The 215000-nt window shown below is 39.1% G+C and overlaps 1 protein-coding gene across 3 annotated transcripts; it reads right to left on the bottom strand.

Annotated features, from left to right (window-relative positions):
• Positions 1 to 6954: 6954 nt before the first annotated feature.
• On the bottom strand, positions 6955 to 210833 carry fat3a (FAT atypical cadherin 3a). 3 transcript variants are annotated; one of them, XM_055148014.1, is made up of 34 exons: positions 207536 to 210821; positions 160829 to 161152; positions 139867 to 139928; positions 125666 to 125980; positions 122294 to 122504; positions 112690 to 112758; positions 106565 to 106704; positions 98191 to 98466; positions 95948 to 96158; positions 91308 to 94036; positions 89471 to 90836; positions 81955 to 82151; positions 79202 to 79355; positions 76067 to 76300; positions 71777 to 72166; positions 68017 to 68231; positions 61929 to 62066; positions 48899 to 49042; positions 48029 to 48226; positions 47194 to 47643; positions 46417 to 46768; positions 45823 to 45957; positions 45567 to 45721; positions 42668 to 42901; positions 41061 to 41307; positions 40477 to 40630; positions 35051 to 35391; positions 32322 to 32480; positions 30960 to 31172; positions 29068 to 29181; positions 23889 to 23948; positions 15948 to 15983; positions 7635 to 7728; positions 6955 to 7559 (listed from the first exon to the last, which is right to left on the bottom strand). In XM_055148014.1, exons 1-34 carry the CDS (start codon positions 210819 to 210821, stop codon positions 7145 to 7147), a joined length of 13818 nt encoding a protein of 4605 aa, XP_055003989.1. In that variant the 3' UTR covers positions 6955 to 7144. The 3 variants fall into 3 exon arrangements, with proteins under 3 accessions (XP_055003989.1, XP_055003987.1, XP_055003988.1); XM_055148012.1 differs by having other exon boundaries at positions 6955 to 7728; positions 71777 to 72169; positions 207536 to 210833; XM_055148013.1 differs by having other exon boundaries at positions 6955 to 7728.
• Positions 210834 to 215000: the final 4167 nt, after the last annotated feature.

The following is a 215000-nucleotide window of genomic DNA, read 5'->3' as shown; positions in this document are numbered from 1 at the left end:
GGTTAAATAAAAAAAAAGTACTTACTGTCGAATTAACAAATTCTGACACTGCGAGGTCACATGGTTTCCTAGGCTAGAAGTGTCTTGCCTAAGAACACAACAACATTTATTGCCACTTGTGTCCCACTGTGGCCCTGGTATTCCCTGTGGTCTCCAGTCCACGTCCTGCCCAGGCCCGGTCCTGCTGAGCCTCAGAGCTCAGATGAGACGTGGATCTGTTTTCCCTCATCAGCCCAAAACATGAACCATCAGTCAAATCCTGAGCAGAGCCTGTCCCGCAAACACATGACGATGACGAGCTCCTGACAGGTCCACACGACGACGAGACGGAGTTGAGCTGTTGTCAAGTGCACCATAGAAATAATGTCACACAGCCCCTGTCTCCCGTGTGTGTGGTGTGTGTACGTGTGTGTGCGTGTGTGAGCAGTCTGTGTGCGACGGCTCTCATTCAATTACTGCACATCGACCACTGTTTGAGCCTCTGTCCACACTTCGATTGCTCCCTCTTTTTGATCTCTCTCTCTATCTCCTTAAAGTCTTATCTCCTTCTTCTCTCTCTCCTACCTTTCTATCTGCTTCCCTTTTTCTCGCCCTCTCTTTTTCGTTTTTCACGTGTCGCTCCTTTTCTGTCTGAGTTCTCTTTCTTTCCCTCTCAGTCTCTGTTTATCCCACATTACTTTCTCTTTCTGTCTCCTTCCTTACTTAATCTGTCTCTCCATCCTTTCTTTATGTCACTCTCTGTTTCTCCATCTCTCTCTCCCTCTGTCTCCCTATCTCTTCTCTTCTCTTCTCTCTCTTCTCTTCTCTTCTCTTCACACACTTGTTCCGAGGCATTAGTTGATTTTGTCCTGGTGGAATCAGTGTTAGAAGTGAAGCTTTTCTCAAGTTTGTCCTTAAACAACCTGAGACGGAAACAACACAAATACACAACACAAACACACAACACACACATAATACAAATACACAAATACACAACTCAAATACACAACACAAATACACAAAACACAACACAAATACACAACACAAAGCCCCTGAGATGCACACTGTCAATCATCAAGTACAAATATATAAATAAATACATTAAAAAAATACTCATTTAGGGTAGTTATAACACACAACAACTACTAATAATACTCTTACTGCTAATAGTACTATTCCTCCTCCTACTACTACTGCTGCTGTGGCAACTATTACTACTACTACTATTAATAGTACCACTATTACTATTACTACTACTACTAATACTACTACTACTAATAATAATATGGTTACTGTTACTGCTACTACTAGCCTACTAGTTGCTATTATACTACAACTACTAAAATTTTTGCTACGACTATTACTTCTACTACAACTACTACTACTTTTGCTGCTACTATTACTACAACAACTACTACTACAACTACTTTTGCTTTACTACAACTATTACTACTAAAACTACAAAAAAAACTACTAAAACTACTCTTACTTTTGCTACTATTACTACTACTACTGTAACTGCTACTATTACTACTACTGCTCCTACTACAACTACTACAATTACTACTGCTACTACTTTTACTACTACTATTGCTACTAGTACTACTGTTACTACTACAACTTTTGCTGCTACTACTACTACTACTACTGCTACTAACTACTACTACTACTACTACTACTACTACTACTACTACTACTACTACTAATAATAATAATAATAATAGTAATTGAAGCAAGCACCATTGTGAGCAAGATTTGTTTATTTTCATCACTGAATTAAAAAATAAAATGAAAAGTAAAAAATACACCATTTTACACTCATTTGCTGAAAAGAAACGATGCCTAAAATAATACAAAATAAAACATTAGAAATTTATCAAAACATTCCAGTTGTAAACATAGGTTTTGTCAACATGAAACTCTAGCTGGACTCAACACTGTGCAGAAACGACCGTGTCTATTGGGTTTGGATGGCGTTATTTTTGGTGATACTAATAGAAAGAGGAATGCAAAGTCCACATTCACGTCCAACAAAACCTCGAAGGCAGTTCAGGATCAGTATCTACAAAATCTGCATTTGAACAACCTATAGTATATTTACACTGTACATGCTCGAGGCATACGCACAACTTTACAGTACACGCAGTAGAGAAGAGAGCCCACACATGTGCTGTTTAAGCCTGGCCACGTCCACACCGCTCTAGGATCTCAAATAAAACGTCTGTGCGAGTGAGTTTCGCCGAAGTTTTGACGACTTTTTAAGGACTTTTCCCTTTATTAAGACGTACAACATATAAATCTGTGTATCATTGGTTAATTCGTTTTTCAAAATAAAACCAAAAAATAAGAAAAAACAAACAAAAAAACAAAAAAAACTTCTATTTTCTTCATTATTTGTCTCCAAAACCAAAAGTTTTCGATTTTGTATTTAAATGAATAATGTAAAAAAAACGGATAACAGCTGTTTCCCGTTTCCGTGACTTAAACTGTGATGCCAAACTGAACCAGGACTGAGCCAGGATTACACCAGAACTCAACCAGGTCTAAACCAGGACTAAAACAAGACTAAACCAGGTCTTAACCAGGACTAAACCAGGATTACACCAGAACTAAACCAGGTCTTAACCAGGACTAAACCAGGACTAAACCAGGACTACACCTGATCTAAACCAAGTCTAATCTTGGTCTAATCTTGGACTTGAGAGTGAGAGAGAGAACCCCGAGTCCGTGGAGCAGGGTGTTCACAAAGCGCGATCGGGCGATGCGGTCACCCGATGGTCTACACGGGCGGACCTCTGAGCTCGTCCTGACACTAGTTCAGTCCTGGCTTAGTCCTGGTTTAGTCCTGGTTCAGTCCTGGTTTAGTCCTTCTTGTTCAGTCCTAGTTCAGTCCTGGTATAGTCCTCCTGATTCAGTTCAGGGATCAGTCCTGTTTTAATCCTAGTTCCAGGTTTAGTCCGAGTTCAGTCCTGGTTTAGTCCGTATGCGGCACAAAAGTCCGGCATCGCAGTTTAAGTTACGGAAACTGAAAAAACAATTATCCGTTTTTTCATTTTGGTTTTGGAGACAAATAATGAAGAAATTGTTGTTTTTTCATTTTCTTATTTTTGGTTTTATTTTGAAAAACGAATGAATGAATGATACACGGATTCATATATTTGGTTAGTCTGGTGTATTTCAATCGATTCAGTGCTCAATCAGTATAACTTTTATAATATTATAATTATATAGAGAGCAAATTTGTCCAACTTGTAGAAATATGAGAAACCAGAAACCAAGGAACTTTGAATTTCTAGTCAAGATTGATGATGACCAAACCAAGCTGATATAAAAGCAGTTTCATTTTCAACATTTTATTTGAAACTTCGTCAGTGTGGATGTGGCCATAGATTTGTTTGGATCTCACGCAAAAATAAACGAAAAATGCATCGAAACGAAATTTTATTATTCGTATTTGCTCTATATAATGAGGACTCTCAGAAATGTATGTTTATGGACCACGAAACGTTAAAAAACTTTCTCAACCCAAATCCCGACAAACGCTCACACCTTATTGCAATTTCGATACCTTCGCGACTGTCCGTAAGAACGTTTTATTTGCTTCGAAAACGATGTGAAACTCTGAAAGCGCGATGTGTAACTTTTCTGCTGGAAGGTCCGTCGCCAGCATGTTGCCTGGAATGTTCCGCAGTTTGGCATTACGCTTATTTATCTCTACGGCGACGGCAGAAGAACCGACGGGAGAAGTTTTGAAGTCGATAAAAACGCACGTTATTGAGTAAATGCAAGATGGATACGTTTAATGCCATACTGGGATATTCGGGCAAAAACAAAACAGCAACATCTCCTTGGCGACGAGCAGAAAAGTTACACAGCGTGGCTTTAAGATAACAACACAATGCAATTTTGAGGAATCGATTCCACTGAAACATGGGCTCACAATTCATGGCTTGACATTTGGCCTGATAATGTTTTTTTTTCTTCATAATTATTTTTGGCAAGCACATTCCACATAGAAAAAAACAAAACAAAAAAGAGATGCCATAGCTTGAGCTGTTCTCGACAATAACTATTTTACATTCTGTACAAGCTCTGAGTGCTATAAAGTGTACAAATCCAGGGGAAAAGGGAGGTGGGCTTGTGTCTTTTTAAACGACCGGATTTATAGAAGGAGCTACCGGGGAACCTTCTGGAACTTAAAAGTGCACATGACAGGTTAGAGTACTCATTTCATTAAAGCATAGTCAACATAATTGTATTTCAGATGTTATTTTCTACTTTTTAAATGAAGGTGAGTTTATAATTTGACTTCCCTGGCTGGTCGTAACTGTTACCTAGCAACCGTAACATTAAAAAGACCCCAAACATGTTTAAATTACACAATAGTTATGATTTGTTAAGCGTGCATTGCGCAACTTTTCTAGGGAAAGGTCGCTACCTTTTGCCTAGAATGTTCCAGGGTATGACTTTAAACATATACATCTAGCATTTAATCATTACGGGTGTTTTTATCGCCTAAAAATACTTAAAAATATTCAAAAATACTTAATTCTTTCTGTGAATAGGAGCGACTCTCCACAGATCTGAATTGTAATGTGTGGTAACCTGCTTTTATCTATTGTGATTGACAGATTTAGGTTTAATCTATATTCTGGAACATTCTAGACAAAGTGATAACATTTACATGGCCACAAGCAGGTAGTGGACTCTATATTAAAAATGTTACACAGTGTGGTTTTAAATTTTAGAGTTTATGATTTGATTTGACTATGAGAAATAAATTAAAACACCTTTATTTAGTTAAATTATGGTTAAATTTTTTAACTTGTGCGTTGTCCAGGCCCCAGCATTTTAGGGGGCCTTTTCCTATGAATTTATATTAGAGGGGGGCCCGTGGGAGGCTTCTTGCCACAAGCCCTCAAATTTCTGTCGACGGCCCTGGGTACTTCTTATATTTTTGTATTTTTCTTCTCAACTTGTTTACACAAACTTAACTGATGTAAAACTACGAAACATATTTCACTCAGGTACAGTCCCACCACACCAAGTCCAAAAAAAAAAAAAGAAAAACCTGTCATATGCACTTTCATCTGATTGTCCTTCACTCAAAACTCCTCATTTTAGTCTAAATTTATCTTTCTTAAACACATTCTCAGTACTTTCTCCATGACCTTACAATTACTATAAGCAAATACACATTTAAACTGGCTTTAACAAAATATTCTGAATGATCTTTTTGTGACATTCAAATCCAGTTGGAGTTAAAAAGAGTTAAAAACCAAGCCACGTATTCGCTTCGATTTTCATTCAAACTTTCCAAATTTCACAATCCTTCTTGTTGGTTACACCATCTGCGTCCATCTTCTGAGTAAGTCTCCCAATCTAATTCAGAAATCCAAACTCCATTATTCAATTATGTCTTACAGCTACATTACTTCGCCCACTTTGTTTTTGACGTGTTTTTTCTCAATGAGATTTAGTGCACATCTATCAGGCATAACAATGAGACCACTGACATTATTACAGAGTGACTATTTCAGACCTCGGAAAGAACTTTACTTTGCAGACCGATATATTTGAAGAGGAACTATGTAACTTTTCTGGTTGAGGCTCTGCCAATCTGTTAGTAGGGATGCACCGATCCAATACTGGTATTGAATATCGGTTTCCAAATATCTGTTCATGTCCTGGTTGGACGTACCGTATTTTCCGGACTAAAAGGCACACCGGATTATAAGGCGCAATATCAGTAATGTTGAATTCTCTCGTCTATTTTCATACATAAGGTGCACTGGATTATAAGACACATTAAGCGTAACAAATGGACGAAACTTGAGGCTGATCCCTTAGCCCAGGCATCCACGATCCATCGGCAGATTGTGGCATAATTCACCCAGCGTTGCCTCCCTGTCTTGGTGAATGTGGATTATGAATGTGAATGTGGGTGGATCATTTAAGTTTGTAAGTTTTATTTCCTACGAGGACGACTCAAATATACATTGAGTAATAATGTGTTTAATGCAGCTTTACGCACATTTGTTTACATTTTAACAGAAAATCACATGGCTCATTTGGAGAAACTATAAGCGCTGAAAAACAGCTCGCTCCTTGTGCGCTGATGCGGTTCAGCTTCTATTGAACTAACGGACATGACTCGGTGGAATATGAGTGTTCTTTCTGTGACAGAGGATGTGACTAAACAAGGACTAAACCAGGTCTAAACCAGGTCTAAAACCAGGTCTAAACTAGATCTAAACCAGGTCTAAACTAGGTCTAAACCAGGTCCAAACTAGGTCTAAACCAGGTCTAAACTAGATCTAAACCAGGTATAAACTAGGTCTAAACCAGGTCTAAACTAGATCTAAACCAGGTCTAAACTAAGTCTAAACCAGGTCTCCAAGTGTTCTTTCTGTGACAGAGGATGTGCTGCTGATGGTGTTACTCTGCGAGGCTCCTACCTAAAGTAGCCGTAATGCAATCCATCAAGCGGTGTGGCTTCGTAGTTTACCAAAGTCATACTAAAACATTTTGACAGATTTTTGAGCGCCGTGTACCACATAAAATTGGTTCGAGGTCACTAAAGGCGCACTGTCACTTTTTGAGAAAATTTAAGGATTTTAAGTGTGCCTTATAGTCCGAAAAATACGGTAATAAGACTATGTACTGGTCATAGTTGGTTCATATAGTCTCTTAGTTTCGAACTGGTATCAGAATCAAAAAAGCTGGATCAGTGCGTCCCAACCTCTCCATAGAGATTTGTCTGGAATGTTCCACAGAATGGCATTACATTGCTTAAACAGCTCATGGTAAGAATTCAGATTTTCAAGGAGCTATTGGCAATAAATACACCTGTAATTTCCAAAATGTGAAATATTTATTATAAGGTTGAGGCCATTCCAGTCATCTCCATGGAGAAAAGCAGAAAAGTTGCATACTGAACCTTTATTTTATTATTATTTTTAAAGCTTAAGATGGTATTTGACTAAAAAATCTATGCCGTTTGTGGTCATAATGTTTTGGCTGATTTGTGTACGACCTTTTTACAATCCCAAAACATTTTTAGTGCTTTATCTTCAAATTTTTTCCCCATGTCAGCTCCTTCTATCCATGTCGACTTGGGTCCCATTTCTTCTCACCATCAAACCATTCACTTTAGTCCTGTCTCTCACACTTCTGTTTGTTGTTGCGATTCCGTTGTTATGGTAACGCCTCGCCTCAGCTCCTCCATACTGTCCCTCTCTGAGTTTGTCTCCGAATCCATGGCGCACGGATTGGAGACGTCGGAAGTCGAAGAAGCTCCGATGGAAAGTTCCTCGTTTTGGCTCGGCGTCCCGTCCCCTAGCGGTAACTGGTGAGGGGGCAGGTACTGGCTGGGGTGAAAGCCTAAAGTGTTCTCTTTCGCCCCCTCCTGTTGGCTGTTGGAAATGTGCGTATAGCTGTCGGCGTAGTCCTCCGCGACCTGACTGGGCAGCGGGACGGGAAGTTGGTCCCCGCTAAACAAGTCCTCGTCCTGGGGAGGGGGGTAGTCACTGTCTATGTCGTACCCGCCCAGATAGTAGTCCGACTCCAGCTCGCGCGCGCTTCCCGTAAGCTGGGAGGAGGAGGAGTTTGTGAGGCCGGGGGCGGGGCTTGGGTTTCCGCGGGAGGAGTTTGACGCGTCGTTGGTCGGGACGGCTTCGTATCCGGGCGCCTCTTCGATGTCGGAAAGGCGAGTGTTCGGCATCCAGTCTGAAGTGTCCCAATGGTAGGCTGCATAAGAGATGAGAATTAGATTGCAGATATTGTTTGATATTGTTTTTTTTTTTTGTTTTTTTTAGTTTAAAGGTCCTGTATTACAAAAATTTGACTCTTGTGAGCTTTTAGTCATCTTATAATGTTGTTACATCGTCAAAAACAACCCTAGATTTGTGTTTTGTTTCATTCACATGTTTGAGTGAGCCTTTATTATTAGTCTGTCTACATCTCCAAAGCTCAAAATGCTCTGTTCCACCTTGTGATGTCATGAAGCAGTACTTTTCAAGTATTCCAGTTTTATTTACATTTACTTTCTGGCTCAGATACCTTTTACCTTCAGTTCCATACAGCAGGGGTCCTCAACCTGCGGGCCCAGGGACGGGTACCAGGCTGTAAGTCGCTTGGTACCGGGCCGCAGCTAACTGGACCGGTCTAAACCAGGTCTAAACCAGGTCTAAACCAAGTCTAAACCAGGTCTAAACCAGGACTAAACCAGGTCTAAACCAAGTCTAAACCAGGTCTAAACCAGGTCTAAACCAGGACTATACCAGGTCTAAACCAGGTCTAAACCAGGACTAAACCAGGTCTAAACCAAGTCTAAACCAGGTCTAAACCAGGTCTAAACCAGGACTATACCAGGTCTAAACCAGGACTAAACCATTTCTAAACCAAGTCTAAACCAGGTCTAAACCAGGTCTAAACCAAGTCTAAACCAGGACTAAACTTTGTCTCAACCAGTTCTAAACCAGGTCTAAACCAAGTCTAAACCAGGAATAAACCAGGACTAAACCAGTTCTAAACCAGGTCTAAACCAAGTCTAACCCAGGTCTAACCCAGGTCTAAACCAGGTCTAAACCAAGTCTAAACCAAGTCTAAACCAGGACTAATCCAGGTCTAATCCAGGTCTAAACCAAGTCTAAACCAGGACTAATCCAGGTCTAACCCAGGTCTAATCCAGGTCTAAACCAAGTCTAAACCAAGTCTAAACCAAGTCTAAACCAGGTCTAAACCAGGTCTAAACCAGGAATAAACCAGATCTAAACCAGGTCTAAACCAAGTCTAAACCAGGACTAAACCAAGTCTCAACCAGTTCTAAAACAGGACTAAACCAGGTCTAAAACAAGTCTAAAACCAGGTCTAAAACCAGGTCTAAAACAGGTTTAAAACCAGGACTAAACCAGGACCCAGGACTAAAACAGGATTTACCCAGAACTTAACCATGCTGTGCAGAGCGCCCCACCCCCATCCCCCGGTCTGCAAAATATTATTGTATATAAAACCGGAAATCCAATCCATGGTGCAAAAAAGGTTGGGAACCACTGCTGTGCAGGTTAGCAATACCTGGGCTGAAACCAAATGAGTCTATGTATATACATAGAAACTGTATTGTAATTCAAATCTAAAAACGAAATCCAAAACCTGGTTAATGTGTATAAAGTTTCAAACAAACAAACAAAATGGAGTACTTCGTGTAACACCACATGACACTGTAAGGTGGAACAGAATGTATTTCATTTGAGTGAAGAGCACAGCCTAAATATGAACCAAAACACAACTCCAGGTCGGTTTGTGATGAAGAACCAACATTACAACATAGAAAATCAAAAAATGTGTAGTATAGGCCCTTTAATGTAACTGAGAATACAACATCAACATCAGTATATTTGGTTGGGCATGCACGTGACATTAGACATTTGAACGGGTTAAAATACAAAGAATTAAACAGCGATTTTCAAGCTGGGTTTCATATTTGAAGCCGATCACAAGAGCATAACCTGTAGTGAGAGGGTTAGAGTGGACACATGCAGCAGGAGCCTGTGGAGGAGGGAGCATGCTCACGTTTTCACATCAAGTTTAGTATCCGTACACAATATTTAACTGTTAAACAAAGTCATTCATTATCGACACAATACAGAAGACATTTTTCACATTTAAGCCTGAACTTGACAGTCCTTCATGTGACGTGAGACGGTTTTCCCAAAGACACTCACTTCAGTTTCTGGGTGAGTGGGAGTGATGCATCTGACCTTTAAAATTTATTGGTTTTTTTTGTTATTTGTAACATTTTCAAGAGCTTTTTTGGCAGCCAACTTCTTCTAAGTGCTGTCGCTGTTATTTCAATTTCATAACATCATAGAAGTTTGGTATTTATTCTAATTGATTTATGAAATGTTTTTGGGTTCACCTTTACACCATGAGCGTTTCTGCTAAAAGGTGAACTCACTGAAATTGAGACCCACTGTGTAACTTTTCTAATGTGGCTGTGCGATTAGTCAAATTCATCAGGTTTTTTAACAATCGAGATTTTCAAAACTGGCAGAATTGTCAATGCTGATCAGAAATAATGATTGTATGACATGTTCAATCATTGAGAAAGCTCCAGTTCGCATCACGTCTATTGATTAAGTGAATTCGATCAATTTATTTTAATCACAGGCTGGACTAATGTAGCAAACATGAAGGACTGTTCGCTTCACTGGACTTGAAAAAACTCAGCAGGGTTTCCCGTAGATTCTGGGGAGATCATTTCATTGTATTTTATTTATAATTTGTGGTGTATAAATGGAGTTTGTTTCCTATTTTAATCTTGAGAAATCCTTTTAGACCAGAATAGCCACTTTTAAATGTCTATGATAAGACAATACATGCATCCCAAATTTCAGACTTCCCGTCATCGCACAATGCATACTGGGAAGGATCCCCTGAAAAAGTGAGCATCAAATCGTCATGTTTGTTTTCCCAGTGGGATGTGTCTATTGACAAAGCTGATCTTTTTAAGTCTTTGTTTCTGGTTCTGATATTGTCATATTTTCGTTTTGGGATTTGGACTTCGTTATTGTGTGGTTGTTGGATCCTAACAGCGGAAAACAGATCGAGAGATGAGCTTTGGAAGTTTGCGAACTCCATAACTGCAAAATGGTATCAGATTTGTATGCCTGCCAACCTCCGTTCAAACTGTTTCCCTTCCCAACGGAACTGAAAAATAGTGAAAGGTGAAGGCGATGGGCAGGATTGATACGAACAAGGAAACCATTGACTGCCTAAGAAATCATCACGAGTTTACGGCAAACATTTAGTATGTAGAGCGCCATCAAAGCGGGATCCCGTTTGTTAAGCGAGAGGTGCAGAAGACAAACAGGCTGAGCTCGCACTTTCTTGTTCTTGTAGTTTTACAGGAACATCACGTCTTGGTCGCTTTGCAGTGGAAGGTGTTTCTTGAAGAACAGTTGATGCCTTTCACTTTGGCGTTGGCTTTTTAAATTCGTAACCAAGGTTGAGGCGCTCCACATACAAAATGTTCTCAGGATGATTTAAGCAGTCAAAGGTTTCCTTTTTGGTTCTTCCTGTGGATCAATCCTGCCCATCACCTTCATCTTTCACTATTTTTCAATTCCGTTGGGAAGAGAAACAGTTTGAAGAGATGTTTCACATAGATTCACACAGATCTGATTCCCTTTTGTATTTATGGAGTTCACCAACTTCCGAAGCCCATTTCTCGAGTCGTTTTCCGCTCTCAGGACATCAACAACCACACAATTATGATGTCCAAATCCCATAACTAAAATATGACAATCTCAGAACCAGAAACAAAAGCGATATGGTTCAAAAGACTTGAAAAGGTCGGCTTTGACAATAAATGCATCCCACTGGGAAAACAAACATGGCAGTTTGATGCTCACTTTTTCGGAGGGCCCTTCCCCGTGTGAACTGCACAATGACCAGAAGTCCGAAATTGGGGATGCATGTATAGAAAAGAAAGTGTCATTTTGTGAAGCCAGTTCTTTAGTCCAGGTTGTTTTTAGATCATGAGGGGCTATCATATTCTCCTGTATTCATGGGAAACACTGCTCAGACCTTTACACATCACTTTAACATCACAAAAAGAAGCAACATGTGAGCAAAATAAAGGAAAAAACAAGCAAAACAAGCCAAACTCAAACATGTCCATGCACTGAAGCAAAATGGTGCCATCCAAAATGCAGAGGGTGGGACTGGACATGGGACTGGACGTAGGACAGGCAGGACGGGCTGTGGGGCTGTGGGACGTCTCTGGACACACAAACAGAACAGAGGAGAAGGACAGAGAGACACAGGGGGACAGAGAGAGACAGACAAGGAGAAAAGAGAGAGAGAGAGAGAGAGAGGAGAGGAGAGGTGGACAAAAGTGAACTGTCCATTCAAGCTGAGATTCAGACCTGGGAGAGGAGGCTGTGGAGGGTTTATTTTTGTCTCATTTTTTGTTCTTGTTTTGTATAATGTGAAAATCAAGAATTAAACTACTACTTAAGTTACTACTACTACTACTACTACTACTACTACTATTACTACTATTAAACTGTTTCCCTTCCCAACGGAATTGGGTACTACTACTACTACTACTACTACAACTACTTCTACTGCTGCTGCTGCTGCTGCTGCTGCTGCTGCTGCTGCTGCTGCTACTACTACTACTACTACTAGTCTTCTACTATACAACTCTTTATCACCACTACTACTACTACTACAACTGCTACTGCTTTTACTATTGCTACTGCTACTACTGCTACTGCTGTTGCTGCTACTTCTACTTGTGCTGCTGCTACTACTACTACTACTGCTACTTCTACTATTACACAACTCTTTATCACTACTACTGCTACTACTGCTACTACTACTACTACTGCAACTACAACTGCTACTACTACTACTACTACTATTACTACAACTACTGCCTAATACTGCTACTACTACTACTGTTACTTTGCTGATGTAAATTGTATCTTTTCTTTTTGGAGTATTTCTTCATTATTAGATGCTGTTATTATTATGTTTTATCGTTATAGTAACAGAAAGACCTAAAATATATGATTCAAAAATTTTTTAATATCCTGATGTAAAAAGGCTCAAATAGACAACTGACAAAATGTAAGGATCCTAAAATATATTGAATGTATATATATATAGTTGAGAAGTATTTTTAAAGAATATATCATTATGTAATAAAGAACAATTAGATCTTATGTATTTGAATAATATTTCCCATGTATGACCTGATTCTTTTAAAGGTGCAGTGTGTAACTTTTCTGGTGGAGGATCCATCAAATACTTTATTGCTTTGTCTGGAATTTTTCATAGTATGGCATTAAACTTTTCTATCTTCATGGAGATAGAATGGACCCCATCAAAAAGTTACACAGTGCAACTTTCAGATTCATAAGTAAAATCCAAAATATATATGAACAGATATTTATACCTAACAATCTACTGTAATAATAATAATGTTTTATCTGATTGACTTTGCATGTAAGCCCGGCCTAAACCATAGCCCCTGGTGCTTTTAATATAGATGGTGATTTGTTTAATATGCTGCAGGCAGGGCTCCTCTGTGTTTCTAATGAAAACATTTATCACGGCATGAGCCTTAATATCTGTGTTCAGACATGGAAATCATTGCCCCGAGACATGTCCCCTCTAATGAGTGAACCAAATGAATTCGACACAGTGACTATTGGATTTCACGACTACAATAAATCAGCCCAAAGTGATCAAGATGCATTAGACAGTAAAAGCTGTACAGGCCATTTTTAAAACGAAGAATTCTGATGAAAGCGGTCGCAGGTGTAACGGGAATAACTCAAGTTTGTCTCTATCTACATCAGGAGGAGCTAGGATCAAACCAGGACCAAACCCGGACTCTAGTGTCCTGTTACTGAAAACTACCAGTTAAAAGTTTGGACACTATCTCAATGGTTTTTTTTTTCTCCTTATTTTTACTGCTACTACTACCACTAACACTACCAGTACTACCACTACTACCACTAATACTACCAGTACTACCACTACTACCACTACTACCACTAATACTACTAGTACTACCACTACTACCACTAATACTACCAGTACTACCACTACTACCACTAACACTACCAGTACTACCACTACTACCACTACTACCACTAATACTACTAGTACTACCACTACTACCACTACTACTACCACTACTACTACCACTACCAGTACTACCACTACTACCACTAACACTACCAGTACTACCACTACTACCACTACTACCACTACTACTACCACTACCAGTACTACCACTACTACCACTAACACTACCGGTACCACTACTACCACTACTACTACTACTACCGCTACTACTACTACTACTACTACTACTACCACTACTACTACCACTACCAGTACTACTACCACTACCACTAGTACTACCACTACCACTACTACCACTACTACTACCACTACCACTACCACTGCTACTACCACTACTTCCACTACCACTACTACTACTACCACTTCTACTACCACTACCACTGCTACTACCACTACTACTACCACTACTACTAGTATTACCACTACTACTGCTACTCCTATTACTACTACAATTATTACTATTACTATTACTACTAATATTACTACTATTACTACTACAACAACTATTATTACTACTTTTACTACTACTTTTACTATTACTTACAGCTATTATTACTATTACTATGACAACTACTACTCTTACTAAGATTACTACTACCATCACTATTACTACTACTAGTACTACTACCATTACCATTACTATACTACTACTACTACTACTATTACTACTATTACAACTTCTACTGTTACTAATATTACTACTACAACTATTACTACTATTGCTACTACTACATTACTATTATTATCACTACTACTACTTTTACTACTACTACTACCACTATTACTACTATTACTATTATTACTACTTCTACTATGACTACTATTACTACTACTGCTACTACAACTACTGCAGTGCAAATTGTATCTTTTCATTTTGGACCTAAAATAAATATTCAAAATTTGTTTAATATCCTGATGTAAAATAATGGCCCAAATGGACAAAATGTAATTGAAATATTGAAAGTATATTTAGTTTTTATATAGTATTTTTAAAGAATATGCAATTATGTAATAAAAAACAATTTGATCATAGGTATTTGAAAAATATTTCCCATTTTTGACCTGATCGTATTAAAGATGCACTGTGTAACTTTTCTAGTGGAGGGTCCATCCTGTCTGAGATTATGCCGCTTTTCCTTGAATGTTCCACAGTATGGCATTAAATACATCTATGCAATTTGCATTTACTCAATTACAGACGTTATTATTACTCAAAAGTACCACAGAAAACATGCCGCCTTTCCACAGATCTAACCTACATGCAACTTGGCCTGGCAGTGTTACTTGCTTGTTTCCATGGAAATAGAAATACTTAATGGCATACTGTGGAACATGACAGAAAAAGCAAAAGTTAAATAGTGTACCTTAGAAGTTTTTCAATTTTTGTCTTTGCCATAATAATAATTCCATATATCTTACTTCATAGATTTGATATTTGATAAAGAAAAAACATTGAATGAGTGTGTGCGTCCAAACTTAACGTATTTCACATTTACAACCAGTTTAATCAGATTTGTCGAAGAAAATACTTTTGATCCTTTGGTGAACAGCATCTAATATAGGAAGCTCACTCCTCACTATTGAATTTCATTAATTTCGAGACACGTCGTGGTCCTACAAAAAGCTGTATTTGAATATTTCTGTTTGTATAATGGATGCAAATCAAAACAAAACTTGAACTATGAAAAGCTGTAATTATTTTCAGAGAACAGAACACTCAGTCTCCACGTGATTCTCGGGTTTAGGCGTTTATATTTTATCTTAGTCTTCACTCAAATGTTAATGGATCAGATGTTTAAAATGCAAAACGAAAACACTGATTTTAAAGGTACGCTGTGTAACATTTCCGTCACGTGCTCGTCTCCATGGAGATGTTATCGCTTTGTCGAGAATGTTCCACGAGAGATTAAACCACAGACTTCATTACAGGTCAGATTTGCGCGAGAATGATTGTATTTTTGAGCAATAAAAAATTAATAAATGCTTAGATCGATGAGTTTAATGTCAGACCGTGGAACTAAGCAATAACATCTCCATGGAAAGAAATAATGACGGACCTTCCACCATAAAAAATAACGCAATGCACCTGTAAACATAAAGTTTTGTAAGGAAAATGTGTATTAATTTTGATTCAAATAAGTAACCCAGGTCTGATCAGAGACTTTGAAGGCGTCCATTTTGTTATCACCAGAAAAACAGATGAAGGAAGAGACAGGGATGGACAGAATAGAAGAAGAAGTGAATGGGGTTGGTTGTGGGTTGGGTTGGGGTTTGGGGTTTGGGGTTGGGGTTGTTGCAGTCACCTCTGTTGTAGGTTTGACCCTGATCCATGACGGACACTGCTCCAATGAAGAAACAATAGAAAAACACGTTACTAACGGCTTAAGAGCACCTACGCTATCTGCTATCTTCAGGCTAAAGAAAGTAAAGAAACAGAAAGAAAAAAAGGCTGAAAAGAAAAAATGTACCGTGAAAGGTAAAGATAAGGAAGAAACAGATGTAAACGTGGTTTTGGGAAGAAGAAGGTGAAGGTTCATGCTGAAAGTGGGCTGCTTCCTACTGGGTCCATGGAGAAGATGTAAGTGATCATCTCAAACGAACTGACCCTAACCCTGTCATGGACTTTTTAACTGATTCACTAAAAACTGCAGTACATTTTTACACTATACTTCTACTATATAAGACTCAAATTAGGTATAACCATAAACTAGAACAAAAAATGTTTCAGAATACAGTTTTAGGATTGTCTTGACCAGAGTAATATTAAAGATTGTGGATGGACGGGGTGGGATTGATACGATCATAAACGGTAAACTTTCATGCCTTCTTTATCATTATTATTAGTTTGTGCGACCATAGTAATTGTAATTTATTTTGCTGTATGTAAATATTTGTAAAGTTCTGTGATCAGTAAACAAAAGAAACGGCATCATTTTTTAAACTATGTCATGTTCAGGAGTGGGTTAATATAAGTTTTTCTTCTTCCCACTCCTTTTTGAGAACTGTGCTTTTCTGTTGATTACAGTGTATGTACCATATTTTTCGGAATATAAGGCACGATATCAGTAATGTTGAATTCTCTTGTCTATTTTCATACTTAAGGTGCACCAGATAAGACGCATTAAGAGAAACAAACGGACGAAAGTTGCAACTGATCCCTTACCCCAGACGTCCACGATCCATTGGCGTCTTGGTGAATGTGGATTATGGATGTGAATGTGGGTGGATCATTTAAGTTTTTTTTTTTTTTTTTTTATTTCCTATGAGGAACGACTCAAATATACATTGAGTAATAATGTGTTTAATGCAGCTTTGCACACATTTGTTTACGTTTTACAGAAACAAAACTTAAAATCACATGGCTAATTTGCATAAACTACAAACGCTGAAAAAACTGCTCATTCCTTGTGCGCTAATGCGGTTCAGCTTGTCGGGCTAACTATGGTACAGATTTCTGAGCGACGTGTACCAAATAAAATTGGTTCGAGGTTAGTAAGCACAATCAGAATTAATACATAAGGTGCACTGTCGATTTTTGAGAAAATGAAAGAATTTTAAGTGCGCCTTATAGTCTGAAAAACATGGGAGTATGTGTATGATTATTCTTTCTCTTTTGGCACAAACTCAAAAATCATTAAATATGAATGAATCAGTCAATCAAGGTCCTACATTACACAAAATTGACTCTTGTAAGCTTTAAGTCATGATATAATGTTGTTACCTCCTCAAAAACAAACCTGGAGTTGTGTTTTGTTACATTCACATGTTTAAGTAACCCTTTATTATTAGTCTGTCTACATTTCCAAAGCTCAAAATGCTCTGTTCCACCTTGTGATGTCACTTACTAACTGTAGTATTGAAGATAGCAGCTACCTTTTATTTTTGTTTTATCCAAATCCAGATTATTCAAATGATATTAGTGAAGATTCATGAAGTTTAAACACACACTAGAGCCTTTCCTTTATTACCACGTGACATCACAAGGTGGAACAGAGTGTTTCCAGTTTGAGAGAAGCATAAATATGCAGGGTTTGTGTGTTAAAATTGTGTGAATGAAACAAAACACAACTCCAGGTCTGTTTGTGAAGAGGAAATAACATTTGAACATAGATCAGAAAATAGTGTAATATGGGACCTTTAAAGAAAAACTATTAATATTTTGGGTTAAAATTTGCAAATAAACTTCTGAAATAAGTTGTAAAATGGGGCTGGTAATATGCTTAATTCCATTCTGTCTTTAAACTCTTCCTGTAAAACTCCAGTATTTCCCTGACTCATGTGCAAAGCTTCAGAGTTTTTTTTATTTTTTATGGGAGTCTTTTACTGCAGCGGGGCCTGGCTTCCTGTCCATCTGAGGATCGCTGCACGTGCCACAGGAGCATGATGGGTAAAAATAGCTCAGCGGAGGTATTTTTAGCCCGAGTGAGAGAGGGAGAGACTGCCGCAGAATAACAAGCTTTGTCTGAACTCCAGCAAACGTGACATACAGACGAAATTTCCGAAAAGTCTGAAGTCATCTGAGGATTGGAGAAACGAAGAGAGATGGAGAAAGTGCAGCAGGGTTCCCACAGTTTCAGTGACGGGATAATGACTTTTACAATCAGACTAATTTAAGCCTGGATTAGTACCAGAGGAGCTGAATGACAAAGTATAATGAACTTTAAGGACAGGACATAGTACAATTGTTATACTTTAAAGGGCCTTTTACACTGTTATATTGTTGTTTCCTCATTGAAAATTTACCTGGAGTTGTGTTTGATTTCATTCACACATATTTAACGCACAAACTCTGCAGATTTAGGCTGAGTTCTTCTCTCAAACAGAAAATATTCACTGTTCTACCTTGTGATGTCACGTGGTAATCCAGAAAGTAACTCGATACACCTTTTCTATAGAATCATTTGGATCATTTCAGACCTGAATTTGACCATCTTTACTGAACAAAACTACCGCTTTATGACAGCACAAGGTGGAGCAGAGCATTGTGAGCTTTGGAAATGTAGACAGACTAATAATAAAGGATGACTCAAACATGTGAATGAAACAAAACACAACTCCAGGTCTGTTTTTGAGGGCCTCATTTCCTAGTGAGCCAGAGTGTTGGAGACGTATGGAGACACTTTTCGTAAATATTCCATCCAGTCCTTGTATTTGCAGAGGTCGCTGGTGCTAGGCTAGTGCATGTCAATGGCCATAGTTAGCCCGCCACTAAAAACAGTCTTACCCACTCCACAAAACACCCGAAGAAAATCTATTATTACACCAGACTGTCCATGTACATGTCTGTGTCAACAGAATAATGTCTGAAATAAAATGAACCTTGCATCGCATGAATCGTGACGGACTATTTTCTCAGCAGCAGTGGAATTTTACTTTGCTGTTAAGATATCAGTTCTAGGTGATATCAGTCTGCCACTGCCAAGCTTTCTGTCAGGAAGTACAACTCAAACATAAATCCTTCAAATGCAAGGTTGGTTTTACTTCTAAAATTATTCTATCGACACAGAAGTTTACATCGACAGCCTGGCGTAATAATTAGGGGTGTAACGATATCCAAGTCTCACGATACAATATCATCAGAGTCTGAACCTCACAGTACGATATTTATTGCGATATCGTGGGAAAGCTCATGATATGTTGGGGAGGCTCACGATTAGAGATGTAACAATATCCAAATCTCTCAGATGATATTTTCACGATATACAGTCCCTGACAAAAGTCTTGTCGCTTATCCATTTTGTAGAAACAAAAGCTTATAACTTGACTTTAAATTAATCAATTGGTTTTTAGAAATGTCTCATTTGAAAGCTAAAACCCTCCCAAATTATGCTCAATATACTAAAATAAATTTGCTTCACTGAAGAAAGATTGATCATTTAATGAACACAGAAAGGTCAGATTTTGGCAAGACAAAATTTTGTCACCTACAGAAAATTGAACAAATAATTTACTTCAAAATACAAAAATATGTTGCATAACATCAGTGAATGAAGTAGTGGTGCTGTGAGATCCATATTTAATATCTTGTCTGACTTCCATGAGCTTGAATGACTGCATCCATGCGGTTCCACAATGATTCATACAATTTGTTGATGAAGTCATCAGGAATAGCAAAGAAAGCGTCTTACATGCCTCCCAGAGTTCATCAAGATTCTTTGGTTTTGCCTTCCATGCTTCCTCTTTCATTCTACCCCAGACATGCTCAATGATGTTCATGTCTGGTGACTGGGCTGGTCAGTCCTGGAGCACCTTGATCTTCTTTGCCTTGAGAAACTTTGATGTAGAGATAGAAGTATGTGATGGAGCACCATCCTGCTGCAAAATTTGACCCCTTTTATGGTTGGGAATGTAAGAGGAGCTAATACTTCTTGATATTTTAGGTTATTGATATTTGCCTTCCACCCTGCAAATGTCTCGCACACCCCCATACTGGATGTAACCCCAGACCATGATTTTTCTACTACCACCAAACTTAACTTTTTCTGGGTGAATCTTGGATCCATGTGGCTCCAGTAGGTCTCCTGCAATATTTGCGGTGGCTGTGATGTAATTCAACCGAGGATTCATCTGAGAAATCCACCTTCTGCCACTTTTCCAGTGTCCATCCTTTTAGCAGGCTGTGGGCCTTGGCAAATGCCACACGTTTTTTTAATTGCCTTTTGTTTAGTGCTGGTTTCTGTGCACTGATTCGACCATGGAGGCCATTTCGAGACAGAATTCTACAAACTGTTGTGGTTGACACAGGGACTTGAGGTGACCAGGCCTGGTGGAGTCTGCTGCAGTGGAAAAGGGGCTGGCCTTGGATTTTCAAAATCAACAAACGGTCCTCCCGAGCAGTTGTCTTGCGGGGTCTGCTGGACCTGGGCTTGTCAAAAACATCTCCAGTCATTTCAGATCTTTTTCTTATTCTTTGTACTTGACACTGAGACACATTGAAGGTGTCACCACCTCAGCAGTGGATCTGGTCTTCAGCCTCTTGATAATTAACGCTTTGGTCTCAGGGTGGATCTTAGGCATGTTGTCAGAGGTCAAGTTGCAGTTGATGTGAAGGTCTGGTGTGCTGAGGTTCTTTTTATACACACCCACTAATTGATTGATCAGTAACTGATCACAGGTGAGGCTGTAATCTAGGATTGGGTGCATCATATGACAAGGCCACAAGACTTTTGTCTTGCCAAAATCTGACCTTTCTGTGTTCATTAAATGATCAATCTTTCTTCAGTGAAGCAAATTTATTTTAGTATATTGAGCATAATTTGGGAGGATTTTAGCTTTCATATGAGACATTTCTAAAACCAATCGATTAATTTAAAGTCAGGTTATAAGCTTTTGTTTCTACAAAATGGATAAGCGACAAGACTTTTGTCAGGGACTGTACATCTCACGGTACGATATTTTTGTAGAGGTTAACAAAACTGTGAATATGATACTTTTCCTTTTAAAATGCCTTGACAAGACTTAATCCAAGGAACTAAGACTTAAAAGTGCTTAGAACTGTTATTTCTTCTTGTAGTCTACACTGAAAGCAAAGGATCATGGTCTATGTAGTTTTTTTTTTTAGCTATTGCTGCACCTTAACTCTTAACTTAAGCAAAAAGACTTGTAATTCGATATATTGTGATGGTCCACGATGTTATTGTGAGAACTTTGACGATACGATATCACAATATTTCGGTTATCGTTACATTCCTAGTACTAACAGTTTTGCTTCGGGTGTTTTGTGGAGTGGGTAAGACTGTTTTTAGTGGCAGGATAACTATGACCATTGACATGCACTAGTCTAGCACCAGTGACCTCTGCAAACACAAGGACTGGATGGAATATTTTAAAAAGTGTCTCCACACGTCTCCAACACTCTGGATCACTAGGAAATGAGGTCCTATGTCCAAATTTCTGGACTGTCCCCCTAAAGCTGCACTACGTAACATTTTTAGTGGAGCGTCCCTCACCTGCTTGTCACCATGGAAATATTATTGCTTTGTCTAGAATGTTCCACAGTTTAGATTACGTTACATACCAGTTCAGATCTGTGTAGAGTCACTCTTATTCACAGAAGGAATTATTGTATTTTTGAGCAATAGAAACACTGTAATGAATAAATGTAAGATGGATATGTTTAATGTCATACCGTGGAACATTCTAGGCAAAGCAATAACATCTCCATGGAGACGAGCAGGTAGAGGACCCTCCTGAACCACAGGCACTAAACTCGGGGCCAAACTAAGTGTTATTAAAATATGAAAGTTGATCAAAATCTGGAAAATGAAATTAAAACAAAACAAAACTTGGTAATGTATGAGAATGTACCAAAACACTTGAAACTGTATGAGATGTGTTTTTAAAATGGGTGATATTGTAAACATTTCAGTATCAAGTATCCTGTGCATTCCAAATTCTAAGTACTAAAACAATACAATTCTGAATTCCTCTTTCTAAATTTTGCCCTTCAGACCTCATATTTTTAAGCTTTTTACATTTCAGTTTCAGCTTCTACATAAGACTTTCTATGTTGTCCTGACATTCTATGGTTTAGATAGATATTTTTTTTTGTGTAAGTCTTTGTGATCTAGGCAGTTTCTTTTTGTATTTTTCTGACTATCTTGAAAAATGACTCAAAAATGACTCAAGCTTTTACGCAAGAGACACATTATTAAAGAGCCCGTATTACTCTGTTTTCTTTTACACTGTGTTACAATGTTGTTTACCCATCAAAACAGACCTGGAGTTGTGTTTTGTTTCATTCACACATGTTTCACACAAATCCTGCAAATTTAGACCCCGTTTACACTGAAACGAATCTGCGTATCGTATCTGCGTCCGGACATGTTGTTTCTGTGTCCGCAATCAAAGCGTTCCCTGTCCACACGGAAACGCAAAACTGCCTAAAACGCTAGTCACGTGATAGGCTGGTGTCACGTCGTAACAATGTCCTGATGTCACGTGAGCGGTACAAACAAGGAAGTCTGAAGTTGCAGCAGCTGATTTTGAGCCGAGGGAGATGGCAAGTGAAAAAACAACGAGGTTCAGTTGTTACACTGGATTTTAAGATGAGCATGGCGGCTCTGACTCGTTTCTGTATCCGCAAGTCTTCCCTATCCACACAGTTTTGAGCATATTTGTTTACGTTTTACAGAAACAAAACTTAAAACCACATGACTCATTTGCATAAACTATAAGCGCTCAAAAAACAGTTTGCTATTGTGCGCTGATGTGGTTCAGCTTCTGTCGGACTAAAGGACACGACTCAGTGGATTATGAGTGTTCTTTCTGTGACAGAGGGGTGTTCTGCTGATGGTGAGTCTGTTCTGTTTTTCTGATGCGTTGGAGATGGTTCATGTTAAACTTTTCAGAGATTATACGGTCTATGCGTACAATCATATGCATAGACCGCTTATATGAATGGACATATATTCTAGCTTCTTAGCGTTTTGGCGGTGAATTACTTTGCGGCGCATAGAACTACATCAGCGTATCAGCGTTTTCAGGCGTCCACACGGTGCCGGATCAGATCCGTACTCAAATGAATTCGTGGGAGCTGGAGACACCAGATCGTTCCGTCTCTAGAGCTGTTTTCTATCGGATTAGTGTGAACGAACACTGCATCAGCAATGAAAACGATTCAAATACGTACTAGTGTGGACGGGGTCTTAGGCTCTTTGCTCAAACAAAAAACACTCTGTTCCACTATATGATGTCATGTGGTAATAAAGGAAGTGCTCCATTGTGTTTTTAAACTTAATACACATTCACTAGTTCAATTATTTGGATTATTTCAGCCCTCTCTACTGAACTAAAACTAAAATAGTAAATGTTAACTTAAAATCTACCACTTCATGACATCACAAGGAGGAACAGAGCATTCTGAGCTTTGGAGATGTAGACCGAACATGCGTGAATTAAACAAAACACAACTCGAGGTGTGTTTTTGAGGAGGTTACAACATTCTAACATGGCTTAAATCCATTTTGTGTAATACAGGACCTTTAAACTACCTGCAGTAAATAAATAGTTCAAGAAACTGCCCTTTCAAATAGTGAATACATTCAAAAATTCCACATTCTAAACTTTGCACTTAAACTTTTCCTTTCTATCTGTTTCATATTTCATCGCATTATCTCCTCTTTCTAAACTCCACTACACTGCATTTCCTGATTTGCGGTTGCCGTGCCGACCTGGTGGGAACCCTGTGCAGCGCTGGAGGAGGGAGGAGCAGGAGAGATGGGAGCAGGACACAGACATGGTACCTTCACTCTCGATTGAGTCCACTGCGTCATTGACCAATCGAATGACGGTCACTATGGAGGCTTGTGGGGGAGAGATACAGCAGCGTCAGAGAATCACAAACGAAAAAAATAGAAATAGAGAAAGAAAAATCCATAAAGGGACCCGACTTCTCGATCCTGTGTGGTGCGTGGGTGTGGTTTGAATAACACACAAAAAAAAAGTTTTAAAGCAAATTATAATAACGACAAGCAAAATGGAGGTTTCAAGGCTGTAGGCATTAGACAGACTCACAGTATTTGTGTTTTTTTGGGTCGATACATGTCATAGTTTATCTTTTTTTTTTTTTTTCCAATTCAAGATAAAAATTTGAAGAATCATTTTTTATTTTTCACTTATTTTTTTTACTGTTTTTCACCAAATATAAACAGTACAAGCACTTTTAACATTTCTGTAATTAATTATTTTAGTAGTTTTTGTCTTAAAGATGCACTATGTCACTTTTCTGTTTCTTGTCACCATGGAGATGCCTCAAATGTTACACAGTGTGACATTAATCTTCCATCTTTGAAAGCGTTGATTCAATTACATGTGTTTTTATGTGTTTGTCTGTTTTTAAGCGGACTCTTCTCTCCACAGATCTGGCTTGTCTCAGTGGAGATACATCAGTTTAGTAGCTTTAACCTTCCCCAGAAATGTTACACAGTGCATCTTTAAAGGGACCATATTTTCTGATCTGTGTTATAATATTGTTTCTTCATCACAGACAGACCTGGAGTTGTGTTTTGTTTCATTTACACATGTTTAACGCACGAAACCTGTACATTTAGGCTGAATACTGTTCCACCTTGTGATGTCATGAGGTAATACAGGAAGTGCTCCACTCTGTTTTTAAACTCCACACACTTTCACTAGAATCATTTGGATTATTTCAGATCTGGAATTGCCGATCTCTACTGAATTGAAGTTAAAATGTTGCTGTTAACTTGAAAACTACGCTTCATGACATCACAAGGTGGACCTGAGCATTTTGAGCTTGTGATATATACTAATTATAAACAATACTAATTATAAAGGGTTACTCAAACATGTGTGAATGAAACAAAATACACAAACACAATTCCAGGTCTGTTTTTGAGGAGGTAACAAGAGTCTATTGCGTCATATAAGATCTTTAATATTTGGTTTCATTTTATTTATTTATTTTTGTATAATCTTGTAGTTAAATCCACGATCTTTACCTGCATATAAAACTTCATTTGTCCATCTTAACTCATAACAAGGTGTTTTGGATGGTCTCATCAGTCTCCGTCTAGACACGCCGTCACAAACCAGTGAGCCGTGAGCCAGATTCAGGTCTGGATCATAATTATAACTCAACAAATTCGGGATGGAAATTTATGCCAAATCAAATTGCAAATTGGCAGCTTGTTCAAAGATAGATGATTTGATTCCTGACGCCTGATGGGAAGCAAGAAGCAAGCATTAATTGTTTTTTTTTGTTGTTTTTTTCTGCATGTGTTTTTGGTTAACTAAAACGGGTAACACTTTATAATAAGACATACCGAGAATCATTTGTGAATGTTTATTATCCATGAACTCATCATGATCTAAAAATGACAAGTATGAGCAGTTAAAGGTGCACTGTGTAACCTTTGGGGAACTTGGAGGGTCCGTCAAGTGCTTTTCTTCATGGAGATGTTATTGCTTTGTCTGGAATGTTTCACAGTATGGCATTAAACCTTTTTATCGTCATGGAGATCAAACCAGATAAAGTTACAGGTCAGATCTGTGGAGAGGCTCACTCACAGTCAGAATGTCTTTTCTAGGTATTTTTGAGCTGGTAGAGATGTTTAGCAATGACATATCCATAGAAACATCCCTCCACCAGAAAAGTTACACAATGCACCTTTAAATACATAACATTAAAACATAAAAAAAAGAACATTTTATAGATTAGTAATGACACTTTTTATCTGTTTGTAAATGATTATTAAACACTTTCATTTTTAGTTAATGGTATGACCAGATGTCCTGAAAAAATCAGCACATTCCCAAAATCTAAACTGTTGTTCCGAATCCTGAATCTGGCCCTAAATGTCCCAGAAATGACACTCAAGCAGAATACTGAGTAGTTATTTTCCGATAAACACTAAAACCTGTTGGTAGAGAGGCTAAGTGGACTGCATGCAGCCCTGACTGCTGTGACAGACTGCACACAGCCCCTCACGGCTTCTATTGCCGGCTACAATCTTTCTGTTTTGTTTATTTTATGATGTTCTACAATTAGGCACGAGTCTGCACCGAGGAGCAATGCACAGAACGGGTCTTTTCAATTCCGAAAGGTGCCTGGATCGATATGAGAAACAGATGCTCATTTAACCCGGTCCGCAGCGAAATCAAAGTTAAAATGAATTTGGCAATGACGTGCGCACAGTTCCATAAATAGATCCTGCGAATGAAAGGGGTGCTGGCAGCGGTGAAAAGCTCCACGACATATGGTGACGTGCCTCTTGGGTAGTCTATAGTATTACTTGAATTAAAAGTTGTTTCTATTAATTTATCTAATATATGCACTACAAACAATACGACATTTTTATTCCCTTTTTGTTTTATAGAGCAGGTAAGAGCGCACGAGTTGCAGCAGTCGTGAGGGCGAGGCAGAGGACAGTGAATGTGCAGCCAGCAGTGATTAATTGGTCGTGGGTCGGCATGTGTGCATTGTTATTTTTCCACGATGACATTTTGAGTTCATGATTTTTATGTTGTTTTCTTGTGGCAGAAATATTAATGAAAGACTTGATCTTTGAATAAATGTATGCAGTGTTGGGAAGGCGACTTTTAAAATGTATTCCCCTACAGATTACAGATTACATACCCCAAAATGTAGTTTGTAACGGAATCCATTAGATTACTTAAAGTGAGTAACGTAATCTGAATACTTTGGATTACCTGATATTGTCATGTTTTTTTAAAACTACATGAATGTACCAACCACATCCTGAAAATTCATGTTTGTTCTCTTCAAATTGGCCCTGGTTTAGTCCTGGTTTAGTCCTGGTTTAGTCCTGGTTTAGTCCTGGTTTAGTCCTGGTTTAGTCCTGGTTTAGTCCTGGTTTTAGTCCTGGTTTTAGTCCTGGTTTAGTCCTGGTTTAGTCTTGGTTTTAGTCTTGGTTTTAGTCTTGGTTTAGACCTCGTTTTAGTCCTGGTTTTAGTCCTGGTTTAGTCCTGGTTTAGACCTCGTTTTAGTCCTGGTTTAGTCCTGGTTTAGGCCTCGTTTAGGCCTCGTTTAGGCCTCGTTTTAGTCCTGGTTTAGACCTAGTTTTAGTCCTGCTTTAGACCTCGTTTTAGTCCCGGTTTAGTCCTGGTTTAGACCTCATTTTAGTCCTGGTTTAGTCCTGGTTTAGACCTCATTTTAGTCCTGGTTTAGTCCTGGTTTAGCCCAAAATGTGAAAACAAGAAAATACCGCCATATAATCCATTTATTTCAACAAAGTAACTGTAATCCAATTACCACTCACTGAAACAGTAACTGTAACTGAATGCAGTTACTCATAATTTGTACTCTGATTACGTAACTCCGGTTCATGTAATCTGTTACTCCCCAACACTGAATGTATGTTTGTGACAGGTATGTTCATAGACTGTCTTATTATAAAGTGTTACCCTAAAATAAATTTCTTGTAATGAAAATAATCTCGTACCTTTTATGTTCTGATTTCATTTTTGCACGTTTTTGGTTAGTTAAAAAGCATTTCTTATAATAAACCAGCTCTCATACTTCTTATGTTTCTTAAGCAGTTGTATCTGATGCGTACAGCCTTGTCACATCGAAAAACAACAGCCATTCATAAAACACAGCTGAAATAAAACATGACCGGTACGATCGCCAAAGCAGTGAATGTGAACACAGCGTCTCTCGTCCGAATCACTGTTTCATACACTTTCTCGTCTGATAACTGATGACTGGACATAATACAGTTACAATGAGTCTGCAGAGGCAAAGGGATGAGTCGGCAAATCAAATCAACATGAGACGATGACACAGACGGAGAAGGCACAAACCCACAACGGTAAAAACAGTCTCCTCGCACACAGAAGACAGTACCAGGGCTGAATGAACCAGGGGAGGTTGGTGAAGTTTAAAAATTGTAATAGAATTTATCAGGAACATTTTGACCAGGCCCGTCGACAGAAATTTTCGGGGCCCGGGGCAAGGAGGCTCACATGGGCCCCCCACTAATTGATTGGATGGATGTTAAATAGGTTTTCTTATCGTTGGTTGAATGAATTTTTTCTTTAAGTTTTAGGGTTTTTTTTTAGATATGAAGCGTTCAACAGCAAAAATCGATATCTCTGTTTTCAAAAATGTCCTTAAAGATTTTTTCTTTTATATTTTAATAACAGTAAAATTGATTTGGCTTTTGAAAATATGACTATAGAGTAAACTTATCTGTTTTTGCAAAGGAACTTTTCATATGTAGAAGGTGACTCTCACTTTTATAATGTCTATAATTAAAAAAAGAGCAGATTGGAAATTAAAATTAAATAGACTTGCAGTATAATCTTTAGAGAGATAAGGGTATAAAGTGATTTTCTGCACTTCTGATTTTAACTTTATAGTCCAGTCATTTTATGCCATACTTGAACCTGGACCAAGACATTTAAAGGTATATTTTTAATATGATTTTTTATAGTTTTTAACATAATACTAATCATTTGAAATTCTTTTGGGATAAATAAAGTATCTATCTATCCATTTATCTATATACTGTCTGGATACGGATTCGATTCAGGATATAAAAAAATAAAGTAGAATCTAATTTTGTTAATAATTGTTCAGTCCTACATGGAACAAGTCCTGTTTAAATAAAGTAATAATAATAATAATAATAATAATAAGTAAACATTTTAATTGCCATTATTTGTGGTTCCAATTAATAAACATGTTTGTCAATTTACACATCAGTCCAAACATGGAGTCACCTGAATGTTTTTTTTGTTTTTGTTTTTTGTTCCTTTGCCCAAAAGACCATCACATTTTAAAATCTATTTCACCAACCATTTCACACCAAAATACACCAAAAAGAAGCCACAGACTCATGACCAAAATGTGATGTCCAGCGATGGTTGTCGAAAGCACACATTAAAATATGACTTATTCGCATTACTGTATTGTTTTAAAATGTAACTGTGCCTTACCGTTGTCATCACAAGAGTCGGACTGGAACGAGCTGAGAGACTGCACCTCAGAGTTACTGCCTTTGTTACTGCCGGAGAAACACGTGACCTCTTCTGCCAAGTCCACCATTTTACCTGAAGGGGGCGACAGATAGAAAATCAGATATGTGGTTAAAAAAACACAAAACAAAAAAAAACACATAAATGTCACAGTTTATGGTTAATACTGCAGTTATTTCACATGTTTATACTTTTTGGTTGAGGGTCCATCGCCTGCTTGTTTCTATGGATAAGTCATTGCTCTGTCTAGAATGTTCCACAGTGTGACATTAAACAGCTCTACCTTACATTTATTCAATTACAGCTGGTTTTATAGCTCAAAAATACCTAGAAAAACAGGCATTCTGGTCTCCGTGAAGATAAAAAGGTTTAATGCCATACTGTGAAACATTCCAGACCGAACAATACAAGTGTTTGACAAACCCTCCACCAGAAAAGATGCACAATGCACCTTTACTTTAAATATTATTGTACTGGTTCAAACTGCAGAATATAATGTAATGGTGTCAGATTCCCAGATGGAGGCAAGAGCCAGTTTTCCTTATTGATTATACAGTATTCTCATAATATAAAGTACGATAAAAAACGTTGGACCTGAAATAACTAGACCTTAAAAGAACTTAAACTAAAAGGAACCTTAAAAAGATTTATTGTAGCTACCTCCAATTAAAACCGAATCGTAAATTTAATCATACAGGCAGATTCATTTGTCTCTAACACATATTCAGCCTGATTCATCAGCCGGTTTCACTTCGTGGAAAGCGTCTGACCTCGCAGCATCAGGATTTGTTCATTCGATGGTAGGCGGGTACTTTTAAAATTTAACCAGTTGCTGCTATTTGGTCGTGACGTATGTAATGCGCCGGTAACGGGGCTAACTGGTATATTAAACTTTTCTCTAATCCCCTACGAAGAAGGACAATAACGTCTTTCCCCTTGATAAAAATCACCAAACATTCTCTTTGTTCCGGCTTTAAATCCTCGATCTCGGGAATCGTTGCCAACACAGAATGTCTGTCTTCGTCTACATCCATCTCGACGCTTTGTTTACTGTTGTGCTGTTCCACAAAAGGGACCCAGACAGGTGCTTGATTTTAATGTAATGGCTTCACAGCTCTTCACTGATTGGCCGGTGTGCGGTCTACAACTTCTGGCGTTCTTGCAAACTGTCTAGTGTATTCTGATTCCTGATCTAGTCACTGGAGCGAAAAGGAGGCACTAGGTGGCGCCAGCCTGGCTAACACATACTTAAGCATGGTCGGAAAAGAGTTTTGCCCAAAGACAATGGCAGCATACAAAGGTATTTAGCAAGGAACCACCACCTTTATTGGTAGTGAGTTTACAACTCTTCCAACTTGGCTGCTTCCATCTGATATGACACAGAACTGGCCAGGGATATGATCATTTTAAAAGTGTCTTAAAGGGTTCATATTACGCTCTGATCTGTTCTAATGTTGTTTCCTCATCACAAACAGACCTGGAGTTGTGTTTTGTTTCATTCAAACATGTTTAATGCACAAACCCTGCAGATGTAGGATGAGTTCTTCTCTCAAAATGGTAAAAGAGGAAGTGCTCCAGTGCTGTGTTTTTAACTCCAGACACTTTCACGAGAATCATTGGGAGTATTTCAGCCCTGGAATTACCGATTTCTACTGAAGTAAAAGTAGAATATAGCTGTTAACTTGAAAACTATCACTACATGACATCACAAGGTGGACCAGAGCATTTTGAGCTTTGAAGATGTAGACAGACTAATAATAAAGAGTTATGCAAACATGTAAATGAAATAAAGCACATATCATGCTCACAAGAATCGTATAAGTTTCGTATAATATAGAGCCTTTAAGTCTTACCTTCGTCACTGTCCCAGGGGCTCTTGCGTAGGGAGTCACAGTCGGAGCGGCAGGGGGAGACTGGCGGCAGGTTTGGGGCCACGCTGCAGACCACCACGCCCCTCCTGGTGGTCCCCGTGAGGAACCGCGGGGACTCGGGGTGAAACGTGCTCATCTCCGTCTGCTCCACGGTCCGACCATCCACCATCTTCTCCAGAGTCGAGCGAGGATCATCTGAAGAACAAGGACTGAGTTAGGACTGAGTATTACGCTTTAAAACTCCTATATTACGCAAAACAGACTCTTGTGAGCTTTAAGCCATGTTAGAATGCTCTGTTCCACCTTGTGATGTCATGAAGTGGTAGTTTTGAAGTGAACAGCTTGTTTTACTCTTTGTTCAGCAGATAGTGGCAATTCTAGAGCTGAAAATGGTCCAAATGATTCTAGTGAAGCTGTATGGAGTTTAAAAACATGGAACACAGTGTTTTTTTATGTGTTAAAAATCTGTGAATGAAACAAAACACAACTCGAGGTATTTTTTTGATGAAAAAAACAAGATTATAACATAGATCAGAAAATAGTGTGATATTATGGGCCCTTTAAAGTGGCTGTACCCAACTTGTTTTGCCGTGGGACAGATATTACACACAGCTCTTATGAAAGAAATCAGGTTTGCTTCTAGTTTATAATGAGTTTTCATCCTCTGAGAATCAGGAAGTGAGCTGTAGCCTGCTAATCTGTCTAATCTAAGTTTTACCGTCGCTGCAAAATTTCAAGTTATATTAATTATAGTCCGTGCTGAGTTTTTAAGCACTTTTCTCAACTTATAGAGAACAGAGTGGAATATTGATGTAAAGCTAATACCAACTAGCATTCTAACACACATCTCCTGATTATCGGGCAATAAAACGTCAATAATAATGACAGTTAATTTGACCTCAAGAGCTGCTTAGACAATATATCTGTACTCAAATACATGGACAAAAATCCAGTACTGGGGCTTTAAGTATATTTAAAGTGTTATTTAAAGGTGTATTCTGTAACTTTTCTGGTGGAGGGCCCATCAAAGGCTTTCACAGTATGGTATTAAACCTTTCTATCTTCATGGAGACCAAATCAGACCAAGTTAGAGGTCAGATCTGTGGAAAGGCGACCCCGCTCACAGTCAGAATGTCTGTTTTTCTAACTATTTTTGAGCTATAAAACCACCTGTAATTAAATAAATGTTAGGTATAACTGTTTAATGTCACACTGTGGAACATTCCAGCCAAACATCCCAACCGAAAAGTTACATAGTGTACCTTTAATCTGCTTATATTTAACTTGAAAACAATGACAGATTTAATTTCATTTAATTTTAACTAAGTTTATATTAAATCTCACCTTGGACTTTGAACCTGGAGCAGGGTGTGTAGGCCATGGGGCGGACCGGGACTTGAGGGGGTCCGATCAGTCCCCCGACCCCGACCACGGTGGGCTCAGCGTACAGGTTCAAGGGGTCTCCCACGCCACAGTGCAGGGTCTTAAACTGGACACCATTGGCTGAAGATAAAAAGGGAAAGAAAGGTAAATAAATGAAGATACAAGGTTAAAAGAGTCAAGTTAGTTTTGTATATGAAACCATTTGTGTTTATTTGAGGTCCTGTATGACGCAATGGACTTTTGTGAGCTTTAAGCCATTAGAATGTTGTTCCCTCATCAAAAACATACCTGGAGTTGTGTTTTGTTTGTGATGAGGAAACAACATTATAACCTTTAAGTGTATTATTACTGGAATTAACATTTTTTTCCAATTTCAAAGAAGCATTTGTTCAACAATTTCCAGTCTGTTTTTAAATTTGAAACGCTGCCTTCTATCTTGTGATGTCAATTGTCTGGCTGTAGATGTGAAAGAAGGAATAGGAAATCATCAGGAGTCATTTATCAGATATTTCTAGCTCCATGCCGGGAATCCGAAATGAGCCAAAATCAAATCAAGATTGCACTTTGATTTTGTCATAATTTTAGAAAAGACTGTAATCTCTAAGAAAAATGGACACTTTGAAGACTGCAGTTTAGACGTCAGTAACACGTCAGTCGCTCTGAAATACACGGGGTTGTCTGTATAGATAAAAGTCTTATTAAAAATACATCGTCTAACTTTTCTGGTGGAGGGTTCGTCAAATGCTTTTCTCTGTGGAGATGTTATTGCTTTGTCTTGAATGTTTCACAGTATAGATTAAACCTATCTATCATCAGGGAGGCAAGCAGTTACAGCACTACACTACAAATATTACTACAACTAATACTGCATATACCTCTGCTTCTATTATTGCTACTACTACCTACTACTACTACTACTTCTTCTTCAGCTTCAGTTACTACTACTGTTACTCTTAATGGGCCTCATTCATGAAACATTCATTTGAACAGATTTGTATTTAAGGCCTTCTTAAGAACATTTTTGGCATTCACAAAACTTATAGTTATATAAGTTATATATTTTCCTAAATTATTTCCTATAAACATATGACTATGTGATCCAATAACATTTACTAGTTGTTTTATAGAATCTGTGTCTATTGGGTCTAACAACTTTTCTCCAGGCTGCAGTGAGCCTCAGTCTGTCCCAGCCCCAGTGCCTCCATATGGGACACTGTTACAGCCCTGCACCTGGTCACCGCGCTGGACTCGACACAGACATTACTCCCCTGACCCCCCATCACCCCCATCACCCTCCATGACCAGAGCACACTCTTATGAACCCCCAGCCCCCGTCCCTCGCTATTTACTGTGGGTCTGCAATTACAAAAAGTGCCATACATACGACAACAGCGGCCGCTTATTTCAATAAGTTTCTGACTTAAATCTTCCCTGTGAGTTTGGACATTTGAAATCACCTCTGAAGCTGTAAAACAGTCGTAGTCTGTAGACGCTCCACCTCACCTCCTCGTTCACTCTCTCCCTCGCTCTTTCATGCACCATAAAACTAAACCCATATTGGCCATATATGGATGTTCAGATGGCATTTCTAACCAAATATATATATGTGCTGGAAATAAAATGTAAATGAGCGTGGAGGTGTTTGTTGTTGGATGTTGGTGAATTCTTCACAACTGTCACTTAAGAAGCAATTCAGCTGCATAAGAACACTGTGAATCTGGGCCAGAGTTTAAGAAATGATTCATGAATGAGGCCCAATGTTGCTACTAAACCACTGCATACTGCTACTACTACTACTACTACTACTACTGCTACTGCTACTGCTACTGCTACTGCTACTACTGCTACTGCTACTACTACTACTACTACTACTACTACTACTACTACTACTACTACTACTACTACTACTACTACTGCTACTGCTACTACTGCTACTACTACTACTACTTCTACTACTGCTACTACTGCTACTACTGCTTACTACTGCTACTACTGCTACTACTGCTACTACTACTACTACTACTACTACTACTACTACTACTACTGCTACTACTACTACTACTACTACTACTACTGCTACTACTGCTACTACTGCTACTACTGCTACTACTACTACTACTACTACTGCTACTACTGCTACTACTGCTACTACTACTACTACTACTGCTACTACTGCTACTACTGCTACTACTGCTACTACTACTGCTACTACTGCTACTACTGCTACTACTGCTACTACTGCTACTACTGCTCTACTACTACTACTACTGCTACTACTACTACTGCTACTACTACTACTACTACTACTACTACTACTACTTCTGCTACTACTTACTACTACTGCTACTACTACTACTACTTCTACTACTACTCTGCTACTACTGCTACTACTACTGCTACTACTGCTACTACTGCTGCTACTACTTATTACTACTACTACTGCTGCTGCTGATACTACTACTACTACTACTACTACTACTACTACTACTACTACTACTACTACTACTACTAACTTCTACTACTACTTCTAGTACACTGTGCCACCTCTTCCACTAAAATATTCTAGACAAAGCAATAACATTTCCATGGAGACGAACAGGTGGCATCTGCTCCACTAGAAATGTTACGCAATGCAGCTTTAAATCACACCAGAAGTCGTGTAAACAGACGCACAGCCCACCCACACTCACCTTTATTAAGCAGAGCGGCCGTGGCGGGATCCTGCACTAGAGACAGATTATTCCTGGAGTAATTCTTCTGGAAAACCTTTTTACGGAAAGCGATGAAGAGGATGATGAGGGTGACGATGACGAAGAGGACCACAGCGATGCCGATCAGCTCCTCCTTCCCGACCATGGCGTGCCCGGCCTGCATGTCCGGCACCACCACGGGCCGAAGGGAGCACCTCTGCCCCACAAACCCGGCCGTGCAGTTGCAGTAGAAGGACCCGTGGGTGTTGACGCAGACGCCCCCGTTCTCGCACTCGCCCTCCGGGTTACTGCGGTCGCACTCGTTTACATCCTCCTGGCACCTACAGAAAGAGAAGAGCGACAAAATATTTATTCCTCTTATTCTAGTTTTTAGTTTAAAGGGTCCATGTTACGCTGTTTTCTGATCTGTTATAATGTTGTTTCCTCATCACAAACAGACCTGGAGTTGTGTTTGTTTCACTCACACACGTTTAACACACAAATCCTTCTTCTCTAAAACAGAAAACACTCTGCTCCACCTTGTGATGTCATTGGTAATACAGGAAGTACTCCACTGTGTTTTTAAACTCCATACACCTTCAATAGAATCATTTTTATCATAAGATAAGATAATCCTTTATTGTCTCCCATGGGAGAAATTTGTCTTGGGACAGGGGGTAACATGCTTTATCAAAAAACAGGACAACACAACACAAAGCAGCACATAAACAAACACCATAGAACAAAGTAAATATGAGACCAAGTCTGACCACGAGTGATGCACCAACACGACCTTTAAACTATTCTTAACAGGCAAGCGCTTGCATTTCTTGTATTCTATTAATTATTGCACATTCCCTAAGCCTATGTGCAGTTTTAATTATTGCACATTCCCTAAGCCTTTTATAATTATTTTTTAACTGCACTATCTGAGTTTAGCAGATTAACAGCTAGTGGCACAAAAGAATGTTTGAATCTGTTCAGTTTACAGTTTGGGATTCTATATCATCAGGAGCTTAACCACACGGGAGGAGCTCGGAGTAGAGCCGCTGCTCCGCCACGTCTAGAGGAGCAGCTGAGGTGGCTAGGGCCCTGAGGAAGACCCAGGACACGCTGAAGGGACTATATCTCTGGGTTGGGCTGGGAATGCCTCAGGGTCCCCCCCACGGAGGAGCTGGAGGAAGTGTCTGGGGTGAAGGAAGTCTGGGAGTCCCTGCTTAGACTGCTGCCCTCGTGACAAAGCCCCGGATAAGAGGAAGAAAATAGATGGATGGTATTTGTTTCATTTCATCTTTGGAATTGCCAAACTCTCCCGAACTAAAGGCAAAAGGAGCTGTTAACTTGAAAACTACCGCTTCATGACATCACGAGGTGGAACAGAGCATTTTAAGCTTTGGAGATGTAGACAGACTAATAATAAGTGTCCACCACCTGCTTGTTTCCATGGAGATTTTATCGCTTTGCTTGGAATGTTCCACAGCACAGACCCACATTTAGAGTTTCAGCCAAAGCCAGCCAACAATTTTGTACGCCAAACTGAGCCGCCATCTCATAAAGTTTGGTTGAGCTAGAATGATGTGCTTATAATAATTCTAATAAAAGGAAAAGAAGAACACTCCTCATAAATGTCACTGATGGGTGTAAAGTCCCATCCAGTGATCTTCTCTGCCGCTCTGAGCACACGCTGTAGAGCTTTCCTGTCCTGGGCTGAGCAGTGGCCGTACCACACTGTGATGGACTGGGTCAACACACTTTCCACTCCACATCGATAAAAAGACATGAGAGCAGTGAGGCCTAGTCCAGCAGCCTCGAGTCTCCTCAAAAAATACAGACGCTGGTGGGCCTTCTTAACAATGCTCGCTGCATTAGTGGACCAAGTTAGGCTGTGTGTATTGTATTTTGTCAAGTGTTATATTCTATTGTCTTTAATTTAAAAAAAAAAGAAAAAAAAAAAGTTTATTGGATCTAGAAATGATGGAGCCAGAAGTGCCCCCATGCTCACTTGCTTTTTGGAAAGTACCAGGTAGCAGGTCAATTATATCCATTATATACTGTGTCTAAAGTGTTGGGAAGGTGACTTTTAAAATGTATTCCCCTACAGATTACAGATTACACACCCCAAAATGTAGTCTGTAACATAATCCATTAAATTCCTTAAAGTGAGTAATGTAATCTGAATACTGATAAAAGACATTAAAAAGCCCAGACTTTACTTAACCGTATTAAAAATATTATTGATAGAAGAGGAGGAGACACGGTCCACGCAGCATGATTTAGTCCTGGTTTTAGTCCTGGTTTAGACCTGGTTTAGACATGGTTTTAGTCCTGGTTTTAGTCCTGGTTTAGACCTGGTTTAGACCTGGTTTTAGTCCTGGTTTTAGTCCTGGTTTAGTCCTGGTTTGGTCCTGGTTTAGACATGGTTTAGACCTGGTTTTAGACCTGTTTTAGTCCTGGGTTAGACCTGGTTTAGATCTAGTTTAGATCTGGTTTTAGACCTGGTTTAGATCTAGTTTAAATCTAGTTTAGATCTAGTTTAGACCTGGTTTAGACCTGGTTTTAGTCCTGGTTTAGTCCTGGTTTAGTCCTGGTTTAGACCTGGTTTAGACCTGGTTTTAGTCCTGGTTTAGTCCTGGTTTAGACCTGGTTTAGACCTGGTTTTAGTCCTGGTTTTAGTCCTGGTTTAGTCCTGGTTTGGTCCTGGTTTAGATCTAGTTTAGATCTGGTTTTAGACCTGGTTTAGATCTAGTTTAAATCTAGTTTAGATCTAGTTTAGACCTGGTTTAGACCTGGTTTTAGTCCTGGTTTAGTCCTGGTTTAGTCCTGGTTTAGACCTGGTTTAGACCTGGTTTAGACCTGGTTTTAGTCCTGGTTTAGTCCTGGTTTAGTCCTGGTTTAGACCTGGTTTAGACCTGGTTTAGTCTTGGTTTAAAACCTGGTTTAGATCTAGTTTAGATCTAGTTTAGACCTGATTTAGACCTGGTTTAATCTTGGTTTAAAACCTGGTTTAGATCTAGTTTAGACCTGGGGATACAGCCCGAAATGTGAAAACAGGAACATACCGCCATGTAATCCATTTATTTCAACAAAGTAACTGTAATCCAATTACCACTCACTGAAACAGTAACTGTAACTGAATACAGTTACTCATAATTTGTACTCTGATTACATAACTCCAGTAGATGTAATCAGTTACTCCTCAACACTGCGTATCTAAAACAGGATTATAACACTTTCTAAACAGACTAAAGACTTAAACTAAAAGCTGGAAGACTCCTGAGTTCCAGTTCCAACACAGACTGTCTGACATCTCTCTACAGCCGTCAAATGGGACCACACAATCTGACCCGCTCAGAGCAGACAGGTCATTCTTTGTGGTGGATGTCAATATTCAGGCCGTGTATTGAGAGTCCGCTGCTGTCGCCGTGTTCAGTGCATCAGAAGGAGCAGTCTTTTCTTTAGTGGAGCATTACGAGGCCGTGATAAGAGATCACTGTGATAAACCCGGAGCGCATTCAGCATCAGGCCTGGACCGGCGCCACCGAGACTTTAGACTTTATTTATTTATATTGGACTGCATATAGAAGAACTGTGTCTGAATACTGATGAGGGGAGAGAAAGAGAAAGAGAGGGAGCGAGAGGGAGAAGGAGGCTGAGAAGTGGTGAAGTGAAGCTCAACACTGCCCCTGTGTGGTCAGAAACTAGAACTGCAGGTGCAAAAAGTAATTCTTGAAACTGATATTTGCACTACTGCTTGACTTATAGAGGATGACAGTCATAAATAAGTACATCTACAGGCTATTTATTCTTAAAGCAACACTATGTAACTTTCTGGATGTGGCACATTACCTGCATTATTCCACGCATGAAACGGAAAATTAAAACCATACTTCGGAACATTCACCATGGACTGTTTCATGCTACACTGCGGAATATTAGTGTATAGCCAAAGAAACATTTCCATAGAAACAAGAGGGAGGAGGCCCTTCTTCAGGCCAAGTACGAGTAAAGTTTGGGGAGATGCAAGCCTGCTCACTATAAGAACACATGTTTTGTTGTGTTTTCAGTGTAATAGAAACAAACATGAGAACAGCATTCTTTTTATATGTCTATTTGGCTAAAAAGTGACATGGTGGGGCTTTAATTGCAACTTTTTTTAGAACTATTTCTTTTCAGAAGCTCTTTCAAACATCTTGATTTACTGAAACTTAAATATTATACCTGCAACCTACTATAAATTTCCAGTAAATTCTTCATGTGGTATGCTGTTTGGTTGAATATATTCACCAAAATATCTTTAAAGTTTCATTGTGTAACTTTTCTGGTGGAGGGTCTGTCAAATGCTTTTTTTCCATGGAGATGTTCTTGCATTGTCTGGAATAGGGATGGGTATTCGATGAAATTTTCTTAATCGATCGTCGGAAGAATTAACTATCGATTAATCATTAACGTTTTTATATTAAAATGATCATCATTATTATTACTATCTGCACTACTAATCTAAATAAATAAATAAATAAATTCAACTTTACGACATATAAACCGTAACCACTCTAGAGCCACATCAGCCCGTTTGACATTATTATGTGTTTAATTCAGTTTTGCGCAACTCTCACAGAAACCAAAACTTAAAACTGCATCGCTAATTTGCGTAAACTAAGTGAAGATAAAACTACCAGCTCTTGTGTCGCCGATGCAGTTCAATTTCTGTAGGATTAAAAGACATGACTCAGTGGAATACAGGTTAGTGTGACCATATTTGCGTTTGTCAAAACCAGGACACCGTACGGGGGGAGGGGGGCGGGGACTCGTCATCGACATTGCGCGACTCTCACCTGGCAAATATTTTTCCCACTGGACACCGAAACATATGTGCTGCTTTATACACTGTGCACATGGACTCACACTTGTCCTGAACACAACGGAAAGCGTGGAATTTCTTGTACAAGTCATCGTTAAATAAACATTTGTGCTTCGATACGTTGCAGACTGACCCACTGTTTGTGTCTCGTTCCTTCTGATGCAGAGACACATGTACACACCCTGTTTGGTCACGACTACACACAGCAACCTACATTTGGTTTGTCGATTAAAATGAACGTAATCGATGAAATTCTTAATGATCAATTATCGATTAATCGACTAATCATGCCCATCCCTAGTCTGGAATGTTTCACAGTATGATATTAAACCTTTCTATCTTCATAGAGACCAGACCAGACCAGGTTACAGGTCAGATCAGGTCAGAATGCCAGTTTTTCTAAGTATTTTTGAGCTGTAAAACCACCTGTAATTGAATAAATGTAAAGTAGAACTGTTTAATGTCATACTGCGGAACATTCCAGGCAGATCCAGAAAAATAATGGCCAAAACGTTACATAGCGCATCTTTAAAGAATATATGTTGTAATGTTTTGAACCCAAACTCACGTGAGGCCCTTGAAGCCCCTCCTGCAGCTGCAGAGGAACGCGCTGCCGATGGTTTTACACACTCCTCCGTTCTGACACGGGTTTGGCACACAGGCAGTGATCTCCAGCTCACAGCGCCCCCCGGTGTACTGAGGGCTGCAGGTGCACGAGAAACCTGGCACAAACAAAACGAAACAAGTTTACTGATCACACAAGTCACAAAACTTACAGGAATTATATAAAAAATAATACTTTGTGTTCTAAATGTGAGAAAAATATCCACAGACAAATAAACCATGAGCTTCATCAAACACTGCTGAGGACAAATTTGAATATATTAACATTTCAAATACTTTTTCAGGGATATTTTTACCTATATATAAGACTAATGGGTGAGTAAAAAGTAGAAGGGTAGAATTCACATTTACATAAAAAGTCTTGTCTTATTGTTTTATCTGAAAAAGCTTTTATAGTTAAATTTACTCTACTAATTACTTTAATAGCTTACAAATACACTTTACTTGGAAATATAAACCAGTTTCAAAATCAAAATGTTTCCGCTCAAATCTTATAAAGCGCAGATGTTGTGCAGTTCTGTGTCTGACCTCCAGAGGGCAGTGTGGTGCAGCTGCCTCCGTTGCGGCAGGGCTGGTTCCCGCAGGGGTCGGGGTACAGGATGCAGCCGAGCTTGAGTTCGGTCAGGCCCACCACCTCTGCGTACCGGGAGCGCTTGTTCTGCAGAGGGAGCTCGTTGTTGTTGAGCATCACCGAGTCCAGGCAGCCCTGAAAGCCCTCCAGCACCCGAGGGTCCTTCTGTGACACCACCAGGCCGCGGGACGACGGGTGCTGCACCTGTGGGTCAGAGGGTGATGTTAGAGCTTGTTGATTTCCTAGTACTATTGCTTCTTCTGTACTTACTATTACTTTTGATACTACATATACCAAAAACACAGATACAGTACTGTTTCCTTAATATACAACTACTAATCAACTAATACTCAAACTACATGGTTAACAGTTCTATTAATGCCAACTACTACTTCTAGTGTTATTAAGAATGTTACTACTTCTATTGTTACTACGACAACTACTACTTCTATTGGTGCTACAAGAACTATTACTTACTATCATTATGACAACTACTACTTCAATTATTATTACGACAACTACTACTTCTACCATTACTATTTCTATTGCTACTACAACAACTACTACTTCTATTGTTACTACGATGAGTACTACTTTTATTGTTACTTCGACAACTACTACTTCCATAGTTACTATGACTACTACTTCCATAGTTACTACGACAACTACTACTTCCATAGTTACTACGACAACTATTTCTATTGTTAATACAACAACTACTACTACTTTTGTTACCACGACGAGTACTACTTCTGTTTTTACTACAACAACTACTACTTCTATTGTTACTTCAACCACAACTACTTCCATAGTTATTACAACATCTACTATTTCTATTGTTAGTACAACAACTACTACTTCTATTGTTACTACTACAACTACTACTTCAATTGTTACTACAAAAACTACTACTTCTGTTGTTACTACGACAACTATTACTTCCATTGTTACTTCGAAAAACGACTTACTATCATTACTATGACAGCTACTACTTATTATCATTACTAGTACTAATTCTACTACTAGTTACTACTGTTACTCTTATTGTCACTACTAAACACAACATAATATTGCTACTTTATATACAAAAATACTAAAATTGAGTAGTAATTAGTACATTGTTCCATGTTTTCCAGTAAAATGAATACTACTGAAATCTACAACGTAAAGAAAAGGAAAAAGAGGAGCCTCACTCAAACATTCTTTCTCTTCTTTTTAAAAAATTTCCATCCTTACCCTCTTATTCTTCTTTTCTGTTGTATTACTTACCCACTCACACACACACACACACACACACACACACACACACACACACACGTACACACACATAAGAAGAACAAAAGCCATTCTTATTTTCTCACCATCCCTTTCAAACCTTGATTGACGCTCGCTACCCCGTCAAGTCAAAATGTCTAACGTCTTTTACAGTTTGTATTGTTTCTAATATCACAAAAAAAAGCCGAAAGAACCAAAGAACTAAAAATATAAAACTATTTAGCGCAAAACAAGAGCCTAAAGCAGGATTTAGCTAAAACTAGGATGAACAGATCTTGTGAATCTTTACCAGAGCTCCAAAGTAGATGGTCTTGTCTGGTCCGAGGGGGGCGTAGAGGGGCCCGCGCCGCTGCTCCACGTAACTGTCGTCTATGGACAAACTGCTGACGTTTCGGCTGAGCTCTAGCGCCACCGTGTGCCAGCTGCCGTCGTTGATGGGACGTCCCGAGATCCCCAACAGGTCCGGAGTGTCCCCCGATCCGGACGCGCAGGCCAACTGGAACCACAGCTTTCCCTCCTCCAGCTACAAACACACAGTCAGTGATACAGCAGTTACCATGGTGACACAATGAGACAAACATGTTTCAAAGATGTATTATGTAACTTTTTGTTTGGGGTCCGTCACCTGCTTGTTTTTATAGGTCTTTTGTCATTACTCTGCCTGGAATGTTCAATTACAGGTGGTTTTATAGCTCAAAAATACCTAGAAAAACAAGCACTCTGACTGTGAGCGGGGTCGCCTCTCCACAGATCTAACCTGTAGCTTGGTCTGGTTTAGTTCCAACATTCCATTTGACAGACCCTCCACCAGAAAAGTTACACAATGCACCTTTAATTTTGCCTGAAACTCAAGAAAATACACCAAATGGATTTAAAGAGCGCATTTTCAGGAGCCTGTTGTCCTTGAGTAACAGAGCTTCTGACTAGGGTTGTAACGATATCCAAGTCTCTCGATACGATATCGTCACGGTATGAACCTCACGGTACGATATTTATTGCGATATCATGGGAAAGCTCACGATATAATTGGGAGGCTCACGATATTAGGATATTATCCATAATAACAAGACTAACATTCTAACATGTGATGACCAGTCACTTGGTCCAACATTTATTGTCATGTTCTAGGGATGGAACGATATCCAAATCTCTTGGTACGATATTATCTCACACCAAACTTATCCATAGGTTCTACCCAACTAAAACTTTAATCAAAAATAGATTTAAGAAAAATATTGATTCTGAATGTAGCTTTTGTAAAGAATGTCCTGAAACTGTTGTGCATCTGTTCTGGAACTGTCAAACTGTAGTCATTTTTTGGCAGAAATTGTGTGACTATATTCATAATTACATTGATAAACACTTTATTTTGCATTGGAAGAATGTATTATTTGGCTTGTTTGATTCTCATTTACAAAAAAGTTCGATCTACCCAATTAATCTCTTATTATTGATGTCAAAGTATCATATCCACTCGTGTACATTTTCTGGTAAAAGGCCAACCTTTGTTGCTTTCTATAATAGTTTCAGACAATACACTCTTTCAATTTAATTTTCCGAGGAACAGAAGGCAATCGATACTGTAGAAATCTGTACAGCTTTGAATGTTTTCACTTGAACTCTGACCCCCCAGTGTGAAAGTATAGCGTTTCCCCCTTTTCTGTCCTCTTTTATTTCCCCCTCCTTTCTTTTTTATTACTTTACTATTTATTTTATTATTTGTAAATTTTGTACGATGCAGTTCTTGAATGTAAAACACAGTTCTTTGTACATTGCATTATGTACACACTGTTTATTTTTCAATAAAAAAAAAAAAAAAAAAAAAAGATATTATCTCACGGTATGATGGTTTTTGCAATATTTGGAAGAGGCTAATAATTAAAGATGCAACACTTTTTTGCTTTTAAAACACCTTGACAAGATTTTGATGTGAATTATTACCGTCATAGTCCCAAGAATTCAAGTAAAAAACATTTCTTTATGTTGTCTGTGCAAAAATGAATCATGGGATATGAAGTTCTCTGTTTATAAGCTGTAGCTACATTAAAACCATGGATTTAAGCAAAGAAACTTGTAATTCGATATATTGTGACAGCCCACGATATTATTGTGAGACTTGACGATACGATATCACAATATTTCGGTTATTGTTAAATCCCTACTTCTGACAGAGCAGTGCCTACAGTTAGCTTCACACTCCCAGAGAATGTGAATGATATCTGCTGTATTCAAGATTTCACCAGTGAATATAAATTGCAGCCTGTATTTTCCTGTTACGGATATCATTTTGAGGACGTTTTAGCATTTATAAATGAACATCAGTGTTGACTGTTTATTGCTTTGACAGGAGTCCTATTTTTACATCACTTGAAACCCACGGATACATTGAGGAAAAAATAACATTACTGGGTTCGGTTTACGCCAAATTGCCTTGGACGTAATAGGTTTATGTTTAATAATTATAATCCATCAATCCAATTTCCTCCTCTTTATCCAGGGCTGATTTGCAGAGGCAGCAGATGGCGTTCCCAGACCAGCCGAGAGGAACAGTCCCTCTACTGTGCTCTGGGTATTTATATATTGTATGAAGTTTTGGTATGGGGAAAAAGTATGGTGGAGTAACATGACTTAAGATGCTCACTAAAGTCATCTAAATATAAGGTCAACAATGAAGTACTCTATACAATCACTATAGGTCCTCTGTTACCATGTTAGAATGTCCTCAAAAACAGACCTGGAGTTGTCTTTTGTTTCATTCACACGTTTGATTAACTCTGCATTATTAGTCTGTCTACATCCCCAAAGCTCAAAATGCTCTGTTCCACCTTATGATCTCATGAAGAGGTAGTTTTCAAGTCTACCTTTTACTTTTTGTTCAGTAAAGATGTGATTTCCAGGGCTAAAATGATCCAATTGATTCTAGTGAGGGTCTATAGAGTTTAAAAACACAGTGAAGCACTTCCTGTATTACCACATGACATCACAAGGTGGAACAGAGTGCTTTTTGGTTAAGAGAAGAGCTTCTAAGTTTGAATCTGCAGGGTTTGTGTGTGAATGAAACAAAACACAACTCCAGGGCTGTTTGTGATGTGGAAACAACATTATACTATAAATCTTAAATAGTGTAATATGGGCCCTTTATGTAACAGGGGCAGCAGTACAGTACTACGTAGTAATAGTAGAAGTACCTTGAGCACGGTGCAGGGTTCAGTGTGAGTGTACATGATGATTCCTTTGTTCTGCAGAGTCCTGATCCTCAGACTCAGCTTCAGCTCCGTCTGCAGTCGATCGGTCACTTTGTATTTGATGTAACTGTTCCCAGAGAAACTCAGAGAGGACTGGCCTGTTGAATAAAATATAACAGAAATAAATACATACAAAAATACACTTTGCAATTCTAGTTTTCTATTTTTCACATTCAAAGCACTGTGTCTTGTGGCGCACCTGAACACTCTCCCAGTTTCCCCGGTGGACACTGACAGGCGTAGCGCCCTCTGGAGGCCTCTATGGAGATACACTGCATATCAGCGGGGCAGTTCTGCTCCTCACACTGTTCTGATAGAACGGCACAGCTGGCGTCTGAAACCACAGGGACACAGAGTTTGTCATTTACACAAAAAGAGCCTCTCTCTAGGCTGTGTTTTCCTTCCATCTCATGTGGAAGAGAAATACAGAACAGCATAAAACAAATTCTTCCAGCACCTCAGATTACTGTTCTGCACTTCACATTTTTATAATAAGTAAATTAACTATTAGAGGGGAAAAAATAAATGATCACGTTAACTATAAGAGAGTCCATTTGCATATTTTCCATACATTTGAATATCATCAGGTGAGATTGAATTAGGATGTGGTAGGACATTGTGGTAAATAACCAGGGAACAGGACAATTGTGTTATAGATGTGCAAATGAATATGTACGACAGAGCGGACTGTCAATACTATTAGCCAGCGGGGGTCAAAGGTTCATTTGTATATTCAATTTGACGACCTCGTTAATGAACTGAACGTGAACATTTCAAAATGACTGATTCTTACCGGTGCAAGTGCAGCGGGAGGTGCGGTGAAACCTGGGTGATACAAAGCTCACCCGCGGGGTGCTGTAGGTTGCCAGATTGTGGGAGTCCAGGGTGATACTCTGCTCACACTGTGCCCCTCGACAGTCCAGACCCGAGCAGTTCTTATCCAAGATGGCCGACACCCTGAGCACCTCCTCCAGCCTCCTCCGGGATGCGCTCAGCTTCTGGGTGAGGAAGGCGGCTTTATAGAAGCCCCCCGCACCGGTCTCCACGGCCAACAGCATGTCCAGCTGAGAGGTGCCCCCCACAGGCTGCAGACTGAGCACGTGCACGATGTCCCGAGGCTGAGAGGCCGCTGCTTTCTGCAACACCTGGAACACAGCAGAGGTTAATAGAGAATAAAATTGTGTTTTTAGTAGAGAATATAAGGCTTTTTCTATTTCAATTGAGAATTTAGATCATTATTATTTATTGTGAGTTATACAGACTACAGAGATACTTTACTTTGCATTGCATTGCATGACTAAAAACTATTTTACTTACACATTTCTTGAGTGAAGTTACTGAAAACATCTAATTCTAAATCATCTTCTTATTAGTTACTGGTACTGGTTTTTTGTTTTTTTTTACATTGTGCACATTATCGACAAGAAAAACTAAATCTTAAATCTACAGCCAGGACTCTGCTGGTGTAGGTTAGAAGCTGTGCTGTGATGTTTGTAATGTTCTCTGGGGTTTCTGGTACTCTGGATAGAGATCATTTAATAATATCTTTAATACTTGTTTGCCTCCTCACCTTTAAGACACTCTTGAGATACGATGCCACAAACTCTCTGGGCTGCACGCTCTCAAACCTCACGGTGACGGCCTCTCGCAGCATGTCGGGGGTGGCCTGCTCCACGTGCACGCTCACGGCCACGGGCACGGCAAAGCGCCCGTCGCTGACACTGGCGTTCAGCGCGTACCGTCCGGCGTCCAACCCTCCCAAAGCGATGATCTTTCCGTCTCTGGGGCTGATCTTGAACAGGCTGCGCTGGGCTGGGGGGGCGTGGCCAAAAGTCAAAGCGTCGTACGGGTCGGCGTCGGTGGCGTGCAGTTGACCTATGACCCCTCCTGGAAACTCGTCCTCCATAGTGATGATGTGCACCTCCAGAGGCAGAGCTACGGGGCGGTGCAGGCTCTCCTCGATCACCCGCACGGTGAGGGGGGAGGTGGAGGAGAGGCGGGGCTTTCCAGAGTCAGATACCTGAAAGTAAACAGTGAGGAAGTTAAGAAAAGAAAACACTTATGTCTACCTAAATTGACTATTAATAGAATATATATTTATGTTGGCCCTAATATACTATGCTTAAAGTGGTTCTTTTGTATAGATCAAAAGCACATAGAGGTTTATATGATCAACTGTGTTTTCCAATTAGTGGAACAGAATGGAGGCTGTCCTTGAATCAAGTTATTGAAAATCTGATGAAAGATGAATTTACTTGTTTTATTTGTACATATGGGCCTAATGGTGAGTTATTTGTACAAATCAATCAAAAACAAATCAAATGAGGATTTAAAGCGTATAGTCACTTCTGTGCTGTGTAAAATGTTTATTTGACATAGAACAGTCTCTCTCTCTCTGTGTTTACCTTGATCTGCAGCACATACTCGGTGGCCAGGTCTCTCCTGAACACCTGATTGGCTGTGAGGGTACCGTCTCTCTCCAGCACGAACTCGCCACCCTCGTTCCCCGACAGGATGTGGAAGTCAAAGGGCGGTCCGTTATGGGAGGAGTCCAGGTCCACCACAGACAGCTGAATGATGCTGGTGCCAATGGGCTTGTTCTCCTGACAAACACAGGGCCATGACAGTGAGCAACAGCCATGTGTTTAATCAGCGGGGATAAGGGCTAATGCCTTGAGTGAGTAGTACAACTACTGCAATACTGAATTAAATTAACATTTAGTTTGAAATCACTCAGAGTATTTGTAATGTTTGAACAACAGTTTTACACAGTGCTGAGTACATTAGACATATTTATTTCTCTACAGAGAACATTTCATCATTGAAATAATTGGAGCCATAGAGATTTATATATTTTTTTCAATTTGATTTAATTTATCTGCCCCAGAGGGAAATGCTATAATAATGTGAAATGCTATTGTAGATTTAATATAGCTTTTTAAAATAACACTTTTTACCACACACTTCTCTCCAAGGAAATATGGAATGTTCCACAATATGGCATTAAACTTGTCTCTCTTCATGGAAATGCAGGTGGTGAAATAGAGAAAATGATACTAATTTAACAGATTATAGACTATAGATTATAGATTAAACTGTACATGACTGAACTCTCAGACTTTTAAGAGCAAAGCTGAAGCACAGGGAAGGTCAAGTGCAGTAACAGGAATAAACACAAAAGCAAGTTTATACATTAATTTCATGAAAGGTCTGATATGTTCATATGTGTGTGTATGTGTGAATGTGTGTGTGTGTGTTGTCTTTGGTGCTGGTACCTGTATGACCGCAGTGACATTGGCCGGAGAGAAGGCCGGAGCGTTGTCGTTGATGTCTGAGATGTCGATGGTTACTGTTACCGTGGACGACAGGGGCGGGGCTCCGCTGTCCAGAGCACGTACCGCCAGAGTGTAACTGGGCACCTACAGAAGAACACAGAAACATGTACTTCCTGTTCATTATGCTTTATGTTACACAAGTAGAACATTAAATGAGTGTCCAGAAGAGGGCAGTAAAGGTCTTCTCACAGCACCTCCTACAGTTACAGCCTGTACAAAAATAATTACAAAAGGGAATTAACATTGATAAAACATTGCATTATAAAATGTAACCAATTTAAAATGAGCAGATAGTGATAAATACTTGAAATAGCTGCACTGCTAATGTCTGTATTTACACTTAAGAACTCCTCTTGAATCTTAAGCTGCAGAAGAAGCACAGCACTTATACGTGTGCAGGATCTTTGCATTTTAATGGAGATGTTTACATCTTTCACTGACACTAGCCTCTTGAATTCCTTATTATCCAACTTCCTCTTCTCCTCATCTATACTTTAGTGATTTTACTGCTGTATTTCCTCTGCACTGGTACTATCTTACCCTGTAATTTAGCAGTACTGTCCTACTTCTTGTTTCCAGACACAGAGTTAAACTTCTGATCTATGTTCTCATGTCGTTTCCTCATCACAAACAGACTTGGAGTTGTGTTTTGTTTCATTCACACTTGTTTAACACACAAACCCTGCAGATTTAGGCTGAGTTCTTCTCTCAGACACTTTGCCACTGGCGCCCCACTGTGGCACCTGATTTTCCCAGCGGTTTCCCATCCAAGTACTAACCAGACTCCAAATACATTCTTTACAAGCTTTACTGATGCAACAAACACTCATCTGCATCATATCCTGCTGGATCTACCTCTCTCTTTCATGTCACATTATTGTGTCACTGCTGTAAGTACTTCACAATAGAGTATTATGTTTATACACTATTGATTTCTGTATTTGAAGTATTTACTGTACGCTTTATGAACTCCAATAATACTGTAACTACGCTTATTGTAAATGTAATTCTGTTGTTACTTGTGGCGATGACAATAAATCCTTGAATCTATAAAGCCGTTTTCGAGCCTCTCAGAGTAAAGAGTGCAGTTTGTTGGTACAATTTACACACATTTACACAAATAAAAATACTTTACACTATGGTTAAAGTATAAGTTAAAGATGCATTACGTAAACTTTCTGGTGGATTGTTCGACAAACACTTTTCTCCATTGCTTTGTCTGGAATGTTTCACAGTATGGCATTAAACCTTTTTTATCTTCATAGAGACCAAAGCAGAGCAAGTTACAGGTTAGGTCTGCGGAGAGGCGAGCCTGCTCAGTCAGAATGTCTGTTTTTCTAGGTATTTTTGAGTCATAAAACCACTTGTAATTGAATAGTAAAGTAGTAGAGCAGTTTAATGTCATACTGCGGAATATTCCAGGCAGAGCAGTGACATATCCATAGAAAAGGGTGACCAGATTTTCTAAATTCAAAACTGGGACACACCTGGGTTGGCATGGTTAGTATAAATAAAACTGTACAAAGAACGTGTAACATTGTGCATTCTCGTGTCAGTTATAATCTGAGGGATTTCTGACGCTGCATCTTTTTTTCTTTATGGTCATTTTTAAACACGGATTTGTGTATTTTGTCAGAACAAATGACAATTTATGCTCCTCTTTACTGTTGGCATGGATCAGATTGGTAAAAATTGTGATAGTCCTGTTTAGATCTGATGTAGTCCTGGTTTAGACCTGATTGCTCTTGATTTTAATTATTGTATTGTAATTTTTCTGTTGCATGTTAAGCACTTTGTGCTACATTTTAGTATGGTGCTTATACTAAGTTTGATTGTTCTGGTTTAATCTTAGTTTAGTCCTGGTTTAGACCTGATTTAGTTCTGGTTTAATCTTAGTTTAGTCCTGGTTTAGACCTGATGTAGTCCTAGTTTAGTCTTAGTTTAGTCCTGTTTGAGACTTGATATAGTTCCAGTTTAGACCTGATTTAGTCCTGGTTTAGTCTTAGTTTAGTCCTGGTTTAGACCTGATGCAGTCCTGGTTTAACATTAGTTTAGTCCTGGTTTAGATGCATGTCTCCTGCAGAAAGAGCCTCTGTCCTGTCTGTATCATGTCAGTGTCTTGGAGGATTTCAGCAGATTTCTTCCTAGTTCTGTCAATCAGGTATGACTGGATGTCCGGCTACTGAAATTTGAGATGTTTCTTCTTGTAATTTACACATGCGGGTAAGACGTATCCCCCTCACTAGTGTTCATTTAACATCATAACTTATTTGATCACACGGAGATAAACTATTTGAGTGCACTGACAATATCTCTAGATAGTGTAACAACTTCATGTTAACTCTAGATCCATGTGTAATCGCACAGACAGCGGCATTTTCTGCACTCAGCCTGCATTTATCCGCTGTGTTGCCAAACCATAGACCGTAAATATGAACGGACAATGTGCCAAACAAAGAATTTATCCATATATTTGCCGCATCGTTTTATTAGCAGCAGTAGTGGCTTATAGTCCGGAATTTACGGTATCCCCAGCATGATGCACTGCAAATGATCAATTCTTGTTAGGTGTATTATGTACTAGCATTCACCCAACAGCCAGAAACATAGCAGGATCATCCCACATTCAAAGTATTTTTATGCCTTACTATGCTAATATATACAATACTGCTCTCAATTACCATATAATAACACGGTAAAGCACATTATAATCACTCTTACTATAGATAGATCCTTTCCCCTCTTTTATGTATTTATGTATTTCCAGGTCAGCCTTGTTTACAGTGAGGTATATCTCGTCTCACACTCCACACTCCCCGCTCCTGTTTTATTTTGTTGTTGTGGTTTTTTTTTTTTCCTGGCGAGCTTCATTAACTCAGTTTCATAAAGCAATATGCTCAGACTCAAAATATCCCGCAGCGAACGGACGTGCACGAGCGTGACGGGCGTGCACGTGTATCCGTAGAGTGCACGTGGGTGTGAACTAAAACGCGGCGTGTGAGTGAGCGTACAGTTTGTTAAGCCCGAAGACGAGAGGATCATTATTTATTAGCTGTATATTGGAGATATGAGGGGGCTTATGGTAAAACCGGCGTTGGCTCATTTACTGATGCTGATCTTCTGCCAGAATATATGTGTGTCAACCAGTATAAAGGCACTTTGAATAAGATTTTCACTGTATAATAAATTAAAGCTACAGTATGTAACTCAAGAAAATACTGTAAACTGCAGTAGCTATTTACTGCATTTGAAAATACACCTTGTAAAGTTTCAGTTTCCAAAGCGGTATTGAGGTGTTGGAGCTCCCTCTGCTGTCAGCAACAGGTAGTGCTCTAGTCAAGACAGCAGGAATCGGGACCAAGACCTGTCCGAGACCACAGGGTCCCAAGACCAGGACAAGACCAAGACTTCTGAGGGTCGAGACTGAGACAAGACCAAGACTTTTAAAGATAGAGACCGACACAAGACCAACACTTTTAAACATCGAGATTGAGACAAGACCAAGACTTTTAAACATTGAGATTGAGACAAGACCAAGACTTTTAAAGATAGAGACCGACACAAGACCAAGACTTTTAAAGGTGGAGACCGAGGCAAGACCAAAACTTTTAAAGATCGAGAATGAGACAAGACCAAGACTTTTAAACATAGAAAATGAGACAAGACCAAGACTTTTAAAGATAGAGACCGACACAAGACCAACACTTTTAAACATCGAGATTGAGACAAGACCAAGACTTTTAAAGATCAAGACCGAGACAAGACCAAGACTTTTAAAGATCGAGACCGAGACAAGACCAAGACTTTTAAAGATCGAGACCGAGACAAGACCAAGACTTTTAAAGATCGAGACGAGACAAGACAAGACTTTTAAAGACGAGAGACAAGACGAGACAAGACCAAGACTTTTAAAGATAGAGACGATTTTAAGAGACAACAAGACCAACACTTTTAAACATCGAGATTGAGACAAGACCAAGACTTTTAAAGATCAAGACCGAGACAAGACCAAGACTTTTAAAGATCGAGACCGAGACAAGACCAAGACTTTTAAAGATCGAGACCGAGACAAGACCAAGACTTTTAAAGATCGAGACCGAGACAAGACCAAGACTTTTAAACATAGAAAATGAGACAAGACCAAGACTTTTAAAGATAGAGACCGACACAAGACCAACACTTTAAACATCGAGATTGAGACAAGACTTTTGATCAAGACCGACACAAGACCAAGACTTTTAAACATTGAGATTGAGACAAGACCAAGACTTTTGAAGATAGAGACCGACACAAGACTTTTAAAGGTGGAGACCGAGGCAAGACCAAAACTTTTAAAGATCGAGAATGAGACAAGACCAAGACTTTTAAACATAGAAAATGAGACAAGACCAAGACTTTTAAACATAGAAAATGAGACAAGACCAAGACTTTTAAACATAGAAAATGAGACAAGACCAACACTTTTAAACATAGAAAATGAGACAAGACCAAGACTTTTAAAGATAGAGACCGACACAAGACCAACACTTTTAAACATCGAGATGAGAGACAAGACCAAGACTTTTAAAGATCAAGACCGAGACAAGACGAGAACAAGACCAAGACTTTTAAAGATCGAGACCGAGACAAGACCAAGACTTTTAAAGATCGAGACCGAGACAAGACCAAGACTTTTAAACATAGAAACCGAGACAAGACAAAGACTTTTAAGGATAGAGACTGAGACAAGACCAAGACTTTGAAAGTTCGAGACCGAGACAAGACCAAGACTTTTGAAGGTAGAGACCGAGACAAGACCAAGACTTTTAAAAATAGAAACCGAGACAAGACAAAGACTTTTAAAGATAGAGACTGAGACAAGACCAAGACTTTGAAAGTTCGAGACCGAGACAAGACCAAGATTTTTAAAGGTCAAGACCGAGACAAGACCAAGACTTTTCAAGATCGACACTGAGACAAGATGGAGACCATGGCCCATCGAGACCAAATCAAGATCATCTTTGTCATTTCCTACATTTATTTGTATTTTACAGTTATTTTGGCACATATATATCAATGTTTTTATAAATCTATTTCCATTTAGGCTTAAAATAAGCTAAGCAAACTGCACTGAAACACCTGGCTTCCCTTTTTTTGGACCCTCACTCACAGTTTAAGAACCACTTTTTTAAATCCCACTTCAAATTTACAGAAAACAAGTGAATCAAGTGGTTTTTTTTCAAGTTCATAACATCTAAAGTTACATGATCTTACTGGTTTTGCAGTGATATTGAGCAGCCTCTGCACATTTACTGGTCATAATGAAATATGATCACACTCATCGAGTGTCAGACCTCAAGCCCAAGACAAGACCAAGACTAAACGCCATCAAGACCGAGGCAAGACCGAGTCCAAATGCGCTTGAGTCCGAGACAAAACCAAGACCGTAAAAAAGCGGTCTTGAAGCTACGACACCAGCAACAGGAATGAACAATGGGAAAGTAAGCACATGAAGTCTCTCCACCTTATTCTGCCTCGTCCACTTTTGTCTCTAAACACTCCTATACTCTCCTTTTTGTGGTGGCTCTTCCAGTTAAAGAGGAATCCCATTTAAGTCAATGGAGAATTTGGGAAATGTTTTGCATTTTAAATCTGACATAAAGCAGGTTCATTGGTGTAAAATGTTCAGTCTTCATGAGCACCAAAAGGTCACACTGCACAGACTCTCTGGAGGCTTTAAAATGGACTTATAATCTGTATTGATCTTATTTGCTGTCAAGATCAGCAGCTCCATACACAATAATACAACCCGAATGATGATGGCGACTAGGGCCGGGTATCATTAAAAAGTTGCTGATAGGATACATACCTCGATACATAGGCCACGATACGATACGTTTTTCGATACAGTGCATTTTCAGTTCAATACGGTTTGATACGATATATTTCGAATCAATTTGATTCAGTGAAAACAAAGGCTAAATCATGACTGTGATACTAAAAGTCTATTAAGTTTGTGCAAATGTAATATGAAAAACACAATGCTCTTGGTGATATATCGATAAAGCAGCCCATGATATCGATACTGTATCATCAAGTTACCACGGCAACTTCCAGAATGAGGTGAATAGGCAACGTGAATCCTCGGTTAGAGCCATGCGTTTGTTGTGAACACGTTTTACCACAGGTGATGGTTTATAGGCTGAAGAGAGCAAATGTGCCTGGAATGTCCCACGATATGCATTTAATTTTATGTATCTATGTGGCATCATCACCATTAAACTACAGGCCCGTCTGTGGAGAAGCGACCCTGCTCACAGTATAAATGCATATGGAAGGGTTTAATGGCATACTTCAGAATATACCCCATGGAAACAAACAGGTGCTGTACCCTCGACCTCAACAATAATACTACTTTAGTGACATGAAACTACTTCATGTCACTGACACCATAACAATAAAGCAAGATAATTCCAGTACACCATTATTTAAATAAACAGTATCATTAAAAGACTTGAGCTGCAACAAATAAATAACAGAATGAACCAATAATTAGTCATAGAAGTTTGTTTTTCCAACCTGCTACTTCCATTGTTATCATAAAATAACTGAAATTTCAACTGTAATGCAAAGAAACAGTAGACAGGCTGGTGCTACCTCGTACCTCCACTCAATTTCATTTTTCTCCAGCGACTAGGTCAGGAATCAGAATACACTAGACCAGGAGTGTCAAACTCAAATTCACAGAGGCCAAAATTAAAAACTGGGACTAAGTCGTTGGCCAAACTAAATATTTATTGAAAATTTTCAACAAAATCTTTTTCTCTTCTTTCGAGATATGTAATGTTAAACCTTTTCTTATTAAAATAAATGTTTAATAATAGTTTTGCTTAAACAATGAATCCAGAACAAGCATCATAAAATAAAAACAAATTTTTAAATAAATAATGTCTTTATAGCCGATCTGTAGCCAGTGGGCAGCTCTAATACATATTTGATATGATCTCGCGGGCCAAATACAATTATATTGTGCTCCAAATTTGGCCCCCAGGCCTGAGTTTGACATGTCTGCACTAGACGGTTTGCAACAACCCCGGAAGTGCGAGTCCAGGCACCAGCCAATCAGCGAAGAGCCATAAATTCTGTGTTGGCAACGATTCCCAAGATCGAGGATTTAAAACCCGGAACAAAGAGAATGTTCTGTGAATTTTATCAAGGGGAAAGACGTTATTGCCCTTCTTCCAACGGGATTTGGGAAAAGCTTAATATATCATTAACTTGGTAACTTATATACGTCCAAATAGCAGTGATTGGTTAAATAAAAAAATGACCCGCCTACTGTCGAGCAAGGTCAGACGGTTTCCACGAAGTGAAACCGGTTGATGAATCAGGTTAAAGAAATGGTACGCATGATGAATATTAAGATAAAAAAATACTAGTACAATGTTTCACCTATTGTATGTACAGGTACATCTAAAAAAAAAAATCTATATTTTTTGTCACTGATTTCACAAAGTCAAACCCATACAGCACATTATATACTAGTGGACTCCTGACACATCCTGATTTTCAGAATTTTTGAGAGATGTACCTGGATTGAGATGTACCTGTACTGAATGATAAGTTAGTAATTACAGTGACAGGCTGATAATATAGTGACATTTCTACTGTAGAGTACATTAAACGCTGTTGTGGGTAAGTGAGGGAGCAGGCCAAACCCCACACCACTGCTCCTCGCTCACACTTTGATCCCCGCTCTCTCTCATGAATACTTTATCGTTTCCCATCAAACCTTTCTGAAGATATGAAGCCGGGCTGAACTGAAAGATGAAGGCTCTCCAATCTCGCTTCATGTGTGCACTGGAGCTAATACAGGATCTATATACAGTGTTTAGTAAGTGAGAGCTACACTGAAACTTCAATATTTAGATGGGTGATTTAACAGAGCAGAGTTTAATCAGTGTTCTCTATAAACACAAGACTTCGGACTCGTTTCTGTTCTTTGAAAATGTATGAACCAAATTGGACTGAGTCAGAGAGCAGTACTTCAAAAAGAATGGGGTAATACAGAAAGTAGAGCATTCAAAAATAGAACATGACTGAACATACTGTATTATATTGATTCATCTCATGCTGCAGAATATTACTACATACTGTGGGTGGGCCATGTCTCGGTATTTGAAATATATCAATATATTTTTTAAGCACGAAATGGATTCTGACATATCCTATATGTCGGCTGATTTTGCCACTTTGCTTACCTTCTTTGCCATCACCCCTGCGCGGCCCCGCCTCCTTGATTTTGTGACCCCTCCCCTCACAAGTTGTCTCATTCACTACTCACAACTGCTGTGAATGATGAAAGCTTCTAGCACCACGAGCCTTTTCACCATTTACAGACTCACCATCAGCAGCACATCCTCTGTCACAGAGAGAACACTCATATTCCACTGAGTCCTTTAGTCCGAAAGAAGTTGAAGCACATCAGTGGCACAAGGAGCGAGCTGTTTTTTTCAGCACTTATAGTTTAGGGTTAGCACTGATAGTTTATGCAAATAAGCCATGCGGTTTTAAATTTTGTTTCTGTAAAACAGCTGCATTAAACACATTATTATATTAAACGGGTTGATGTGGCTCTGTAAATAATGTAAAGTTTATTTATGCAGAAGATTTTAATGAATAATCTGCTGTAGTGTAACTTGTACAACAGTGTTTGGAAATGTTGGGTTTGATCTGCAGTGGATTGTGGGAAACCTCACAGCTCCTTACTGCTGGTTTGGGACATGGATCTGTTAAAATAAGGAACTTCCCGAGTTTCCTCTGCTAAAGGAGCTCATGGTTATGGTACACTTAACAGTTGAGTTAATGCAAAGATGATGAGCTTGAGCTGAGTTGTTTTATTTTTGAAAGAAAAGAAGGATATATATATATTATTTCTTCCTTTATTTTACTGTGAAATTCTTATTTTAGTATACAGGTATATCTATCTAACGATCTATCTATCAATCATATATATATATATATATATATATATATATATATATATATATATATATATATATATATATATATATATTATATATAAAAATTATAATTTGGGTCATTCAGTGCATGCTCGTTGGGTCGCCCTTCTGACGCAATCCAGCCGATCCGGCTATTATTTTAGTATACAGGGATTTTTATATCTATCTATCTATATATATTAGTAAAATAATAGCCGGATCGTCTGGATTGCTTCAGTAGGGTGACCCAACGAGCATGCACTGAACGACCCAAATTATCTTTATGAAGACTAAACGTTTACACGATCAAGGAATACATTAATTTGGCTTCAAAATCGGAATAAAGCACCAATTTACTCCAGAATTAAGTTTTAAGTTTAATTCTGAATAATCATTTTCATCAGGAATTGAGTGTTTACATGGTCTTTTTTAAAGCAGAATTATTTTTTTATTCAGAATTAAATTATTTTTATTCAGAATTAAAGCTCTGCTGTAAACATATGACATTAAACAGCGCTACCTTACACTTATTCAATTACAGGTAGTTTTATAGTTTAAAATTCCCAAGAAATTCTGGTTTTCTTCTCCACAGATGTGACTTGTAACATAATCTGGTTTGATCTCCATGAAGATGGAAAATTTTAACGCCATACTGTGAAACATTCCAGACAAAGCAACAACATCTCCATAAAGAAAAGCATTTGACGGACCCTCCAACCAGAAAAAAATACACAATACATCTTTAAGTACTCTACAAATAACAGAATTAGGATTAGTTGGTCTGGGTTTTCCACGGTAAAACGCATCTCCATTTTGCGTAATGCACTTACAAAGCCCCTGCTCCCTCTCCTCTCTGTGTGTCTGAAATGTAAATGTACACAGAGCCTCCAGGTGAAGTCGGATAATTCGCGCCAGGTCACAGCCGAGTCTTTGCCAAACGACAAATGTAACTGCAGATTATAGCAGCTGAAGCTAATTAGCATTAGCGCTAAGGGAGCTGTGTCCAAAGGCGAGACGAGGCTTGGCTGTCTGAGAAACGGGCCCCGCGTAGAAAAATGGCCTTAAAAAACTCTATCTCTTCGGCACTAATGAGTCCTAAATTTGCCTTTAGCCAATCAAATTAAGTGACCTGAAAACAAGCGGAAATGTGTAATCACCATTTGAGAAACAACATGCAGACTGCGCTTTCTAATTGTTGTCTTAAAGTATTATTAGTTTAGCCATGCACTTAGGCTTTTCAAGATGTATGGGGTAAGCTCGTACATTTAGCAGCGCACAGAGGAGAACGTTTTAATTGAATTTCTTTGTAGCAAAAGGAAAACAACAATCGGACGCTGGTAACTTACTGAAATTGTCCAACGTCTAATCTCTCTATCTATGGCTTTCACAATGATGTTGCCATAGCGATTGACAATTTAAAAAGTAAATACTGTATCTTCTGAATGGGAAAAAGTCCTCAAATTGCAGCATGGAGAGCGTAACTTTTTAATTAAATTTCTTTGTAGGAAAAAGGAAAAACAACATTGGACACTGGTAACTTAGTGAAAATACCTAAAATGATCAGGATCAACATAGTGCTGTCGCGATAACCGCAAAAATGAATCACCGCGGTACTAAGAGGCCCAACATCCACTGCGATCACCACACATGACCAATGTGACCCGACCCAGAGTCCTGCACAGGTCCAGTTTTAGAGACAACGGTTAGGGTTAGGGTTAGGGATACATAGGTCACACGCCCGGACCCGTTAACATACCACCCGTTACCGTGCCCGTGATAACCAAGGACTAACCCAGGACTAAACCAGGACTAAACCAGCACTAAACCAGGTCTAAATCAGGACTAACCCAAGACTAAGGTGCGCCCACGTAGACTGTCGGGTGACAGCAGGTGAGTTAAGTGCGCGCCGCCCGATTGAGCTTTGCGGACACCTGCTCAATGTGCTCGTGCTAGGGGTTCTCTCTCTTAAGTCCGCGGGTACCCGACCCGGGGCAGGACTCTGACCCGACCTGGTGCAGGACTCTGACCTGAGCTGCCACAGTGAGAACTGGAGAGATGCAACGACACTTGTTCCAAAGCCAAATGTTACTTCTCCCATGCTACACATGCTATATCCACACAACAACCAAGGTCCATGTGCATCTGCACAACAAGTGCATCATCAGAGAGTTTTCAGAGCTGGTGGAAATATTGTAACTCTGGGGGATGGGGGATGGGGGTGGGGGAGGGGGTGGGATATCAGAAATTCCAGGAGAAATTCCCTAACCATGACAGCCCTAGATCAACGTCTAATCTCTTTATCTGTGGCTTTTCTGAATGATGACAAATAAGGACTGTTGCCATAGCAATTAACAATTTAAAATAAATCTTTTGAATAGGAAAAAGTCTTCAAATTGCAGCATGAAAAGCACAACTTTTTAATTGAGTTTCTGGACACTGGTAATTTAGTGAAATTACCAAAAATGATCATTATAAAATGTCTAATCTCTTGAGTTTCAGAATGATGAGAAATAAGGACTGTTACCATAGCGATTAACAATTTAAAATTAAATACTGTATTATACCTTTGAATGAGAAAAAATTCTCAAATTCTTGCATGGAGAGTGCAATGTTTTAATTAAATTTCTTTGCGGCAAAAGCAAAACAACATTGGACACTGGTAACTTAGTGAAATTACCTAAAATTATAATGTTACAACATCTAATCTCTTTATCTGTGGGTTTCAGAATGATGAGAAATGAGGAGTGTTGCTGTAGCAATCAACAATTTAAAAAATAAAAGCTGTATTTTACGTTATGAGTTGGAGAAAGTCCTCAGATTGCAGCATGGAAAGTGCAACTTTTTAATTGAATTTCTTTGTAGGAAAAAGAAAAAAAAAAGGACACTGGTAATTTAGTAAAATTATCTAAAATTATAATGTTACAAAAATTTAATCTCTCTATCTGTGGGTTTCAGATTCATGAGAAATAAGGACTGTTACTATAGCGATTAACAATTTAAAATGTTTTGAATAGGAAAAAGTCTTCAAATTACAGCATGGAAGGCACACATTTTTAACTGAGTTTCTTTGTAAGAAAAAAAAACAAAAACAACACTGGACACTGGTAACTTAGTAAAATGACCCAAAATGATAATTATAAAAGGTCTAATTTCTCTATCTTTGTTTCAGAATGATGAGAAATAAGGATTGTTGCCATAGCGATTAAGAATTTAAAAGTCCTCAAATTGCAGCATCTTGGGCACAACTTTTTAGTTAAATTTCTTTGTAGTAAAAGGAAAAGAACATTGGACAACACTGTAATTTACCCAAAATGATAATGATACAACATCATCTCATATCTATGGGTTTCAGACTGATAAGGGATAAGGACTGTTGCCATAGCGATTAACAATTTAAAACTAAATACCCTCAAAATGTTGTATATACAGTAACAGGGAGCTGAAACCCAAGAATAAATTTATTATAAGCCATAGGAATCGTTGTATTTGTAATGTTATGCCTTCAACTCAAAATTTTAAAAGTTGGTGCAATGAAATAATAGAGTAATAAAAGTAAATGTGTATGTATTTCTGTTTAAAATTTAGATAAAAATGAACACAAATTAGTATCATTTGAGGGGGTAAATGTGTTGAAAGTATTAAATTTGTTCAAAAATTTCATAACTTTTTATGCTCTTTAACAATTGATCAAAACACTATATTCGTCTATAATAAAATGAAAACAATGACATTCAAATTGATTTAATAAATGGGTTTTTATGGTGAGGTCACATCACAAAGAGAAAATCAAATTTGGGACTGATCTAGGACTAAATTTGGGACTAAACCCGGGCTAGACCTGCACTAAACCAGGACTGGATCTGACCCGAAAGAACTAACTTCATTGAAATTACAACAGGTGGCGCTGCAAAGTATCAGTAAACTCAGTGCATCATGTGTGATCTATGTAAAACCAGACAGTATATAGTTGATAATAAAAGTATACTCACGGTCTCTCTGTCCAGCTGCTTGTTCACTTTGATGACTCCACTGAGCAGATCAATGAAGAACTGGTTTTCTCTGTCTCCGCTCACGATGGAGTACAGCACTGCCCCGTTCATCTGACTGTCCACGTCCTCCGCCATCAGCTGCGCACACACACAAATACAACGTGTGCGTTTAATATCACTTCTATTAAAAAAGAACTAAGTGAAGCCAAAATCTCCAAGAGCATCAAGAACACCGGGCCTTAAGGAAATCACTTTATATTGCGCACCGTGGCAGACTCTGTCCTGCTCAAATCCAGGCTCAAAACGTGTCACTTTGCAAACTGTGTTTTTTATTTTACAGTTATTTTTAATGTTTTGCATGTTTTGATTCTGTTTATTTGATTGGAAAAGCACCTTTGAGCACCTTTAGTGTTGTAAAGGGCTCTAGAAATAAAGATTGATTGATAAAGGCTACGTTTACACTGAAACGAATCACCGTATCACCGTATCTGCGTCCAGACACGTCATTTCTGTGCCCACAAGCCTTCCTTATCCACACAGCTTGGAGCATATTTGTTTATGTTTTACAGAAATGAAACTTAAAAAAAGCATGGCTAATTTGCATTAAAAAAAACAAAACAAAACAGCTCGTTCCTTGTGCACTGATGCGGTTCAACTTCTTTCAGACTAAAGGACACAACTCAGTGGAATATGAGTGTTCTTTCTGTGACAGAGGGATGTTCTGCTGATGGTGAGTCTGTTCTGTGCTTCTATCATGTTGGAGATGGTTCATATTAAACTTTTCAGAGATTATACGTCTGCATGTCGTACACACAGACTGTATATATGAATGGACAGATATTCTAGCCTCTTAGCGTTTTGGTGGTGAATTACTTTGCGGTGCATAGAACTACATCAGAGTATCAGCGTTTTCAGGCATCCACACAGTGTTGGATCAGATCCGTAATCAAATGAATTCGTGGGAGCTGGCAGCACCAGATCAGTTCCGTCTCTGGAGTCATTTTCAATTGGATTAGTGTGAACGAACACTGCATCCACAACGAAAACGTACTAGTGTGGATGGGGCCAAAGATGGATTGTTCCAAGTTGTACAGAGACAGCAGGATGACATGTTGGCGGTGGTAAATTTAAAACAAGTATTTTTAAGCCTATGTTCTATTCAAACAAAGGAATCCCTTGTTGCTGGGTGGTTAAAGCAGTAGAGATAAGTCTTAGAGTATTGTTAGTATTGTTTTTAGTAGAAGTAGTAGTAGTAGCAGAGGTAATAGTAGAAGTAGTTGCTGTTGTAGTGTAATACATTGTTTTGCGACTCTGAGGTGGGTTGCAAGAGATTTTTTTTGGGTCGCCTTGTCATGATCTGCATGTAGGTGTGTGATATACATATACAAATATCTCCGCGTAACCCCCCCTCTGCTCCTTCTTCCCCGTGTACAGAATCTCCTCTCCACATATCCCCCCCGCTCCTCCTCACTTCTTCTCTGTGCACAGAATTTCCAATTTCCGCGCATCCCCGACTACTCACTTTTTCAGCACCGCCTTGCCTAACCAATTTTCTGTGGGAAACTCTTACTGTTTTTCATTGTTTAAGAAATACTACTACTTTTGAGTAATACTAACTGTTCAGTGAGACACGATCACCCAGGCAACAATAAAATATCCTCATTAATGTTCAATAATGGTCACAAAATTTGATTTATGAATTTACTGATTTATGAATAATGTCTATTGACTTGTGTCGTGAAGATTTGTGACTTTTAAAATATGGATCCCCAGAAAAAAAGTTAGAGAGACACTGATGTAATAGTTCTATTTGCAGTTATAGTGGTAGTAACAGTACTACAAGTTGTAATATTACAAGTATTTAATGCCTTATTAGATAGTGTAGTAGTAGCAGTAGCAGCTGTAGTAGCAGCTGTAGTAGTAGTAGTAGTAGTAGTAGTAGCAATAGTAGCAATAGTAGTAGTAGTAGTAGTAGTAGTAGTAGTAGTAGTAGTAGTAGTAGTAGCAATAGTAGTAGTAGTAGTAGTAGTAGTAGTAGTAGTAGTAGTAGTAGTAGTAGTAGTAGCATAGTAGTAGTAGTAGTAGTAGTAGTAGTAGTAGTAGTAGTAGTAGTAGTAGTAGTAGTAGTAGTAGTAGCAATAGTAGTAGTAGTAGTAGTAGCAATAGTAGTAGTAGTAGTAGTAGTAGTAGTAGTAGTAGTAGTAGTAGTAGTAGCAATAGTAGTAGTAGTAGTAGTAGTAGCAATAGTAGTAGTAGTAGTAGTAGTAGTAGTAGTAGTAGTCAGTAGTAGTAGTAGCAGTAGTAGTAGTAGTAGTAGTAGTAGTAGTAGTAGTAGTAGTAGTAGTAGTAGTAGTAGTAGTAGTAGTAGTAGTAGTAGTAGCAGTAGTAGTAGTAGTAGTAGTAGTAGTAGTAGTAGTAGTAGTAGTAGTAGTAGTAGTAGCAGTAGTAGTAGTAGCAGTAGCCTTATACTTATACTGCAGTTGGTAAGTAACATTATTCTGAAGTAGCAGTAATTAGTCCCTTTTATGTGGGTAGTTGTATTAGTAGAGATAAAGGCAATAATAGCGTTTGTAGTTTATACTAGTAGTAGCTCTTGTTGTAGTGTTGTAGTATTTTAGTAGTAGTAGTAGCGCTACCACAAGCTGTAATAATGAGCTGTAGTCATAGTTGATGGTCCAATACCTTATACTGCTGCTAATAAGTAATATTATTTTGAAGTAGCAGTAATTAGTCCCTTTTATGTGGGTAGTTGTATTAGTAGAGATAAGGCAATAATAACGTTTGTAGTTTATACTAGTAGTAGTAGTATTTTAGTAATAGTAGCAGTTTTACAAGCTGTAATAATGAGCTGTAGTCAAAGTTGTAAGTCCAATGCCTTACCGTACTGCTGTTATTATTTATTTATTATTATTTTTAAGTAGTAGTAATTAGTCTCTTTTAGTAGTCCCCATGGGTTGTATATGGTAGCTCTAGTTGAAGTATCATAGCAGTCGCAGTACTACAAACTGCAGTAATGATAGCTGTAGTCATAAGTCCAATGCCTTCTACTCCATCTGGTAAGTAATACCACTTTGAAGTAGCGGTGATTAGCCTCTTTTAGTAGTCCCCGTTGGTAGTATATGGTAGCTCTAGTTGTAATATAATAGCAGTAGCAGTAGTACAGACTGCAGTAATGATGTACGTAAGTCCAATGCCTTTTACTGCTGCTGGTAAGTTATGATTTTGAAGTAGTAGTGACTTAAATTGAGTTCAAATCTGAAACGATTTTTCCATTTTTCACAAAGGTGTTGTGTTTCCCATTGTCTCACATTGGCCATTTGCAGCTCTGGTTTAAGCCCCTCCGTCTCAGAAACACATTAAAAATCAGACCCGCTCCCCCATTTTCCATTCCCCTCAGGCACCTCTCTCCTGAACCCTAATACCACATCCACCTGCTCAAAAGCTCCTCTTCTTCTTTTGTTTCTTAATATGCTGTAAAACAGATCACGCTCTGTTCCAGCTCTGTCGCTGCCCACCTGTGTTTCCACGGTAACAGACACCTGGGCGTTTTACGAGTGAGACTTTGGCGCCGAGAGCGGAGATATTTTAGTCGCATCCAAAGTTTAGTGACTGAGCTGACTTCGTACAAAAGCACTTGCCAATTTGGTTCAGTTGCGTGGTGACACTGGCTGCGGTTACACGAACAGTCCAAATCTGATTATTAAAGGTCCTATATAACACAAAAGACACTGGTGAGCTTTAACATATATGATAATGCTCCTGGAGTTTCATTCACGTGTTTGAGTAACCCTTTATTTTTAGTTGGTTAACATCTCCAAAGCTCAAAATGTTCATTGTTCAAACTTGTCATGAAGTGGCAGTTTTCAAGTTAACTGCGGCTTCTTACATTTAGTTCAGTAGATACTGGCACTTCCAGGGCTGAAATTATCTGAATGATTGGGTAACACTTTATAATAACTACACCTTATTTAGCCTTAATAAAGCATGAACAAAGGCTTAATTAATAATGAACAAAGACTTAATTAATAATGATTCACCGCTTAGTAACTACTTAACTACTACCTTAATTAGCACTTGCACTTAATTTGCCTGTGCTGTAAATAGTTACTCATAATTATTTCATACTTAATTACTCATGAACTAACCATTTGAGCATTTATTAATGATTAGTAAACTATGAGAGAATGATTTACTAATAATACAATGCAATGATCATTCAGGCAGCTGTTATCTGTTAGTTAAATCTTTTGGAGAGCTTTTCTAAAGTGAAGACTAATGATCCTTTATTAAACATTTACTAAGCATGAATCATTATAAGTCTTTGTTCATTATTAATTAAGTCTTTACTCGTGCTTTATTAAGGCTAAATAAGGTGTAGTTATTATAAAGTGTTACCATGATAAAGTTGTGTGGAGATGAAAAACACAGTGGAGATTAAAAACACAGTACTTCCTGTATTACCACATGACATCACAAGGTAGAACGGAGAGAAAATAACCTAAATATGCAAACTAAGAATAGTGTTTGAGCATCAAACATGTGAATGAAACAAAACACAACTCCAGGTATGGTTTTGATAAGGAAACAACATTTTAACATAGATCAGTAAATACTATAGGCTCTTGAACAGATTTTTGGAGTTACACATGTATTAAAATTAGATGTAAACATGTAAATTAGAGGTCTCCAACCTTTTTCCTCTGGTGTGCTACTTTTACAAAATGAAAATACCAGAGAGCTACTAATGTTAGTGGCAAGAAATTTAGTAATAAATATAAGAGCCAGGGTGAGCCTTACATAGGGTACAGCTAGATGTCTATAAAACATAAACCATTATCCATTTGTTAGTGTACAAAATTAGGCATCAAGGTTATACATTTATAATTAAGGCTGTGTATCATTAAGAAGTTGCCGATACAATACATATCTCGATACGCAGGTCATGGTATGATACATATATAGTGCACTTTTGATTTGATACAATATATTTCAAAATTAGGCTAAATGATGACTGTGATACTAAAAGTCTGTGTAAAACCATTTCTTATGCAAAGTTCATATGAAACACAAACATTTTAATCATCAAAACACTGAAAATGTCAAATGTCGAAAATGTGTCGCATAAAAGAGTTTCCTTCCTCTAAACCAAAAAAACTGTAGCTCTGTAACAAAACAATTCAGTAAAATATACCAAAAAATACTCATATGATATATTGATACAGCAGCCTATGATATCGATACTGTATCATCACATTAAACAATACGATATATGAATATTTCAATATTTTTGCACACCCCTAGTTACAATGAAAACAGGCATTTAATCAATCAAAATTCACTTATTTAGCACAATAGGTGTAATTCAGAAATCGTTTGGTGAGTTACTTGGATTGGGGTGGAGAGATACTGAGGAGATCCCGAGCAACAGGTTGGAGACCCCTGATGTAAATCATCAAAACACGGAGGAAGTGAGAGCTTCAGGGTATCCTAGTAGAAGTCCACAACAGGTGCTCAGAAGTTAACATATAGTGTGGATCAGTGTTTCCCAAACTTTTTTCTGGGGACCCATATTTAAGAGAGATATGAAAGATCGTGAAAAAAAATCTAGATCGCGACCCCGTCTTTGGGAAACAATGGTGCAGATGACCGAGCTTATCATGTAAAAACTTACTGTGATAAAGTAAAAATCTGTCAAAACGTCTGAGTCTCTCTGCTGGAATTAGAATAAAAAGTAGTTTAATGGTTTGTCCCATGTCACCATATAACCATTAAAGGATTTTTGTGAGTGCCTCAGACTTGACTTTTTGACAGTTTTTTACTTTATCACAGTAAAGTACAAGCTTGGTCTTCACTTTCAGAAAACAGATAATAATGACATTTTGGTGTGTATATGAACATAGTCACAGAGTTCTTGGGGAAGAACAAGGCAAACCCAATTTAGCTGCCTTTACTCGTGTTTTTTTTTTTTTTTTTTTTTTTTTTTTTTACAGTTAGAGTGGTATGCAGGTTTCTGATATTCTAACACAGTATGACTTGGCTTTAGGGTTAAGCTCATTCTAAAGTGTCACGGGTGTGATCTGACCCTCACCTGCACCACCGCCTCCCCGATGGCGGCGTCCTCGGACACCACGGCGGAGTACACGTCGCGGCTGAAGATGGGCGCGTTGTCGTTGACGTCGGTGAGGTTGATGTTCACCGTGGTGATGGCGCTCAGGGGCGGGGTTCCTCCATCCCGCGCCTCCACGGTCAGAAAGTAGTCCCGGCACGTCTCATAGTCCAGAGGCTGAGCTACGAGGATCGCACCTGAGGGGAGAGAAGGGGTCCGTCACCTGCTTGTTTCTATGGATACGTCATTGCTCTGCTTGAAATGTTCCGCCGTGTGACATTAAACAGATCTACTTTACATTTATTCAATTACAGATGGTTTTACAGCTCAAAAATACCCAGAAAAACAGGGATTCTGACTGTGAGCGGGGTCGCCTCTCCATAGATCGGACTTGTAACTTGGTCTGCTTTGGTCTCCATGAAGATAGAAAGGTTTAATACCACACTGTGAACCATTCCAGACAAAGCACCACCAGAAAAGCTACACAATGCACAATACAAAATGGATCACACCTGAGAGGAGAGAAGGGGGGTTCGTTTGGTTTCGTTGATTAGTTTATTTAAACTGGGAATACATATAAACACATTTATCTCGTAAAAGAAGAGCCGCATTACACCAGATTCAGCTAAAGTTAGTTTCCATCTGTAGTCCACGGGCAGGTTCACAAACAATTCAAATACATCCAAGTTTCCATCCATTTACAAACAAACCATGCACTCTCCCATTCTTTCATTTAAAATATCACAGTTCACAAAGTTGGTAGAGGTTGGATAATTGTACACTTATTAATCTATAATGTTTTATGCTTTTCAGAATAAGAATCATTGTCATTTCAGTATAAAAATTCCACAGAATAAAACACTGTACTCCAGGTTATCAGCAACATTTAAAAAAAGGTATACCGTATTTTTCGGACTATAAGTCACACTTTGTTTTCATGATTTGGGTGTTTCCCGCGACTTATACTCCAGTGCGACTGACAGCCATGAGAGGCTCTGGGGCTTGTGTGTCAGTATGTAGTACTACTATTACTCCTGTACCACTGTCACTTCGCACTCTACTGCGCATGTCTCCTGTAGAAAAAGCCGCTGTCTTGCTGCAAGTAGTTAAATCTGCAGTCAAAAACGGTAATACAGCAGCAGAAAAAAAGTTTGGAGTGAGCGAAAAACTTGTGAGGGACTGGTGGATAGCGAGGAAGGAGAACACAGCTTCACGATAACCGGGAGGATGCACCATGTAACTTTTGTGGAAGTCACTGGATGAATAGACAAATCCTGAACTTCAATGACAATTGAAACCATCTTGTCGGGATTCAGAAAGGAATAATTCTAACTGGAACTGGTGCTGAATCTGACGACAGCTACACAGAAGAGGAAGCAGCTCTCTGTTTACCTCATGGATCTACGATTTATCTCCAGAGGTCACGCAGAAGTGACACTCAGGGTGAAGAATTCAATGAATTTAATGATTTGGAGTGAGATTGTGAGTTTGGTAAACTTATGTTATGTTGTTTATGCTAAAATTATCTGAAGAACTGAAATATGTTATATGAAAACTTAAATATGAAATATTAACGCTTATTCAGCCTGTTGTTCTCTATTCAGTTGTTGTTATTATAACTTGTCTTTCAAGGTGAAATGTCGGTTCCTGGTCTCTGATTTTATAAAATACATTTCCCCAAAAAGTGTGACTTATGGTCCGGTGTGACTTATATATGTTTTTTTCTTCTTCATTGCGCATTTTTTGGCTGCTGCTACTTATACTCCAGAGCGACTTTTACTCCAGAAAATACAGTAGTTGTTTTTTTGTTTGGTTAGTTGGTGTTTTTGGAACCTTCGTGCTATCATTGGTTCCTAAATACACACTTTTACACTAGGGCGAATCACTTTTTTTCTGATTCTAATTCAACTTTCTTTTTCAACTCTGATATGATGAAAATAAACCGACAAACTTTTACTAATTGTTTCTGAGAGTCCAAAATGCATTATGTATTATTATTAATAGCAGAAGTAAGTAGATATACGGTACTAACCTTATGAACTTTATGTAATTATCGCTTGAGAACAAATATCTTCAAATTAATTAATTAGTCCCTGGTTTGTGGGTGGTTAAAGCAGTGGAGATATACACAAAAATAGTCTATTTTCTTCTCCAGAGTCTGAACTCTGCTCCAAACCACATGCTTTCACTGACAGAGGACTGGCTATAGACTGCTTAAAAAAACAAACAAAAAAAAAGCTGGTAATTGACAATTAGACATAAATGACTCTGGATCGCGATTAAAATTGGATTAAATGCCCAGCACTATTCACGTTCTTCTCTGATTTCACATTTCAGAGATTTCATTGACTGATTCATTTTTATTTCCAGTTTGTGCCAAGAGAGAAACAATAATCATACACATACTACATCTACATCGTAAACAACAGAAAAGCACATTTCTCGAAAAGGAGTGGGAAGAAGAAAAAACTTATATTAACTCACCTCTGTTCATGACACAGTTTCAAAAATGATGTGGTTTCTTATGTATAAATGTACTCCACGTCTGGTAACACACATGCTTTTGAGAGTGGTGCAAGAGAAGAGTTTTTTGACCTCTCAGGTTGTATTTGAATTCATTTGTGCAGAACAGTTTTTGAATGTTTTCTGGGAGCAGGTTGAGTTTCACTTTTAATGAGATTTGGCATGTTTTAAATTTTACCAGGTCCGCAAATTTGAGTAAAAAGTGCATTTATATGTTCTCTGTATCCGACTAAGTGAGTATTCATATTACATTTTTTTGTAATTTAAACAATAAGTCTGTATTACTTTTATATGAATTTCCCCCGACTTTTACACATTCCTAAAAGTGCACTGTGGAACTTTTTTGGTAGAGCATCCACCACTTTGACTCCATGTTTTTTGCTTTTTTTTTTTTAATGAAATGATCTGCAGGTAATTTAACTCTTTCCCCCCTGGACGCCTACTAGGAACAACCCATACATATGTTACTAGGGCTGCCCATAGAGCATAACTGCATAAAAGAAAACAGACTTCCACGAGTGATTTCAGGGCAATTTTGGTTCATAATCGAGTATAAAGCCCGGATAGTTTGTTTGGATATCGCAGGACTCCACACAGATGCATCAGCGGCATTCTCATCTTCGTAAGATTCACTCTCTGTAAGTCCGTCGCTATCGCTGTTTTCCACTTTATAATCACCCTCATCATCACTTTGAAATCTATAAAAGTCACTTTCTCTAAACTTATCCATAAAATACGTCCACTCCTCATTATTTCTAAAACTGTGCGCCGCAGCGCCGTGATCTTTCCATTGCACGTGTTTTGAAGCTATGTGAAAAGCCGAGCCGTTTCTAAAGTTCGTCAAATCACGTCTTTAGTGATACAGCGGAGGAGTCAAAAGTCGTCATTAAGGGTACAGGGGGGGTCGTCAAATGTCGTCTTCATGGGGGAAAGAGTTAAATATTTCCATGTTGACAAGCAGGTGACAACACCAGGCCGAGTTACAGGTCAGATCTGTGGAGAGGTGGACCTGCTCACAATAATAATGCAGGCATTTTGCTGTAGTTTTGAGACATAAAAACACCAGTAACTGAATAAACACAAGATGTATTTGCTTACTTACAAACTTTGGAACATTCCAGGCAAAGCAGATGGCAGACCTTCCACCAGAAAAGTTGCACAGTGCACCTTTAAACTCACATTATGTTCAGCTAACTGATTTTGGTCTCTTCAAACTCACCTGTGAGCGGGTGGACATGGAACTTCCCGTGCTCGTTGCCAGATCTGATGCTGTAGGTGATCTCCGCGTTGGTGCCGATGTCTTTGCTGGCCGCGTAGACCCTCAGTACCTCCGTGCCCACCCCGACATCCTCCGGGACGGTGGCCAGCTGGTCCCTCCTCTCGAACACCGGCGGGTTGTCGTTGATGTCCAGCACGGTGATGGTGACGTTGACCAGAGAGGACAGAGGCCGGGGCGTGCCCTGGTCCGAAGCGCGGACGGTGATCTGATACGAAGACTGCACCTCGCGATCCAGAACTCGCTCCAAAACGACGATGCCAGAAGATTTTTCGATGGAGAAGGAGCCGTCTGCGGAGTCGGCCAAAGAGTAGACGACAGTGCGGCCCGGACCTGCTGTGGGTAAAGTACACATGGAGTTAAGTATGAGCTCTGTGTACAATAGTGACCTCACTGCGTCACTACTTCCTGTCAGATTTTATCTCGATGATGTTTTGTCGTGCTAAAATGAATAAACATTTAAAGATGAGACAGTCAACAGCGAGCAGTGGGTGGATGTCACTGACAACACATTAAAAAGTACATAAATAAAATGTATACTTCAGCGGAGGAGACTTCTGTGTTTAAAAAGAGACATGTTTGGGTCTTAGTGCTACAGTATGTGCCATTTCTTGTGGAACATTCCAAAAAGTTATAGAAGGTTTTAGACGCTCCACCTAAAAACTTAGTGGTAGTTTACAGATTCTAAAATGTGATGGTGTCATCTGTCTATTAATGCAAGAAACGTTCGTCTGTGTCTCCTCCTGTTTGTTTGTTTGTTTGTTTGTTTGTTTGTTTGTTTGACTGTTCCACACATAACTCTCGATCCATTCATCCGACTGATCTCAAATGTGGAGGGTGTCATCCTAATGGTCCGGGTGTTTGCAGTGCGAAGTTTCATGTTGTTATGGCAAAAAATGCCAAAGATCTTTTAAAATGAGTGATATACCATAAAGCTGTGATTTTATATTTTATTATTTATCTTTCTATTTTATTTTTTACTGTACATTTACATTTATATAATTATGTCTTTTTTGACATTGTTATTTTGACATTGCCTTGTGGATCAATAAAGTTTGTTTAAGTCTAAGTCTAAATACTAGTACTTCCAGTTGGGGACAAGAGCCAGTTTTTCCTATTGATTACTGTGCTTTGTCATGAAATATTAGAAAGGTGAATTCCTAAATATAAAACCTGATCATTTTAATTACTGAAATTACTGACAAGATTCAAGACCATTCTATCTTCCAACAAACAATCTGCAGTTGAACAATATTCATTTTAGCTGCCGACATCTGTATTACACAATATTGGCTTATAGAATGTAATAATGTCATCTGAAAACCTCCATATCGTGCCCTTTAATAGAACCTAGAACAGTATGTCGAGGATATTTTAGGAATTACTTCAACTTTTGACCTCATTTCACATCGTCATCTATTTCTCTAGGTTGAAATTGCTCATCTATGTCATTTAATAAACATATTTTTAGTTGAAGAAGAACTAATCAGTAGTAGCAGTAGCAGTTCTAGTAGTAGTAGTAGTAGTAGTAGTAGTAGTAGCAGTAGAGGTAGTAGAGGTAGTAGTAGTAGTAGTAGTAGTAGTAGTAGTAGTAGTAGTAGTAGTAGTAGTAGTAGTAGAGGGAGTAGTAGTAGTAGTAGTAGTAGTAGTAGTAGTAGTAGTAGTAGTAGTAGTAGTAGTAGTAGTAGTAGTAGTAGTAGTAGTAGTAGTAGTAGTAGTAGTAGTAGTAGTAGTAGTAGTAGTAGTAGTAGTAGTAGTAGTAGTAGTAGTAGTAGTAGTAGTAGTAGTAGTAGTAGTAGTAGTAGTAGTAGTAGTAGTAGTAGTAGTAGTAGTAGTAGTAGTAGTAGTAGTAGTAGTAGTAGTAGTAGTAGTAGTAGTAGTAGTAGTAGTAGTAGTAGTAGTAGTAGTAGTAGTAGTAGTAGTAGTAGTAGTAGTAGTAGTAGTAGTAGTAGTAGTAGTAGTAGTAGTAGTAGTAGTAGTAGTAGTAGTAGTAGTAGTAGTAGTAGTAGTAGTAGTAGTAGTAGTAGTAGTAGTAGTAGTAGTAGTAGTAGTAGTAGTAGTAGTAGTAGTAGTAGTAGTAGTAGTAGTAGTAGTAGTAGTAGTAGTAGTAGTAGTAGTAGTAGTAGTAGTAGTAGTAGTAGTAGTAGTAGTAGTAGTAGTAGTAGTAGTAGTAGTAGTAGTAGTAGTAGTAGTAGTAGTAGTAGTAGAGTAGTAGTAGTAGTAGTAGTAGTAGTAGTAGTAGTAGTAGTAGTAGTAGTAGTAGTAGTAGTAGTAGTAGTAGTAGTAGTAGTAGTAGTAGTAGTAGTAGTAGTAGTAGTAGTAGTAGTAGTAGTAGTAGTAGTAGTAGTAGTAGTAGTAGTAGTAGTAGTAGTAGTAGTAGTAGTAGTAGTAGTAGTAGTAGTAGTAGTAGTAGTAGTAGTAGTAGTAGTAGTAGTAGTAGTAGTAGTAGTAGTAGTAGTAGTAGTAGTAGTAGTAGTAGTAGTAGTAGTAGTAGAGTAGTAGTAGTAGTAGTAGTAGTAGTAGTAGTATAGTAGAGATAGTAGTAGGTAGTAGTAGTAGTAGTAGTATAGTAGAGATAGTAGTAGTAGTAGTAGTACTATAGATTTTTTCTTGGTATGGTTCAGGAATAAAAAGTTCAGACTCTTTTTCTTCCACTTGTGCGGCTCATGTAAAGTAGAAAATGTTTCCTGTGACGTACACAGAGCTGCTCACATTTGCATTTTTCTAGATCAAAGTGCCCTGACATTGAGCAAGGCAATTATTAAAGGGTTAGACTATTTGAGGAGGTGCTTGTTGCTGTGTGAACCATAGTTAACACTTTTGATTAGTGACAGACTACTTTGACCTGCAGTTATTTTCCTGATTATGAATATGTACTCATGCCTATAATGTTTGGTTTCATGGTTTAGGCTCAATCTGCAAGTAAAAATGTGATCTGATCTCTGTTATAATGTCGTTTCCTCATCACAAACAGACCTGCAGTTGTGTTTTGTTTCATTTATACATGTTTAACACACAAACCCTGGATATTTAGGCTGAGTTTTGAGGCCAAAGAAAACACTCCCTTCCACCTTGTGATGTCATCTAGTAATACAGAAAAGTGCTGCAATATAGAGGTCTGCGCGGGACAGAATTTTCAGTCCTGTGATATTTTGTCCCGCTCCTGCCCGCAAATCCCTCAAGATGGGGTTCACTTTCTTAAGCTCTATCAAACACGGAGAAGCGGAAAGGAATTGTCTAAAATTTGCGTGAGATTAGACCGTGTCTGCAAATTTAGGCTGCTTAAAATGTTTTTAATTAATGCTAAATAAAATATCCAGTACAAATTATGTATGATAGGCATGCATTAATCATTTGTATATTTTACTTTACACTCATATTTAGTTTGTGGGACTGCGGTTTATCGTCCCACCCGCCTGCTCCAGCATCATGCAGTCCCGTCTCACCCACGCCCACAGTGAGCTTTCAAAATGTGTCCCACACCACACTGTTTTGCGTTAGGTTCCCGCGGGAGTGCAAGGCTCTACTGTAGCCTCCTCGGACCTGGTGTTCACATATGTGGCCATATATGTCACATGTCAACACATTTTAGTAAATTAATAAATAGATTTTGCAAATCAGTATTCAATTTTGACTTTACTGTATTCCACCAAAATGAGTAAAACAAAAACTGAATGTTTTATATATCATATGTTGACATAATTTTTCTCAGAAACTACAAATGTACTAAAGTCATGCAAGAGTTTGGATCCTAGGAGGTCAATTTCATACAGCTTCACTAGAATCATTTGGATAATTTCAGCTCTGGAAGGAGTGTATATTTTAAATTTGTATTTATTTATGAGACACAAACACTGCACAATATACACGAACCTTAACAGGACAGATGCATTGTGCCACGTTGTAGAACTAGAGCTCATTTCCATCTGTAGTCCCTGGTGCATGTTTTTTAAGGTTTGGAATTGCCCAAAGGTAAAAGGTAGCTGATAACTTAAAAGTTAACACTTGATGACATCACAAGGTGGAACAGAGTATTTTGAGCTTTGGAGATGTAGGCAGACTAATAATGTAGGGTTACTCTAACATGTATGAATAAACAAAACACAACACCCGGTATGTTTCTGAGGACGTAACAACAGTATAACATGGCTTAAAGCTCACAAGAGTCAATTTTAAACCTTTAAAAATAAACCTGACATTGACATTGGTAAGTGGTTGAGATGTTGGTCTTACCCTGGTCTGGATCGATGGCCTGTATGCGGGTGAGCAGGGCTCTGGGGGCGGTGTCTTCATAAACACTGGCGGTGTAGTGAGGCAGGGTGAAGAGGGGAGGGTTGTCATTCACGTCGCTCACCGTCAGCAGCACGTCAGAACTACAAAAATGGCCACCACCGTCTGTCGCTTTGGCAACCAGTCTGTAAGCTGGCGTCACCTCTCGATCCAGGTTCACCATTAGTTTGATATCACCTGTTGAGTGTATAAAGTGAAAGTATGAAGGCACAAAGTAGAGCCCGACCGATATGGATTTTGTTGTGGCCGATATGAAACGGATATAATGGGAGTTGGAGCTGCCGATAGCCGATATATTCGCCGATATATTTAGTGATGAAAAAATTCACTGTAAATCTTGAATTGTTTAAAAAACTTAGGTTTGGCTCTAGCGGATTCTAAATTGGGTTTATTTAGGCAACATTTATTGTTGTTCTGGCTCTTTACATCATATTTACATACAGTAGATTGGCCTAATGGCATTTTTGCATCACATTCTAGCTACTAGTGATGGGTATTCCAGTTTTTTTTTTTGTGGCTCTTTTGGCTCGGCTCACTAAAGCAGCTGGCTCTTTCGGCTCCCAAGCGACTCTTGAGATTGTTTTGTTGCAAGCAGGACTAAACCAGAACTGAACCAGGACTGAAAAAGGACTAAACCAGGACTAAAACAGATTTAAACCATGTGTAAAACAGGACTAAACCAGAACTGAACCAGGACTGAGTGTCGGGACTCGGTTTCTATCTCTCTCCTTCACTTAAGCCCAAGTTTAGTCCTGCTTTATTCATTTTATGCTGAACTGCAGCCAAATATGCACTTTTTTTTTTTATCCTATGCACACGCAGATTTCTGAAAGTTTCGTTTTCAGCCGCTGCTGCTGTCAAACTACGGGTCGACATGCGGCATGAAGAGAAAAAGTGAGAAAAAGAGAAAACACGGCTCCCAATGAGAAACATGCTCCTGTTGTTCGCTCTAAGAGCCGCTTCGATCGCGACCGACCCATTGCTACTAGCTTAGTAAAGAAACTACCGCTATTAGCCTTTAGCCGTGCGCATAGCGGTAATTAATTATATGCATAAATGTGGATCATTCACACGTCTATTCACAGCTTATTTACATATCAACGCAGGTTCAGTAACAAATATATGGCCAATATAGTCACTTTACAATAGACCAATAGAAAACAGCCTGTTTATGTGCGGGAGCTACAGCAGCTAATCGCTAACAAAACCTAAACTAGCTTCAAAGTCGATGTATTTCCAACACTCACCGCTCACACAAGCTCCTCCTCACATCACAAGTCTGCACTAATAAATGTCCTTTTAATCCAGACTCAAACCGATTGTCCGTAAAAAGAATATAATCTCAGTGTTGTGCACCGCTGCGGGTGTAAACAAACACACGTGAGTGAAGTGACGTGACTCTGGTGGTGTGTTCAGGGACAGTACGGTCACAGACACAGACAAATTACACCGCAGATAAATACTGGTGCGGAGCCATATATGAGGACATTTATCTGTCTGTAAATTGGATTAAATGAACATAATGTAGAGAGTCTAAGCTTTATAACGAGGTATAACATGCCCAAGTGAAATATCGGCCCATATCAGCGAGCATATCGGCCGATAGCCGATATGTCTCCAGGTGCCCATATTGGCCGATTATATCGGCCAGCCGATATATCGGCCGGGCTCTAGCACAAAGTCCAACATGTTCTCTGTCGGTGTAAATGGAAAGAAGTGAAATAGCTTCAGAAGTGGTGCCATTATTCCACCTTTAATACGCAATTTCTATCAGCTGAAAGGACTTTAAAAGACCCAACCAAATAATGTAAGAGCCAACATTTGTAGATCATAAGTCAGAGTATTACTTTCATCTCACAGTTGCCATGGAAATTGACAATTCATTATTAAGTGGGGCGACAGTAGCTCAGCTGGTAGAGTGTATATCCACTGATCTGAAGGATCCGCTCTCGACATCAACATCATTGGATGAGAGGTCGGATCCACTGTTGACCACAGTTTGGTGTCGCAATTTTAGCTAGGTCAGGAATCGAAGTACACTAGACGGTTTGTAAGAACCCCGAAGTGCGAGTTTGGGCACCAGCCAATCAGCAAAGAGCCATACATTCTGTGTTGGCAACGATTCCCGAGATCGAGGATTTAAAGCCAGAACAAAGAGAATGTTTGGTGAATTTCATCAAGGGGAAAGACGTTATTGTCCTTCTTCCTACAGGATTTGGGAAAAGCTTAATATACCAGTTAGCCCCGTTAACAGCGCTTTACATACGTCACGACCAAATAGCAGCGATTGGTTAAATTTAAAAAAGTATCTGCCTACCATCGAGCCAACGAATCCTAATGCTGTGAGGTCAGACAGTTTCTATGAAGTGAAACCGGCTGATGAATCAGGATATTATTATAGAAGATAATTTGGAAGATAAATACCGTTAAATACCGTCTGAATTAATTTTATTCTGAATTTTAGTTGCTGAAATTTTAAGTGTACATTTTCAAGTGTTTAAAATTCAGTATACAAAAGTCACCTTTTAAATATTCAGCACAAATATTTTCAATCCCTCAAATTCTACAGTCAAAATTCTGAGTATATAATTCACAGTGAAAAAAATGTTGAATTTCAGGGATTGAAAATATCTGTGCTGAATATTTAAAATGGACATTTTTAAAGTAAATTAAACTTAAAATTTCAGCAACTAAAATTCAGAATAAAATGTGTTTTTTCAGAGTTAAAAAATTCAAAGTGAGAAATTCAGCGGCATTTAAAATTCTAAATCTGATGGAACAAATAATCTTCCAGAATGTATGCTCTCGCTGTGTCCTTGGGTAAGACACTTAACCCACCTCGCTCTCGTACACTGGTGTATGAATGTGTGTGTGAATAGGTGATGTAAAGCACTTTCAGTGTCTTGAAGATAAGAAAAGCGCTGTGTAAAAATGAACATTCACCATTTACTAAATATTATAAGCTGAATGAAGAAACGTGCTCAAAATGCTGCCTACGAGTGAGAAGCTGAAACCCTTGAATTGTACATAAGTCAGGTGTTCACTCTGGGAGTCCTTGTTTTGGAGCACAGTCCTCACCAGTGTCCGGGTCGATGCTGAAGTCCTGAGAGCCGTGTCCGTGGAGACTGTACTGGATCCAGGCACTGAGCCCCACATCAGCGTCTGCGGCGACCACCCTCAGCACCACACTGTTCACAGGGACGTCCTCCGAGACAGACGCAGTGTACACCGCCTGGAAGACAGCACGGCCGCCATTTCACTCAGTTCGATTCCATTTCTTTCACAGTTTTTCTCTCACCCTGAAAACTGTGCTCAATAAAGTGGTTTCAGAGACCACATCTGGAGTAATCGACAATATGAGGCCTTCTGGGATATATATAAAAAAAAATAAATAAATAAATAATGGATCTATGATATATGAGTCATCTATTCGAGCTCAGGCCCTAAACATATTTTTATTTGGATATTAGGGAGGACAACATAGAAGCTTCATAAAAGGATACGCTTTTCAAAAAATGAAGAATAACTTCACCGTTCACCTGTATTGATACTTGGCGGCTGAGGTCATTAACATTTTCTGGTGTTGTGATGCTAACTGTAGGCTCTGTTCTGTCTGAACCTTTATAAAATTTTAATCTCTACTTTATTTGAACACAATCTGACTATAAAGAACTGACTTAGATGGAACCACAACATGTGAGCTGACTTGTACTGTTCGGTCTGTCACACATAAAATTAGTCACAAGATGAGGTTTTGGACCTTAAATCCAAGTCAAGTCCCAAGTCAAAGACAAGCAAGTCCAAGTCGAGTCTTGAGTCACTGGCCCATAAGTTCAAGTCAAGTCCAAGTCGTCTGCTTTGAGCTTCAAATCATTTCAAGTCTTTAAACCAACGATAGCTTAGATTTTTGCAATTTATATGCGTTTTAAACTAAATTGTACTTCAAAAGTCATGGTATATTTATACATGAGTATTTATATAAGAGGTGAGGAGAAAATTCAGTTTGTCGACTGGACAAAAGTTAGTTTGGTTGAAGACGTTTCACAGGTCATCCAGGCTGCTTCTTCAGTTCTGGTCAGACGCTGGTGGACACTTCCTTATATCTACAGGGAGGAGCTAACTACACTGAAACTACACTGAAACTAACACACACACTTGTTTACAGTTTCTGTTTGTTAGTTTGGCCTATTGACCTGTACAGGGTGTGGGGTCTCATTAACATAATAATTCCTGGCCATAATGGAGCTTCCACACCTCTGGACCTGACCTGGATACACCTGTTGTTCTTGTTTGTTTTGATTTGAGGATGGAGTTGTAAAGAGGAGATAGATGGTGTCTGAGTCCTCCATTTCTGTTTAAAGAAGGATTCTCTTTCTTAACAAAAATGACTTCTTTCACTCCCCTTTCAAACCAATTCTTTTCTCTGGCTAAAATCTGTACCTCACTGTCCTCAAATGAGTGGCCCGTGGCTTTTAAGTGGAGCTGTACAGCAGACTGAGGTCCACTGCTGCTCTCTCGTCTGTGTTGGTACATCCTCTTGTGAAGTAGCTGTTAATTTGCTCCACTGTAGCGTTCACTGCAGTCTTCACTGCACTGAATGGAGTAGACCACATTGTTTTGTTTGTGGCTCGGTGTTTTGTCCTTTGGGTGGACCAGTCTCTGTCTTAGAGCGTTCGTAGGTTTGAAAATCTTCTATATTTATATAAGAGTTGGAGAAATGCAAATTTTTCCTTTTTAAATGTCTTGACAAGATCTTAGTGTGAATCATTATGGTCGAAATAGAATATTTTGTCATGTAGCACTGAAATGGAAGGATCATGTTTCTATGTAGTTTGCTCTGTTTTACTATATTGTACTGTATATTACTGTAGTACATTTGAGGACACCATATCACAGTACTTCAGTTACAACCAAAGTAACAAATGGAGAAGTGGGAGCGACATGTTCCAGTTTGTTCCTGTAAAATTAAGCGGTGCATTATTTAAGCATCAATTCTCAAGTCACAAGTCCAAGTTCCAAGTCTTAGTCCATTTTATCAAGTCAAGTCTAAATACTAAAAATAGTCACTCAAGTCTGACTTAAATCCAAGTCACGTCTTGCAAGTCCCCAACTCTGCAACCTTGAACAATACATCTCTCCTGTTAAGGTTAATATATATTGGGCACTGTCCATGTCTCATTAAATAAATAAAATAAAATAAACAAACTAACCAATAGTTTTTTTTTTTACATGGTCACACTCACCATTTTATACTGACCACAGGCTCCTGAAAATGTGTTCTTTAAATCCATTATGCCTTTACAAACAATCATAAAACTTTGACAGCGTTTCCTAATGTGTGCATTGTGTCACCATGGTAACCCCTAAACATTCCACCATCAGAGATACATGTAGAGCACCCCCAAAGTATCAATACACTGATGTCACTTCAAAGCACTTACTGTACATAATAATGCTATAACCCTTTATTTTATTTTATTTTATTTTATTTTACTTGCACAGCGTTTTGTTAAATAAAATTAATAGATTTTCAACTATTATATTTATCTTGATTTTGTGTGTGCCTCTATTCTTGAACTGTATGCTGCAACGCTGGAATTTCCCCATTGTGGGACAAATCTTATCTTATTTTTTTGTAATCATTCCTGTCTCAAATACACAAAATATTCTAAAAACATTGAAGGCTATGTGACAATGCATAATACTTATTCCAGGAGCTTTTTTATATTTACAACTTTTTTAAAAAAAATCCCGGCAGGCAAGTCTTTCTTCTTTTACAGAAATCTTTCTTTAGAGAACGCTTTGTACTTGTGCGTTTGAGTGTTCCTGACCTGGTCGCAGATGGGGCTGTTGTCGTTGGTATCCGTCACCGACACCTCGACCGTTGCCTGGGAAACGAAGAAGCCGTCGCTCGCGGTAACGTTGATGACGTAGAGGTTCCTGTCCTCTCGATCCAGAGGTCCCTTCACGTACATCTTCCACTCTCCCTGAACCAGCCCCAGGGCAAACACGCCGCGGTAGTTCCCACCTACAAACAGATTCACAAATAAAATCGTTAGAAAATGAGTTACATCTGATCGAGAATTAAACCACAAGTCTGTAATTAATTAACAAGTTTGAGTTGCTACCTGCTTGTCTCCATATTGAAGTTATAGGTTTGCTTAGAATGTTCCACAGCGTAGCATTAAAAAGCCCATATGATGCTATTTTCTGATCTATGTTATAATGTTGTTTCCTCATCACAAACAGACCTGGAGTTGTGTTTCGTTTCATTCACACATGTTTAACACACAAACCCACGATAGACAGGCCACGATGAGTGTTGGGGAGTAACAGATTACATGTACTGGCGTTACTTAATCAGAGTACAAATTATGAGTAACTGTATTCGGTTACAGTTACTGTTTCAGTGAGTGGTAATTGGATTACAGTTACTTTGTTGAAATAAATGGATTACACAGAGGTATTTTCCTGTTTTCACATTTTGGGCTATATCCCTTTTTTTTTTTTTTTTGTTCTACTCATTGCCGGACACTAAAATCTAAGTCTAAATCCAGGTCTAAACTAGGTCTAAACCAGGACAAAACCAGGACTAAAACCAGGTCTAAACCAGGACTAAAACCAGGTCGAAATCAGGACTAAATCCAGGTCTAAACCAAGACTAAACCAAGACTAAAAAAGACTAAAACAGAATTTAACAGGACTAAACCATGCTGTGTGGACCGTGTCTCCTTCTCTTCTATCAACAATATTTTTAATTTGGTTAAGTAAAGTTTGGGCTTTTTATTGTCTTTTAGCAAAAAAAAACATCTTATGTGAAGATATCCGAGTCTTCGCTACTCTATGGCAAATCAAGTAATCCAAAGTATTCAGATTACGTTACTCCCCGTAAGTAACTTTATGGTTACAAACTACATTTTGGGATATGTAATCTGTAATCTGTAGGGGAATACATTTTAAAAGTAACCTTCCCAACACTGGCCATGACACATACCTCGATACAGTGAAATTTCGGTTTGATATGGTTCAATAAAAAATAAAGGCTAAATCACAGCTGTGGCAGTAAAAGTCTTTGTTAAACCACGTCTTGTGCAAAGTGAACATGAAACACAAACATTTTAATCATCAAAACAGTTAAAATGTCAAATGTGGCGCATATCATTGATATAACAGTATTTTTGCACACCCCAAATTACTGTATAATGTTGTTTTCTCCTCAAAAACAAACCTGGAGTTGTGTTTCGTTTCATTCACACATGTTGTCACACACACAAACCTGCAAATTTAATAAAGCTGGGTATCATTAAGAAGTTGCCAATACGATACATACTTCGATACAAAGACCACAATACGATCTCGATACAGTGAGCTTTCAGTTCGATACGATATATTTCAAATCGATTCAATACAGTTCAATCAAAAATAACGGCTAAATCATGGCTGTGATACTAAAAGTCTTTGTTAAAGCACTTCTTGTGCAAAGTTTATATGAAACATGCATATTTATAATCATCAAAACAGTGAAAATGTCAAAATTGCATAAATAAGTTTCCTTTCTCTAAACAAACAACAAAACTGCAGCGCTGTAACAAAATAATTTAGAAAAATACACCAAAAAATAATCTTGGTGATATATCAATACAGCAGCCCACGATATCAATAGTGTATCATCACATTAAATGAAACGATATATCGATATTACGATATTTTTGCACACCCCTAGTTATAATGTTGTTTCCTCATCACAAACAGACCTGGAGTTGTGTTTTGTTTCATTCACAAACCTGTACATTTATTAGGGCTGGGTATCATTAAGAAGTTGCCGATACGATACACACCTGGATACAGTGAGTTTTCAGTTCGATACGATATATTTCAAATTGATTTGATGTGGTTCAATAAAAAATAAAGGCTTCCTTCCTCTAAACAAGCAACAAAACAAACAAAAAAATTAGTAAAATACACCAAAAAACATTGTTGGTGATATATCTTGTGATCTCATGTGGTAATACAGGAAGTGCTCCACTGCGTTTTTAAACTCCATACACCTTCACTAGAATCATTTGGATAAATATAGTTCTGGAATTGCTAATCTCAACTAAACTAAAGGTAAATGTAGCTGTTAACTTGAACACTACCACCACATGACATCACAAGGTGGAACTGAGCATTTTGCGCTTTGGAGATGTAGACAGAGTAATAATAAAAGAGTTACTCAGACACAGTGTTGGGAAGGTGACTTTTAAAATGTAATCCCCTACAGATTACAGATTACATACCCCAAAATGTAGTTTGTAACGTAATCCATTAAATTACTTAAAGTGAGTAATGTAATCTGAATACTTTGGATTACTTGATTTGCTGTAGAGAAGCAAAGACGAGGAAATTGTAACATAAGATGTTTTGTCTGATAAAAGAAAATAAAAAGCCCAGACTTTACTGAACCAAATTAAAAATGTTATTGATAGAAGACGAGGAGACACGGTTCACACAGCAGGATTTAGTCCTGTTAAATCCTGGTTTGGTTTTAGTCCTGGTTTAGTCCTGGTTTAGTCCTATTTTAGTCCTATTTTGGTCTTGGTTTAGTCCTGGTTTAGTCCTGGTTTTAGACCTGGTTTTAGACCTGGTTTAGACCTGTCCTGGTTTAGACCTGGTTTAGACCTGGTTTTAGTCCTGGTTTAGACCTGGTTTAGTCCTGGTTTACCTGGTTTAGACCTGGTTTAGTCCTGGTTTAGTCCTGGTTTAGTCCTGGTTTAGTCCTGGTTTAGACCTGGTTTAGACCTGGTTTAGACCTGGTTTAGACCTGGTTTAGACCTAGTTTAGTGTCTGGCAATGATTGGAATTACCAAAAAAAAAAAAAAAAAAAGGGATATAGCCCAAAATGTGAAAACAGGAAAATACCGCTGTGTAATTCATTTATTTCAACAATGTAACTAATAACTCACTGTAACTGTAACTGAATACACTTACTCATCAATTTGTACTCTGATTACGTAACTCCTGTACATGTAATCTGTTACTCCCCGACACTGCTCAGACATGTGTGAATTAAACAAAACACAACTCTAGGTCTGTTTTTGGGTTGTTTTAGGTAACACTATTATAACATGTCTCCAAGTTCACAAGTCACTTCTGCTAAATATAGGACCTAATGTAATCAAATCAATTTCCTTCTCCCGTGGTTCAGTACATTACAAAGCATGTGAAGAAAATGCTTTGTAAAATAACTGTGCTTGTTCTTCTCAAAGCTGCGGGGTAATTACTTTTAACAGATGAAACCATTACAAATCGTTTTAATGACCCCCAAATGAGCCGCTATCATGAGGTCATGTGTCTGGGAGACGTCTTATCACAGCCACTTTCCCAGCACTACTTTTTTTTATCAACGCTATGCAGATAAAACTCACACATATGGTCTGTTTTGATTATTTGTTTGTTATGGGGAGAAAAGACTTATCTCTGGTGTGATAAAGGGTTATTTTAAAGACTCGACTCCAGAGCGTTTCCTTTAAGATAAGACGCGGAATTTGTTTATGTAAAATGTAAAGGAAAATGCAAAACCGCTGATGCTAAACCACTATGCGCTGTGTCACTTTTTGGTCACCTGTTTGTTTCTATGGTGATGTCATTGCTCTGCCTGGAATGTCCCACAGTATGACTTTAAACAGCTCTACTTACATGTATTTAATTATAGGTGGTTTTATAGCTCAAAAATACCTAGAAAAACAGACATTCTTACTGTGAACAGGGTCGCCTCTCCACAGATCTGACCTGTAACTTGGTCTGGTTTGGTCTCCATAGAGATAGAAAGGTTTAATGGCATACTGTGAGACATTTCAGACAAAGCAAAAGTTTGTAACAAAAGAAAAGCTACACAATGCACTAGGGATGTAACAATAACCGAAATATCGTGATATCGCATCGTCAAAGTTCTTACAATAATATCGTGGACCATCACAATATATCGAATTACAAGTCTCTTTGCTTCAATTAAGAGTTATGCTGCAGCAATAACTAAAAAAACACAGAGGGAACTACATTGACCATGATCCTTTGCTCCATTTCCAGTGCGGACTACAAGAAGACATACCAGTTCTAAGCTCTTTTAAGTCTTAGTTCTTTGGATTAAATCTTGTTCAGAGGAAAAAGTAGCATATTAACAGTTTTGTTCGCCTCTACAAAATATCGCAATAAATATCGTACCGTGAGATGTATATCGTGAAATATCGTACAGACAGATTTGGATATTGTTACATCTCTAATCGTAAGCTTTCCCACGATATCGCAGTAAATATTGTACCGTGAGATTCATACACTGACGATCTCGTATTGTGAAACTTGTATATCGTTACACCCCTAATATGCACTTTTTAAAGACTATTTACATTTAGATTCTGCTTTGTCAAATGCACTAATATGTCAGCAAGAATATACTGAGTATTTGAGCAGGGCCAAACAAAAAAACTAGAAGCTAATCTATTCTCTGACACTCAAAGGTACATAGTGTAATGTATTGTTATTCCATTGCAGGAAATGTTCCACAGTGTGACATTAAACAGTTCAGTTTATTCAAATATAGATGTTTTGTACTACTAACAAATACTTTGAAAAACTTCTTATTACAAAAGCCTCTCCTCTTCAAAGATCTGACCTGTAACATGGTCTTATGACATTCCCTTCTAGTGTGGAAAATACCCGGCAAAGCAAGAGCATTCGCAGGGAGACAAGCAGCACCCAAAAATTACACGGTGCACCTTTAAATCACAGCAAAACACAGCAAATAGACTACTGTTTTTGGATTATATTTAGTGTAAATTTTGCTGTGGCCACAAATATATACCTCTTTGGGTGAGTTGGCCTAAATTTGGTAATGGTTTAAACACCAGATGCCCTTCCTGAAGCAAAGACTGATATATTTAGACTTTGGACTGCTACAGAGGTTGCAGTGAAAAGCCAATTTCTTATGTATTCCTCAGCCCTGGGATTGCCAATCTCTACTGAACAAAAGGTAAAAGAAGCCATTAACTTGCAAACATGACATCACAAGGCAGAACAGAGCATTTTGAGCTTTGAAGAGGTAGACAGACTAAACCAGGTTTACTCAAACATGTGTTAATGAAAGAAAACACAACTCCAACTCTGTTTTGGTGATGACTCTGATGAGGTAACAGCATTATAACATGGCTTAAAGCTCACAAGAGTCCATTTTGCGCAATATAGATCCTTTAAGCATTGACTTTCTATAGCAACTGTCTTTCCTGATCCGCACTTATAGTCATGTATCCAGGCTTGGGACTGGCACAAAGCGTACAGCAGCTTTTACCCCTGTGGTTGTGTATTGATTTCATTTTAAGAGACAGAAATCTCTTTAAGCGTTATAAGAGAAGGACGACCCAAGTCTATCTCCCTGTGTCATTATGTGATCTATATAAATCCACATGGGGCTTATTCAGTCTCCTTCATCTTTATTAAACATGCCCTGGCTGTGTGGAGCGGCTCAGAAAAGGTCAGATCTGTCATTATATTTTCCATACGTTTGATTGCTGTCTCCCTACAGGGTTTCATGAGTCATTCTTCATTCAACAATAAGGTCACGTCAGTCAAACTCAGCCATCGGGAAGGTCCAGCAGTCTGATTCTAAATCTGGGATTTTAATGATTTCTGGAGATAACTATGATATTTTATGACCTAATACGCAGAAAAAATGTTTATGGCAAAGTACATTATTAAGAGCAATTATATGTACGCAATCAATACAAATACCCCTAAGTGTAGGCCAAGATATATATAGTCCAATGAGGTTCATTTGGTCGTCTGATAATTTATGTTATTAGGTTCTTTTTTCAGACCAAGAGTTTGTTTTCGCTATCATCCTGCCTCCACCGGTAGGAAACAGAAAACAGTGCCAAAACCTGTATAAATCAGCTGACCGGACACATCATATCTCTGAGGAAGAGCACTAGTGAGCAGTCGAAACTGTCAGGTATGGAAACAAACTCTTGGTCTGACAAAAGAACCTAATAACAAGATATATATAGTAGCGTAGTAAGCTGATTCTTAGGGCGCGTTCACACTAGGACTTTAGAACCGTGCTGTGCTCAAACATGATTGCAGTGGGTTCTATGTTCCTCGCTCACACCAGCACAACCTGAGCCACAGCCCAAGGACATCATCACAGTACGCTGTTTGTCTACATGTCAAGCAACAGAGCTATCGCTTTAACGCAGAAAATGAATCCAGTGGCATGAAATATCTCTTAAACAGTGAGGCAGATGTGAGTCCTGCTGTGATACGCTGCTCTGTGAGTTAGCTGGAGGTGTGAGGACAGCTGGAGCTGAGAGGCTGCAAAATGTCTGTCTTTGTCACAGTCCTTATTGAAGAAAGTGTGGACTTGCTGTGTGTTTTGAAGCAGAGTTTATTCACTTTTCTCCTTCTATGAGTAACATCAGCGCACACACAGGGCTTGTATAGTAAAGTCGTGTGTGTGTGTGTGTGTGTGTGTGTGTGTGTGTGTGGCAGGTTAACAGTTAACATCTATCTTAAAAAAAATGTCTGTGGAAATGTCTTGCGTATTCTCCATCAGCTTCATAAATCTGCCCCATCACCATCCAGCAACGTAAGAAAGACAAAAACTTAAAGGCGAACAACAGCTAGCATTAGTGAACTACTGAGCAAAACTAACGTTATGGTTATGAATAATGTAAGTAATAAGTAATTCATTAATGAGTAACTTGTTAACTCACACTAATTCTAAAATAAATTAAAATGATTCCATGATGTAGATAGTAGTATAGACAGATGGTTTTGTGTCTACATCATGAAATTATTTTTTCTTTTAATTCTAGAATGAGTCTGAGTTAACAAGTTACTTATGTTTTCTTCATGACCATAACATTAGTTTTGCTCAGGAATAGTTCACTAATGCGCCGTCGTTGTTCACCTTTAAGCTTTCTTCTTTCTTACCTTAATAGTTGTGGATAAATTCTTCACGGAGAAAGGTTTATCCTTTGAGGACCTTGTTGGATGAAGATTTGGTGATGGGGCAGATTTTTGAAGCAGGTGGAAAATATGTAGGACATTTCCACAGACATTTTGCCATGGAAAACCATTAACCGGAAGTTCCACAAACTCTACAGAGGGGCACTTCCAGCCATTGTGAAAAAGGTCTACATTACTGCAGAAAATAGCATAATATGAGCCCTTTCATGGCTGAACTAACATATGCATGCAAAATATTTTACCAGTTGCCAGAAAATTCATGTTTCTTTTGTTATGGACCATATACCTGGACGAAAACACTGTATGGAATTACACAGACAGTTGAAATATCATTACAATTGTACTCACCGATGATGTGGTAGCTGACTTGGCGGTTCACAGCAGAACTATCATCGTCTCTGGTGTTGAGGACCGCCACCACTTGCCCAGGAGGATCGCTCTCTTGAACTGATCCAAAATAATGCTGCTCCAGAAATCTTGGTGGATTATCGTTGATGTCTGATACGGCGACAGTGATGGTCGCAGTACTGGACAAAGATACAACCTCCCCTAAATCTGCTGCCACTACTGTGAAAGTATAAGACGGACTGGTTTCATGGTCCAGATCTTTACGGGTGGAAATCCAGCCAGTGTTGGTGTCAATGCTAAAAGTTTCAAGCAAAGAGTCCATTTCTGATTGGAGCAAGTTTCCAAGACTGTACGTAACTTGTCCGTTAGCACCTGAATCAGGATCTACAGCATGAACCTGGATGATTTTTGTCCCAATTGGCATTCCTTCCATCACTGTAGCTTCGTAGTTGTTCGCATCAAAAGCAGGTTTGTTATCGTTCAGATCTAAAACTTTGATCTCGACATCAACTGAAGTTACCGAGTCTAGTTTTGCTTGTTGTACAGTCGCAGCAACTTTAAAATGAAATCCTTTGATAACTTCATGATCCAGCGGTTTATCAAGTTTAATCGCCCCTGTATCTTTCTCTACTACAAACACGCTATCTTGGTTGTTTTCTCCCATCTCTCCATTGACTACGGCAAATGTAACAGGTAGTGAACCATGTCCAGAAGGCAAATTAACATGGACTTTACCAATGACTGAACCTATTGGGGTGTCTTCAGGTGTGTTGAATTGGAACTGTTGCTGAGTAAAAGATGGTATAAACGAATCAGGGGACAGGACATGTATGTATACTGATACTAGTGAATGACGGATTGGGTTTCCACCGTCCACAGCCTTGACGAAAAAAGACAAAACTGAATTTCGCAAATGGCTGAAACTGCCTTTGGTCACCATCCAACCATTATCTGGGTCGATTTCTAAAATGTCCACCACTGGGACATGGGCTTCGCTGTAAAGAGAGTATGTAACTTTGGCGTTTAAACCGGCATCTCTGTCAAAAGCTTGGATTTGTGTCACTAAATGTCCTTTAGCAACATCTGATTTTACTGACGCTCTGTATTCGGTTGCCTGGAAACGTGGTACGCAGTCATTTTCATCCAAAAGAGAGACCTGGACGGTGCAGTAAGAAGCCCGTCCACCGGAGTCTTGGGCGGCAATGGTTAAAATAATGTTCTTGTTGGAAGGGTCTTCACGGTCAAGCTTTTCCAAAGTTAGAATTTGTCCATTTGGGTCAATACTGAACTGGTCTTTTCCAATGTCATTCACAAAGGAGTAAGAGACTTGGCCGTATACTCCTGGGTCTGCATCTGTTGCCTTTACCTAGAAAAAATAAACACATATTAATATTTTATACTATGTATGATAATCAACACAAAACACAGAAAAGCAGAGGTGGGTAAAGTAGCCAGAAATTACACATTTAAAATGACACGATATGATACAACTTTCTTTTGTTTTTGTTTTTTTTAGTTTTTGTTTAGTTTGCCCTTAAAAAACATCAGGATCATACCAAATATACAGAAGTACAACGGAGAATGCAGCCAAAGCCACATTATGTAAGTTACAGTTCAAAATAAGATTTGTAAATCTTTGACAAAGTTGGGCTGACTTTAAAATAGCTTTGAAAACTTTAAAATGATTTACTGCGTAAGTGACAAAGAACTAGATGTACTGCGTTGCCAAATAATCTCATAGGTGACATTTACTCTTTGATGCATGAAATAATTGCCCAAGCACTCTTCAAATGACACAGTCACCAAACACTTTAAATATAAATGCATTGTCTCTTACCTGTATAACTCTAGTTCCCACGGGTGAGTTCTCTCTGATTTCAGCTACATAAAGATTTTGTTCAAATACTGGACTGAACAAATTGGCTCCTAAAACCTTCACGTGAACTTGGGCTGTACTTGTAAAAACTCCATCGGACACGGACACGTTCAGACTATAGACTGGGTCCATCCTTTGCTTACGATGACTTGATAAAGTTATAATCCCCGTTCGTTTGTCCATCACGAAGTTCATTTTCTCATTCCCAGACAAAATGCTGTACTCCAGTTTGTCAAAATCCGAGCTGTCAGCATCTGAAGCTTGGACGCAGGTTACAAAATGTCCTCTTGGAGCCAATTCGTTCACATACGCCTCGTAAAGAAGTTGGTGGAAAACGGGTGGGTTGTCATTCAAATCATTTACGACAACAATGACTGAGACTTCGCTGCTCAAAGGTGGAAAACCATTATCAGTAGCCCTTACGATAAAGTTATACTGCTGGACAAGTTCATGATCGAGCATACGTGCAGTTAAAATCAGTCCGCTACTGCTGTCAATGTGGAAGTAATCAGTGCTATTGTGCTCGTTAGAAAAAATCTGATAGCGTACGATGTTATTTTTCTCTGAATCGCTGTCTGTTGCAATAACCTGAAGCGCAGGGGTCCCAATCATGGCCGATTCAGATAAAATCACTTTGTAAAACATCTTTTGGAAACTAGGAGCGTTATCGTTTACATCGAGCACGATAATATCAACGTCGACTTCAGCTCTGGCGCTAGTCAGATAGTCAGTTGCTCTTACAGTTAAACGGTAAGACGAGGCTTCTTCGTAATCCAAAGCATGAATGACGCTGATCACACCAGTATCAAAACCTATGTCAAATTGAAGAGAAGGGTCACCGTCCACAATAGTATAGATAATATTTTGACCTTCTGGACTGGTTGCGTTGATGCCAAGTATAGGCGTGTGGATTGAAATGTCCTCGTTGACGGATACGGTATAAAAAGGTTTGTCAAAAACTGGCATCGCTTTGTTGACAACAGTTATCGCAAACTCAACGCTTGTGGATAACGGCGGATACCCTCCATCTCGTGCAAAAATCACCATTTGGTATTCCACATTGGATAGATCCGATTCGAATGCACGTTTTAAGCTCAAAGTCCCAGTATGTCGGTTGATTTCGAAATGTCCGTGATCGTCTTTTAAGTAATATGACACTTCGCCGTTGATGCCTTTGTCACCATCAACAGCCATGACTTTAAAAATATGCGATCCAGGTTCAGCTTCCACTTGAACCGCCGCGTAGTACGGCAAACCGACGAAAACTGGCGCATTGTCATTGATGTCTTCCACTTGAACTCTCACCAGAACCCTCGCTACATGCAGCCGGTCATGCTCACGTTTTGCCTCAACTACCAATTCGTAAAACTCTTGCTCTTCACGATCAAAAGGTATTCCCGTAGTCTGGATTACGCCAGAAGTCGGACGAATTCTGAATCTCGTGCCTGCATTCAGTAGTGTGTACTTCAACGGCTCATTCAAACGGTTTCCAATGGCGTTCACAACAGCGACTTTAGTGATATTAGAAACGTTTTCTTGAATTGACGATGTATAGATGCTTTGGGAGAAGCTAAGACCTGAATCCAGCGCTTCACGAACTAGGATAGTCACCAAAGCAGTGCTGGAGAATTTCCCATCTGAAACTTTGACGCTGAATCGGAAACGCTCTTTTGAGAAGTTATTATTTTTTACCACAATGACACCACTCGAAGGTTTTATGGCAAAATGCTCCAATACTCCATCAGTTAACGTGTATGTTAGCTCTGTAGGTACATCTTTGTCTGGATCAATTGCTGAAACTTGTAGCGCTTCAACTCCTACGTACGTTGGTAACAGCAAAACAGCTTCATACGCACTTTGAGTAAACCGCGGCGGCGAATCGTTGGTGTCTATAACTTCAATGGTCACTTCTGTTGGACTGTCCGCTGTCAGTTGTGGTTTTCCGTTGTCCCTTACGTGAACGTGAAAATGAAAGCTTGAAATAGTTTCGTGATCCAAGTTAGCTATAGTTCTTATCGACCCTGTTCCAGAGTCGACGGTGAAAAACATCTTTGCGGTATCTTCAACTATTTGGTAGCTCAAAACAGCGTTCTGGTTGCGATCGGCGTCTGTAGCTTTGATAACCAAGGGAGAATTATCTGAGTTAAGGACGACGCTATTGATTGAAGCAGCCTCGCTAATGCTCCCTCTATAGTGAAGCTGCTGGAATACAGGTTGGTTGTCATTTTCATCCACAACATGAAGTATTACAGTGACATTTGTAGCCATTCCAGCCATGTTGGCAGCTTGGACGATGAGCGTATACGATGGTTTGGTCTCGTAGTCTAGCTGCTTTTGGGTAGTTATTACTCCACTGTACTGGTTGATTTGAAAAACATGATTTGCGTTGCCAAGTTTGATGTTATAAGTTAACGTCGACTGGCTTACGGCATTGATGGTAATTACAGACGTTCCGATAGCGGCGTTTTCCGTGATTTCAGATTGGTATTCCGGTTGTGGGAATTTGGGGCCGGCGTTGTCAGAAAGAGTGACGGCGATCCGGACGACAGTGGTGGTGGAGAGAGGAGGTGAGCCGCTGTCGGTGACCCTGACCGTGAGGACGTAATGACCGATGCTCGATAAATCCAAATCTCGGGCCACGGTGATGATTCCCAAAACAGGCTCGATGTGGAAGGCGTTCCCAGTGTTACCTGTAAAACAAATAAGATAATTATTCAGAGATATCCATGCAGTCATTTCAAATCAACCTATTTGCACACATACTGTATTTTCTGCACTATTAGGCGCTCTGGATTATAAGGCGCACTGTCATTGAATGGTCTATTTTCAAACTTTATAACAAATAAACCGCACCGGACTTTAAACGAAACACAACAGTTGGATGGGTCAGTGGGACTTTGTTTGGTGCGTTCACGGTGACTCTGGGCTTTGTTCAGTTGTGGCGTGTAGGGAGGGTGCTGTCTGGGGCCGCTGGATTGTCGGCGTGTTCGCAGTGACTCAGTTGTTCAGTTGTGTCTAGAAGCGGCACGTTGCACTCGCTTTTTCGGTTCGTTCATCCATTCCGTTCCTCGTCGGCGTGGAGTGATGAGTGTGGCTGTGGGTGTTTTTGGCTGTGTGGTCGCTGTCTGCTCCGTGTGTGTTTGCGTGCGCTGCGGGTAGTGCGGCTTTGTAGTTTACTCAAGTTGTGCTGGGACACCTGAATGGATTTGTGTATAGGGCGCTCTGGATTGCGAGGCGCGCAGTCGTTTTTTGATGGGGATGGAAGTTTATGAGTGCGCCCTATCATGCCGGAAAATACGGTAAGTACAACCAGTATCAATATGCGGGAATCATTTTGCCAACCGACTTCATTTTCAGGAAATGTGTATGAATATGTGTCAATATGTTATTATAAAACGGTGCTATATAAATGTGACCATTTATTGCTAAACATTTTTGGTTCACTTCTCTTGTGAACATAACTTGAAATTACAGAACAATTAGCGACTTAAACTTGTGGGAGACTACTAAACTTAAAGGTAGTGTGTAGGGCTGGGTATCATTAAGAAATTGTCAATGCAATACATACCTCGATACACAGGTCACGATACTATACATATCTCAATACAGTGCACTTTTGGTTTGATACAATATATTTATAATCGATTTGATACGGTTCAATAAAAAATAAATGCTAAATCATGGCTGTGATACTAAAAGTCTTTGTTAAACCACTTCTTGTGCAAAGTTCATATGAAACACAAACATTTTAAACAGTGAAAATGTCAGATGTGTTGCATAAAAGAGTTTCCTATATTGCCAAGAATATACCAAAAAATATTCTTGGCGATATATTGATACAGAAGTCACAGATATCGATACTGTATCATTCACATTAAAGAATACGATATGTCGATATTTTAATATTTTTGCACACCCCTAGTAGGGTATGTAACTTTCTTGAGCACGTCACCTGCATGAGTCCATGGAAATAGAAAGTTAAAACTACTTCGGGACATTCTCCATGGAAATAGATTAGTTTTATCCCATACTGTGGAATATGACAGCCAAAGGGTTAGGGTTAGATATAGTATGAAAACAAAACAAATTACAAGTTTCTTTGCTTAAATTCATTGTTATGGTGCTGCAATAACTAAAAAACAGAGGGAACTACATCGACCATGATCCTTTGCTGCAATCTATATGAAAAAATTGCAGTTCTAAGCACTTTTAAATCTTAGTTCTTTGGATTAAGGCTTGTCAAGGCATTTTAAGAGGACAAAGTAGCATATTCACAATTTTGTTAGTCTCCACAAAATATTGCAATAAATATCGTACAGTGAGATGTGTATCGTGAAAATATCGTACCATGAGATTTGGATATCTTTACATCCCTACAAAACAACACATGAAGAACAAAACAAAGCTTTTATTTTAGTCAGTTTTTGGCAAAAGTTGCAGACTGTGGCTTTGAAAGTTGGAGGACATTTTGAAACTAAAAGTAAATAGTTGTGGGTTACTGTTTGTGCTCTGCTGGTTCTTATGGAGGAAAATAGATTTTGGCCACAACTATTTTAAAAAAGACAGGTAGCTGGTGTCTTTCAGAGAAGTTTTATAATTACCTGCTTCAATGGTGTAGTGCAGCTCAGCGTTCTGGCCTTTGTCCTTGTCTAGAGCAGTGACCTGAACCACAGCGGAGCCCACAGCAGCAGACTCATAGACAGAGCCCTCGTACAGAGCGCTGGTGAAGATGGGCACGTGGTCGTTTATGTCCTCCACCTCCACCAGCACGCGAGCCAGATTCTTCCTGTACGGGAACTCCTGGTCCTTTACCTGGAATGAAACAAAGAAATGTTTAAATACTGAAGAATTTCCAGAATACTGCATAATGTATTTAATTAACAAAGAGGCCAGGAAAGAAAATTCTGATTCATTTTTCAGGGATTGGATCTAATTATGCATTAAAATGTAAAAGCCCTGATTTTAAACTAGTGGGTCAAGAGTATCAGTCTAAATCTTAAATACATTTTAATATAATCAAATACATTTCCAGTTAAAACTTTCAATCTCATCTCTTTTTAATTTCGCTTTACAATTTGGTGCATTATTCATTCATTCACTCAATACCCGGTGATGGTAAACCACTAATGTAGTCACAGCTGCCCTGGAACAGACTCAGAGAAGCGAAGCTGCCAGTCTACACCACTGGACCACTCACCACTTTCATACTAGGAAATGTGGGTGAAGTGTTTTGCCTATAGACACAACAACAGTTTTTACCACTGGCGCCCCACTGTGGCACCTGGAATTCCCTGCGGATTCCCATCCAAGTACTGCCCAGTAGAGCATGGAAACCCGACCAAAGTCCAACGGGATGGGTTTGGACAAATATTTAGAACTGATATTCAGGCTCAGGTTGGACACATCAGCACGTCTACTGTTTCCTGTCGAGAGTAAAACGACTCGCTTTGAGGCTCTGGAGTGTTCAAAAGATCAGAGCAGTGGACTTCTAGTTTAAATTCAAGTCAAATCCGAGTTATTATTATTTGTGAAATGTGGTGCAATACTTCAAATACGTGATTTGTAAAGTATAAAAGATCGGCAATAAAGTCCACAGGTAGTAGTCATTATCACTAATCTGCAGCTTGAACTACTTTAACCTTTTTACTTTTAAAGAACGCCTCAAACTGGATCAACAGCTTGGTTTTGTGGACTGAATGTCATTATTTGCGGAGGACAATTTGGATGAAATGTTGCACTTTAAATTTACATCTTTACAAGAGGTGAGTAATAAAGTCTTCTTGTTGTTTTCGCTAAGTCCCAAGTTTGTATTTTGCCTCTCTGTGTCCGTTAGAGGAACACAAACAATATCCTACTTCTGTCATTAGTAGGATTATGAAAATAGTGTGATTTTAATTGTGTCTGGTTCGGACACAAATACCTTAATGCATATCGGGCTCGGGTCGGACTCAATCACTGCTCTGGACATGGGCTGCATAGCTTCAGTGATATCGCGAGATCAGGTTTTAACGAGGACAAAAGAAACAGAAAAGTAGCAGTACTGTGCGAAGGCCTAAGGGTTTTGAAACGAAAATAAAATAAAAACCTACAGGTGCCATTTTAAGTACATTTCACAATTCAAAATTCATATTTCTATTCATAAGTTAGAATGTTTTATGATTATAAACTTTGAAACCGTGGACTGATCCTGGACGTGGGATGAGAGATTACGAAGAATAGTTTATTGCTATGGTAACATCATTCAAAAACCCATGGATGTCAAAATTAAGCTCAACTCAAGGAAAATGTGCTTTTTCATATTCTGAGTGAAAAGAACCGCTAACGGTGAATTAAACGGCTTTCAAACATCCGCAGAGCAAACGTAGAAGATCCTAACAAACCGTGGACTTTAACAAGTTCAACAACACATCGAGACTCTTGGAGGTTTTCATCTTTTCTGCTGTGAATGGCCCAGGAGTTTCCACCAAGTCATTGTGGATATCGCCAAAGTGAATATTTGTCCAGGTAGTTGGCGATTCCGACCAGAAATTTGGTTTGGTCCACCTTTTGTCGGGGTTGAAAAGGGTGATTTGGCTCCATCGATGCTTATGACCAATTTCTGGTCAAATGGTCTTGGGTCCTCTGCCGTTAGAGTGGATAAATATCCGGGATCAATACCCTTTACGTGCTTTCTCGCTCCGTCCGTCATGTTGAATTAGTGTTTCTTGCCGCCGACCAAAATAATTCCCAGCATGCAACGCGCGCTTTTGTCAACAGTGAAACTCGCCTATAGGAAAATCTGCTTCTTGTCCTCCACATCATCACATTCTAGACTCTGAAAAATAAAAATACCGCACACTCTTACCATGACGGTGAGGATATGCTGAGCGCAGGCCTCGTGGTCCAGTCTCTGTGTGGTGTAGATGGTTCCCTGGGTGGGGTTGATCCTGAAGAGGCGGAGGCTGCTGGGGTCGATGGCGCTCTGGAGGGAGTAGGTCAGCTTGTGGTGCTCGTCGCGGTCGGACGCCAGAACCTGCACCACCTCCGAGTCAGGGGGCGTGTCCTCCGAGATGGTGATGTCGTAGGTCGGCTGGGAGAAGACCGGAGCGTTGTCGTTGTTGTCCATGACAGTGATGTGCACCTGAGAAGAATGAATGAGTCACAGGATGGAATTAAACCTTTCTATCTTCATGGAGACCAACGTGAGCCAAGTTACAGGTCAGATCTGTGGAGAGGTGATCCCACTTGTCAGAATATTTGTTTTTCTAGTTATTTTTGACCAATAATACTACCTGTAATTGAATAAATGTAAGGTAGAGCTGTTTAATGTTATACTGCAGAACCTTCAAAGCAGAGCAATGACCTATCCATAGAAATATAAGGTGCACCTTTAACGTTATGACATTTACTTCTGCTTCTATGATTGATGAAACTGCAACTTTTCTGATCTACTCTGTGAAGATTTTCCACACTATGACATTTAACTTATCTAATTCATTTTTTGGAATCACATCTATTTTTATTGCTCAAAACGTTGGCCTTATGGTATCACCTGCTCGTTCCCATGGAGATACTGTGGAACATTCCAGGCAAGGTGACAACTTGTTACGGAAACTGGTAAATGGTCTTTGCAGTGCACCCCAAACATGTGACGATTTGTATTTTTGAGGTGAAATACCAAAGAAGCAGAACCTAACTTCAGCTTTATATTATGATACAATGGTAATCACAAACTTAAAGGTACAGTTCGGAATTTTGGACATAGGACGTCATTTCCTAGTGAGCCAGAGTGTTGGAGACGTGTGGAGACACTTTTTGAAATATTCCATCCAGTAATTGTATTTGCAGAGGTCGCTGGTGCTAGGCTAGTGCATGTCAATGGCCATAGTTAGCCTGTCACTAAAAACAGTCTTACCCACTCCACTAAACACCCGAAACAAAACAAATATAATGCCAGAGTGTCAATGTGAATGTTTGTGTTTATAGAATAATTTTAGAAGTAAAACCAACCTTGCATTTGAAGGATTTATGTCTGAGCAGCAGCAGTGACTTGTACTTCCTGACAGAAAGTTTGGCAGCGGCGGACTGATATGTGAAAAAATAGTCCCTCAACATGTGACGATTCACGCGATGCAAGGTTAGATTTAACCTAGTTCAAACATTATTCTATCAACACAGACATTTATATAGACAGTCTGGTGTAATAATAGTTGTGCTTCGAGTGCTTTGTGGAGTAGTTAAGACAGTTTTTAGTGTTTTAGTGTCTCCAAACGTCTCCAACACTCCAATGAGGTCCTATGTCCAAAATTCAAAACCAACCGGTTTTCAAATTCTTTTGTGCATGTTGGGTACAGTTTTATGAAAGTTTTACACTGTAATTTGTTTGTTTGGTGTTTGTTTGTGTTTGGGTGTGCTCTGAGATGCTGCTAATGAATTGCCTTATGGGATCAATAAAGTTTTCTGAATCTGAATCTGAATTCTGAACTGTCCTTTAACTGTCCTTTTTACTGTCCTTTAGCCAATGAAAAAATCTAGTAAAGACTCCAATCAATAGGGATTGATAAATAGACATGAACATTTTAGATTAGATTAGAACATTAGACATAGACTTTATTTTATAAAGTAATATAATAATTTGGCTTTAAGTATCTGCCAATTCCCAATATCAACCGATACTAGTGCATGGATTGAAAACACAAACGGCATGAGGTAAAAATTATCCGAATGTGTTTTGTAACTGCAGAACAGCTTTGCAAAAATATAAGTTTAATATTTTCAGTCATTTTGGGAAAACATTCGTGAATAAATCGTCTTATTATTACACCAGTCTCTAGACCAAAATGGGATATCTGCTGAACTCATATCTTAGAAGCTGAAATGAAACACCAAAATTTTCAATATCCGATACCAGTATTGTATCAGTGCATCCTTAGTGAAAAAGAAAAATGAATAAATAAAGAGTATGAACTGTATTTTCTGCATGATATCTGTTCTAATGGAAAAAAAAACAAACATCAACCATCTATTTTTGCGATTTCTCTGCTTAAACTGACTCCAGGCCTGAGCAGCTGTGTATCAGAAGCACAGACACAGACGCAGGCTCTGGGACAGGACCTGGGGGGCATCCAATAAAAACACTTCGAAGCTCGTCCAGGGCAGAAGTCTAAATTTGGGCCAACGAGACCCCCGCTGCCCCGCCATCTGCCCCCCCCAGGTCCCACAGGTGAGTCTGTCTCGGCGCAGACAGGTGAGTGGAAAATGGGCTATTGGGCCAGCTTCCTCTTCTGCCAAACGGACAAAGATAAACCTACCTCTGAATGTGATGGTATTGGTAAAGGAAAGAAGCTATAGACTCAAATTAATTAAAGATCCAATTTACAGAAAGTGCTCCACTCTGTTTTAAAACTATTTACACCTTCACCAGAATAATTTGGATTTCCCGTCTCTACTAAATTAAATTACGTTTACACTGAAATGAATCATTGTATCAATTTGCGATTTGTGTCCAGACATGTTGTTTCTGTGTCTGCAAGATTTCCCTATGCACACAGCTTTGAGCATATTTGTTTACATTTTACAGAAATGAAACTTAAAACCACATGGCTTATTTGCATAAACTAAGCGCTCAAAAACCTTGCTCGCTCCTTGTGCCCTGATGAGGTTCAACTTCTGTCGAACTAAAGGACATGACTCAGTGGAATATGAGTGTTCCTTCTGTGACAGAGGGGTGTTCTGCTGATGGTGAGTCTGTTCGTCACGTCACATGGGCGGTAAAAACAAGGAAGTGGAGCACCGTGTCTGAAGATGCAGCAGCTGATTTCGAGCCGAGGAAGATGGCAAGTGTGAAAACAGTCTTTTCGTGGACCGTGTACTTGCAAGTAGTTCTAGCTCTGCTGTTTCCTGTTTGTCTATGGTTTGTTCAAACTGTTTTACACAATAGCGTCACATGACTGATGTCACGAACCCAGCGAATCAGGAAGGCGCAAGTCACAGTGACATGGTCCAATAAGGACGCAACTAGAGCTCCTACATCAGTGTATCAAAGTTTTCAGGTGTCCACACAGTGCCGGATCAGATCTGTACTCAGATGAATTCGTGGAAGCTGGCGGCACCAGATTGTTCCGTCTCTGGAACCATTTTCCATCTGATTAGTGTGGATGTGCACTGCATCCACAACGAAAATGACTCAACTACGTACAAGTGTGGATTTCTCATATATTTAGCTAACATCATGCTCTTTTAGAAAAACCCGTTCGCCACCTGAAATATTCAACATGGCGGCCATTTTTCAAGATGGCCGACCAAACAACTGATTTCACATAAGTTTGAGCTAAAAGACAATGAGTCATCATGTTCTTAATCAAAATTAATGGAATAAATCACAAATTTGCAAATATATACATATACAGTAATGCAATGTCAGGTATTCAACAACATTTTACACCAAAATATATTTAATTTTGCACAAAATTCATAAAATTTTCTCGCAATTTGAAACCAAAAGTATCCCAATAACCATTTGGAAAGTACAAATAAAAACACGAGCAAAATTAAAATAAAATGCAACATACTGACTTAGGTTAATTTCAGAAATAGAGCCATTAAAATAGAACCATTCATAATGCTGTATGTGCTTAAGAACTATCAAAAAAAACACGTTTTTTTTTTTTTTTTTTTCATTTTTGTTAAACTTTGCTTATTGACCTTAATCACGGCAATTGCAACCACAAAGCTGTGTGCAATTTAAACCCAGACAAAACCATTTACACTGACCACAACAGTCTCCTTTACAACCACATTTGGTCAATTGTTGACAGCTTTGACTAATATATACTACTACTATATATACTATACTAATATATACTACTACTATATATACTATACTAATATATACTACTACTATATATACTATACTAATATATACTACTACTATATATACTGTACTAATATATATACTACTATATATATAATATATATACTACTACTATATATACTATACTAATATATACTATAGTATATATATATACTATACTACTATATATACTATATATACTACTATATATACTATACTAATATATACTACTACTATATATACTGTACTAATATATACTACTACTATATATATACTATATAAATACTACTACTATATATATACTGTACTAATATATACTACTATATATATACTGTACTATATATACTACTACTATATACTGTACTAATATATACTACTATATACTATACTATATATATACTACTATATATACTGTACTAATATATACTACTACTATATATACTGTACTAATATATACTACTACTATATATACTATACTAATATATACTATATATATATACTACTACTATATATACTAATATATACTACTACTATATATGTATAATATATATATACTACTATATATATAATATATACTACTACTATATATACTATACTAATATACTACTACTATATATACTATACTAAATATATACTACTATATACTATACTATATACTACTACTATATATACTGTACTAATATATACTACTATATATACTACTAATATATACTACTACTATATATACTGTACTAATATATACTACTACTATATATACTATATAATATATACTACTACTATATATACTGTACTAATATACTACTACTATATATACTACTATATATACTATACTATATATACTATACTATATACTATACTATATATACTACTATATACTATATATATATACTACTACTATATATGTACTAATATATACTACTATATACTATACTATATACTACTATATATACTGTACTATATATACTACTACTATATATACTACTATATACTATATATATATGTACTAATATATACTACTATATATACTATACTAATATATACTACTACTATATATACTGTACTAATATATATACTACTATATATACTATACTATATACTACTACTATATATACTGTACTAATATATACTACTACTATATATACTATACTAATATATACTACTACTGTATATACTACTATATATACTACTACTATATATACTACTATATACTACTACTATATACTGTACTAATATATACTACTATATATACTGTACTAATATATACTACTACTATATATATACTAATATATACTACTGTATATATACTACTATATATACTACTATATATATACTATACTACTACTACTATATATACTGTACTAATATATACTACTATATATACTATACTATATATACTATATATATACTGTACTAATATATACTACTACTATATATACTGTACTAATATATACTACTACTATATATATACTATACTAATATATACTACTACTATATATACTATACTATATATACTACTATATATATACTACTATATATACTATACTATATACTATACTATATACTACTATATATACTATATACTATACTATATATACTATATATACTACTATATATACTACTACTATATATATACTGTACTAATATATACTACTATATATACTATACTATATATACTATACTAATATATACTACTACTATATATACTGTACTAATATATACTACTACTATATATACTATACTAATAAATACTACTACTATATATACTGTACTAATATATACTACTACTATATATACTATACTATACTACTACTATATATACTATACTAATATATACTACTACTATATATACTATACTAATATATACTACTACTATATATACTATACTAATATATACTACTACTATATATACTATACTAATATATACTACTACTATATATACTATACTAATATATACTACTACTATATATACTATACTAATATATACTACTACTATATATACTATACTAATATATACTACTACTATATATACTATACTAATATATACTACTACTATATATACTGTACTAATATATACTACTACTATATATACTACTAATATATACTACTACTATATACTATACTACTATATACTACTATATATACTGTACTAATATATACTACTACTATATATACTGTACTAATATATACTACTATATATACTATACTAATATATACTACTACTATATATACTATACTAATATATGCTACTACCATATATACTATACTAATATTTACTACTATACTATACTATACTAATATATACTACTACTACATATACTATCCTAATATATACTACTATACTTCTATACTATACTAATATATACTACTATATACTACTAATATATTATACCCACTATTCTGTGGGTTGCGTGAATAATGAGTTGGAGACACTGATGCTTGTACCACAAACTGAACGATTATTTCAACGACCAGCTCCACTATAAGGTAAAAGGTAGCTGTTCACTTGATAGCTTCATGACATCACTAGGTGTTAAAGAGCATTTTGAGCTTTACAATAAAATATTTTGTATGCAGTATTTCTTCTTCTCTCCAATATTTAATAAAACATAGAGAAGTGAGAGTGGCATTGAACATATTGATTTGAGTTTTTTCTAATAATGACACATGCTTTTGTCTCGGGAAGTTGGAAATAGAAGTAGACGGGAGTAGAAAAAGTTTTACCTGCAAAGTTTTTTATATAAACGTATGGTATTTTTAATTTAATATTGACATTTGGGAAAGCACTTAATAACCCAGGCACTCCAAGTATTAGCTCTAGAGAGGAAGTATAATTAGAAAGACTTTATTTACATGGCCAAGTAAACAAGTTTTCATCTGAACTTACATAAGCAAATCTTTTATGTAATCCCTAATGAAGGCCATATGTAAGTGCTCTTCTAAATTTGATCTTAATTTCCGAGAGCACTCTTTATCTGTTTACAAATTGGACTACGGTGGGTGATTTTGTGAAAAGTTCGTAACACAAACCAGATTACAATTTTGACTTTTTCCATGATTCACGTATTTAAATATTTATCTATGGCATTTAAGCGCTAAATCAAGTCATCTGCTTCTTCTGAAAGTTCATACTTCACTGTGATTGGGTAAATCCACCTGTCACTCATTCAGAGTCCCATAGAAGTTGAAGAATAGGAGAAGAAGGTGGAGAAAGGTGTTTTTAAGAATCCGTGTATCATTTGTTCAATTGTTTTTCAAAATAAATAAAAAAATAAGAAAACAACAACAAAAAAAACTATAAGTTTCTTTACTATTTGTTTCCCAAACCAAAATGAAAAAACGGATAACGATTCAGTTTATGGAGTTTTCGATTTTGTGTTTAAAAGAATAATGGAAAAAACGGATAACGTCTGTTTTGCATTTCCGTGACTTGAACTGCTATGCCAGACTGATCCCAGGACTGAACCAGGACTAAACCAGGACTAAACCAGGACTGAACCCAGGACTAACCAGGACTACCAGGACTACCAGGACTACAGGACTACAGGACCCAGGACTAAACCAGGACTACACCAGGACTAAACCCAGGACTACCCAGGACTACACCAGGACTACACCAGGACTACACCAGGACTACACCAGGACTAAACCAGGTCTAAACCAGGACTAAACCAGGACTGCGTGTCAGGATGGGCCCAGAGGTGCACCCGTGTAGACCATCAGGTGACCACAGGAGAAAGGACCGGCCCAGAGCTCCACGCCCCACGGGGCTATGTGCAAACGTTGCTTGTTCGTGCTTTGCAGAAACCCTGCTCCACAGGCTCACAGTTCTCCCTCTCAAGTCCAATTCTGCCCTGGTTTAGCCCTGGTGTAGACCTGGTTTAGACCTGGTTTAGACCTGGTGTAGTCCTGGTTTAGTCCTGGTTTATTCCTGGTTTAGTCCTGGTTCATTTCTGGATTAGACCTGGTTTAGTCCTGGTGTAGTCCTGGTTTAGTCCTGGTTTAGTCCTGGTTTAGTCCTGGTTTAGTCCTGGTTTAGTCCTGGTTTAGTCCTGGTTCAATCGTGGTTCATTTCCGGCATCGCACTTTAAGTCACAAAAACGGGAAACGGCTGTTATTTGTTTTTTCCATTATTCATTTAAACAGAAAATCGAAAACTGAAAAAACAAAAAAAACAAAAAAACAAATCATTATCTGTTTTTTCATTTTGGTTTTGGAGACAAATAATGAAGAAAATAGTTGTTTTTTTCATTTTCTTATTTTTTACTCTTTAAGTACATGTTTTAACAGCTACTTAAATACATTTACTTCGGTACATTGTTGCATGTAATATTTGTACTTTTACTTCAGTATATGTACTTTTACTTACAAAATGAAGTGTGTGCAGTACCTGTGTAGCAGCTGTATTGGTCCCATCGGTGGCTGTGACTGTGAGGTTGTAGAAGGACCTCTGCTCTGCGTCCAGCGGCCGAGCGATCACGAGCGTCCCCACGGCTTTGTCCACGTCAAACGCACTGTCCGTGTTCCCCCCTGTGGCACAAACAGGAACTACAGTCAGACGCCTTTCACAATAAAAGCACAATCAAGAGAATGTGGGGCACGGGACAATATTAGACTATTTTCTGATGTTATAATGTTTCCTCATCACAAACAGACCTGGAGTTGTGTTTTGTTTAACACACAAACCTTTTCTTCTCTCAAACTGAAAACACAGGAATACAGGAAGTGCTCCACTGTGTTTTTAAACTCCATACATCTTCACTAGAATCATTTTGATGATTTCAGTGCTGGAATTGAAAAATCTCTAACTGAAGTTTAAATGTAGCTGTTAATTCGAAAACTACCACTTTATGAGACGACAAAGGAGAAATTCAATGTGAGAATCGGACAAACGTTTATTTAGGTTGAAAGTGAAAACGAAAAGGGAGGAGCTAATACATTTCAGAGTAGTTTCATTGTAGTTAGCTCCTCCCTTCAGGCAGTGAATTTCTCATTTTCCCATGTTGAATTTTCATTGCCAAGTTGAATTTCTCCATTGATTTTGATTTTTGATTCTACCTGGACGACTGAAGGACTCTACACATGCCACTTTATGACATCACAAGGTGGAAAAGAGCATTTTGAACTTCGAAGACAGACACACTAATAATAAAGTGTTAATCAGACGTGTGATTGAAAAAAAAAACAAAAAAAAAAACACAACTTCAGGTCTGTTTTTGAGGCGGTTTTAAAAGCTCACAAGAGTCAATTTTGCAAAATATACGACACTGAAATCACTTTGTTTTGTTAAGGATTTGCCCACACAAATTGCAGTAGCAAAGCTTTATGCGTGTAATGGAAAAGGATAATTTCACTTTGATTAATTTGAGCTTACATAAAAGTCATTAAATCTTTTTCTAGCTTTTGTTTACTGAGACAATTAATTGAAGAGATAACTTTTCATAATGACATCACTTCACTTCACACACAACCTATAATAAGAAATGATTAATTAGTCACAGATTTTTGTGTTTTGACATTTTTAGAAAACATTACAAAGAGAATATAAGGATTTTGAGGCAGGTAACGTTGGATAATGAAATAAAACAGTTCAAATCAAAATGAGCACAGCAAAATAAAACATGTGAGCGGCCATGCAAGTCCAGCTTATGAAAAAAAACACACACACAATATAATGTAGCACGTTCAAGAGATCTAAGGTAAAAAGGAACCAAATGATAAGAGTGAAATCATAAAAACATACATCTAGTAAGTAAGTAAGTAAGTAAGCAAGTAAGTCTTTATTTATATAGCGCTTTCACAGACATTTTCTGTCCCCAAAGACGCTTTACACAGCATTATTCAGCACTATTCATTCAGCATTCATTCATACAGCATTATTCATTCACTCTAAACCCTGATGATGGTAAGCTACTATTGTAGGGGCTCACTGACAGAGGCGCGGCTGCCATGCCACTCGGCGCCATCGGTCCCTCCGACCACCACCAGCACTCACACACACACCACTTTCATACTAGGCAATGTGGGTGAAGTGTCTTGCCTAAGGACACAATGATTGAATTGATTGTATTTAACTGACCATGACTATCAACTGTTTATGGAGACCTATGTAGCATGTTTTGGGTTGATGGGGGAAACCGGAGCACCCGGAGGAAACCCATAAAAGAAACATGCAAACTCCACACAGAAAGGCTGGGCGACCCGGGGATCGAACCCAGAACCTTCTTGCTGTGAAAGTGCTAGCACTCAGCCACCGTGCCGCCATCTAAAAAATTATCTACGCAAAAACAATATATACAATAAAACATGTTATTGACATTAACAAAATTCATAATCACCTACAGAACATACTGAACCAGGACTAAAACAGGACTAAATAAGGTCTAAACCAGGTCTAAACCAGGACTAAACCAGGATTAAACCAGGTCTAAACCAGGTGTAAACCAGATCTAAACCAGGACTAAACCAGGTCTAAACCAGGACTAAACCAGGATTAAACCAGGTCTAAACCAGGACTAAACCAGGACTAAAGCAGGACTAAACCAGGAATAAAGCAGGACTAAACCAGGTCTAAACCAGGACTAAACCAGGATTAAACCAGGACTAAACCAGGTCTAAACCAGGACTAAACCAGGACTAAACCAGGTCTAAACCAGGACTAAACCAGGATTAAACCAGGACTAAACCAGGTCTAAACCAGGACTAAACCAGGACTAAACCAGGATAAACCAGAGCTGAACCAGGACTAAACCAGGACGAAACCAGGACAAAACCAACTCTAAACCAGGACTAAAGCAGGACTAAACCAGGTCTAAACCAGGTCTAAACCAGGACTAAACCAGGACTAAACCAGGTCTAAACCAGAGCTGAACCAGGACTACACCAGGACTAAACTACACCTCTGGTAAGTAGCATCCCTCCACCAGAAAAGTTGCATAGTGCAGCTTTAACCTATATTATGCCTAAATACAGTATGGCTTGTAGTAGTAGTAGTAGTAGTAGTAGTAGTAGTAGTAGTAGTAGTATTCGGTCATAGACTACAAACCTATGGATCATGACCGAAAGAGTTTAGGCTGAAGTAAAAAGTACTTCTAACGCCAAAGTTTGCTTTAGTTTGCATTTTCAATTTCACTTCCTTTGACTTACTGTAAATATAAAAGTCAAACTATCTTTATGATGGAGAGAACGTCGTGTGTTGGGGCTGTGTTGTCGTGACAGGAGGTTTAGACATGGTTCAGTGAGTTGGAGCTTGTGCGGGTAAGTGCCCCATTAGCCTGTTTCTGTGATGGTGTAGACGCAGCACCATTAACCCCTCAGGAATGTGCTGTGTGTTCAGGTGGAGCCCATTCAAACCAATGACAGGGAAGTGCTTCACCATTCCTCCCAATTAACCTTGGATTCAATGTCATCCATTACAGAAAAGAAGCACAAAAACAGGCCGGGGCAAGGGGCTAAACCAGGACAGAGTCAAGGTTAAGATGGAACAAGACTAAGGTTTGTTGTGTTTTTTTAATCTAAAATATAAAGGTAAGAAAGTAAAAGCTGTAAATCAGATCTAAACAATGGACAAAATCAGGATTTATTGGTACAAAACCTAAGATAAGTTTAAATAAGAGGACCTTTACTACTTCTTTTCACAATGGAGATATTTCAGAGTTGCAACACAAAGTAAAAGAAAAGCAGAAAAATACTAATATCCAGTCAAAAATCAGGCCAAATATTTAAAATTACAGTATTTGTTTGGACTATAAGGCACAGCGGATTTTTAAGGAACGATATCAATAATGTTGAATTCTCTCGTCTATTTTCATACATAAGGTGCACTGGATTATAAGGCACATTAAGTGAAACAAACTGACGACACTTGAGACTGATCCTTAGTCCAGGCGTCCATTATCCATCTGCAGATCATGGTGTAATTCACCCGGCGTTGCCTCCCTGTCTTGGTGAATGTGGATTATGAATGTAAATGTGTGTGGATAATTTAAGTTTCTATTATTTCCTACAAGGACGACTCAAAAATACATTTAGTAATAATGTGTTTAATGCAGCTTTGCGCACATTTGTTTACATTTTACAGAGACAAAACTTAAATCCACATGGCTTGTTTGCATAAACTATAAGCACTGAAAACAAACAAACAAAAACAAAAAAACCCAGGTAGCTCCTTGTGTGCTGATGCGGTTCAGCTTCTGTCAGACAAAAGGACACGAGTCTCAAAAATCAACAGTGCATCTTATAATCTGGTACACCTTATGTATTAATTCTGGTTGTGTTTACTGACCTCAAACCAATTTTATGTGGTACATGCCGCTCAAAAATCTGTCAAAATGTTTTAGAATGACTTTGATAAGCTACAAAGGTGCACCACTTGATGGATTGTCAGAGCATTATGTCTACCATAGTCAGGAGCCTGGAGGAGTAAATGAGCCATGTGGTTTTAAGTTTCATTTCTGTTAAATGTAAACAAATGAGAGCAAAGCTGCATTTATTACTCAATGTACATTTGAGTCCTCCTCATACAAAAAATAAATAAATAAATAACTTAAATGATCCACCCACATTCACATTCATAATCCACATTCACCAAGACACAGAGGTAACGGGGGGTGAATTACACCATGATCTGCCAATGGATCGTGGACGCCTGGACTAAGGATCAGTCTCAAGTGTCGTCCGTTTGTTTCACTTAATGCCTTTTATAATCCAGTGCACCTTATAGTCCAAAAAATACAGTACTTTTTGTTGCAACCCCAAGCCAGGATAAATTAGAGACGATTGAGTAAGGTGCAATCAGCATTTAAAGGTATTACACAACATCGACTTTTGTGTGTGAAGAACTAAGCCTAAATATGCAGGTTTTATTCATTAAATGTGTAAATGAAACAAAACACAACTCTAAGTCTGTTTGTTTGAGGAGGAGACATTATAACATAGATCAGACAATAGTGTAATATGGGCCTTTTAAAGAGGCCAGTGATGCAGGTGTAGCTCTGATTAAAAAGACAGTAATTTAATTTGCTCTAATTTGCTGCATTATGTTTAAGATTAAGAACTGCTTGACATTCAGTGTCTCTCTCGTGTCTTTAGGTTAATTGCAATTAACATTTCAAGTAAACAACATGGAGTCACATATACTATAAACTAGACTTATTTTGATGTTGCATTGGCTTCTCTCAACCTATTTCAGAGTAGGATTATTCTATTTTAAAAACGACTTAAAACTTTCAGTATACCAAGCAACGATTTCACAAAACAACAGTTATAAACATAAATGATAACAGCTTGGATATAAATACACTTTAAATCCTTGACATGCTTCTCAAACAGCTCATTCCCTTTAAGCGCTAAAGAACAGAGATAGACCGATATATTGATTCTACTGTTTCACCGATATATGGGGCCGATATTTTTACTTTTTAGCAAATGGGCTATCGGCCTTAAATCTCCAGCACAGGCCGATCTGTGCACTATTTTCAACAACTCACCCTTATGTAACAGATAATACTCCCTACAACTGTACAACAATTCACCCTTATGTAACAGGTTTTAAAGTGCATTTATATCCAAACCTCCTCAGTTGTAGGGAGTATTATCTGTTACATAAGTGTGACTTGTTGTATAGTTGTAGGGAGTATTATCTGTTACATAAGGGTGAGTTGTTGCACAATTGTAGGGAGTATTATCTGTTACATAAGGGTGACTTGTTGTACAGTTGTAGGGAGTATTATCTGTTACATAAGGGTGAGTTGTACATTTGTAGGGAGTATTATCTGTTCCATAAGGGTGAGTTGTTGCACAGTTGTAGGGAGTATTATCTGTTCCATAAGGGTGAGTTGTTGCACAGTTGTAGGGAGTATTATCTGTTCCATAAAGGTGAGTTGTTGTACAGTTGTAGGGAGTATTATCTGTCACATGAAGGTGAGTTGTTGTACAGTTGTAGGGAGTATTATCTGTTACCTAAGGGTGAGTTGTTACACAGTTGTAGGGAGTATTATCTGTTACATTAGGGTGAATTATAACAGAGAGACCAATATATTGGTTCACCGATATATGGGACCGATATTTGGCCTTTTTAGCGTATGGGCTATACTGCTTATTTTGAATTTATTATTACATTTGTATTTTAAGTCTAATTACAAGTCTAAAAATTACACACAGAGGTTTATTTTAACACTCTTAAAGGTTTATAATTTACAAAAAAAGGGCTGTGGGTGATTTTGTAGTAAATTAAAATGACAGAATTTGAGAAAGATAAAGAAAATCAGCCCAAAAATATCGGCAGGACTTATAAGGATTTGAACTTAACCATGATAAAAAACAAGATAAAAAATATACTTACAAAAATAAAAAGAACAACAACATCAACGTCATCAACATTTATAAGCAAAAAGCACATTTGACACAAGCATGAAGTGAACGAGGAACAGACGTAATGGAGAAAAATAAAGCACTGTATAAAAAGGACAGAAGGACAGAAGGATGTAGGAAATGAGGAAGTAGGAAGTGAGATACCTTCGGAGGAGCAGTTCCTGCCACAAGCGTTGTGCAGAATACAGAACATCTCACGGAAAAAACGGGGCCCTTCAGGATCGCAGCGGTAGGACACAAAATACACAGTGAGAGAAGAGATAGGAGATAGGATGTAGGAAGTAAAGGGTAGGAGACATTATTGAGGAGAGGGAGGAGAGAAGGAAGAGACAGAGGCTACAGGTCCAGTTGACGGTTTTGGTAGGTTGAAGGTTACAGCATTTATTCTAAAATCCATATATTCATCCACTTTTTTTTAATAATTGAAAGAGGCATTGAAATCAACCGAGGTCTGAGTTTCTATAGGTTCAAAGCAAACATCCAAACATCCATTTATATTGAAAAAGGAGCATTCATATTGTACTGAATAGGAAATGTATCTGGAAATGAATATTACTATTTAATATTCATTGGTAAATATTAAAAGTGCACCGCGCAGCCTTTCTTCCGGAAGGTTCATTATCTGCTTGTTTTTTATATGGAGGTGTTATTGTTTTGTCTGGAATGTTTCATAGTTTGGCATTAAACCTTTCTGTCACCATGGAGACCAAACCAGCTACAGGTCAGATCTGTGGAGAAGCGACCCCGCTCATAGTAAGAATGCCTGTTTTGGTCGATAGTTTTGAGATATAAAACCACCTGTAATTGAAAAAAAAAAAAAAAAAAAAAAAACGCAAGGTAAAGCTGTTACATAAGGTTGTGTTGTTGTACAGTTGTAGGGAGTATTATCTGTTACATAAAGGTGAGTAGTTGTACAGTTGTAGGGAGTATTATCTGTTACATAAATGTGACTTGTTGTACAATTGTAGGGAGTATTATCTGTTACATAAGAGTGAGTTTTTGTACAGTTGTAGGGAGCATTATCTGTTACGTAAGAGTGGGTTGCTGTACCATTGTAAGGAGTATTATCTGTTACATAAGGATTAGTTGTTGTACAGTTGTAGGGAGTATTATCTGTTACATAAGGGTGAGTTATTGTAAAGTTGTAGGGAGTATTATCTGTTACACAAGGGTGAGATGTTGTACAGTTGTAGGGAGTATTACCTGTTACATAAAGGTGAGTAGCTGTACAGTTGTAGGGAGTATTATCTGTTACATAAATGTGACTTGTTGTACAATTGTAGAGAGTATTATCTGTTACATAAGAGTGAGTTTTTGTACAGTTGTAGGGAGTATTATCTGTTACATAAGAGTGAGTTTTTGTACAGTTGTAGGGAGTATTATCTGTTACATAAGAGTGAGTTTTTGTACAGTTGTAGGGAGTATTATCTGTTATATAGTGGTGAGTTGTTGTATAGTTGTAGGGAGTATTATCTGTTGCTGCTTTTTTGATATCTTTGAGCTATAAAACCTATAGAGTAGAGCTGTTTAATGTCATACTGCGGAACAGTCCAGGCAGAGCAATGACATCTCCATAGCAGGTGACGGACCCCCAACCGAAAAGTTCCACAGTGCACCTTTAAGGTCACGTAGGCTTGAACCAGTGATGCCCAGACTCCATTCATTTGTGGAGATCTCCCACAGTGCATCAGAGTCGTCAGCGCGTTGCCACATTCAGGCTCAGCTTAGTGCAGTGGGCATGGCCTAATCTGGTTAAGCCTTTCAGTGACTGTGAGTTTGACGGATACAAAAGGATTTCACTCAGAAAAACTGTCACAGGGTCTTTGAACGTGCCGCTATAAACCCCAGTCCGCTCTGAACTAATAAGAGTTATAAATAAACGCTAAAAGGATTTAAGGAACGGGTGAATATAAAGAGAGGAAACCCGGTCACCACGAGAGTACAGTATATTCACTTTTTAGTAACAGCCTTTTTAGAGCACCTTACATGATATGATTTTCTGCTTTAAAAAAAAAAAAAAAAAAAAGGCTTAAAGTTGCACTGTGTCATTTTTCTGGTGGATGGTCTGGCCCATCAGCTGCTTGTTTCTATGGATATGCCATTGCTCTACCTGGAATGTTCCATGGTTTGACATTAAAGGGCCACTAAATACCAAAATCTGCTTTTTTTTCTACTGATTATCTTTGTAAATGGGTCTAAAACAGAAGTGTATACCAATCCCTGGCCTCATTTTGGCATTTTGGGTCAAAGCTGTGTCTGTTACGGCCTCTTTATGATCAACTATGGCCAGGACATTTGAATATCCAGGTTGGACTAACGGCGCCAGTGAGTCAGATGCAGATGATTATGTGACGAGCGCAGACACTGGCGTTTACGGGCGGTACGTGAGGAGCCTCTCTCAACCCCGCCCCGACCTGGCACCGTCGGGCAACCCCATGTCCCGCCGTGTCTGGAGAAAAGGAAAACGGTGTGATCCGAGCACAAATGTTTACTCTGTTTCAAAGTCCAAAGCGAACCGGTCCATGCCATGTTGGATTGTTGTGGCTGTCAGACGGCTGTCAATCATCACCCGCCCCACACCCACTCCCCCCAACCTGCAGCCCACTCTGATGGATTTTTAGATCTTGCTTAGGGGCAGAGTAAAGCTTCGGAAGGGTGTTTAATGGCTCTTTAAACAGCTCTACCTTACATTTATTCAATTACAGGTGGTTTTATAACTAAAAAAATACCAACCCCCCCCCCAAAAAAAACAACATTCTGACTGTGAGTGAGGTTGCCTAACTTAGTCTGATTTGGTCTCCATGAAGATAGAAAGGTTTAATGCCGTACTGTAAAACATTCCAGACAATGTCATAACATCTCCATGAAGAAACGCATTTGACGGATCCTCCACCAGAAAAGTTACACGATGCACCTTTAACTACACAGTTTTTTTAACCGTATATTTGTGGTTTTCAGATTCTATAACGAGATGATCTCATAGTCCCAGATAGTGAAGAAGAGACAGTTTTCCCTTTTGATTGTACTTTGTCATGAAATATCTTACAGGTAAATTAACTATTAATTAAATGTTTGACCCAAGATCCAAGACGCCCTCCATTTCGCCTCCATCCTGGTCCAATGTGATCATCCAATCAGATTAGTTTTTGTTCAGTGACATGTGTGAAACAAAGGAGCTAATTGGTCACATATTGTTTACAATCAAAACATTTCTCTAACCTCAGATGAACAGAGTTTAGTGCTTTCAGTTCCCTGTGAATTTTATTTATTTTTTCCTTTATTTTTTCCATTACAGATGGACAATTATGGCCATCTGGAAAATTTCTGGATTCAATTTCGCTGTGATCTTTTAAATATGATGATAGATTGTTTAAAATATCACAATGGACCCACACTGGGTGCAGTGGTTTATGTATGGAGGCCTGTCACGATAACAAATAATGAAGCACAATAAATGATAAACAATAATAACAATAATACTGAAACTACTTTTTACCAATATAATCCCAGTAAACCATTATTAAATCTACAGTATCACTAAAAGGCATGAACTACAACAAATAAATAGCTGAAAGAACCTAAATTTTTCCATAAAATTTACTTGATGAATCCAATCCAATCTTGGTAAAATGACAAAAAATCTGCCCACTATTACTTAAAAATGTATGAATGTTTCACAGTATGTGTTACGGCCCCAGGCCTTGGTTCTAATTTGTTTGTGTGATTTTTTGACAAGTTCTCTTGATTCCTGCTGCAGGAGCCCTGGTCCGTGATTGGTGGGGGAGGTCGACGCCCACCTCACCTGCAGCCACTGCCCCCTGTTTAAGGAGATGACCAGCACCTGTTCGGGGCTGCTGGCCTTGGTGGCCAGTCTGCCATTTAGTGTTTAGTTTAGTTCTGTTTTGTGCCTTTTTTGATTTGGTCACTCGATTCTGTTTGTGGGTTTATGTGGTTTAATTTGGGGAACACTCGTTTTTGTGTAAGCCTGCGTGACCCCTTTTGTGGCACAAAACCTGTTGTCTGTAGTTTTGTTTCTTAGTTTAGGTTGTTTTCTGTATATTTTTAGTCTTTTGTTAATTTACCTTTACATTTCTGTTAATTAAACATTATTTAATTTATTCCATTTTACATCTTGGTTTTATTTTTTGTTACTTCCCTCACCCCAACGAGCTGGGTCATTAGAGCATGGCATTAAATCTTTCTATCTTCATGGAAACCAAACCAGACCTGGTTACAGGTCAGATCTGTGGAACAAAGTGAAGCTTCGCACAGTCAGAATGCCTGTTTTTCTGGGTATTTCTTAGCAGTAAAACCATCTGTAACTGAAAAAAAGATGCAATGTAGAGCTGTTTAATGTCATACTGTGGAACATTCGAGGCAGAGTAATGACATATCCATAGAAACAAGCAGAAAAGTTACACAGTGCACCTTGTAGGTATTGTAGGCTTGAACCAGTGATGTCCAGACCTCATTCATTTGTCGAGATCTTCCATAGTGCATCACATTCGTTAAAATGTTGTGTTGAACGATAAATCAGTATATTAATAATTGTGACAGGTACACCCACTGCAACGGTCTGCTACATTGTCCTAATGTTATTTGTTGTGAGTGGACAGTCAAAGCTCTCAACAGTGCGTTTGGTGTATCGCAGTTTTATAGCAGCTTTAGAAAATAAACCCGGTGTATAAAAAGAAAAAGGCTGTAGACTGTAGTCAGTGTAATGTCGAGTTATTGTATAAAATGACCATGTGTCAAACTGTGAAAGTGGAACCAGCCTCTGCCTGAATCTTGACGCTTGACACGCTGTTATTATAGAAGTTTAGAGCATCATTACCTGCAAAAGTGCCATTTAAAAAAGCTGGGGTTTAGAAAAAGAACTCAAATATACTGTGTGTATGCAGTGTTCTTTTTGTTCGCGTTTCATACTTATTATATATGTAAGAATAAATGCACCTTCATTAGCTTTAAAGGTGCGCTGTGTAACTTTTCTGGTGGAGGGTCCATCACCTGCTTGTTTGTTTCTGTGGAGATGTTATTTCTTAACCTGGAATGTTCCACAGTGTGACATTAAACAGCTCTACCTTAGTCCCCATCCACACTAGTACGAATTGAAGTCATTTTCGTTGTGGATGCAGTGTTCGTCCACACTAATCCGATGGAAAACCAGCTCCCACAAATTCATCTGAGTACAGATCTGATCCTGCACTGTGTGGACGCCTGAAAACGCTGATACACTGAAGTAGGAGCTCTAGAAGCCATCCTTATACACACATCATGAATTTCAGACTTCCGGTCATTGTGCAGTGCATACTGGGAAGGATTTTCCGAAAAAGTGAGCATCAAATCGCCATGTTTGTTTTCCCAGTGGGATGTGTCTATTGTAAAAGTCGATCTTTTCAAGTCTTTTGAACCATTTCACTTTTGTTTCTGGTTCTGATATTGTCATATTTTAGTTATGGGATTCAGACATCGTGATTGTGTGGTTGTTGGATCCTAACAGCGGAAAACGGCTAGAGAAATGGGCTTCGGAAGTTAAAAAGCTCCATAAATGCAAAAGGAAATCAGATGTGTGTGAATCTATGTGAAACCTCAGTTCAAACCGCTTCCCTTCCCAGCGGAATTGAAAAATAGTGAAAGGAGAAGGCGATGGACAGTACTGGTACACAAGAAGGACCAAAAAGGAAACCTTTGGCTGTCTAAGAAATCATCCAGAGTTTGCAGCGAACATTTTGTATGTGGAGCGCTATCAAAGCAAGATCCCGATCCACACAATTATGATGTCTGAATCCCAAAACTAAAATCTGACAATATCAGAACCAGAAACAAAAGCGATATGGTTCAAAAGACTTGAAAAGACTGGCTTTGTCAATAGACGCATCTCACTGGAAAATAAAAGATGGTGGTAACAGATCCATGGGTTTGATGCTCACTTTTTCTAAAAATCCTTCCCAGTATGCATTGTGCGATGACCTGAAGTCCGAAATTCATGATGCATGTATTTGACCACGTCACTATGGTAAGCAACTATGTGCCTTCTTGATTTGTGTCATTGGTCATGTGACGCTAGAAACAACGTGTCTGGACTCAAATCTTTTCCAATACGATGATTCTGTAAACATAGTCTTACATTTATTCGATTACCAGTGGTTTTGTAGCTAAAAAATCACTAGAAAAACAAGCATTCTGACTGTGAGCTGGGCTGCCTCTCCACAGATCTGACCTGTAACTTCTGAGAGCAGTCTGTTTTGGTTTCTGTGGAGATAGAAATGTTTAATACCATACTGTGAAACATTCCAGACAAAGCAATAACATTTCCATGAAGTCAAGCATGTGGCAGACCTTCCAGTAGAAACCACGTTGTTCTGAAAATTCTATATTTGCTGAAAACGACGTATGAACATGTTTTATAAGCTTCATTTTGACTTTTGGTACTGTTTGCCCTTTGTTCTCCACACTAAGTCACAGTCAGCGTGCGTCCCGCTAATGAAACTACTGCACATCGCGTCAGGTTTGTCAAGTTGCTGTGTACAGTTGAGGATCATGTTTTTATATATTTATAGAGAATTGGTCCAATCAGGTTCATTTGGTCTTCTGATAATTTAAGTTATTAGGTTCTTTTTTCAGACCAAGAGTTTGTTTTCATACCTGACAGTTTGTTCTGCTCCCTGTGGTCTTCCTCAGAGTCTTGTGATGTTGCTGTGACATGTCCACTCAGCTGATTTATACAGGTTTTGGTGCTGTCTTCCTACCACTTCCTCAGGATCTCAGGAATGTGAGAGTAAAAAAAAAAAAAAACCCTCATCCCAGGTTATAGTCCTGTGTGCACCTTACTGCATTTCGATTGCCTCTTTAATCCAGCAACGATGTTTGTCGTCCTGTGTCCCAGTGATATTTGCTCCGTCCCAGTCCAGAATGTGGTTCTTTCTTTTACAGTGGTCAGAAATGGCTGATTTGAGTTGTTCCTGTTCTGCTTTGTGTTTTGTTGCTTGTGTTTCGCCTTTTTTTGTGGACTGAACTCCCTCCCTGTTTCCCCTATGTTTGTTTTATTGCAGGACATGCAGAGTATTCCGTATATGACATTACATTTATGCTCCGGTTCTATTTTATCTTTTGGGTGGACACACTTGGGATTTTGTCCTGAGGAATTGGGACTGCATATGGCGCTGTCGTCCTGCCTCCACCGGTAGGAAGACGGCGCCAAAACCTGGTTAAATCCGTTGACCGGACACGTCACAGCAACATCATGTGACCACTCTGAAGAAGACCAAAGGGAGCAGTCGAAACATTCAAAATTTATGGAAAATTGTCTTGTGGGAGCGTGGATGACGTAGGCTTGTGGACAGAATATTACTCCTAAACGTTATGTATGGAGGGTTCGAATAGGGCCCGGGAGAGATCACTAAATTACTCAAACATGCACGGATGACAGCTACAACATCTTCAGGCGTGTTTTTGGTGAAGGAACTACGTTAAAACACGACAGAAAGCTCAAAAAATAAAACAGATTTTCCATAATACTCCATAATACCTGTTCTATTTCTCACCGCGCTTGTGTTTTCTTGGATGTTTTAGTTGTCAGCTGAGATACAAACTTTGATTAACCTCTGTCAGACCCCAATCCTAAACTCTGACCGTCAATTTAAAACTGGTCAAAACATTTCACCAGCTCCTCGGCTCTGGCTGTGTGCGTGACCGGCTGACCCGAGATTACAATATACCAGGATGATGCCCTGTCTGTCTGGAGCATCTGTGCCCCCGCCTGTCCATTTTGTCCTCATTTTGTGCCTCTGTTTGATGTATTTTTTTACTCTTTGGTGTTGAAGGAGACCACGAAGGAGGGAGAATAGGGGATGTTGTCTGTTGCACAATCTTTCAACCCTTTGAGGTCATTTTTGTTTGATATTCCTCTATACAAAACAAATGTTGGATCTTGGAGGTTTCGTAACATAGCTCAAGAAGTTTTCTGGTCAAATCCACAATATGTTTACTAAAGTAGTGACTATTTACTTCTTATTAATTTTTGGAACATATAAAGTTAAAGGTGCACTGCGTAACTTTTCAGGTTCAGGGTCCGGCACCATGGAGATGCCACTGCTTTGCCTTGAATGTTCCACAGTATGTGATTAAACTTATCTAAGGCTACGTTCAGACTGCAGCCTGAAGTGACCCAAATCAGATTTTTTTGGCCCCTACGTGACCTGTATCTGATCTTTTAATGACAGTCTGAACGACACAGATCCGACCTTTTCAAATGTGACCCAGGCCACTTGGATATGTGCTCCTAAAACCCTACATATTCGATCTTTTGACATGCGACTTCAGTCTGAACGACCAGGTCACATTAATCCCACCTACACGTCACAAATGTACACAAACGTTCTTCTCGTCATGCGAAAATTGTGTCTGAACTCCGTGTCAGATCAATCACTCCACTCTTGCCTGTGACTCCGCATCCACACGTTCCTTTCTATGGACGTCGCTGTCGCTGTCCCACAAAACACCACGGCCAAAAACCTCGTCCTTCTCCTTCTCAATCTCCTCCTTAAAACAAATAAACTGTACATGTTCTGGCTTTGGTACGACAACAACTTTAAAATCTCCAGGTGCTGAATCCTAGCGTCCATGTTTAGGCGACTTCTGTAAACACTGAGCACGCTCGCTCCGTGTGATGCCTTCATGTCCTCCAAAGTGCCCGTGGGACACTTTTGGGCCGTTTAAAGTTCACACTGTAGATCACATCCAAGCCGCATTTAATTGGAAATGTGAACGGCCTCGCAAATAAGTTGGATTTTCACAAAAAAATCCAAATTGTGTATTAAGCCCTGCAGTCTGAACGTAGCCTAAGATGCAATTATAGGTGTTTTTATTGCACAAAAATGCATTTAAAAACATGCACTCTGACTGTGAGCGGGGTCGCCTCTTCACAGATCTCACCTGTCTCCTGCCTGTCTCTATGGTGACTTATGAATTAAATGTCATACTTAGGAACATTGAAGGCATAGCAATATCTTGTCTATGCAAACAAACAACTGGCAACTGCCCTCTACCAAAAAAGTTCCATCATGCACCATTACCAGTTCGGCTCATGAAAATGTTCTGTATTTGCCAATATTCCACGTTATATTATTAACTAATATTTCTTTCATTTATTGAATTACATGTGTTTTAATTGCAAAAAAGAAGAAGAAATTTCCATGGAGATTTACAATTTTTGTCATTTTGTTGAACGTTCCAAGCAAAACAACAACATCTCCACGAAGCTAAGAAGGTTTTGGACCCACCACCTAAAAACTTACATAGGCTAGTTAATACCAAGGGGCACTATCTTTCATTTAATCAATTATACATGTGTTTTTATTGCAAGATTGCAAAAAAACAAAAAACAAAACAAAAAAAACTACCTTGTTTCCATGGAGATTGGAGCTGAAAAAGTTTCATACTTGTTTTATTCTATTCTGTGGAACATTCATGAACATAAGAAGTTTTGAACCCACCACTGAAAAACGTACATTGTGGCGCTATAATATTTTCTTAATTTCTAGTTAGAGATGCTGTCGCCATAGTGACTGATGGGCGGAGCTTATAGACTCATGCAACGCTGCCGCAAACAACCTCAGCTGCAAAACCTCGGACGCCACCTTCAGCCCAAAAAGCTCAAAACGCACGCTCATGCAAAGTCAAACCCACGCTGCAGCGCCACCCACAGGCCACTTACTGAACGACGGACAGCGCAGGGGGCGGGGCTTACCTGTGATGTCAAACCACAGAGGGGGAGTGCTGTGCTGCAGGGAGACCACGCCCACAATCTCGGAGACTTTATCGTTCTCCATGACGGTGAAGTTGTAGAAGGTTTCGTCAAAAAGCAGAGGGGAGGGGAGGGCGGCGGGGCGGCGGATCCACTCGATGTGAAGACGGGCCGTGGACGACTTCTGAGGGCGGCCGTTATCTGTGGCTTTAATCTGGGAAAAGAAGAGAGAAAGAACTGGTTACAAGGTAGTTTTTTGTTTGGTTGTTTTTTTGGGTATGCCTGGAATGTTCCACAGTATGACATTAAACAGCTCTGCCTTACACTTATTCAATTGCAGATGATTTTATAGCTCAAATATACCTAGAAAAACAGGCATTCTGACTGTGAGCGGGGTCGCCTCGCCACAGATCTGACCTGTAATAAAGGCTACGTTCAGACTGCAGCCTGAAGTGACCCAAATCTGACTTTTTACCCCTGTTCTCCTGTATCTGATCTTTTAATGACAGTCTGAACAAAAAGATCTAATTTTTTCGAATGCGACCCAGGCCACTTGGATATGTGCTCCTAAAACTGATACATATCCAATCTTTTGACATGCGACTTCAGTCTGAACGGTCAGGTCACATTCATCCCACCTACACGTTAGACTCTGCGTCTCGTCAATGGAGGGAAAGCGAGGTTAGCGAGATTATTAATATTTGGGGGGGTCGCTGTATTCAGGACAAATTGAAGGGGTCTTAATTGGAACCGGGCGGATTTTGAAATGATTGCCAAAGAAATGTCCGAGCGCAGCTACAGACTGTCCTGGCTCCAATGTCAACGAAAAATAGCGAGCCTGCGAGCCAAAAACAAGGAGGATAAAGACTCAAACAAATGAAGCGCCCATGGACGTGTAACCTGCCCATTTTACCAAAAACTGGACCATATTTTGGGAGACAATCTCAATGTTTAGGCGACTTCCATAAACACTGAGCATGCTCGCTGTGCGTGACATCGTTGTGTCCTCCAGTGCTCATGCGGGACACTTTTGGGGTGTTTAAAGTTCACACTGGAGATCACATACAAGTCACATTTAATAGGAAATGTGAACAGCCTCACAAAAAAATCCAAATTGAGCATTAAGCCCTGCAGTCTGAACACGGCCTAAGTCTGGTTTGGTCTCCATGAAGATAGAAAGGTTTAATACCATACTGTGAAACATTTCCAACAAAGCAATAACATCTCCATGGAGAAAAGCATTTGACGGACCTTTCACGAGAAAAGTTACACAGCACACCTTTAATGTTTTACAAAACCAAGAACAAATTTTAGAGACCAGTAGAAGACAATGTAGGATTTAGGGTGCGTCCTGGTTTGGGCCCTAATATCGATTTGGTTTGGTCCCATTCTAGTCCAGGTTTAGTTTCAGTTTTAGTATTGGAAATCCAAGAGTGATATACATTGCCATATTATTTGGGGTTGATTTTTAGTTTGATGAAGAGATGTAGTCAAAAACGAAGAGGAGGGCTAATGAAAATATTGGTATAAAGATGCTGATTTTAGAGCAGTTAGGAGACAGAAGACCTCGAGGGAGATCAATGAGGAGATTTATGGATGTAATCAAAGAGAACATGAACTTAATTGACGTGAATTGGCGAGAGAGGATGCAGAAGCCCGGGTTAGAAATCAGCAATTTACAATAATGGAGGCGATTACAGCTGTGTAACTTAAGAAGATGGAACAGAACATACTTGCAATTAAAGGTCCACTATCTAACATCTAAGGTGGAAGGTCTGCCTCTGGCTTGTCTCCATGGAGATGTTATTTCTTTGCATGACATGTTCCACAGTCTATGGCATTAAACATATCTGCCAAGCATTAATTTAATTACAATAGGTGTTTTATAGCTCAATGTTACCTTGAAAAACGTGAATTCTAACCATGTGCTTGCTTTTCCATAGATCTGACCATTAACTTGTAGAATAATCAAGACAAAGCAGTAACATCCCCAAGGAAACAAGCAGGTGGCAGACCCTCTCTTAAAATGTTACGCAGTGCACCTTTAAAGATCCTATATTACGCAAAATTGACTCTTTTGAGTAGTGTTGGGAGTAACGTGTTATAAAAGTAACTAATTACTGTAATCCATTGCTTTTTACTGTAACGCAGTAATGTTCGGCATTACAGGGAAAAAAGTGGTAATATTTTGCTCAGTACAAATGTCACTAACGTGCATTACAATGTTTTTTTTTTACCTGGATTGAAGTGGTGGGTTTTTCCTTTTTCTTCATACAAATTTGCTAAAATCACCGCGATATCAGCAGCGGTGAAATGTCAGAGGTACAGCTGTGTAAAGCGTGATCGCGAGCGAAAGGACCGGCGCAGAATTCTGCACACGACGGGGCTAAACGCTGACACCCGATTGCTTCTAGTTCTAGTCCAAGATTAGTCTTGGTTTAGTCCTGGTTCAGCTCTGGTTTAGACCTGATTTTAGTCCTGGTTTAGTCCTGGTTTAGACCTGGTTTAGACCTGGTTTAGTTTTGGTTTAGTCCTGGTTTAGTCTTGGTTCAGCTCTGGTTTATTCCTGATTTTAGTCCTGGTTTAGATCTGGTTTAGTCCTGGTTTAGTCCTGGTTTAGTCCTGGTTTAGTCCTGGTTTAGTCCTGGTTTAGTCCTGGTTTAGTCCTGATTTTAGTCTTGGTTTAGTCCTGATTTTAGTCTTGGTTTAGTCCTGGTTCAGCTCTGGTTTAGACCTGATTTTAGTCCTGGTTTAGTCTTGGTTTAGACCTGGTTTAGTTTTGGTTTAAGTCCTGGTTTAGTCTTGGTTCAGCTCTGGTTTATTCCTGATTTTAGTCCTAGTTCAGTTCTGGTTTAGACCTGATTGTAGTCCTGGTTTAGTCCTGGTTTAGACCTGGTTTAGTTTTGGTTTAGTCCTTGTTTAGTCTTGGTTCAGCTCTGGTTTATTCCTGATTTTAGTCCTAGTTCAGTTCTGGTTTAGTCCTGGTTTAGATCTGGTTTAGTCCTGGTTTAGTCCTGGTTTAGTCCTGGTGTAGACCTGGTTTAGACCTGGTTTAGACCTGGTTTAGACCTGGTTTAGACCTGGTTTAGACCTGGTTTATTCCTACCATTGCAATGCAATAGTCGTGCTTTACATTTTAAATGCAGTGATATTGTAATGTAACAAATTACTTTGAAATGACAGTAATAAATAATAAATAATGCATGACAGTTTTGAAGTAACTTGCCCAACAGTGCTTGTGAGCTTTAAGACAAGTTAGAATATTGTTACCTCAAGAAAACACAACTCCAGGTATGTTTTTGATGAGGAAACAGCATTCTAACAGACCTCAGATCAGAAAATAGCGTAATATTTATATTATTGAGTAGTTCATACCGTGAGAATATCGTAGCTCCCAGCGGTAAAAGCCTTTCTGGATGACACCACTGCCGTTTTGGGGTCGATGAAGAACTTGCCGTCCTCGTTGCCGTCGACGATGCTGTAGGACAGATCTGCGTTGGGGCCCTCGTCTCGATCGTGGGCAAACACGCGATAAATGGGCTCCCCTTTCTTCTTCCTGTCCCGCTCCGGTAGTTTGACCTGGTACACCTTCTCTGAAAACGTGGGCTTGTTGTCGTTCTCGTCGATCACTTGGACCATCACCCAAACCGTGGTCTGTCTTGGGTTTGGACCCCCGTCGGAAACAACCACCTGGAGACAGAAATGTGACAGTTTTGGTAAGGTATAACAGCACAATAATCATGGCAGCAGGAGTAGAACAATAGCGCCATCTGCAGTCCAACTTCTTCAGAACCAAGGTGTGGTACGCCCTCTCAAGTTTAGTTGTATAGCACAATTTGTACACAAAGTAATTCAGAGTGCTTTACAGAATAAGAAATACATTAAAATCACAATACAAACAAATCAAAACATAAATAATCATCATGAAATTAAAGAGAGAGGGAGACATTAAATGAGCGAGAACAGTGCGGAATGAAAACTGAACTCTTTCAGTCATACGCAGATAAACAGAACTGTTTTGAGTCACAGATGTTCATTTCGTCTTCTTATGTAAGAAGTTAAATTCTTGGGTTCTTTTTAAAGACAATACAGTAAAGTGGTATGAAAACAAACTCTTGGTCTGAAAAAAAGAACGTTAATAACATACAGTTTCAGTGAAAAAAGAACCTAATGACATAAATTATTGGAAGACCAAATGAACCTCATTGGACTAATACATTAAAGTGTATTTACAGTAACAAAGTGAACACACTTGTCTGTATTGTCTTTAAAAATAACCTAAGAAATAAAATAAAAAAAGCCTGGAGTCAAAGTAGAGTCTGTCTCACATGTTCATGAAGACTGTTCTAGGTTTTAGCTGCATGAATCTGAAACTCTGACTCTCCGTGTTTAGTCGTGACTCTGGGCACCAGCAGGAGGCCGGTCCTTGAGCTCCTCAGAGTGTGAGATGGTTCATATGAAAGTAACATGTCACATGTCACATGTCGGTGCTAGGACATGGAGAGACGGCTTTAAAGTCTCTTCTCTGAGGCACAGGAAGCCATTCTGATTGAGACTGGTGGGAGTGTTTGTGGATCTCGATGGCTTCCTTGATCCAACCATGGGGTACAGTTCTGAAGAAGTGGGACTGCAGATGATGCTGCTGTCTTACTGCAAAAGTCTTATCTTACGCAAAATGGATTCTTGTGAGCTTTAAGTCATGGTATAATGCTGTTACCTCCTGTTGTGATTTGTGTTTTGTTTCATTCACAGTCTTTGAGTAAGTCTTTGTTTTTACTATGTCTACGTCTCCAAAGCTCAAAATGCTCTGTTCCACCTTGTAATGTCATGAAGCGGTATTTTTCAAGTTCACAGCTCAGTTCAGAAGAGACTAGCAAGGTGGAAGAGAGTATTTTCTTGTTGAGTGAAGAAAGCCTAAATATGCAGGATTTAACTTGTGTGAATTAAACAAAACACAACTCCAGGTATTGGAACAGAAAATTACCCTTACAGGAAAAAGTGAAAATGGGTAAGGTAAGGTCAGGCCCTGACGAAGACCATCTTGCTGGTCGAAACGCGTTGGCGTCCCTTCATGTAATAAAGGACGTTTAATATACTCAGTCGGAGTGCCTCAGGGTTTGTACTTTACCCATTTTCACTTTTTCATAATTTTCTGTTCCAACAGCACTTGTCTTACTGTTATTTTTTTACTCTTTTAAGACCCAGTGAAGCGCTCTACCTCTCTTGTTTTATCTAACAACTCCAGGTATGTTTGTGAAGAGGAAACCTTATATCACACATCATAAAGTAGCATAATATGTGCCCTTTCAATCAACTGACCAGACGTGTCACAACTACCTCACGTGACACTTAAGAATCAAAGGCATTGTCAGTACCGAAGCCCTAACAAACCTAATCGGCCTAACAAGAAGGAAGAAGGAGTATTATAATTCAGTTCAAATAATTATAGCAGTGGATGAGTCTTTCTTGTTCTCTTTTGTTAATAATGAATAAACTGTAAGTGTGACTCCATTGTGAGGGCCGGTCCACCTCAGTCCTTCGTAATTCTCTTCAAGTCTTTCATCGCGTCTGTAATGAAAACAGAATGTCTTGTTCCTCGCTGACAGCTCATTCATTAGTCCTTTCCATAGTTCAGTCTGTTCTACTCTCCTGCAGTTTTCAATTATCGCACTCTTAAAACCACATGCTTTCCTCGTATCTTTACCTAAGTCGATGAATCACGCTAGGTTATAAATGGGCACCGAGCTCATAGCAATGCATAGTCTAACAGAATGGAGCACTACTTAGATCATGGTCTTCTAACTGTTATCGATATCTTTCTTGTCACATGGTACAGAATGTAAGAAAGATCATGTTAAACTTATAAAAGGAAAAGCAAAACAACAAAACAAAACAAAAACAAATTGGATGAAATTGTGATGGCTATGCTCTCGGTAAGATTGTTTGAGCGGCGGTTGATTGGCAGAAATTCGCCCATACAGAGCATTCACAAAACCAAAGGGCCCTTGGGCAAGACACTTCACTGTTTGGGGCTGGTATAAAAACTCCAAAAGAGAACTGCTGTACGACTTGTGCCACACACGCAGAAAGCAATATGTGGGTAAGTTAAAATGACTTAAATTAAGAACATTTTCTGTATTTGAGTAGATTCAGCTTGACAAGTAAAATGATCTACCAGTGGTACAAGTTTGTTTTTCTTCATTCATGGAACTTATGGTTTTGGTTTCTTTTTTTTTTTTTCTTATCTTAAAGGGCCCATCTCATGCAAAATCAACTTTTCAGAGGTTTCTACCTTCTAAGAGTGATGTGTGGGCCTTGTATATCTCACCAAAGTGTTTTTTTTACATAGATTCGGCATTTTTTAAACAAATTGCAGCTTATTTCTGCCACCCTCCCACGCGACGATGAACTAAAGCTGCTACCACGATGATGTGGCAGATACACCTATGACGCATTTGATGTAGCAGAAATGCTTCGCACCCGCCCCCCTCCCCGCTCTCTGCTTCTGTGGGCATCGGCTGACAATTCCCACATGAACACCTAAACAAAAGCAACAGCATAAGCTCGTTGTTCTACACTGCATTGAACACGATATAATAAGTTTATCTACTAGCATTTATTAATACTTTACAAATCAGTAATGTTCAGCTGATGTGGACGCGGTGCTTGAGCTTCGTGCACCTCAAAGTTCTCGTCTGATTCCAAGTCCAACACATGCGGCTGAACGCGCTGTATCTCCATGATGAATAAAAGTTGATTCCTACAGCTATCAGACCGCTAAACGAGTTGTGTGGCTGCAGGGCTGTACACTTACGCCACAGGGTCACGCCTGTCTCCCCCTCCCTCCCTGAGATGGTGGAGGAAGGACGGCTCTCAGAGCCTACGTCACGTTTGGAGGGCGGAGCCTGTGCTTTCTCAGGACGGGCGGGGGGAGGAGCAATAGTCGGCCTTTCATAGTTCCTGGTCTGTGACTGTCTCCAAGAAATCAGTAAGATTTCAGAACTATTGTGTAATGGATGTTCCAAAACCCAAATTGTGCTTGTTTATGTGCAGAAGATACAATGTGAAAAGAGTTATTTTACATGAGATGGGCCCTTTAAGTTTAGCTGGATGTATTTTCATATTTTAACCACAAAAAGTCTTGTTCCATTGCTAGATCATTTTACTTGCCAAGTGAAAGCGACTCATATCATAATAAAACTTTCTTATTTCAAGCCATCTTAACTTGGCTCAGTTTTTGCAGTGCAGTCACCCTAGAAGTTAACTCAAATTAAATGTGCTAGTCTCAACCATTTCAGCAGTTCTCACACCATAAAGAAAAGTACTTTTTAGTCTTCAGTCCAGATCTAAAATGCAGTGTGTTAGAAAGTACAGATACAGTGGAAAATTTACTAGTCACAAAATTAAGACCTGATTTAACAAAGAAAAAACAATGAAGCCCATGGCTATAATTTGTCACTTGGGAAAGTCAAGAAACAACTTTTTTTTTGTTTTTGAAGTGCAGCCACCCTTGAAGTTTATGGTAATCATCTGTGGAAGAAGAAGAAGAGGGCCCAAAACAAGCTCCTGTCCACCCTGGAGAACCCCCAGCACCCCTGCACAGCACCATCACCGGACAGGAGAGCACATTCGGGAGACGCTGTTGTCCACATGCCATACGTTGATACAACGCAAGAAGAATGCAAGAAGATGGACTGCTGTATCGCTATGTTTATATCACTGTTGGTGCCGATGAACTTTGAATTTCCTTCGGGATCAGTAAAGTATGGTTAAATGGTCGGAGAGTGTGTTGCCTTGAGTCTGATGATACGATACATATGCACATCATGATTCAATATAACACAGTATAGGTGAGTTTCATTGTTGACAAAAGAGCGCGTTGCATGCTGGGAATTATTTTGGTTTTCCAGCAAGAAACACTAATTCAACATGACGGACGGAGCGAGAAAGCACGTAAAGGGTATTGATCCTGGTTATTTATCCACTCTAACGGCAGAGGACCCAAGACCATTTGACCAGAAATTGGTCATAAGCATCGACGGAGCCAAATCACCCTTTTCAACCCCGACAAAAGGTGGACCAAACCAAATTTCTGGTCAGAATCATCAACTACCTGGACAAATATTCACTTGGGCGATATCCACAATGACTTGGTGGAAACTCCTGGGCCATTCACAGCAGAAAAGATGAAAACCTCCAAGAGTCTCGATGTGTTGTTGAACTTGTTGGAGTCCACGGTTTGTTAGGATCTTCTACGTTTGCTCTGTGAATGTTTGAAAGCCATTTAATTCACCGTTAGTGGTTCTTTTCACTCAGAATACGAAAAGACATTTTCCTTCTTCCGTGCTTCTATTTGTGCATCCGATAATGCAGCAGGAATTTACCATTATCGGGGATAAATACGCGAGGTTACACACTGTGTTTGACGCTACCGTGTTTCTTGCCTCCGACCAAACTATTTCCCAGCATGCAACGCGGGCTTTTAATAACAATGACGTCAGCTGAAACTCGCCAATATCCCAATACTAAAACAATGGATGATATACTGCGATTTAAGACAGTCAACTACACCTTCAAGACAACACAACTGTTTGAAATATAATTGTGTAAATTTTTTAAATCATGAGAACAATGAATGTAACTAATGAATTATTGTGAAAAATTGGTGGCACAGTGGCTGAGTGGCTAGCACACCACACATGCCTCACAGTAAGAAGGTTCCAGGTTCGATCCCTGGGTCCCCTGGGCCTTTGTGTGTGTTTGCATGTTTGCATGTTTCTCCCTGTGTCTGGATGGGTTTCCTACAGGTGCTCCGGTTTCCCCCATCAACCCAAAACATGCTACAGGTCTCCATAACAGTTGATAGTCAAGATCAGTTAAATACAATCAAGTTAAATACAAGGAGGAAATTAGCACTGATACTACTGGTACAATGCACCTCTCCTGTAAAAAAAGGTTAACGTAAAAATTGTGCACTGTCCCTGTCTCAAATAAATAAATGAATATAATTTAAAAAGTCGATTTGGATCCATTTTGAATTGATTCAAAAATTGTGCAATCAAGTATCACGATATATCACTGACTCGATTTTCGTAAATGGTCACATTTTTATTCAGCGCTCAAGGCCCTCAAAGAGCTTTACATCAAGGACCCACTCACCCATTCACACACACGTTCATACACCAGTGTATACACACACACTGGGGGTGAGGTGGGTTAAGTGTCTTGCCCCTGGACACAACAACAGCGTTCATCTATGTGAGCTGGAATTGCACCACCAACTTGTGGGTCAGTGGATCTGGCTGCTCAACCCATGATGTTTTTCTTGACAAGAGCGAGATTCAAACCTGCAACTTTCTGATCAGCCCAGATACTATGCAAAATATCTACTGTATCTATCTTGTAATTATACTGTGCATCAATCACATTTTGTTTAACGATTGTTCATTGCCATGGAAACAGTCCATAACACTGAACAAACATTCATCATTCTTTAAAACACATTATGTCATTTGAATGGGGAAAAATGTTCTCAAAATGTTGCATAAATCACGCTGTTGAAACGCACGCAGGAAACTCAATATATAAATCAAGCTCATCATTAATATGTTACAAAGTTGTGCCTGATCAAAACAATGGAACCAGTTGGCTCTGTTTTGTAGCTTGGGAAAGTCAGGAAACAACTTTTTTTGAAGCGTAACTTAAATAATGATTTATCTGTGCAAAGCAGCCAGAGTATCCATCAATAACCCAGTGTATGGCTCCCCTTTGGTGGCTGTGCTGTCTGTGGTTTCCGCTGGAGTGATTAGCGACCTCAGAGTGGAGCTGGTTGGACACTTTCACACAGACTCCAGCTGTTTGTGAGAGGTTTGTGAGGTAGGTCCAGACTAAAGCAGGTTTTAATCACTGCAGTGCCTCCTGCTACCATCTGTTCGCCGCCTCCTCGTGTATTTATGTTTGTTATATTCATGATTCACAGCGACTGACAGACGGTGCACAGGCGCAAACAAGGGAATAAATCCAATACATTATCCCATTCTATTTGGTTTAAACAGACTTTCGCTCAATGCAGCTGCGTCACTCTTCTCTCATCTCTATAATAATATGATATTTGTAACAATATACAAAATGATATGGTGCAATGGCCTCATATATACAGCTATTTTAATTCAATCCAGATTTGTTTTGATACTAAATCTATTATCGAAAGGTGCTCATTTGTATTACTGTATTTCTTTCCTTTTTTTTACTTGTCCATTTACATTTGTACGTTTAGTCTATAAATGTGTCTGTGTGTTTGTGTGTGTGTATTAGGGATGTAACGATATCCAAATCTCGATACGATATGATCACGATATGCATCTCACGGTACGATATTTATTGCGATATTTTGAAGATGCTTATATAATTGTAGATAGGACACATTTTTGCTTTAAAAACACCTTGACAAGATTTTGTTGAGAATTATTTCTGTCATAATCCCAAGAATTCAAGTTAAAAACATATTTCTTCATGTTGTTTGGGCTGAAATGAATCATGGGATATGTAGTTCCTGATGTTTATAAGCTGTTGCTGCTGTAAAACCATGTATTTAAGCAAAGGAACTTGTAATTCAATATATTGTGACAACTCACCATATTATTGTGAGACTTTTGACGATATGATATCACGATATTTCAGTTATTGTTACATCCCTAGTGTGTATGTGTGTGTTATTTTTACTTGTACATATACATTTATTTGACACCAGTGTCTTGTTGTTTTTGCTACTTATTTTGACTTCATTATTACCCTCCACCTCACCTACTGTATCCATACCATAGACTATATATATAAATGGACATCTAGTTGCCACATTCCAAATAGGAAGTGAGCATGGAGGGGCTTTCGGTTCCATCAACTCTGGCTCCAGTTGATGCACCATGAAAAATTGTTACCCATCTCTCTTTAACTGCTGCTGTGAGCCTCGTCATTTTGGTCTTAAAATGTTCATATTAACCCATTCTACATGATCCTGCTGTTTTTATTTCATTTTATTTTTTGTCCATAAATAAATTCCTATTTGTAATATGCAACTTGACTTCAAATTCACTCCTATAACTGCAGGCCTCAGTGAGCTTCACTGGACTGGAGCCAAACGTTGTGGGTGGCACCAAACTCCCTAAGGCTACGTTTATATGATGAGGGTCTGAACAGAAGACGCAAAAGTGGCGCAGCGTCTTCACTTTATATTCCGCGTTTAGACGAGTGTTTTCGGGTAGAACTCTGTGTGCGAAAGTGTGTGGAATTTGATTGGGTATACATGCAATCCAGGTCACTCGCAATGAACTGGTACATCCAGAATTTGACAGAGGTGATTGTAGATTCTTGTCTGTTCACTAATAACATCTATGCAGGTTCTGTACATTTGTTAGGATGCTTTCTGTAAGTGCGAGAGCAGCTTGAAGGTCCGACACATGGAAATGATCCGTCATATTTGTTTCTGTGTACTGTATGTATGTGATGTAAACGCGTATGCGACTTGAGCAGATCTGACTAGAGTTTTGCATCTTAGGCAGTGTAGACGGAAACACTACAGAGGAGCGTATTCAACTTTTCCACTCTGGAGGGTGGTTTCAGTTTTTTGAGTTTTTAAGCCCCAAAAACGCCGTTACCGTCTAAACGAAAGGCACTTCCAATAAAAGATTTTGTTTTTTATACCTGCAAACATTCTCATGTAAATAAGCCCTTAGTCCACTCCTTTCTACAGTCTACAACCCATACTGACCAACTCATATAAACAGAAAGGAAATGGACATGTCCTGAATTGTTTTAGAATGGGCTTGATCCAACAGAACTAGTATAAGACCACATGGTAATATCAATGAAACTATTATTTTGTGTTGAACATTAATTGGTATGTCTCGTGTGGCTACTGGTGTGTGTAAGCTATAGAAAAAAAGTGGAAACTACGATATGGTGTGTGAACTGTATTACAAGTGTTAAAAGTGTATTTTAAATGTTTGAAAATGAAGTACATTGATTACTGTAATCCCCCAATGTGCAAAAGTCCAACTGGCATTAAAGTCCAGTGTAAATGTGGCCAGTGTCTGAGGCTCATGGGAGAGAGGTCAAAAGACATTATTACACTCAGTTATTGTTGCATTTCGTCCAAAGTTTTAGTGCACCCGATCGTGAAATTACATCCCGCCTAGTCTTTTTCAGTCTTAAGATAGTCTGCATAAGTCTGCAGCCTATAGATGTGTGTGTGTGTGTGTGTGTGTGTGTGCATGTGTGTGTGTGTGTGAAAGTCATTACAATAAAATGTCATTAACTTCTGAAGAGAAATCAATGTAGCGCCCTTCACTGGTCAAAGGCAAAGCTCCCATTTGAAACTCTGACACATGGTGATATTGTGAACTAATATATGATGCAAACAAAGAAAAGGACTTACACTTCCATTGAAGGTGCTTGCCTTGTCTCCATGGAGATAGTTTTGCTTGGAATGTTCCGCAGTGTTGGATTATATTTTTATACAGTGGTGGAAATGCTCAATTTTGTTACTCAAGTAAAAGTACAGATACAAAGGTAAAAAAGTTACTTAGGTTAATGTAAAAGTATCATATGAAAAAAAATCCACTTAAGTAAAAGCATTAAAGTACCTATTTAAAAATGTACTTAAAGAATAAAAAGTAAAAGTATTTTGCAGAGATTTTTAGAAAAATTTGTGATTTTGAAAAAGAATTTAGCTGATTTAAATCTTACTTTTTCTAGCTGCATTTGTGTATTTGTGTATTTTTGCTCCAAGTTGGAATATTAACTCAAATGAAATGTGCTGAAAATAAGTCTCAGTCATTTCAGCAGGTCTCAAACCAAGAAAAGTTCTAAATCTAAAATGTAGTGGAGTAAAAAGTACAGATCCACTGTAAAAATTTACTTCAATCTAGTACAGATACTTAAAATTTGTACTTAAGTATTGTAATTTTACTTTTGTACTTTGTTACCTTCCACCATTGTTTATTTATCTCCCTGAAGACAAGCAGGTGTTTTTCAAGGAACTTTTTGGGAAAGCTTTCTGGTCAGACTGTGTTAAAATAAAACTTGTATTACAGTCTAATGAAGCCTCAGACAGAGCAGTGCCTACAGTTAGCATCAGACCCCCAGGGAATGTTGATGACGCCAGCTGCAAAGTCTCAACAGTCACTAAATCAATTTAACAATGAAAAAACAATGAAACCAATGGCTTTTCTGTAACTTGGGAAAGTCAAGAAACAACTTTTTTTGAAGTGAAACTTAAATAATGATGTATCTCTGAAAAGCAGCCAGAGTCCATCAATAACCCAGAGTACAGCTCTGCTTTGGTAACTCTGCTGTTTCTACTTAAAGGTGCATTGTGTAACTTTTCTGGTGAAGGGATGGAGACATGGAGATGTTTTTGCCTTGTATTGAACGTTTCACAATATGGTATTAAACCTTTCTGTCCTCATGGAGACAGAACCAGACCAAGTTACAGGTCAGATCAAAATATATTTATATATATTTTTTTTTTTTATGTATTTTTGAGCTATAAACCACCTGTAAATGAATAAATGTAAGATAGAGTTGTTTAATATCACACTGTGGAACATTCCAGGCAGATCAATGACATCTCTATAGAAACAAGCAGGTGACAAACCCCATCCAAAAAGTTACATAGTGCACCTTTAAGATTAAAGTCGGGAACAACAATGGTTGTGATTCTGATTGTGATATTTCTAAATGAATGCTGATAATTTCAATAATGTTCAGACTTTCCTTGATATTCCATTTGAAAGACCTTCTAGCTGCAAACAAACACTAACACTGACATCTCCATGGAAACAAGCAGGTCGCCAACCCTCAAAATGAAAAGTTACATAGTTTAGCTTTAAGTAATATTTGATTACACATATGTATCATCCTGTTTAGAACACTAATGTAAACCTAGTCAACTCACTCAGCTCATGTAAGCACCTAAAGAAGCATTGCCATATAATATTCCTTTTCTTAATTTTTTTTTCAGCTTTCCGTCCATTTTCATTTGATTTTAAGACAAAAAAAAAAAAAAAACATAGTAAAAATGGGTACAACAATACGTTTTTCAAAAAAAAAAAAAAAAACAAACTATTGTCTTCATTATTTATCTCCAAAACCAAAATGAAAAAAAAAAAAAAAAAAAAAAACAGATAATGATTTGTTTTTTCAGTTTTCCATTTGTGTTTGAATGAGAACTGAACCAGGACCGAACCAGGACTGAACCAAGACCGAACCAAGATTAAAACAGGACTAAACCAGAACTAAACCAGAACTGAACCAGGACTGAACCAGGACTAAACCAGAATTGAACCAGGTCTAAACCAGGTCTAAACCAGAACTGAAACCAGTTCAGTCCTGTTTTAGTTCTGGTTCAGTGCTGGTTTAGACTTTCCATTATTCATTTAAACATAGAATTGGAAAAAAAAGTAGTTGTTAGAAATTGTTGTTTTTTGTTTTCTTATTTTTGGTTTTATTTTGAAAAAATGAACAGATGATACACGGATCAACAATGATTTTTTTTTGCTTGTGGTATTTCTAAATAAATGTTAAGAATGTAAATACAGTTCAAATATTTTTAAAGAATAATACATACATTCTGCTTAGGACTTACACGGATAGAAATCTATTTATATCAGTGAATCATTAGTTATTTCTCTTGCTTTCCTACGCCCAAAGTTCTTCAGTCTCATTTCACTGAGTCAGACCTTCCCCGTGGTTCACTGATCTGAGCCCAAGTGAACTGCTCATTGGAACAGGGATCTGCGCTCTATTCGATTTGTACGACCTTTTAGCGGCAAACAAACAGCGTCCACGCGCAGACCGCAGCCTCGCACTATACTCCTCCACAGCCAATCACACGAGATCATTTGGGGTCCAGTTCTTCTTCAGACACCCCCTATTATCTTCTAATAGACAGCCGGCTCCTCACGCGCTCCCTCCATTACCGCGCTAAGGGGAGAGGGAGCCGTTCGGAGAAGCCAATTTGTTCCCATCTCCGGAGGTGGCAGCTGCTGGAGAAGAGCCAGTCCAGAGGTGGAACACGCCGAGTACACTGTCAGCTGCTCCCTTTCAAAGCGCCCAACCACAAAAGCACAGAGTTTGATGGCTTATTTCTACATGCACGACTCTCTGGTTCGGTCCCAAAGGGAAAGGGAAAAGATGGAATAATCTGAGGCTTTGTGGAGTATGATGTAACGTGAAATTGGAAGTTTGTATGCATCTGGGACATATATTGCAATGGATTTTCGATTTCTGTGAATGTTGTGGACCAGATGTAGCTAGTTTAGATCTGAGGTAGAAGTGACACTGAAAAATTGTAGCTTCCTTACCTGATTGGAAATAAAATGGACATCAGTTTTGAAAGTAATTCTTATGTTGCTGCATGTTAAAACTGAGGTACCATATTTTGCGCACGACAGGGCTCTCTGGATTATAAGGCGCACTGTCACTGAATGGTCTATTTTCGAACTTTTTTCACATAAAACCGCACATACTATAAGGCGCATTAAACAAAACACAACAGTTAGATAAGTCAGTCAAACTTTATTTAACGCGTTCACAATAACTCTCAACTTTGTTCGATTGTAACGCATAAAAAAAATACTGTCTGTGATGGGCATGATTAGTCGACTAATCGATAACTGATCATTAAGAGTTTCGTCGATTACGTTCATTTCTAATCAACAAACCGAATGTAGGTTTCTGTGCGAAGATACGAAGCTGCGTCTGACAGAGCAAACACTGGAGTTGTGGCCTCACAGTCCCACGTTTGGGCTCTGGCTCCTTGGAGACACTGTACCACTCAGTGAGTGTGTTTACATGCACATCTGTATCCGTTTCATCATGATGCATGTAAACGCAGTATCCCGGCTAGTGCAACATAAAGAGCTGCGATAAACCTGCACATGTACCATCTTTGAAAACATCGCAACACACACACACACACAACAGACTCACCTTCAGCTTCAACATCCCTCTGTCACAGAAAAAAACACCTGTATTCCACTGAGTGTCCTGTAGTTCGACAGAAGCTGAGCACAAGAGCGTTTTTTTTTTTTTTTTCTCTGCTTAGTTTATGCAAATTAGCCATGTGGTTTTAAGTTTCGTTTCTGTGAGACAAAGCTGCATTAAACACATGATAATGTCAAACGGGCTGATGTGGCTCGAGAGTGTTTATGGTTTATATGTTGTAAAGTTGAGTTTATTTATGCAGATTAGTACTAGTAATAATAATGATGATACACAGTTTTGACTTGTATCTAAACTAGAAGTGCAGAGCTCTGATGTTTTGCACACTTAAGCATGTCAGAGTGAGTGGTTTTATGAGAGGCACCTTCTCTCTACTTTGCAGCCTGTGGTCTGCAGAAATATCCCGCTGCAGTCTTTGCAATCGGAGATTCAAAATCTAAAATAAGATTCTCCTTGTGTCTGTGGTGTGCGCTTTTTGTCAAATGTTTATGTTTTATGTCTCTGTCTCTCTGACCTGCCAGGGTCTACAGATGAAAAGTACCTTTGGGCTAATTCTGGTATCGTATTTACAAGTATATGTTCATGAATATGCATTGTCCCTTTTAAATAAATAAAACTAAAAAAATAAATAAAAAAATCGAAAAACTGAAAAATCCTGTAGTGTGGTGGCCTTTACACAGCTTCAGACAAAGCAGTGACATCAACTACAAAGTATCATTAGTATTGAAGTATAAATATTTCAATATGGCATTTGGTAAATCTTGAACCTTGAACACACGTATACTTTACTTACACTCATGTTCATATTATGTAGTAAGAGCTGTACCGTATTTTTTTCCATGTAAATGAGCACATTCTGTTGTTGAGGCCGCTGTATACTGTACAACTGCAAGTTGTTTTTAGCTTTACAATGACAGTGACAAAACTTTGCTCTGAAAGTTGCTTAGAAACGGGTTTAGAAGTCTTCATGGTGAATAATTAGGACACTAGGAATGAGTTAGAAAAGTGGGGAATAAATTTGGAGTGCTGCAAAATTATTTAAAATGAACTAGTTCTTGTTTCCACATTTTTAAGGCAGTAAAAATCAGTTACAGAACTTTTTGGTCTTGTCTCTTGGGTAATAGATTTAAGAGTTTTAGGTTTAAAATGTTACTTTCGGGCTGTAAATTGTGACATCGCTCAATGAAATTCCATAACGGTTACCTATAGCAACCATATAGTGCGCTGGGCCAAAACTCCTCTAATGTTCTCAGAAATTATTATTTGACAAATAAAATGTTAAGAAAACACCATTATTTTTTTTAAAACAATCTTTAAAATGTTGGAAAAATGTGTTGCTTGTGGAAATTTGCAAAAACTTTTGGTAAGAATTCTCCCAGTGTAATGTCATCAATGTGGAACTCTCTAAACTAAAACTCTCTAATTCCTGTAATTTCCAACATATTTTTCCACTTTTCTTCACAAATTGCTTCTTGATTGGTGTAAAACTGTGATTTACATTTACAACAGGTATTACCCCACCTAATTAAAATGAGAGAGCCCCTCATACGCACTTTAAATGAAGGTGTTCTTACCTCCAGCACGTGCTCGTTCTGCTGCTCGCGGTCCAGTTTGCGGGAGGTGGTGGTAATTAAACCTGGAGCAGAGAAAACAGAAGAAAACAATTACAAAGTGCCCGTGCCTCCTCTGACTCGGCAGCGTTGTGTGCTTGGCTCTAATTATCCGGTGCTGTCAAACACGAGGGGGGCTGGCTGCTGCTTTAAAGAGAGTTAAAGCAGAGAAGATGGAGTCATTAAAGCACTTGTACACAGATTATGAGCTACACATTGTAAAAAGGGGCCAGTGGTCACATAAACCGAGAGCAAACAGAGCTGCTGCAGAGACAGAAGAATAAATGCGGCAAAGGGAGGTGTGGACGCTAAAGAAGACAGGAAGTGAAATTAGAAAAACAGTTGTGATGATGTTTGAAAAGCTAAATTTTAAGACTACAGTCGCACCTTTCTTCATGGTTTGAGTGGTCCTGAGACTTATATATTAAAATGTTCACACTGAAGCCTCGAGAGGTTCTAGTCTTGTGTGTGAGTATCTGCTGCTCCTGTTCCTCCTGTACCACTGTCACTTCACTCTACTGCGCATGTCTCCTGCAGAAAGAGCCTCTGTCCTGTCTGGATCATGTCAGACGATCGCACCATTACTTCTGCACCACTGAACAATGTAACGTTTAAACAAACTTATAAAGACGAATGAGAAGACTGAACACAAATGCCCCCAAAAGAAAATCATATTTTGCAGATTACAAGCTGCAAGTAGTGAAATCTGCAGCTGAAAACAGTAATCAAGCAGCAGAAAGAAAGTTTGGAGTGAGCGAGAAACTTGTGACACCGGGAGGATGCACCATGAAACTTTCCTGAAGTCACTGGATGGATGGACAAAGTCTGGACTTCAGTGACACTGAAACCATCCTGTCGGGATTCAGAAAGACCAGAATAATTCTAACTGGAACTGATGCTGAGTCTGACGACAGCGACACAGAAGAGGAAGTGACGCTCTGTTTACCTTCAGAGGTCTTGAAGTTGCTCAGAAGTGACACCGAGGATGAAGAATTGAATGGATTTAGTGATTTGGAGTGAGATGGAGAGTTTGGTAAACTTGTTCTGTTCTGTTGTTTATGTTATAGTTTATCTGAAGAACTGTTCATATGTGATGTTAACAGTCTGTTGTTCTCTCTGTTGTTTTTTCTAGAACTTGACTTTCAACATGAAATGTCCCTGGTCTCTGATTTTATAAAATAAATTTCCCCCAAAAAGTGTGACTTATAGTCCGGTGTGACCTAGAGATAGAGGTTTAGTTAAATCTTTACTGTGGAACTTTCTAAACACAACAATAACATCTCCATGAAAACAGGTGACAGACCCTGTACCAGAAAAATTATACAATGCACCTGTAAGTCACTACAGAAGAAATTTGTGCAAATAAAAATTTGGGGAAAATATCAAGTATTGCTTTAAGTCTTGCAATTTCTGTTCACAGTGTAAACTTGTCCAGAAGAATTGATAAAAAGAAATATGAGAAACAATATAAGAATCACACTTCAGAACATGTTTGAAGAAATTGAAAATTTAGGGTTAGGAAAACAGGAAATTTTGTTGTTTCTGGAAAAAAAGACTTCTAAGTACTTCAAAAATTTCAGCTAGATTGTGATAAGATTGAAATTTTTAGGCATCTGTACTTTACTTACATATATTTACAGTGAATTACTTTTACTTTACCACATTTGAGAACAGGTTTCTACTTTTTACTCTGAACTGAAAAGTAAAAACTACTTTTCTTTATGGTTTAAGGCCTGCTGAAATGGCTTAGATGGCTCTTTTCATTTGAATTTACATCCCAACTTTGAGCAAAACAAATACGCAAAAACACAAAAACATCTAGAATAATTACGAAATCATTTGAATCACTTAAAATCTGCAAAATGCTTTATCAAAAATCTCTACATTTAACAAGTACTTCAGTAGTTTTGCTTAAGTAGACTTTTTTCATGTGATACTTTTACTTTTACCTGTGCCCCTGTATGTGTACTTTTACTTACTTTTACTTAAGTAACAAAACTGAGTACTGTCTAACTCAGAGTTAATTCCGTTCATTCAGACTGCGATTTACACTCCACCGCGGTTCACCTCGCAGCCAAAGGTGGAGCTGTTCCTGATTTTGCCGAGCGGCGTTGTAACTCTGCACAGACGCGTCATGTCGGAGCTACGTCGCCCACGGCAACTGTTTATTAATGAGAACACGACTGCTGGGCTTTATGCTACATTAGCCTCTCCGACTGACGCGCTAACAAGCCCCGAGTACAGCGCTCCTCGTCTGTAGCACTCGCGCTAACAAGGAGAGAAGTGACAGCTCCCATCACACACCCAAACACACGCAAACAAGGCACCTTTAAAAAGAACGCCGTCTGAGTCAGCACACAAAGTTGGATTGAAAATGAGAAGATCCTATGAGGTAGACACGGAGATAATACAACACGGTAAACCTGAACCTTCAAAGTCATTCAATAGATTGTGTGTGTATACTTAAAGTTTTAGAAGTAGTCGTACTAACTTAATTATGTCAAGTTGCTGTAACATGTTCTTCTTTTTGAGTAATTTTAACTAATATTTTTTATTAAAGGGAACTATTGTGTGTGTATAAGTGAGTGTAACTTAAAAATATAAATGAGGTACAACTTATTAAATAGATTAAGTTGCGTATGCTCAAAGTTTTAGAAATAGTTGTACTAACTTAATTATGTCAAGTTGCTGTAACATGTTGTTCTTTTTGAGTAATTTTAACTAATATTTTTAATTGAAGGGAACAATTGTGTGTATAAGTGAGTGTAACTTAAAAACATAGATGAGGTACAACTTATTAAACAGATTAAGTTTTGTATACTCAAAGTTTTAGAAATAGTCCTGCTGACTTAATTATGTCAAGTTGCTGTAACATGTTGTTCTTTTTGAGTAATTTTAACTAATATTTTTAATTGAAGGGAACAATTGTGTGTATACATGACTGTAACTTAAAAAACATAGATGAGGTACAACTTATTAAACAGATTAAGTTTTGTATACTCAAAGTTTTAGAAATAGTCCTGCTGACTTAATTATGTCAAGTTGCTGTAACATGTTGTTCTTTTTGAGTAATTTTAGCAAATAGTTTTAATTAAAGGGAACTATTGTGTGTATAAGTGAGTGTAACTTAAAAACATAGATGAAGTACAACTTAGTAGAATTAAGTAATTAAATATAATATGTAATGTGTGTATAATGTACTATGTGTATACCATAACGTGTCATGTATGTAAGTATGTATGTAACATTAAACTACCTTATTTTTTGGACTATAAATCACTCCGGAGTATAAGTCGCACCAGTCAAGTGTGTAATGAAAAAGAAAAAAACATATATAAGTCAGACTGTTAACGTCACATATGAACAGTTCTTCAGATAAACTATAACATAAACAACAGAACAGAACAAGTTTACCAAACTCTCCATCTCACTCCAAATCACTAAATCCATTCAATTCTTCATCCTCTGTGTCACTTCTGAACAACTCCACGACCTCCGGAGGTAAACAGAGCGTCACTTCCTCTTCTGTGTCGCTGTCGTCAGACTCAGCATCAGTTCCAGTTAGAATTATTCGGGCCTTTCTGAATCCCGACAGGATGGTTTCAGTGTCACTGAAGTTCAGGCTTTGTCCTTCCATCCAGTGACTTCAGGAAAGTTTCATGGTGCATCCTGGCTTTCCTCCAGTTCCTCACAATTTTCTCGCTCACTCCAGACTTTCTTTCTTTGAGCAAGTCCTCAAGTCCCAAGTCAAATACAGACAAGTCCAAGTTGAGTCTCGAGTCACTGGCCCATAAGTCCAAGTCAAGTCCAAGTCGTCTGCTTTGAGCTTCAAGTCTTTAAACCAAAATACCAAATATAGCTAAGATTTTTGCAATTTATATACTTTTTAAACGAAATTGTACTTAAAATGTCATTGTATGTGAGTCAAGCTTGATTTTGAGTTCTTGTTTACATCCATTACATATGGTTATGATTCTGCTAGGATTCTGTTCAAATCAAGGTCAAGCTGATGAGTCCATTGTAATGTGAAAGGGAGGATGCTTTGATAGTTAAATTTGACAATCAGATACTATTTTGATGGTGTTTTCTTGTTTAAAAGTAAACTCGTCTCATTTAATGTCATATTGAGAGAAAATCAAATTGCTTTGAGGCCTCGGCCATTAGTGGCACTGAGGGTAATTGGTTGGGGCCCCTCCAGGTTCAGAGGCCTTAAGCGGCCACCTACTGTTACCTAATGGTAGCGCAACCTCTGCTTTATTCAGTAATTCAGACATTGGAATATGTGTAAATTCAGTTGGCAGAAGCACTGTTTGCCTCTCTGTAATCTCTTCATTTCATAGTTTTACGAATTCATAAAAGTCAGTGACGTGAGGCTCAATGTCTTCCTCGAACACCGATACACGACTGAGAAATGAGTGTGGGATTTCAACACCTTCTTTGGCAGCAAGTGAGCAGTAGTAAGTAAATACGTCTTTCAGTTCCAAAATGTGTCCATTTGCTGCAGACTTCCTTAAGTCATTAATCAACCACATCAGTATTCTCCCCTTCTCATCATTTGCTTTTCCTCTTGACTGTGATGCTTTTCTTGGAAATGTCTAGTAACAGTTGGGATGGTACTTTCCCTCAGCAGCTCTCAAATCACTTACCCCTACCACACGTACAGAAAGACTACAATCACAGATCTCAATTACTTGTTGACTGACTTTAATGGTCGCAACAGAGCACAGAGTTTCTTTCTTGGATTGTTTACTTTGTTGGCAAAATAAGAAGAGTTTCCAGTCAGTTAATGATGTCCTACTTCGTGGCCATGAGCTTAGTCTGAGCTATGATTGAATGGGATGGTTTATTTAATTAATCATTTTATTTTACCCTTATCTGCATCTTGAAATGTCTGTCTTGATTGATGGGTTGAGAGTGACTACAGGCCTTGTGTTGTTCCTCTATTGTATCTTGTCTAGATTTCTGGCAAATGATACAATCTCCATAAGAAGGACCGGACATGGAACGTCTCAAACTTGCACACTCTTCCATTTGTCTCCATCACCGCAGCATGAATAACTAGAGAGCATCTCACTAACATGTAAATCACAAAACGTCAGTAACAGTCAGAACTATTCTCAATAAAGAATGAAATATGTCGGTGGCAAACAGAGATAAATGACTTCGAGGAATGAAAATGAGCAGTCACCTTGAATCCAAACCTTGTAGAAATTTGAATCAGGAATTTGTTTCATTTCTGCTCATTAAATTAAGGAAATGAAGGACGCCATCTTAAAAAAGCTGCAGTATAGCCTTGTGCTTTTATTTCAGTATGCTTAATTAGAGGTTATGTGGTGATTTCTAGCTCAGTTATAATATTTATCAGATATAGATACAGTATGTTGGTATTTGTTTTCTGGACTTTTTATGAAATCCATTCAAATAAAGGGAATTTTACTTTGATTAGCCATCTTAAAACTCTAAAATTCAGCTTGGTAAACACAATATTTGGAATCAGCACCCTCAAATGATGAGAAATAGCATGTTTACTTCCCCAAATTTGCCCTCAAGAGTTTTTCTGAAAGTATTTCCTAGAATTATTCTCAGTTTAAATTGTGACTAGGCTAATCTTAAAATGCCTTTTCTGGTCTTTGGTTCTGTCGCAATCCAAAGAATTAAGATCTAAAAGTGCTTTTAACGTTATCCAAACATTATTTCTTGATGCAGTCTGCATGGAAACAGAGCAAAGGATCATGGTCTATGTAGTTCCCAGTTTTTTTTTTTTGCTATTGCTGCATGAAAACACTGAATTTAAGAGATTTTGAGACTTGTGATTTTTGTTATATTGTAATGGCTCACGATCTTGAATGAATGTCTTTTTTTAAGCAATTTCTTCACATATATGACAAACGAAAGGAGTCGAAATTGGACCTGTCACCTCATCCGTACATTTACAAAAACATAATACATGACACGGAAAACAGGTAACACAGGAAGAAACAATGCAGCAGAACATGAGAATAGGGGGAGAAGAAAAAAAAAAAAAAAAGAGAGAGAACAACCCCCAGACCATACCCCTGTGTTGCATAAACGGTTTGTTTTGCATTTTTGTATGGAAAGCGCTCTATAAATAAAGTTTTACTGATTGATATTATTGTGAGACTTTTGTCGATACGATATCACGATATTTCAGTTATTATAACATCTTTAGCAAACGTTGGGGCCATATCATTGCAACTTCAAAATGTTAAATATTGATTCTATACTAGGGTGAACAGACGTCCCTATTTACCTCGACGGTAGACAGGTACTTTTTTAAATTTAACCAATCGCTGCTATTTGGTCGAGATGTATGTAATGCCCCAGAACCCTAATTGCCAGCTTCACAGCTCCGTGCACGGTCTACAACTTCCGGAGTTCATGCAAACCGTCAAGTGTATTCCAATTCCTGACCTAGTCGCAGGAGAGAAATGAAACGGAGCAGAGGCACTATAGTTGGTGCCAGCCTGGTTACGAGTTTTGAGCCCTATGTCCTCTGTCCTAGCAGATTTATCCAAAACCAGTAATTTGTCCTACTTTTATACAAGAAATGTCCTAGATGTCCCTATTTTTGACCAATCTGATCCCTGCCGACTGTAAAGAGGGGCATTTGTTTTGGTAAAATACAGAAAATCTGTTTAAAAACGACCAAAATAGAAAGAAAATGTGACTATACTGACTCACATGTTAGTCATGAATGGGATGGGAATGAGAGTTTTCCTTAATTACGCACTCATTTCACAATTTTATTATTACCAACCACCCCGAACCGAGGGTGTCCCAGTTTTGGATTTTGAAAATTCTATGCCGCTGATTAATGCTATCTAGCTTGTGATTGTGATATTATTTAAAGGTTGTATAGAGGATTTTTTAAGGGAAAAGAAATACAGTGACATTCCTTTTTCAAATGTTGTGCATGCGGGACACCACCTTCTTCCTCCACAGCTCCCTCAGTAGAAACATCTCCTCCCGCCTCCTTACTCTAGAAATCACGTTTGTTTACAGCCAGTGTGCTTTCAGAATAACTGCTGAAGTGACCTGTCTAGAAATAATTTAGTGACCGACACGTCAGTTTTTGGTCCCTTTGTCTGCTTCATTCGCGCCATCGCTGGAAGAGATCTCCAAGTATCACCTCAGTTTGGCTTTGCTTTCCCCTTTTCTTCTTTCAGCGACCTCAAAAACGGACTTTCTTTTGCGGCGAACTGGTGGTGGATTTTTGTCCACCATCTCAACAAACTTTGTGCAAACTGCGAGGAAGCTACAGTTTAAAAAAAAAAACCCCTAAGAACCACTGCATAAACCACATAATCCCCGAGCGCTGGTGAGTCAGTTACACTAGAAACGTAGGAAGTTTGATTGACAACCTAACAGCCAATAGAAAATGAGGCAGCCTTGTTATCTATTGGCTGATGTTTATCTGGAATCACTACGTCCACAGTTGATAGATTTTCATTCTTTTTTTTTTTTTTTTGGTCATCATAATTACAAGGCTGCTGCATCTCTGTAATGGTATTTTAAACTTTCACTGACAATTTGAAACTAAAAAAAAAAATCCTCCATACAACCTTTAAAATGGACTTGTTTAACAGCACAAATCAGCTCCAAGACTGCAAACTAAAGCTTAACCTCAATCTGAAATTATAACTCCTTCAGTGGGTTAAAAGTCCAGCGGTGATCTAATAATAATTCAGATTCCAGTCATTATCTCCTTACATGTGACCACTTCAAACCCAAACTCTACATTTCCGGTTTCCAGGACATGTCGAAAACCTGTCAAAATCTGCTTCTGAGCCTCGCGTTTTCTTGTCCCTCATTCAAAGAGCCGTCCCCGTGACCTGATGGAAGCGGCTCTCCCTTTAGTGCAGTGCTAATGAGAGCCCAGAGGAGGCGCACACCGCAGACAGCGCGGGGACTCTACACATTTAATTAGCTGAGGGAGACATGTAGGTAAGTGGGTTAGACTTGTCTTTAAGAAACTCACCGCTCCGGGCCAAATGTCTAATCACAACGAGAGCTGCTCCACTTCTGCTTCACTGCTAATTTTAAACAGTCTTTTATGCCGCACTCATTTACAGCTGTGCATTCGCTTTAGGACAAAAGTGCGGCCCAATTTGGTCGGATGTCATTATCATACGAGAGGAAGAGCTAAAGATGTGCGTAGGCTTTCATTGTGTGTCTTGCCGGTTGGGGAGAATGTGTTCATGTCTAATTAAAGATGCATTACGTAACTTTCCTGGTGGAGGGTCCGTCAAATGCTTGAGATGTTATTGCTTTGTCAGAAATGTTTCGCAGTATGGTATTAAACTTTCTAATTTCACGGAGACCAAACCAGATCAAGTTACAGTTCAGATCTGTAAAGAAGGAAACACACTCAACTGAATAAATGTAAAGGTCATACTGCGGAACATTGGAGGCAGAGTAGTGACATCTCCATAGAGACAAACACGTACCGTATTTTTCGGACTATAAGTTGCACTTTGTTTCATGGTTTGGGTGACTTGTACTGACTTATACTCCGGTGCGACTTATATATTAAAATGTTCACACTGAAGTCATGAGAGGTTCTAGTCTTGTGTGTGAGTATCTGCTGCTCCTGTTCCTCCTGTACCACTGTCACTTCACTCTACTGCACATGTCTCCTGCAGAAAGAGCCTCTGTCCTGTCTGTATCATGTCAGTCGATCGCACCGTTACTTCTGCACCACTGAACAATTTAACATTTAAACAAACAGAGACACTAAGAAGACTGAACACAAATGCCCCCAAAAACAAAATCATATTTTGCACATTACAAGCTGCAAGTCATGAAATCTGCAGCTGAAAATGGTAATGGAGCAGCAGAAAGAAAGTTTGGAGTGAGCGAGAAACTTGTGACACTGGGAGGATGCACCATGAAACTTTCCTGAAGTCACTGGATGGATGGACAAAGCCTGGACTTCAGTGACACCAAAACCATCCTGTCGGGATTCAGAAAGACCAGAATAAGTCTAACTGGAACTGATGCTGAGTCTGACGACAGCGACACAGAAGAGGAAGCGGCGCTCTGTTTACCTCCGGAGGTCACGGAGTTGCTCAGAAGTGACACAGAGGATGAAGAATTGAATGGATTTAGTGATTTGGAGTGAGATGGAGAGTTTGGTAAACTTGTTCTGTTCTGTTGTTTATGTTATAGTTTATCTGAAGAACTGTTCACATGTGACGTTAACAGTCTGTTGTTCTCTCTTCTATTGTTATTACTACAACTTGACTTTCAAAACAAAATGTCTGTTTCAGGTCTCTGATTTTATAAAATAAATTTCCCCAAAAAGTGCGACTTATATATGTTTTTTCTTCTTCATTATGCATTTTTTGGCTGGTGTGACTTATGCTCCGGAGCCACTAGTCTGAAAATATGGTAAATAGTCACATTTTTATACAGCTCTTTTCCACCTTCAAGGCACTCAAAGAGCTTTACAACAAGGAAACACTCACCCATTCACACACACATTCACACACCAGTGTACACAGACACTGGAGGCAAGGTGGTGGCAAGTGTCTTGCCCAAGAACACAACGACAGCAATCATCTGTGGCAGCTGGAATCACACCAGTCAACCTGTGGGTCAGTGGATTTAAGCGCTCAACCGATGATGTTTTATGTCGAGAGCGGAATTTGAACCGCCAACCTTCAGAACAGTGGACAAACAGTCATCCGCAGGTGACAGATGTTCTACCAGAAAAGTTACACAGTGCATTTTAATGAATAACCAGTCTTATTTGGTGGGATTTCATTATCATCCGTGAGGAAGAGCTAAAGGTGTGTGTGGGTTTTTGTCTTGAATTGCTTTAGTTGGAGGATGAGCTCATGGCTAATTCATTATCTTTGGCTGAGGAAAAGTTCACTTTTTTACCATTGCAAAGTGACATTTAGACTATAACAAGTGATTCATTTCTATTTTTTTTAATGCTGTTAAAACTATACCACAGTAATATATCAGCATAAATCATAACAACTGTGTTATTGGCACCTGGATGAACTGAACCACGTCCGTACAGCCCCCACAGTGGAGTGTTGTAAGTCTCATCTTAGAAACCATTTTTACTCTCTGGCTGATTTGCGTAGTTCTCTGTGTCTTATTTAATTGTATTTATTTTGTTTTATTTTTTTAGCTTTATGCATTTTAACACTTTATTTATTGTTTTTATTTATGATTTACTGTCTTTTATTGTAATAATTTGTCTGTGCAGCACTTTGGAAACTGTCATGTTTATAGAAATAAAGTGGATTGAATTGAAAAATAGTATTCTGCTGCTTTCTTATTGAGTTAAAGGGCCCATATTATGCTCTATTCTGATCTGTTATAATTCTGTTTCCTCATAAAAACATACCTGGAGTTGTGTGTGCTCACAAGAGTCATTTTTTGTGTGATATGGGACCTTTCAAGAACACATATTGTGCTTGAATCTGCTATAGTTATCATCTCCATAACACCCGTGGGTCATTATGTTGTAGTTTGAACATTTGCAATCGGGATATGAATCTAAAATGACTTAATAAAAGAAACAAATCTGCTGACTTATATTTTAAAAAAACGTGGTGCCCTGTGGGAGCTGACGTCGCCTTAAACATCATCACAACAAAGAGCTGTGAAGCTGCCGACACCTCCGATGGATAGCTGCATATCATAATAGCGAGACATGGATTTATTTTCATTTGTGCCAAAATTACTATGCAAGACTGCTGATATCACTGATTAAAAACACATAACTGGAGAACAAAGTAAGCAGAGGGTTGGGTGAAAATGGCGGTTGGCAAAATAGCGTCTTGAAAATAAGCGATTAAAAATCACTCAAACATGCACAAATCACTCCAAATACAACTCTGAGAGGGTAAATGAGAAGAGGAAACAACTATAACATGGTTAAAAGCTCTGAAAAGTCTATTTTGCATAATAGATCTGCTTTTTATGCCAAATTGACTTTTCTTGAGCTTTTAATCATGTTACAACATCGCTCCTCATCAAAAACATACTTGGGAGTTGTATTTTGCTTCATTCATGTTTAATGAATCCAGTGGAGTAAGACAGAATTTTTATTTCATGTTTTTAATGAATATATTTAAAGGTGCATTGTGTAACTTTTCTGGTGGAGGGAGTAGAAAGTACAGATACGTGCGCTCTAATGTAGTGAGGTAAAAGTAAAAAGTATCCGCTCTAAAATGTATTTAAGTATAAAGTACAAATATCTAAATTGTACTTAACGCAATTTATCACAATCTGAATGAACTTACCATATATTTCGAACTATAAGTTAAACTTTTTTTCATGGTGTGGGTGTTTCCTGCGACTTATACTCCGATGCGACTTATATATTAAAATATTCACACTGAAGCCACAAGAGGCTCTAGTCTTGTGTGTGAGTATCTGCTGCTCCTGTTCCTCCTGTACCACTGACACTTCACTCTACTGCACATGTCTCCTGCAGAAAGAGCCTCTGTCCTGTTGTTACAACCCAGTGCTAGGGACAAAGGAAAGTAACACAAACCAGATATGATGTAAAGTAAATGGCTTTTATAAAGTGAATGTAGGTAAGTACAATAACAAAAATTGATAAATCAGAATTTCCAAAGGTAACTAAACACCTCCTAAAATGGGGTAGGGTAACATCAAACAAAAAAACAACTGCCCAAGGGCCGAGCCAAACTGGCAATACAATACTAACAAAAATATAGGTCGATAACGACCCCTACAGACTGAATAAACACACACACACTTTACAATAACAAAAGGGAGTCAGTGTGAAACTGTCATCCAGCTGCCAGGAGGGACAGGCGCACAGCACTTTAATTGGTCGAGGCGAAGGATGTGTAAGGAAGGGATTGGAGGAACGGGATGTCAATCCTCCAACCACAGCACAATGGACGTCGGAACCAGCTCACAGCAACGGCACCACGCCCCACCAATCAGGTACCACACAGGACATGCAAATATGGAAGATACACGCAGTAAAACAAACGGGGAGCGCCAGGCGATGCGAAGCTGGAGACAGACCACCAGCCATAACACCTGTCGGTCAGTCGATCGCACCATTACTTCTGCACCACTGAACAATTTAGAATCTAAACAAACTTATAAAGACGACTGAGAAGACTGAACACATATGCCCCCAAAACGTAAATCATATTTTGCAGATTACAAACTGCAAGTAGTGAAATCTGCAGCTATAATCGAGCAGCAGAAAGAAAGTTTGGAGTGAGTGAGAAACTTGTACAACAAGGAGGATGCACCATGAAACTTTCCTGAAGTCATTGGATGGATGGACAAAACCTGGACTTCAGTGACACCGAAACCATCCTGTCGGGATTCAGAAAGACCAGAATAAAGGCCGGAGGTCATGGAGTTGTTCAGAAGTGACACCGAGGATGAAGAATTGAATGGATTTAGTGATTTGGAGTGAGATGGAGAGTTTGGTAAACTTGTTCTGTTCTGTTGTTTATGTTATAGTTTATCTGAAGAACTGTTCATATGTGACGTTAACAGTCTGTTGTTCTCTCTTCTATTGTTTTTACTACAACTTGACTTTCAAGAAGAAATGTCGGTTCCTGGTCTCTGATTTTATAAACAGAATTTCCTCCATAAAGTGCGACTTATATCTGTTTTTTTTTCTTCTTCATTATGCACTTTCTGGATGGAGCAACTTATACTCCGGAGCGACTTATAGTGTGAAAAATATGGTAGGCTGCAATTTTTGAAGTACTTTGAACAAATTTTCTCTATAAACAACAAAAATCTCCTGTTTTCTTAACCCCAACCCTGCTATTGCTTTGTCTATAATGTTTCACAGTATGGCATTAAACCTTTCTTTCTTCAAGAAGATCAACCGAGACCAGGTTACAAGTCAGATGTGTGGAGAGGCGACCCCGCTCGCAGTCAGAATCCCTGTTTTTCTAAGTATTTTTGAGCTATAAAACCACTTGTGATTGAATAAACGTAAAGTAGGGCTGTTTAATGTCACACTGCGGAACATTCCAGGCCGAGCAATGACACAACCAAAGAAACAAGCAAGACGACGGACCCCCAGCCGAAAAGTTGCACAGTTCAGAGGTGAGTGGAGATGGGGTAGAGCTGACTGGGCAGGGGTGGGACAATGGTTTCTTTCAGTGTGGTACCTTTAAGCCCCATTCATCTCCCGCTTCACTAAACCTCTCTATATGGAAATGTACACCGCAGCGGCTGTCACCATCACGCAGATTTGTGATCCTATTGTTTTCTGGGGATTCAACGGGCAATTTTTCTCCTCGTCCTTCTCATCGGGAAAACCGGGGCGTCCGCACAGATAATAGCATAGGTCAGTGGTCCAGTACTGATGTAGGAAGCCGCGTTTGAAATTGATGACATTGCGGGTTGTTATAAAGCTGTTTTTCTTATAAGATACGGTAGAGCGCCGCAGCCGGAACAGCGGTTGGGGAGAACGAAATATGGCAGCTTTAAAGGCGCACTGTGTAACTTTTTTGGGTTTGGGGGTCCGTCGCCTGCGTGTTTCTATGGATGTGTCGCTGCTCAGTCTGGAATGTTCCACAGTATGACATTAAACAGCTCTACATTTACATTTTACATTTATTCAATTACAGGTTTTGTAGCTCAAAAATATCAAAAAAGCAGTGACAGATAATACTCCCTACAACTGTACAACAACTCGCCTGTATGTAACATATAATACTCCCTACAACTGTACAGCTGCTTTTCCTTATGTAACATATAATACTCCCTACAACTGTACAGCCGCTTTTCCTTATGCTCCCCACAACTGTACAACAACTCACCCTTATGGAACAGATAATACTCCCTACAACTGTACAACAACTCACATTTATGGAACAGATAATACTCCCTACAACTGTACAACAACTCACATTTATGGAACAGATAATACTCCCTACAACTGTACAACAACTCACATTTATGGAACAGATAATACTCCCTACAACTGTACTACAAATCAGCCTTATGTAACAGATAATACTCCCTACAACTGTACAACTACTCACATTTATGTAACAGATAATACTCCCTACAACTGTACAACTACTCACCTTTATGTAAAAGATAATACTCCCTACAATTGTACAACAACTCACCCACATGTAACAGATAATACTCCCTACAACTGTACAACAACTCATCACTATATAACAGATAATACTCCCTACAACTGTACAACAACTCATCACTATATAACAGATAATACTCCCTACAACTGTACAACAACTCACCAGGTCTAGTACCACTAAAAACAAACAAAAGCACGCAGGGTTTCATCACTAACTCTACTGGTTAAATAAAACGTTCTAAAATAGACGAAATAGAATAACTGCTATAATTAAAATGACAGCAGTGACATAGATCAAATGCTTTCCATAGTAGAACAGGTTCAAACGGCAATTAGGTTTGCAACAGACACCATCAGAGCCGAGGAGAGCTGAAAGGTCAAAAATAACACAGCGGATCAGCCCACACGCAACAGACACAAACTGAATGTGAAATCTATACTCTCATGCATTTAACCTCCTATATTACACAAACCTGACTCTTGTGATCTTTAAGTCATGTTAGAATGTTTTTACCTCCTCGAAAACAGACCTGGAGTTGTGTTTTGTTTCATTCACATGTTTGAGTAACTCTTTAGTCTTTAGTCTGTCTACATCTCTAAAGCTCAAAATGCTCTGTTCCGAAACCTTGTGATGTCATGAAGCAGTAGTTTTCAAGTTATCAGCTCATTTTACGTTTAGTTTAGTAGAGATGGGCAGTTCCAGGACTGAAATCATCTAAATCAGGGATCTCCAACCTTTTGCGTCCGGTGAGCTACCTTGACAGTACGAAATTGCCGGAGAGCTACTCGTTTCAGCAGCCGCAAGATATAAGAGGGCAAGCTTTAGATGTTGTACAGTTAGATGCCTATAAACCATAAAATTTATTAACCATACAATTTATTACAATACGTGTAATTCAAAAATCCATTGGCGAGCTACAGATAGGTAGACTGATTCATCAGCCGGTTTCATGTCGTGGAAACTGTCTGACCAGCAGCAGCATTAGGATTCGTTCACTCGAAGGTAAGCAAGTACATTTTTTATTTAACCAATTGCTGCTATTTGGTCATGATGTTTGTAATGCACCAAATCCCGTAGGAAGACGGGCAATAACGTCTTTCCCCTTGATAAAATTCACCAGACCTTCTCTTTGTTCCAGCTTTAAATCCTTGATCTCGGGAATCGTTGCCAACACAGAATGTCTGTACATAAGTAAGTCCCTATTTATATAGCGCTTTTCACAGACATTTTTTTTGTCACAGAGACACTTTTACAGATCATTACATTCAGCATTATTCAGTCACTCTATACCTGGTGATGGTAAGCTACTGTAGTAGCCACAGCTGCCCTGGGGCAGACTGACAGAAGTGCGGCTGCCATGCCAATTGGCGCCAACGGACCCTCCAACCACCATCACTCACACACACACCACTTTCATACCAGGCAATGTGGGTGAAGTGTCTAGCCACTGATCTGGTTCATTGATTGATTGTATTTAACTGACCTTGACTATCAACTGTTCTGGAGACGTGTGTAGCATGTTTCTTTTTTAATTGATGAACTCTTTTTTTTACAAAATATTATAATATTATGAACAATCTGAAACTTTAAGAAAAATTTTATTTCAACACAATGTTTTAACATGAACTTGTATGTAAATAGGAATAAGTCAATTTTTCTTAGAAAATCCTGCACTCGGCTCCACTTTTCTCATGTTGGACATTTTTCTGATGAGGGTGTCAAGGGTCAACAGTCAAAACGATCGTCCTTTAAGAGCGTTTGGAAAGAGACAAGTCTTCATTTGTGCTGCTCTGGTGGGAGGAGCCACGTACAGAGACGCTGCTATGCTCAGCACCGCAGAAAATGACCAATATTTTATTAAAAAATATAATTAAAATATATGAGTAGAAAATCAGCCGAGGGTCAGATTAAAGGTCTTGGAGGGCCGGATCCAGCCCCCGGGCCGTATGTTTGACACCCCTGGTCTGCATCTCACTGCTTTGTTTACTGTTGTGCTGTACCACAAAAGGGACCCAGACAGGCCCGACGAGTTTGACATCATGGCAGTTTGACATCATGGCTTCACAGCTGATTGGCTGGTGCACGGTTTACAACTTCAGGGATTCTTGCAAACCGTTTAGTGTATTCTGATTCCTGACCTCGTCACCGGAGAGAAATGAAATTGAGGGTTTTAGGGGCCTAGAACTGGACTCTATTCCTGTCCATTTATATTAGAGGGGGACACATGTGAGGTTTCTTGCCCCGGGCCCCCGAATTTCTGTCAACGCGCCTGCATAAAGGTGTATGAAGTTTAAAAACGCAATGAAGCACTTGGTAATTTGCTCACATACAAGTCGATTTATGTGTTGAACATGTGAATAAAACATAAAAACAAAGCTCCAAGGATGTTCTGATGAGGAAATCGTGTCATATACTGTAGGTTTTTAATGATCCAACGACGATCAAATATTCACACCACGCCGCAGAGACAGAGATGAGCAGATAGACGGAAGAAAAACGAGAGAAGAAAAGAGAGATTGGGTGTGAACTCGGGCTGATGTGACAGTACAATGCAACGCGAGGTGATGGGGGATGACAACAGGAAAAAGGCAAAGTGGAAGAATGGCTTTAATAACGCTACAAAGACGAGAACAGAGGCGCTGGAGTGGAGTTATCTGATTTCTTTAAAGTACGAGCGTCGCGCAGATAAATATAGAAACGGCCAATTATTTCTGGGCAGATCTCGAGTCTTATCTGAGAAATACAATGGGTGAAAACAAGACTACAGCTGTTAGGACGAGTTTCTTTTTTATTTTTTTTCATAATCCTCTCTTCTGTCTGCAGTTTTTTGGGCGTTTTATGATTTAATATAGTTGGTTTGAGAAGTGGTGATTGTGTAAACGGCTGATATGGGCCAGTAATGTTTTCAGAGAGATAAGTAGTATGTAACAGCAGAACGCCTCTGTGGTAATTACAAATGATGGAGGGAGCTGGTTAAGATAAGCGCCGTGCCAAAATTTCTACAAGAGCTGCTAAAAATAAAATGCGTTGTGGCAAAAAACTGTAAAAAAGTGTCCGTCTAGCTGCTGTTATGAAAAAAATATGACACTGCATTGTGTAACTTTTCTGATGGAGGCTTCATCTGATGCTTTTCTTTCTCCAGGGAGATGTTATTGCTTTGTCTGGAATGTTTCGCAGTATGGCATTAAACCTTTGGGCCCGGTCAAGCAGAAGTAAACAACAAGGCCAAAAATTCAAGTTAATGCATCTGATATAAAAATGTATTGAACAGATACATATGTACTCTAGTTTATGAAACTGTTGACCTTTTTTCTGTACCATTTTTGGTTCTAAAGTTCCATATGTTTTAAACAGACCATGTATGAAAACATGGAACAAAAATTATTTCCCAAATTTCAAAGACCTGCAAAAATCATGTAAATAAATGGATGTATTTCATCATATCTTGTGTTATTCCATCTTTGAACTGTTGATGAAGGGACAGGATTTTTCAAAAAAATATGCATTTAAAATGATAAAAATTTGCTTGGAAGAATAGATAATATATATAGAAATAGTTTCCTTTCATTTTGAAGTAATATTAAAGTATTCGGAAGAAAAAAGTTGACAAATTATGTAAAATCCTGCACCTTCTACTTGTTTGCACGATTTTCCCTCCGTTACTTTTCCCTCCGTTACCATGACCTTTCTTAATAAAAAATCTCATGAGTCAAAAAGTAAGAGGTTTTTCAACCTAATCTTGTACCATATGGTAGAAAACTATATGAAGCAAATATTCAAACCAGTTTGTTAAGGATATGGAAGTGAGAACCAAGAGTTATCACTGTTTGGATTTATTGCCCAAAAAGTGCTGCATATTTCATTCCCTCCGTTACCGAACATGAGTTTTTAAAAAACATTTTTGTCAACAACTTGAAAGAATATCACAGGTTTAACTTGACCCTGTTGGAGTGTAACTCTTTCCTACATTCTGATACTTTACTTATTTCAATAGTCCCTCTAGTTTCTGAATAAGAGACATCTGAATGTCAAAAACCTGCCCCTGTTTCCCTCCGTTACCACTTGACCAGACCCAGTTGTAATTTGTTGATACAGTATCAGTATCGTGGGCTGCTGTATCAACATATTGCCAAGAGTGTTTTTTGGTGTGTTTTTCTAAATTATTCTGTTATAGAGCTACAGTTTTGTTACTTGTTTAGTGAAAGGAAACTCATTTATGCAACACATTTGACATTTTCACTGTTTTGATGATTTAAATGAGTGTTTTTCATATGAATTTTGCACAAGAAGTGGTTTAACAAAGACTTTTAGTATCACAGCCATCATTTAGCCTGTATTTTTTTATTGAACGGTATTGAATCGATTTGAAATATATCAAATCATATCAAATCAAAAGCTCACTGTATCGAGATATGTATCGTATCGTGGCGTATGTATTGAGGTATGTATTGTACCATCAACTTCTTAACGATACATATCTTGATACAGTGAGCTTTTGATTTGATATGATTCGATTTCAAATTGATTCAATACCGTTCAGTAAAAAAATACAGGATAAATCATGGCTGTGATACTAAAAGTCTTTGTTAAACCATGTCTTGTGCAAAGTTGATAAGAAAAACAGCCATGATTTAGCCTTGTCGTATCGAATTGTATCAAATCAAACGCTCACTGTATCGAGATATGTATCGTATCGTGGCCTATGTATTGAGGTATGTATTGTATCACCAGCTTCTTAACGATACCCAGCCCTACTGCTCACAGTCAGAATGTCGATTTTTTTAGGTATTTTTGAGCAATAAAACCACCTGTACCTGAATAAATGTAAGGTAAAGATGTTTAATGTCATATTTGCCATGTTTACATGAGAGCTTTAATTCTGAATAAAACAATGATTCTGCTTGAAAAAGACCATGAGAACACTTCATTTCTAAAGAAAATGAATTATACCCTAAATTCCGAACTATAAGCCGCTACTTTTTTCTCACACTTTGAACCCTGTGGCTAATAAAACGATGCGGCGAATATATGGACGGATTCTTTGTTTGGCACATTGTCCATTCATATAATACGCTCTATGGTTTAGTAACACCGCGGATACATGCAGACTGAGTGCAGAAAACACCGCTGTCTGTGCGGTTACACATGGATCTAAGGTTCACATGAAGGTGCTACACGAGCTTGGGATATATATATAGTTTATCGCCATGTGATAAAATAAGTTATGATGCTAAATGAACATTAGAGAGGAGGATACGTCTTACCCGTCTGCGTAAATAACGAGAAGAAACGTCTCAAACTTCAGTCCACTCATACCTGATTGATAGACGTAGCCCCGCCCCCGAGAGAGTCAGAAATCTGCTGAAATCCTCCAAGACACTGACATGATACGGACAGAACAGAGACTCTTTCTACAGGAGACATGTGCAGTAGAGCGAAGGGAGAGACGGGGTGATGTGCCAAGGAAGATGCTCGTTTGATTGTGTTTTGAACAGTTCTTTTGCGCTTCATACCCACACCCTTCTCATGGAAAATACACAAAGAAATGCAAATGATGCAGCTTTTAGGTTAACGGCTGATTGATGTGGCTGTGGAAAACGTTCTTGAAGACGTGGACATCTGTGGCTTATATTCAGATGTGGCCTATATATGTACAATTTTAAAATTTTGTTAAAATTTTGTTGATGCAGTTTATATTCAGGTGCGCTCAATAGTCCGGATTTTACAGTAATTCTGAAGTAAGTGGGTGGTTTATTCCGATTTTAAAGACGAGTTCATGGATCATGTAAACGTTTATTCTTCTTAAAAATAATCTCGGTCGTTCAGTGCATGCTCATTGTTTCACCCTTCTGACGCGATACTGACGATCCGGCTCCACCAGTCCCGGTTTTGGACTTTCATCCACGTCTCTTTGGATTTGTGAGCAGGATGTGGGAGTGGGCTGAGGTGGAACAGCCACACACTCAATTTGTCTTCTTCCTCCTTCTCCGACACTCTTCCCTTCTCCTCCTCAGCCGACAGACGTAAAGCGTGATGAGTGAATTTTTGACTATGAAACGACTATGAAAAAAGTTTGGATCGTGTTTGTATCCGTGGTGTAACGACAAACTGGGATGACAGAAAAGTCGGAAGCAGCTGACGTCTGTGTTTTCTTCCAGTTGACGTAAATACGTTCATGTCTCTGTCCAATCAGAACCCTTTCTCACCCCCAGACGCTGAGCGGAATTAAATAAAGGCGATTTAATGTGTTTTCCATGTAAACCTCAATTTGGAATTATTATTTTCATGTAAGCTCAAAGGAGAATACTTTAATTCAGAACAATTAATTCAGAATTAAAAAACATCATGTAAACGTGGAACATCCAAGGCAGAGCAATGACATCTCCATAGAAACAAGCAGCCGACAGACCCCCAACCGAAAAGTTACACTCTGCATTGTGTAATTTGTTTGTGTCTATTGCTTTGCCTGGAATGTTTTACAGTATGGTATTAAACTGTCTCCATGGAAACTAGCAGGTGAGGCTTCCAGAGCAGCTTACACGACCTAGTTTACAGAGGGAATTCATGTTTGGTTTTTTTTTGTGGTGATTTTGCAGTGAAACATTGCATTTTTACTGCGAGCTGCTTCGGCTCTTCACAGATTAAACAAGTAATGAGATAAATATATTTGATGCCATACTGTGGGACATTCCAGGCAACGCAACGCCATCTCCATGGAGACAAATAGAAGGTAGAAATAGAACAAATGGCTATGAAAATCCATCTTAAAAGGTCCTACGTAATCCAAAATATCAAAGAAAAGTCCAGACATCGGCACTGACCTGTCCGCGGGTTGATCGCGAAGAAGTTCTGAGGGTTCCCGCTGACGATCTTGTAGCTGAGCCGGTCCTGTCCTCCGGGGGGCGCCGCGTCCGGGTCCTGCGCCTGGATCTGGATGACGGAGAGGTCGCGGGGGGAGTTCTCGCTGACGGACGGCCGGTACAGGGGCTCCGAGGTCAGGGGGGCGTTGTCGTTCACGTCCTCCACCTGGATGAAGACTTCGATGGAGGCGAACTGAGGCACCACCCCGTGATCGCTGGCGTACACCGTCAGCCAGTACGAGTCTTTGGTCTCACGGTCCAGCATGTCCGTGGTGTAGATCACTCCTGCACAATAACAAAGACGACAGGGTTAGATCAGCAACGACAGGCGGGTTCGTAAGTGGACGATTCCGGCTCCTACTGACTCCGGCTCTCGTTGACTTACGCTGGAATATCGTGGCCCCTCTGTCTGTAACTGCTGCTGTGAGCCTCGACATTTTGGTCTTAAAATAGGGTGACCATATTTCCGTTTGTGAAAACCCAGACACCTTACCAGGAGTGGGGAGTGGGGGATGGGGCCTCGACACTGAGCTACTCTCACCTCGAAACCTGTGCACATGGCCTCCCACTTGTCTTGACCAGGACGGAAAATGGAAAATTTCTTGTACAAGTCATCATTAAATGCACATTTGCACTTTGGCATGTTGCAGACTGACCGACTGTTTGTATCTGCTCGCTCCTTCTGAATTACAGAGAGCGGCTCAATTTAATGGCCCCAGTGAAAGATAATGAAAACCCGGACAGTTCCACCACTTAAAAAAAAAAAAAAACCTGGACACCCAGGACAGAACGCAAAAAACGGACATGTACAGGTAAAAATGGATGTTTGGTCACCCTATCTTAAAATGTTCGTAGTAACCAGCTCTGCATCATCGTATGTTTTTTTTATTCGTTATGTGAGCTTCATTTGACTGGAGCTGAACACTATGGACATTACACTCCTTTAGTCCACTTCTTTATACACTCTATGGTCTCAAACACTTTTATTAAAATCAAAAAACATAAAATAAACAATCTATAAATTCAAATTAATTCAAATAAAGACTACCAGATTATTTTTATGGGTAGAATACTTCAGTTTGTGATTTATTATGCTTCAAAATCAGCATTGACACACAAATATGTCTCCTTCTAAACACAGAAGAGATTTTATCTATGTACTTTTTAACATGTTGTCAGTAGGGATGCAACAATATTTGATATCATTTTGAACAGTTCAATACTGGTGTCATGATTTGATACATGTGTTTGTTCGATACACATGGGTTCCTCCATGCACTCTGTGTTGTCATTTGTTTTGGTATGAAAGAGAAACAGTTCTCACAGCGTCCTCCTCAGATTAAACAACTTCATAGGGACTTACAAATATTCTAACAATATTCTAACAGAGGAGGGTTTTATCTTTCAGTCACATTTTATTTTACATTGATAAACCCAGAAGGACAAAGATATGAACTTTAAAATACTTAAGAATCAGCTTTAATCAAATGTGCTCGTATACACACCTGTGACGCAACTCGCAATATACGTGATCTTTTTCTCAGACTGTATCTCATAAGTTTTACTTATACACTTAAATGGTGTGTTGAGATATTTCTATGAAATATAACATGGTTTGAGTGTCCAGAAAGAGGATGGGAGAGTGCAGTGTGTCACAGACTGTAGGGGGCAGTGTGGGAGGAGCTACGTACTGTCGCTTAGGCGTATGAACCCAGTGACTCAGGAGGAAAAGAACTCATCAAATGATCATCAAATAAAGAAAAGTCTGATAGTGTAACTCCCCTAGAGTCTGTGTTAGGAGTAGACTGCTATATTATAAAATATAAAACAGCCTGAGAAACTCTGTTCTATTTTCACTGAATAAAAACTCTGAGCTGTAAATCACTGGACTAAAACACTTCACATATAAACTCCAACTGTACACGAGTTGTGCTGTAATCTACTGTGTGTAATGTCTGTACTGTATTTTTCAGACTATAGGTCACACTTTTTTTCATGGTTCGGGTGTTTCCTGCGACCTATACTCCATTACAAATTATATATTAAAATGTTCACCCTGACAGCGGTGAGAGGTTCTAGTCTTGTGTGTGAGTATCTGCTGTACCACTGTCACTTCACTCTACTGCACATGTCTCCTGCAGAAAGAGCCTCTGCCTCACTGCAAATAGTGAAATATTCAGCTGAAAACTGTTAATATGTTACGTTAACATATTAACACCTATTCAACCTGTTCTCTATTCTGTTGTTATTACTATAAGTTATAGTATCATTTGTCTTTCAAGATGAAATGTCAGTTCCTGGTCTCTGATTTTACAAAATACATTTCCCCCCAAAAAGCTACTTATAGTCCAGTGCGACTTAAATATGTTTTTTTCTTCTTTATTACACATTTTTTGGCTTATACTCCTGAGCCACTTATAGTCCAGAAAATACGGTATGTTTCATTAACATCATATTGTTATAACAGTGTAACACCCACACTAAGCGCAGGAGATTACCAATCAAAAAATACAAATATATGGGTAACTGATTATTTCCTATAACTATATATAATTGTCTGCTTGTAATAAATAAAATAAAACAAAGGCAAAGGTATGACTGTAATTATAATTAGGCCGCTTATACAAACACTGCCAAAATAAAAGTTCATTTAGCGCACCCCCTTAATAGTCTTAATTGTCCGCGCGCACGCCCCAATCAGTCTTTCCTCCGCCGAATTTATTTAACCCAGAGTCACTGAATTTCCGCTCACCCCTTTAAAACAGTCTCATAAATCCCAAATTAACGATCTTCAAACAAAACTTAAATCCAAAGGGCCGCAGCGGCGGCGCGCGCTCTCGGGCGGCGCACCTCGATCCTCGCGCAAAGGCAAAATACATGGACTGATCTCACCGGGTCGAGCTGGGTCCCGTCGGTCTGATCTTTGGCACCGTAAACGTGGTCCAAACCGGTACAGTCCGTTAGTAATCCATATTACGTCCTTTTAGATCCCGAACAAGCGTCAGCGGCACAACGGTGAGTTGGGGCGGCGTGCGCGCGCTCACACGTGTGTCACTTTATACTATTAGGCACGCGCGTCAGCTGACTGGGCGATCAGCTGATCGCGTAAACAACAACAGAAAAAGATCGGCCACAATTATTACTCATTAGGAGAGAGAACTGCATGAGATTTTTTTTGCATCTTAAAATGTATCGAAATGAATCAATATCGTGATCTATGTATTGAGATATGTATCGAATCACGGGAAAACCATATCATTGCATCCCTAGTTGTCAGTGTTATGTCCAAATGGTTACAGTATTTTTGCCATATTCTTTAAAGGTGCACACTGTAACTTTTCTGGTAGAGGGTCCACAACTTGCTTTATAAATATTGCATTTATTTCATTGCCAAGTGTTTTAATTCCTCAGTATAGTGTGATAAACCTGCATGTTTACGTCTTTGCCATAGAATATACAGCTCCATGGAGACAATAAATTGTATGTCGTGTAAAGAAAGAGTGTTTTTATGTTCATTATTGTATTTGAATAGATCTGCACTGATTCAAACTGTTCACCTTGAGGATAGTGAACGAGCAAAATAGAACGAAGGAAAAGATAAAGTGAAACAACTGGTATTTTTTTCATTGGTTCAATTGGAAAGACTATTACAAAAAAAATGAAACTAACAAAACAGTTGCATATGTATATCAGAGTGAGAAAGTATTTTAAAATAACTATTACTGTGAATGAAAAGAAAATGAAGCACAGAGAGTCTGGATCTTCATCTACGCTCAACACTTCTCCACTAAAGTTGTTACTCAGCATCGAACTCTCATCATTTCTCCAAGCTTGGGGCCAGAAAAAGTTTTAGTTTTACAACAAATCAGCGCTTCGAGTAAAAATCAATCGAGAGAAAGACGCGGAGCCAGAACACGGTTCAGAAACGTGTGAATTATTTCTTCCCCAAACAACCGCCCGCCTTTAACCAAAATGAGACGAATGCAGCTCCAACATCAAATATGAATAAGAGAGGGATTTCACTCCACTCAAGGAGAGAGGGGGGAGAGAGGATGGAGAGAGGGAGGAGAGAGGGAGAGAGAGGGAGAGAGAGAGAGGGAGGAGAGAGAGAGAGAGGGACGAAGAGGAGGAGAGAGAGGAGGAGAGAGAGAGGAGGAGAGGAGGAGAGGAGAGAGAGAGAGAGGAGAGAGGAGAGAGGAGAGAGGAGGAGAGAGGAGAGAGGGAGAGGAGAGAGGAGAGAAGAGGGAGGAGAGGAGAGGGAGGAGAGGAGAGAGAGAGAGGGAGGAGAGAGGAGAGAGGGAGGAGAGAGGATGGAGAGAGGGAGGAGAGGAGAGAGGAGGAGAGAGGAGGAGAGAGGAGGAGAGAGAGGAGGAGGAGAGAGGAGGAGAGAGGGAGGAGAGAGAGGAGAGAGAGAGGGAGAGAGAGGAGGGAGAGGAGAGAGGGAGGAGAGGGAGGAGGAGAGAGAGGGAGAGAGGGAGAGGGAGGAGAGAGGGAGAGAGAGAGGAGAGAGAGAGGAGAGAGAGGAGAGAGAGAGAGGGAGGGAGAGAGGAGAGGAGAGAGGAGAGAGAGAGAGGAGGAGAGAGAGAGGAGAGAGGAGGAGAGAGGAGGAGAGAGGAGAGAGAGGAGAGAGGAGAGGGAGAGAGGATGGAGAGAGGAGAGAGAGAGAGGAGAGGAGGAGAGAGAGAGAGAGGAGGAGAGAGAGAGGAGGAGAGAGAGAGAGGAGGAGAGAGGAGAGAGAGAGGAGAGAGGAGAGAGAGAGGAGAGAGGGAGGGAGGAGAGAGGAAAGAGGAGGAGAGAGAGGAGAGAGGGAGGAGAAAGGAGAGAGGGATAGAGAGGGAGAGAGGTAGAGAGAGGAAGAGGGAGGGAGAGAAGGAGAGAGAGAAAGAGAGGAAGTGTGAGAGAGAGGGAAGACAGAGGGAGGGGGAAAGAGAGAAGAAGAAAGAGCGAGAAGGAGAGAAAGAGGGAGGGATGGAGAGAGAGAGGGAGGACAGAGGGAGGAAGAGAGAGAGAGAGTGGGAGAGAGAGGGAGAGAGAGGGGGGGAGAAGGAGAGGGAGGGAAAGTTGTGAGACGGAGAGGGAAAGGAAGGAATAGAAAAAAGAGTGCAAAAGAGAGAGGGAGGGAGGTGGAAAGAGAGAGAGGGAAGGAAAGAGGTGAGAGTTAGGGGAAGAGAAAGAGGGAGAGAGGAGGAAGGAGAGAGAGGGGGGAGGGAGGGATGGAGGGAGAGAGAGCTAGGGTGAAAGAGAGGGAGAGAGAGAGAATGAGAGGAAGTGAGGAGAAAGACAGGAAGTGGGGGAGGGAGAGTGAGGGAGGGGAAGAGAGAGAGATAGAGGGGGGTGGCAGGAGAGAAAAAGAGAGAGGGATGGAGAGATGGATGGACGGGGGGATGGAGAGCTGGAGAGAGGGATGGAGAGATGGAGAGAGGGATGGAGAGATGGAGGGGGGATCATTCATACTGGTTTCAGGCCTGTTGACTGCCATTAGAAAGAGCAGAGTGATGTCATGGTAAATGAAGCTGCTGCTCCGGCTCAGTCCCACAGCTCCTGAATCTGTCATGAGCATTTTGACTAAAAACACAGCAGCAAACACACACGGGGGCTAAAGGCTGAACACTAACACGTCAGCGATATCTCCCCTAGCGTCCTGCGGAGAACCCCCCTCCACACACACACACACACACACACACATCCAGCCCCACGCATCTGGAAATCACCCAATCAATGCTTCAGAGCTCTGTGTTATTCTTACTGTACTCACGCCTGAAAACGGATATGGCCAGATGTAAATTTTCTGATGAAGATGTTATTGTTTTGCCAAAAATGTTTCACAGTTTGGCATTAAAACTTCTAGATTACGCAAAAACGGTTTCTTGTGAGCGTTAAGTCGAGTTATATAACGTTACCTCGTCAAAAACAGAGCTGGAGTTGTGTTTTGATTCGTTCACACAAGTTTGAGTAACCCTCCGACACTCAAACTGCTCCACCTTTCCACCTTGTGATGTCATGAAGTGGTAGTTTTCAAGTTAACAGCTTCTTTTAGATTTTGTGCAGTCGAGTTTGACAATAGATTTTATTCACGCTTACGTCACAAAACCGGAGGACGTTTGAAAACATGCGGATTAGGGCTGGGGATCGTTAAGAAGTTGCCGATACGATACATATCTCGATATATGGGTTATATGGTACGATACAGATCTCGATACATGAGTCACGATACGATACACATCTCGATACATGGGTCACGATACGATACACATCTCGATACATGATACATGGGTCACGATACGATACACATCTCGATACATGGGTCACGTTACAATACATATATCGATACGTGAATCGTGATATGATACATATCTCGATACATGGGTCACGATACGATACATATCTCATACATGGGTCTCGATACCATACACATCTCGATACATGGGTCACGATACGATACATATCTCGATACATGGGTCTCGATACGATACACATTTCATATATCTCGATACATGGGTCTCGATACGATACACATCTCGATACATGGGTCACGATACGATACATACATCTGGTTACATGGGTCACGTTACGATACATATCTCGATACATGGGTCACATACGATACTCATCTCGACACAGTGTACTTTCGATTCGATATATTTCAAATCAATTCGATATGGTTCATTTAAAAAAAATATATGTCTGTGATACTAAAAGTTTTTGTTAAACCACTTCTTGTGCAAAGTTCATATGAAACACAAACATTTTAATCATCAAAACAGTGAAAATGTTAAATAAGTCAAACAAATTAGTTTCCTTCCACTAAACAAGCAAAAAAACTATAGCTCTGTAACAACATAATTTAGTAAAATTTACCAAAAAATACTCTTGGCGATATATATATATATATATATATATATATATATATATATATATATATATATATATATACTGTATTATCACATTAAACTATATTTCAATATTTTGCACACCCCTAATGCATATTCATTTGTGTTTTATCATTTGTCTAATTAAAAAAAGACAGCGTAGCGTTCAGTTATATTCAGCAGATCAACAGTTTCGACCCGCTGCCTGTAAATAACACTGAATACACAATTAGAGTCCTGTTCCCTGTGGAAAGTTTTGTCAGGTTGTGAAGACGCTGCTGCTGAATGCACAGTTTTATTGTTTTATCACGTGCCCAGTGTTAGTAACTACACCGCAAGTTAAGAGCGTAGGTTTGGTCTCAGCTTTGGTGGGGACATTATCAGCTAATCCCACTCCTGGCTCCACTAATGACGTCACTCTGTTGTAACGTCACATCACTGACTACATCTCAGAACGTCTCATAAACAAAATGTGAACTAAAACATGTTTAATTAATACTACTGAGTTTGAAAAAATATCAGAAGAAATTTATATTTTTGTTCATTCAAATAAAATGGCAAATACTGGTAGGGTCTATTTTGTCTTCCCCAAATATTGGTTGTGACGTCTCTATGCAACCTATGCCCTTGCTGGAAGTCTTCATCCGCATGTTTCCAAATTTCATCCGGTAAGCGTGAAATTTGAGGGCTGAAATGATCCAAATGACTCTAGTGAAGTTGTGTGGAGTTTAAAAACAGTGGAGCACTTCCTGTATTACCACATGACATCACAAGGTGGAACAGAGTGTTTTTTGTTTGAGAAGAATCCTGAATATGCAGGGTTCGTGTGTCAAGCGTGTGAATTTAACAAAACACAACTCCAGGTCTGTTTTCGATGAGGAAACAACATTATAACAAAGAAAATAGCAGAATATCAGCCCTTTAAACTTGTCTATCTTTATGAATGTACAGGTACAGATGCCATCAGGCCAAGTGGTAGGTCATATCTGTGGAGATGCGAGCCCACTCACACTAAGGATGCCTTTTTTTTTAAGATGTTTTGTTCTAGGAATAGAAGTTCAAGCAATAAAAACAAATAGATAATACCATTTATTTCTCTGAACATTCCAGACAAAGCTACTTTCCTCCAGAGAAGATTCTTTATTAGTTATTTCAGACACAAATATTATTCAGTCCATGGTTTAAAAGAAAAATTGGATACAACAAACAAACAAACAAAAAAATTGACCAGAAAGTTCATCAAAGTGTGTTTAATATAGAAGAATTTTGTATTGAGATCATATTCTACTTTATATTTATTCAATTACAGGTGGTTTTATAGCTCAAAAACACCTCGAAAAACAGACATTCTGACTGTGAGCGGGGTCGCCTCTCCACAGATCTGACCTGTAACTTGGTCTGGTTTGGTCTGAAGATATAAAGGTTCAATGTCGTACTGTGAAACATTCCAGAAAAAGCAATAACGCAGTGCACCTTTGTGTCTTTAGTTGTGTCACTCTGTTTACTTTCACTTTATGTTTTAGCTGCAATTGACAATTTTAATGGGTTTTAAGTTTTTAATGGGTTTTAAGTTCAGTTTCCTCCAGGCCTCGTCATTATCAAGACACTAAAGTGGATGTTGAAATTAAGTTTGTTTAGCCTTTAGCAAAGTGTGATGTTTTTCTTTTTTTTAATTGAATCTGTTATATTGTCCAAAATCCATCTCAGTCCCAGAGGCGGTGTTTTGATTCATTCACATGTTTAACACACAAATCCTGCACATTTAGGCTTCTTCTCAAACAGAAAACACTCTGTTCCACCTTGTGATGTCATATGGTAATACAAGAAGTGCTCCACTGTGTTTTTAAACTCCACACACCTTCACTAGAATCATTTGGATCATTTGTGCTCTGGAATTGCCAATCTCTACTGAACTAAAGGTAAAAAGAGATGTTAATTTGAAAACTACCGCTTCATGACATCACAAGGTGGACAGAGGGTTTTGAGCTTTGGAGGTGCAGACAGACTAATAATAAAGGATGACTCAAACGTGTGAATGAAACAAAACACAACTCCAGGTCTGTTTCTGAGGAGGTAACAACATTATAACATGATTTAAAGTCAGTTTTGCCTAATGTTATGTAGATGTTGATTATCCATGAGTGACACACATTGACACGCCCCTTTTCCTCGGATGGTGGAACTCGTAACTCGGAAGAGCTCAGAGGAGACCGAGCAAGGAGTCCAAGATGGCTGAGCCCAGTGTCACCTTTAAGTTTGAACAGTTTTCATTGTGTTTGGACACTTTGATGGTTTAAATGACAATTTCAGTCATTCGTGTTACTGCAATACTTTACTGCATCTGTATTACCTCAATACCTTTCTGTGTCTGTATTACTGCAATACTTTACTGCGTCTGTATTACTGCAATACTTACTGTGTCTGTATTACTGCAATACTTTACTGCGTCTGTATTACTGCAATACTTTACTGCGTCTGTATTACTTTACTGCATCTGTATACTTTACTGCTCTGTATTACTGCAATACTTTACTGTCTGTATTACTGCAATACTTTACTGTCTGTATTACTGCAATACTTTACTGCGTCTGTATTACTGCAATACTTTACTGTGTCTGTATTACTGCAATACTTTACTGCATCTGTATTACTGCAATACCTTTCTGTGTCTGTATTACTGCAATACTTTACTGCGTCTGTATTACTGCAATACCTTTCTGTGTCTGTATTACTGCAATACTTTACTGCGTCTGTATTACTGCAATACCTTCTGTTCTGTCTGTATTTACTGCTGCTGCATTTCTGTGTCTGTATACTGCAATTTTACTGCGTCTGTATTACTGCAATACCTGCTCTGTATTACTGCAATATTTTACTGCGTCTGTATTACTGCAATACCTTTCTGTGTCTGTATTACTGCAATACTTTACTGCGTCTGTATTACTGCAATATTTCTGTATTACTGCAATATTTTACTGTGTCTGTATTACTGCAATACCTTTCTGTGTCTGTATTACTGCAATATTTTACTGCGTCTGTATTACTGCAATATTTTACTGCATCTGTATTACTGCAATACCTTACTGCGTCTATATCACTGTCTGTGGGTTTAGTAGTATTACTGCAGAATTTGACTGTGTCTGTACCACTGCCTATGGGTATGGTAGTATTACTGCAATACCTTACTATGCCTGTTTTACTTCAGTACCTTACTGTGTCTGTATTACTGCAATACTTTACTGTGTCTGTATTACTGCCTGTGGGTTTGGTAGTATTACTGCAGTACCTTACTGTGTCTGTATTACTGCAATACTTTACTGTGTCTGTATTACTGCCTGTGGGTTTGGGAGTCGTGTCGTCCATGTTTTTAGCCCATTATCTGTAGCTAATGTGCCAAAATGACTATCACATGACACTGATATACTGAATGATTCTATTTCTACTGTATTCTTCCTCGAGGTTGTGTAGTTGAAGTACAGACTTATTTTGGAGCCTGGTACTCGGTCAGTGCTAAACCAACAACAGCTTTCTGTTTGACATCCACGTTTTTCTCCAAGTCGGACACACAAAACATAATAAAACGGTTGAAGCGTGGACATGACGTCATATCCAAGATCCGAGTGGGAGACGGATGAAAAATTTTTGTTTTTTTTTCCAGAAATGTTCTTATGTATGGCGCTATCTCCTATCTCCATGGAGACAAGCAAGCCACATCTCCAGACCAAGTTACAGGTCAAATCTGTGGAGAAAAGGGCCCTCTCACAGTAATAATGCATGTTTTTGTAGACGTTTTGAGCAACACAAACTCACATAACTGAATAAACACAAGATATATTTGTTTAATGCCGTACTGTGGAACATCTCAGGCAAATCAACCCTCCACCAGACGTCTCACAGTGTGCACCTGCTTCACGAGTAAACAGGGTTATGTCACAGCGCCTCCTAGGGGACGGCGGCGGTTCAAGGTGAGCCGTAATTAAATGAGCCGTGGTCGGTGCTGCTCGTTTGTCACTGCCTCCTTCTGGCCTCTAGGCTGTACTGCAATTAAACACAGCTCCACAGCGCCGCGTTTAAAAGAACTGTGCTGCAGCGTCCGGCCAAAGGTCAAGTGAAGAGTGGAGCCGCACACGCACAAACACAACACACAACACACACACACACACACACACATACACACACACACAACACACACACACACACACACAAACACACACACACACACACACACACACACACACACACACACACAAATACAACAAACACACACAAACACACACAAACACACACAAACACACACACAACACACACACACTCCGGACGCTTTAGAGATGATTCTGAAGGATTTGATCACTACACAAGTCAAATGGAGCGCTCTGCCAAACGCTAGTCCCAACGTCTTTGTGCTCCAAATGTATCTGAATTTCACTGAACTGAAGAAGAGAAGAAGAGAGGGAAGGCAGAGAGAGAGGAGAAGAGAGAGGGAGGGGGGGAATGGAGAGAGAGAGAGAGAGGGGAAGAGAGAAAGGGAGGAAAGGAAAGATACCTCGTACTCCAAATGTATCAGGATTTCACTCCACTGAAGAAGAGAGGGAAGGAGAGAGAGAGAGAGAGAGAGGGAGGGAGGGAGAGAGACTTCCTGCCTACTTCCCTGTCTCTCTCTCACCCTCTGACTCTCTTTCTTTCTTTCTCTCTCCTCTTGTCTCTCCTCTCTCTCTCTTCCTCCCTTCCTCTCCGGCAAGGTGGGGCATTTGAGGGTCGTGCCCCCCCTAGCGGCCACTGGTGCCCCACCCCCCAGCACAGGCCGTTATTATGACTATTTTAAAATGATTTTGATTGGCGCATTTCACTTCAGGCTGAGGACACAAACTTTACTGTGACATCAATGATATTTATTTATTTATTTAGTTATTTAGTTATTTAGTTAGTTAGTTAGTGTAGTCTGATTGGACAACTGTCCTGTCACTCACGTCACGTCAACCTGCTGCGTCAACTCGTAGCAGCTTCACGATTAGCGGCAACTGCTACTTTAGCCTAAACCTCCACACAGGAAATGGCGAGAACAGAGTCAAAGACCCGACCTGACAGACCCGCCGCCGGTACTCAGGACAGCCGCTGCCGAGACTGGGGCTTTCGCCACCGGGCCGGGGCTCTCGCTGCCGCCACCGGGACCACGGCAGTCGCTCGCTGCTCTATCCGCCTTTGCCCGCTCGTTTCTGGGTGTAAAAGTTTGACCTGAGCAGAGCGCGCAGAGGCAGAATTCTACCTGGTGTCCTGGTGCTGATATGGACTGACCGTAACTTTCAGATTTAAGTGGGAAGTTAAGACTAATTTTACAACCGCTCGTGCATTCGGCTCCCGGGACCTCGCGTCACGGACCAGACCAGACTTTGGACCAGTTTCATCTCTTCATATTGGACAATAAACTTTTGGAGACAGAACCAATGGAACAGTGGATAGAAGAAACACTCTGCTTCAGTCTCTGGAGAAGGTAATGTTTTTCATTAGTTTGCGGCAAATCTGAAGATGAAGCTTGTTACCGTTAATTGCATTAAATACATGAAGCCTAAACATGTTTTTATGTTATGTTCCATAGTTAAATAGTTAAGTGTAGTGTTAATAGTGATGTAAGTGTAGTTAATAGTTCTGTGTTAATAGTTATAATAGTGTTATAGTGTTAGGACTAGTTAAACCAGGTAAACCAGGACTAAAACCAGTGATCTCATATATTAAAGTAAATAATGGTTAAGCTGGAGTGGGTGTGTGTGTTGGTTCTGTTTGTAGTTTAATAGTTAAATAGTGTTCTAGTGTTAAAGTTCAATAGTGTTATAGTGTTAATAGTTAATAGTGCGTAAATGAGCTCGTGTGCGATGGATCTGCTCTGGTTGTTCTGTCGTGTGCTGTAGGAGCGGCATCTGTGTTCATGTTGTGATCGTTGCCTCTTCTTGTAGTTTTATTGACGTCGTTGTGTCTGGGTGTGAGCGGCGTGTTACGTTGTGTTGTTGCGTAAAGTTTGTGCTTGGCTGTTCATTGTGCTCTGATCGATATTGTTCAGCCAATAGTAACCAAAATGTCTGTTTCTGGTATTTGTTAAGTATTTCTTATAATACTACAGTCCTATATATATAATACATATATTATTCATAATATATATTTATAATTTTGCCCTTGGTGCCCCTCCCAAAAATAATACCACCAGCCGCCACTGGTCCTGGTTTAGTCCTGGTTTAGTCCTGGTTTAGTCCTGGTTTAGTCCCGGTCCCTCAAGTCTCAGGTCTCTATAGGACAGGACTGGACGGCGTTACCCTCGCGTACCACGCCCACTACAGACCTGGTGCTGTCCGATGCGTGACTATTTCTTGCCCGGTTGCTTCTTTCAGTGATGTTGTTCAGGGGTGTTTTTGACGAGAGGCTGTTGTTTAATGTTTACAACCAGTGTCAGGCCTTATTGTTTTTTAATAAACCTCAGCCTTTTATTATTGTCTTGTGTGCGTATCGTCTACCACACAGCCTCAACAACTATTGCAACTAATAATAATAATTTTAATATAATTTAATGATAATAATAACAACACACATAATTAGCCTAATACTGTTAAAGAAAAACGTGTTTGAAGCATGTCTGCTGTGTATGACTCCACCGTGTTAAAATATTTCTCAAATGGCAGTGCCCCCCTGCTGGTGACCCACGCCCCTCCAGTAGATGTGCTCTCTCTCTCTCTCTCCCTGCCTGTCCTTCCCCCGTCTCTCTTTCTTCCTCTCTCTCTGTCTCTCTCCTCTCTCTCTCCCTTCTTCTCTCTGTGTTTCTCCCAGTCTGTCTTTCACTCTCTCTTTCTCTCTTTCCTCCTGTCTCTCTCTATCCTTCCCTTTCTCTCTCCTCACTCTCTCTCCCTTGTTCTCTCTCTCTTTCTCTCTTTCCTCCTGTCTCTCTCTATCCCTCCCTCGCTCTTCTTCTCTTTCCCCTGTCTTTCTCTTTTTCTCTCTTTCCTCCTGTCTCTCCGCACTCTCTCTCTCCCGTATATCTCTTTCTCTATCCCTCTGGCTCTCCTCTCTCCCTCCTTTTCTTCCTCTCTCTTTCATCTGTCCTCTCTTCGTTCTTTCCTCCAGCTCTGACCTGTGAGCTGCTTGTTTGTGCTGGTGTGATGGTGTGATGGTGAGAGCGAGCGGCCGGAGGAGGAGGAGGAGGAGAGGGGAGGAGGAGGAGGAGGAGGAGAAGAAGAGAGGGAGGAGGAGGGGTGTCTCCAGCTCCGGCGCTCCGAGCTGTAATTGGGAATTAGAAGGAGATTAATGAAGGCGCTGATTAGCATTAGCTCTAATCCAGAAGAGTGGAGGCCCTTTGTATCTGTGACCTACTGAGAAGTACTGAGAAATACTGCGTACTACTGCGTACTACTGCGTACTACTGCGTACTACTGCGAACCAAAACAGACGACAGAGTGAGAGAGAGAGAGAGAGACTGGGCTCAAAGGCATAAAAACAAAGGAAAGAGGGACGGAGAGAAGGAGAGGGCTCAAAGTCATGTAAACAGAGGAAGGAGAGAGGAGAGAGAGGGAGAGAGAGAGAGAGAGAGAGAGAGAGAGAGAGAGGAGGAAGAGAGAGAGAGATGAGAGAGAGAATGAGAGAGAGACAGACAGAGAGAGCATGAGAGAGAGGGAGGGTGGGTTCACAGGCATGTAAAGAGAGGAGTGAGGGAGGAGAGAGAAGGAGAGGGTGAGAGGGAGAGACAGAGAGAAGGAGGGAGAGAGAGAGAGAGAGGGAGGCCATGCTCAAAGGCACGAAAACAGAGGAGAGAGGGAGGCACAAAACCAGAGGAGAGAGAGAGAGAAGGAGGGAGAGAAGGAGAATGAGAAAGAGAGAGAGAGAGGGAGGCAGGGCTCAAAGGTACAAAAACAGAGGAGAGAGAAAGGAGAGAAGAAAGAGAGAGAGAGAGAGAGGGAGGCAGGGCTCAAAGGCATGTCAACAGAGGAGAGAGGGAGGAAGAGAGAAGGAGAAGGGGTGAGGGAGAGAGAGAGAGGGAGAGAGAGAGAGAGGGAGAGAGAGAGAGAGAGAGGGCAAGTGGGGAAAAACTGATAAAATGAGAGAGAGAGAGAGAGAGAGGGAGGACTGGTTCAAAAGCATGTCAACAGAGGAGAGATGGAGGAAGAGAGAAAGAGAGGGGGTGAGAGAGGGAGAGAGAGAATGAAAGAGAGAGGGAGGGCGGACTCAAAGGCAAGTGAACAGAGGAGAGAGAGAGAGGAGAGAGAAGGAGAGGGGGTTAGAGAGAGAGAAAGAGAGAATGAGGGCAGACTCAAAGGCATGTAAACAGAGGAGAGAGGGAGAAGTGGTGGTGGGGAGAGAGAGAAAGAGAGAGAAGGAAAGAGGGAGGAAGAGAGAGGAGTTGTATGTGAAGTGTATATGTGCAGAAGTGTGTACGGTACAAGTTTTCCTTCCTCCAGTGTGATGAATCCACTTTTTATTTCCAACTTTAATATCAAACAACGGCGGGAGTTCGTCTGACACCAAAACAGACAAATGAACCGAAACAGAAACGATTTACAATTAGCCCCGCCCCCGACAAAATCCTACACCTCACACTTGTCCCAAACGCTCACATGTTTACACGACGCTTTCACACATTCAAAGCACTTTACAGCACTTTACGTCAACGAACCACTCACACGTTCACACACACAGACACTGAGGTGAGTTGAGTGTCTTGCCCAAGGACACAACACCCCCAGCCTCTTAATCCGTGGACAAATGTTCTACCAGACTGAGTTAGTGTTGGTAAAAATGTCTGATGGTTCGGTGAATGCCAAACATTCTCCACAAACACCGTCCAGTTCCAGGATTCTGAGTGATCCAGTGGTGACATTCCAAACTTTTTACATTTTATTCTGACTCCCCCAAGTTACAAACTCCAACTTCTCAGCACGTTGGTTTCACACACTTCTCTCTCTCCCTCACCGTCTTTCTCTCTGCTCTTTCTCTCTCTCTTTCTCTGTCTGTTTCTGTCTCTCTCTCTGTCTATTTCTGTCTCTTTCCTCTCTGTTTCTGTCTCTCTAGCTCTCTCTGTTTCTGTCTCTCTCTTCCTCATCTCTCCGTTTCTCTTTCTCTGTTTCTGTCTCTCTCTCTCTCTCTGCCCCCATTTCTCTCTCTCTCTGTGTTTCTTTCTCTCCGTCTTTCTGCCTGCTCTCTTTCTGTTTCTGTCTCTCTCTTTCTCTGCTTCTTTCTCTCTTTCTCTGCCCTCTCTCTCTGTTTCTTTCTCCCTCTCTCTCTGTCCTCCCTCTCTTCCCTCTCTCTCTCTGTTTCTCTCTCTGTCCTCTTTATCTTTCTCTCTCTCTCCTTCTCTCTCTCTTTCTGTCACTCTCCCTTTGTCTCTCTCTCTCTCTCACCTTCCCTCCTCTTTGTCTACTCTCTCTCTGTCTATCTCTCTCCCTCTCTCTCTTTCTGTCTCTCCCTCCGCTTTGTCTCCTCTCTCTCATTCTCTCTCTCTCTGCCCCCCCTCTCTCTCTATCTGTCCCTCTCTCTTTCCCTCTCTCTCTCTTTCTGTCTCTCTTTCCCTCCTTTTTGTCTCCTCTCTCTCTCTCTTACCGTCTCTCTCACTCTCCCTCCTCGTTGTCTCCTCTCTCTCCTTCTCGCTCTCTGCCCCTCTCTCTTTCCTTTCTCTTTCGCTTTCTCTCTCTTTCCTCTTTGTCTCCTCTCTCTCCTGTTCTCTCTCTCTGCCCCTCTCTCTTTCCTTTCTCTTTTGCTCTCTCTCTCTTTCCTCTTTGTCTCCTCTCTCTGTGTCTGTCTCTCTCCCTCTCTCTTTCTGTCTCTCTCTCCCTCCTCTTTCTCTCTCTCTCACCCCTCACTCCTCTTTGTCTCCTCTCTCTCCTTCTCTCTCTCTCTCTCTGCCTCCTTCTCTCTCTGCCCCCTCTCTTTCCTTTCTCTTTCTCTCTGTCTCTCTCACTCTCCCTCCTCGTCATCTCCTCTCTCTCTCCTTCTCTCTCTCTGCCCCTCTCTCTTTCCTTTCTCTCTCTCTCTCTTTCCTCGATGTCTCCTCTTTCTCTATCAGTCTCTCTCAGTCTCTCTCTGTCTCTCGGACCCCCCACCTCTTAGTCTCCTCTCTCTATCTGTCTCTTTCTCTCTCTGTCTCTCTCACCCTCACTCCTCTCTGCCTCCTTCTCTCTCTCTCTGCCCTCTCTCTCTCTCTCTCTCTCTCTCTCTGTCTCTCTCTCAGTCTTTATCCCCTGCTCCTGCTCCTCCTCCTGCTTTCCTCTGGAGCAGTTTATCAGACTTTTGGGTGCCTGTGTGTTCTTTGTGACGCTCTTCTCTCTCCTCCTCGTGCTCGTTCAGATCATTACCGTGGATGGATCGTGCCCCGTGGTGCTATCGCTCCTAATGCTGACGGCTAATGAGGCTTTACCTGCGGGCTCCCTGCGCTAATCCGCCGGGCTCGGGGCTCCTTCTTGTTCCGGCCCCGGGTTTTGTGGCTAATATCGCGCTCGCGGAGACACTGCTCGACCTCCACAGCCCAGACTGCGCCGATTTAAACCCTACAAAGGAGGCGCCCTCTCTCATCTTTTCAGTGCTGTGATAAACGAGGGGCTCCGACGATGGCCTGGATATTTGTCCTCACCGATTGCAATGACTTTGACACAGTAAAGATCGAGATTATTTCTGCTACACATCACCGCTTATGTTACGAAAGCTTTTTAAAACTTTTATGCAACACAGCACAGATTTATGCCATGTTATAATTAAAGGTGTGCAAAAATATCCTATCATTTAATGTGAAGATAAAGTATCGATATCGTGGGCTGCTGTATCGATATATTGCAGAGAGTATGTTTTGTTTTATTTTGTTACAGCTACAGTTTCGTTGCTTGTTTAGTGAAAGGAAAATTGTTTATGCGACACATTTGACATTTTCACTGTTTTGATGATTAAAATGTTTGTGGTTTAACAAAGACTTTTAGTATCTTTTTTTTTTTTTTTTTTTTTTTTTTAATTAAACCATATCAGATCAATTTGAAATATATCATATCAAATCAAAATTGCACTGTATTGAGGCATGTATCGTATCGTGGCTTATGTATCAAGGTATGTATTTTATCATGGCATATGTATTGAGGTATGTATTGTATTGTGGACTACGTATCGACATGTATCATATCGTGACCTGTGTACCAAGGTTGTATCATGGCCCATGTAGCGAGGTATATGTATCGTATCATGGCATATGCAATGAGATATGCATCGTATTGTGGCCTATGTATCTAGATATGTATCGCATCATGGCCTATGTATTGAGATTGTAGTGCCGAGGTATGTAGCGTATCGTGGCATATGTATTGAGGTATGTATCGTATCATGGCATGTGTGCCGAGATACGTATCATATCGTGGCCTATCTATCTAGATATGTATCGCATCATGGCCTATGTATTGAGATATGTATCGTATCATGGCCTAAGTGCCAAGGTATGTATCATATCATGGCATATGTATTGAGATATGTATCGTATCATGGCCTATGTATTGCGGTATGTATCATATCTTGGCCTATATATCAAAGTATGTATCGTATCTTGGACTATGTATCAAAGTATGTATCGTATCTTGGCATATGTATCGAGGTATGTATCGTATTTTGGCATATGTATCAAAGTATGTATCGTATCTTGGCATATGTATCAAAGTATGTATCGTATCTTGGCATATGTATCAAAGTATGTATCGTATCTTGGCATATGTATCGAGGTATGTATCGTATTTTGGCATATGTATCAAAGTATGTATCGTATCTTGGCATATGTTTCAAAGTATGTATCGTATCTTGGCATATGTATCAAAGTATGTATCGTATCTTGGCATATGTATCGAGGTATGTATCATATTGTGGTATATGTATCGAGGTATGTATCATATTGTGGCATATGTACTGAGGTATGTGTCACATCCTGGCCTATGTATCGAGGTATGTATCATGTCATGGCATATGTATCGAGGGAGACCTATGTATCAAGGTATTTATTGTATCGATGTATTTATCATACCGTGGCCTGTGTATCAAGATATGCATTGTATTGTGGACTATGTATCGTATTGGCAACTTCTTAATGATACCCAGCCCTAAATGTTACGCACTCGGCCCATTCATAACTTATTCACACTAACATGTGAGTCAGCATAGTCATATTTTCTTTGTGTTTTCCATAATTTTACCTAAACAAATGACAATGTATGCCTCGCAAACTGGTCAAAAATAGTGACACCAGGGACATTTCTTGCATAAAACTGGGACAAATCACTGGTTTTGGATAAATCCGCCGGGACAGGGGACACAGGGCTCAAAGAAAAAAGGTATGTCTGGTCACCCTGTCTAAAATAACATAACATTCACATGCTCGTTAGTATTAGTCCACGGTATTGGCTGTATTTGCAAATGTACGAACTGTGTCACCGTGGTCACTACAGAGACATTCCTCCGTAAAAATACATGTAGGACACTCCCAGGGTGAAGTCACTGCAAAGTATCAATAGAGCATTACTTTGTTTCCGGGCATACCCATGTAGATATATATAAAAGTACACAGATATTCTTCACTCAGCATGTTGGCAGCAGTAGTACGTCTACTTATAAACTGAACAGGCTACACGCTTCAGAATCACCACATGCAAACAGCTATTTTCTAACTCCATCGGGCACTTTATCACGGAACCTCTGACACACATTTATAAACCGGTTTTACACAGACAATAGTAAGAATGTGGGTTGTGTCTTGCCCAAGGACACAACAGCAGAACGCACAGATAAGACTGAATTAATGCTCGACCAACTATATCCCGTGTGGGCTTTTGTTTGGACGTAATAAGAATATTTATAGGCTGATTTTGGCCGAGAACATCTCATAATGTTTGAACTTTTATTCAAATTGTTCATTAGTTGTTTGAAGAATAAATCACAGAACACTATTGGGTCTATAATATAATAAGTTAACTGTGTTTTAAGGAAATAAGTGTCATTTTCCGTCTCTAAACTGGTATCGGTAAATATCGGGTATCATCATATACTTAAAGTCCAAGTATATCGTATTCGGTATTTGGATATCGGCAGTGTTACTTTTAAAATGTATTCCCCTATAGATTACAGATTACATATCCCAAAATGTAGTTTGTAACAGAATCTATTAAGTTACTTAAGGTGAGTAACGTAATCTGAATACTTTGGATTACTTGATTTGCTGTAGAGGAGCAAAGACTCGGATATCTTAACATAAGACAAAGACAATAAAAAGTCCAGACTTTCTATATGAGATCATTGTTGCCTTAAATTATGTCCACCTACTGTTATGTGTCATATTGTTTATTTAAAAAAAAAAAAAAAAAATCACTTTCAGTACAAACATAATGGCACCAGCCCAGTAAAAATCAGTAATATTTCATGTTTTTTACTCAAAATAATGCAGAATCAGGTTATTAACAGTGCAGATTTAACAGTCCTGTTAAATCCTGTTTTAGACCTGGTTTAGACCTGGTTTAGAACTGGTTTAGAACTGGTTTAGAACTGGTTTAGAACTTTTTTAGACCTGGTTGAGAACTGGTTTAGTCCTGTTTTAGACCTGTTTTAGACCTGGTTTAGACCTGGTTTAGAGCTGTTTTAGAGCTGTTTTAGACCTGTGTTAGAACTGGTTTAGAACTGGTTTAGTCCTGTTTTAGTACTGGTTTAGACCTGGTTTAGTCCTGTTTTAGTACTGGTTTAGACCTGGTTTAATGCTGGTTTAGTTTCAATGAATGGAATTACCGAATTAAAAAAATAAAATAAAAATGGAATACCGCCCAAAATGTGAAAACAGGAAAATACCACCATGTAATCCATTTATTTCAACAAAGTAACTATAATCCACTTACCACACATTGAAACAGTAACTGTAACTGATTACAATTACTCATAATTTGTATTCTGATTACGTAACACCGGTACATGTAATCTGTTACTCCCCAACACTGGATATCGGTATTGGAACTGATAAAGCCAGATCGTTGCATCCCTACTCCTTAGTGATAGATAGGTTTAATATATTTGTGGAACATTCTAGACAAAGCAAAAACATTTCCATGAACAGAAACAGGTGATGGTAGTGGACCCTTTAAATACCAATACGACAAAATAATATTACTCAAGTAGAAGTCTGGATTCATTCATGGACGTACACAATAATAGATCATTCACACAAAATGATTTCATTGATTGGAATACTACTCATGTTATATATGATCTTTCTTGTCCTTGTTCAGGTGGTTTGTTCTATATTGGCCGGAATAAATCATAAAAGCAATGACACTCAGCTTCACATCGAAGGTACTGAACATGTGAAACCACTAGCAAGAGGTGGACTTCAAAAATAAAATCAAAGAGAAGCTTTCTGGATTCATAAATTAAGATCATGTGAAAATCCTGGTCTGAATGAGGACTTTGATTTGTCTTGTTTTTTATAAATGTTATATGTACTTTTTATTTTTTTATTATTTGTATTGTATTGTATTGTTTTTTGTTTTGCCTGTGACATGTTGCATGTCTTGCACTCGTCTTGACTATAATCAACGTCTGTCCTCATTAGGGATGTAACAATAACGGAAATATCGTGATATCGTATCGTCATAGTTTTCACAATAACATCGTGGACCATCACAATATATCCAATTACAAGTCTCTTTGCTTAAATGAAGCGTTATGGTGCGACAATAGCGAAAAAAGACAGAGGGAACTACATAGACCATGATCCTTTGCTCCATTTCAGTGCAGACTACAAGAAGAAAGAACAGTTCTAAGCACTTTTAAGTCTTAGTTCTTTGGATTAAGTCTTGTCAAGGCATTTTAAGAGGAAAAAGTAGTATAATAGCCTCGACAAAATATCGCAATAAATGTACCATGAGCCCTAATCGTGAGCCTCCCCACCTTATCGTGAGCTTTCCCACAATATCGTAATAAATATCATACTGTGAGGTTCATTCTGTGACAGTATCGTATTGTGAGACTTGGATATTGTTACACTCCTAGTCCTTATCATCGGTTGGTGTTTTCATGCTTTAATTTTTAACTAAGCCCTCGGGAAGACCTAGTCAGGCTGGCGCCACCTAGTGCTTCTGCTCAATTTCATTTCTCTCCAGCGACTAGGTCAGGAATTAGAATACAAAAGACGGTTTACAAGAACCCCAGAAGTGTGAGTCTGGGCACCAGCCAATCAGCAAAGAGCCATATATTCAGTGTTGGCAACGATTCCTGAGATCGAGGATTTAAAGCTAGAATAAAGACAATGTTTGGTGAATTTTATCAAGGGGAAAGACGTTATTGTCTTTCTTCCTACGGGATTTGGGAAAAATGTAATCTACCAGTTAGACCAGTTAGCGGCACATTACATACGTCACGACCAAATAGCAGCGATTGGTTAAATAAAAAAAGTACCCGTCTACTGTCAAGCAAACAAATTCTAATGCTGTGAGGTCAGAGGGTTTCTACGAAGTGAAACCGGCCGATGAATCCAATCGCGGTGGAAACATTTTAGCTTTGGCCATTTAAATAAAGGCCTTTTCACTATACTGTTCCTCGTGCAACTTTTCCTTTTATTGGAGTGCCTGAATTTCGTTGAGTCTAAATAAATTGGAGAATTACTCGCTCTATGTCGCTCGAGAACTACCAGTAACTCTCCAACTCCTTCCAAGTATCTCGCCAAGGGATTTCTGAATTATAGCTATTGTGCCTAATAACTAAAATCTGATTATTTATTTATGATTCCAAATTTATGTGCTAATAAATGGATAAAGGTTTATGTTTTATAGCCATTTAACTGCACACTATTAAAGGCTTGCCACGGCTCTTCTATTTTCTTAATTTCTTGCGACCGTTAACGTTAGTAGCTCTCTGGCATTTTCGTTATGTTAAAGTAGTTCACCAGAGGAAAAAGGCTGAAGACCTCTGCTCTATGCTCTAGTAATAGATAGAAAAAAACAAGTCCTATATGTTCATGACGCTGATGTGTTTTCTTCTATCGGTTATAAAACACCATAAACAAAGGTCTCATCATGAAAGACACTAAGAAAAGCATCTGTAATTTATTCTAATCCGTAAACAAACTCTGTGTTGCTAACTTTTGCCTTCGTCTGTATGTCGGTCCTGACCCAGTTTCCCACGCCGACGAGGCCTGATTGACTGCCGCTGGGTAATTATCCGTTTCCATGGTGATCGGTGGGAGGGGTGATTAAGCTCCACAATACTTTCTAATTGAATTGTCTTTTTTTTAAAATGCAGTTTAATGCGTGTATTATTCTTTGGACAAAACTTTTCGATTGCTGTGGATTTTAATCAGATTTTTAATCATGATCTGGTATTCTGTTCAAAAAGGACTCCGCATGCACGCCTATTTTTATGTGTTTAAAGGTGCACTGAGTAACATTTCTACTGGAAAGTCCGTCACCTGCTTGTATTCATGGACATGTTATTGCTTTTCTAGAATATTCCACAGTATAGATGAATAATGAGGAATAATAATGAATAAATGCTAGATGGATATGTTTAATGCCATACCGTTAGTTTATTTTCTTTGCTCAGTTAACATAATCATACTTAATATTACAATGATTTACACATACACAATACTCAGTGTTGGGGAGTAACAGATTACATGTACCAGAGTTACGTAATCAGAGTACAAATTATGAGTAACTGTATTCAGTTACACTTACTGCTTCAGTGAGTGGTAATTGGATTACATTTACTTTGTTGAAATAAATGGATTACAGGGAAACAAAACCAAGTCTGAACCAGGTCTAAACCAGGACTAAACCAGGTCTAAACCAGGTCTAAACCAGGTCTAAACCAGGTCTAAACCAGGACTAAACCAGGACTAAACCAGGACTAAACCAGGACTAAACCAAGACTAAACCAAACAAGACTAAACCAGGTCTAAACCAGGACTAAACCAGGTCTAAACCAGGACTAAACCAGGACTAAACCAGCCCTGGTGTAGTGTGTATATACAAATAAATATGGCAGTATGAACAGGTGGGGATTAGGTATAATAAACATGAGGACTATATAAGCAGTTCTATTGTAAACCATTGTTAACCCTCAGGTGAGTTGCAAGAGATTTTTTTTGGCTCGTCTTGTCACGATCTGCATGTCGGTCTGCAAAATACATATACATACATCTCTTTTTTTGTTTTTTAATCACTTGCAGTTTAAACACATTATTACTCAATCTGTATTTGAGTCTTTGTAGGACATTAAAAAAGTCTCAAGTCTCAAGTGTCGTCCATTTGTTTCAACATTATTGATATTGCGCCTTATAGTCTGAAATATACGGTAATACTAATTGTTCAGAGAGACACGATCACTCAGTCAACAATAAAATATCCTCATTAATGTTCAATAATGGTCACAAATTTGACTCGCAAAGATTTGTGACTTTTAAAATATGGGTCCACAGAAAAATAAAGTCTGGGAAACACTTTTGTAAACAATAGTACAGTTTACATGAAAAACTTTACTAGAATATACTTGAAGACATATACTGAGTGTGCTACAGAAAATATAAATATGTATGACATCCATAAAAGAGCAACAGATAAATATGAACAGGTGCGCTGTAAATAAACAAATCTACAGTTATGTGTCAGATGAAATATGAACATGTAAGTGTGATATGCAGAGACATACAGAGCATTGGGGATATATACATGTAGTCTGGATGGAGGGATTGGACAGGGTGCAGTGTCCGAGGGGGAGATGAAGAGGAAGAGGGTGAGTGGGTGACGTTCCGACAGCCCCGATGTTATGATTTCATTTCAGACGAGCTCCGTGAATGTAAAGTTTCAATCCTCTCCGAGCCTCAGAGCAGTGGACAGTCTGGGCGTCTTGTTCGAGTTGTATTTTTAGCTGCCCAGTGTCTCTCCCTCCCCCACTCTGTCGCTTTCTCTCTGTCTCTTTGTCTGACCTCTCTCTCCTTCTCTTTCTCTCTCTCTCTTTGTCTGGCCTCTCTCTCTTTCGCCCCCTCTCTCCCTTCCCTCTCTCCTTCTTTTTCTCTCTCCCTCTCCCTGACTCTTTCATTCTGTCTCTTCTCTCTCTCCCTTTCACTCTCTTTCCCCTATTGCTCTGTCTCTTTCCCTCTCTCTCTGTCTATCTATCTCACTCTTTCTCTCTGCCCCCACTGTCTTCCTCTTTTTCTCGCCCTCTCTTTCTCTCTCTGTCTCATTCCCTCTCTCTCTCTGTATATCTATCTTGCTCCTTTCTCCCTCCCTCCCTCTCTTTCTCCTTCTTCCCCTGTCTCTCTCTTTCCCCCACTCCATCTTCCACTCCCAGTCTCCTACTCTCTCTCTCTCTCTGTGCCCTCTTCTCTCTCACCCATTTTCTCTCCCTCTCTCTGTCACTAGATCTCCCTCCCTCTTTCTCTCTCTGTTTATCTCTCTTTCTCTCTGCCCTCCCTCTCTCTCTGCTCACCCCTTCTTTCTCACCCTATCACTCTCCCTCTCTCTTTTTCTCTCGCTCACTCTATCACTCTCTCCCTTACTCTGTCTTTCTCTCTCTATCTCCCTCTCTTTTTCTCTGCCCTCTCCTCGCTCTCCATCCCCTCTCTCTGTTATTCTCTCTCACCCCCCTCTCCTCTCTCTCTGCCCACCCCTTCTTTCTCACACTTTCATTCTCCCTCTCTCTCTTTCTGTCTCTGTCTGTCTCCATCTCTCTTTCCGTCTGCCCTTCATCCCTCTCTCCCTCTCCTTCTCTCCGTCTGACCTCTCCTTCCTCCACAGTCCTTCTCTCGAGGGGGTTGTTGGGAGTTTTTTCGCTGACAGTGACACTGCGCTCGGAGTTGAAATATTGTGGTGAAGTCCAGTTGTGGTTTGACCCGGTCAGCACAAACACCAACAACACACCGAGCGGACGGAGATGTGGGCTCCACGGGGCGCAGCGGAGACACAGGCACAGCACATACACACACACACACACCCAGGATATTTTAGATACATTCTGATTTTGAAATGGTTCTTGTTGTTCACTGGGACTTATTATTATTACTTCTATTATACTATTAAAAGTGTTGGGGAGTAACAGATTACATGTACCGGAGTTATGTAATCAGAGTACAAATGATGAGTAACTGTATTCAGTTACAGTTACAGTTTTAATTAGTGATAATTGGATTACAGTTACTTTGTTGAACTAAATAGATTACAACACTGTGGTATTTTCCTGTTTTCACATTTCGGGCTATATCCCTTTTTTTTTTTTTTTTTCTACTCATTGCCGGACACTAAACCAGGTCTAAACCAGGTCTAAACCAGGACTAAACCAGGACTAAAACTAGGTCTAAAACAGGATTTAACAGGACTAAATCACGCTGCGTGGACGGTCTCCTCGTCTTCTATCAATAATATTTTTAGTACGGTTAAATAAAGTCTTATGTTACAATATCCTCGTTTTTGCTTTTCTACAGCAAATCAAGTAATCCAAAGTATTCAGATTACGTTACTCACTTTAAGTCATTTAATGGATTACGTTACAAACTACATTTTGGGGTATGTAATCTGTAATCTGTAGGGGAATACATTTTAGAAGTAACCTTCCCAACACTGACTATTACTCCTCTCACTACTAAATGTATTTAATGCAGTCACAAGTTTTAGTCTCACCAGTTTCTTTGTTAACGTTTGATTCATCTTTATTCTCCTGTATTCAACACATCATTGCTCACATCATCTTATTTTTACCATCCACTGATACATATCCACTACTCGGTACTAACTTCCAATTAAATTTTTTAATCGGTTCAAAAGCGTTGCATAGTCATTTTGGTACAAGTTAAAAAGCGTGATCTAAAGTTATCCAGAGGAGGTGCTTATAACTTAACAGCTCTTTATTGTGATGATGTGATTGGGCACTGCAGTTTTTTAACACAGAAGGCAGCGGATTTGTAGATTTTAGTCATTTTAACTCAATACTGAGATTTAAAATGTCCAAATTATAACATAATGATCTACAGTTGTCAGAGATTAAAAGGACAGCACATGTCTTTAAGTAAATATACTCCAGAACAATGTACAAGTAAAATTAAAGGCCCTGTTATATTAGGCTATTTTCTGATCTATGTTCTATGTTACTTGGAGTTGTGTTTTGTTTCGTTCACACATTGAGTTCGGAGTTCTTCTCAAATGTAAAACACTTTCATTTTCACCGTGTGATGTCATAGATTAGGTTAGGTCGCTTTATTCGTACCCGTGTGTAAATTTGCTTCGCAGATTTGAAAGGCTGGTCCCACATTTCACAACATTTCATAACACTATGTACAATAAACACACGTATAAAAACACAATTACAAAATACAGTGTTACAGAGCTCCAGTGCAGAATGATTTGATCCATAAATAATGAATTCAATTCATCCATCACGCTTGACTAAGATCACAATAAATATTAAATATATAAAAAACACACAATTTTTCCAAGACAATGTACTAAAATTGATAGATAAATAGATTACAAAAAGCCTCTGACCACTAGACTGTATGAAGTGTATAAAGTGGACTAAGTGAGTGTGACGTCACCTGTAGCATTCAGCACCGCTCAAATGAGCCAGTTACAGGAGTGAATTTGGGGTCAGGCTCTGTATTATGAATAGGATTGTTTTTGACGGACAAAATAGCGAAAAACCTAATTCAGGATCATGTAGAGCGACCAAAATGATGAGGCTCACTGCAGCAGGTACAGAGAGAGGAGCCACAAGATCCTAATGTAAGTCAATCGGAGCCGGAAGAGCCTCATGGCAAACTTCCTATTTGGCACACGGTGGACCAGAGGGAAGCAGCTGAAACTCTGAGTTTGGAGGATGCTGCACGTCTTTGAGAATCGTCCGGGACATCGTCTGTAACTGTCCTGAGTACAGAGAGTCCAGACGGCTCTGAAGATGAACAATCACCTCACTCGTAAATTTAACCAACTGATCCAGGGAGTTCTTGTTTTTAGCAGAGATGCTCCCAAACCATGAAACCCAGAGGCGGCGCTATCATTAGGCAAAAGTAGGCAGCTACCTAGGGCCCCAAACCTGCAGGGGCCCCCAACTAATTGCCCTCAGTGCCACTAATAATGTCAGAGGCCTCAGAGCAATTAGATTTTATCTCAATATGACATTAAATGAGAGTAGTGTACTTTTAAACAATAATCATAATAATAATAATCATATGTAATGGATGTAAACAAAAATCTAATTGTACTCACAAAAGGCTACCTAACTACGACATGTTTCCAATCAACCGTAATTCAAATAAGTAAAAAATAAGTAGAGAACAATAAATATATTAAAAAACAAAACAAAAAAGCATCATAGTGAGGGCCCCAAACTCAAGTTCGCCTTGGGCTCCCAAATGATGCTATTATGCATCATGTGGTAATACAGGAAGTGCTCTACTGTGTTTTTAAACTCCATATACCTTCACTAGAATCATTCATTTCAGCCCTGGAATTTCCAATCTCTAATAATCTTGAAAACTACCACTACATGACATCACAAGGTGGAAAATGGAGATATAGACAGACTAAAAATAAAGTGCTGCTCAAATATATATATATATATATATATATATATATATATATATATATATATATATATATATATATATATAATATGTGTGAATGAAAGAAAACACAACTCCAGGTCTGTTTTTGAGGAAGTAACAACCTTATAACATGACTTAAAGCTCAAGTCAATATTGTGTAACATCGGACATTTAAACTTTATTTACACAAGCGACAGCATTTCAATTCTTTAAAATCAGAAAAGAAAACTGCATTCTATCCAGGACCAAATGGTGAATTTAAGAGTGAGACGAATGTTTAGCGGTGAATGCAGACCAGAGTTATTATCCCATGTTTTCTTCACGAAGACAAACAAACAGCTTTGGTCAACCGCTGTTATGTCTGCACTGACCTACTTACACTTCACAATCCTGCAGTATTTTTACATTTGCATAGCAGGAACTACATCGGACTTGGCACACAAAATCCAAAAATATTTTCCATTGGTTTCACTAAAATATGAGCATTTTCCATCCTTAACAGGGTTGAGTGCTGACAGTTAAATTACAAAGGTGGTTTTTGGATTCGCAAAACTTGATGAACAATATTATTCTTATATTCCATGTTAGTATGAGACAGGGCTGATCTCGTACACAACGCCAGCACACACATGTCTATCAAACCCGGACTTGGTTTACATCTACGGTATTATGCGGTAAAATAACTCAAATTAAAATACAATTGGTGAAAATCATAACCAACCAAAAATATGCGAAAACTTTCAGAATCACACAAAACATGTATGACTCTACAAATGACCATATAACTGCACAAATATGAGTTTATACTAGAGATTGACCGTTTTTTTCATAGAAGATACCAATTGTTAAAGGTGCATTGCGTAATAATTCTACTGGAAGGTCCGTAACCTGCTTGTCTCCATGGAAATGTTATTGGTTTGTCCAAAATGTTCCACAGAATAGATTAAATCTACCTTTACAGCACTACGTTACATTAGAGGTCAGATCTGTGGAGAATCGTCCTTATTCACAGAAGAAATTATTGTATTATTGAGCAATAGAAACTAAGGTCCAACTGATATCTTGGTTTTGATATTATAGACTGATATGGCCACTTGGAGACATGGGCCGATAGTCCACGTTGGCATGTTATACCTCATTATAAATCTTAGACTCTCTATATGATGTCCATTTAATCCAATTTACAGACAGATAAATGTCATAATATGCCCCTGAACACACCACCAGAGTCACGTCACTCATGCGTGCTTGTTTACCAGATCCATGTGTGAAACAATGCTTTAAACGCTCTTGTCTGATCCACAATACTAACTAAAAGTGAACTTCAGCACAGTTTGGGACGGCAACAAAACTACTGTTCTTTAATCAAAGTGCAAATGCAGAGCAGAGAGGACTGTCCCGCAAACAGAGGACTGTCCCGCAGACAGAGGACTGTCCCCAACGACAGAGGACTTTCATACAGACAGAAGACTGTCCCGCAGATAGAGGACTGTCCCGCAGACAGAGGACTGTCCCGCAGACAGAGGACTGTCCCGCAGATAGAGGACTGTCCCGCAGATAGAGGACTGTCCCGCAGATAGAGGACTGTCCCCAACGACAGAGGACTTTCATACAGACAGAAGACTGTCCCGCAGACAGAGGACTGTCCCGCAGATGGAGGACTGTCCCGCAGACGGAGGACTGTCCTGCAGACGGAGGACTGTCCTGCAGATGGAGGACTGTACCACAGACAGAGAACACACGCAGCTGCTGTCAACATGCTGGATTATATTATTTTATGGATGATTGTTTTGAGTCAGGATTAAAAGGACACTTATTTATGAAGACTTGTGATCTGAGAGGAGCCTGTATGAGTGGTGAGTGTTGCAAATGTGTTGGTTTTGAAGCTACTTTTTGTTCTTTCTCATTGGTTAGTGCGTAGCTGCTGTAGCTCCCTCACATAAACAGGCTGTTTTCTCTTACACTGACCTACTGGAAAGTCACTTTGTCTCTCTTTCTGTCTGCTCCCCTTTCTCCCTCCCTCTCTCTCTCACAACTGACTAGGGATGTAATGGTATCCAAATTTCTCGGTATGATATTTTCTTATTACGCATCTCACGGTACGATATTTATAATGATATTTTGTAAATATGCTACTTTTTCTTTTTAAAATACCCTGATAAGCCTTTGTAACTGTTAAAATACACAGAATTAAGCTTTAAAAGTGCTTAATAACTGTTATTTCTCCATGTAACTGCACTGAAATAGCAAAGGATCATGATGTATGTAGTTCCTTCAGTTTTTTTAGCAATTGCTGCACCAATGCAACACAATGCAATTTTATTTGTACAGCACAATTTATACACAAAGTACTTTACAGAATAAGAAAGACTTTAAAATCACTATGACTATTAATTATTTAAGTTCATGTAGTCTGCATTGAAATAGCAAAGGATGATGGTCTATGTAGTTTTTAGCTATTACTGCATCATAACAATACATTTAAGCCAAGAGACTTGTGATTTGATATATTTTGATGGCCCACGATATTATTGAGAGACTTCTGATGATACAATTTTCCGATATTTCCGTTATTGTTCCATCCCTACAATTGAGTCTACAGTATTGCACAGGACACGCACTATCTACTCCTGTCTGCAAATACATCACAAAAGCACCTCACAATCACACACAACCATCACTATCTGGCCTCTTTTCATTCACACGTTTGGCCCCAAACCCGCGTGTACACAAGCCCACCGCCGCTCCCGATAAGGTTTCCATGGCGACCACACGAGCCGTCCGTCACGCATCGCAGCCGCCATGTTGTTTTCGTGCCAGATTTTTTTTTTTAAACCAGAAATGGGTTTTTACGCTCAATCCGTAGACTTTTATGGACTGTTTCTTCCAATTTTTACATTTTTTTATTCTTGTTTGGGAGCAAGATGTGGTTTGTGATTGAAATCTGAAAATATCTGATCTACAGCTAATGAGTTCTCAGAGAAAGGCCCTGTCAAACTGAGATAGGGTTTGAATAGCTGTATAGAGACAGCGACGACGGCTCCCCATTCATTTTTAATGCACCATTCACCCCCAGGTCTGAACATGCCGCAAAATATGACACTTTTGCACAATGGAAAAAGTTGAAGTGCAGTGACAAGAAAACTGGGGAACATTGAAATAAATGGGCCAGAACTGAAAAAATAATAATGAATGTATTTTATGAGGATTATTAGGAAATTCCATCTTCTCAAAGGCAAAAATCCAATTATCCATTTATCGTAATTCTAACATCAATCCACTGTCACATAGAATACACCAGTACTCTATTTTCTGATCTACAGTATGTTATACTGTTGTTTCCTCATCACACACCGATCCAGAGCTGTTTTGTTTCATTCACACATTTTTAACACACAAAAATGGAAAACACTCTGTTCCACCTTGTTTTTCGCCGCTGCGTTTCATTAAAAAGTAGGTCACGAAATGATATGTTGTTCAATACAGTGCACTTTCAATTCAATACGATTTGATACAATATATTTCAAAATGTTTCGATACGGGTCAGTAAAACACAAAGGCTAAATCATGGCTTTGATACTAAACAACTAAGTTTGTGCAAAGTTAAAGGGACAGTTCAAAATTTTGGACATGGGACGTCATTTCCTAGTGAGGCAGAGTGTTGGAGACGTGTGAAGACATTTTTTGAAATAGTCCATCCAGTCCTTGTATTTGCAGAGGTCACTGGTGCTAGGCTAGTGCATGTCAATGGCCATAGTTAGCCTGACACTAAAAACTGTTTTACCCACTCCACAAAACACCCAAAACAAATCTATTATTACACCAGACTGTCCATGTGAATGTCTGTGTTGATACAATAATTTTAGAAGTAAAACCAAACTTGCATTTGAATGGATTTATGTCTGAGCAGCAGCAGCAGCGAGTTGTACCTCTGATAGAAAGCTTGGCAGCGGCGGACTGATATATGAGAAAATAGTCCCTCAATGATTCATGCAATACAATGTTAGTTTTATTTCAAACATTATTCTATCAACACAGACATTCACATGGACAGTCTGGTGTAATAATAGATTTGTTTTGGGTGTTTTGTGGAGTGGGTAAGACTGTTTTTAGTGGCAGGATAACTACGGCCATTGACATGCACTAGCCTAGCACCAGCGACCTCTGCAAATACAAGGACTGGATGGAATATTTCAAAAAGTGTCTCCACGCGTCTCCAACACTCTGGTTTACTAGGAAATGAGGTCCTATGTCCAAAACTCCGAACTGTCCCTTTAACTTTGCACTTTGACTTCTTATTTATTTATTTGTAATGGGACAGCACATACTAACGAACATAAATATGTAAATATCATCTTCAGTCCCTCTGTAGGTTGATGTGAAATCATCTACAGGACAGAGAAAAGTACAGCAACAATCACACAGAAGTACATAACACCAGCACACTCACTATACGTACAAATTCATTTCAAATAGTTATTTGAAGTTCAAAAAGTTAAACCAACAACCCCTCAGAATAAAAAAAAAAATTTGGTTAAACATGGTGACATGTTTGGCCATTGAACAACCACTGTTTGGATGGAATATTTTTAAAAAGTGTCTCCACAGGTCTCCATCACTAGAGCTCACTAGGAAATGACGTCCTATGTCCAAAATTCCGAACTGTCCCTTTAATACAAAAAACACCAATTTTACTCATCAAAACTGTGAAAATCAAGTTTCCTTTTTGCAAACAAGCAACACAATTGTAGCTCTACACAAAATACTTTCATAAAATATAACAAAAAATATTCTTGGCAATATATCAATGAAGAAGCTCATGATATTGATATTGCATCATCAAATTAAACAATACGATATATCGATATTTCAACATTTTTGCACATAGGCTCCACTGTGTTTTTCACTAGAATCACTTGGATCATTTCCAATCTCTACTGAACAAAAGGTCAAAATGAAGCTTTTAACTTGAAATGTACCGTTTCATGACATCACAAGGTGGAACAGAGCATTTTGAACTTTGGAAATGCAGACAGCCCAGTAATACAGAATCACTCAAACATGTGCGAATGAAACAAAACACAACTCCAGCCATGTTTTCAATGAGATAACAACAAGATAACATGACTTAAAGCTCACAAGAGTCAATTCTACATAATATAGGATCAGTAAAAGTAAAAAGTACCACTGACCTATACTGCAATCACCAAGGAGATATTTTTAAACTCAATAGCTTCCATTTTTTGTTGCAAGGACAATGTCACTTTCCCAATTAGAAAAACCTTCTGCTTTGAGGTAACAACATTCTAACCTGACTTAAAGCTCACAAGAGTCAGTTTTGTGTAATATATCACCTTTAAGACTTGGCACTGTGAAATGGTTTGAGCTGTGATGATCCAAATCTGTCTTGAGCCTGTTTGAAATGACACTTGGGGTTACCTTTGATTCACTCACACACAGCAGCAGCGGAGGCAGCGGCAGCAGCGGCTCTGTGTAATTATGATAAATGCTCTCATTAATTTACTAATGGCAGTAATAAAAGCGTGGTGGGCTGTTATTAGCTGGAGCTCACGGTCACAGACTTCAGGTTCAGGTTAGACCACGTTTACTCACAGAGAGGATAAACATACTCCAAATATGCCTAAAAAGCCCTCGGAACATGGTGCTGAATTATAAATAGTGATTACAGGTAATTATAAAGTAGAGAAGAGGGATGACTTTGAGAGAGTGATCCATTTCCCATAATGCATCATGTCGAGGAAAGCAATTGTCGTTTTAAAGCTGCATTAACTCTTGTGAGCTTTAAGTCATGAGAGAATGTTGTTACCTCCTCAAAAACATAGTCAGGCTGGTGCCACCTAGTGCCGCTGCTCAATTTCATTTCTCTCCAGAGACTAGGTCAGGAATCAGAATACACTAGACGGTTTGCAAGAACCCCGGAAGTTGTAGACCACACACCCGACAATCAGAGAAGAGCTGTGAAGCCATGACGTCAAACTCAAGCGTCTGTCTGGGTCCCTTTTGTGGTACAACACAACAGTAAACAAAGTGGTCGAGATGGATGTAGACGAAGACAGACATTCTGTGTTGGCAATGATTCCTGAGATCGAGGATTTAAAGCTGGAACAAAAAGAATGCTTGGTGAATTTTATCAAGGGGAAAGACATTATTGCCGTTTGGCACATTATATATGTCACGACCAAATAGCAGCGACTGGTTAAATAAAAAAAAGTACCTGCCTACCGTCGAGCGAACGAATGCCTAAGGTCAGACAGTTTCCACGAAGTGAAACCGGCTGATGAATCAGGTTAACAGAAACATACCTGGGGTTGTGTTTTATTTCATTCCCATATGTTTGAGAAATCTTTTATTATTGTTTTCTCTACATTTCCAAAGATCAAAATGCTCTGTTCCACCTTGTGATGTCATCAAGTTAACAGCTCCCTTTAACCTTTTGTTCAGTAGAGATTGGCAATTCCAGGCCTGAAATCGTCCAAATGATTCCAGTGAAGAAGGTGCATGGAGTTTAAAAACACAAAACACAGTGGAGACACATGACATCAAGAGGTAGAACAGTGTTCTCCATTTGAAAGAAAAACAGCCTAAATATTCAAGAGTTTGTGCGTTCAACATGTGTGAATGAAACAAAACACAACTGCAGGTCTGTTTGTGATGCGCAAACAATATTATAACATAGATCAGTGTAATATGGGCCTTTTTATAACAGAATAGGGAAGCCCTGGAGTTAAAGTTTATTTTATATAAATTTACATAGATTTTTATGCCTTATTTCATGTTCAAAGTATATTTTATACATTTTATGTTTTAAACATCACAAAACTGCTCTAAGGTACAGATTTGTAGCCTATATTTAGTTTCAATTTGAAAGTTTTGCATAAATTATCAATAACAAAGTGTTTGTTTTGATAAAGAAATGCTGAATAAATGTATTGTGTGATTAAAAAAAAATATCATTTGAGTATTTATGATTTCAATATTGACCAAAATAATCGTGATAATGATTATTTCCATAATTGAGCAGCTCTACCTTGGAAGGACAAATGGGCTCTATTCACACGTACGTCACAAAAACAGAAGACGTTTGGAAACATGTGGCGAGGGTCAAAACTGAGAAAATAGCCCGGTTTTCTTCATCCAGGTGTCAGGTGCATACTAATTTGTGTTTTATAATTTGTCCAACTTTAACAAAACAAAACAAACAAAAACATGTCATTGTAGCATTCCGTTATGTTCAGCACATCAACACTTCCAACCAGCCGCCTGTAAGTGACATCGAAGCCGCGATTAAAGTCCTGTCCCCCGTGGAAAGCTTTGGCATGTTGTGAAGACGCTGCTGCTGAATCCACGGTTTTATCGCATGCCCATGTCAGTAACTACCGGAAGTCATCATCTGAGTGTTCCCAAACATCGTCCGGTAAGCGTGAATAGAGCCTGTTACCATAAATATAAACAGCTGTAGGAATAGGAAGCAATTCAACTCAACGCAAGTGTAAAGTCGAGGCATCTGTGAGTCAGACGCAATGTTCTTTTTGCTGTTGACCCAAATATCTCCAAGTCTGCACCAAAGCACTTTACTAAATGAGGTACTTGTAAATTACATCTCGCAGCTAATTTAGCAATTTTCTCCTTCTGAATTCTAATCAATGGTGTTTTCGTAAAATAATCATCATTTAGAAACCTCTTTAAGTCACTGTGAATCATCTGTGAAATTATTCAAGGTCCTATATTACTCTATTTTCTGATTTAAATTATAATGTTGCTTCCTCATCACAAACAGACCTGGAGTTGTGTTTTGTTTCATTAGGTTGAGTTCTTCTTCTCTCAGAAAACTCACCACCTGGTGATGTCATGCGGTAATACAGGAAGTGCTCCACTGTGTTTTTAAACTCCACACATCTTCACTAGAATCAACTGGATGATTTCAGCCCTGGAACTGCCGATCTCTATTGAACTAAAGATGAAAAAAATACAGTTAACTTGAAAATTGCCACTAGATGAAGGACTCAAACATGTGTGAATGAAACAAAACACAACTCCAGGTCTGTTTGTGATGAGGTAACAACATATAAAGTGTCTTAAAGCTCACAAGAGTCAGTTTAGTGTAATATTTAAATATCTTGTCCTCTTTCACTACATCCAGAGTTTAGTTTTTACATGTTCCAGGGCAGGTGAGTATAGGTGAGTTTCATTGTTGACAAAAGCGCGCGTTGCATGCTGGGAATTATTTTGGTCGGCGGCAAGAAACACTAATTCAACATGACGGACGGAGCGAGAAAGCACGTAAAGGGTATTGATCCTGGTTATTTATCCACTCTAACAGCAGAGGACCCAAGACCATTTGACCAGAAATTGGTCATAAGCATCGATGGACGACAAATCACCCTTTTCAACCCCGACAAAAGGTGGACCAAATCAAATTTCTGGTCAGAATCACCAACTACCTGGACAAATATTCACTTTGGTGATATCCACAATGACTTGGTGGAAACTCCTGGGCCATTCACAGCAGAAAAGATGAAAACCTCCAAGAGTCTCGATGTGTTGTTGAACTTGTTGGAGTCCACGGTTTGTTAGGATCTTCTACGTTTGCTCTGTGGATGTTTGAAAGCCGTTTAATTCACCGTTAGTGGTTCTTTTCACTCGGAATAAGAAAAAGACATTTTCCTTCTTCCGTGCTTCTATTTGTGCATCTGACAATGCAGCAGGAATTTACCATTATCGGGGAGAAATACGCGAGGTTACGCACTGTGTTTGACGCTACCGTGTTTCTTGCCTCCGACCAAAAATATTTCCCAGCATGCAACGCAGGCTTTTAATAACAATGACATCAGCTGAAACTCGCCTATACCACAAAAACATCCAGTAATCACCTATCTCAGTCTTTCTATAGCTTCCCTTCTCCCATCCTATAATCTTCCATGGATTATTCTTTAACTCCAGCATCCTTCATTTTCCACTCTCTGACTTCAAAATATCTAAAGTGAAGTGTTCTTCCGGTGTACCCTTTAATAGACCTTTTTCACAGCGGCTGAAATGGATGAAGATTTGGTGATGGGGCAGATTTTTGAAGCTGCTGGAAAATATGTAAGACATTTCCACACATATTTTGCCATAGAAAAGCATTAACGTAAGTGACGTTTACCTACATCGCAGTAATTCTGGCCGTTGTGAAAAAGGTCTGCACTCCAAAGTGGGTAGCAGTGGAGTATAGCCAAAAACTGGACTCAAGTATGAAGTGCAAAAAAACTATGACTAATGCTGAATATCTGGTATTTTCAAAGGATAGATCATAAAAATTAAAAAAGTAAAATTATATCTGAAGGAGCGATGCAAGAAACACACATCTTTTAATCATTTTATATTGTCAACATAGAGCTTTAGTCACTTATTATATTGTATATATATTCGCACATCACTTATTGTTACAGCTCACGGCCTGGCTCCGCCTTGCCACGCAAGGCGGCGCCTTCTGTATTTGCCTGTGCTGTGTGGCACCTGGCACCTGATTGGTGGGGTGTGGTCCCGTCGCTGTTGGGCTGGCTCCAGTGTTCGTCGTGCCTGGTTGGAGGATTGATGTCCCGCTCCTCCAATCCCCATCCTACACATCCATCACCTCGTCCAATAAAAGTGCTGTGTACCTGTCCCTCCGAGCGGCTGGATGTCAGTTTCAGTTTGCCACAGTCGTTGACAGAAGTGTGTTTGTCACATCTCTTTACTACTGTGACTTGTGTGAGAATCCAGGGGTCGCTATTGACCTATCGTTTGTTTGTATTTGCCAGTTTGGCTTGGCCCTTGAGTTATTTAACCCAGTAGAGGTATTGTTTAGTTGTATTTGGAAATTCTGATTTATCGTATGTAAAGCAGCTTTTTTGGATATTATACTTACTTACATTTACTTTATAAGCCACTTGCTTTGCATCACATCTTGTTTGTGTTACTTTCCTTTGTCCTTAGCATTGGTTCGTAACACTTATATTGTGATGTGCGAACTGCTGTGTCCAAATAATTTCATTTGTGGGTCAATAAAGTTGCCAGACATGTGCGATATTTTCGATCATTTCACTCTGCCCCAGCTCAAATTGTACGACCAGATCACAGAGTTTAAAAATTCACAGCTCATGGAACTACTTTAACAGTGCAAAACAGTGTGAAGCGACTGGATTTCAAACAGGTTTGATATTCTTGCGACCTACGATTGCCGGTCGTGAGGTATTAATCTGTTCTCATTACCCCATGTTTACTACAAAAAGCAAGACACATGATTAAGACAAAACCCAATCCCCAAAAACATCGCACGAGTGAAATATCGGCTCAGAAAGGGCCAAAAAACGCACAGTGTATGCCCAGCTTAAGTAAGAAAGGTCAAAGTAGAGTACAGTTACTTCAAAGAAAATAGTACTCAAGAACAAGTGAAAGAGTGAAGTCCAAAAACTGCTCTGAGAAGTACTATTTCTTCAAAAGGTCACTCAAGTACATGTAACTTTGTACTATAACAATGTTTATAGCTCTATCTGTCTTTGTTCCCGTCATCAGCTCTTTTATTTGACCCAATGTTCAGCCTTTGCCACTTTTTCAATCTCAAAGCCAAGTTCACCGCCATTTCCTCTAACACCAGAGTCAAGCTTTTTGAACCTGCTCCGCTCGGGCTGCCACACCTCTCTCTCTCTGTGACAGGAGGGCCAGTGGAGTCGGCTCTTAATCAGGCTGTCACGGTGCCTGGGAACCACTGAACTTTGTGCTGATGGATCTGAAGGGGGCCGGGGAGGAGGGCCATTGTGTACCCCACAAAACCAGCTTTGTGTCGGGGCGCTGCGGAGAGGGTCCTCGGGGTGGGAGAGTGGGAAAGCCGCACAGACAAATGAGCCAAACAGTAGGTGGCGTACGACCGGGGAATCTGCTTGTGTTTTTCATAAAAGCGGAAAAGAAAATGTGGCTTCTGTTGAGTCAAATGTTCCTCTACCAGCTGCTAGTTCAAACCAGTCTGACCAGTGTTTTGTCAACATTCTTTATATTTCACTGATCCTTTGTTAACTTGAACACTGAGCAAATAGGCTGAGGGCACTCTCCTCATCCCTGCATCTATAATAAAAACTGGATAAGGCATTTCTCCACTCCAGACAGACTAGTGGCTGCTCCAGGTACTGCAGATCTCGGGAGCTTGAGCCCAGAAAGAATTCTCCCAATGCAATGGATTTATTTGGAATTCAAACTGCCCGTGTTCAGCTGACAGGGCATTCAAAACTAGGGATGGGCATTCGATGAAATCTTCTTAATCAATCGTCGGAAGAATTAATGATCGATTATCGATTAATCATACTATCTGCACTACTAATCTGCATAAATAAATTCAACTTTACGACATATAAACCGTAACCACTCTAGAGCCACATCAGCCCGTTTGACATTATAATGTGTTTAATTCAGTTTTGCGCAACTCTCACAGAAACAAAACTTAAAACTGCATCGCTAATTTGCATAAATTAAGCGAAGATAAAAAAACAGTTCTTGTGCGCTGATGCGGTCAATTTCTGTCGGATTAAAAGACATGACTCAGGTGAATACAGGTTAGTGTGAATATTTTTGCGTTTGTCAAAACCAGGACGGAGGGGAGGGGGGTGGGGACTCGTCATCGACATTGAGCGACTCTCACCTGGCAAATATTTTTCCCACTGGACACTGAAACATATGTGCTGCTTTGTACACTGTGCACATGGACTCACACTTGTCCCGACTGGAATTTTTTTGTACAAGTCATCGTTAAATACACATTTGTGCTTCTGGTACGTTGCAGACTGACCCACTGTTTGTGTCTCGCTCCTTCTGATGCAGAGACACATGTACAGAGCCTGTTTGGTCACACTACACACAGCAACCTACATTCAGTTTGTCGATTAAAATTAACATAATCGATGAAATTCTTAATAATCAATTATCGATTAATCGACTAATCATGCCCATCCCTATTCAAAACTTTCACAAAGGTCGGATTTTGTAGGGATTCTTTTTCTATTTTCATAACATAAACTTAAATCCTCAAAGCGCCTAAAAGTTACCTTTGTAAGACTCATTTTTAGCTTTGTGTGTAAAATCCCTCAGTCATCCAGGTCCATGAAACCATGACAAAAGGAGAAACTCAATTTGTCAACTGGACAAAAATTTATTTGGTCAAATGTTTCGCGGCTCCTCCAAGTTTCTTCAGTTCTGGTCAAAAGGAAGTGTCCACCAGCATTTTGACCAGAACTGAAGCAGCAGCTTGGATGAGCTGTGAAACGTATTCGACAAAATAAACTTATGTCCAGTTGACAAATTGAATTTCTCCTTTTACCATTTTTAGTTTTATGCATCTTAGCACTTTTTATTTATTGTTTTGATTTGATTTACTGTCTTTTATTGTATTAATTTGTCTGTGCAGCTCTTTGGAAACTGTCATGTTTATAAAATGTGCTACAGAAATAAAGTGGATTGGATTGACCGGTCCAAACGCTCCACGCCGTGAAAATTATTTTTGGACACACATGAGCCAATCTGCCCCACTGAAAAGAATACAACAACATCTTGGGTTCACCTTCCACGTTTTATTATAGTTCTTGTCTTGATCTTGTACTAGTTTTGTCTCGTGAGATCTTGTACAATCCCTATAAATCTTTGGGATGGGATTTTTTTGTGTAATACAGTAAGTCCTCTGTTCTAGTCACTAATAGAAATGACTGAATAGAAGTCCAACATTTGTGCTTTTAGATATTTTTTTATATCAAAGTACAATTTTATTAATAGGGAAATCTCTCCCCCCTTCTTAGGAGTATGGCCTCATCACATTCTTGAGCCTGAAATCATCATTTCCAGTGTAGGAGTGTAGGAATCCAGGTGGCAGACCATCCACAAGAAAAGTTACAAACATTGCCACAAGATTTTCCACATGTGGAAAAGGATCTCGTGAGATGTTTCCCTCACATTTTTACATTCACCTTGGATGAAAAAGGAGTTAACTTTGCTTAGTATCTCCTCTTGAGAAGCTGTGATACCCAAAAGAAGTGCTCCAAATGAGAAGAAAACTGTCAAATAAAATAACGCAAAAATTGTGAAGTGAAGGCCACAGTTTATTTATCAAAAATGACATCAAAATCTCGTCTTGTCTCGATCTCACGGGCTGAGTCTCGTAGAACTTGCGTCTCATTCCATCTCTAGTAAATACATGTTCTGATTAAGTTTGAACTGACAGTGCCGCCTCCTCCATTTAAACCCAATATCCACCATAATAGAATATGAAGAGGAAACAGGTCACCGTCAGACTAACGGAGTAGCTCAGTTCTACCCACTCCGCACTTAAAGTATCATGTAGAAGTGCACATCTGTGATCTGTGTCAGGTCTAATGTTACGCCCAGAGCAGGTAAAGCGCACTACAGCAACGGCTCTACACATCCTCTCAGCTTTAACTAAACGCCCACCTCCTCATTAGCTCCAGAAAAAAGGAAAAAAAAAAAAAAAAAACTCCCACGCTTACATTTTTTGATACATGGGAACATCATACGCTTGGGTTCCGAATCACAGGAACGAACGTGCATTAAGCAGGATTACATACGAGGCATTATTACAGCTAAGAGTGTTTTCTATATTTGCACACGTGTTCTGAAGAGCTCGATGTGGCTTAATGAAATAATGTGATGCAATTCAGAGTGTAGAATATACCACAGCGCAATCAACACTTAACTGAGAACATGCAGCCACTGATCTGATGTTGAGAATCTTAAGCAACCCGTATTTTCTACAAGTATTTAATTGGCAGACTTTTGTTTTTTAGAATTATAAAATAAGAAAGTGCATTTACTGTACATAGGACTTGAAGTTTTCCTCACTTTTCTTTTAATAATTGGGATAAAGTGGGGTAGATTGTGACATGTTATAATATTCTTATAAAAAAAAAAACAGTATTGCCACTTAAAGCCGCAGTATGTGACGGTTTGTGCCAAAAATAGACAATAAAAAGTATTTTTTATTTATCATTATGAATTGTTTTATAGCACTGCAAAATGTAGAAAAACTTCTGACTATGAATGGGCTTGCATCTCCACAAACCTGACTCTTATTTGGACTGGCATAAGTTGATCTTCACGGACATTGTTCCAAAAAGTGGTGGAGTGGTGAAGTACTCAGTTTTGTTACTTTAGTAAAAGTACAGATACAGGAGCAAAAAAAAACAAACAAACTCAAGAAAAAAGTATGAATGAAAGCATGAATCTACTCAAGTAAAAGTATTTAAGTACCCTTTTTAAAATGTACTTAAAGAGTAGAAAGTAAAAGTATTTCACACATATTTTGAGATCTAATAAAGCTTCAGTGTAGTGATTTGATGATAATTTCTGCTGAATTTTGAATTTTCAACAGAAATAACTAAACTTTTTTTTTTTTTTGTGTATATTTCTATTTGCTCAAACTACGACCATGTTAAAAAATAGACCCTCAGGCTTTTCAGCAGAACTAAACTATAATAAAAATACTTTTACTTTTCAGTCCTGTCCAAAATGTAGTGGAGTAGAAAGTACAAATACAGGCTCTCAAATACAGTGAAGTAAAAGTAAAACGAATCCACTTTAAAATCTACTTAAGTAAAGTACAGATACAGGAGCAAAAAAAAAAAATAAATCTAATCAAATAAAAGTACTACATGAATTACTTAAGTAAAATTATTTAAGTACTCATTTAAAATGTACTTAAAGAGTAGAAAGTATTTCACACATATTTTGAGATCTAATAAAGCTTCAGTGTAGTGATTTGATGATAATTTCTGCAGAATTTTGAATTTTCAACAGAAATAACTAAACTGTTTTTTTTTTTTTATTTTTTTAATTTGTATATTTCTATTTGCTCAAACTGTGATTATGTTAAAAATAGACCCCTCAGGCTTTTCAGCAGAACTAAAACTATAATAAAAATACTTCTACTTTTTAGTCCTGTCCAGAATTTGTAGTGGAGTAATAAATGTTCCACAGTTTCTGGTTTTACCGCTCAAAAATGGCTAGAAAAACAGACATTCTGACTGATTGTGTGGTCGCCTCTCCACAGATCTGACCTGTAACTTAGTCTGGGTTGGTCTCCGTGGAGATAAAACTGTTTAATTTAACAATCCGAACAAAGCAACAACATCTCCACGAGGAAAAAGCATTTGACGGACCCTCCACCAGAAAAGCTTTAAACGTGAGAGCCCATGATTGGCTTTACGGATTTTGGACACAGTCTATGATTCATACTGAAATAATAAAAAGGAACCTTAGAAACCCAAATAAAACCCCAGTGTAAGAAAAATACTTTTACCTCTCCACATGTCGGACTCTAAACTAAAACACGAAAACTCCTCAGACCATCAAATATGTGCCCATCCCTGCTCCTGCTGCTCCGCTCTGAGCTCAGAGCCCAGTCCCGGTCCCATAGTGATTAACAGCAGCGGGCGCACCACGATTTATGACCCTTGTTAGCAGAGCCTTGGCACGCTCCATAAATCAGCCCCGAGCCCCGAGAAACACTACAAACACAATTACAAGTTAAAGAGAATTACAGCGTCCAATACTGGCACCAACAGAGCACCAGAGCGGCCATCTTTGAACCGAGAGACCGCGCTAAATTCACCAAAATAGGGTTGGGTCGGAAAAGACGGGCGAGCAAAGAGACAGAGGGGATTAATAACGGCGACAGGTGAAGAGATAGTGCGGGTGATGGATGGGAAGCAGAAAATGTATAGGTGGCTGCGAAATTAGCTACAGGTTAGGTCCTGAGTTTCTTACGGCGAAGAGTCTTTAAAAATTGCACAGCATCTAACAAAACGCACCAATGTCAACAGTTAGAAATAATCGAAAACAGAGCAAAAGCCACTAAAAAGGTCTCGCAAGGATGTTTACCTAATTGAAAAAAGGTAGCACATAAATCACTATTCAAATGTGCAGATTTTTTTGCTTCGACGAGAGAAGTGAAAAATACTACAAATAATAATGACTCGCACACCACATTTATACTAGGCAAGGTGGGTGGTGTCTTGGGTGAAGTTTCTACCCTATAGAATGTATAAAGAAGTGGACTAAGGGAGTGTGACTTCACCCATAGCTTCAGGCTCCAGTCCAGGTTTCCCACTCTTTCACTGACAAAATTTCAAAAGTTTTCCATGACTTTTTTATGACCTAAAGGGAATTTTCCATGACTCTAAGACAGTGTTTCTGGGGACTGGGATATTTTAAAAGTCATAAACCTTCGTGACCCATTCGTAAATCACAAAATAAAGGTGGATTTGTGGTGACCATTATTGAACATGAATGAGGATATTTTAATGTTGACTGAGTGATCGTGTCTCTGAAAAACATTGAAGTAGCAATAAAAGGATCCAGAAGTCGCCTATTTGGACACTAAATGTAGCCATTCAGCTGAACCAGCAATATTCGAACAAAAAATCTGTAGAACTGAATATTGCAGATCTACATGCAGATCGTGACAAGGTGATCCCCAAATAATCTCTTGCAACGCACCTGAGGGTCACGACCCAGTCTTTGGGAAACAAAGCTTTACGGCACCTACATGTGTAGAATTGATAAGACTTTTAGGGCTAAATATTACATTGGGTTCTTTTTAAACACAATGCAGTAAAGTGTATTTACCTTGTTGACATGTTTCGGCTGCTAGACAACATGTCTTTAAATGGACAGACAACAGTTCTTTAAAAAGAACCCAAGAAGTTAATGTATATAAGAAGACAAAATGAACAGCTTTGGCTAAATATGAAATGTTAACTCTTTCCACTCATCTTATGGTTTTGGATTATAGTTTTTTAACATTCAAAATCCTGTCAGTTGTTATTGTCGTCTCTTTGAAACAAAAGGCGCCGACGTTCGGAAATAATCATAATAGCCTCATGAGAACTTAACAGAACGCTGTAGTTGTGTGAAAGAAATACTAAAATTCCATGACTTTTCCAAAGCTTTCATTGAATTTATAAAATGCTTTGACTTTACCAGGCCTGGAAAATGACATTTTCAATTTCTATGACTTTTCCAGGATGTGTGGGAACCCTGCCAGTCAAATGAAGTTCAAGATACTAGCACAGGGGTCTCCAGCATGTAGTTTGGGAGCTACCAGTAGCTCTCCCCCCATTACTAGTAGCTTGCCAATGGATTTCTGAATTATAAATAAGTCAAATTTGATTAATTACCACTGTAAATGTGTTATTTTGAACTTTGTGCACCAATAAATGGATAAGAGCTTAATGTTTTATAGGCATCTTACTGTACATCTAAGGCTTGCCCTCTTATATCAACTCAGTTTCTTGCAACTGAAAATTAGTAGCCTAAAATTAGTAGCTCTCCAGCATTTTCATTTTGTAAAGGTAACTCACCGGCTGCGAAAGGTTAGAGATCCCTGTACTAGCAGTTATAGGGGTAAAATTCCATATGAGGAATAGGGATTTACAGTATTTATGGACAAAATAGCAAAAATAAAAACACCAGCATCATGTAGATCGCTCACAGCAGCAGTTACAGAGAGAAGGGTGACAATTTTTAAGTTTAAAGTCAATTGGAAACAGACGATGGAGCCTGAAGGAGCCCCCCATGTTCACTTTCTATCCGGAACATTTATATATACAGCATCATCTTGCCAAAGGACACAGCACTAGTATACAATAAAGCTAGTGGTGCCCCATCAAAGTACATGGTATTCCCAACAGTCTCCCATCCATCCGACATGCCGCTATTTAAACATTGACATCTAATTGTCGGAGTAACAGCTGCAGCACTTCAACTTTTTTTTTTTTTTTCCATTGCTAGAGTAGCGGAACTTTACTATTTTTCAAACATTGCACTTTTCCGACATGAATCATATTAATATAATAGCCTATTATACTTTGCGCTCCCATATATCATTGATCAGAGAATACTTTGGCCACATAGGACATCAGACAGTGGGAAAATGTCCTAACATAGCCGTGAGAAACAGTCATGCATTTTTAAACAGTGCATAGACCAGCCTTCGGGAAAATATCTAATCTAAAACAGAATAGTGTCGAAAAAGAGATACTAATAAAAAGTGTCGAAAAAATGGCACGTCTAAACAGAGGCATGTCGTAATGAAGGGATGTCAGAATAGGCGGCGGACCCCGATGATGAGGTTGGGTATTCAAGATTGTATGAAACTCAAAACAACATTTATTACAGCAAATATAAATTTAAAGAGTGACTAACCTGACTCTTCATCAATGGCGAACCTTCCCAGTCCACTCCCGTCCCGAATGGAGTACTGTATCTCCCCGTCACGACCGTCGTCCTCATCATTGGCCGTGACCTGAAGAAGCGTAGTTCCGATACGAGAATTTTCTTTGATTAATCCAGTTAAAGCAAATTGGTTAAAATACGGTGCGTAGAGGTTTTCATTGACGTCAACGACTTCAATCTCCACAAAAGTTACAGACAAAAGAGAAACGGGGCGTCCTTTATCTTTGGCCCGTACGGTGAGGTTGTAGAACTGTTGCGTTTCGTAGTCCAGCTCCTTGGTCAGTCGTATGGCTCCGCTCGCTTTGTCCACTTCAAACCATCCATTGTAATCGTTGGCCAAAGAGTACCGAACCTGCCCGCCCAATCCTAAATCTGGGTCTTGAGTTTCCAACCAGGCTACGACAGTCCCAACGGGAAGATCCTCCAATGCTCTAGCCTTGTAAACACTAGGAATGAACAACGGTGGACAATCGTTGACATCTTCCAGGGTAATTTTCAAAGTTGTGACTGAAAATTTTTGACTGCCTTTCTCCGCTTTGTCTCTTGCTTCGATTTTGAGATTAAAACTTGGAATGAATTCACGGTCAAGCTGTCCAGCAACGTAAACGATCCCATTTGAGGAATTTATGGCAAACTGAGTGGTACTGGTAAGAATAGAGTAGACGATCTCCCCGTTTGAACCGAGATCTTTGTCTGTAGCTTCAACTTGGATAACGTCGGTACCTATGGCAGTGTTTTCAGGAATGACAATTTTGTATCCAGATTCTTGCAAAAACTGTGGTGCATTGTCATTGGCGTCCTCAATAAAAATAGTGAGAAGTCTCCAAGAGCTTTTCTGCGGTTGGCCGAGATCATATATTGTTAAATTTAGCAGGTAGCGGTCTTTCTTTTCACGATCCATCGGAAGAAAAATGCTAATGAGTCCAGAGTGCATGTCAATCGTGAAGCAGTTATCTGTATTCCCATCGGAAATGGTGTAAACGATTTGCCCGTTGAATCCAGAATCTCCATCGTACGCATTCACTTGGAAAACGCTAGAACCGATTTTGAGATCTTCGCGAATTTTGATATCCGTCGGGAACGCCTTATCGAACTGCGGCGTTTGGCGGTTGACAGAAAACAGGTCGATAAAGCCTTCTTCTATTTTGGGTTTGGAGCCAGCTTTGGATTTCTTGAGTAGCTTCTCTGCTAGTTTTTGTGCGACCCTTGTTTCTTTGCAGTTGAAGCTTTTCGGGGGTGATTTGCCTTGTACAATTGTAATATTAACGAAAATCGGATCGGAATAGTTCTCGCCGTCTGTAGCTGTAATTTTGAGAGTAAACACTCCATTTTTAGGAGTAGCCGTAGTAACTGAACGCCGTAATGTCAGAACTCCCGAATCTGGATTAAGGTCAAAGTATCCCAACTCATTGCCGGAAAGGATTTTGTATTTGACCAGCTCTAACTCGTCTACATCAATAGCGGACATCGTAGTAATTATTTCGTCAACAGGGAAGTCCCTTGAAATCACTCCCTGGCACGCAACTTTTTCAAACAACGGTTGATTATCATTTACATTCTCAACGTGAATCGTTACGTTGACTTCGCTTTCTCTGCGATAAGGAGAACCCCAATCGGACGCTCTGACCACAAAAACAAAACTCTCAGATGAAGATTCAAAGTCTAGCTCTTTAATTGTGCTAATTATGCCTGAAAACTGATTTATTTTGAACGGGACAGGCTGCAAACTTGAAATACTGTACGTTATGTAGCCGTTCTCGCCTTTGTCGTCATCTACGGCCGATACAGCCAGCACGTTGGTACCGATGGGGACGCTTTCATTGACAAAAACCTCATACGAAGGCTGCGTGAATGTCGGCGTGTTGTCATTAGCGTCATCTATGCTGACACGGATTTTGACCTTTAGCTCGCTGTCTACTTCCAGCACTTCCAGGTTGAAAACATCTTGGGAGACTTGAGTGAAAGAGCGAGTGGTGGAGATTACCCCTGTCATCGTGTTGATTCTGAAAAACGCTGAATCGGCAGATGGGGAGAGTATGTATTCAGCGTCATCTGGTTCTGGATTTATTTTTACAGCTATGACGATAGTGCCTGGTGGCGAGATTTCATTCAGGCTTGCTTCGTAAACCTCTTTTTCAAATTTGACGTCAACAGGTTGTTTTTTCCGAATTGTAATTTGTACAAGTTTGACGTCTGAGAATTTCGCTGGCGTTCCCCGGTCTCTAGCTTGCAACGTTAGATTACAACCAAAAGGGTAAGTGTCCCAGTTTACAGGCTCTGATCCTTTTATCGTAAATTCATGATCGTCCGTTTGTTCGACGAAGAAATGCTCGGATGGGTCCCCGCCGACAATAGAAACGGTGTCGATTTCTCCGTTCAGACCTTCATCCAAGTCTTCCACGGTGACAATCGCGTAAACGGGGTTCTTCTCCAGCAGCGACGGCATGTGAGTGACCACGTTCAAAGTCGGCGCGTGCTCGTTGACTCTTTCTACGTGAACGAAAAGCTTCGCCGTGCTGCTAACGCCGTTGTTTCCGTAGAGCTTCATACCGCGATCTACTGCTAAAATCTCTAAGTCATATCTGCTTTGTTCGTCAACGTTGAGTTTTCCGCTGAGCGAAACTACACCGCTAGTCGGGTGAACTGCAAACAGCTCCATTTTATCTTTGAAAAAATAATAAAATTCGCCATTGGAGCCAATATCCGCGTCTGTGGCTGTAACTTGTGCTATGCTAGTCCTGAGAGGAGTGCTTTCCGAAATAGTGACTGAGTAAGTAGTCGGCGAAAACAGTGGCCGCAAATCGTTCATATCCAAAACCTGTATGCTAACTTTTGTCCAAGTCTCCAGCAAAGCCTCGCCTTTTACCGAAGCTTTCACTGTCAACACGTAGTTATCCTGTATCTCCCTGTTCAAAATGGCTGCGTTCCCGCCTTTAGTCCTTATCCGTAAAAAGCAGAAGTCCCCCAAAACATACTCCTCCGCTTTGAAAAACCCTTCATCGTCTCCAGAAGTAATCCTGTAGCGGATTTCCCAGGAGCGCTGCGCCAGGTGAATGCCCATTTTAACTTTACTGTTGGCGTAGGTGCGCGCGGCGGAGTTTTCGTAGACGGTTGCGTGGTAGACTGTCTGCGTGAAGGCGAATCGGGGTCCATCCTGAGGCGTGGTTTGGCAGAGGCAGGATTGGAAAAAGAGCAGCAGCAGAAGTAACAGGGCCTGGAGCAAGAGAGCGGAGCGAGAACCTGCCCACCGGCCCATAGTACCCTCCATCACATCGTCACTCCATCCTGCAACGAAAAACAAACCAAAAAAAAGGTTAGTTCATGAGAATTTACCATCATCTATATTCTTACACTCAGCTTCAGCTCGCGGTGCCCAAAAGGAAACTTAAAGTGCAGAAAGAACAAAAATGTGGCTGTTTGCTGCAGGTGTTCCAGTCAGTAGGAACAGGTAGAGGGTGCTCTTGGAAAAAGGATCAAAACTTAAACACAACAGATTCCAGGCACTCCAAAAAAGTAGAAAAAGTCAAAAATTGCACAAGGAAAAATATAGTTAAAAGGCCTTTATTTGAATGGCCAAAGCCAACATGTTTTGACCTTAAGTTGTCTTCATCAGGGCTTAATTAACCACTTAAGGCCATTCAAATAAAGGCCTTTTAACTATATTTTTCCTCGTGCGATTTTTTTTACTTTTTCTTCTTTTTTGGATTGCCTGAAATCTGTTGTGTTTAAGAAACTTAAAGTGCATTGTGTAACTCGCCATCTGGTTGTCTACACAGATGTTATTTCTTTACCTGGAATGTTCTGCTTTATGGTATTAAATAAGGATGTAACGATATCCAGTTCTCACGATACGATATTTTCACGATATGCATCTCACTGTATGATATTTATTGTGATATTTTATGTAGGCTAACAAAATTGTGAATATGCTACTTTTCTCTCATCATAATTCAAATAATGAAGATTTAAAAGTTAATTTCAGCATGTAGATTGGACAAAACAGCGCAAAGGATCATGGTCTATGTAGTTCTCTCTGTTTTTTTTAGCTATTGCTGTACCACAACAATGAATTTAAGCAAATAAACTTGTGATTTGATATATTGTGATGGTCCACGATATTTTTGTGAGACTTTATTCACAAAATTTCAGTTTTTGTTACATCCCTAGTATTAAACTTTTCTAATTTGCTTTTTTCAATTACAGTTTGCTAAATAATACATTTCAAAAAGCAATCCTCGCTGTGCATACTAGCCTCTCCACAGATGTGACCTGTAACATGTGCCACCTGCTTGTCTCCATGGAGCTAGATAAGTATAAAATCTTACTGTGAAACATTCTTGGCAAAGAAATAATAACCCCGTAGAGGCTAAAAACTCACAAAAGTTGACTTTGAATATGTCTCTCTTTTTTGCATAATAAAAAACATACAAAATGACCGCTCTGTGGATATGGTTGAACAAATTGCTTTTAAAATAATAATCGAGTGGAAGTCAGAGCGGTGGTTTGCCTGATTTCAACATAGCTGTCCATTATAACACAAGAATTCAGTGACTTTGGCATGAACCATGTTCTGTGCTCAGGCACTGACATAAAACACATGGAGCTTAATGTTCGGTGGTCGATGCTAATTTGGTTGTCAGAAATATATCTGCATCTGCTTTACATTCAGCCTTTGTTATTACAAGTTCAACAATGTTTAATGTCTTTACCAGAAGTACAAAGTTACCCATTACATGATGTCTACTGTATGTGCTCATAACATCATTTCAAATACACCACCTACACCAGAGAAATTAAAGCTGCACTCTGTAACTATTCAGATGGAGGATTCTGAAACATGCATTGGCTGAAATGTTCTACATCTTCCTCAGCTTCGGAAATGTAAACAGACTAATAAATCAACATGACTCAAACGTGAGAATGAAACAAAACACAATTTCAGGTAGGTTTTAGAGAAATGATTGTAACATTATTACTACTGCGGCTACTACTACTGCGACTACTACTACTACTGCGGCTACTACTACTGCGACTACTACTACTACTACTACTACTGCGACTACTACTACTACTACTACTACTACTACTGCGACTACTACTACTACTACTACTACTGCGACTACTACTACTACTGCGACTACTACTACTACTACTACTACTACTACTACTACTACTACTGCGACTACTACTACTACTGCGACTACTACTGCTACTACTACTATTACTACTTACTACTACTACTACTACTAAAAAAACATGTTTAGCAATTTATACATTTCTCTAGTAAACAACAATAGATTAACAGTTTAATTCAGTTCAAGTTGACTTATACAGCACATTTAAAACAACTTCAGCTGACCAAAGTGCTTCACAGAAAAGTAAAACAAACAAACAAAACAAAAAAACCTGAAAGAAACGGATTTACAGAAAACTCCAATAAAACACCAGGATAGCCTCTAGTTAGTGCTAAATGTCCAGAGAGAAGAGAGGTGGGTGTACAGTCTAGTCTTAAACTGTATTACAGACTGAGGAAGAGGGAGTCTAAAGCGATTCTTCTCCATGGAAACAAACAGGTGACGCCGCCAGGCCAAGTTATGCCGTATCTGCGGAGAGCTGATGCATTGTTCTTTAGTAGGAACAGCTAATAAACACCGGGAACTACGTGTCCCATGATGCATTTCAGCACAGACAACATGAAGAAATACGTTTTTTACTTGAATTCTTGGGATTCTGACAGTAATGATTCACACCAAAATCTTGTCAAGGTATTTTAAAAGCAAAAAAAGTGTCCTATCAACCAAGATATCGCAGCAAATATCGTAACGTGAGATGCATATCGTGATAATATCGTACTGAGAGATCTGAATATCATTACATTCCTACTAAAAACTGTTGAATATATGAAAGATATATACAGTGGTCCCTCGTTTATCGCGGGGGTTAAGTTCTAAAAATAACCTGCAATAGGTGAAATCTGTGAAGTAGTCAACTTTATATTTTACAATGATTATATCTGTTTTAAGGCTGTAAAACCCCTCACCATACACTTTATACATTTACCAGGACTGGGACAAAAACAGGACTAAATCCTAAATCCCGACTAAATCCGCGAAACAGCAAGACCGCGAAAGGTGAACCGCAGTATAGTGAGAGACCACTGTATACACTACCAGTCAGAAGTTTTAGAACACCACACTTTTTCCAGTTTTTTACTGTGACCAAAACATATTCTAAACTTTTGATTGATGAAAGTGTCCACCTTTGGCAGATATAACAGCTGAACACACTCGTGGCTCATTTTTTTTGCAATAGAAATCAAATATTGTTCAGAAAGTTCTTTCAAAGTCTGTTGCAGAAGTTCTATAAATGTGTGGCACTTGTATCATTCGTTCATTCGTTTTTCAATATAAAACCAAAAATAAGAAAGCAAAAAAACTACTGTTTTCTTCATTATTTGTCTCCAAAACCCAAAAAAAAAAAAAAAGGATTTCAATTTTGTGTTTAAATGGATAACGGCTGTTTCCCTTTTCTATAACTTAAATTGAGATGCCGGACTTTTGTGCCGCGTACGGACTGAAACAAGACTAAAACAGGACTAAACCAAGAGAACTGCAACAGGCCCAGAGGTGCACCCATGTAGACTGTCGGGTGATGAGGACTGAGACCGGAACCAGTACCAGGACTGAGACCAGTTTAGTCCTGGTTTAGATCCGGTTCAGTCTTGTTTTAGTCCTAGTTCAGTCTTGTTTTAGTCCCGGTTCAGTCCTGTTTTAGTCCCGGTTCAGTCCTGTTTTAGTCCCGGTTCAGTCCTGTTTTAGTCACGGAAACGGGAAATGGCCGTTGTCCATTTTTATTATTCTTTAAACACAAAATTGAAAACTGAAAAAAATGAATCGTTATCCATTTTTAATTTTCTTATGTATGTGTTTATATTGAAAAACGAATGAACAAATGATACACGGATTTTCCTTGGCTTTCACGTTGCTGTTCCGTTCATCCCAAACCAGCTTGATATTCTTTTTTCTTGATATGAGGTAGTTTTGGCAGAGCTTGAACTTCTGTTTTGTATCTTTTATGTTTTGTTTTTTTTTAACCTCTGTCTGTTCAGTTCTTACCTTTGTACCATTTCAAGCTTTTCATTGGACTTGCACGACTTGAACTGCAATAAATAACTGGAAAAATTAGGGTGTTCTAAAACTTTTGACGTACGTTTAATGTTGTACCATAGAACATTCAACGCAAACCAGTAATATCACCGTGGGAGCAAGCAGAGCAGTTACATAGTGCACCTCTAATTATTTATTCGGTATACCATGATCGATGACTTTGCGACTATATCCGTACATGTTCTTCAATAAACCCACGCTCTTTATCATGATTGGCCCAAATCCCGCACATCGGAGCGTCGTAGCATTTGATTGGACGTTACACACCG

This window comes from Boleophthalmus pectinirostris, unplaced genomic scaffold, assembly GCF_026225935.1.
Source record: "Boleophthalmus pectinirostris isolate CB_2022bp ecotype Guang Dong unplaced genomic scaffold, ASM2622593v1 HiC_scaffold_9, whole genome shotgun sequence".
NCBI lineage: Eukaryota > Metazoa > Chordata > Actinopteri > Gobiiformes > Gobiidae > Boleophthalmus > Boleophthalmus pectinirostris.
Note: the sequence above shows the minus strand (reverse complement) of the source record. Positions and strands in the feature narration are given on the sequence as shown.

Coding starts and splice junctions, on each gene's coding strand:
- fat3a (XM_055148012.1), bottom strand. CDS start 210,833: ATGGAGGGTACTATGGGCCGGTGGGCAGGTTCTCGCTCCGCTCTCTTG. Junction 41,308..42,667: donor CCATCTACTTTGGAGCTCTG/GTAAAGATTCAC, acceptor TCTGACCCACAG/GTGCAGCACCCGTCGTCCCG. Junction 23,949..29,067: donor CGACTCTTGTGATGACAACG/GTAAGGCACAGT, acceptor CTCCCCCACAAG/CCTCCATAGTGACCGTCATT.